The sequence below is a fragment of the Daucus carota genome, chromosome 7 (assembly GCF_001625215.2).
Source record: "Daucus carota subsp. sativus chromosome 7, DH1 v3.0, whole genome shotgun sequence".
NCBI classification, from domain to species: Eukaryota; Viridiplantae; Streptophyta; class Magnoliopsida; order Apiales; family Apiaceae; genus Daucus; species Daucus carota.
The window spans coordinates 33,124,662-33,371,105 of record NC_030387.2 but is presented as its reverse complement, the minus strand read 5'-3'; the positions used below and the strand labels follow the sequence as shown (position 1 = coordinate 33,371,105).

The 246,444-nt window shown below is 33.4% G+C and overlaps 29 protein-coding genes, 3 long non-coding RNA genes and 1 other non-coding gene across 48 annotated transcripts; 13 read left to right on the top strand and 20 right to left on the bottom strand.

The window, feature by feature from the left end:
• Positions 1-5,504: 5,504 nt before the first annotated feature.
• LOC108193588 (cytochrome c oxidase subunit 5b-2, mitochondrial) lies at positions 5,505-10,284 on the bottom strand. Its single transcript, XM_017360305.2, has 6 exons — positions 10,013-10,284; positions 9,854-9,939; positions 9,707-9,757; positions 7,516-7,582; positions 7,320-7,399; positions 5,505-5,823 (listed from the first exon to the last, which is right to left on the bottom strand). The coding sequence occupies exons 1-6, from the start codon at positions 10,164-10,166 to the stop codon at positions 5,767-5,769; spliced, it is 495 nt and encodes a 164-aa protein (XP_017215794.1). The 5' UTR covers positions 10,167-10,284; the 3' UTR covers positions 5,505-5,766.
• Positions 10,285-12,941: 2,657 nt separating this feature from the next.
• LOC108194198 (uncharacterized) lies at positions 12,942-15,983 on the bottom strand. Of its 2 annotated transcripts, none has more exons than XM_017361117.2 (3): positions 15,838-15,983; positions 15,353-15,592; positions 12,942-13,307 (listed from the first exon to the last, which is right to left on the bottom strand). In XM_017361117.2, exons 2-3 carry the CDS (start codon positions 15,518-15,520, stop codon positions 13,113-13,115), a joined length of 363 nt encoding a protein of 120 aa, XP_017216606.1. In that variant the 5' UTR covers positions 15,521-15,592; positions 15,838-15,983; the 3' UTR covers positions 12,942-13,112. The 2 variants fall into 2 exon arrangements, with proteins under 2 accessions (XP_017216606.1, XP_017216608.1); XM_017361119.2 differs by having other exon boundaries at positions 15,353-15,585; positions 15,838-15,903.
• A 1,725-nt stretch (positions 15,984-17,708) lies between these two features.
• LOC108193409 (cytochrome c oxidase subunit 5b-2, mitochondrial) lies at positions 17,709-21,432 on the bottom strand. Its single transcript, XM_017360043.2, has 6 exons — positions 21,051-21,432; positions 20,891-20,976; positions 20,738-20,788; positions 19,225-19,291; positions 19,020-19,099; positions 17,709-18,036 (listed from the first exon to the last, which is right to left on the bottom strand). Exons 1-6 carry the CDS (start codon positions 21,202-21,204, stop codon positions 17,980-17,982), a joined length of 495 nt encoding a protein of 164 aa, XP_017215532.1. The 5' UTR covers positions 21,205-21,432; the 3' UTR covers positions 17,709-17,979.
• A 439-nt stretch (positions 21,433-21,871) lies between these two features.
• LOC108193888 (uncharacterized) lies at positions 21,872-25,682 on the bottom strand. Of its 8 annotated transcripts, XR_001801299.2 has the most exons (11): positions 25,478-25,682; positions 25,158-25,246; positions 24,940-25,052; positions 24,632-24,724; positions 24,339-24,393; positions 24,154-24,221; positions 24,019-24,062; positions 23,638-23,863; positions 22,936-23,207; positions 22,629-22,717; positions 21,872-22,519 (listed from the first exon to the last, which is right to left on the bottom strand). It is a non-coding gene; the product is annotated as an uncharacterized LOC108193888 (long non-coding RNA). The 8 variants fall into 8 exon arrangements; XR_001801300.2 differs by having other exon boundaries at positions 23,638-24,062; positions 25,146-25,246; XR_001801298.2 differs by having other exon boundaries at positions 23,638-24,062.
• Positions 25,683-27,812: 2,130 nt separating this feature from the next.
• On the bottom strand, positions 27,813-30,575 carry LOC108193287 (BIIDXI-like protein At5g11420). Its single transcript, XM_017359888.2, has 3 exons — positions 30,380-30,575; positions 28,672-29,184; positions 27,813-28,543 (listed from the first exon to the last, which is right to left on the bottom strand). The coding sequence occupies exons 1-3, from the start codon at positions 30,492-30,494 to the stop codon at positions 28,008-28,010; spliced, it is 1,164 nt and encodes a 387-aa protein (XP_017215377.1). The 5' UTR covers positions 30,495-30,575; the 3' UTR covers positions 27,813-28,007.
• An 8,893-nt stretch (positions 30,576-39,468) lies between these two features.
• LOC108195228 (uncharacterized) lies at positions 39,469-40,132 on the bottom strand. Its single transcript, XM_017362184.2, has one exon. The coding sequence runs from the start codon at positions 40,023-40,025 to the stop codon at positions 39,651-39,653; it is 375 nt and encodes a 124-aa protein (XP_017217673.1). The 5' UTR covers positions 40,026-40,132; the 3' UTR covers positions 39,469-39,650.
• Positions 40,133-41,467: 1,335 nt separating this feature from the next.
• LOC108194043 (boron transporter 4-like) lies at positions 41,468-46,386 on the bottom strand. Its single transcript, XM_064082219.1, is given in 15 exon segments — positions 41,468-41,823; positions 42,499-42,636; positions 42,772-43,057; positions 43,146-43,537; positions 44,128-44,244; positions 44,342-44,437; positions 44,526-44,561; positions 44,563-44,706; positions 44,815-44,981; positions 45,080-45,245; positions 45,329-45,467; positions 45,567-45,759; positions 45,997-46,079; positions 46,157-46,262; positions 46,368-46,386. Coding segments are annotated over 14 exon segments (2,109 nt in total). The 5' UTR covers positions 46,261-46,262; positions 46,368-46,386; the 3' UTR covers positions 41,468-41,775.
• A 4,179-nt stretch (positions 46,387-50,565) lies between these two features.
• On the bottom strand, positions 50,566-55,409 carry LOC108194107 (boron transporter 4). 2 transcript variants are annotated; one of them, XM_017361005.2, is made up of 14 exons: positions 55,314-55,409; positions 54,640-54,745; positions 54,480-54,562; positions 54,049-54,241; positions 53,803-53,941; positions 53,546-53,711; positions 53,282-53,448; positions 53,002-53,175; positions 52,815-52,910; positions 52,602-52,718; positions 51,611-52,002; positions 51,235-51,520; positions 50,961-51,098; positions 50,566-50,700 (listed from the first exon to the last, which is right to left on the bottom strand). In XM_017361005.2, exons 2-14 carry the CDS (start codon positions 54,741-54,743, stop codon positions 50,671-50,673), a joined length of 2,085 nt encoding a protein of 694 aa, XP_017216494.2. In that variant the 5' UTR covers positions 54,744-54,745; positions 55,314-55,409; the 3' UTR covers positions 50,566-50,670. The 2 variants fall into 2 exon arrangements, with proteins under 2 accessions (XP_017216494.2, XP_063936854.1); XM_064080784.1 differs by lacking the exon at positions 55,314-55,409 and adding an exon at positions 54,851-54,955.
• A 12,701-nt stretch (positions 55,410-68,110) lies between these two features.
• LOC135147607 (uncharacterized) lies at positions 68,111-68,778 on the bottom strand. The gene is made up of 2 exons (XR_010285195.1): positions 68,692-68,778; positions 68,111-68,315 (listed from the first exon to the last, which is right to left on the bottom strand). It is a non-coding gene; the product is annotated as an uncharacterized LOC135147607 (long non-coding RNA).
• A 2,485-nt stretch (positions 68,779-71,263) lies between these two features.
• On the top strand, positions 71,264-72,064 carry LOC108194940 (uncharacterized). The gene has a single exon (XM_017361877.2). The coding sequence runs from the start codon at positions 71,264-71,266 to the stop codon at positions 72,062-72,064; it is 801 nt and encodes a 266-aa protein (XP_017217366.2).
• Positions 72,065-76,754: 4,690 nt separating this feature from the next.
• On the top strand, positions 76,755-81,993 carry LOC108196753 (uncharacterized). The gene is made up of 7 exons (XM_017364182.2): positions 76,755-77,292; positions 79,365-79,500; positions 79,706-79,787; positions 79,880-80,055; positions 80,796-80,933; positions 81,054-81,193; positions 81,563-81,993. Exons 1-7 carry the CDS (start codon positions 77,175-77,177, stop codon positions 81,799-81,801), a joined length of 1,029 nt encoding a protein of 342 aa, XP_017219671.1. The 5' UTR covers positions 76,755-77,174; the 3' UTR covers positions 81,802-81,993.
• A 731-nt stretch (positions 81,994-82,724) lies between these two features.
• Positions 82,725-84,211, bottom strand: LOC135147845 (ethylene-responsive transcription factor ABR1-like). The gene has a single exon (XM_064081758.1). It carries the CDS (start codon positions 84,040-84,042, stop codon positions 82,822-82,824), a length of 1,221 nt encoding a protein of 406 aa, XP_063937828.1. The 5' UTR covers positions 84,043-84,211; the 3' UTR covers positions 82,725-82,821.
• A 413-nt stretch (positions 84,212-84,624) lies between these two features.
• LOC135148081 (uncharacterized) lies at positions 84,625-86,464 on the top strand. Its single transcript, XR_010285957.1, has 2 exons — positions 84,625-85,113; positions 85,451-86,464. It is a non-coding gene; the product is annotated as an uncharacterized LOC135148081 (long non-coding RNA).
• Positions 86,465-88,917: 2,453 nt separating this feature from the next.
• On the top strand, positions 88,918-91,082 carry LOC108193890 (probable histone H2A variant 3). The gene is made up of 2 exons (XM_017360736.2): positions 88,918-89,098; positions 90,513-91,082. Exons 1-2 carry the CDS (start codon positions 88,988-88,990, stop codon positions 90,807-90,809), a joined length of 408 nt encoding a protein of 135 aa, XP_017216225.1. The 5' UTR covers positions 88,918-88,987; the 3' UTR covers positions 90,810-91,082.
• Positions 91,083-92,515: 1,433 nt separating this feature from the next.
• LOC108196812 (uncharacterized) lies at positions 92,516-97,470 on the bottom strand. 2 transcript variants are annotated; one of them, XM_017364247.2, is made up of 7 exons: positions 96,649-97,470; positions 95,899-96,206; positions 95,028-95,705; positions 94,641-94,769; positions 94,236-94,433; positions 93,279-93,479; positions 92,516-92,998 (listed from the first exon to the last, which is right to left on the bottom strand). In XM_017364247.2, exons 1-7 carry the CDS (start codon positions 96,917-96,919, stop codon positions 92,879-92,881), a joined length of 1,905 nt encoding a protein of 634 aa, XP_017219736.1. In that variant the 5' UTR covers positions 96,920-97,470; the 3' UTR covers positions 92,516-92,878. The 2 variants fall into 2 exon arrangements, with proteins under 2 accessions (XP_017219736.1, XP_063937676.1); XM_064081606.1 differs by having other exon boundaries at positions 95,028-95,669; positions 96,649-97,067.
• A 12,890-nt stretch (positions 97,471-110,360) lies between these two features.
• LOC108194156 (caffeoylshikimate esterase) lies at positions 110,361-111,613 on the top strand. Its single transcript, XM_017361064.2, has one exon. The coding sequence runs from the start codon at positions 110,501-110,503 to the stop codon at positions 111,545-111,547; it is 1,047 nt and encodes a 348-aa protein (XP_017216553.1). The 5' UTR covers positions 110,361-110,500; the 3' UTR covers positions 111,548-111,613.
• A 4,479-nt stretch (positions 111,614-116,092) lies between these two features.
• LOC108196407 (plastidic ATP/ADP-transporter) lies at positions 116,093-120,346 on the top strand. Its single transcript, XM_017363675.2, has 5 exons — positions 116,093-117,153; positions 118,312-118,566; positions 118,877-119,020; positions 119,159-119,506; positions 119,731-120,346. Exons 1-5 carry the CDS (start codon positions 116,383-116,385, stop codon positions 120,070-120,072), a joined length of 1,860 nt encoding a protein of 619 aa, XP_017219164.1. The 5' UTR covers positions 116,093-116,382; the 3' UTR covers positions 120,073-120,346.
• A 587-nt stretch (positions 120,347-120,933) lies between these two features.
• Positions 120,934-124,123, top strand: LOC108193521 (pentatricopeptide repeat-containing protein At1g15510, chloroplastic). Its single transcript, XM_017360214.2, has one exon. It carries the CDS (start codon positions 121,009-121,011, stop codon positions 123,625-123,627), a length of 2,619 nt encoding a protein of 872 aa, XP_017215703.1. The 5' UTR covers positions 120,934-121,008; the 3' UTR covers positions 123,628-124,123.
• Positions 124,124-124,243: 120 nt separating this feature from the next.
• Positions 124,244-127,613, bottom strand: LOC108193396 (uncharacterized). The gene is made up of 7 exons (XM_017360017.2): positions 127,351-127,613; positions 127,081-127,196; positions 126,872-126,990; positions 126,611-126,773; positions 126,284-126,507; positions 125,875-126,193; positions 124,244-125,776 (listed from the first exon to the last, which is right to left on the bottom strand). The coding sequence occupies exons 1-7, from the start codon at positions 127,510-127,512 to the stop codon at positions 124,435-124,437; spliced, it is 2,445 nt and encodes an 814-aa protein (XP_017215506.1). The 5' UTR covers positions 127,513-127,613; the 3' UTR covers positions 124,244-124,434.
• A 3,025-nt stretch (positions 127,614-130,638) lies between these two features.
• Positions 130,639-134,254, bottom strand: LOC108193276 (uncharacterized). Its single transcript, XM_017359866.2, has 6 exons — positions 133,697-134,254; positions 132,697-132,733; positions 132,372-132,608; positions 132,223-132,270; positions 131,046-131,491; positions 130,639-130,916 (listed from the first exon to the last, which is right to left on the bottom strand). Exons 1-6 carry the CDS (start codon positions 133,999-134,001, stop codon positions 130,832-130,834), a joined length of 1,158 nt encoding a protein of 385 aa, XP_017215355.1. The 5' UTR covers positions 134,002-134,254; the 3' UTR covers positions 130,639-130,831.
• A 6,284-nt stretch (positions 134,255-140,538) lies between these two features.
• On the top strand, positions 140,539-142,830 carry LOC108193293 (F-box/kelch-repeat protein At5g15710). Its single transcript, XM_017359895.2, has 2 exons — positions 140,539-140,706; positions 140,917-142,830. Exon 2 carries the CDS (start codon positions 141,085-141,087, stop codon positions 142,384-142,386), a length of 1,302 nt encoding a protein of 433 aa, XP_017215384.1. The 5' UTR covers positions 140,539-140,706; positions 140,917-141,084; the 3' UTR covers positions 142,387-142,830.
• Positions 142,831-145,934: 3,104 nt separating this feature from the next.
• LOC108195660 (uncharacterized) lies at positions 145,935-147,224 on the top strand. The gene is made up of 4 exons (XM_017362638.2): positions 145,935-146,365; positions 146,475-146,536; positions 146,625-146,690; positions 146,797-147,224. The coding sequence occupies exons 1-4, from the start codon at positions 146,278-146,280 to the stop codon at positions 146,974-146,976; spliced, it is 396 nt and encodes a 131-aa protein (XP_017218127.1). The 5' UTR covers positions 145,935-146,277; the 3' UTR covers positions 146,977-147,224.
• Positions 147,225-147,644: 420 nt separating this feature from the next.
• On the bottom strand, positions 147,645-154,794 carry LOC108196699 (O-fucosyltransferase 27). The gene is made up of 10 exons (XM_017364101.2): positions 154,332-154,794; positions 153,683-153,767; positions 152,014-152,084; positions 151,850-151,938; positions 151,498-151,741; positions 149,916-150,028; positions 149,738-149,828; positions 149,515-149,643; positions 148,686-149,236; positions 147,645-148,463 (listed from the first exon to the last, which is right to left on the bottom strand). The coding sequence occupies exons 1-10, from the start codon at positions 154,530-154,532 to the stop codon at positions 147,998-148,000; spliced, it is 2,040 nt and encodes a 679-aa protein (XP_017219590.1). The 5' UTR covers positions 154,533-154,794; the 3' UTR covers positions 147,645-147,997.
• A 19,456-nt stretch (positions 154,795-174,250) lies between these two features.
• On the top strand, positions 174,251-181,540 carry LOC108196405 (transcription factor BIM3). The gene is made up of 8 exons (XM_017363673.2): positions 174,251-174,393; positions 174,476-174,571; positions 174,701-174,779; positions 176,412-176,481; positions 177,909-178,004; positions 179,170-179,570; positions 180,447-180,576; positions 181,088-181,540. Exons 2-8 carry the CDS (start codon positions 174,496-174,498, stop codon positions 181,196-181,198), a joined length of 963 nt encoding a protein of 320 aa, XP_017219162.1. The 5' UTR covers positions 174,251-174,393; positions 174,476-174,495; the 3' UTR covers positions 181,199-181,540.
• Positions 181,541-182,396: 856 nt separating this feature from the next.
• Positions 182,397-186,259, bottom strand: LOC108196403 (rhamnogalacturonan I rhamnosyltransferase 1). Of its 2 annotated transcripts, none has more exons than XM_017363672.2 (9): positions 185,959-186,259; positions 185,388-185,762; positions 184,915-184,982; positions 184,749-184,837; positions 184,492-184,657; positions 184,109-184,398; positions 183,793-183,997; positions 183,536-183,693; positions 182,397-183,015 (listed from the first exon to the last, which is right to left on the bottom strand). In XM_017363672.2, the coding sequence occupies exons 2-9, from the start codon at positions 185,701-185,703 to the stop codon at positions 182,769-182,771; spliced, it is 1,539 nt and encodes a 512-aa protein (XP_017219161.1). In that variant the 5' UTR covers positions 185,704-185,762; positions 185,959-186,259; the 3' UTR covers positions 182,397-182,768. The 2 variants fall into 2 exon arrangements, with proteins under 2 accessions (XP_017219161.1, XP_063937412.1); XM_064081342.1 differs by having other exon boundaries at positions 182,873-183,015; positions 183,540-183,693; positions 185,959-186,098.
• Positions 186,260-192,685: 6,426 nt separating this feature from the next.
• LOC108193719 (36.4 kDa proline-rich protein) lies at positions 192,686-194,088 on the bottom strand. Its single transcript, XM_017360508.2, has 2 exons — positions 193,796-194,088; positions 192,686-193,716 (listed from the first exon to the last, which is right to left on the bottom strand). Exons 1-2 carry the CDS (start codon positions 193,953-193,955, stop codon positions 192,833-192,835), a joined length of 1,044 nt encoding a protein of 347 aa, XP_017215997.1. The 5' UTR covers positions 193,956-194,088; the 3' UTR covers positions 192,686-192,832.
• Positions 194,089-194,883: 795 nt separating this feature from the next.
• On the bottom strand, positions 194,884-196,215 carry LOC108193730 (leucine-rich repeat extensin-like protein 3). Its single transcript, XM_017360533.2, has 2 exons — positions 195,891-196,215; positions 194,884-195,814 (listed from the first exon to the last, which is right to left on the bottom strand). The coding sequence occupies exons 1-2, from the start codon at positions 196,063-196,065 to the stop codon at positions 195,051-195,053; spliced, it is 939 nt and encodes a 312-aa protein (XP_017216022.1). The 5' UTR covers positions 196,066-196,215; the 3' UTR covers positions 194,884-195,050.
• A 3,385-nt stretch (positions 196,216-199,600) lies between these two features.
• Positions 199,601-204,442, top strand: LOC108196610 (E3 ubiquitin-protein ligase At3g02290). 4 transcript variants are annotated; one of them, XR_010285529.1, is made up of 6 exons: positions 199,686-199,823; positions 200,470-200,826; positions 201,806-202,211; positions 203,083-203,192; positions 203,856-203,936; positions 204,090-204,442. XR_010285529.1 is itself a non-coding variant. In XM_017363963.2 (5 exons), exons 2-5 carry the CDS (start codon positions 200,710-200,712, stop codon positions 203,880-203,882), a joined length of 678 nt encoding a protein of 225 aa, XP_017219452.1. In that variant the 5' UTR covers positions 199,601-199,823; positions 200,470-200,709; the 3' UTR covers positions 203,883-204,442. The 4 variants fall into 4 exon arrangements, 2 of the variants coding, with proteins under 2 accessions (XP_017219452.1, XP_017219453.1); XR_001801822.2 differs by having other exon boundaries at positions 201,788-202,211; positions 204,090-204,231; XM_017363963.2 differs by having other exon boundaries at positions 199,601-199,823; positions 201,788-202,211; positions 203,856-204,442.
• Positions 204,443-205,841: 1,399 nt separating this feature from the next.
• Positions 205,842-210,917, bottom strand: LOC108194187 (agamous-like MADS-box protein MADS2). The gene is made up of 8 exons (XM_017361103.2): positions 210,463-210,917; positions 208,661-208,739; positions 208,366-208,430; positions 208,087-208,186; positions 207,800-207,841; positions 207,677-207,718; positions 206,525-206,685; positions 205,842-206,179 (listed from the first exon to the last, which is right to left on the bottom strand). The coding sequence occupies exons 1-8, from the start codon at positions 210,645-210,647 to the stop codon at positions 206,098-206,100; spliced, it is 756 nt and encodes a 251-aa protein (XP_017216592.1). The 5' UTR covers positions 210,648-210,917; the 3' UTR covers positions 205,842-206,097.
• Positions 210,918-220,672: 9,755 nt separating this feature from the next.
• On the top strand, positions 220,673-220,746 carry TRNAI-AAU (transfer RNA isoleucine (anticodon AAU)). Its single transcript has one exon. It is a non-coding gene; the product is annotated as a tRNA-Ile (tRNA).
• A 313-nt stretch (positions 220,747-221,059) lies between these two features.
• On the bottom strand, positions 221,060-222,394 carry LOC108194938 (myb-related protein 340). The gene is made up of 3 exons (XM_017361875.2): positions 222,206-222,394; positions 221,764-221,893; positions 221,060-221,679 (listed from the first exon to the last, which is right to left on the bottom strand). Exons 1-3 carry the CDS (start codon positions 222,333-222,335, stop codon positions 221,238-221,240), a joined length of 702 nt encoding a protein of 233 aa, XP_017217364.1. The 5' UTR covers positions 222,336-222,394; the 3' UTR covers positions 221,060-221,237.
• Positions 222,395-227,330: 4,936 nt separating this feature from the next.
• On the top strand, positions 227,331-234,890 carry LOC108196587 (tRNA (guanine(26)-N(2))-dimethyltransferase 2). 2 transcript variants are annotated; one of them, XM_064081186.1, is made up of 13 exons: positions 227,331-227,612; positions 229,377-229,661; positions 229,809-229,896; positions 230,369-230,490; positions 230,702-230,841; positions 230,964-231,036; positions 231,135-231,223; positions 231,318-231,423; positions 231,898-232,110; positions 233,187-233,381; positions 233,662-233,739; positions 234,223-234,424; positions 234,562-234,890. In XM_064081186.1, the coding sequence occupies exons 1-13, from the start codon at positions 227,469-227,471 to the stop codon at positions 234,576-234,578; spliced, it is 1,752 nt and encodes a 583-aa protein (XP_063937256.1). In that variant the 5' UTR covers positions 227,331-227,468; the 3' UTR covers positions 234,579-234,890. The 2 variants fall into 2 exon arrangements, with proteins under 2 accessions (XP_063937256.1, XP_063937255.1); XM_064081185.1 differs by having other exon boundaries at positions 234,223-234,890.
• Positions 234,891-236,006: 1,116 nt separating this feature from the next.
• On the bottom strand, positions 236,007-239,362 carry LOC108193941 (cytochrome P450 85A1). The gene is made up of 9 exons (XM_017360799.2): positions 238,918-239,362; positions 238,303-238,624; positions 237,897-238,046; positions 237,567-237,812; positions 237,386-237,472; positions 237,202-237,280; positions 236,565-236,671; positions 236,355-236,479; positions 236,007-236,253 (listed from the first exon to the last, which is right to left on the bottom strand). Exons 1-9 carry the CDS (start codon positions 239,106-239,108, stop codon positions 236,166-236,168), a joined length of 1,395 nt encoding a protein of 464 aa, XP_017216288.1. The 5' UTR covers positions 239,109-239,362; the 3' UTR covers positions 236,007-236,165.
• Between the last annotated feature and the right edge of the window lie 7,082 nt (positions 239,363-246,444).

Here is a 246,444-nt window from a genome sequence, read left to right as displayed (position 1 = left end):
CTAATGGTATTCAATTGGGATTGTTTAAAATCCATTAAAATCTGATGGTATTCAAATGCCGATGGATTTTTTTTCATTTCATAAAATGATGGATTTTGTGGCATTCTTCAGTGTATTTTAAGTTTTTTGAAATCCCACTAAAATCAATGGGATTTTGAAGCACCGTAAAATTTGACGGAACCCTAAATCTAAAACAAATCCAACTCAAAAAATACTAACCAGGACTATACTGGTCGAGGTTATTATATTTTAAATTGGGTTTAGGTTGAATTTTTATTGGAAAACTTAGTTGGCATGGTGTGGCCGAACTCGTTATACTATATTATTTAGAAAACCAAAAATATTAAATTTAGTCATTGGTTTATAATATCATACAATATTTTATATTTGTTAGGTCATGTAAATCAAATTAAATTTTCTTACTATGTAATATGTTGCTAAAATGTTTGAGTTTCCAATACTGTCAATAATTTAATATATTTATATCATAATATCTATCTAAAATATTAATAAATAAGGTTAGAAACGCGTAAATAATATATTAACATTATATATGTTATTTAGTTTTTAAAATACAAACAAGGTATACTATTATATTTTATTTTAAATTAACTAATAATTAGATTTTTATTATTGATATTGAATTAATAAAATCATTAATATATACATATATACACTATCAAATAATAAAGAATACAATTGTTTGCAAGAGTTATAAAGAATACATATTTTATAGGTGTAAAACAATTTTTTTTAATATTATTATATCATACACTTACAAAAAACATAGATGACAATTTGTATTATTCAATATATATATTATATAGTTTTTTTTTACTAGGTTTTCAAGTATAACTGGTTTTATAAATTTTAGGTTATATTATAATCAAAAGGATTATGAAATGTGTTTTCAAATTATATATAATATATAGTTTTCTCCTCACGAAATATTTTCACTTACATGAATTACAATAATACTTTAAGTGAAAATAAAAGAGGATATACTTTTTTTTATAAAAAGAGAGCGACATTTTCTATGTCATTCGTTTGATTGATTATCGCCCATAGTATAAGATTATTCTTTCAAAAAACACATGCTAAAATGATTTCTCTTTTTAGGTAAATGTTGCTATAGCGTAAACTTTCAAGTTCTCGGCTGTTTTTACAACAGATAAAATATTTTTTTTTTTTTTTGACAATACAACAGATAAAATATTTAACTTTACCACATTTACCACATTTCAAATGCATTTTTGTTACATTTTCAAGCACTGCAATCACTTCAGATACCAGGAATATTTATATCCTGCGGAGATGGCTAATTGAGCTGTCAATACTTGTCTCGTCCTTCTTATCTACTTAATACTATTTTGGGTACATTGTACATGGACCATGAGTTATAAGTTCGGGTTTTAAATTATTTTTGATTTTAAACTGAAAAATATATATTTATATAAAAATTCAGAAGTCAGAAATAAGTTAGAAATTGACTTAAAATCAATTCGATAAGCTAGAAAAATTCAACTTATAAGTCATTAAATGTGTTTGAATAAATTACTTATAAGTCAATTGAGTGTTTGGTGATTTAAATTTATAAATTAAAAAAATCAAAATATTAAAATACAAAAAATTTTATTGATAAATAAAATTTATTACACATTAAAAGTTTAAAACTTCATAATAAATGATAATCACTAAAAGAAATTAAAAAACAGCATTTCTCGCTTCCACTTCTAAAGTCCAAAAAAGCAGTTATGGGTCGTTTGGTTCGAGGAGTGGTATGGGGTTGTAACGAGAAATCGGGTTAAGCCGGCATGGATTTGAGGTATCATATTTGATATCATGTGTTTGGTTGAGTGCTGAAATCAATATATACAATTTTTTTATAAAAAATAAGTTATTGATTTATATTAATTAAAAATATTAATAAAATTATTATAGTTATATATTTTTTCATCATTGATTTAATTTTGTATCAAATATTAATATTTCATTACTTAAATAGAGAAAAAAAATAAAAAATGAGTGCATCTCATCCCTCCATCTCATACCCACCTCCCCACTTGGTATCAAAAACCCGGGATAAGTTTCGTATTTTTTTTTTTTAACCAAACGCTAGGTACAGTTTGAAATGGACAACCCCATTCCTGATATCATGAACCAAACGACCCTCATGCTTCTTCTTCTTTTGTCAAATAAGCGGAAGCCGTTTTTTTGACAAAAAAAGTTGAAGCTCGTCGTTGCCAGTCAACCCCGGAATCACTTCGCAATTTTAAAACCTCTATGACATTGTTTGGGATAACTATCAATTGGAGCTCATGTTTGCTTACAGTTCAATATCTAATTTAAAATTTTTGAGTACATATTATTCCACTGTAATTTATTTTGAATAATAAATAATATATAATACTTTTTAGAACTATAAATATAACTCAAAACCAAAACATATGCATCTTTTTCCCGTTATACTATCAGGAAAACAAATACAGCTTAGTAGCCATTGCGCCATCTTCTGCTGATTTTACACATTGGATTCCCATATATTCCTTCTGCAAATGTAAGTGCAAGTCGAATGCCATGATTGTATTGCTCTAATTGACACTAAATATATACTCATTTATCACAATTCACGGGAAGAAAGCTGTATACTTGAATAATTTGGATACATATTTATATCTATGGTATAATTCTCATGTACATATATTATCATTTTGGATTTAGTTAGCATGAGTAAGTCCTTGGGGGCTAAAAATCCACAATGTGACTCATTACTTGGGTTGAGCGCTCTTGGGACGATCCATGCAAGTCGGAAGTTTTGAACTAATTTATGAGCTCGTTAATTTTAAACTTGTTTTAATGAATAATAATATTTAAACACAATTATTACATCTATTTATTTAAAAAAAGATATTTTGATGAGTTTAATATCTGGTCAACTATATTTTAACTATTGATATCCCAAAAAAGAAACAATAATGAAATGGTTGAGAAAAAAATATATTATATAATTAAAGTCAAGTTCTACGAAGTCCATATTTTATTGGAATTCATTGAGGCTATTTATATTTAATAAATAAAATATCTTGTAAAACATGTTATTCGGCAAAACATGTTTCATATATCATTATTTCAATAAAATCTTAAAAGTCTTGTAAATTAACTAGTAAAATATGTATATTATGCAATATGAACATGTATCTTCTGTAAACTGAACATGTTTTATTGAATAATACTTTTACAATATTTTATTTGCAAAATGCATGGAATCCGCAAGATGTTTAATAAGATAATGATGTTTGTAGAACAACATTCGAGAAAATAATTTTTTTATAATATTTTGAACTGCTTTTTACTTGCAGAACATAATTGAACTCCAAGAGACTCCATAAAACTTGACTATGTACAATTACAGTTATAAATGTCACTATGTATAATTATAGGCCTGTTTTTTCCGCAAAAGCAGAAGCGGCTTCTTTTGACCCGTTTGTGTAAATAAGTAGAAGCATTTTTAAGAAGGTGAGAATGCTAACTTCTCTTTCACATCTTCTATTTTTTTTTATCATTTTTTTAAATTAACTCAAACGACCCCGTAAATTGACATTGAGAGGTGGGGTGTCACTTTTCAGCATAAATGGGTGCTAAAGGGTGAAATATGAGATGTTATCATGCAAACCAGGAGTAATATAAAATTAAAAAATACTTAAATATAATTTAAGTTTTGAAAATGATTTTTGTTTTTCAATGAATTATTATATAAGTCACAGATATCAATGACTTAATTATTTTAAATAATAATTTAAAATTTTAACAATATTATGTTATACAATCTACCAACTCATCATTATACTCTTTTTCGATTATAATAAAATAAAATAAATATATATCAAGTCATATAACACCTGTTTGAAAATATATGAAATTTTAAACTAAAGTATAGTCAAAATGCTAGTAAATATTTCCAAGTGCCACAATATCCCGTGAAGTCATCGAGCTGTGAGCTGTGGTACCACTTGTCAAGATTCAAAGATTGTTTGGAGATTTTCTATAATCAGAGCAGTTGACTTGGTACTAATAGCATTTGAATATGTTTAATCAAAATAAGCCAACTCTAGTTGATCCTGTGCCCATCCGGTGGGGAAATTAATTATGGAGTAACACTTTATTTGTTTGTCAACCCCTACACTCATGTAAGAATCAATCTTTCATTTTTAAACGACAGATACCAATTATTAGCAACTCTTTACTTTTACGACTAAACATTTATTTGTGTGCTGCTGCACTACCCCTTTATCGCTATTAATTTACTCCTCCCACCTACGTCCTATTTATCAAACTAAAATCTCCTAATTTTCTATAATATTACTATTTTCACTATTCAACTATCACTAATCTGCACAACTCTCAAAAAAATTACAGAACAAATAATTATAAAATCCAAATAAAATAGATGAAAACTTCATTATATTTCTGCATAATTAATACAATTTAGTAATAAAAAATCATATTTAATATTTATTAGTATATGAGAAATTTACGGAAAAACTATCAAAATGAGAAGCAAAGGGTGTGTTAATTTTAAATTACCTCGACTTTGGAAAAGTTAACTTCAGATTCTTCATACTTTTTAGCAGTCCGACAGCATCGGATTGTTAACGACAAATTTAAATAGAACTTGATACTCCTAATCACGCACTCTCCTTATTTAGATGAGTAAAAAACAAAAAGACTTTCTAAAATGTGAATGCAGGACTATTATGTAATTTGAAAAAAAATTATAATACCCGTAATCAATTTATACTATGCACCATTTATGTTCCATTTTTTGTTTGAAAACGCCCACAGCTACCTATAACTCGACAGCTTCTAGAAGAAGAGTGCAGGAACACATGGAATATATTATATAAGGTGGAATATCACATTATCACTTGCTGAATCCCTCTCCACTCGCAGAAACCAATAAACCATCACAAGAAAAAGGAGAACGTACTTGATCTAAAAAAACTATCTACACATATCCATGTGATGTAGGCATATATTACTCTCAGCTCAGGTCATTTTCAAGAAAACCAAAGCAAACGTAACCAAAGGTCAGTTCTGCTTAAACATGACATACCAGTGATTTTTACCAGCACTAATTTTACCGGTACTTGCAATAATATAAAACAGTTTTTTCCCACAGTTCTCCCAAACACTATATTCAAAATCCAGTTTTGCCAACCAAAGTAATAATTTTTGGCAGCCAATTTTTCAATGGAAATGTCAAACTAGAGATGTAGTTTCGTAAATGAAACAATTCAAGTCCTATTCAATTATGAGAAAACACTGGGAAAAAAAATTTAAGAATTAAAGGTAAGAGTTGCCTTGTTCATACACCACAATATAGGTAGGCTGGCGACATGGACAAGAAAAGAACCGCAACTCAGCAAAATTGAAACTTGGCAGGTTATGGATAACACATAGAAAGGGCGAAATCCATTCTTTGCTGAACATTAAATTCAATAATAAAAAAAAAAAAACCCAACTAATCCGCCATCTATTATTTCATGATGCATCGAGGAACTATTACAGCATCCATAAGTCCAAAAGATGACTGGCTTGCGTTTAAATCCATCTTTAAAAGAAAAAAAATATATCTTCTAACTTGCCAAAAATCAGCTATGAGATCAAGAGCCCATCAAAAAGAAAATAAATCGTATAGCTTTTAAATTATACTGATCACCCTCATCTCACCAGATTTTATTCCAGCGGTAAAACTGGAAGCTGCAATTAGTGATGATCATCACCATGACCATCTGGAGGTCCTCCTGGGCCAACAACTTTCAGCTGTACAAAACAAAAGATGGATGCATAAGATGCATAGCTTTATTTAACTGATAAGCAACACACTGCAAGTTAAACTCAATCAATCCGACATCTAAATTTAATATTTTACTATAAGAATAGCACTCCCCGCGCACTGTTTACTTCCTAACAGGCTCTAGTCGTTCAGGTCGAATTAAAGTAAAGTGGCACCCCCTTGTATGATATGGGCCTTGGGCTTGCACCTCTAATGCAGGTTGTTACTTAAGTTGTGTTCACTTGTATGGAACGAAAAAGGGAGAGAATAGATGAAATATGTCCTCTTATTTAAGGGATAGTGGGAAAAATGTTAACTAGAATTCTATCCCACATGTTTTGGAAGAAATGCTCCATTCTCCTTCATTTTCCTACAGTCTACTTCTGCACATCATGTTCATTCACTATTCTCTCAAAAAAAATTATTTGTCCATTTAATTCGTTTATAATATTTCATCACAGTGAACTGATGTGGCAAATAACCATAAATTAGATAATCTAAATATTCTACTTATATTTTATTATTATTATTATTATTATTATTATTATTATTATTTCTCTCCCTCTCTTGGTCTGTCTCCTCTCTCCCTCCTCCCGGTCTCTCTCCGCACCACCAACCTTCCACAAAAGCTCTGGTCAGCGTCCACCTCTCTCTCTCCCCATATCCCTTCATCTCTCCCCATTATCTCTTCCACTAGACACACCCAACCAGCCTAAATCCTGATCGACCACCCACAACCATCGGTTACAATCTCCGCCATGGTTGTGGCAGTCACCACCTCTCCACCATCTCTTTATCTCGAAAACCACATAACCCACCCCTGCTTACATGACCACACCTCAATCCTCTCTCCCTTCTAAGCCTTCTCCATCCTCCACGAACCCGTTTACCAGATTTCAACTCCAGGGGCTACTCCGCCCCACACCAATCACAACCCACCCTCCTTTCGAGCACACAACAACAATAAACTCAACTTCTATGCAGAAATAGAGCCAATCACATACATATGTGATATGTTGTATTTTAGCCCCCAATTTACTTGCTGTTTTCGAAGTTTCCCAAACCCTAATTGTCTCCTCTGTTTCCCCCCTTTTTGTTGGTTTGTTTTGTTCTTTCGTTTTTTGGTTTTGCGTTTTGTTTTCTCTCTTTTTTTTAAACAGGGGCACCTGAGTTGTAATATGGATCAATCGGGTGGAAGCTATATGGATTTGGGGTGAAACCTCTGACGTGGCTGCTGATTTGTAGAAAACTAATGGTTCTCTGTTTGAAGTCCAGACGTGCAAGTTATTATTAGTTTAGTTACCATATTGCAAATTATAAATGGGCAAGCTTTTTGAGTTCAGCCACTCAATTGCAAGTTAATGGTCAGTTGAGTTATGATTAAGCCATTTAAGTTTTTAACCCACCAAAAAACATTATGCTTTCCATACCTCCGCAAAAACCATAATCTATATTCTATATCATGACTTACTAAAACACTTACCACAAAGTACTGTGAACATACTGGACACTCGTGTGGCTTGCCTTTCTCTAGCCAGAACCAAACAACATCGTGCTCATCCTCTGTTCAGAATATAACAATGAAAACACCAACTTAAAGGCCAATACACAGTGCAGGAAAACCAAAGTGCCAGAATTTACTCATAATTTCTGTATCACAAGAAATAAAATTGGCTTACCTCCATCAACTCCGGGGCATCCAACAATTCTTTTATCATAGTAGGATTTAACAACAGCAGGTGCTTCCTGCAAGCACAAAGAACTTTAGAGCATGTCTAGATGATATCAATACCTTGGAGCAATTGTTAAATATAATTTCTACAAGTGTTAAATGTATAATTTGTTTCCCACATCTAAACTGGTTTACAAATTGAACAACTTTATTAAAGGAAGACTATTTCAACAGTTAAATTTTTGTATCTTATTTCCCCTTCCAGAGACTAGTAGAAGAATTAAACCATGATACTCACAGCTGGACTCCGAAAAAGAAAACTTCCTACTTTTTTGCTGTGAAACATTGAGGCCATTTGGCTAAGCTTATTTTTCAGAAATAAGGGCTTATTTCTGGAGAAAAGTACATCAAACTCTACTTTTTTCTGAAATAAGCCCTTATTTTTTGGTCAAATAACGAATACCAAACACTTCTTTAACATTTATATTTAAAAAAAATTATAAAAATATACATTTTTTAGGAAAAAAAGAGAGCTTATTTTAAAAAAATCAGTTGCCAAACATACCCATTAATCAAGAACTGGAGGCTTACACATAAATACTATAAAATGATTCTACCAACACTAAACTGATTTCTAAAGCAGCACAAGCAAGAAAGACAAATACATACAATCGAACAAGCTATGTTTGAAGACCAACAGCAGCACACAAGAACCACATGCTTCTTTATGTCATTATCAGAAGCGATTGAACAACAAGCCCCTTTATCAATAAAATTCCAATAATAGTATATAAAAATAGTAATTTGATAATTTTAGAAATATTTTGATAACACATAATTATATTTTAAAGTCAAAAGATTATCAAGTTTGTGTTGAAGTAAAGTTTGATTTACTAATATAATTTAAATGAAATATTTCAAAGTCGATTAAATAACATGGTTCAAACTTAAACAATATTTTCAAGAAAAATTGTTTAGATTAAATAATGATTTTTCATGTAAATAAATATTTTTCTGTGTGCGTGACCTCAACATTATCTTTTTCAATTTATTAATTTGCTCTATACCCTTATGACATTTTTATCTTATTTACTTTTTATATTTATTAAATTATTAAGACACAATTATCTTTTTAAAAATCGGTATAAACTAAACTCACCCATTTGTATATTGTAAAGTATAGCCACCATTTTGAAACTTAGCAAAAACTTTTGTCACCAATTTGCAAATTTGAAACTATAGCCACCGTTTTCAAACTCGGTGCAAACTAAGGCCACCAAATTGCAACTGAATCCCTCTTCTTATTAATTCATTGAGCTCTTCTTAATTCGTAACACTATATATACACATTCACATAATTTTGTTCACGAGTAGAGTCTGAGCGGCATTACTTAATACACACAATCACGTGTCCATCTACAGAATATACATATGAAAACATAAGTACTCGCACCGGTCATTTATTTCCACCCCTACCACTCACTGAACATATAGAACGGTGATGGATCGTTTACTTCCACGTATAAAATAATAGAGAAGACAACTATGTCAGCTGAAGTCAGTGGCTGGAAATAAGTCGGAATTAACAAGTATAGGTCACAACAGAAATGGTTTTAGGTGGGCCGCCTTCTTACCCAACAACATTAGTCCCACCCACCCACACACACACACACAAGCAGTCAGTTACACTTTTACGATTCTTGTAAACCTCTACTAGCAGGCATTCTTCTCATCGAGATAAGCATGCCGGAAAAGTTGCTACGACATGATAAACCTATAAACAAGGTGCTTAGTGACCACACTCCTAAAACTACACAAAACTGTAAGCAAGCAAATCTCACAAGTTCATATAAGTGTTCCGCTATACACATAACTAACTCACCATATACAGGTATATCTCATTTCATCAGCTAAGTCTGTGTTTTCTCACATACATTATCATGAAAGTCTAATCATACATACCCATACATCTAGTGCAAGCAGTAACTTTTCGTACATATCAGCACTTTGATACAAAAATATTAAAACTTTTAGGAGCACCTTAGCAATTTAAAACACAAACAAGATACCTAACAACAGATAACAATTTACCCTGAGCTAAACAAAACAACACGATATCTCTGATATAATAAAAACCAAGTACAGTAATCAATAATTATTACTCGTAAGTTATAGACAAGAAAATCAGAAACACTAACCTTTGTGCCAAAAGGACCTTCATGATAGTTAATATCGAGAATATCCCGTCCCTAACCGCAAAAAAGATAAAAGATTTGCTTACAATTTCCAAAATGGCCGAGTAAATAATAACAGAATTGTAAAGAAAAACGAGCGAAATTACTGACTTGAAGCTGAGCTTCAAGCTCCTCACGTTCATGACCAGTAGCAATCGGCATTACATCTTCAACTCTCTTGCTCAAAACACCGCCTCCTAAACATAAAAAGTCATATACACACACATACATAAACAGATGCACAGAGACGAGCAGATGTAGAGAGATTACCTGCGGGAGCGGTGAAAGAGCGAGAGAAAAGAGAAGCGGCGGGGCGAAACGACGGCGTAGAGGAGGAAACGCCAGGAGCGATGGAGCGATTAGGCCGCTGCGCGGATCGAGAGACGGCGAGAGGTCGGAGATGCGTAGAAACTCTTCTCCACATGATTTGGGGATGAAACCTAGGGTTTTGAATTGTGAATTGGGTAATTTGTCACACACACTGTGTGTGTGAGTGTTGGGGATGAATCGAGAAATGAAATGGAAAAGATTGGTGAAGGTTGGTTTGGCTTACCGTTTATATTCTGCCTTTTTGTCGCTTGCTTCATTTTTTTAAATATATTAAAATTTTATTATATTATTGCAAAATAATGAAATAGTGTAGCTCCGAATTTTTTATTTTTTATTTTTGGTAATTTAATAATAGTCAAACTAATATGCTGGTAATATTAATTTTTTTGAGTATAAATTTATGTAATTATACCATGTATCCTGTCAGAATCTCATTTTCACGTCCTTGCAGGCTTTTTAACAACCAACATTCTTCAAGCATGGAAATCTAAATGCAGAAACCAGCTAGGGAGTACTTGGGTAATTAAAACTTAAAATTGAAGTATAAGTATATAACCATGACAACTACTCCCTCAATTGAAGTATAATGTTGTGTTTGGTTGCGGTGAATGGAATAGAATGGAATGAGTAAAATTATTTGGAACTAATAGAGATAGGAGGGAAGTTTTGGAATAAATGTAAGTGAGGCAAAATTGCTATGATGAGATTTGAGAAGAAATTGGGGGTAGGAGAGAATGGAGCATTCCATCTCAAATTGAAGGTATGATCTCTAGCACATAATCTAAGGAATGGAATGGAGGAAGGAATGAAATTTGTTAACAATTGTCCATAATATAGTTCATTTTTCATTCCATTCCTTCTGGAATCATTCACCCCAACCAAACACAACATAAGTATATAACCATGACAACTACTCCCTCAGACCACTGTTTTTTTTACTTTGTACTGTAACATAGTACTATGTATTTTAAGGTGTTTGGATGAGTTGGAACTTGCTATATTGTCAGGGGCTGACCAGAGTCAGTCATCCACCGGGGCTAACAAAAATTTGCTTAGACAGCAAGTTCTTTGCTTAAATTTCTATCTTTACGCGGCACACTAACTAGGAAACAGAAATCAGGGGTACTACAGAAGTTGCAGTGAATAGTTCAGCACATTTGCTGCATCCCTGCAGCAGAAAATGTTTACTTCCCTTTGTGGTGTTGGAAAGAGTACTACAATGTGTTAGACATGGTTACAAAAGGATTCAAAGAAAACCTTAGAGCTAGACAGAATACAGAGAGTAGCTGCTGTTTAAAAGCTTGCAGAAGCCAAAACTGTCCAGGAATCCCAAGAGCTCTTGGAAATTCAAGTTTGGCTTACCGGGAGATAGATGTTAAGATAGGATCATTACTTTATGGGATTTTCTATGGTGTGCCCGTGGGCACACAATAGTCAAGTTACTTTATATTTTACTTCTTTTTTTTTTCCCCATCCAGATAGAGGAAAATGTATTACTGCATAGGGCACCCCCCCCCCCCCCCCCTCTGACAGCTTGTATCTTCTTCATCTTCTAAATTAACCAGTTTAAATTGTAATATGCTGCACAGGAAAAGAGATAATAATTCTCAAGTAACTACAAGTTCCGAACTTACTGGAAGGTGGAATCCTTTCCCTGACTACCCCATTTCTCGTTCCCTTTTCCCAATCTACCCAACTCCACTCAGTTTTTCCCAAAGTACCCACCTTTTGCATATTCCACAATATTTAAACAATAAATGGACCCCACTCGTTAGCTGTGCATACAAATGTGATTGAATCAAAAAAAGATGCTCACGTACATTTTGCATATTGGTCACATATTGTTGCTGCTTGTTTGGTATGTAATCTCGATTGGAAGCTGTACATTGAAGGTTATCACAACCTGACAATATTGTATGAAATGTGGAAATACGAATTTTATCCAATGGCAAATCAAGCGTATTGGACGTTTCCACTAGCATACAACTGGGAGATGTATGGTACTCTTATTGCTGATGAAGAACTGAGAAAGAAGAGGAAGAAGCGTGGACAGAGAGGTCAAAGTCAACGTATTCGAACGGAAATGGACAACTCTCAAAGGGTTAAAACTTGTGGGAGATGCGGTCAAGAAGGTCACACAAGACGCAGTCGTCGTTGCCCACAACATGGACAATAATTTTAAAATTATTTTGTTATTGTATTTTAATTTTCAAGTTTAATCTTGCCTAAAAGTTGCTATCATGTAATATTTGAGAATTAATTTACATGTTTAAATAAATATTAGTTAATAATTTATAATTATTAACTAATTAATTTAAAATTGGATTTTCATTAATTTACATGTTCAAATAAATATTAGTTAATAATTTATAATTATTATAAACAATTAAGTAAATGTAGAATCAATTTGATAAAAATTATAAACTCGGGTGACCTACATATAAGATGAACGTGTGCATCATCACATTTTGGCTGCACAACATACAAGTGGGGTCCAATTTATTATTTAACTATTGTGGATGCAAAAGGTGGGTACTTTGGGATAAATTGAATGAAGTTGGGTAGATTGGGAAAAGAGAATGGAAAATGGGGTAGTCAGGAAGGGATTCCTGGAAGGTGATATAATAGTTTGAAAAGTCCCACACATAGAAACAAATGAATATATTATCATTGTTGAGTTTGAGCAGTGTTGTAAAAAGCGGGAATCGAACTTAATCAGTGAAGTTACGGAACAAGGATTAATCGGAAATTAATTGAATTGGTCGGGGATTAATCGGATTGATCGGTGATTAATCGGAGATTTAATCAGTTCGGCAGGTTACGGAACAGGGATTAATCGTGATTAATCACCGACTTTTAGAACAAAGAGTTTGAGAGAACATTATTAAAGCTAACAACACATAATAACTTTCCGAGTTCCTAGCGCGACCTTCAATCTAACAGACTAACAGCGAACGAATAATTACAAAAAGAGCCGCTCTTTAGTCCAGGGTGACAAGCTTACAAATCAGGAGATATTCACTGACACACTAATGAAGATTCATGGTTTTGGTCGTAGAGAAGCATTGCCAGCGTTTTTCTGCATAATATTTGGTTTTGTGAACCAGGTTGTATAAAGAAACTGTTTCTGGGGGCCCGCATGATTACATATCTGCCTGAGCTTCTGCCTCTCCCTCATCCACCTTAATACAATTTTCATGTGCCTCTTACTTGTCAGTCCTCGTACACCAACTTCCTGACGATAAAAGCCATCATGAAGAAGTGAGTCACACAGGATAGATGTGATATTCATGTACTAGAATCACATATATTATTTACATGTAAGAGGATGGGAAGTAAAATAATTGACAAAGTAATAATATTTTTGGCACTCAATTCTTATTCATCCTTTAGGTAAATAGGCGAACCACGCATGACCGACTGAAAATCCTGACAATAGATTTCAGGATCCAAAGATGTTTACTTCAATTTTTTTAACAAAGGCTACAAGGATGCACGTCATAGTGTGAAAGAGATAAAAGAGATTTTGCTCAGATCATGATACAGAGAAAATAACACTAACTGTAATTGTGAAGCTGACATTACGTATTAACATGGGAGGACCTAGTAAGGGACGAGAGAGGGCTACAAACCCCCGAATTCGAAAAAGAAATGTGTGAATATGCCCCATCCCCCCAATTTTTTTTTTTATACTGAATTCAATTGACGTCAAAGATATTATGATGAGATATGGCACCAGAAGAATGTTAAGAGTATTGTAAGACTTATTTTTATATTATATGTAATAAATTCAAATGATGTTAATGTATTGAAATGTTTTTTTTTTTCATCCGTGATTTTTTTAAAGTACAAGTTAGTCCCCCTCAATACAATTCCTAGGTCCGCCAATACAATTCTTAGGTCCACCTAGGCTTGTCAATGAACCGGAGCTCCAGCCCGATCTGAACCGATCCGGGGTCTTCTTAGTGGATATGGATTCGTCAAAAATAAATCCAATCCGAAATCTGATCTGATAAAAAAAATCCGATAATAAATGGAGCGGATATGGATTTAAGTTGATCTGATCCGCTAATAACCCGATCCGGTGGAATATATATGTATATATATATTTGTGTGTGTGTGTGTATATTATAAATTTTTTAAATTGTAGTAGTCACTAGATACCATTTATGCGAGTCCTTGATTGTAACCGTGTTTGATTAATCATTTATTTAGTTAGCATGTATGAGTTGTAAAGTTAGAGTTAGTACTAGTATCCCGAAATTATTTCGTTTTATGTAAAAAAAATTCTAACATAATTTGTGGTTTTTTTATAGAATGAAAATGTATCATGCTACTTATATCATGGTGTCTTGTTTAATCTTGTCTTTCCTGAACTCGAAGAATCGAACAAATTTTTAAAATACTTTTAAATCTAAGTGAAAAAAAATCAAAAAAAAATTAAATGGATTTGAATATCCGATCCGTGATCCGTGTTCCTAATGGATCTGGATATGGATTGGTCTGTAAAAAGTCCGGTCCCGATCCGATCCGAATCCGAATTTGATAAAATAAATGGATATGGATATGGATTTAAGTTGATCCGATCCAAACCCGACCCGTTGACATGCCTAGGTCCACCACTACATATTAAATCAGTAAAGTCTAATTAGCTTAAAAAAATCACTAAAGCTTAAATAAAAAGGCAGCAAGGACTAAGGAGATTAGATATTATGCTAATACATTACTCCACAAAAGAATTACCAAGTGAAGAAGCGCCACAAAACCAACATAATTTCTACTCCACAATCAAGAGAACATATAACAAAGTCACAAAGTTTCTGATATGAGACAAGAAAATGTTTATAATCCGCTCTTGGTTTAAGATTGAAGTTTATGAACTGCTAGAATAAGCATAATAATGACCTCCAGAAAGTAAAACAGGAACGCCCAAAATAAGCCCCGCACTTAACACGATCAAGGAACAAGAGAACACAAAAATCAGATTAGAAACTTCATAGAATGCTACCAAAATTTCTCCACCTTATAGTTCAGCTTGTATATATAACGATATGCACAGCCTACAGGGAAGTCAAAAGTGATAATTCCACAGGTAAAATATCTTACTTTGTGGCAACTACATTCTATTGAAGAAAAAAGAACTGAAGGCTACTTAAGGCAATGTATTTGTAAACAAAACCCAAACAGCCAGACATCCAAACTGAATGAGAAATAACGAAAAAACAACTACATTCTCATCACTTGACAAAGGGGAATAACAAGGGATCAACAAGAAGTTACCTTAACACGCTCCCAAGTATCCGCAATGGTGAGCGGACCATGCTCTTTGACAATATCAAAAATAACCCTCGTAATTGTCTGTGTCTGCTCTGGTGGCGTTTTAAGCTCTATCGGTTTCATCTTCGGCTTCGGTTTCTTGCCAACATATCGAACAATTGTCGCAAACATGACAGCTCACTATCTAACTCAGTCCCTTGCAGTTGAACAATACGGCTTTCCAAATTTGACAGTTTCTATAAACTTTCAACAAAAGAATTCAGTTTCATTTCCCAATTTATACAAATACACGTAGCAAAATAAGAGAGTCTAGCATTCGTAATTAGATCAAATATTACTAACTCCCGTTTATTGTTAACCAATTCGATCTTATATTGAATAATGAAGTTGTAGACAAAGTGTGTGCGAATGATACAATAAAACTAATACATATGTATGTATATATCGACAAGGATAAGAAGAAACTATAATTAGGGTTTAGCGAGTACCTTTGAACAAGAGGGGATTGATTATACTTCATCTGTGCCTGTAACACTCAAGGCCCCCAGAAAAATTAGTAGCAGTATTTTTTACGAAATTACCATTTTACCCTCAATATAACCATCTGCATAATTATTTTTTCTTTTTCAATTGATTCTGATTTGTTTGATGAGAATATGAATACTATGTAATTGATGAGTAAGTGAAATACGCTATTTTTTTTAATGTGAAATACTCCCTCCGTTAAGAAATATATGTCCACTTTAGAAAAAAAAAATTGTTTCAAAATAATTGTCTACTTCAACTTTCAATGTAAAGTTATATATCCAAAATCAACTCTCCTCCACGTATTTCAAATTTATATTTCAAGATCAACCATACAACACAATTGGGTTCAATTAAGGACTTATTACACCTCTTTTTTCTCAAAATCCACTTTTTTTAAACTGTGTATTTTTTTTAAAGTGGACATATAATTTGAAATGGAGGGAGTACTATTTTTTGGAACGGCAGAGATGGAGGACGGTTTGATTGTTGCAAATATGAAGAGTGAAAGAGTGAAAATGTTGAATTAGTTTGATGAGTTTCTTAAGTCACGATAGTTTGAACGCAGGAGATCCTTGACATGACAAACAAATGAAGTGTATATACATTAATGGCCTCTTGTTTCGCGGATATCTCTCTCACTCCTTTTGCTAGATGTCGAGGATTTTTTCTTGATTTTCGATGAGATATCGAGGGTTTCTTCCTAATCTTCGACATGGTGCGTAAGCGTGTTTGGTTATATAAAAAAATGCATATTTTCTAATTCTAACCATTAAACTACAGTTGTTCGCTTAAATACACAAATCTAAACATTGTTTTCGAGTTTCATGCTAGATGAAGTGTGGACAAAAGAAAATATTGTTCCTTCTATTATCAGATGCAATGAAGACTAACAAGAAACACCAATGACTGATGGGCTAAAGCCTAAGGATAGAACTTAGAAGAGAAGAAAGTTGGCTGGGTGCCATGACAAATAAGAAATCAATTAGCTAATAAGTTAGCCATGAGAAGGAAGTACGATTAAATTTCAATAAAACAATAATTTCTATTAAATAATACTATACTTTTCAGATTCTAATTTGGGTCAAAATTTATTTTTTATTAAAAAATAAGATAACAATATTTATTATGCTCTAAGAAGAGCATAGTATGGATAATTTGTAATAATAGAATTTGGTCACATTATATAATACAACCGCAATTACAGATTGTTATTTCATCTATATTTATACTAATGTAATATCACTTTTAAAAAGTGATTATTATTTTTTTACAAGTTCAATGATACAATTTTATTATTTGATTTATGTTACAAGTACATTTGCTTCGTTTTGTATTATTTTTGCATTCGTACAGTTGGATTGTTAAAAACAATGAGATTCATGGACTTTAGAGCCATACCAATATAATATTTTCAAGAAAACCAAAGCAAACGTCACCAAGGTCAGTTCTGCTTCAACATGAAATACCAATGATTTTTACTAGCACTAATTTTCCCAGTACTTGCAACAACAAAAAAAACAGTTTTTTCCCACAGTTGCCCAAACATTATGTTCAGAATCCAGCTTTTGGCAACCAAAGTCCAAAGTAATAATTTTTGGCAGCCAATTTTTTCAAAGGAAATGTCAAATTAGATATGTAGTTTCTCAAATGAAACAATTCAAGTCCTATTTAATTATGAGAAAACACTGGACTTGTCCATACACCACAATATAGGTAGGCTGGCACAAGTACCGGTGACATGGACCAGAACCACAACTTAACAAAAATGAAAAATGTAGGGTAATAGATAACACATAGAAAGGGTGAAATTCATCCGTTGCTGAACATAAAATTCAATAAACAAAACCAGCTAATCCGCCATCTATTATTTCATGATGCATTGAGGAACTATTACAGCATCCATAAGTCCAAAAGATGACTGGCTTGCGTATAAATCCATATTCAAAAAGAAAAATTATATCCCAAACTTGCCAAAAAAACAACTATGAGAGCCCATCAAAAAGAAAATAAATCGCATAGCTTTTAAATCCTTAAGCTACAGAATACACTGATCACCCTCATCTCACCAGAATTTATTCCAGCGGTAGAACTGGAAGCTGCAATCAGTGATGATCATCGCCATGACCATCTGGTGGTCCTCCTGGACCAACAACTTCCAGCTGTGAAAATAAAAAGAGGTGCATAAGAATTAAGATGCATAGCTTCATTTAACTGATAAGCAACACACTGCGGGTTAAACTCAATCAATCCGACGTCTGAAAACTGATTTTAATATTTTAATATAAGAATGGCATGCCCCAGCTCTGGCTGTCATTTAGATCAACATTATACTATATGGGCTTTGGCATGCACCTCAAATTCAGGTTGTCGTTTAAGTTGTTTTCACTTGGATTGAACAAAATCAGGAAAGAATAGATGAGATTTGTCTTCTTATTTAAGTGAGAGTGGGGCAAATATTTATAAGTTTAATTCCTACATTCCATTTCAAACTATACAAACTAGAATCCTAACCTGACATGTTTGGCAGGAAGGCTACATTCTCCTTCATTTCCCTACAATCTACTTCACATCATGTTCATTCACTGTTCTATAAATCATTCTTCTTTCTCCATTAAATTTGTTTATAATTTTTCATTTCATTCCGTTCGTACCAACTGAACCAAACCTTACAGTTAAACCCCGATAAATGAATATATTAGCGACTGGAAAATTTTATCTCATGAGGTTAAAAATACATTGCCTCTATTATGTTAGAACCAGAAAAATTATCCAAGTGACGAGATTCTTGGTGTATCAAATATTCATTTATCGAGGTTATATTGTATATGGAGTGCTGAGATTGGATAGCTAGCTTCTAGTAGAAGCCCATTTCTTTTGGGTTAGATCCAGTTCTTGGACTTTTACTAGGCTATGTTGTAGGCAAACTCCAGGCTGTAGGTTTTCATCCAGAATTTGGTCCCCAGTAGCCTGACTGGGAGGCTACTTTCCTATTAAGACAACAGGTATTTCTGTGACCTTGCATAGCTCGTTTACCAAAAAAAAACATTATGCTTTCTGTACCTCACTAAAAATCATAATCTATATCCGTGCCTCACTAGAATCATAATATATATTCTATATCATGACTTACTAAGACACTTACCACAAAGTACTGTGAACATACTGGACACTCGTGTGGCTTGCCTTTCTCTAGCCAGAACCAAACAACATCGTGCTCATCCTCTGTTCAGAATATAAAAATGAAAGCACCAACTTATAAGGCCTATACAGTATACACAATGCAAGAAAACCGAAGTGCGGGAATCTGCTCATGATTTCTGTATCACAAGAAATGATACTTGGCTTACCTCCATCAACTCCGGGGCATCCAACAATTCTTTTATCATAGTAGGACTTAACAACAGCAGGTGCTTCCTACAAGCAAAAAGAACTTTAAAGCATGTCTAGATGAAATCAATATACTGGAGAAATTGTGACACATAATTTCTACAAGTGTTCAATGTACAATTTGTTTTCCACATCTGAACTGGTTTACAAATATGAACAAATTTATAAGAGGAAAACTCTTTCAACAGTTTAAATTTTTGTATCTTGTTTCCCCTTGCAGAGACTGGTAGAAAAATTGAACTTTGATACTCACACTTCGACTCCGAAAAAGAAAACTTCCTACTTTTTTGCCATGAGATATTAATCAAGTACTGGAGGCTTACACATAAATACTGCTAAGATGATTCTACTAACACCAAACTAATTTCTAAAGTAGCACGAGCAATAAACACAGATACATACAATCGAACAATCTATGTTTAAAGACCAACAGCAACTGACATGAACCACATGTTTCTTCATGTCATTAACAGAAACAATTAAACAACAAGCCCCCTTTATCAATTTAATAGTTACAAGACTCCTAGGCATAATTGACGCGGACTATAATTATAATGCAACCCAGGGGCATAATGAACTTCAGGGGGAGCCGCATTGCCAGCACAACAATCATAAGCATGGTTACATATGTACTGTGTACAAATAACTTGTACAAATCTTCCCATTTTCCAAGTTGATCCGATCCATTCGTTCAACTAACAGCAAGACCAAGAGTTATATATAATTTAATTATATCCATATAATTTAAATAGATATAAGATTATTTAAATTACAAGTGAAAATATTAAATTAAGGCATAGAAACCCCCCCCCCCCCCCCCCCAACCCAACCCAAAAGAAGCCATGAGGTGCACCAGCCTAACCTAGTGTGCAGCTTGTTGGTGAGCAACATATCCCTGCCCCATACAGTAACACATACTCTACATCTAAAGCAGAAATTTTAACCCCCACGAGGTGTCAATTACATTGTTATGGTTCTTGTAAACCTTTACAAGTATGCATTCTTCTGATCGAAATAAGCATGGTGGAAAAGTTGCTACTGCATGAAACCCCTATGAACAAGGTAATTGGTGACCACACTTCTAAAATTACACAAAACTGTAAGCAAGCATATCAGAAGTTCATAAGTGTTCTGGTACACACAGAACTAAGTCACTAAATACCGGTATATCTCATTTCATTAGCTAAGTCTGTGTTTGCTCACATACATCATCATGAAAGTCGGGTCATCATACACATACATCTTGTTCAAGCAGTACATTTGTGTACATATCAGCACTTTGAAACAAACATATTAAAACTTTTAGGAGCGCATCAGCAATTTAACACAAACAAGATACCTAACCACCGATACATACTATCACACTTTACCCCAAGCTAAATAAAACAACACAAAATCTCGAATATAATAAAAACCATTTAATCAATAAATAATTAATCATAAATTATATACAAATAAATCGAAAACACTAACCTTTGTGCCAAATGGACCTTCAGGAAAGTTAATATCCAAAATATCTCGTCCCTATCACCAAAAAGATCAAATAAGTTGAATTAAATGTTTTTAAAAAAAAGTCAATTAGATAATAACAGAATTGAGAAAAAAAATAAGCGAGATTAAACTCACTTGAAGCTGAGCTTCAAGCTCCTCACGCTCATGACCAGTAGCAATCGGCATTACATCTTCAACTCTCTTACTCGAAACACCATCTCCTAAACATAAAAAGTCATATACACACACATATACATAGACAGATACACAGAGACGATAGATGTAGAGAGATTACCTGCGGGAGCGGTGAAAGAGCGAGAGACAATAGAAGCGGCGGGGCGAAACGACGGCGTAGAGGAGGAAACGCCGGGCGCGACGGAGCGATTAGGTCGCGGCGCGGATCGGGAGACGGCGAGAGGTCGGAGATGCGTAGAAAGTCTTCTCCACATGATTTGGGGAGGTGAGCTAGGGTTTTGAATTGTGGATCTGTTAACTTTTGGACTGTGATTGTAGATCAAGTGTGATTGGCGCACACACTTTGTGTGTGTAAATATTTGGGGGATGAATCGCCAAATGAAATGGAATAGGTCTGTGGGTACGGAGGCGCGACTAAGGTGGGTTTGGCCTCCTGTTTATATTTTGTTTTGGTCAATTCTGCCTTTGCTGCTTGCTCGTTTTTCTGATTAATTAGTAGTAGGTGAAATAAAAAGCGATTAATATGTATACTAAATGCAGAAATTAGAGTTTTATTGTATTAATAAATGCAAAATAATGGCACATGGTAGCTATCATTCTTTGTTTTTTTGTTAGCTATGATTCTTTGTTTTTTTGTTAATTAAATATAATAATAAAACTAGGGAGGAAAACGCGCTCCGCGCGATTGAAAAATTTATTATATATATATTTAAGATATATTCTATTTAACGTTATAAAAAATAAATACAGTAAATTAATCAAAAATGTCATATTAAGATCACAAAGTATATTGTTATTGTCATGTGAATTCAATATTATCTAAATGCAACAACACATCCCAACCACAGGAATAGCTACACTAACACAACATAGCAATTTTCTACAGTAAGGAAGAATACATCTACACATATAATGAAGCAATTTTCTTCTTTTTACCTTTTACCATTCTCTCGTAAGAATCTTTTTTCCGGACCTCACATTTTATTCTATGAATCCAATACACATAAACAATTTGCGTTTATCATCAAATTCATCTTCTAATTATCATGCTATCATACATATCACCCCTTTTTATATTTGAACCAGCTTCATTTTGTTACAGCTCAATGCAGTTCACAAGGCATGGGTGAAAGCAAAAATAAATATAGGCTAAAGCGTTTTCGACTTTGTACGGTCCACAGGACATATCTTGTCTTCCACCTTTCTTGTTAAGCACCTTAGTAAACATATCTTGTCTTCCACCTTTCTTGTTAAGCACCTCATAAAAAAGGGTCCAACACTCACTCGCAGTTCCTTGTATTACATAGTTTATAACATTGCTGCCTCAGTAACAGAAGGAGCCCTTGTCATTCTCTCGTCCCTTACACAATATGCAATCTGTAATCAGAATTCTTGGACAACCCATTCTTTAAGGCATTGCTTGATCAAGCTCGAGAGGAGGATGATTTTACAGCTACCTCAAAGCTCTGGATATCTTGCGATGAGGTTGTCTTTCTCAATGTTCTTCGATGTGCAAAGCCTCGATGGCATTAAATTGTCCTCTGATATTTAAGGAGACATTGAGTTCATCTGTTGATTAGTAGTAAGTATGTCACTGCAAATCTTTTCAGGAAGCCAAGTAAAAAAAAAGTACCTACGTAAAATATATGACAAATGAGCATAGGAATAAACAGCATACCTCAACACCATAATTATAAGTCCAATCGAAAACAATTCCAAGAAAAATGCAAATAAGGTAGTAGCAACATCCTGATCCTACTGCCATCCCTATCAAAATAAGATGGAAATCATGACTTAACTTTTAATTTAGTTTCAAAAAAGAGAAAATAACATAACGTGCTTCTAAACAAAGACCCTGTATATGTACCAGATAATATAGGCTGAATCCAAAATATGCTCCCTTTCCAGTTTCGATACATAAGTTATATTGAATTAAATATATACCATGATAATTGCACTTATCACCAATTATATGATAGACCTACCAGAGCATGACACCAGAAGCCGTAGAAAGTCCCAGAGATCAGAAAAAGCTTCCAGTGACAAACCAGTCCACGTTTGAGGACAGCCGCCTCGAATGACATACCACAGTAACCCGAAAAATATAAGCCAATTTACTATGCCCAATGCAACAGCTAGTCCAATCACCCCGCTTGAATTGGTACACAAAAATCCAACTAATAACAGCATTGATCAGGAAAACAGCAAGCAAAACCCATGCCATCACCCCAACCTTAAACTGGCTCTGCAAGAACCTCTGCGTAGGCAAAAGAAATCCAAAGCTAAAATGCCTGTTGTGTTTCCATAAACAGCCTCTTTATGAGCCAAGGTGTAGATATCAGACATGTTGAAATTCTATATAATTTACGATGTATCAATATAAAATAACATACAGATATTGTATGAGTCTATGAGACCATCTTTTTATCACACTGAACACTGCAAAATACATTATTATTCAAAACATATTTTGTTTGCACAACAATATATGGTCTCCGAGTCTTTAATAAAATAGTAGTCTCCATATACCGTTTCCCGACAAAACAGCTATAGTATAGCAGCAAAAGAAAATAAGAGAAGTTACGATGAGGCCGAAATAACAGAATGTGGCGATTTTAGAAATACAATGCACAGTACAAAATTGAGACTATGCAAATGATTCAACGCAATAAGCACCAGAAGATTACCACAATGTTCAGGGACTGGCATCGAAAATAGGCCACCGGCCGCTGAGAAAAGAGACAACAACCAAAAGAGCGACTAATCATGACAGACAGGAAGCCACTGCACGCCCACTCCAACTCCAACACCAACAAAATGAAGCTCTTGAAGATTTGCAAGTCTGACCTCTTCTCCTTTTTGATGAGGGAATTGACCAGCTAATCTCTTCTTGAAAAATCAAATCGACACACGCTAAGATTCATGCACAAGAAATAAAAATGAGCCCATTACTAATTCATTGATGATTGATGATTCGGAGCTGGCATGTAGGAAGAACGAACTTGGGACAATAAAAAGTCACAGATGCAATAATAAGTGGACACAGATGCAATAAATGAACATCTGACCTTTCGATAAACCAGGAGTGGGTGGCATCATAAGGAAGGAACCGCTGACGAAAAGAATAACAAACATGATTAAAGATAACGTAAACCTAAAAATATTAGATAAATTAGTATTCTCTACTGGCTTTAGACGCCCACCGGGAAGCTTGCAAAGAGTGTTCCCATTTTGCCGTAGAAGTATATGCGAGGTGATTGTGTTCTTGAACCTGCAAAATCAGATACATATGTGGAAAACTTCATCATCTTGCATGACTTTGACAACTCTCAGAGAAAATCTACGGGGGGGATAAAATCTGATTAATGCAATTCATATCAAACCCTACCCTTTAAAGCTTTCCAGTAAGCAAATCAAAAGTCTGCAACCAATAATAAAATAAGCTGGGAAAATAGATAGTCTATTAGCTCTAAACACAAGCAAAATCAATAAAGTTTAAAAGTGCTAGAACATAATGTAACATCTGGCAGGCCATAGTAAGCTATAGTATAGCAGCAAAAGAAAATAAGAGAAGTTACGATGAGCCCGAAATAACAGAATGTGGCGATTTTAGAAATACAATGCACAGTACAAAATTGAGACTATGCAAATGATTCAACGCAATAAGCACCAGAAGATTACCACAATGTTCAGGGACTGGCAACTTAGGTTTGCTCCTTCCTAAAGAATAGGTAGTTTTACACCAAGAATACTTGACATTTTATTCCATAGTTCCTAAGCAAGAGTACAATGAATAGCTGAGATCTAAACCAACTAAAGAAACATAGTAGATGGGAGCTGTAATGAGATTCCATCGGTGTGAGGAAACAAAATTAGGAAGCTCCCATCTAAGAAGCTACAAACAGGTCCAACAAAATAAATGAGAAAACATCATAGACACCACCATGAAAGCAGAAACAACACAAATCATATCAAGGAGGGGGGGGTACCTTAATATAAATATGTTCAGCAGCTTTTTCTTTCTCGCTCTAGACTTTGCCACTACTTTGAAAACCTACGTGACACGAACCTAGCCAGTACCCTCGATGACATGGTTGTTAGCCTGCAGAATGGAAAAATCTCACTGCTAAATCCATCACAATCTACCTCCTAAATTCTTATGCAAGGGAGTTTAGACTGCGCTACACACACATACACAACATCATACATATCTCAGAGATTTCACTCGTACACACATCCATCAATATACATCCAGCATCCGCACCGATTCAATTGAAAAGTGAAACAAAAACTCAACTGCAATATCAACAAAACACATTAAAAAGCAATATTTTAAGAACTGAAAAAGACCCACAATGGAGAGACACCAAGAAACTCAAAAATCAAAAACACCCATCAAAGAATCACCAAATTAATAAACATCCAACTCAAAAAACTGATCAAAACCACTAACCCCTACAAATTGATTGATATATACAACTTATAGATACATCTGAGCAATAAAAAAGGAGAGATCTTGAGAATCACCTCTTCAAAACGAATCGAAAACCCTCAGAAGAAAGGACTCCCTTAGAAAGGCGGAAGATATCTTGTAATGGACAGAGTATAATTTTATCGATAAACACCTGTATTTCAGACATCCGGATATGCCACGACTCGTGGCTGTTGCACAGAAGGCATACTAAAGAGGCACGGTGGCGCGGTTCATCTTTCCATTACCCCTTCACATTTTCAGTTTCAAAATTTTAAAAATATATCTTTATATTTATATAAAGGATTTAGTTTAATATTAAAATGGAAAAATCCAGAAAAGAAGAGAATCGAAAAGAAGAGCTATCAAGCGTGCCATGTCAGCTTGTTAGGAACCTCCTTTATATAAATATAAAGATTGTTTTGTGGCATCATAAAATTTTTGGGGCTTTTTTATAGCCCATTATGAAATTACGAAGGAACAAATATTATGAGTAGTCATATACGAAATATTGTTCGGATAATAAATCATTACGATTATATGATTAAGAATTATATGATTTTAACAAAAATAAGAGAATGAAATGATTTGAATATATGTAATAATGAAATGGTGGAATTAGGTCTAAGTTCCTTAGAGACCATATATATTTAGAGTATTGGAGTCCTCCATCCGGATCGTTCATATTCTTCTAATTTAACGGTTGCAAAATTAACTTCTTTCTTTTTTTGTCATAAAATTGGAATTCATTAATAACTCAAATCATCCAACAATACATGATTAAATTCAGGGTGAACATTTCCCACCCTCCACACACGATCAGCTACTGAACAACTATACCTCGCCAAATAGTGAGCCACTTTGAATTGAATTTTTTTTAAATGCAAGTTTGTATATATATTGACAGATGTAGTTTATATTGTACTCATCATTTGTAACTGTCACTCATACAAGCACCGTTACTGTCAGTTATTCCGCGAGGCATCAGGCAACCAACATGCTTATCTTTAATTTGTTTCTGTTTCTCGTAATTGTCCTTTGCCATATTTTAGAGTTGTTTTCACTTTTCATCTCTCAAACTCATATATTCATATTGTTCTGCAGTTGTGAATCAAGAGAAACAAAATGGAGGACAGTAACAATTTGATCATGGGAGGGAAATGCGAAGAGAATTGAGAGACAATATAATACAATTATTTGAAATATGTATAAAGTTGTTAGTTGCAGTTTTTTAAATTATAAATATTATCCACTTGTCTCCCACATCCACCGTGCATTTTTATTTTAATCCAATGATAAGACTCTAAAATCTTTGTACTCCAAGGAATCCAACTTGGTGGAATTAATAGATTAATATTTTTTTGTCTTGCATATAAAATATGGATCGCGCTGAAGACAGAACCATTCCTTATCGAAAGAATTACACTGGGCATGATCCTTATAAATAGGTTATGCAAGTAATTCGTAAAGAGTTCGAACTCACAACTTCTATACACCAGAAAAGCACGTGTAACTTCTTTCATTATTTTTTGGACAACGGTGAGTCGGTGTAGGGACTATTGAGGCTTTGTTGCCCGACTTCATAAATATTGCTCCAGGCACTATCAAAACACCATTTTTCCCAGCAACCGAAGCCTTTGTGCAGCATGTCACGTATCTGTAGGCTTAGGATAATTTGATTCTTATAAATATTTATGAATATTTTTTAAGGTGTCGTATCAAATCCTCTCATAATATAATACATCATAATATTAATTTTTTTTGTATAAATTTATGTTGTTATATCATGCATAATTAATTCTTCCGATTGATTTGGCGTATTATATCAAAATCTGATTATTACATATTTGCATGGCTTCAAAAATCAACATTCTTCGAGCATGGAAATCTAAATAGACAAACATATGTATATTAAAGTGTTTAAATGAGTTATATAAATTTATAAAATTGCAACTTTCAACATTGTTAATGTACACCAATTTGTCTCTTTTGGGCCAAATGTGATGGGTTGTTGGGTCCTGTACGCATTAAGTTATATATGGGTTTGGAATGTTATATTAAGTTATGAGGTTGAAATGTTATAAATTGTATCAGAACTCTACCCGGCTGCAAAACATCGGGTAGATAAAAGAGTATTTGAGTCTTTATAAGTACAAACAAATAACTAATGTATACCACACTTATGAACGTGATGGGTTGTTAGGTCGAGCGTGCATTAAGTTATGAGTTTGGTATGTTATAATTTTAAAATCGAATTAATTTCCACGAAATAATATAGGTAGTAATTTATAAATTGTAAGTTAATAAAGTTTCTGAGAAATTTTTGAATAATTTTTGTATAACTTATTGTCATTATCATTAAAATATTATATAAACTATTTAAACAAGTGATTCTAAAATATAACACTCTTTTTCCGCACTTTATGTTACAACGAAAGAAACACACCATCTTAATTAATAATAAGAAAATATTCAATACGATCTGCTCATCAGTCTTCATATACGCAGTGTAACAAGCACTGCAATGTGATCTTCATTCTTCATTCTTCACCAAGACTGACAAGAACTTCTTCATGAAATAATTGTTCATGCTCGTCCAGGGTAACGAACGCTTAGCAATTTAACATCATCGATCACTGGACCACAGAGAGAACCAGAATGGTCACTCTTCATGTGATAATATGTGCTCAAAAATCTAACTCTTGTCCTTGGAGACACGGCCTTGAACCGGAGTTTTGCTTTCTTGAATCCACCCTTACCCGTGGACTGATAAGGGACTTGAAGTGTGGATTTTGCAGCAAATGCCTCAATTATCATGGAATCTTCACAAGAGTTCTTAGCGTCCCCCACGGAGAATGTGAGATCATAGACTTTGCCTGGTGTGGTCTTTACCACTTGTGCTAATGCACTTTCTTTTCCAGCAACAAGTTCAACTGCTCTTTTGCCCTCAGGCACTGCAAAATGTGCGATGTCAATGTATTTTACAGCCTTGAGAGACTCGACCATCCAGCCGGGTAATGGGGAGTGATCATCCTCAATGTTGGGAGGGATTAGTGCACCCCATGATGTGTTAGGAAATATGTAAGGACCCTCTTCGAAATTTCCATTTTTCAACATATTAGCTGCAATAGATAAAAAAAACAAAGGATCAGTTAAATCATCTAAATGAACTAAGATTTGCTCCTTACATTCTCTCCCACAAGTAACAAAAAGTAAATTTATAAGAAATTAATCAGCTAATGGATCACACCTCTAGTTCTTTTTGGAGAGGTCAGAGTCTTCAAAGCAACGGAATCAATAAGTGGACCACAGGCCGGGTCTTTCTCCATGCCTGGATTATGGATCGTAATCTCAATTTGATTGGACTCTGCCAAGAATCCCCAAGAATATGAATCCCAGCCATCACTGCTATACATAGTTTGCATTGGCAGAATTCCCCAGTCCTTTTCCTCACTGTTTGGTGACACTGAAACATTTAACTTTTCTTCTTGTGCACAAGTTCTAGCAGCACTGAATGTAAGGGCATAGAACATTCCATTGACAACCTTAACTTTGGTTTTAATTGAAGCTTCATCACCTAGACGAACTGCAAAGGCTCCCTCGGGCACCACCAACAACATGTCTCCTTGTTTTTGACCCGATTTGATGTACTCTACGTACCCTGAGGTTTCCCAGTTGGGTATGGCATGGGGATCCATCACTTTGGTGCCCTTCAATTGCTGTGGCTTTGGTCCGAACTCAAAGTTACCATTAGGCAACAATCCTGCATTTTATTCACCCATCAATATACACTTCAAATAGTCATATTAAATTAAATCCATACAGACCAAGTAATTAACTACTGTATAGAACTGTTTCTTCTTTAGTTATTGAAAATCAAATTTGAATATTTTTTTTGACAGAATCAAAATTTGATATTGAGCATGTGAATAAAAGCAGGCTGGGGCAATGCTGCATTATTTTTCTCCCATCTCACATGGAACATGACTTGCATTAGTGGTGGCCGTGTGCAGCAAATAATATAGTACTGCAATAGATATTCTACATATGATCTGTCACGACTCGAACATCTTTCTTTACATTCTTTAGGAATTTATACTGTTTGTTCAAAAATACTCCTATTCTCTTTCGCATTTGTTTTGTTTAGAGTTGTCATAGCAGGAATTGAGATTTTCAATCAAGTCCTTGCACCGCGACTTTAATAGTTTCAGGAAAGGCCACTCAAGAGAAAAGCAGATCTCTCAATGTAAGAAAGGGAAAGGAATATGCCATGAAACAAAAGTGAACATGAACTTGAATTCAGATTACTCATCTGTGAGATCTCAAGCCTTGAATAGTTCATTTAACACTCAACTAACTTTCAACAGTCCACAATTGTCACATTAATGGGTCTTTCTGGTCTGCCCACGACCACACTACTTTTTACGACCACACTACTTTCTATTTAGGTGGATAATTTTTATTGGTGGAGATTTTTGTACATGCAGGGATCATCATTATTAATAAGATTAAAGGCAATAAAAATTCTATCACCTAACTAAAAAGTGATTGTTATTGTGTGTCCACAGACACACACTAGAAAATCCGCACATTAATACTCATACGCCAAATAACTCATTAAAAAAAAACGAAATTCATGGTACTTGATCCTTGGCATTGTCACTCACAGGCTCAGCAACATTTTATATGAGTGATTCTAATTTTCTCCTACAAAATATACATGCAGCTGGATCGACATTCATCTCCAGACTGCATACAGATAATCCATACCAGTACTTGCATAACGAAACATATAAACACTGGAGGAGCTAGCTAGCAGTTACTTAAATGATCAAGAATCATGCTGATTACAGAACAATGAGTTAGGTTCAAACAAACAAGACCAATCCAAAATTTAAAATCAGATAGAACAAGAAATAAATAAAACAAATAAACAGAAATAAATGTGAGATGAGTACCATCAATAATGGACAGAGCAGCATGAGGTTTAGCTGAAGCACAAAGTACAACCAACACAAGCACCAACATATGTTTCATTCTCTGCATTGTCCAAGCTTTACTACTTGTAATCATCAACACTAATAATCTATACAGGTTTATGTATAATGAGACTTGAGAGAAATACAATGATTTTGGATATGAAAACCTCCAGGGATGTTAAGTAGCTTTTATACACTACAGCTTCTTAAAAGCCCCTGCTTCTTCAGTTATTTACATAAATGCCACTGGATCGGAACTTTCCCGGTGGGGTCCATCAGGTCCATGCATCTCTTGACCTGTATCTCAATCAATCTTTCTCCATTATTATTACCATAAAAAAATAAAAAAATCTTCCTTTATTATGCCAATATAAATTTGGAATTTACTAATACTACATGGGATTACAAATCTCCAACACTGGCTGGCTAGAACAGCTCAGAATTTTATTGGAAGACGTGAAATTATTCCCTCTGCAAGCTCTAATTTTAAGCAACATTAGTATAATGACACAATAATCTGTTTTTTAAGTGTGATTTGTAAAGGGTAACAAATGTGACTCCACTGGAGATCGGTTTGGTCTGGTGGAGGCTAACGACAAAGCCATTGAAAGCCACATGCTTTTCTTAACTAAGGTACTTACATTGTCTGCTAAGGCCTGAGGGCTAACCTGTCATTTGGGTGTTCTCTAACATGAGCATGTTCTTGATTAAGCTGTAAGATTAGGACATCTAATCACTAATTAATGAATAACCGACAAAGTTACGAAACGGCCCTTTGATGGTATTGTGAGTTTTTGTTATCTAGCCAATTGTTTTGTTGTATAATTATGTTTTTGTCTCCATCTTCCGGGGAAGGCTTATCCCTGACTTCCTATTATGGTATGCTACATTATTTCCTGATTTCATAATAAAATAGATCATTATTTAGCATATTTGTAGGAAGGATTCTCCGTGTTATGTGAGAATTGCATTTGAATTTTGATTATTCATGAGATTTAGACATTTAGTGAGTTTGTGGGTTTATAAAGACAACTCAATAGCCAGCATATATATAGGATTGCTAATAACATGAGCAAAGATATGTGGAAGAAATCCTCGATCCGATTTGATGAGATAAAACTCGAAAGGGACATGAAAACCATCTGATTGATCTCAAATGATTCCAAAATGTCTCGAAATTAGAATTTTATTCTTAAAAACTTTAATTTTACATAATTTCAAGTTAAAAAATGATTTTAACTTTATCGAAAATCGACTTAATTACTGACACGAACATGATTTATTATCGAAATTGTCATTCCCAGCAAGAACAAATACGAGATATGGTGGAGGGGTGGGGTCAAAGAGTGGGTCAACAGGAAAACTCTCGTTTTATGACATCAATCATATCAACTCTCCTTTAGATCTGATCCTGGGCAACCCATGTGCTTGCATGCAGCTAAGGTTTTTGATTAATGAATGATGCATTCACTTTTATCATGCACCCCTTTTATTTTTGTGCCAATTTCGCACCTTAATTCATCATGTCCAGCACAAAATTATGTCCATATCTAAACACATGCCTCTATTCAATCTACTATTCTTTATTTTACATACAGGCAGACTATCAAAGTAGAATCTCTGTCTTCTTCTTACAACATGATATCCGCCATTTTGTTTGCGATTTTAACCATAGTGCATTAAATAAGAAGACTTGTTTCGTTGGAATTGCATTACTATCCCGAGATCGAAAGTTCGAATATAATCCCAGGGAAAGAAATTTATACTCTGATTGTAATTTTTGTTTTCGATTTGTTTGTGGTCGGCAGGAATAGTTAATAGAGGGGAAGGGCATGTGCACCAACTGAATAGACACGATGATGTGGGTATTCGGCTATTATTATCGCATTCGGTGCTGTCGTCTCTTGTTCTCTGCCACAATCACATGATGATCACATCCATGAGAACTAGCTATAGGCCTGTAAAGAGACACTGATCTTCAGCATCTAGTTTCAAATTTATTGTAAAATATTATGTGTGGATATCCTGCAGGCGAGGTACCAGAATTTTGGTTCTATATTAAGATCATTTTTGTATGCATGTTACTTGAGTTTTTGTTCTTATTTATGAGGGAAATGGTAGTAACTAGTAATTAAGAACCGGAGAAACAAAAACAGCTGTAATTTGAAATGTAAAAATAAATTCGCATTTCAGAATTAGAAAGATAATCTAAACATGTCTATATGCCCAAGACTTCTCCAGGTTAGTGAAATATTTCTGGTTTCGCACTTAGAAATTGGGGTTTAGATGTTCAGGATTCAGATCCGAATATCAACTCCGTGTCTCTCTCAATGCTTCATTTGCAGTTGAGCCTGAAATTCAGATATTGAGTAATTCCGATTTGATAAACGGGGATATTAATCGTGATACACCATCCTGGGCAAATATATTTTGAAATTGGATTAGAAAAATGATATTATAAATAAAGGTTATTCAAAATATTAAAAAAATCTTCAATTTTTTCTCTCTTTTAGTTAACTTTTCCCTCTCATTTATATAAAATAAACATAAAATATGAATAAGGAGCTAAGTATTAAGAATAAAGTTGGATTTATCACGTTTTTCATTGTATTTAACTAACTAGGAGCCACATTTTTGGGGATGGGTATCAATCTCGATCCGTCTCTGCACCGAGCGGTGAGGGGATTCGGAGATTTTTTCGAGTACCGGTTGAGGAACGGGCACGATTTTGAAGTCGGGGATTGGGTCGGGCACAGGGATTGTGTTTGGATTTAGAGATCAGGTTAAGTATAGCAATCCTCAACCCGAAATAATCCAATCCATCCTTACATATTTTATATTATTGTTAAAAAAAAAATTAAGAACATCATTGGAATCATTGGAGATGCTATAATTAGATAATAGGGTTTACTCTTAAAAGCAAAATTCTACATTATTGATATATCATTATTCTGACATGTCAACTATGATTTTAAATAAGTATTTTTTCTATTTAAAAAAAAAAGAAAGTATTTTTCCATGTTTTTAAATGAATTATTTTAGCTAATATATTAGGATATGCCAGAGCCCGTGGGAACATCTAGAATTTTACAATCAATTGAGATAATTATGTTCAGATTTGAATGTAGATATTATGTTTAATAACAAATCAAGAGTATCTCATGTCCAGCGACCTGACTTAAATTCTTGATTTTGAAACATATATACTACCTAATAAACGTGATGGAAAAGTAGTGGTATGTGTATATGATATTGAGTATATTCATGAACTGGCCCTCCTTTTGTCAACTCGCATAGCAAATAGGGTTAAAAATGGACGGGTTCTGGACGGGCACTTCATTTCTCAGTCTCGTTCTATATATTTTTTTCCTGCCCCGTCCCCGTCCGGGGATTTATTTTTAATCCCATACCCGTCCCACTGGGGATTTAATATAATTTCGCCCCGTCCCGCCCCGCTGCTATAATATTACATTTTAAATAATTATTTAAAAATTTAGTAATTTTTTCTTCAGTATTTAATAAAAATATACGAGGCACGTATATTAAAATCAAAAAACTAAATAATACATGCATGTCAAATTAGAATAACAATATAATCACGCAATTTTTTTTAGTAACCGTTTTGTATATAAAAATATTAAAAAAGATATTTTACAAACATAAGAACTTTCTAATATTTTCAGATCTCAAGATCTGAACTACTTAAAATACTTCACAAACTAAGGACATTAATGACATAATAAAAAAAGTCTTCATCTTCTGCAAATTAAATAGATTTTAAAATTATAGTTTTGTGTATTATAAAATAATAATATTAAATATAATAAATGTGTTATATTAAAATATAATAAATATATTTATTTATTTATATTAAATATATGCGGGGCGGGGCGAAGGATCCCCGCCGGGATTCAACAAATACCATATTTGCCCCATATTTTGGCGGGACATAAAATCAATCCCCCTCATTACCCCATTCTCCATATTAGCGGGACGGACTTGCTCCCTTCGGTGCGGGTTGGGGCGGGTTCCCCATTTTTATCAGGTAACCCTGATAGCAAAACAAGAAGAGACCGAATCAAATAATAATGCGCGCGGCATATCTGGGAATCAATACATGTAGATATAAGGTGGAATACATATTACAGTTAAACCTCGATTAAGTAATATCTGATAAAGTAATAACCTCGCTTAAGTAATAAATTTTGTCGGTCCCAACTTGGGCCAATGTTGTAAAGTAATATTTTCTCTAAAAACATAAGATAATACTCCCTCCGTCCCACCCATTTCTTTACACTTTCCTTTTTGAGCTGTCCCACCCAATTCTTTACACTTCAAAACTTACCAAAAATAGTCAATGGGTCCCACCACTTCTCCACTTTTTTTTTCCTTTTCACACTACTTTTACTCCACTATCTTCTTTTTATATATTAAAAATCAATGGGTCCCACCACTTCACCCCCTTTTCTTTCTCTTTTTCAATACTTTATACATATTCCTTAACCTCCGTGCCCAACCCATTCGATAAGAAATGGGTGGGACGGAGGGAGTAATAATTTAGAAATTTATTAAAGGCCCAAGTAATATGTAAAGTAATAATTTATGAATTATATATATACATAATGTATATCAATTACAAAATTTAGTTCTTTTTAAAATATGAATCTATAGTAGCTTGTTTTTTCTTTCCGCCAAGGCCAAAATTAACCTCATCCTTGATTTTATGTAAATCGTAAATAACTCTCTGTGTGTTTTGCTCATGTAGTAACAAGTAATTGTTTAAAGTGTTGATTGCTTGAAGTGCTTTTTTGATGACACGCTTGGGATGACATTGCTATTGTCTAATGCATTCATGAATTTAGTTTATCGATAAAGTAATAAAATATTATTATAAAAGTAATTTTAAATCAAATACATTGCATGTGACTGATTCTTGTTTTCAAAAATAATAAATTATAATCTGTACATATAGAAATTCGGTAAAATAATAAAATATTACTTTATCGATAAAGTAATAGAATATTATTATATCGATAATATAATAAATTCGGTAAAGTAATATTTTTTCCCGGTCCGAGGGGTATTACTTTAAAGAGGTTTAACTGTATATGCATGTGAAGCCCAGAGACTTGGGGTGCTGGAATAATAATGTTTTATAGCTATGTGAATAATACTTTTATTTCTTGAACTCATATTTAGAGGTAGATGTAACAAATATGAGTTATCGATTTGAGACTGTTTTGAGTCCGGTGACCAATTTGATATATTGTATCTATTTTCATAACTCACTTGATAAACCATTAATATAAGGAGCCGTTTGGTTCAATTTAAAGAAACGGAATGGAATTCAGAAAGGGAAACGAAGAGAAAGGAAAGAAATGATGCTGAATTGTATTACCTGTTTGGTTTTGATTCGGAAACGGAATGAAAAATTATATGATTATTCCTATATTTTATTTTTAAATATTAAATATTTTTAAAAGAGTCAAATATATTTACGTTTATAATTTGATATATTTTATTATTTAAAATTTTCATTAATTTATAAATATCTTGACTTGTAAATTACATTAAAATTATTTTTAATATGTAAAAAATAAATTTGAATTGTTTTATCTTCAAAAATATTTTACATATTATTTTTTTAATGTTATTGACTTCTGAAATAAATTATAGGGGAATTATCTTGTATATTGTTTTTTCAATCTTATTTTCAAAAATACTACATTCTCCAATCTTATTTTCAAATCTCTAAAATATTTTCAAAAAACTACCTTTTTGAAAATATTTTCCAAAAATACGATGGTTGCATATGCAACCATATATGCAACTACAAATCCTGATTTCAAGTTTCAATTTTCAAATGTCATTTTCGACCTCATTTTTCGAGTTGATATATATATATATATATATATATATATATATATATATATATATATATATATATATATATATATGGATTCCAAATATGAGGTCGAAAATGACATTTGAAAACTGGAACTCGAAATCAGGAATTCAGTTGCATATATCGTTGCATATGGTTGTATTCAGTTGCATATGGTTGCATTCAGTTGATTCTATTGCAATCTAATGGCCCCGCCAGGGGCACACCATACATCCGTTGCAACTTACAGTTTTCAGTTGCATTTAATTGCATATTAGGTTGCATTTAGTTGCATATGAGGTTGCATTCAGTTGATTTTATTGCAATCTAATGGCCCCGCCAGGGGCACCCATACTTCAGTTGTAACTTACAGTTTTCAGTTGCATTTAGTTGCATATGAGGTTGCATTCAGTTGATTCTATTGCAATCTAATGGCCCCGCCAAGGGCACCCATACTTCAGTTGGAACTTACAGTTTTCAGTTGCATTTAGTTGCATATGAGGTTGCATATGAGGTTGCGTACAACCTCATATGCAACGGAAAACTGTAACTTGCAACTGATGTATGTGTGCCCCTGGCGGGGCCATTAGATTACAATAGAATCAACTGAATACAACCTCATATGCAACCATATATGCAATTGAATTCCTGATTTCAAGTTCCAGTTTTCAAATATCATTTTCGACCTCATCGTTGGAATCGATATATATATATATATATATATATATATATATATATATATATGGATTCCAAATATGAGGTCGAAAATGATATTTGAAATCTGAAACTTGAAATCAGGATTTGTAGTTGCATATATGGTTGCATATGAAACCACAGTATTTTTGAAAATATTTTAGAGAATGTAGTATTTTTGAAAATAAGATTGGATAAGGTAGTATTTTTGGAAATAAGATTGAAAACGTGATTATGAATAAAAAAAGCCCTAAATTATAAACGAAAAAAAGAATCAGGAAAGAGAAAAAAAATACCTGGTGGGGGGTGGGGAATGGAGTATGAGGGATTTTGGGTAAACCTGAAATCAAAAGAGAGGAAAGGGAATGATAGATTTCATAAAACAAACGACAACAAAGCGATGAAACTGATTGTTTCCTTTCCTTTGTCAGTTATCCCTAACCAAACGGCTCCTAAGCCATTAGTTGCATTGCATATTTTCGGTGTCTTAACACAAAAATTACGTATCCATATAATTGTCTTCCGGAAAAATAATGATGATAAGTTTCGCGGCCTGATGATAATTTTGTCAATCTTTCGCGTGAAATGGAAAGAGAGACGATTGTAACTATACGCTCAAAAGTTAGGGCCACTAAAGGAGAAATCATGGCTTTCTAACTTATTACGTCTCAATAACTCAAGTCTGAGGTACTATGGGCCTTGGGCTTACAACTCGTGAACTGAACGATGCAGCTTACATTTTATTTCACCCAAGAATTATGAATGTAGACCCAGCAGATTGAAAATGATTTTAATCAACAGATATCATTACTCGATCTAGGCCCAAATGAGTAATGACCCAATATCGGCCATCTCTTGAACATTTTTTGTAGTAATTTTTTGTACTATATTCATTTCGACGTAATAACAACCAAAACCAAATATTGTTTTAATATACTCTGCTTCCTAACTGATTAAAAGATAACATGAAAATCTCCGTAACAACAAATTATATATATTTATTGAATATAATATCAACAAATAATATATATTATTTATTGAAGATAAAAAAATAATCTCTCTAATGTCTGATGAATTTATGAGAACAGATGGTACAAAACAGTAATATTATAAAGTGGAAATGATGGATGATAAAACTAAAAATGAGCGATTCTCGTGTAACATTTTTATATTTGAATCAAAATTCTAGAATTAACCTCATTTAATAAAAAAGACCATCACATATATGAAACCTCTGTTTTAAAAGTCGGTGATTAATCACGATTAGTCACCGATTAATCCCTGTTCCGTAGCTTGCCGAACTGATTAAATCTCCGATTAATTACTGATTAATCCGATTAATCCCCGATCAATTCAATTAATCACCGATTAATCCCTGTTCCGTGACTTCACCGATTAAGTCCGATTCCCGCTTTTTACAACACTGTATGAAACATGTATATGCGAAGGATTCAAAGCCATTTACGAGTTTCGTTTCGTTTCGTTATTTTATATTTATTTAAGCAAGTTGCAGTTGTGATCATGTTAGTTTCACTGACACGAACGATTTATCAATTTTCGATATTTGTTTAAGCAAGTCTTTTTTTTTCTTTTTCTGACAGATTGTTCAAGCAAGTCTTGATTATGTAAGTTATCCTAACACGAGTGGTGACTCGGTCGGCGCAGAGAATCTATAATGGCATATCCTTTTTCTATTAAACTTCCTTTTCCCTTTGCTTCAACATTCATGCTATCATGTACAAGCAAAGCAAGGCTGTACATCTCACATAACTTTTTTTTAATCAATTTAAGAACGAGATAAAAGCCCTGTTTGGAAGTTAGAAGTTTGGACAGAAATTAGAGGTTTGAGGTGGTTTAGAGGTCTGATCACTAGAATATGCTAATTTTAGTGTTTGGTAGTTAGTGTATTGAAATAGCGGTTTTGGTTCAAAAAGTTAATTTTGAAAAAACTACTTTGAAGAGCTTTTTGGATTAGAGGTTTTGGTTTGTGTCAGAAAAAGCTAATCAATCAGCTATTTACTAAACAGTTTTACGATAAACAACTTATTCAATCCGCTAGTTAAAACATCTAATTCAATCAGCTAGTCAAAACATCTGATTCAATCCGCTGACAACTAACCACTAATCCCCAAAATCCAAAATCCTCTGACAGCTAACCACTAATCCCCGAACAGAACCAAAAGCTGGTCAATCAAATTTGTGAAGACAACTGAAAAATATGCCTCCCCTTGGTAGTCGTCAAGATCAAGTTCAATAATACAAATTTATTCAAAAATATAATATTGATTAAACAAATAATGAAAAATATCAGATATCTAAAATTTTATATGTTCCGGCCGTTAATTGCAAGTTTTATTTTATCAATCCTTGCCTCCTTGGTCGTTGGCGGTGACTTTATTTACTTAACATTGGTTACGAATCCAGTTAATTAATCATTCTACACCGCCGACGTGATATTGTATGTGACAGAGTCTTAAGCAATGCATTCTGATAAAAGAAATAAACATCTACTAGTATTCATTCAGTAGCTGCTGATTACACCAAAATTAAAAAAACACAAATTGATGCAATTACACATAAAAACTCGCACAACCACCATCAGTTAATCAAATTAGAATTAGAATTAAACACCTTATTTCATCACTAAACTAAACCGGATCAGTCCAGATCCGATCACCGATCCGACACATCAGAAGCAAGCCTGGACGCGATCGCAGAGTGATACATCTCATGAAAATTAGCGCCCTCAGCCGTCTTCATCCTCATCTGCTTCGCCTTCTCTTCCGTGAAACAGCCTAGACTGAATCTGCTAGATCCGGTTTGCTTCGGCGGAGCTCCGGATTCACCTGCATTCGGATCTTCAGATCCGGATCCCACATTGTGGATGTAATCAGGATCCGATGACCAGCCGAACAGCGAGGTCCACCAGGCGTTGGAGGACGCCGGAGTGGAGAGGTTGCGGCGAGAGACGGCGACGGCGGTAGGCTTGCCGGCGACGGAGGAGTGGAGGAACGGAGACGGGGAGACGAAGGAGAGAGATGTTGACATTGTAGTAGCTTGATTTGTAAAGAGTTGTGTAGAGAGATGAATGAGAATGGGGAAGAAGAGAGATTTATTTGGTTTTATTAATTTGGATTGGGATGAGAGATAGAGATGGATAAGGGCTGCTTACGTGGATTACACTTTTTCTTACTCATTTTTTTCTCTTCAGATATTTCCGTCTCCCTTCCTTTATTTTCAAATTCCGAATCTGATTATTTAATTTTGACACACTATAGCTGACATGTTGTCAAAAATTTGTTAATCACCGCGATTAATTTCTAATACGTAACTCGCCAAACTCATTAAATATCTAATTATTTAATTAATCATCCTTAATTTAATCTTGTTCCGCGATTTTACTGATTAATTATGATTCCCGCTATTTACAATCTTGGCAAAATACAGTCAACATATTAGCAAATTAAATTTTATATATTATTTATAGTATTTAATATGATTAGATTTATTAAATTTAATGAAATTTTTTGGAGGGTCGAAAATTCTCGAACTCTTTATTTTTCAATAAATTTTCATTAAGTTTAGTAAAAATGATTAAAAAAACATTATTATATACTAGTACTCCCTCCGTCCTTCTGATTTCTATACACTTTCCTTTTTTGGATGTCCCACTTAATTCTATACATTCCAAAACCTTCCTAAAGTGATATCCTTTTACAATATAAAAATCCCAACCACCACTGCTTCATTTTTCCATCTCTCCCAATATTAATTGTTTTGACTTTCTATAATTTATTTTTTTTTTATGACAAAGACTTTCTATAATATTAGTTAGATGGTGCATTAGAAATGATAAATAAGAGAGGGCAGGGATGGAAAATTGTTGATAAAAGTGCATTGAAAAGAGAGAGGCTCAACTATTTTGGGATATATTTTTTTCTTAAAAGAGTCCTCTAATTTGAGACGGAGGGAATATCACTTTATACACTATTCTTATTCTCATATCAAAGCGACGAGGGAGTAGTGTTTAAGAATGTGTACAGATCACTTTTTTTAACCAAAACATTGTTTTACATATAATTCTTTTAATGCCTAACAACATCTGTAAATATTGTAAGAATCTAAGCATTGCTTAAAAAAAAAAGAGAGAGAGAGAGAGAGAGAGAATCTAAGCATAAGCACAAGTTATAATTCTCGTGACAATAAAAATAACATATCAGAGAACTTGAAGAACAAACCGCACAGAACACATGTAACGTTCAGAGTGGAAACAAACAGTTGAATAATATAGCATAAGATCTGTTTAGGCTCGCCGTCTAACACTTTTAGATCAACTGATCCTCAAAATGGAATCAGAGCCCACATTTTGCCAAGGTGTTCGACTCTCTATCACCTCTAATATTCTCGCAATATAATTTGAAATGAACTCTTCAACTAAAAATGAGGATTTTGACCCAGAAGAGTGTTGATGGGTGTTTGTGATCTACTCCTCAACCCAAAAAATGGGACACCTGTTATTGATTACCATACTACAGTCCATCCAAACAACTTAGAACAAAAAATATAATGTCCTTGATCCTATAGTTATCTCTCAGAACATACTATACCGTGCATACGAATTTACACAACAGTATACTGTAGCAAAGACAAAACAGTAAAACATCAAATAAATTACACATCAACTTGCATGCAGCAAGGATGCTTTATTCCAGCTCTCTCCTTCGTACGGCAAACTTCTTCATTCTGTGAGAACAAAATGTATTGCTCTCATCTTATAATGTATAGTATATTACCGGGATCAATCATTTCTCATGCTGCTGGACTCTGGAGTATCATGGGGATGAACCTGCAAGCAAGCACATGATATCACTCATTATAAAGTCCAACTATGACAGGCAAACAACAGTATTAAAGTTTATCCCAGCTGCAATATGTACTAATATGCATAAACTCGACTAATACAAGGAATATGTGCACATTATGTCATTATCTCAGTTACTTGTGTGCAGGGACGTATCTAAGATTTTGTATTTATGGGGGCAGAATACCTAGGATTTCAAACTCATGGGGAAAATTAGAGGTTAAAAAAAAAATCTTAATGATTTGTGGTTCTTTTGCTTGAAGGGTGAAGTGTTTATTTCCTAAAAATACATGAAAAGGACATCCGGACATGAGCTTCTGTTTTGCTTTCTATTTAGTTATGCTGCTCTGCTGTAATAGGACAACAGAAGCCTGGGAGTGAGCGCTTTTCTTCAAAGAAAGGTCACAAAAAAGAAATGCAAATACAAGAATTGAACCATGGTTGTTTCCATAACAAACTCCAACCTCAACCATGGAGGCAAGGATGTTAGCTTTGAAAAATATTATACTGAAACATAGTAAACACTAAACAAGACACTGGGGGCAAGTACCCCCACTGCCCCCAGTGTGAATCCGTCTCTGCTTGTGTGCATGTTTACTTCGTTTGTAGCTACATTGCCAGGTACATTTACACGATATCTTAAAGGCTCCTGGTTTTTACCTGAATGTGTTTCTCATCGTGGAAGCTTAGAGCTCTGACCTTGATCTCCCCTCTGTTAGTCATCAGCTCATCTAATATTTCTGCATCACAGACTTCTACTTCTCCAGTCACATTTCCAGACTGAATTGTTTCTCTATCCTGATCAAAAATGAATATTCATTACGTGAAATATTAGTTTTGTCTTTAAAGAAACATCTCCAAACTCTATGCAGTAATTGTGATTGTAAAATGAAAATCAATATTGACAAATAAAGAAGGATAACATTTGCATACCCTTGAAGTCAGAGGCCCACTAAACAATTGTCGAGGTGCACCGGCTATTTCTTCATACTCAGCAGCATCCAGTTCCCTCAAATAATTTGGTTGAAATAATTTCCGCAATATATGCTGTCTTATGCTTACCAGTAGAAAGAATGGCAAGGGGAAGAGAATACCAGCTATTGGGATCCAAGTCACTCCATAACACAGCAACAAAAATGCAGACTGAAACAGCGTAAATCCAACAATGCTTTTGAATGGTACTGATTCTACAAATGAAGCATGGTCACCTTCCAAAACTCTGCAAAAATTTTGAATTGAGCAATTATCAGTTCACCTTTATGTGCATTTAATTTTCTTGGTCAAGTAAAAATATGGTGAGGGTTTACCTGTATCTCCTTCCCGGAGAAACTAAGAGAAGTGTCAATCTTTCCCAGAGTTGGTTTCCTGGGAGACTATCAATTGCCATGTAGGCAAAATATCCCCATAGAACTGATGATGGAATCAGTTTGATCACCGGCATTGCAAATACAGATGCAGCAACAAGGAGAGACTGCAACAGATTGCTCACTCTCTGCTCATTAACTCGTACAGGCAAGTTGCCATCAATGTGTTTGTCAGGGTCAAATGGTTCTGTTTCTGTTTGGCCGTCACTTGTATTCATCACAACATCCTTCAAGTCTTTTAACTCTAAGAATACTTTAAACTCTGATTCTGTTTCTGTTATTCCATCAGTTGTATTCATTAGAGCATCGTTCAAGTCTTTTGACTCTGAGTTGGCCTGAAAAAAATCAAATTCACATATTCAAGCTTTAGTAATTTATCACGAAAATGTTAAATTCAAGTATACATTTAGGCTCGTTTTTTCCTGAAAGTAAATTACTTTTTGAGAAAAAAATTACTGTAAATTAGTTTTCCAAAAAAATGACAAAAATGAATTCCACAAAAGTATTTTTCCACAAAACCATTTTCGAGAAAATATGTTCCAAATTTTGACTATCATGAAAATTAATATATGATATCACAAAAAAATGTTCAGTTAGGTTTTTCTCTTGCGAAGCAGGTAAATCATTTCTTATAAATTCATAACATTTTTAAGGAATTTTCTTTCTCTGGAAAATATTTTATTTTTTCTTGAAACCAAACAAACAAGGGAAAAAAATTCCAGAAAAAGATACAAAAGCAGGAATACAAATTCTATAATATATTTTTCCAGAGCCAAACAGAAACCCGAAGATAAGGAAAATTTATTTGAAAAATATTATCTGTAAAACAAGAGTCCTAGATTCAAGATATATAAAGCACTAATGATGTTGTTGCAGATCATATTTTCATTTGTTAATCACTTTAGATGGTATAAGAATCACTTACAACTGGTGAGCTGTCTATTTCTATGAACACATTTTGCATCTTGTTATAGATTTCCAACTTGCTAGCTTGCTCTTTCATGCTTTCTTTAGCACTTTGAACCATCTTTCTACGGATAGTCTGAAAGACAAATATATAAAGTAAAGTCAGCATCCAAAGATCATTATCCTTGCGTAAATCATACAAAGGTAGCTTCTGTTTTTAGTCTTCTTGTTACCTGTATTTCGAGAACGGCAAGGCTCTTAGTGTGCATCGGAGATTGTGGCAAGACACCATTTGAAGGAGGTATTCCGATCAATCCACAAAGCAAAGTCTATTTCTCAAAATCAAGATTATTACTATTATGGATTATTTATGATATAAACATATTAGAGACATTCATGTGCTAGTTTCCCATATACCATGAATCCCAATAACAAGATGTCATAGTGAATAGTGATAGGCAGAAGGTTTTTTGAGATTAAATTCCTTCTGTTGAGCTAGTTGAGAAGCAACACTGTGATCGAAAAAATATAGCCCAGCTACCATTATAGCAGGAACTATGGCAGCAAAGACATATACCGGAGGAACCTTACCCATGTCCTACAATTCAGAATTAAATTTTTTAGAAACTATTGCTTGCACAAACTTGCGTGCTAACCTTTCTGTGAATTCAGCGGAAAACTAATATAAGTATGCAAAATTATTTACCTGAATCACCGTCCAATGGTGAATAGAAGCAGAATCCCAGGGGAGTGGGCTAAAAAGCCTTCTTGGGACTCCAGAAGGAAGTTTGCTGGGTCCACTATATGAGAGTGTTGTCCAGACTAAGACCAACAAGGGAACACCATAATCTGCAATGAAACTTCTGAGCAACCCTGTTTAACAGTCAAGGATGTTAAAAGGTTAAAATTCATTATTCAAAACAAAATAGTTGAAAAACTATTATAAGTACTGTGTAAAATCTCTTACACACCTGTACCATACAACCATGATCGTGCCTTTCTACTTCTTAAGGCGGTATAAAGAAGTCCAAACGAAAATATGATTGCTAGTAACCCATTCGTGTAAAGCCACTGAAACTGATACTTTTCTGAATTTGTGTTCTCACCTTCAGGTATGTTAAATTCACTTACTATTCCCTGAATCAAATCAAACCAACTATCAAGCACTCCTCAGGTGGACTACGACTAATCTTACCCTGTACATAACTCGAAGGTAATACCTTAATAGCCTCTTGAATAAATAGAAGAGCAATCAACATCGCAAAAGTTTCCCCAGCAACCCTTGTAAATCTGATAATTATGGAGCCAGCATTGAAGATCGCTAACATAAACAAGAAAATAGCTGTCCAAACACAAACCCTGCAAAGTAAAAAGGAAGAAAGTGATATGGTCCCTTCATTAGCATATTGGCAAATAAATATTTTTTACCATTACTTAAGAAATGAAAATCAGTAATACCATCCAGCCCAAGCTAAGAACAAGGATTTTCCCAAATCTTCCTTTCCTTCAGCAAAGTTGTACAAGTAAGTGTACATTATAACAGTAGGCTCTGCGACTCCTAATATCAGAAGCGGCTGGCCACCAAGTAGGGAGTGTATGATACCACATATAGCCGTAGAAGCTAAAGTCTCTACAGCGCTCAAACTTCCCTCTATATACAAAATAGATAATACACTTCATCATCACGAAAAAAGTCTTTTTTAATTCATTTCAGGCAAACAATATTTAGCTCCTATCTTACATATTTTCTATATAGCTCTAGAAAGTTAATAATTTCTGTTGTAAATATCTTTCATTTTCAAATACTTGAATCTTTAACAAAAAAACCCAAAAGAGGAGGACAACAATACAGCTGCGGTATCAAGAGTCGAGAGTAAAAATAGTTAACCTGTATCCCTACTCAATTGTTCTCCAAAGGCAATAACAGGAAGAGCCGATGCAAAGAAGATGTACATAGTTGGAGCAAGTATCCTACAAAAATGAATATTTTCCAGAGAAATTCACCGGATAAATAAATCATCAAATATTCAAATAATATGCATGTGTACCCCAATCCAGAGCGAATTCCAGCAAGCCAATCGTGCTTATAACACGACGCCCTTCCTCGGACATCTTGTGCAACACCTCTGAATGGAGCTCTGATGCTCTCCATAGCTTAAACAGCGTAAAAATAATGATCAGACAACTGTATTTCATTTGTAAACACAGAACCATAAGACAAACATGAGACATTAATCTACTAATTTCATTTGTACATACAGAAACATAAGACAAAGATGAGACATTAATCTACTAATTTCATTTGTACATACAGAAACATAAGACAAAGATGAGACTTTAATTTACTAATTTCATTTGTCCGTACAGAACCATAAGTCAAAAATGAGACATTAATCTACTAATTTCATTTGTACATACATAACTAGCTCCCAACTGCACAGGATCCAGTCACTTGATAATAGGTAAGAATCAAACACACACAGTCTCTTGCACATATATAAATCCCTAGATAGTCAAATACATACAGGAGAAAAATGATCTTCTAACTTCAATGATTTTTAATGATACCAATTCATATAGATCCAAAACAAACTTATAAAATCAAAAAATGTCTCCATCTATGTTCATATTTATTATAAAATCCAGATACATAAATATAAAATAAATGCATGTCCCCACATTACACGTTACTCGAACTCAGTTAAACTCGATTCAACTTATCTCGATCCTCGTACGACAAGAACACACATATATATTCTATACTCTAAACATGTATATGTAAAAATGTTAACATACAGAAGAGTGTAGCAAAATTTTTTTGTAGGGAAGGGATTATGCAACTTCAGAGAGGAACTATTGAACTTTGGCTCTTCCGCCTGTTACTTGTAAATTTAAAGAAGAACGCGAAGAGGGTTTGTATAAGTAGCAAGTACTACTCCCTCCGTACTGTGAGTTCTTTCGGACAGCCGGACAGGAACCCCTGGTTTTGACTTTTGACACGATTCTAAAAATTTTATAAAATATATTTTATAAATTATTTTGATATTTTTAAATAAGATATAATATTAAAATTTTTATTAAAGAAAGAAAAGTTTTAAAATAAATTATCAACTTACACATTAAGATACGTGTCAAGCAGTTAAAATAATTATAAATAAATGACGGCAACATATAGAGTATTTGCAAGAGTGATCATGTTTCGTGTACATGGATGGGCGCCGGTTCACCTCGGAATCAGAGAATGCTACCTGCCCCACACTAATTCAGGAACCTGTCCCGATCTATGAACGGTGATTATTTTGATCCCTGATCCTCGTCTTAGAAATGAGTAAAAAAATATTACAATATATTTAATAATATAAATTTTAACTAAAATTATACTAACATGTCACTGTATAATATTTCACCACTTTTATATAACATTCGAAGTATCAATTTAAATTAGTAATACTTATTTTTAATACAATTAGAAGATAAAATTAGATTTTATACAATTAATTTACATTATAATATGAAAATATTTAATAATAAACTAGTGAGGATTATTTAAGTTAAAATATATACAAATATAATATCTTACTCATATATATAATATAATACTCCCTCTGTCCCATTTAATTCCATACGTTTCTTTTTAACTTCTCGACACGTATTTCAATACTCTTATAAAATATAGTTCCGTAACTTATTTTTGAGATTTTCTTTTCTGTATAAAAATATAACATCCAAACTTTAATTTGGAAAAGAAAAATTTTATATTTAATATGAAAATCGGAGAGTTTTGAGACGGATCGGGGAAATCCTAATCCCCTAACCTGCCTCAATCCTCAAATTTTTAATAAAATTTTTCACGATCTCATTGTCCCCGAAAAAAATTTCGATGATCCAATCTTAGCAAGACGATAATCACAATATGGTTGGAATCGAATCAGGTCAAGCTAGATGAGAAGGGACGGCACGTATAAAAATATTTTCAGTTATCCAATCCGAACATGATGAGAATCGAAACTTAGATCGGAATCCGGCCATACTGGACGGGGAGAATGTCCTGTCCCTGATGGTATATGGCTCTGTGATTTCTACTAGTAGTATAATACGTCTTCCAAGTTCCAGCCTAAATGCTCCCCGTATAAGAGCATCTCCAAAAAGATGCACCTGTTAGATATAAAATCTAGCTGTCATGTTAGGTTTTAAAAGTATAGCTAATGGTTGTGAAACAGAATCCTCGAACGCAGTGAACTGTTAGCAATAATTATAAATAACGTAAAACGTCACATTTGTTGATTGAAAACCCATAATCTATATTATTTCCATGTCATTTTCCTTTAAAATGTACTCTACTTTTATACTTTTGTCACTTGCATCTCTCCTATGTTGATTAATAAATAAAATTTCTTTATTAAATTAATTAAGGTCTCTCCTATATTATTTAATAATTATATTATATATACTATACTTTTAGTTTCTTTACTAAGTTCATAAAGCTAAATTCAATTATTAACTTTTAAAAATTAAATAAAAGTACAAATAATTGAGACATATTTTATTATTTATTATAAAATTATTATATAGATACCAACATATGTGTGTGTGTGTGTTATAATTATTATTGTCTATATATAACCTATATTTTTTATTTTTAAAATTTGCATATGAAACTAATATATATATATGTATATTATTTTTGCCAACAAAATATATAATTTTATTTTGGCAAAAAAAATATAAATTTTTATGGGAAAAAGTAATATGAAAATTTGAAAATAGTAAAATACAAAATTTTAAATAATAAAATTTCAAATAATTAAAATAACATATATATATTTATGTATAATTTTATTTGAAAATTTAATTTGATTGAATTTAGAAAACATTACTTATGAAATTTATCTATAACAAATAATTATTATTTAAATTTATATTTGTTAAAATTTAAAAACAATAATATAACATATAACTAACCATTATAGCTAACACCGTTGCAGCAGGTTCAACAAATTTTTACATATCATCTATTTTTATCATTTTAACTAACAATTATACATATCTCCCTTGGAGTTGGAGATGCTCCAAACTAAAGTTAACATTTCTTTGATTATCATCAAATTTAATTCAATTTTGAAGACAAAACTGCTTTTTCGCCAAGTCGGTCATAATTTGACCATCAAATCTCAAAAAAATTATATTTTTGATATTATTTGCGAATAGAGCTTCATCTTTTAGAATAAAAGAGTGTTAATAATTGTCTGGAACCTTTCAACATGAAAGGGAGGAATTCACATGGTGTACTGCTGTCTATGCAAACTTACAAGTCAGTATTGATATTTGATAATAAAGACCCGAAATCTTATTATAATCTGAATTCAACAATAACGAATTGACAATTCATCAGAAGAATAATGACAAACTAATAAGAATACTTCTGTTATTTTAAAATATTTTTAGAAAAACTTGTAAACATACAGTTTCGGCTAATTAATTTATTATGAAATATTATTATAATCGAGTACTTTTTCAGCAGGGACCATTTGTTTTAAGCTGATGGGAGATTAATGAGCTGACTATGATTCTCTTACCCCGTCATACACGCTTGTAATTGTAACCGCAATATCAGTATGTCACATACTCACATGTGTCTGCTGTATTGTTTGTCTTGTTAATTCTTCCCAAGTTCTTATTAATCAGCAATAATTTATGTAAAATAGAATACGAAATGACTTTTAATATTTAAAAAATTCATCTAAACAAAATTTGAATTTTAATTTTGAAAACAACAAAAACAACTCCAAAACTAAATATAAAATAAAATTAACCGACAAAAGTTTAACCTACTTTATGAAAATATAAACTGTGTTAATAATTAATCTTTATTTGTTGAAATATTTCACAACATTGATTTAAACAAATATATTATTTATTCAAATATAATAATATCTAGAATTTTTTTCATAACATTTAAAAATAAAAAAGATAATTCTAAACATTCTCAAAAATCCTTTATAATTATAAAATAAGTATATCACGTGACTAAATGAAATAATATAGATCCTAAAAAGAATATAAGATAGTAATTTTAAAACTTTATTTATATGCTATTATTTTTTATAATAAATATATTAATTGTATGTTGAAAAAATATTATTGAGATCATTCAGGTATAAATACTTACCAAACAGTATTATTCATACTGACATTCAGATTATTTATTGATTTGAGTTATTCAAATATATTAATAATTCAGTTCAGATTTGTCACCAGAAATCAGAAAATTACGCACATTTTATGTAAAAGGTCTCAGACACCGAAACATATTCAGTGTCACATCGCAGAGACTCTTTCTTTGGGCTTAATTAATAATTTTGGGCTTTAACTATAGTTTTGGGCTTTATCGCATTTAAAATGCGATTGCTTCTTCGTTCATCACTTACGGCCCATAGAAGATCGCTTGCCCAAAACATTTTTTTTACATGTAATTCTTTTAATGGCTATTGGCTTCTGTGAGAACAAAATGTATTGCTCTCATCTCATAATGTATAATATTATACCCTGCTTCAATCATTTCTCATGCTGCTGGAGCATCATGGGGATGAACCTGCAAGCAAGCACATAATATTAACTATTATAAACTCCAAATATGACCCGCAAACAACAGTACAAAAGTTTATTCCAGCTGCAATATGTACTAATAATCTAATATGCATAAACTCGACAAATAAAGGAACATGTGCACATTATCTCAGTTACTTGTGTGCGTGTTTAGTTCGTTTGTAGTTACATTGCCAAGTACGTCTACATGATATCTTAAAGAGCATCATGTACACACAAGAAAAAAAAAAGGCTCCTGGTTAGTACCTGAATGTGATTCTCATCGTGGAAACTTAGAGCTCTGACCTTTATCTCCCCTCTGTTAGTTGTCAGCTCGTCTAATATTTCTGCATCACAAACTTCTGGTTCTACATTCACATTTCCGGACTGAATTGTTTCTCTATCCTGATCACAAATAAATATTCATTACTTTAAATATTAGTTTTGTCTATAAAGAAACATCTCCCAACTCTATGCAGAGTGATTGTGATTGTTAATGAAAATCAATATTGAAAAATAAAATTGGATAACATTTACATACCCTTGAAGTCAAAGGCCCACTAAACAATTGTCGTGGCGCACCAGCTATTTCTTCATACTCAGCAGCATCCAGTTCCCTCAGATAATTGGGTTGAAATAATTTTGGCAATATATGCTCTCTTATGCTTACCAGTAGAAAGAATGGCGCGGGGAAGAGAATACCAGCTATTGGGATCCAAGTCACTCCATAACAAAGCAACAAAAATGCAGACTGAAACAGCGTAAATCCAACAATGGATCTGAATGGTACTGACTCTACAAATGAAGCATGGTCACCTTCCAAAACTCTGCAATATTTGTAAAATTAAGCAATTAATAATTTACCTTTATGTGCATTCAAATTTTCTTGGTCAAGTAAAAATATGGTGAGGGTTTACCTGTATCTCCTGCCCGGAGAAACTAAGAGAAGTGTCAATCTTTCCCAGAGTTGGTTTCCTGGGAGACTATCAATTGCCATGTAGGCAAAATATCCCCATAGAACTGATGATGGAATCAGCTTGATCACCGGCATTGCAAATATAGATGCAGCAACAAGGAGAGACTGCAACAGATTGCTCACTCTCTGCTCATTAACTCGTACAGGCAAGTTGCCATCAATGTGTTTGTCAGGGTCGAATGATTCTGTTTCTTTTTTGCCGTCACTTGTATTCAACACAACATCCTTCAAGTCTTTTAACTCTGAGACTACTTTTAACTGTGATTCTTTTTCTGTTCTTCCATCGCTTGTATTCATCACAGCATCCTTCAAGTCTTTTAACTCTGAATTGGCCTGAAATAGTCAATTTCACATATTCAAGCTTTAGTAATTATTCCGTTATTCGTGAAAAGAAATGTCAAATTCAATTATATATCTAGGCTCGTTTGTTTGCCAGAGAGTAATTTACTTTTTGGAAATTATTTTTACAATAAAAAAAGAGGAAAATAAATTCCACAAAAGTATTTTTCCACAAAACCATTTTCCATGATAATATTTTCCAAACTTTGACTATCATGAAAATTTAATGAAAAATAGTCAAGCAATGTTCAACTAGGAAAATGTTTTCCTCTTTTGAAGCAGGGAATCATTTCCTAAATTCGTTAAATTTTCTTTTTCTTGGAAAATATTTTATTATTTCCTGAAAATAAACAAACACAGGTAAATATTATAAAATTCCAGAAATAATACAAAAGCAGGAAAAATCAAAATTGTGAAAAAAAAATATATTCCAAAGCCAGGCAGGAACCAGAAAATAAGAAAATCTTATCCTGAAGAATATTATCTACAAAACAAACAGAGCCCTAGATTCAAGATATATAAAGCACTAACACTGTTGTTGCAGATCATAGTATCATTTGTTAATCACTTTGAATAGAATAAGAGTCACTTACAACTGATGAGCTGTCTATTTCTATGAACACATTTTGCATCTTGTTATAGATTTCCAACTTGCTAGCTTGCTCTTTCATGCTTTCTTTGGCACTTCGAACCATCTTTTTACGGATATTCTGAAAATAAATTTATAAAGTAAAGTCAGCATCCAAAGATCATTATCCTTGCATAAATCATACAAAGGTAGCTTCTGTTTGCAGTCTTCTTGTAACCTGTCTTTCCAGAACGGCAAGGCTCTTAGCGTGCATCGGAGATTGTGGCAAGACACCATTTGAAGGAGGTAGTCCGATCAATCCACAAAGCAAAGTCTATTTCCAAATATTAAGATTATTATAATTATTATGGATTATTTATAACAAAAACATATTCAAGACATTCATGTACTAGTTTCCAATATACCATGAATCCCAATAACAACATGTCATAGTGATAGGCGGAAGGTTTTTTGAGATTAAATTCCTTCTGTTGAGCTAGTTGAGAAGCAACACTGTGATCGAAAAAATATAGCCCAGCTACCATTATAGCAGGAACTATGGCAGCAAAGACATATACCGGAGGAACCTTACCCATGTCCTACAATTCAGAATTAAAGATTTTAGAGACTATTTATAGTACAAACTTGCATGACCTTTGTGTGATTTTCGCACAAAACTAACATAAGTATGCAATATTTTTTTACCTGTATCACCGTCCAATGGTAAATAGAAGCAGAATCCCAAGGGAGTGGGCTAAAAAGCCTTCTAGGAACTCCAGAAGGAAGTTTGCCAGGTCCACTATATGAGAGCATTGTCCAGACTAAGACCATCAAGGGAACACCATAGTCTGCAATGAAACCTCTGAGCAACCCTGTTCAACATGTCAAGGATGTTAAAAGGTTTAATTTCATTATTCCAAAATAGTAGTTGAAAAACTATGAGTACTATGTGAAATCTCTCTTACACACCTGTACCATACAACCATGATCGTGCCTTTCTACTTTTTAAGGCGGTATAAAGAAGTCCAAACGAAAATATGATTGCTAGTAACCCATTGGTGTAAAGCCACTGAAACTGATACTTTTCTGAATCTGTGTCCTCACCTTCAGGTATGTTAAATTCACCTACTATTCCCTGTATCAAAACAAACCAGCTAAATATCAAGCCCTGCCTCAGAAAGTGGACTACAACTAATCTTAAGTTGCATATAAACCGAAAGTAATACCTTAATAGCCTCTTGAATAAACAAAAGAGCAATCAACATCCCAAAAGTTTCCCCAGCAACCCTAGTAAATCTAACAATTATTGAGCCAGCATTGAAGATCGCTAACATAAACAAGAAAAGAGCTGTCCAAACACAAACCCTGAAAAATGAAAAGGAAGAAAATGACATCGTCCCTTAATTAGCATATTGGCAAAAAAATAACTGTTACCACTACTTAAGAAACATATAAATGAAAATCGGCAATACCATCCAGCCCAAGCTAAGAACAAGTCTTTTCCCAAATCTTCCTTTCCTTCAGCAAAGTTGTACAAGTAAGTGTACATTATAACAGTAGGCTCTGCAACTCCTAATATCAGAAGCGGCTGGCCACCAAGTATGGAGTGTATGATACCACATATAGCCGTAGAAGCTAAAGTCTCTACAGTGCTCAAGCTTCCATCTATATACAAAATAGAAAAATAAGACTTCATTATCACGAAAAAAGTCCTTTTTAATTCATTTCAGGCAAATAAAATTTAGGATCTATAATTTTCATATTCTCTATATAGCTCTAGAAAATTAATAATTTCTGTTGAAAATATCGTTTCTTTTCAAATACTTAAATCTTTATATAAAACCAAAAGAGGCAGACAACAATACAGCTGTGCTATTAAGAGTCGGGAGTAAAAATAATTAACCTGTCTCACTACTCAGTTGTTCTCCAAAGGCAATAACAGGAAGAGCAGATGCAAAGAAGATGTACATAGTTGGAGCAAGTATCCTACAAAAATAAATGTTTTCCAGAGAACTTCACCCGATAAATAAATTATCAAATATTCAAATAATATGCATGTGTACCCCAATCCAGAGCGAATTCCAGCAAGCCAGTCGTGCTTATAACACGATGCCCTTCCTCGGACATCTTGTGCAACACCTCTGAATGGAGCTCTGATGCTCTCCATAGCTTAAACAGCGTAAAAATAACAATTAGACAGCTGTATTTCATTTGTAAATACAGAAGCATAAGACAAACATGAAACCTTAATCTACTAATTTTATTTATACATACAGAACTAACTCCCAACTGCACAGAATCCAGTCACTTGATAATAAATAAAAATCAAACACACACAGTCTCTGGCACATATATAAATCCCTAGATAGTCAAATACATACAGAAGAAAAATGGTCTTCCAACTCCATTGATTTTAATGGTGCCAATTCATTAAAATCCAAAACACACTTATAAAATCAAAAATCGTCTCTATCTCTATTCAAAATAATATCTCCACACGCTTACATGCAGAAAACAAACACACATTTACTAATCATGTCATGGGATAGTCCAAACCGCACTCATAAAATCAAAATTCATCTCATCTCTATTCAAATTCATTATAAAAATCCGGACACATGAATATAAAATATATGCATGTCCCCCCGTTACTCAAACTCGGTTAAACTCGACTGGACTCGTCTCGATTCTCGTATCACACCAAAACACACAAATATATGTAAAAATGTTAACATACAGAGATAAATTTGAGGAAAGGGTTGTTCAACGTCGAAGAAGAAGTAATGAAGTTTGGCTCGTCCGCCTATAATTTGTAAATTCAAAGAACGGGAAGAGGGTTTATATAGTATTTGTAAGAGTGGCCCTGCTTAGGATATGTCTCTGTGATTTCTAGTATAACACGTCTTCCACTTATTTACTACTCGCTGTATAATCTAAGCAGGCAAATATTTTATTTATCATTAAATTTCAATTTTTTTTATTAGGAAAGTAATTAGTACTCGTTTCCTCTGCTAACAATTTGGGATTATATGCAGATGAATATTAGATTTATGCGGACAATTCTTAGGTGTAATTAGCCAAATAAGTCTGTTATATGGCTGTATTACTATTACAGGTCGCTTATTCTTTACTCAATATTTATAATCTTGTACACTATTTTCAACTTTTATACGTGAGAACGAGACTGTTAGCCAGAAAAGAAATTCAACATGTGAGATTAATGTCCTGTGAAATACTGTACATTGAATTCTCTCTTAGGACATTGATTATGACGTAATTAATTGTATACATTGAATTTACCTTTACCTTTATGTCCTCCGGAAAAATTGTGTTTTTATGGATATTATTTCCAAAGCATTAATATTAAACGTCAAGTTCTTTGAATGAAAAGAAAAAATTACTCCCCCCGTCCCATATTAGTTGTCACATTTGAGAAATTTTTTTATCCCAAAATAGTTGTCTCACACCTCGCTCAGCCCAATATTGAACAGGGACCTGATTCAGGATTCAAAATTTTCTTTTGGATCAAAAGTAATATACTTTTGCAGTGGGAAACAAAGATGTTGGATCCGAGATTCAATTCATCGGAATTTGGGGAATATGGTGACTAGAAGATTTTGCTACATGATTATTGATCGATATTTTAACATGTTTTTCTTTAGCCTTTTGGCATTTTATGAATGTTTTTTGTGTGTATTTACACCACAATTAAGGTACGCTATTTTAAACTTTTGAAAATTTATTATTATATTGATTTTGTTGGGTTATATGTATATAAGTGTTAGATGTAGACGTGAATTTTGACAGTCTTTGAATTTATGTATCTGCTACTTGTTATTTTTTCTCGATCACTTTGTTATGAGATGTTCAAGACTAGTACTATAGCTGTTTTGGTTAATCGTTATAGTCTTTTGGAGCCTATGTTTTATTGGATTATTTCTTGTTTAAAAATTTAAGTTTTTTGCGCACTAACTCTTGCTAGTTTACACCTTAAGATCATTATTTGTTTTTGATTAATATTTGATTGGTTTTGTGATTACTTGTTGTTTCTTTTTCTTCTAATTTCTCCAATGAAATGTGTTAAAAATTTAGTCAGTGTTGATTCGTTGGGATAGTTCGTCAAGTTTAATTGCAATTGTGTTTTTTGAGTTCGTAGGAGTTAGAGTTCGTATATCGTTATTGTTGGTGACAAAGACGAGATTATAGTACTTCAATGTCGATGAGATGGTGCTATCACTTACAGTGATTTGAAATAATATATTATTGAATAATTCTCTTGCATGATTTAAGGTTTGTTTGGTATAATTGGTGCCAACTTTAATTTTATTTAATTGGCTTTAATAGTAGTAAATGATGTATTTAATTTTAGCTATATTAAATCTCTAGTTGACTTGCTTAATTTGTGCTAATTTTTGAATTTTATTTGACTTGTTTGATTGATGCTGATTTTTGAATTTTTTACCGAGTAATTGCTAATAAATATATTTTCTAAATGTTTTAAATTCATTAATTTTATTTGACCGTAATAAATTCATATTATGGTGAGATATGACATTAAGTAGTGATTGACTCTTTTAAATTGAATTGACTGATGTCATAATTTTTTTTATAAATGATTTAATTGTTAATTGTGCCCTGATTGAGGCGAATTTGTACCATTCATGGGTGGCTATAAATGATGGCGTATATTTTGGCTTGTAAGAAGCAATCAAATATATTTTAATTATTTTAGTGTCTAACCAAAGATCCTTCTTTGGTTAGACTTTATTTTATTTTTTCAACTTCAGAAATATAAACACACTTCTAAAATACTTTATTATTGGATATATCATCCTTTATAATTCTTTAACTTATATAATTTTGTATATGAACTTATCTTCTTCTTTTTTCGCGTGTTTTTTGCAGGATCCTTGGAAGGTGTTAAATGGGTATTTTCCTATCAGATATTAAAGCATTATTATCTAAACGTCCGGAGATATCTTTGCATGTCTTTCGGTTAGATGGTAATCTTTTTTGAATGAATGAAATTCCTTGTAGCGGCTTATTGTATCTCGAGATACAACTCATCTACGAGTATGTAGACCCTGACAAAAAAAAAATAGTTGTCTCACATCAAGTCCAATGCATATTTGTGTAGACTTTTCCATGGCTACCCTGCTTGGTTGATTCCAATATTTGACTATTAATATATCTCATAACTCAGCTCAGAAAGAACCTGTGTTTAAAATAGAACCAGAGAACCACTAAAATTCTGCTATGGAATCCTAAATTTTAAATAAATTTTCAAGATTTAAATTTAAATGCATTTTTTTTGCATCGTTGTGTGTATTCAAAAAATAATTTTAATATATAATAAATAAACACAACACCTTTTGCATGTGCAGTTGTGATGCAGAATCGTTATTAATACTAGGTGGTTATAAGAGTTCTTAGCCTCATGATTCTAAGAGGAACATGACTCTCAATTTGCTTTAATATGCATCTCTTTAAGACAAGTTTTTCGCTAATTAATTTGAAGAATTGGATAATGAATTTATAAATCAAATCTTTTTATGTAAATGCGTAATTTGTTCCCAAAATGAGTGATTTTTATCCATAAATAAGAAGGTTACGCCAATTAAATATTTAATTTATGTTAATATGAAAAAATATTCAAAATAATTAATTAATTTCACAATGTAGGATGACATGTTACGCGCCCCTTTGTTTAACAGAAGCATTCTGACTTCAACTTTTTTTGACTCATTTGCGTGAATACGTATAAGTATTTTTAATAAGTTCAGGATGTTATCTTTTCAATCAGAGTTTCTACTTCTTTTCTAAACATTTTATCAATTTATTTATCTCTCTGATCCACTTCTTTACTTTAGCAATAAGTCACTTTTTTTAAATATGTCCAAACGGATATGTATATTTCATCAACGTCATTCATTTCCTTACACTTTTATGCATCACCACGTATTTTAGAATTTTAATTTTAATAAAATATACTTTTGGTGAATAAAATATAGTTTTATAATATATATATATTAAAATTTTGTTTTTAAATAAAAATTTAAACACTAAATTTTATTTGAAATACGTGTCGAGCGTCCGACCGCAAACTATATACGGAGAGCTTGAGACATAGAGCAAATTATAACTTTTCATATTTTGATAGATTTTACTCTATACTTTCGCATCTTGTTCCAACTATCTCACACCTTTCAATTCTACAAATTTGAAATAAAATAAAAATCATTAAAAATTTCCGAATTACTTATAATTTACAGGGGTGTATTCGATTGGGATTTTAAAGGATTGTTTTTAGTGTATGGATTTTAATGGATTGTATGGGATTTTGATTTTGTGCGGATTCTTGCTAAAATGTCGCAGAGTTGATAGGATTTAGGTACAATGCTTCAAAATCCCATTGATTTTGGTGGGATTTCAAAAAACTTAAAATACACTGAAGAATGCCACAAAATCCATCATTTTATGAAATGAAAAAAAATCCATCAGCATTTGAATACCATCAGATTTTAATTGATTTTAAATAATCCCAATTGAATACCATTGGATTTTAAAGCATAATTTAAAATCCCAATTGAATACCATCAGATTTTGTAGCATAATTTGAAATCCCAATTGAATACCTCAAGATTTTAATGGATTTCAAACAATCCCAATCGAATACCCTCGGATTTCATGAATGCAAAAAAATGTTTTAAAATCCCAATTCAATACACCCCTTTTAGTTTAAAAAAAGAGTTAAAATGTTCAACTACATCCACGCGTTGAAAACATTTCTTGTCTTCTCCTCCCTTTATCCATCTCCTTCCTCTGTGGATGCAAGAAGGAATGTTATACCTCTCGGGAACTACATAGAACACCTCAACCAACAATCATGAAGGTAAATAAACAATTTGATGAAAATGATAATAAAAATATATATATATCATTATGAAGGTCGGTGAAGACAAGTACCGCACTGCCCCTCTAAATCTGTCCCTGGATGTGTGTTCTATCATCTATGTATCGGTGTGTGTTTACGATGGTTGCTAGTTGCTACTTGCTACAATCAATGCAGCAAAAGCAATTTGACGTACAATATTTGACTATCTCTTCGCTGTTTGCGAAAAAATCGAGTTCCATACTCAATTATGAATAAATAATTCCTTCCATATGAATGTAAAGGGGATAAGATAAGTTTTGGTCCTTTTGGATGTAGGATTTGAGTCCAACTGAATACAACAGGTACAGTCTTGTGACTATTCACCAAACCTAGGTTTTTTGACTTTTGAGTGTAGTATTCGAGTCGTATGCACCCTTCCTGTTGCACATTTTTCCAATAGAGATTCATGGTTTTGACCGTGCAGGTTGATTTGCTGATTGAAATTTTAATAGGTAACTGTACATCGCACTTTACTATCGTTCATAAATGATGTTATATCACAATTTTGAATAATTTAAATCCCACCTTTGAAAATAATTTGTACCCCTTCCTTAAATATGCATAATTCTGTGTCGTTAACGTTAAAAATCAAATGTCAACTCAATAGTAAAGCAAAATAAGCAATCATTTACAGTTCCTACACATATAATTTTCAACAATTTTATATAATTTTTTCAATATCTTATATATATATATATTTTATAAATTTATAATTACATTAAAATGTTGAGTATATATACCTCTATATATATATATATATATATATATATATATATATATAAATAAGGGCTTTTAAAATTTCGGGTTCTCGCACGTGTGGGTTTTAATATTCGCATTTAATATATATCTAGTTTTGACATTAATGTTTGTGTTAAATAATAGTTAAAATAATAAAAGAAAATTATTTCATTTTGACATATGTCAACTAAAATAAAACTACTAAAGTTAATAGTATAAAAAAAAGTATATTGCACTTTGTAACTCCAAACTTTGGTTCATTAGCATATCAGACCCCACACTTTGAAAAGTGGTAGTTTGCAACCCTAAATCTCAATTAGCTTTCAGTTTGTAACTCTGACCCACACATCCATTCCAAACTGCCGTTAACTTTAACTGTTTAAGAGGTGACGATGTGTATATTAGTTTCTAACAGCTACTTTACTCCCGTGACCCCTTAAAGTTTATGAATTATATTTTGAAATTATTTCTAAACACACACAACGATGTAAAAAAATTTAAAATAATTTTTAAAATATATATTTGGATTTAGAATCTGATTTTTTTTTACGTAAACGATGTAAATGATTCTAAAATTTTAAAATAAATACATATTTTAAAAATTATTTTAATTTTTTTACATCGTTGTCTGTGTTCAGAAATAATTTCAAAATATAATACATAAACTTTGAGAGGTCACAGGGGTAGAGTAACTGTTAGAAACTAATATACACACTCAAACAGTTAAAGTTAACGGCAGTTTTTAATGGATGTGTGGGTCAGGGTTACAAACCGAAAGTTGAATGAAACTCAGGGTTACAAACTACAACGTGTCAAAATGTGAGATTTGATTTGCTAATAAATCAAAATCTGGGGTTACAAAGTGCAATATACTCTATAAAAAATAACAAGAAAGATAAAATTGGGTCAAAACATTCGTTCATTGTTTCATGGTTATTCAAAAGAGATTATTGCATTTTGTACCTCCAGACTTTAGTTCATTAGCAAATCAAACCCCACACTTTGACATAGTTTGTAACCCTAAGTTTCAATTAGTTTTCAGTTTGTAACCCCGACCATACATCCGTTAAAAACTGCCGTTAAGTGATTGAGAGGCCACGGTATGTATATTAGTTGGATCCAACGCTACTTTACCTCCCATGACCCCTCAAAGTTTATGAGTTATATTTTAAAATTATTTTTGAACACACACAATAATGTAACTTTTTTTACATAAACGATGTAACCTTTTTTTTTGAAAGAAAAAACGATGTAACTTATTTTAAAATTTAAAAATACATACATATTTTAAAATTTATTTTAAATTTTTTACATCGTTGTGTGTGTTAAGCAATAATTTCAGAATATAATACATAAATTTTGAAGAGTCACGGGAGGTAAAGTAGTTAAAAACTAATGTACACTGTTACCTGTCAAACTGTTAAAGTTAACGGCTCTGAAAGCTAATTGAAACTTAAGGTTACAAACTACCACGTTTCAAAGTATGTGATCTAATTTACTAATAAGTCAAAGTCTGGGGTACAAAGTGCAATCATCTCTTATTCAAATAATCAATTTTTTTATTTAATCTGTATGATTTTTCTTTTATAAACTTTTTTTTCATTTAACTTTGACAACCTTGATTCTAATAAATAAATTCTAATACAAATTAAATTGAGTTGTAAAATTTCAAAATGATGTTAAATCCGTGTATTTATAAATTGAAATTTATTTAAATATGTATTAAAATTTTATCCAAATATCATAATCCTATACTCATCTAGTCTAGACGTCTAGTACTGTAATCCACTGTGAGCGGGTCCTATAAAATATAAATTCATGCGGTGACAGAAAACCAACGAAACACTATAAATTATTAGTAGTATTGTTTTGGTTTCTTTTGCAATTTGCATCCCTAAGCATGTCTGTTGGTTAGAACTTCAATTCAAACTTTCCGAACAGGAGTTATTACTATGATATGTCCCATCGGATCAGATCACACGGAAAGAATGTATATGCTATAAATCAACTTTTAATAAATTAGGTATTTACTTAACATATTTAACAATGAAATGTTACTTCATAGAATTTCAAGTTTACAACATCTCTACGACAATATTTGTCTCTCGTACGTGCTTCAGCTCATCGACACTCAGAATACGAGCTTTCCACGCTTCAAGGCTGGACAATGATCCGTGAACATTATCAGCCTCAAAGAATATTTTATCTTCTGCATAGTTTCGAACATATTGAAAGCGGGTAAAACATCAAAATCAACATTAATTTTTAAAGAAGAAAACATAAGTTATATTTGAAATATAATATAAAATTCATTTAAAATTATTGAAGTTAATATAATATGTATTTGAACCTTCAAATTTTTTATGCACAGATTCTCAACACAGTTATTTCAGCCCCTAATCAACACAAAACCACCGCCATCGACTTTTCGGGAATGAATCACCGTCATAAACCTTGATTTGGGCTGTGAATATCAAATTTTTGATCATCAAATTTATGCGTCAACTGTTTCATTTAAGCATGAATGTGACGACGATAAAACTTTTTTACATGTGAATAATTTAATATAAACATATTATTTAATTAAAACCATTCAAAATTGTGTATGTTTTGTAAAAGAAAAATATTGAAAATCATGTAATTAAATTTTGTAAATTGAACTTTCCAAGATGTGTTGTTATACAAACATGTTTTTATTACAAAATATAAATAATTTTCAAGATTTTTAATGTGATAATAATTTTCAGGGAATATGTTCAAGTAAATGTTATACAAGGTCTTTGATATAAAATTTTAATACACACATATAGAGAGAGTCAACCTCCAGAAGAAATCCTTTTAAAATTGAAATAAAAAATAAAAAAAAACATATGATATGAAAATTGATTGTTAAGAGATAAAAAGAGTACAATGAAGTTGGATTTAAAAATAAAAATAAGAAACCTCCTGGATTGACATGAAAAAATAAATTAAGAAATAGAGAGTCTATTTGGGAGAGTGTATTTTAATTATATGTGGTAGCTTCTCATGACCACTAATTTAACTAATTTAGATTCATTTAAGAATTCGGATTAGTTTCTCATTTATAATTTATAATTTATAATTTAATATTATATATATATATATATATATATATATATATATATATATATATATATATATATATATATATATATATGATCGAATAGAAAATGAAGTTTTACCAACAATTTCAGCAAATTTTTAACAAAAATCTAGCTAGACAAGATTGCTATATTGCATTTGCTATACTGCTACGTTTTAAGCAAATAAACTTTTAATATTTACCCAATTTTATCTAAAAAGTTACTTTGTGACACACAGATCTTGCAATTTTTAACATAATACGACAAAGTGACACGAAATGCTACTTGTTTTTATTCAGGTTTAAATTTTGAATACATAACAGGAAATATACACGAACGTATAATACACAACTTCAATTTCATGTATTTTTCTCTTCGTTACAGGATACGATACTGATATAAGCATAAACAAATAAATTAATATTTTTAAAATTTAAAATTTAATTATATTAAAAAATTATACGATATATATAATTTTATAAATACATATACATATTTTTAATAAAATTATTAGTGGAGTAGTAAAAGATAACGAGATCGCAATCACAACTTACAAGTTCATTTAGAATTAGGATTTTTACTTTTAAATAAATTTATTGGTATTTAAATTTAAATTTGTAGCTGATATTATATTTTTTAGTTTGTTTAAGTTTTATATACTTTTTGTATATATATATTTTATATTTTTCGTGTACTTTTTTCATGTACATTTCGGAAATATAAAAACTCACACTATTTCAAATAGTGCCTTATTTAACTCGTATCATGTTAGTAATTGAATTTTAGGCCCGCCTTTAAATATCTTACTTTCGATTTTTTGGCATATATATTAAAGTACTTTGACTGTATAGTTAAAAGTATTATGTAATTTTTTTCTAAATCATAAAACAAAATATTTAAAAATAATATTTCTAACAATAAGGTAAGATATCTGAAAATGCAATCTAAAAAGTTACTTCCTCCGTCCCGCCCAATTATATACATTAGAATTGGACCCTAAAGACCAAGAAAATGGGTAAAAATTAAGTAAAGTTAGATGAAAAAATGGGTAAAATGGTGGAGCAATTTATATTTAATAGTAAAAGATTTGAGATATTGGACGAAAGTAATAAGTGTAATAGTGGTTTATATTATTATAGAATAGAGATCATTGAAAATTATAAGGGATGTAATAGTATATTATATTATCAAAAGATAGAAATATAAAATTCAAAATTAACGCTTTTCTAAGTTTTTTTAGAATGTATAGAAATTCAGGAATTATAGTGGTTTTTTTAAGTACTCTAACTTATTTTCGTAGAATAAAATAATCACTTTCTTCTATTTTTATTCACTTCTCTCAAATTCTCTCATAATAATAAAATATGAATAAATAGCAATATAAAAAGCAGGGTTGGAGTTGCCACGATAGTCAATGTATTAACGCAACATGATGCAATTCATTTGATTGGCTCCGCAGGGATGCAACTATGATTGCATCTGGTTGCATACTTTATTTTTTACATATACTAGTTGAGAAGTCGCGCGTTGCGGCGGCCTATAAAAATTATATTAATGATTTAATATTAATATTTGTAGAATAAAATAATTTTTTGTAAAAAATATATTAATGTTTCAAAATTAATATTTGTAGGACAAAATAAATTTTATATTATAAAAATCTTGATGTAATACCAATACTAATATATAAAATTGCAAAATTGGATTATAATTCATGGTGAAAAAATGAAAATAAATTTATACATGTAATTAACAATTTAAAGTACGACGAATCTTAATTTTATTTGTGTTTTTTTTAAAAGTAATCATGTTCTTACATTGTCACCTTACTCCAATTTTTTTTGGATTGATTATGCACAAAAACATCTAACTTAAATCCATGACATAACGGTCTATAACTACCCTTGCTTGTAACAATCTTTATATTTTAATAATGTATAAACAGCCTTCACTTAAAAGTTTCTTGAACAGAGCAAACAGATAATGCATAAATAATTTTTTTTCTTGTATACAAAGTAAATCATATAAAAATTAACAACAATAAACATGTCCGAAGAACAAAACAAATATCATAAAATAATAACCAACAAACATATATCACTAACAGTTAATTTATTGATATCATCCATCGATATCATGTCAAGACTATATTCTTTTCTTGTATTTGGATTTGTCAACTCCAACATAGCGGTCTATAACTACTTTTACTTGCAACAACCTTTATTTTTTTTAAATACTGTATAAACAGTCTTCACTTATCGTTGCATAAGAACGGCACCACCGAGTTAGAAATCGAGCAAGACAACTATTACGAGAGAGAGGTAGGGTTGTGATATTGAGAGAGAGGAGGTTGTGTTTAGATTATCCAAAACCTTACAATCTATAAGGGTATTTATAGGTGCAGAGAGACTTGTGTGCTACTCTTTCCCATAATTAAATAAAACAAAATCAGATTAAAATTTTCAAGCTACTATATTCCATAAATAATCTGAAATAAAATCAGATTCTGAAACTTGCTTATAATATACCCGAAACTAAAAAAGGCAGTCCTAATTTTTGATATTTTTCATCTAAAAATTCCAGAAAATTAGAAAAATAGAACGGAGCGATGTGAGAGGCGCCACGGCAGTCCTAATTTTTGATATTTTTCATCTAAAAATTCCAGAAAATTAGAAAAATAGAACGGAGCGATGTGAGAGGCGCCACCTACACGCCCCTCGCTTCTCCTTTATATAAGTATATTGATTTTTAAAATTTTGATATATTTTAGAAAAAAAATGGACTTACCATTTTGCGGGAAAACCTAAAAAATATAGGACTCGAATTCATATCAAATGAGCCGGGTACATGAAATATTAAAGTACGACACGTCATGATTTGCTAAAGTCTGATCACAGGTTATGCATGAGACTTGCCGTGTGTGCGGAAGTCAAACCTTCTTTCTTTCTAAGTGACCTTAATATCCAAAGTACTCGTGAAAACGAGGTCCCATAATTTATGTGCCGTTCAAAAATCAAAACTTGATAAAGTATCAAATATGTGTTGGAATAGTAGTATATCTGACAAACTTGGAATTTTTTTATTTTTCTTTAGTCGGCTTGGAGTATCTTTCATTCTGTCCTTTTGTTAAAGAGCATCATATATCATGTAAGCATCGCCAAATTTTTCGTTCTGGCTTTTGAGCGAAATTTCTCAATTTATTCTTGAGTAAATTATTTTACAATTATGATTTATAATAGCAATTTAAGTGTGCAAGTTACTATTAGGCATTATAACTGATGAACTTCTAAAATTAAAGACATTAAAAAAATATTATATGTTTAGCTAACGAGCTTATATTTATTTTAGCATTTTAAGTTGTTTCTATTTTTTTACGTATGTTTTGACGCAAAAGTGCTTTTTTTAGGCTTCTCAAGCTAGAAGTTGGAAGTCAGAAATGCATTGTATGAAATTTTTTTGTGTTTTTTAATTTATTCTTTAGTGAATCGCAATTTATTATTTTTAGGGGTTTATTCATAAATTCCCAAGCTTAAATTTTTTTCGCAAAAATACAGTAATTTTTAAAGATATTTACAAAAATACTATCTTCCAAATAAAAATTGCAAAAGCATCATTTTTCTAAACTTTTTTAAAGATACAGGTTGCATTTCCAATCATATCTGCAACTGCTAACAATCTTATATGCAACCATAAATATAATTTTTTTTTAAAATTTTTTAAAAGTTATATTCATTTACATAATAAATTGAATGAGTGTCTATATTACAAAAACAACTTGAAATCAACTACAAAATTCACTAATAACAAACCAAACTTATTTTAACAGCTTGTTACAAGAGGTTTTAACCAAACTTATCACCGGTCAATAAGTTTTCAAAATAGCTATCATTTGAAATAAAAGGATGATTGGGAGACCAAAATGATCAAATGAACTAAGTGTTGCGTGTCCAAATTAAGACACTACTAAAGGTTGTTAACCTTCTTGTAATCACAACACACACAAGTGATGGCGTCCCATCCAACTCCTATCACATAGACAGGTATACCTTATGTCCCCTATAATTAGGGTTGTTCATCCCAATCAGATTAAAGAAATATTAAAAAAATAAGATTTATCTCAAAAATTTGCTTTTGAACCGTTATCTCCCAACTTGGAGAAACTTATCTACTGTAATTATTTCCTAGTCAGCTATTTCTATATTCATCGCTTCTTCTAAGGGTATTGACTCCATTCCCAACTTATTCTCTAGCTTAAGCTCTAGAAATTTGAACTCTATTTAATTCTCTAGGTATTTAGGAAAATACTTTTCCACTAATAATTTTGTAAACGTAGTGCATGATATCACACTAGACTCTTCTAGGACTTGCTTGGCTTCCCACCAATAATTACCCTATCCATTAAGCATATAAGCATCAAAGATAGTTTTCTTGTTATCTTCTACACCAAATATTTCAAAAATCTTCTTTATTTCTTTTATCCATATCTTGGTCTCAACGGGATCTACAGTCCTTTTTTCTCCAAGGGTTCCAACTATCGTAAGTACCAAACACTTATTTTATACCACACCTTCACAACTAAGATTCATATATCTCATAGACCTCTTTTCTAACTTAAAATCACACTAGTTTAAAGTCTTAATCCTATCTTTGCCGATTCTCGAACCTATAGCTCTGATACCACCTGTGACGCCCCCGGTCCGGGATGACCTCAGCAACCCGACCCGGGGGTGCCATTCTACTGAACACACAGAAACTATGTCTTCATAATCTCAAACTTAATATAACTTAAAGGCATATTTTACCTTACATCAGAGTCTTACATCACTCTTCTAAAAGTTCACAAATATTTCTTTCGATTACATAATATTTCTACTCAACTTCTACTCGCAAATCCAACCAAGTCTAGCACTTCGATTCATCACACTTTTACCCTTGCTTGAATGTCCTTCTCCAAAATTCTTCCCTGTAAGGTTAGTACATAAAAAGGGATGAGCTTATAAAGCTCAGTAAGCATATACGTACATTTCAACTGAGTTTCATTCACAAAACTTGGTGAACCAAATCAATATTTCATCACAGTCATCAAAACAGTTTCACATATCAAGATGAGCATGAGTATTCAGACACGTTCAAAAGTTCACACGTTCTACTGTTGGGGATCCCGGCCAGCTAAACAATTGGTTTAGCTTTCTTCCCAAAGGAAGTATCACACTACTTCACAAAGGAAGCATCACACACAGAACAAATGCAAGAATACTCATTCCTCATCATAAAATCATCAAGAAAATGTTCACCAAAACATCATCAATATCACAGTGAAGGGTACAGTATATACTTACAGTGCACCACGTTCCAATTTAAGTTGAATAATCAGGCTCGTCTTCCAGATAATCAATCTAGGTGAGCTTCTTTCCCTTCCGTAGTTTATTCCTTCACTAGAACAAAACTTTTCACAACCCAAGATCTTGGTTTATATACTGCTCCAATAATCCTAATTACCATTAAATTATTATTATTAATTAACTCTTAATGACCTCTTTAGTTTATTGCTTAATCAAATTTTTACTTGGCCACCACGAATTACACTTGGGCACCAAGTCTTAAAAATTGGGCCCCAAGTCTTGTAGTTTGTGCTTCAAGTTCCGTCATGCTATGCTCCACTCGATTCCTATTTTTCTCATAATAAACGCGAAAAATATAATTAATTATTATATAAAATAATTAAATAAATAAATCACTCATTATTTTAATATTTTATAATCAAACCCCGAATAAAATAATGAAAACAAAAATAATCATCCCGGCTAAAACGTAGCAATTATTCGCATCTACCATATATTTCGTATAAACACAGTTCTCATGTTAACGCACATATATATATTTAAACAACTGGCTCACACGATATAACTCACGTGTTTACTAGCATTCTCGAAACTATAATATTTTAACTAATACTTCTCGCATCATAAATTTAAATCCGAGACTAATAAAATAATCTTTTTACACATAAAATAATTAAATTAAATAATTGTATTATTATTATTATTATTATTATTATTATTTTACTTGTAAATTTCACGGATGTTACACCTCTGACTTCCAAACAGGGTCCATATACAACATCCACTACCAGTGGCGGAACCAGGACTAAAAGTTAGGAGGGGTGAAAAATATTTCATCACCCATACTTGCATAAATAGCTTTCTCAATATATAGCATCATACTATCATTCATTCATGCATCTTTCATCCTATTACGCTGATAAGTCTTGATTGCTTTCATAGCAAAAAAAACTCTCTCAACAGTAGCAATGACAACCGGTAAAACCAGAGTTAACTCAACTAGAAGATAAACTAAGAGATAAGCAGTATGTCTGTGTGTTTTAACCATCATGACAAAAAGATTTCCTATATTTTAAAGTCCAGATTAATCTCCGCTCTCATATCATAGATAAAATTGTGTAACTGATTTGCCAACAACTCCAAGTCTTGTAAAGAGAAATTCCTTTGGATAAAATTGTGCAAGGCAGACTATTTTTGAGTTATTGAAATTTGAAAATTAATTTCTAGGATCCAAAGAGCCAATACAAAGTAGTAGCTCTATGTTTCCTTTTGTAAAATGGTTATCCATCTCTTGGAAAATAAGATCAATAACCTGTTAAATATAAAAGTTAGTAAACATATAGTATTTATAATATTCCGGGTGCTTTGTTGTAAAGATTATGCCAAATCATTAGTAATTGCCAAGATAACTTTCATCAAAAGAACTCCACCGAGTTAAGATAGTGTCAATGTGTGCGTATGACTTATGAGAGTATGTCCAAAAGCTTTTTCGTATGAGCTCTTTAGCCAAAATTTGAAGAATATGGAGATGAAATGAACTCCAACAAACTCGTAGCACCTCTTCAAGAAATTAGGAGCTCTATTTGCTTCCTCAACAATGAGGAGCACACTTTCCCTCCTAACTATACTTTATATTAGTTTTCTAATGTACAAGGTACTCAGCATGCATCATACAGTTTGCATGATCTAGTTGCTCTGAGTGTATCTGTTTGAATGTATTTGTTAATTAGACTCTCTTTAGACTAAGTGCTTTTATAATTCAGTGGGGCTAATAAAATTATATTGACATCACAAATTCAACCGGGGCTGAAAAAAAAATATACATTGTATTTTTGAGGTTAGGGGGGCTCTAGCATCCCCTAACCTAGGGGTGAGTCGAATAAATCCGAAATTGAAACCGCTATAAACCGCTATAAACCGAACCATATAAAACCGAACCGCAACCGAAATCGAAAATTTAAAAACCGAACCCGAAACCGATTATGCGGTTCCGGTTATAGCCAGGAACCGATCCGATTTTTAAAATAATTATAATATTTATATAATATTTATAATTTATATAAAAAGTTTAAATTTTAAAATAGAAACTTATATGTATATTAGTTACTACCTATTCGAATATGACCCTTGTAGATATGCAAACCACTTCACAGTTAATTCAACTTGGTTTTTCACAGTTAAATTGATCTTGGTTGTCAGTGACATGACCAGAGGACATATTATGTATAAAAGGCTGAAACTTGAAAGGCGTGATGAAATAACACCAAGATAGATGAGATTCAGGACAGGTCTACATGTGCAGAATATTAGCAAATAAGGTCCATAGAATTTCTTCAACCCGATTTTGTGTTTGTCAATTAACAAGTCATCATTTCTTGCAAAATATATATTCTTGTTAGTTTGTTACTAAATATTAAATATTGCATTCAAAGGAGAGATCAGTGGTCCATAATCTGAAGGAGAGACGATGATTCAAGTATTAGCTTAATCTGGAACATGCAGTTCATAAGTTTACGATTTAATTATAAGGAACTAATTATTCATGTATAATAAGGTTAGTAACTTAATGATGGCTGATGAAAGAAAATGGGATATTGAAGTGATAGATGATCTATTTGATGACAGAGACAGTGCTCTAATTAAACGTACTCCTTTATCTATACATGTTAATATCGATTCTTGGTATTGGTTGTTGGATGGGAAAGGTGATTTTACGGTTAGAAGCTGTTATAGGAGATTGCAAGGGGAGTGTAGTGATGATCATTCGAAATTGTGGAAAAAGATCTGGGCTATGAAACTTCCTAGTAAAGTAACACATTTAGTATGGAGACTATGTAAGGGGTGTCTACCAACTAATGCCGCATTGGTTATGAAACATGTGAATATTGAGGCTGGTTGTCCATGGTGTCATCGTGAAGCAGAAACAAGCGTCCATGTCATGTTTTTATGTGATTTTGCAAAAACAGTGTGGCTCACGGCAGGAATGGCTCACCTGGTGAATTGTTTTTCTTACGAGACACCAAGTGCAGTTCTTCAAAAGGTGTTTGAACAAGGTACAAAGGATCAGTGTGTAGAGATTGCCATGCTCTGTTGGAGTATATGGAATCGTCGAAACAGGTGGGTTTGGGATCATGTGAATGGGTCGGTTTTTGGAGTTAAAAATATTGCTACCCACCTGCTTCGAGAATGGACGGAAGCTCAGATTAAGGAAGAAAGTAGGAAAATTAGAGGGGAAGTTGGTGATCGAGTTTGGTCTCCACCACCAACTGGATGGTTGAAGATAAATATTGATGCGGCTGTTTTTCTGGACGGGACTATTGGAGTGGGAGCTGTGATTAGGGATGATCGAGGTTGCTTCATTGGTGCTTGATGTTTGAAGATACCAGGTGCTTGGAAGCCTCGAGAAGCTGAGGCTATTGGTTTAAAAGAAGTTCTCTCATGGGTCATTGCACGCGAATATACACACTATATGTTTGAAACAGACTCATACTCCCTTGCTGATGCTTGTAATGGAAGTCTGGGAAGAGCTTTGTTTGGTATTATTGTACTAGATTGTGTCCACTTAATTAAGCACATAAATCCCGTGCTAGTAAATTTTGCTTATCGTTCTGCGAATAATGTAGCTCATGTGCTTGCACAAGCTGCTTGTTCTATGACAGACATTGGGGAGTGGTATGTCACTCCGCCAAATTTCCTTATGCGTGTACTGGAGTTGGATTTGATTTATTAATGCAAGTTCTCTTTTATTCCAAAAAAAAAAATTCTTGTTTCTTTTTTCATGCCGTTTTTTTAACCGAAACCGAACTGATGGAAACCGAAACCGAAACCGACGATGAGGTTGCGGTTGCAGTTTTTGATATTTAAAACCGAGAGTATGCGGTTCCGGTTGCGGTTTTATCCAAAAACCGCACCGAACCCGCATCCGCTCTCCCCTACCCTAACCCCTCTGGTTCTGCCACTGTCCACTACAACAAAGATACACGGAAGATGACAAATTGTATAACATGTACTTTCTCTGTCCCGTTGGATTGTATACAGTTTCCTTTTTGGGACGTCCCATCAATTGTATACATACCAAAAATAGTAAGTTTTTATAATATAAAAATTTAACTACACCCACTATTTTCTTCCATTACACCCACTTTATAACTTAAATATTAGTAGGTCCCACCACTTTACTCACACTACACTCATTTTATACATTAAATATTAATCGGACCCACCAATTCACCCACTTTTCTTACTTTTCATCACTAAATTACATTTTTTTCTTAATATCCGTGCCACTCTCCATACGTATACTGCTCACGGGGACGGAGGGAGTATCTACTTTATGCATTGTTTGGCGTGCTTATTTTGCAACTCTATTTATGAGTTAGAATAGCTTACGCATATTATTTATGTAAAAAGTTTATAAATCAAAATATTAGTAGTTATAAAACAAGATCTTAAAAGTTAAAATTTTAATCTTTTTACTATTTTCATTTTTGAAATATAATATTATAAAAAAAGTAGGAAAATTATCAAATATACACATTTTTAACAAATTAATTGCAAAATTAAATATTTTATAATTATTGGGTCTCATAAACCATCTAAAACACCGACGGACCAAAAAGAACAAATATGAGGGGAAAAGAATAATATAATTGATTCAATTGTGATCAAATGATATAAGTGAAGGACAAGGGCATCACCGAGGGCGTGATTTTTTCGAAAAAATTATAAACCAATTCACATGTTTATTTGGTTGAATATTCAAATCGTAATCACAATCTACAAAAGAAGTTTCATTAGCAAAAAAGTATTTTTCAAATTTTTAAAATTAAAAAAAAATATTTGTGTCCTTCTTTTGAAAACTATAAATGAATATTTGTGTCCTGGTATAATAAGGTAGCCAGAGGAAAACAAGGCGCAATATATTGACCTTGATCAGTTAAACACAATCTACAAAAGAAGTACGAGGTCAGTCATGGTAAATTTATATATATAAATTAAATATGCCTAGAATATGTTGAGGTTTAACGTGACAACTTTCAAGACTTTCATGTTCACATGATATTATGATATTATTGTTATTTATCATGTTCACGATAATTTTGATAATATATGGACCAAATCTATTTGAAAAACATGTATAATAATTAAAACTATTTACAGCAATGCAAATGAAAGGGACGAAAAGCTGCCCAAAAAAGTAAAGTTGCTCCGCTGTTATCTATCAAAATATATTGCATTGCTATTTTCAGTCCACGTTCAAATTTTATATTTATTTTATATCAGTGTTTGTTTTTGTTATTCTTAAATAATTTTTATTTATATGTGATAGTTTCATCATTATATGTTATTCTTAAATATTTTTATTTATATACAATAATTCATTGTTATATATTTTGACGTGTGAATTTTGAATTTGTTAGTGTATCTGTCTGACAGGCTATATACTATGTTTTTTTTTTTTGAGAATGAGAATTTTATTAAAACTCCAAAACCTCCGACAACACTGTCTCCAACAAACAAGATGGAGGAGACGAGAATAAAGTAAAACAGTTAAACTCACAAGAAATTCTAGCCAGATTATGCGCTACCTTGTTCGCCTGTTTTTTAACATGACTAACTGAGATCCTAGCAGAACTTCTGATCTCTTCCTGACATTGTTGCACTAGGTCACCACTCTCCAGAATATTATCATGGCCATTGTTGATAGCTTGAATACTTAATAACGAATCGCTTTCCACAATCACAGGGCTCTCTGCAACATCTCGAGACCACACCATGGCTTCCCATATACCTGTTAACTCAGCTTCCAGGACTATAACAGCCCCTGAAATCGCATAATTTTGTGAAAATCGCATAATTTTGCCTGCAATAAAATGGCCTTGGCTGTTTCTGAGGACCATACCTACAGCAAAAGAATTCTCCTGTGGAGGTCTCCATTTGTGATCAGCTGAATTCCCATGCTCTCCATACACCTGCACTGAACCAGATTTTTTATTTGCTAGTTGCCACTCTTCCACTTGTTTCCTGCTCCATTGAATCCCAAAGGCTGCTGACATAAACCTATTTTCAAAGACTCTCTTATTTCTCACAAACCAGATACCCCATAACACAGTGGCGATTCTTATCAGAACATCATCTGGTGCTTTTGACAACATATTGAGAAACCACTCATGAGCATATTCTTCCTCTCTGTCATTGTAGTTGAGACTGACTTCACTCCAACAATCCTGAGCAAACTGGCAATCGAGGAAGAGATGATTCACATGCTCCATATCTCCCACACACAGAGAACAACCAACCGGGACTAGAACACCTCTACCTCTTAGCAGATTTCTAACTGGCAGCGAATTACGACAGAACCTCCACATGAAAACCTTGATTTTATGAGGGATCTCCAGTCTCCAGATTTTACTCCAGCCATTCGATGGATTAATTCCTTCATTTGTAGTGTGACTTTTACACCATTCAAAGTAACCCGATTTCACCGTGTACCGTCCATTAGAAGTATGGACCCAGGCAATCCTGTCTCTAGTACACCCTTGCGGAATACGGGTATTTATTATGGCATCTGCATCATCACTATTAAAATGAAGTCTTACTTTGTTTTCATCCCAAACTTTGACATTCTGTTGGAAAAAATCACTCACTGTCATCCGCTCTGTTTGGCTATTAACCTCTGTGTTATCAACACAATAGTTGTCTTTTGCTCTCAACCATCTGTCTTTAGCAATATTAATCGATTTTAAGCAGTTTCTGGAACATATCTGGAGATTCTGGACAGTTTCTGCAAGTTTTCACTAATTCCTGCAACACAGATCACTAAATCCTGAAGAGAATATCACTAAATTGTACAGAGAATATCATTAGCTTGTATTGGTTTTTAGTTTTTATTTTAAGAGTGGTTTCTATTTGATCATGAGTGTATATATATATATATATATATATATATATATATAAATATATATATATAATAGTGTTGATATTGATAAGAATGTAATTGCAAGACTCTAAGGGGTCATTTGTTAAATCTGAACAAGTTTTGCTGGATGAATGAAAATCTGGATGAATGACCTATCTGAATGGCGAACAAAATTTGCTATTTGTTAACTCATTTAATCTGAATGACAAAATTTACAAATTTAAATATTTTTTTTATCAAACAAATTCAGTCAATTGATTATTATGCATAATATACATAATTAAATCTTATTAACTTGTCTATTCAGAATTTAGATATAAATTATAAATCATAATTATTTTTTACACAAAATTTATTATATTATATAATATTAAAATTTATTATAATATATAATATAATATGATTTTTTAATTTATCATATTAATTTTATGATAACGCGTGAATGACAAATTTATTTATCATATGTAATAGTTGAACATTTTCTTAGTCATCAAATTAATTTTTTTAATTCTATAATTTATGATAAAGTTATAAATGACATTGTGAGTGGAAAATATATTTAAGAAATAGTGGTAACATATATAAATAAATGTAACTACTAAATAATAATAATAATAATAATAATAATAATAATAAATATAACTTATATTACTGTTGGTTGTATCAACAAAGGAACATCTTCTGGATGGTTGAGACAGAATTTTTAGTCCAGAGGAATTCACCGTCATCCAGCTGCATATTTGCAATATCAAATACGAGTAAAATTGGAATGGTTCAGTCCAGATGGGCTCATTCACTCGTTAACAAATGAGCCCTAAATTTCACTTTAACAATATAGATAGATGAGTGAAACTCGGCTCTGTTTAGCTTAACTCGAATCATTAGTGAGCAAATTTATATTCATTTACCAATAAACAAGTCTATCCTAAACACCATTTTGGTTTGATCCAAAAATTCGAGTTGGCTCGCCTCGTTTCAAGAAAAAAATAATTTAACCCGGCTCGGTTGGATATATGCTACGCCAATGGGCTTGTTTTTCTCCTAACATATCCTGAGACCAGCCCAATTCGTATAACTGTCCGAAGAAAAAAGCCCACGCCTTTCCGGGAAAAAAGTAGCCAAGATTGGACACTATAAAATGCCCAGGGTCCCTCACAGCTTTCTTGCGCCTAGCCCTTTTGTTGAACACTAGTTGTAATAATCCAGTTTGATTTCTATCATAATTACAACACAGCTATGTATTTTTGTGTTTAATCTTGTTTCTGGTTCAAATCCCAATAATAATAATTCAGATCTGTGCTGTTTCTGCTCACAGATTTGATCCACAAGGGCTAGGAGGTGTTGATTTGTTTATTACATATAAATTACACACATATCTTGTTTTAATAATCATCAAGTTTTGATCTTTAGGGTTCCCACCTGTGTTTTTTTCTTTTGCCGCCATTATATCTATATGTTTGTTTAATCTGCATATCACAATTTGTGTTTCGTGCAAGATTTTGTTTGTGAATTGTTGAGAATAGGATTCTGGGGGCTGTTGTAATTTTAATTCTTGTGGAAAATGGATAAGAAGAAGGCTGCAGTGCCACTTGTTTGCCATGGACATTCTCGCCCCGTTGTCGATTTGTTTTACAGTCCCATTACTCCGGATGGGTATTTTCTCGTCAGTGCCAGCAAGGGTAATGCTCTAATTTCGTAATGTCTTGATTCTGTTGTTTGTTTCGGTGTGCCCCCGTTGATGTTGTTTTAATTTGATTTTTTGCTGAGATTGTGAATTTGTGTAATAAGTTTGCGGTAATTGTCAATGTAGTGTATGGATCAATCTAGCTAGAGCATTGAATTTGTTAACTTGAAGTATTAATCAACGGAAGCTGAAATTGTTTTGTGTTGGTCACTGGACGGAATTAACGAGCTTTAAAGATTTGAACTGTTGGTTATGTTTTCACTTTACCTAAGTTCCTGTATCTCTCTCTTCAAGTCCAATATTGTAGGGTTAGAATCGTTGTATAACTGCCTCTAGTATAGGCTATGCTATTACACTCGACCTTATTCCAAACAACATGACGGACAAATATCTAATAGATCATTGTGCTGTACAAGATAAATTATCGTCAACGGTTCCATTTTATTACTCATAAGTCATGTGGTGCAAGACAAATTTAGGAGAGACGGATATATCATATCAAAACAAAAAGATAAAGTTAGGCGGATTAGCCGCACTACACCAACCAAGGGCAAGTTGACACTTGGCCGCTACCGATTAGCAAAGAAACTCAATCAATATTTGATAATTTCGTATATCGCTGTATATCACTTATGAACCAAGTCCAAAAAAAATAAAATAAAGGTACAAGGTAAGAGGAAGTATGATTACTAGGAAATAAATCCCTTAACAGATTGCGGCCCATACACAATTCGGCTTACTGTATACAAACTAAATAACAACAGCCTACATAACTGTTATATGTTAATTTTATGAATAGATTCAATGTTTTTAAAGGGGAAAAGCGAGATGAGGCAACAAGGGGTACCTATTAATTAATCGTGAGGTGAGATATGAGGTGGTCGCTTCATTAAAGATATGTGTTTCATGCCACAGATGTATACATAAACACATATTATTTAAGAAGACATGTAGCTATATATCTAGTACAATTAACTTTGGTAAGACAACTATATGCTAGTAATCATTTATGAAAAATTATGAGTGCCTTCATAGCGTAGGAGCAGGAGAGTTAATTAATAACATATACAATCTACAAATTTATGGGATATTGAATAAATTAGAGGTCAGAGCACATTATAAGATAGAGAATGCAATCAACATTCAAATAAGTAACTTTGGATCACATTAAAGTTTAAATCTTTATATGTTAGATGCAATTATCTTGAAACTCTTCAAAGGTCAACATTATAATCTTCTCTGATGTTATTATCCTGTTTATTAGAGTGCCTCAAATTATCACCGTAGCGGGGCAAGTGCTTCATGAAAATCGCCTCATCAACACTCGTTTCACGCCATCAACGAGGCGATATCACTTATATCACCTTGCAGTGCTTATTAAACTATTGTTAATTACATATAACATATATAGTAAACGATATGAAAACTCTCTTCTGTTTCTGCCTCCATTCCACATTGATGATAAATATGTAATGGTGAATGTGATGAAAGCTTATGAACTTTATGCAATATGTATGAGATATGGTGGAATCTTGATGCTATGGAACAAATTTTTGAATTCTAAATTATCTATTACGTATTGTTCCAGTGCCACCTGAGAAGTGTATATTGGATGCAACCATTTAATGATTAAATGTGTCAATTTGTTGTCGTATACTTTAGCGTGCCCGTGTTGTATATTATTGGATTAGTAGGGAATGTTGCATTGTGCAATAAGATACTTACGGCCTTTTGCAATGCTACATTGATAATATATGACCTTCACAATTATATTTATACTCAAGTAGGCGAGTATAAAACAGAGCAAGAAGTCAGAGCTTTTGATAACATGACTCGTTATTTCATTACAGTTATGGTCTTTGTGCATCCAGTAGTTCTCCACGATTGTTTTTAAGTTGCTGGTTTTTGGTGCAACAAGTACTATGCGACTTGTGTATTAATGGCTCAATGTGTTATATAGATCCGCAAGATCGTTCATCATTTTTTATTGTTTCTAATGGTATTATTAGAAAGAGATCATGTATGCATTGTCTGAGACTATGTATAACCATGCTTCGCCTTTCTCAGATTCTACTCCAATGCTAAGAAATGGAGAGACTGGTGATTGGATTGGTACCTTTCAGGGGCACAAAGGCGCAGTCTGGAGTACCTGCCTTGATAGTAATGCTCTTCGTGCTGCATCTGCATCAGCAGATTTTTCTGCGTATGTTATCCAGTGTCCTTTAACTCCTCACTTGCACTTGCTGTAGCGGAAACCTTCAAGCTACTACTATAGTTAGCCGGATATAGATATAATTAAGACTTACCCAACCTGAATGTTGGATTGGCACTTTATATGCTTTTATTAGAAGTGCACCCCAAATATTATTTCTTAAGCTTCTTGAGGGCCTTGTTTTAAACTGAAACAGGAAACTGTGGGATGCGTTAACAGGAGATGTATTGCATTCATTTGAACACAAGCATATCGTTCGAGCATGTGCTTTCTCAGGGGTAAATTAGTAATATGTTGTGATCGTTAAACTTTATATATGCTTGAGTCTTTATATGGATTGTTGAAATCATAGTGAAGTGATATCTTTCAGGACACACACCTATTACTTACCGGTGGTTTTGAAAAAAAACTTCGGATTTTTGATTTGAATAGACCGGATGCACCTCCAAGAGAAGCGGATGACTCTCCTGGTTCAGTTAGGACTGTTGCTTGGCTCCACAGTGACCAGAGCATATTAAGCTCCTGCAGTGATTCTGGAGGAGTGAGGTATGCACATTGTACAGTATGCAATTTGACCTATATAAATAAGTAAAATTGTGGCCTATATACTGTTATTCACTTGACTTGTAAATACATCTTGTCCCCTGGTTGGTGGGTAGGAACCTTCCCTCATATTTGTAAAAGTTTTATCAGGTGAAGGTTTCAGCTTCATCATTATGCTAGATCCCCGCATTATCTGGAATTAAATGGACAGAGAATGATATGCTTTTTCTTAACTTGGTGTTCTTGTTCGATGAACTCGTACTTTTTGATGTTATACCTATTTTGGCAAGTTGTCTTTTATGCTCTAACAGGAACCTGAAATTTTTGAGGTTAAAAATTTGCCGGGAAACTGAAAAATTATTCATTGATTAATTGCGAGCCTGGAGATTTATTTCAACAACATGCCATTCCCTTCCAAATTAATTAGCATCAAATATATTTCCCATATTTCCTCTCGATAACGCCTGTTGCTCTCCTTCATCCGTATAATGCATAATGTCTAAATCATGTCCAATTTAAGAAGTCTTTTTACACATTTTAAACAATATGCGCGCACACACACACACACATAATACAACAAAGCCAAACAAATATCAGTTGGTTGTTTGTTGTCTGACTTGAATTAGGATGGAAGAATGTGTATCTTATCTGCTTACATAGATCTTATATAAGCAACCAATCACGGTCAGAATTTTATAATGCTTTATGAACCTAATGTTAGCATATCTGTGATGGATGAGTAGGTTGTGGGATGTAAGAAGTGAGAAAATTGTTAGAACACTTGAGACCAAGTCATCTGTAACCAGCACAGAAGTCAGTGCCGATGGCCGCTATATAACCACTGCAGATGGTTCAACTGTCAGTTTCTGGGATGCTAATCAGTAAGATTCTGATTGAGCTGTTTTTTACTTTTTTTCTCTTTGAAACCAATTTAGTCAAGCAATATTTTTCCTTGTTATATTTATACATTCTTGCCTCTTGCTTGGACTATCATTTTACAGTTTTGGTTTGATTAAGAGCTATGACATGCCTTGCAATGTGGAATCAGCATCACTGGAACCAAAGAATGGTAACAAGTTTATCGCAGCTGGAGAAGACATGTGGATCCATATGTTTGATTTTCATACAGGAGAAACAATTGGTACGACCCTTGAACATTTACATTTAAATCTTAATCAAAAGAATTTTTAGTCCTCCAGTAATGGCCTTCAACTTGTAATTGTTCTTTGAGGCATGGGAAAATATATGCTGCTTCTATCCCTAACCCTTAGGCGTGGGTGACTGTAAATCACTTATCTGGCACTTCCTAATATTACAAATGTCATGAACACAGCATAATCTCTTCCTTTTTTCTGCTATTTCCGCTTCTATGAATTTTGGGATTGTAAAATTAAGTAACTCACTGGAGTATTTAAGCAGCATTTAGCGCCATTGATTTATTTAAGTTGGAATTTTTTGTTAATATTATCATGATTGCCACATGTGGCTAACTTGATGTACAATGTTGTAGGCTGCAACAAGGGTCATCACGGTCCTGTGCATTGCGTAAGATTTGCACCTGGAGGGGATTCTTATGCTTCTGGGTCTGAAGATGGAACCATAAGAATATGGCAGACAGGTCCGTCAAGTCAAGAGCATGATACATCGTTGGCCAACGGCCCAGATGTGAAAGTAAAGGGCAGTACTGACGAGGTTGTCCGGAAGGTGGGGAATATTCATATCAGTGAAGGAGAGAGTAAAGAGAATTAAAAGGAAGAGGGGATCCAGTAGGAACGTAATGGCTGTTTGCCTATAATCGTTGTGATCTAGTGGTGGAAACTGTCTTTCTTTGCTATTTCTAATACTCCTGTTTTAAGTTTTTTGATAGACATACACATCGAATACTATGTACTCGGTGGATAGATGTGAAAGAAATCTAAAAAGGAAGCTATAAGTTCTTAATCTTAGTGTGGAGGAATACTTTGTGCTTCTTAGGAAATGTGAAATTAGTTAACCTTTTTACAGATTGGCAATAGTTGATATGTAAGCGTCACAAGAAAGAAATTATATTTGATTAAATGCCAAATTGCAGTCAGTTTGGATTTCCTTTACATAAAAGGCCTAGTTTACACACTCTATGTGGTGTCTGCTGCTTCTTATTGAGAACTTGAAAATCTCTTACTGTCACTTGCCAGACTCCATAGAACACCAGTACATTCATATGTTTCTTTGATCTTGTGTTTTTTTTTTTTTTTTTTTTTTTTTTTGTGTGTGTGTGAAAAAGTGAACTGTAGAATTATATTGTCCTTCACAAGTTGAACTGCAGAATATTGTACAGACCAGAATGTTCAGACTTCAGACATTACATTCTGCAGCTACATCTAACTTGAGAAGCAATTTGTAGTGGATTTTTTTTAATTTTGGATCTGTGTTTTTGTTTTTAAAGTTGTTGCATCATTGTAATCTGAAGTTCAAAATTTTGTGTTCGATCTAAGAGAATGACTGAATACTGATGCTTATTTAATTATCATAACAGATAATACTACTGCTATTAAAATAGAAGTATATATAACCATTCATTCTATTATATGATTATATCAATCTAAACTTAAGCCAAAAACAAAGAAGACAGAGGATGAGGAGATGAAATATTATTATCACTATAAAACTTTCCCTTAAGAGCAACAGAAAGATTGAAAGAATCATGTTAATATTGATGATCATTGGCTACTTATACAACTTCTAATTTTCAATGTTGGGTGATTAATACTATAACTTGTAGTACAAATGTCACCCTAACACAGATGATGCATATAATAATTGCTCCCAGTTATTTGATATATTAACACCACCATTCCCAGTACTTCCCCAGCCGCTAGTGAACTGCTGATCAGGTGACCAGATCGTTGATCCTCCTCCGCATACACCCACGTCTAATTCTCCCTCATTCGCCACTTGATTCGTTATGCCATATGTGACTGGAATGTTGTACTCAGACATCTTGTTACTATTTGATAGTTGCTGATTATTGTAGCAAAGACCATCAGTGTAATGAGACATTTGATGATCAATCATCGCGGACTGCGTGCCTGTCCCTGAAAATTGCCAGGGTAGAGTAGTCATGGTAGTCGAATTAGTAAAGAAGGCATTCTGATCTTGTGGGATGTGCATGTTGAGATCTGATGAGGGTTGCCAAGGCATGTCATTAGGCTGCTGCTGCCACACCATTGAGCTTGTTATATCGGTACCTTGGTTCTGCCACTTCATTCCACCAAACTGTTGCTCATGAATAGCCATGAAATCAATCGGGTTGTTGTCGTGGCTGCTATTCAAATCATTCGGTAGAAAGTTGTTGTCAATTTTTTTGGGAGGCTGTTCAAAGTTAGAAGGAAGCATGAGCTGATTTGGAGTAGTCTTGGTAGGAGTCGCCATGAAAGGCATAGACATCGCGAGATGATCTCTTTTTGTGACATGATTCTTCTGCTGTGAGACTGTAAGAACATGACTAGATTGCTGCTGCTGCTGCAAAGCTGGCAGTGGAGTAGTGGTATTGAGCTGTGGACAAATTAATGACCGCAGATTATTTCCATCATAGAGCTTGGCCTTAAGTGCCCCGAGCAGACCTTCCTCAGCTTCATCTTTCCCACATGCTTGCTCGAATGAAAACGGCTCAGCATTCTCTGGCAAGCTGTTACGGGTCGAGGACTGTGGCAGCTCAAAGTTGGTTCTAGCATTAGCACCACGAAGAGCACGTGCAGCATCGTCATAAGCCCGTGCAGCATCCTCTGCTGTATCGAATGTGCCAAGCCATAGCCTAACTTTCTGAAGTGAATCCTTAATTTCTGCAACCCATCTCCCTGATGGCCTTTGTCTGACTCCCACAAACCTGTGGTGTCCCCTTGACGTAGCGCTCTTCTTTCGTCCCCTAACACCTTCCGGTCCATTAGGCTGCCCCATTCCACTTGCACCTACAACCTTTGAGGCAGACCCTGAAGTAGAATCAAATTGCATTCTGAATATATTTATAAACAAAATACTTCTGCAGTTGTGTTAATGAAAATTAAGGTTTCAAATGTCAAGCAGGAAGGAGGATGATTGTAAGTACAACAGCTGGAGGCATAACAATTTATGTTGCGCGAGAGATGTTTAAGTAAACAACTGAAAAAACAAAGAGATTATGCATAAAACAACAAAAGGAATATTAATTTCTACAAGAAGACAAATGCTAAATTGACAAAAAGTATAAACTACAGGTATTTCTGTTTCCACAGCTAAAGAGGAAGACAAATGCAGGCTATCTTGTTTGCATCAACACAAGAACCAGGTAAGCATATAAAACCAATGTAACCATCATGCTATCGAAGAAGACAACGATACAAATAATTTTATAAGTTATAACTTGCCGTTACTTTCAATACGATGTGTTGAAATTTTCTTTTTAATCTGTATTATATATATTGCTTAGTTATAACCATACAAACATGTCAAACAAGACCAAAAGGACATCCATGCTCTTAAATACTTAACATACATGATAGAGATGATATAGTTTGTGCTTTGGCATGTAATTAAAAAGGTTGAGTTAAAGTTTCAGAATAATAAGGTATAATATAGTAGCTGATTACAAATAAGTATAAATAGTAGCAAATATCTCCATTTTCTTGTATTTGGATTTTTCAGTAATGCTGAAGAATATTTTATGTAAATTACCATGAAAAAAAAGTTAATGAACCTTACTGTAGCAAATATGTGATGGCCAGGAGGTTGTGGGATGTCAGGAGTCAGAAAATTGTTCGAACATCTGAGACCAAGTCATCTGTGACAAGCGCAGAAGTCAGTGCCGATAGCTCCACTGTCAGTTTCTGGGATGATTAAGATTCTAATTGAGTTGTTTGTACTATTTTCTCTTTGAAACCTGCACAATTAAACAATAGTTTTCCTTGTTAAGTTGTTATAGTTATACATTCTTGCCTTGCAATGTGTAATCACTGTTACTGGAACCAAAGAATGGTAACAAGTTCATAGCAGCTGGAGACGACGTGTGGATCCATATGTTTCAGTTTTATACAGGCTAAACAATTGGTAGGTACCCTTGAACATTTACATTATGTTAATAAAAAGAATTTTTGAGTCCTCTGGTTTTCGCCCTCATCCTGTAACTGTTCCTTGAGGCACAGGAAAATATATGTTGCATCTATTATCAATCCTTAGGTGTGGGTAACTGTAAATTAATTTTATAGCACTTTCTAAAATTATAAATTTCTTGAACACAGCCAAAATTCCACCCTTCTTCTACTATTTCCCAAATTACTGGAGTTCTTGAGCAGTCTCTTGCGTCAGTGATTTAGTTAAGTTAGAATATTTTGTTTTACATTAAAATCATTGCTGCATGTCGCTAAGTTGATGTACAATGTTGTAGGATGCAGCAAGGTCATCACGGTCCTGTGCATCGTGTAAGATTTGCACCACTAGGGGAATCATATACTTCTGGTTCTGAAGATAGAAACACAAGAATATGGCAGACAGATCAATTCTCATACAACAGGAACGTCTAATTTGGACCATATTATTTCTTCAAATTCCTCCCAGCCTAGTGCCGGTTCAATTTTTCAATTACTCCATTATATTATGTTAAGTTGTTAGTTATCATAAAATCTCAGGTTGCTAGACTTAGGATGAGGGCATACTTAGGGGGTGTTTGGATGATTGGTGGGAAGGGAATGTGAATGAGGGGTATGGGAATGGAGGGTATGGGAAATGGTAACCCAAGGAGTGTGGAGGTATTGATTTACCCTTCAAGAGGGAATGAGGTTCTCATTCCAAGCAAAAATTTTACCAATCCAAACACAATGTATGGGTATTAGGTTCCGATTCCCGTTAACCGGTCTCATTAACCATCAACCAAACGCCCCCTTAGATCACCTTGTATATCATAACATTTTCTTCTTTTTTTAGTTTTGCTGATATTTATACACGTCAAAGTGAAAGAAATCGAACAAATGAAGATATAATGTAGTTCTTAATCTCAATGGGTAAGGAAAAGGCCGTGCTGCTTAGGGAATGAGAAATCAGTTTACCTTTGTTTACAGATTAAAATTAGTTATTATTCGAGCATGGCAAAAAAGACATTGATATTTGATCTAGTGAATATTAAGTTGCAGGAAGTTTGGGTATCTGTTATTTACCAATTCTTGAAAACTTGAGAAGTTGAAGGTCTCAGATGGTCACTCTGCGAGACTCCATACAAACACGAGCATGTGTTTTTTTTTGCATAGTCTTGACGAGCAAAAATATCGCACAGAGACAGAGGTGTAGGAAATTTCACCTTCATTTTGTCGAATGTCTAAATTTAAATTGAATCTGCGGATCTGTTATAGTCTGGTCATTTTATAAGTCATGGCTATAAATTTGGTCTTTGATTTCTTTGTTATAACGTGCCCTGTCTTTTAGTTATCAGTGTTTATTTCATATTATTTTTCTTTTAATCAAATTTAATTTTAGATTTCCCCATCTCTCCGGCGGTCTCATACTCTCATAGCCCACCGGGCACCCGCACCACTTCAGTATTTCATTTCTCTTTTATTATTGTCTTTTTTCTATCTTCTATAATATATATCTAAAATAAATTGACGTGTAAATTATTTATAAAAATAAAAATAATCTTTTTTTTTTGAAATTAAGAATAAATCTCACAAAATATGAACCGGCAATTCACCGTGATAATTCTTTCATTCAAAAAAGCTTATTATCTAATCGTCGGACATGCAAGATGACTAGGGAAATTTAGAAAATAAAACTTTAATGGCCGAAAAAAAAACCCGTCTTCTTCCAAAAATCCTGAAAATAAAACAAAGTAAACAAGAAGAATATAAGTCAATATATAACAAATTTTATATATTATAAAAATAAAATATATATTCAATAATTAATTATTGATAAAATCACGTGTATATGCATGTGGTGATTAAAATATTCACACAATTATGAAAACTCGTAATTGAGACAATTAAACTTTTAATTAAGGCACAATTAATAAAATATTAACGTGCTTAATTAAGACACAATTTACGCCCTCAATTATGAGGCACAATTTACGTCCTCAGTTATGAGGCACCACGAACGCCCTCAATTACGAGGCACCACGAACGCCATCAATTAACGCCTTTCTTTCTGAAACCGAATCTCATACTGATCGTGGAACTGCCGTCGCCGCAACCCTCAACCACCACCGCTACTGCCGCCACGCTATCTCTCCCGCACACGACCGTCAAGAGGACGATGACCACCCGACCCGAAATATATCCATCTCCTGGTGAGTTGCGAAAAAAGCAAGGAGAAAAAACGACAGAAAGCATGTACAATATGTATATTAGAGTAAATGATATCTACGGAGTCTGTCCGATGATCCGGCTTGCAAACTTTGTATATATGAGAAAGGTTGGAAACAAAAACCTTCTTTGGAGTGTGTTGCAAGTTGCAACGTACATAAATGGACGAATGAGAGGCGCAATAGATGAAGTAGTGGGTATCAGGGCCGGCTCTCAGTATAGGCCAGTTAGGCAATTGCCTAAGGCCCCTGTGTTGAAGAGGCCCCCAAATTATATTTGTATATATATTTACATGTGCAAAAACAAATAAATTAGTTTCATGATATTTAAAGAAAAATAAAAAAATTGGTATTATTATTTTTAAAAGGCCCCAAAATTTATATTAGTAAGTACTCATGTAGGTACAGAGACAATGTGATATAATAAAATTAGGTTTATGATATTAAAATAAAAATAAGAAAACTAGAATTAATAACTAAATCTTGTAAAAAAATTTGAAAAATTATGTGTGATCAGATTTTTTTTAAAGAATTATAATTAAAATACTAATATTGTTAATATTAGTCATGTCTTGTTTGTGTGCTAACTTAATAAATACTTGACCCGTGAATAATCGGTTTATTAGAGATGTAATATGATGTTAGAGAAAAAAAATTATTTATATTATTAATATTATATTTGAGTTTTTTTTTAAAATTAGGTCTCATTTTGAGGTTCGCCTAAGGCCCCAATATTTCTTGAGCCGGCCCTGGTGGGTATGGAAGAAAATAGATTGAACCAGTAGTAGCTTATTGGAGCAATTTATTTGACCAAATTAACGGGGGTGTATTCGATTGGGATTTTAATGGATTGTTTTTAGTCTATGGATTTTAATGGATTGTATGGGATTTTGATTTTTTGCGGATTCTTGATAAAATGTCGCAGAGTTGATAGGATTTAGGTACAATGCTTCAAAATCCCATTGATTTTGGTGGGATTTCAAAAAACTTAAAATACACTGAAGAATGCCACAAAATCCATCATTTTATGAAATGAAAAAAAATCCATCAGATTTTAATGGATTTTAAACAATCCCAATTGAATACCATCGGATTTTAAAGCATAATTTAAAATCTCAATTAAATACCACCAGATTTTGTAGCATAATTTGAAATCCTAATTGAATACCTCAAAATTTTAATGGATTTCAAACAATCCCAATCGAATACCTTCGGATTTCATGAATGCAAAAAAATGTTTTAAAATCTCAATCCAATAATATTAGACGGTTGGAGCATCGGTCTTCAAACTTGAGGCCAAGGAACAAAGTTAAGTGAATTCCCCTTAATCTTCTTTGGTAAAAATAAAAATAATCTTTAACTTTGTATTATACATAGAAATAATTTTGTATCAATTTATTTCACTAAAAATGATGATACTGTAGAATGGTATATAGTAAACTATGTTAACTTATTAAAATGTATACTTATAAATTATATTTCACTCGAAATCACACAATTTAATATTCAAAATTATAGGGAGAAAAAAAAAAGAGAGAGAATGCCTTTGTATTCGAGCTTACTTTTGCGATTACGAGAAGTATAAATAAAGAAGGGGGCGAGAAAAAGAAAGGGGAAGAACAAGCGACAATGTCGGGGAAAGGAGCAAAGGGGTTGGTATCAGCAGCGATCAAGTCTCCTTCCTTAAAAAACAAAGACAAGAAGAAAGCCACCACTCGCTCTTTTCGCGCTGGTCTCCAGGTCTCACTCTCTCTCAATTTACATTTCATCTTCTTGTTATCTTTTTCAGATTAATTGATTCTACTAGTTTCTTGATTGTCAATTTTTCTATGTTTAGATTGCTTCTGGTCTTCTGGGTTTTCCAATTTATAGCTGAATCACCCCTTTTTTTTGTACCGGGTGATTGAACAGTCTACTTGTTTAGTTTTATTGGTTATGATCATCTTTGTTCACTCAATTTTTTACCATGTTAAGCTCAGCTTTATGCATATTTGATCCCCCGTCTATATGAGTTAATATAGTTATACCTTATTATGATGTTTCCAAGTTTTCGATCCAAGTAGATACTTGACCACCACATCGAGCACATTTGGTTGGTTTGAAAGAAGTGACTATAGAGGCTAGAGCAGAAGTGAGAAGTAAATTACTAATTTTAAGTTATTAAAGTGTTTGGAAAAGAAGTAGAAGTTGTAAAGAAAAGCTAACATTTTCCTACTTTTAACTTTTTTCTCACGAATTCTTAAAAGTACTTCTTACTTCTTTACACAAACAGGGCAAGAAAAGCAGAAGTAGAAAGTAGGAGCAATTTTCGTTGCCCAAACAGGGGCAATGTATTCCCTCCCAGGCTCCCACTCATTTTGTCCACAATCAGAAATCTATCTTTTATTCAATCAGCGTATATAGATTGATCGGTTTTTCTATGGTGTGCCCATGGGCACACAATAAGCACAAAATTTGATAGGTTTTCCATATTATGATTGGCTTACACCCCTTTAATAATGATGGGCCTCCTGCATTCACACCAACCACACCAATGAAAACACACCAAATTTATGAGTTTCCGTGCTTAGCATGTGCCCATGGGCACATACTAGACAAACCCTAGATTGATAACCAAAAAGTTGTATCATTTTCATATAAATTAACATAATTAATGTCGACAATTGTTTTGGGCCAAAAAGAAAATGATATGAGGACATAATGAATGGGGTGAAAGGAGTATTATATTATCACTACTAGTATGTGGATTCTCATGGACTCCTTTTAGTCCGATTGTCCAAAGAGTGTATATTCTCCTACTCTACTCTTTAACAAAAGTTGTTATTATATTTTTTAAGATGGAATTTATTGCTACTTCTGATATATGTAAATACAGGCAAATTCAACATCTGTATTGTGGGTTATTTTTGTTTGTTGATTGTTTTATCAATTCTTCCAGATATAATTAGCGCGTAGTGGATTTTACTTGCTTTATGGTGTACTAGTATATCTGTATATGGATTATATGCGTTCCCAGTTATGTTTTATCTGAAATAGTTGTGTGATTTTTTTTTGTGATACTATTCAGAAACTAGAATCAAGCTAATGCTGTTGCTTTGGAGACTACTTGAATTCTTTCCTGTGCTAATTTTTAGATGTCATTCTCTCATTGCAGTTCCCAGTAGGTCGGATTCACCGGCTTTTGAAGACGAGGGTTTCTGCAAACGGAAGGGTTGGAGCAACCGCTGCAGTTTATACAGCAGCAATACTGGAGTATCTGACTGCAGAAGTGCTGGAGTTGGCAGGTAATGCAAGCAAGGATCTTAAAGTAAAACGTATAACCCCTAGGCATTTGCAGCTTGCTATCCGGGGAGATGAAGAACTTGACACCCTCATTAAGGGAACTATAGCTGGTGGAGGAGTTATTCCTCACATCCATAAGTCGCTTATCAACAAGTCTTCCAAGGAGTAAGAGTGTAAGATGAACTTCATAGTTTCTCCACTTTGAACATGAGAAGAATGTAAAAGAAACAAAACACATAAACTTAGTACCTGCAGCGTCCATATGTTTCTTATATGTTTTGAGTCGGACAACCTTTACAGTGGCAAATTACTTGCACATCAGTTTCGTTTGTCTGTGCAATGTTAGGGACATCAGTTATGTTTGCTGTTTGTCTTTTGAGTGTTGATCTGATGACATTTTTGGTGTTAAACCTTTTAATATGACATGTGCTTGGATGTGCAACTTTGCGCTGTGTGATGGAAGTGCCAAGCAGGTAAATCATAATATGTTTCTGTATTTTTTTTCCTTGGTGATGATGACCATTATAGTTTATCACTACTGTTCGGTTTGTTTGAAGCCCGAAGGAAATAGTGATTGTCGTCGACTTGAATAAAACTGAAAGGAAAGAATGACGAACGAAAATTGTGAACGATATTAAAATTGAAGGAGAGGAAAAAGGATAGAAGAGGGAATGAAGAAAGCAAACCGATTGTATATGTATATATCTAAAAAAATTAGCAAATCCCGGACAAATATATTTCGGTCACCCAAAAGAAACTCAAGTACTACTATGTTATGAAACCATGGTTCATTATTCTACATCATTCCCCCTTTCTGTGGGTGATTGTTGAGCGGCTGACAGATGCTCTGAATCTTCACTATGCCCTTTAATCATTCCCCACCTCTAAAAAAGAAGCCTAGACCGGTGAGCATGCAGCACTCCTACAAAAAAGCCTGGTTTAACAGCACAGACGCCAATGCTGCCACGAAAATGAACGCCAATTCATTCCAGTAGAGTCTTATTCATTTTCTAAATATCCTGGATCCATTTTACATCTTCCATGAATAGGTAGCGGCTAACCAACTTTTTATTTTGTTTTTAATGATTAAGAGCATCTCCAACCCTCACACGCCCTTAGCTAAAAGTTCATGTGGCTTTTCAAATTTAAATTTTATAGCCAATGTTCACAAAAAAATGGAACTCCAACCACAACAACCCCTTGTGTATAATTATAGCCATCCCCCTATGGATGGCTATATTTGTCGATCCGCTACAGATTTGTAGCGAATTCCACGTCATCTCCCGCAATTTATTTTCGTCCGTCTCACTAATTACATATTATTTAATACCATATTAAACTGATATATTCTATTTATAACAATCTAAATATTAATAACATACTATTTTTAAATTATAGCTAACCAATATAGTCAATACCATTGAAACATAATATCTTACAGGTTCGACAAATTTTATATAATATCTTACAGATCCATTGTAGAGGCTTTTAAAAGATCCTCTTCAATGATGTTGGTTATAAATGATTGGCTAAATTGGACGTGAAATACATCATCTAAAATTTGTCCAAGAGAAATCATAACTCAATGCCTTATTTTGTTCTCTGGTTAATTTAACATAGCTTTTCTGAATCTCCAAAGGGAGACGATAGCTTTATTCCTTTCCAAAAAGATGCTGAATATCTATTATCATCATTAGATTCCAACTTTCAGGCCCACGCACAAAATGCAGAGCATACTTCGAATTTTTTACATGTGACAATCAAAGTAAAAGAACACAGCTACTTTTCTTTATCATCATAGCAATATCTAGTCTATCTCATTCTACACCAGTTGGAAAAGTTTGGGAGAAATGGAAGAACACTAGAACCTGACAATTTGCTCTGTCTAAAACATGCAAGAGCTCTTTCATTACCAACGTAAGTAAAATGTACAGATGTTGGTCCACGACATAAGTGGTTAACAACAGGACTTCTGAAACACACTAAAAGACTAGACCTGGCCAACAACAACAAAGAAGAGGAAAGATACAGAAGAATACATGAAAGAGAGTTCTAGCACATCCAGAAGAGGCTCCAAACTAACAGGCAAAAAACAACCAAAAGAAGAGATGGACTTACTCTCTTCTCTTGAAGATGAACTACAGGCTGGAAGAAAGACAGAAGATATCTAGAAGGAAATGAAAACCCCAACCCCTTCCATAAATAAAACCTATTTGTACATAATAACAAAAGGTCCTACTAGTTTTGCAAATCTCGTATACTTAAGAGTCTGCTTATGAAGGGCGATAAAGCTGCGAGCAACGCCTTAGGACACTCTTCATGCGGAAGATGGCCACAACCAGATATTGCTACCAGTCTCTGCAATGCAACAAGTCAGGTCATGGTTAGATACACATATTTTTTCGCTGAAAACTTAAAATGTTTTATCATCTGCTTTCCAGTTCCAAAGATACCAGCTATCTCACTCCAGGAAGTGATCAGACTATAAATTGCTCAATACTCTGATAACTTAATTAATAATTACCTCATTTGAACTTTTCATTTATAACTACAATGAATCATTTCACTTCAGCACATGACTTTAAAGTGCATATGCTAACTCATGACTCCCAAAGAAAAGTAATAGTGCCGAACTTACAGAATTTACAAAATTTGAAGCCATAGTTTGAACAGAATCCAAAGAGACAACAGCATCTTCAGCTCCTGCGATAACTAAAACTGGGATATTTTGAACTGCTGCTACTAACGACGCTGCATCTTTTGGAGACAGCACTGTTTCAGATGACAGTCTACCTATCTCATGGAGTGCTTCGACCCAGCCTTCTACATAAAAAGGGGCCTGAAAATAAATAATACCAATTTAGCAAGGGGAGCTTTAAAATGCTTTGCAAGATCAGTATATGCAACTGGCAATTAAGAAAAATGTCTTGCTGTAAAGATAGATGAATAATTATAAGCTACCATGATAATAGGCAAAGCATCACAATGAGATAACAGAAGTGAGAGATGCTAATTCAGTTGAAAAAAGAAATGGTCTTAGACTATGTGTTTATGGTATTGCTGGAGCAGTGTAACCTATACTTGTGTTGGCAATCACTAAATTTGTAATATTGCAGATGTCACATTCACATTTCCAATACACCATTACCAAACTATACAGAACACTGCCTTTATTTTTATATCTCATTATACAATAATATTCAATTTGTTTCTAATTACGTCCCCTGCTTTTGCTAAGATATATTACACTTCTTATCAATGGAAGTTTTACAATAGAAACACCCAAGGGCCTCAACCCAACTTAATCAATGGTGTATTAATTGCAAATTACAATAACTATATAAAGTATTTTGCTCATATAGTGTTTGAACAAGGTGAAGGAGTTCAATAAGCTAGGAAAGGCTTCGCTTTTATGCTGTTGTAAGTATCTAGCCAGGGATTAATCATTTAAAAGTTAGAGCAAAAAGGATCTGCCAGTTTCTGTGAAGTGTTGATGGCAGACAGGTTGAGTATGAAGATACAGAGAGCAGCAATACCAAAAAATTGGCATTTGTTAAGCATGGAAATAGCCTTCTTACATATAGACTTTGCTTACCCTATAGAGATTTGTGACTCCTGTTGTTAGCTTGGTAGCATCATACCAAGCACGCCGATTGACTGCTTGTATGATCTCTGCCCTAACTAGACTTGCAAGGTTTCTCTTAAGTGAAGTTCCCAAGATTATTCTAGCAAAGCCAGGAACAACTTCTCTTGACAAGCTTACATTTAGTAATACCACCCCCTTGATTTCAACCTGCATTCACAATCATCAGTACTCTCATGTAAAAAGTTATCATAGTAAATGCCAAAATGTGGATTAGGTATTAAAAACATGTAATTACAATTAAACATAGATCTAGCTCTAGTTTATTCCTTTCTTTTTTTCTTTTCTTTTTTGTGATTAACATGCAAAAAGAGATATACAGTGGAGAATCAGTTATTCAAAGTGTGAGTTCCTCACATTTACAGGGGCCGCAGAGGAGATCACTTTCTGCGCAGCTTTCAGAGCAAGTAGGCCTCCATCATCATGACCAACAAGGACAACAGAAGAAAACCCCATCTCCGAACAAAAATTTAGAAGTAGGTCAACCTGGAAACATACGTTACCGCAAAGATGTTAAGATAAAGGTTGTCACAGAGAATAATACATAGTGACATGGGTATCACAGAAAAGGCAAATAAAAACAGTTATGGCCTTAATATAATTCATGCACAAACCACAATGAACATAACTGCATACGGAAAGGTGTTATTGTGAATAGGAAAGAAATCATAATAACAAGAAGAAACTGATATATCAGTTCTATAAACAATGTGCAATAATAGAATATAATTTGCAGGCAATAACCTGAGTTTCAAGCTTGTAAGGATTAGGCAGCTGATTTTCTTCCCAATCCTGTTTTTGAGGTCTAGATGTTAATCCCCATCCAGGACGATCAAAAGCGGCAACCGTGCAGCCAACCTGCCGAGCCAACACTCCCATTACATGCCTCCATGAGAAGACCCCCCCTCCAAATCCATGCACTAAAACAATGCCAAACTGACGATTCGTACTCGAATCTTCCACCAGCACAGGAGGACGATGCCCACTCATATCCTCATAATCACCAGCTTCATTCAAACTCAGAATTGGTATTTCTTCTGATTGTCCAGGATAATTTGATCGATCTAATAGTGGTGTGTGGAGAGAGGATGTATTAAATTGACTGCTAAAGCTCCTGTGAAGATAATACTTGCTTTTCGGATATACATTTGCCGAAGGCCTGCTAAGAAAGGTTGAAGAAGACAAGGAACGAGAAGGTGCGCCAGATATGCTAAGCTTGTAGTGTAGGTTAATCCCTTGGGTCATCATAAATAAGCTGTCAACATCTGCTAATAACTGAACTGGAAGTTCCCCTTGATCACAAATAAGCCCCCCAGGCCTTCTAATCAACTCACTATCACTTCTTAGTGTTTTCCCAGCAGCAGGAGTGGGTGATCTTGGAACTTTCTGATAAACAGAAAATGGTATTTTACATGAAAGAATCTGTAATCATTAAAAAAGATTTATAAGAAAACAGAGCACGAAATGTATGGAAATCTAATATATAGTTTCTTGTAATTAGATCTTCAGAAGCTAAAGCGTGTTTTCAAGTTTCAATATATTTCATGAATATAGTGATTTGTTAAGGTGATGATTTGAACTTTATCTTTAAGAAAACTACGAATTATAAGCTTACTGATTCTGGATCAACTCGATGCAACATCAATTTCCTCCTTGCTCTGCACCTCGTCCGATAAGCAACAACGATATGCCCTAAAGCAAAGACCACGGATGAGAGAAATAGGACAGGCATTCCCCATGACTTCTTCAAGTGCAGTTTCCGCTTTGATAGAGACAATGATGCTTCAGCCTCAATTTGAGAATTGACAGAGAAAACATAAGCCTTAACTGAGAGAAGTAATACAGATGCAATGGAAGACATCGCAACAGTTCCTAAGTACGGCCCATGCGAGAGGGCAGGTCCATCACACATATAATACACACCTGCACCCGATAAAGATAAACCAATCATCAAAGAAGTTAAACCACAAGTTGAAGCATTCACCAGTCCCCCACCTATACGCAATTCTAACAATAAGTCCCTTTGTTAAATTTTTAATTAAATCTTGCTGCAACAAAGTAATGCATCTGGCTCATCCATTTGAATATTGATTCAATTTTAGTGTTCATTACCTAACTCTAAATCCGATGCTCCTTCTCCTATAAATCAAATTCACCACCAGAAACAAGCAGATTAAACACAACATTTGAGATTCGCAATGAAACTAACAATGTACTACTGCCAGTTATTACATTTATTCTTCAATTAAGCTACATTGTACACAATATACAAAAGCAATACAAAATGAGAGAGGGAGAGGGAGAGGGAGAGGGAGAGAGAGGGAGAGGGAGGGGGGGGGAGAGAGAGAGAGAGAGAGAGGCTTACAGGTGATAAGGAGAGATCTGATGAGGGAAACGAGGGGAATGTCAGTCAAAGAAGAATTGAAAGCGTAACGACGAAGGTGATGAAGAAAGGAATGACAAGTAACACAAGTGAAACTAGAAATCAACAAAGCAGGAAGCAACACATCTCCAATAGCAATTAACAATGGCAATGACATAACCAAAAGCGACGCTACCATAGCAACCATAAAATAAATCGTCCTAGCTATCCTCCTCATCTTCTCCACCCATCCTTTACTACTCGCCATCATCATCAATTCAATCCACAAGCAATCAAGAGAGATTCGAGATTCCGTAAGTTATTGATGAATGTGCGTGTTTGTGATGGTGGAGAGATCGGAGGAGATGAAGATGATGATAAATCGAGAAACACTAGCCGATGAAGAATTGAAGAGCGGTATCTCATTGGCCATCATGAGGTGGCCAACAGAGAGTCTCCGCTTTTGAGGACGAAATTACAATAGAGAGATGTGTGAATTTGAATGAGATTATTGTGAAGACGCCATGGCTAGGGTTTCAAGAGAGCTGGAGATTTCAGGATGATGGTGATTTTGAATTTGAGAGATTTTTTGTGTACTCTCTCTCTCACCTCTTCTCTTCCCTTCCTTTCCTTCTGCTCTCTCTCTTTCTCTCTGCTCTCTCCCAGGCTTGTTTTGTATGTATATGTGTTTGGGCGAGATTAGTGTATTTTTTCGCTAATTCTTTTGATTTTAATCTTACTGCTTTTTGCATGCCTGCCGGCTTTTGTTTTTTCTCTCTCCTCTTGCTCTTCTGCCCATTTTGTTCCGTTAAGATTTGTTTATTTATAACGAAAATGTAAGAATTCTTTAAAGTACCGCGGTCGCGGTCAAGACAAACCCCGATGACAAAAAATAGCTAAATAAATAATTATTTTATTGTTTTTCTCTCAAAAAAATTATTTTATTTTTTAATAATTTAATAAATAGAATTTTAAAAAAATTAATCCAAAAACTATTATAATATTATTTGAGTAATCCAACTTACATGAGTGATGAATACTAATTTCATAATTGACTTTCACACAAATATATAGTTTGTTGTCTAATATTTAGAAGTGTAAGCTATATTAATAGAAAATTATTACTCCCTCTGTACCCCTCACTTGTTTACTCCCTCCGTCCCGGTAGATTATATACGTTTGGTTTGGACACGGAAACCAAGAAAAGCGTAAAAAGTGAGTAAATTGAGATGAAAAATGAGTAAAGTGGTGGGACCCATTTATATTTAATGATAGATTTGAGATAGTGGGGGAAAATAGTGGGTGTAATAGTGTTTATATTATTATAGAATGGAGATAGTAGAATAATGTAGTGGGTGTAGTAGTGTTTTATATTATAAAAAGTTACTATATTTGGAATGTATAGAATTGATGAGACGTCCCAAAAAGGAAACTGTATAGAAATGAGTGGGACAGAGGGAGTACAGTTTTTCACACTGCTTGACACGTCTTTTAAGGCGTATATAAAACATAGTTCAATAAGTTGTTTAAATTTTTTTTATAATAATTTAAACATTAAATTTTTATTCAAAAAAAAAATCAAAATAATTTATAAAACTACATTTTACGAGAGCATTAGAATGCGTGCCGAGCCCTAAACCCTTAATGTAAACAAATGAGAGGGACGGAGGGAGTATATTTTATATCCTCCTTAATTTGGTAGTCATAATTTATCTCAAGTTTTAGATAATAATTAGTTTAAAATAATCTGTTTCTTATGTTTTGAAAGTCGACTCCCGTAATTAGATTATTTATTATTTAATTTTAATTAAAACAAAGAAAATAATTATATAATAAAAATAGTTAAAGAACATAACGTATTACTCCCTCCGTCCCATTTTATGTGACCTCATTTTCTTTTTGGGACTTCCCAAAAAGAATGAAGTTATCATACTCCCTCCGTCCCTCTGATTTCTATACACTTTCCTTTTCGGGATGTCTCATTCAATTCTATACATTTCAAAATTTTCCCAAAATGGTAAAGTTTTATAATATAAAAATCTCACCCACCCACTACTTTCATCTACTTTTTCAAATCTATCACTTAAATATTAATGGGTCCCACCACTTTACCTACTTTCCTTTCTCTTTCTCATTACTTTACATTACTTTATACACTTTTCTTAATCTCCGTGTCCAAAAGAAACGTATAGATCCCAGAGGGACGGAGGGAGTACTTATTAATTCTGAACACTGCTTTTCACTATTACACCCACTACTTCTTTAATTTATATTTTTTTATTAAACAAACACTATTACACCCACGACTTTCTTCCACTATCTCAAATTTATTATTAAAATATCGATAAGTCCCACCACTTTATCCACTTTTCAACTAAACTTACTTTTTTTTTTATTACTGTTTTTTTTTCGATTTCCGTAAAAGTCGAATAAGGTCACTTAGTATAGGAAATAATCGTGGTTCATGATGCAGGAACGAGGAACGGAAAAACAGTATCCAGTGTCACGCATTCCAATAGGAAAAAGTGGTGAAAATTATTGGAAAAAGTCAAAAGAGTGAAAATAGGAGGAAGCAGCAAAAAGAAAAGAGCATAGTGGAGAAAGCAACGGCAAATAGATTGGGTCAATATATTTAGGAAACACCGCCCGAGAACGTGACCGTTATTTTTATCAACATACCACAAGGAGATCGTGCTCCGCATCTTTTTATCCTTCAAAACGGTGAAACTGTATTTTTATGCACACACTCAGCCGCACAGGGGACAAGTACACATAAAGCTCATTTCACATCTTTTTGTTGCACCTGCTTCTAGACGTTTACGACTACTAATAACAACTGCATCTCGTCTCATACACAGCTATTATTAATACTAGCTTATAGCCCGTGCAAGGCACGGGAGCTTTTTAATTATTTATAAACTTTTTAAATATATTGTAAGTGGTGTGAAAGAATTTAATTTATAAATAATAAATTAAAATTTTAAATTAAATAAAATTTGAAATTATGATATATTTGTAAGTCAGAACTATTACAAAAAATATATAGGTTCTACTTTTCAGACTTGTTTCTGTAGAAAAAAAAAATGGTTACACATGTTGGATCATCCGACAATGGGGATGTAGTATAAAATACACCGTCACAGAGTCATTAATGGCTTCTAATAAACTATTGTAATCAAGCCATTCCTTTTCTCATATGTATCATCCCAAAGTATTAAATTTTTTTGCCCGCAAGGGTTGGTTCAGCTGGTTAAAGAGAGGACATGTATCCTTTTGGTCACAGGTTCGACTCCCGAGAAGGGAGCAGAATTTGTGATTATGCCTCCTGAATCAGAGCCTGTCGCGCTTAGGTGCGGTTTACCTTGGTTCACGTAGCAGGCTATTGCGTGAGCTCGTGGGTTTACCCAGTGCGCACCCGAAGGGTAGCGGCTGCGGGTTCCTACGTTAAAAAAAAAAAATATTAAATTTTTTTATCAAATTTTAATATATATTGAGTAGAATATGTGACGTCAATTTCCATTAGATTATATTTATAAATGTATTTTATATTAGAATTATTATAATATGATTTAAATTTGGCTGACTAATTTTAAAATATATTATATATGAATAATTTTGTTACAGTGTGATTTATATGATTCTACAATAAAAACTGGTAGAAAATATTTATTTTGGATTAAAATATCCGGCTTATTAATTTTAAAATATATTAGATAAAAATAATTTTGTGACGGTGCGATTTATATGATTCTACAATTAAAGTTGGTAGGAAATATTTATTTTGGATTAAAAAAATTATAAACATGTGAAAGACGGAATTTGTTTTGGATTCAGAAAAGGAATTATAAACATGCAAGTAGATATCAGTTGCCCTGTAGAATTAGAAGTTAATTTTGTTCTAATCTAACGGTACTTATTTGTTCAATATACGATCCAACGGATAATAAGTTTTTGAACCATGTGACCGTGCGACCAAATTATCTCCCTTACGCTTATAATATATAAGTATATAATTAAAAAAAAAATTAAAGAAAGCCCATCATTATTAAAAGTCTAAAAGATCGTTTGGCTGAGTTTAAAATAAATAATTCTTGCTTAAAATAAAAAAGTAAAATAAAAGTGAGAAGCAAATTAAGACTTATAAGTGATTAAAGTGTTTGAGAAATAAATAAAAGTCGTGAAACAAAAACTAGCATTCCTAGCTTTTTATAAGTGCTTGTTGACTTTTTACACAAACGGTACAAATAAGTGCTTCTAATTTATAAATGCAGAAGTTGCGCTTAAAATCCCAGCCAAACACCCCATAAGTCAATCAAAATAAGAGAAATTTATCAAATTTTATGCTTATTGTGTGTTTTTTTTAAGATAATGCTTGTTGTGTGTTCATGGGCATCTATACTATATTATAATAAGCCAACATGGGTATAATTTGTAGTCCAAGATTTTAGTTATATTTTTTGGTTTGGTACTCTCCTTTTGGTACTACAAGTCTACAAATGTGGAGTCTATTAGTCTTACATTGTTAAACAGTTTCAAATATTAAAAACACTCATAACAATACATTATCATATAATATTTCATTAAAAAAATTATAATGATGTTATAAATAAAATTATAAATATATAATTTTGAATATCTTTTTTAACAAGAATCTTTATATACCTCTTTTTAACTTTAATATGTTCTATTTAATTATAAACACGAACCATTATATAACTCTTTCTAACTTTAATCTTAAAAGTTTCTATTGTCGAAAAAACCAAGATTACAAAATTACTTTGAAATTCGATTGACTATATTATTGAATCTTTCAAAAGTATTACACGATTGTCTATGTTTGAAAAAAATTTGAATTTTTTGATTCTTTTTATTTTTAAATCTATGTGTGCTGAATTCGGATGAAATGTACTAAAATCCTGATATATATATATATATATATATATATATATATATATATATATATATATATATATATATATATATATTAGGGTTTGTTTATTTTCAAGTAATCGGGAGAAAATATAGTCAACTGAATAATATAATTTAATTAAAATTCAATTCATTAATATTAAAATACTAATAAAATGATGTTAAAATTTAAATTATAAATAATAAATTATGAATTATATATCCGTCCGTGCTTCGCACGAGTTAAAGACCAGTACTATAAAAAAAATCGAAAAACTAGTAACACTCCAGCTCTGTCGGTCTTTTAGAAGTCCCTTTCTAGATTAAGCATCATAAACAAATAATAGTATTAATTTTGTGTTTTCATATATTCCCAATTTAGGTATAAGAAATATATAAGATACAGTATAATTTTATGCCACTATCGCATGAGACTAGTAAAACAAGCATACCAAAACTTACTGCCGAAAAGAGGAACAGACATTCTGAAGCCCAAAGCAAAAGTATAGCATTAGATTTGGAAAGACAAAACGATCAGAATTCGAGCAGACACGCTCATCCTCCGTGAAGTGGAGCGATTAGCACGAGAGCGCAGAGGAAATAGTACATTCCCTCCCTCCCATTTTAGTTGTCACAATTTTATTTTTATCGATCAAATTTACTAAATTTTGACCAAAGATTATAAATCACTTTTTCATTATATTAAAAAACAGAAAATTATATTTTAAAGTAGATTAAAAGTTATTTCCAGTGATATATTTTTCTTTTTTATCAATTGATAAAATATTAATAAATTTCAGTCAAACTTTGGTTAATTTGATCGGGGACAAAACCAAATGTGAGAACTAAAAAGGGACGAAGAGAGTAAAGTTGGAGCGATGCAGCCATAGAAGAGGCACAATAGCAAGTGAAGACACTTAATGATACAACAGTGCCTCAATTTTAGCCGTTACAACTTTCTGTTTTTTTTTTCCAGCAAATTAATTCTCAAATTTAAAATGTTAACCCATCTGTAGTCGAATTTCGTGTGATAGAATCGCTCACTTTCATATTTTATGTATAGAAATTTAGTTTATATAGATACAAAGGACTTGAGGTTTTTTAACTTTTCTTTTTCTAATAATGAAAAACATGCTCATGATGATCTTCAAACCAAACGGATCAAGAAAAATAGAAGTCAGAATCAGCTTCCCTTCTCCAAACCAAACATGCCCATGATGATGATACAAACAGTGCCTTAATTTTAGCCGTTACAACTTACAAGCAACAACAGATCTGTTTTGTTTTTTGGGGCAAATTCATGCTCAAATTTAAAATTTTAACCCATCTGTAGTCGAATTTCGTGTAATAGAATCGCTCACTCCAAATGTTATGCGTAGAAATTTAGTTTATATAACTACAAAGGACTTAAGGTTTTTTAGCTTTCCTTTTTCTAATAATGAATACAGAGGACTCGAGGAGCTATATTTTTTGTATGGGCGAACGGCAGAGACAGGATTGCATGATTAAAAAGGTTCCAGGAGGGCAATCAGTATCAGTATTCAGGGGTTAAATAGCATTTTCATCACTCAACTGACACCCAACTTGCAAGTGGATCATCAAACTCAAAAAACTTACAAACGAATCATTAAACTCATTATAACTTTCAATCAGGTCACTAAACATTTACAAATTTTCACGGCCGTTAAGTCTCCTTTGACTTTAACAGAATCCGTTAAGTTGTTATATGACAAGATCCAAATAAGCAACCACATCAGCAAATACCCATATAACTTGACCCGATCCACTCCATTAAATCAGGTCATAAACCATCAAGTTCTAAACAATCACATCTTTTTTAAACATTTCATCAGACACTTTGTGTGCATAAGAATGAATCCATTCCCCAATACCACCATCCTGATCACCTAAATCATTGGGAAGCATCCCCAACCACAACATCCCTACTTTTCACTTCCATATTCTCCTTAATTCTCAGCTCCTCAACCCCGAAACCCCCTTCTTCCCCACCCCATCTTCCACACTCTTCTTAAAAAAACCCTTAAAATCTCCTCAATCTTACTCTTATCAAGCACCGTACTTCTCTCCTCTTGCCCCATACAAGTCGCGACTCGCTTCTTTCAACCTAGTCTCTACCTTATCGATCTTCTTGGTCTTCGATTCTTTCACTAAGATTTTTGGGACAGTGGGATTGGTCTTCATGGTCTCAAGCTTCTTGGAGGCTTTGTCAATTGTTGATTTGAGTAATTTGTAGGAGCTTGTATAGTAGATTAAGACCCACGAGATAGCTTCACTTACGATGGATGTACAAATTCAAAGCCATCTTTTTGCGTGTGTGAAAATGATGAGTTAGATGTATATTAATTAATTTTAGTTTCCTCTATTTTGTTAATTAGAAAAAGTGTTTCATATATATATAATTGGGTTATGGGTCGGGTGAAAATACATAACTGATGTGTACATGACAATTGTACTGATTTGGACAACTCATCTTGCCAACTCATCCTTCCGTCAAGTTTTTAACGTCACTAACGGCAAGTGACCTGATTGAAAGTTTTAAAGAGTTTAGTTATTTGACTGAAAGCTTTTTCAGTTGGATGACCCAATTGCAAGTTTGTAGTCAGTTGAGTGACCAAACTGCCATTTAACCCCAGTATTCAGTAGTCGTATATACAAATCCTCTAAACCAAACTTTGGTAGAGTTTTTTAAAATTTTGAAGGACGTTGGAGACAAATACTTCATCGTGCACATGCAAATTTATAACGTTGGACAAACATTTGACCGCATTTTTTTAATAAACTTCACCTGTACTCCTATATTATTGCTTTCATGTCTGTTTCACGACTTTGTTCATTAATTTCGTCTTTGCACTTTGCACCATTTCTCAATAGCTAATTAGGACAACTTTTTATTAAAATTCAAAAATCCAGCTTTCGTGGCCTGAGAGTATTTAGGTGGTGTTTGTTTAGAGTTTAAAAGTCCAACTTCTGATTTATAAGTTATAAGCACTTATTCGTACTGTTTGCGTAAAAAATCAAGAAGCACTTATAAAAAATTAGGAGTTCTAGCTTTTGTTTCAGGAATTCTACTTCTTTCCCAAACATTTTAATCACTTAGAGCATCTCCAAGGGAGATAGCTATAATTGTTAGCTAAAAGTGTAAATATAAATGATTAGGTAAAAATTTGCTGAATCTGTAAACTTTTTGCTCGAGCGGTGTTAGCTATAATGGTTAGCTATATTTTAAAATTTTGTTATTTTTTTTATTTTCACATTCTAATAATTATATTTTTTAAATAATAATTATTTATTGTGAATAAGTTTCTTGAATGACTTTCTTATAAATACAGTTAAATAAATATTTTATATAAATATAATAAATAAATTATTTTCTGAATTTATTCTAATTAATTGAAATGATATTATCATTTAAAAATCTATTATTTGACTATTTTCATATTTTAATAACTAAATTTCACATAGTACTAATGTATTGTAAATAAAATTAATAAATAAATTATTTTCTGAATTTAATCAAGTGAAGCTTTTCTACAAGAATATATGTTATTTAATTAATTAAAATTTTATTTTAATTTTATAAATTTAAAAATTAGGTACCAACAAGTGTGTACACGTGGTGTAAATTTTACGCTAATTTTTTTATACAAATATATATTTAATTATGATAATTAAAATAATATTATATGACCGACTTATATGTTTTCACCTTTTATTCTTGTTTTGAAATAAACTTTTTTATTTTTTAGATAAGTTAACATATAAAATTAATTTCATATAAAAAAATACATTTTCATATAGCTCAAAATTGATGTAAATTTTAAAAATGAGAAATATATATTTTATCTAAAATATATATATATATATATATAATATTTTTCTTATAACTTCAAAAAGTTATAATTATATTTACTTTATTAACTTAATAACTAAATTTATTAAAATACACATTTAAATTTAAAATAAAATTTAAATATAAAACTAATTATTAAATATAAGAATTTATGTATAAGTTTGTGAGGAAGCTGACGTGGATGTAATATAGATGACGCCCTTCATTCAGTAAATGTAACGTACTTGTTTTGCGGTATGTAAAAAAATATCTAACAGGTGAGCCCGTTGGAGTGGCCCATGTTTAGAGTTATTAGGTATACAGCATGCCAGTTAGATAATATAGCTAACAGATGCACAGGGTTGGAGATGCTCTTATAAGTCTTAACTTGTTTCTAACTTCGGAGATGCTCTTATAAGTCTTAACTTGTTTCTAACTTCGGAGATGCTCTTATAAGTCTTAACTTGTTTCTAACTTCTACTCCACTTTTTTATTTTAGGAAAAAAACACTTATTTTAAACTTACTCAAACGGCCCCTTACTCTCTCTCCTCGTATTACTTAAAAAAACACCCATCTTTCAAAAATGGTATCTGATAATTGAGTTTCTTTAGCCATTGTTCATGATTGTATGAAATTAAAAAGAAAGGAGGGGGGGCATAGTGATGACGACCGTAGAATCAAGTGATGTCTCAATCCAGCGGTATCTTGTGCGTTTTGCATGCAATGCTAGGTTGTTATTTCAGAAAAGTTGGGCATTGAGGAGCAAAAAGACATAGCATATTATGAATTATTACCAGCATGGTCACCATGGTCCATCCCTCGTAACTTTCCAGGCTTCCAGCCACCGCTGTTTACATTTATATCTTCCTACTGATAGGAACTACACGCACTTCATATCTTAGAGCTGTTCCATTCTTTGTTATTTTATCTTTGCCTTTCGTATCCTTGGTTAAAATAACAAAAATTTCGTAAGGGGATTGGAGCAGGCTTATAAGAGCAACTCCAACGGGATGTCAAAAAGAGTGCTAAAGTGATATGTGACATGACACTCTTGTTTGCTCTCTATTGCAGTGGAAAGAGTGTCAAGCAAAATAGTCAATTTTTGGCACCCTTCTAAAATGGAAAAAAATATATATATATCACTTTAAAAACATATAATTTCCTATCTTATTATACTTATACCAATATGTGACAACTTTGGGTGACAATTATTAGAGCAAATTTTTATGTAAAAGTTGTTAAAAAGTACAAACGAAAAGAGAGCAAATAAAATAGTAGTATTTTGATGATTTGTCATTTTAAGCAATTTTAGTTAGCACTCTCCTCGAAGAACCTACAAGGGCATTGGAGTATATTTTATCTCGGTAATAATATTACAAAAAAAGATAAATGATTTTCCATCTCGGATGCTTTGCATATGGCAGGTAACATAGACTTTTGTAGTTTTCTCACTTGCTTGATTAAATTGTCAGGAGCTTAGTAGACAAAAATCTAATCAGTTTCAACTTAAACAAATGAGGGATTATACGTACATGGAGCCATTGCGTTCTTAATCATCCCGTTTAGACCTCAATCATCTTGCCACCAACCGAATTTGATTCCTTCACAGTACTAAGATGTAATTGAATATAAGTCTATATAATAGTACATTGAAGCTAGTGTATTGTAACTCGGAAATAAGCGGTACAGGTGGTTGAAAAACAAGGCATGAACATATGGGCTCTTTTGTCTCTTATGTCATCTCACATGTTATTATGTCTTGTGCGTCTTAATAATGGCCGTTATGTCACCGATTTTGAAATTGAGAAGCGCATGAAGCCCAGCCCGCCAATCATGCTATGCATGTACGAGGGCAAGTGGTCTTTTGTGGCCGTTTAGACCGGAGTAATAGCACAAACAAACAATTCGGCCGGAGAAGTTAGTCGAAATTCAGATTATATTGTACAGTCGGATTCAGATTCTAGTAATGAGGTAAAAGACAAACAAGTTGATTAATAAGACTAAGAATCGCACACTCGATTTTAATTATTCACACCGACATGAGTAAACATATATTATACGGATATCATTCGAGATTACAAATTTACAAATGTTATCATGTATTGTATCTTAACCATTCGAATAATTTGGCTTTCAAGGACAAGGAGGAGGATAAGAGATGCGGTCCAAAAATAATACAATTTCTTTTCGAAAAGTTGGAAATATAATACAAATTTATTTGTTTATTTTGAGACAGAGACAAAGCGACTGCATGGTCTGTTGGTCAACCGTAATGGAATATAGGATACTCCCTCCGTCCCAGTCAATACTATACATTGGGGGACGGGGACGGGGGCGCGGCACGGACTTTAATGCTTCAATATAGTATACTTCTGTAAATTATTTTTAAGATTTTCTTTTTTTGTATAAAAGTATAATATTTATATTTTTATAAAAAAAGAAAATCTTAAAAATAAGTTGTGGAACTATGTTTTATAAGAGCCTTAAAAAGCGTGTCGAGCAGTGAAAAAGAAACGTATACAATTGACTGGGACAGAGGGAGTATAGATTATACTAGTACTATAGCTAGCCGCATGAGTGTTGGCGTGTTGCAGATTAAGTTAGCTATACAGATACAGTCTTACCTCCTCAACAAGGTCTATATATAATTGTACAGGTCTATATATGTAATTCTACAGTTGTACTCAACATATGATAGAGGTCGAGCCCAGTCCATATCGGGTGGGTTACGGCCCAATCCGGTCCAATTCAAGTAAACAATTTGCATTTGTTGATTACAGTGATCCACTCATGGCAAAAGATCAAGAGAAGTTCGTCAATGAAAAAGATGTCATGTTAAGACTACAAAAATAACACTCAGCCAATCCTCTCGTTTGGACGAGATTGAATGAGTTGATTATATAATGGAGTTCATACTTTCATCAAAGGCAAAATCGGAGAAAATATTCACATATTTTTTTCATTTTATTTTAAGTTTTTTTTGAAACATTCATCTTATTTAAGTCATTTAAACTAAAATTCTAACCATCTTTTCATACAACTCTCGTCATTAAAAATATAAATATTCATGCTCATTCACATTTTCACTCTTACAATCTTTTTTCTGCTTAAATATCAAAACTGGTTGATACTTTTTCATCCCATCCCTAATCACTGCATTCTCCCCAGGTGAATACAGTTGTAGGATCATCATTTTTTCCATGCTTGTTAGATATTAGAACAACTGCATCCACATCATCATCCTTGTTAACCTGATCCTTGTTTATTTTTACATTTGCACCCTGAGCTGTTGTTTCAGTTACCAGGAACCAAAAAACAACTCTGTAGTTTGGGAGCATAAGGTTGTTCCCACCTTATCTTGTTTAACTGCAACATGTTATGCCTGTAGGGAGAACTTGTTCAGGATTGTCACACCCTTGTGGATATTTCAAACTATCATCATATTTGGTTCTGCTGTCAACAACTCAAAGACTAACTTGCTGGAAGTGGGTGATGTTACTGACAGTTGTTATACCTGAAACACTTGATATCAAAATGATACATAGAAAGTTACGAAATTAGTGTCCGGGATTAATTTTGAATTTTAAGTCATTTTCGATTTAAAACTGAAAATATGTCTTCTGTGTAATACGCAAGAAGTCAGTTTAAAATTAGAAATAAAAACGGACTTCAAGTCAGAAGATAGTTTCAGTTATTTTTTTGAGTGAATTAATGTTTTAGAACTTAATTATGTCATAAAATTCGCTTTTAAGACATAAATTATCAATAAATCACTTCTTGCTCAACAAGTTAGTCTTTTAAGTCCGTTTATGACTTATTTCTTATTTTAAACTCCTAATTCATTCACGTTTAATCAGAATTATAAGCTCATGTTCCTACTCGGATTAAGTTCAACTCCTGCCGCTCACAAATCTGATGACCCTTAATCTCATTGTTTTTACTTTGAGTCTTTGATAGTGAATTTTCTATTGATGTTGACATTTGAAAATCTGAATATTATATTATATTTCACGCAAAAGTATGGAATTCGAGTAAAATCGTGCAAGGCTGGCTTTGAAACATGTTTTCCACTAATTTGTGCAAGGGACCCAACTTGAGAATTCACATCACCAGGAGTCTGCAAGCAACGAACCATCTCCAGAGAAAAATACACCATCAGCCATCAGGACTTAATAAATACACGGCGTTTATTGAACGAGTGATCTTGTGGAATTAGTTGCCTGTCGTTCTCTACTTTGCTGATTGTTTGTTAATATTGGTGTATACTTTGCTTTTTAACCCGTTCTTTATCATCTCTACTTTTCATGACCCAAATCTATCACTCTCGTCTTTCACTAAATGAGTTGTCGATGATGGAAAAATCTACCAAGTTAGTTTTTGCTTATTAATTATGTCAACTCTTGCTCACAATAATATATATAACTTGTATATTTTTAACAAATTTTAAAGAGTGTATGCGTGCGCAAATTGGAGCCTGTATTTACAATTGAAGTCTTGAAGAGTACTCCCTCTGTCCCTGTGAAATGTATACATATGGATTGGATAGTGAAATTAAGAAAAATGTATAAAATAATGTAAAGTAAGGAGAAAGAGAAAGAAAATTGGGTAAAGTAATGTGATCCATCAATATATAATTGATTATATTTGGAAAAGTATTTGAAAGTAGTGAGTGAATGGATGTTTTATATTATGAAAATTTACTATTTTGAGAAAGTTTTGAAATGTATATAATTGAGTGAGACATCTAAAAAATGAAGTGTATAGAATTAAATGAGACGGAGATGGTACGACAATATATCTCTGATCCAATCATAGATGAACACTAAAATAATCGGGGGTTGTCCACACATAGATGAACAAAGCGGTTGGTGAAGCAACCTTTCTTGACTCACCAACAATGTCTACCCACCAACTCCTATTGAAATATTTATGTTATCTTTAAATTTGTGGCCAAGTCTGCATCCTCACCAACTCCCACAGTGCAAACACCTATATCTCCACTTACTATTAAAATCCGTTACCATTTTTCTTAAGCTCATAAGTCATACCGATACCACTCACAATTTACTTCATTTTTTCTCACTTCAAATCCTACCATGAATACCACAATGGCAGCGCCGCCACCAAACTTCTGGGGAGACATGCCCGAAAATGAATATTATAAATCTCAAGGCGTAACGAATTTTAAATCCTACTTCAAAACTCCTCACGGTACCATCTTCACTCAGTCATTTTTACCTATACCTCATGACAACAATAATAATGTTGTTACTCTTAACACGAGTAGTACGTATTCGACTGGCCCCTGTATAGCTCCGTCCCATGTGAAAGCCAGTGTCTACATGACACATGGCTACGGGTCCGACACGAGTTGGCTATTTCAACAAACATGCATCACGTTTGCCACGTGGGGTTACGCTGTATTCACCGCGGACCTCCTCGGCCACGGCCGGTCCGACGGGATCCCCGGCTACATCGGCGACATGGACAAAGCCGCCGCCGCGTCGCTTTCATTTTTTCTCAACACTCGCCGGAGTGATCAATATCGCCACCTCCCCGCTTTCCTGTTTGGGGAGTCCATGGGCGGCGCCGTCACAATGCTCATGTACTTCCAATCACCGCCCGACACGTGGACTGGTCTGATCTTCTCGGCCCCACTGTTTGCATGCACACAAGACACCAAGCCGTCTAGGGTTAGGTTATTCATGTACGGACTGTTGCTTGGGCTGGCTGACACGTGGGCCGCGTGGCCCGAGGAGAAAAAACTTGGAAATGCAATTAAAGATTTCGAGAAATTAAAATTAATGTTACAAAATCCACGTAGATATTCGGGTCGGGCTCGGGTTGGGACTAAACGAGAGGTGGCGAGAATGGAGGATTATTTACAAAATAATTTTCATAAAGTGAAGGCTCCGTTTCTGGCTGTTCACGGCGCCGACGACGGCGTGACGTCGCCGGCGGGATCGGAGATGTTGTATAACAAAGCAAGTAGTGTTGACAAGACACTCAAGTTGTATCAAGGGATGTACCATTCTCTGATACAAGGGGAGAGTGACGAGAATGTTAAGCTCGTGTTGAGTGATATGCGGGCTTGGATAGATGAGAGAGTTATCAAGTACGGCCCAACTTGTGAGGTCCAGTAAGCAGGCCTTTATTTTTTATGTTACTTGTTTATAATGATTTGTTACGAAATTTGAATTATTTTGACACTTTGATTCTTTGAAGACTCAATATTCCGATGACTTTGTTAACACTATAAAATATACTCCCTCCGTCCCTCTCGGAATTGTATACATATGGATGGGGCACGGAGACTAAGAAAAGTGTATAAAATAATGTAAAGTAGGAAGAATGAGAAAGAAAACTGGGTAAAGTAGTGGGACCCATCAATATATAATTGATAGATTTGAAAAAGTAGTTGAAAGTAGTGGGTGAGTGGGGTTTTTATATTATAAAACTTGACTATTTTAGGAAAGTTTTGAAATGTATATGGGACGGAGGGAGTATAGAGTTACTTAATAGGAGAGCAGTGCTTTTTTTAGGTCTGACGAAAGGATTACGATTCCAAATATTCAAAACTAGAATAATTAACTGTTAATCTTTTGATACTAGTGGACTCTTCGCTGAGTTTAGCCAACTGCCAATATTTAAAACGGGAAGATAATTTTCATTAATATTATATATTTAACACAAATTTGATTTTAGGAGGTGTTTGGTTCATTAACAATGAGCCCGATTGACGGAAATCATAACCTCAATTTCATGCACGGGTATTTAGATTAATTATTTAAACGTATTAAATGGGAACCCAATATTTTTAAGTGATTAAACTATACTCTTCTCATTTTTTAAATTTCCATGCCATTCACATATTATTAATTAACCATTTCCATACCTTCTCTTTTCATTCACAACCTTGATTCAAACGTCTCTTCTAACAAAATGAGGAATGATGTAATGACACCATGAATCCATGATAGCTCAAAATCCATCCGTGATTCTTGTAATTTGAATGTTATACTCGTATAGGTTAATAACAATCTCATACTCCCTCCGTCCCATTTTAATTGACACTTATTCCTTTTTGGGACGTCCCAAAAAGAATGAACCTATTAAACTTACTATTTTTGAACACTACTTTTCACTATTACAATCACTACTTTCTTCCACTATCTCTATTCTATAAGAGCAAGTCCAAGAGTGTCTTAGTTGATGCCCTAAATATAATATAAAATATCATGTCCTAGTATTTTAGGACATATTTTACCCACTTGAACTCCAACAATGTGCCTTATTCTTACAAGATGTTTAATATTTTATTATTAAAAACTCTCTTTCATCACTAAAGCATAATATAAAAATGGAGAGAGAAAATGAGTGTTGATGAGATTTTATAATAAAATATGTTATAGGGCAAGGAGAGAGATGCCTCAAAAATAAGGCTTGAGCATGTTGTCCTAGTGATATAAGGCATCACTAGGACATTGTTGGAGTAACTTTTTCCATCAAATGCCCTAAATGATAACTTAGGACATGAGATAGGGCATCTCTTGGACTTGCTCTAATAATATAAACACTATTACACACACTACTTTCCTCCACTATCTCAAATCTATTATTAAAATTTTGATGGGTCCCACCACTTTACCAACTTTTGAACTAATTTATTTTCTTTTACTATTTTTTTTAATCTCCGTGAAAGTCAAAGCAATTCAATCTTTTCGGGACGGAGAGTACTATCCAAATTCAACACCACTCAGGCAGGCCACATCCAAAAGTTAAGTTGTGCATGCTTGCAAATTAGCATGGGCCCTTACGGGCGCGCTTGCACTGAGTCCACTTAGAACAGGGTCCAAATGTTCTGTGTGCATACTTGCGTACATGTACATGCTGAAGAGATGATTGTTTTTCAGTTTGGCGTTATTAAAAAAGTGACGTTCATTCTAGTTCTTCTGCATAAACGGGCTTGAACATAAAATTATTGAATAATTATAACTAAACCCCTTTTTCTTTCTTCTAGAATATATTTTTTTAATTTAAACATGTATATAATTTTATCTTGAAGGTTTCTTGTATAAACTAATTACCAAGAATTATTGTTAGATACGACAGTACAATAGCAGACCTAATTAAGCTGGTTTCTGTGCTTGTGTATTTTTAAGATAATATATTTAACTTTTTTTTTGAAAGAACTAATTTTAACTTAGAATTGTATTAAAAGAATATCCCAAAAGTTTGAACAAAAAGAATGAGGGTTTGGTTGTTCCATGGGATTTGTAAGGCCAGACAGACTTGCTTTAGTCGCACGTAGAACAGAACGAATCGTCTGAGTTCTAACCAGAGAAGCCCGGTCTCAAAGAATGGGGCTGAGACCCCTCAATTAGAGGCGGCAATCGTTTTGTTTCGTATACTTTCGTTTCGTGTACCCGTATCCATTCGTTATTGATTTCGGGCACCTAATTTAAAACCCGTATCCAATCCGAATCGTTTCGTGTAATTTTCGTGTATATTATATATAAAAATATTAATATAATTTTAATCAAAAAATAGTTTTAATATATATTTTCCTGAATAATTTTACTAAATATGAATGATATATATATACTTGCATACAATTCTCTACAAATTTGTTAATGTATCTCTAATATATATTTACATGTACATAAAAATATATATATATATTACACAATTATATATATAATATATTATAACATATATATATAATAAAAATTATGTACAAATATTTCGTGTACTTTCGTGTATTTCGTGTACCCAAAATGAAAATCCATATCCGACACGAAATTTTTCGTGTAATTTCGTGTTTCGTGTATCAAAAATAAAACCCATATCCATTTTTTTCGTGTCGTTTTGTTTCGTGTTAGCATGTTACGTGTCAAATTGTCAGACCTACTCTCAATGATCCTACATGTTCGGATAAAACATACTAGCTTAGTTCAAAAGAATCCGGATTTAATTTTTATCCATCGAAATCCAAATTTGGATAAAATAAAGGGGTTTTTTAATTCATAACCACGTTTTCAATCTTATTTCAAAAATACTACCTTCTCCAATCTTATTTTCAAAAATACTACTTTATCTAAAACATTTTCCAAAAATATTTTTGGAAAAAATACTGTGCTTGCATATGCAACCATATATGCAACCATATATGCAACTATAAATCCTGATTTCAAGTTTCAGTTTTCAAATGTCATTTTCGACCTCATCTTTGGAATCGATATATATATATTTGAAAAATATTTTCAAAAAAATAATATTTTTGAAAATATTTTAGAGAAGGTAGTACTTTTAAAAATAAAATTGAAGATGATAGTATTTTTGAAAATAAGATTGAAAAAACAGTATATAACATAATTCCCCTAAAATAGATACTTATCCAATGAACATCCGGCTGCACGCATCAAAGAAACAAAAGCATGGACGGTAAACATGGTCAAAGCTGGTGTAGCAAACTCTGAAGATGAACTGTGCAAGGAACGTTTAAGTAGTCTTGTACACATTAATCCATCCAAAGTGATCGTCAATGTTTTCCCAAATTATACTCTTTCCGTCAGAGCAAGTTCTTTACGTTTACTGATTCTCATATTTTTATAAAATATAATTTTATAATATTTATTTGATTTTTTCTCTGAATAGTTTGAAGTTTAAATTTTATTTAAAAAAATCATGAAACTATATTTATACCTTAAAGATTTATGTGTCATATTATAATTAAAATCTATACACCAAGCATCTCTGATAAGTTGACTAAAATTTGAAGATGCTTCATAACACGCGGTAGATTTTAATTATAATCATTTTCTAAAAATTGTGCTTTATATTTCATTAAAAAAACGTTATGAAACTTTATTAATGAAATAAAACACGCGGTAAAGTATACTGCCTCTGTCCCAGGTAATTGTATACGTTTCTTTTTCACTGCTAGACACGTTTTTTAAGACTTTTATAAAACATAATTTTACAACTTATTTTTAAAATTTTCCTGCCCGCAAGAGTTGGTTCAGCTGGTTAAAAAGGGGACAAGTATCCTCTTGGTCACAGGTTCAACTCCCGAAGGAAGGTGCAGGCTATTGCGTGAGCTCGTGGGTTTACCCAGTACGCACCCGAAGGGTAGCGGCTGCGGGTTCCTACGTTAAAAAAAAAAAAAAATTCTTTTCTAGTATAAAAATATAAATGTTATACTTTTATATAAAAAAAGGAAAATCTTAAATAAAATTTACAAAATTATACTATATTTAAGCATTAAAATCCGCCTCTCGTTCCTCAATGTATACTATTGACCGGGCGGAGGGAGTATTCATTAGTCATAGACAACCAGACTATAGCTTTCTTATTTTGACCCTCAACCTCAACCTGTAATTGGACCAAAATATCTATCATTTGATGTTTCAGCTACAAAACGTTGCTTTTTTCGTGTGGCAAAAAAAACAGCTGCTTTTTTTAGTGGGATATATACCATTATTATTTATATTTATTATTTCACAAGATTCCTTGGTACATTAGATCCTTTTTTGTATCTCAACTGTATCTTCCGTCTACGCTTCACTTTTCATATCTTCCGTTTCTGTTTTTTTCTCCCAATTCCACTTGTGCAACACACATTATTATTTATATATTTATTCCTCAAAAATTAGTATATTTTGCAGTTGCTGCCTACCCCTGCTCTCATCTCTGCACCAACAACTTATTTGGAATTTTCTTTTTTCCAAATCCTATACATTTTGCCTAATTTTCTTGATTCTCTCTTCAACTTTTTCCTCCCCACCAATATATGTGTGTGTATATAAAGATATTTGTATGTATACATTAAGTTAGCCCCCCTCTTTCCCCAAGCCACCTTATCTCTCCACCCCCATCTCTTAAAAATCAAGTCTTGGGGTGTTCTTGAAGGCACCCAGAGAGAGAGACCAGAGAGACAGAGAGAAACCAGAGAGACAGAGAGAGACTAGAGAGAGAGATGGCAGCTGTTCTTCAAACAAGAGGGCTTCTGTCTTTACCTACCAATCCCAAAATCAAGTCTTTCATCTCCCCACCAAATGGTCTTAGAAACAGAATTAGTCCCACAAACAATTTGAAACCTAAAAATCTGAGTGGCCTTTCTTTATCTGTCAATGGGCTGCCAAGATTTCAAGGGTTTATCACTAAACCTAGTTTGGTTGCCCAAAAGAACAAAACTTTTCATGTTTGTAAGGCTGAGGCTGCTGCAGCAGCTGATGGGCAACCACAGTTTAGTGAAATTGAGGCACCCAAGTTTATGGGTATTGAAACAGTAACCCTTAAGAAAATTGTGCCTCTTGGGTTGATGTTCTTTTGCATACTGTTTAATTATACAATTCTTAGAGATACTAAGGATGTTCTGGTTGTGACAGCAAAAGGGTCTAGTGCTGAGATTATTCCCTTCTTAAAAACTTGGGTTAATTTGCCTATGGCTATTGGTTTTATGCTTGCGTATTCTCAGTTGAGCAATGTTTTGTCAAAACAGGCTCTTTTTTATACTGTTATGGTCCCTTTTATAGCTTTCTTCGGGGCATTTGGGTTTTTGTTGTACCCTCTTAGCGGTTACTTCCACCCCACTGCCCTTGCTGATAAGCTTCTTGCTTCACTTGGTCCTCGTTTCCTTGGTCCGCTTGCAATTTTGAGGATCTGGAGCTTCTGTTTGTTCTATGTCATGGCTGAGCTTTGGGGAAGTGTTGTGGTGTCGGTGTTGTTTTGGGGATTTGCTAATCAGGTAAAAAAATTTCTTATTATGTCATTTTTGGCGGTATAATTTGGTCTATATAATTGGTATATTGTATTATGTTATATTGTCTTCGTTTAACTTAGTTAGTACCTGGAATTCCTTGAGGTTTATTTTATGAACAAGGATTTGTTGGACAAAATTGTTTCAGTTTTCTTGATTAATAGTCTAGCATGGACTGTGGAGCAAGGATTCTAGCATGTATTTTAGAGCCTTAAGTAATTGGTTTGATCTGTATTGTGTATATTGTTCCTCATACATTATCTTAACGGAAAAGTTGAGATTTACCAACCAGTCTTTGGCTTTTGACTATTGTCAAAAGATGCTCCATTGTGTATTCACGTTATGCTGTGATGAAAAAATATGTAGGCTATATGTATGTCTTTTTTGATTTCCGTGGTTATAATTCCTGATTTTTTCTTGGGAGTTAATATTCTTGATCATAAGATCTTAAGGAGGAAAGGATGCATCATTACGTTTATATTAAAAGGTGGCGTCATGCACCTTTTTCTTTAGAAACAAGGTGCGTATTGAAAGAAAATTTGAATAAGCAGTAAATAAATAAATACAAGAGGCCTGATATGAAATGGAAATGAAGACTAAGATATACTTACTTTCTTTGTCCGTGACATACTGAAATGTTGTCATGTTACACATGCTTGTAAATTTGTAGCATTGTATTGTTGTTTGGACATGTTCATGTGCTTAGGCATGCTCAGGCTTGAAAGTGAACCTTTGTTGTAGTGTGTGTGTGTGTGTGTGTATTGCCAAATGTTTTGTCTGACGGACAACTATCCTATCTTACATTTGACATGGATTGAAACCATAAATATAGGGTCATTAACTGGTAGTTTTGTTGCAACAGTATTGTATAGTTGTTTACTTTACAGTTCTCTACAGCTTCTTAGATCATTCGTCAAGAAGGATGCATTCTTCTGTATCAGTTCCTCATTGCATGTGTATAGAGAACTGTACAGTTTTATGAACTGGTTTGGATTAAGATGTTGTTTGCCTTTTGATATCAGTTAACAACTTAACAGTGGTTGGAGTTTTTTGAAATTCTTGTTCAACATATGTTGTATGTGTTCCCTCAGTCAAAAATAGTATGTGCTGCTGTAATCTGACTGTCTTAACAATCTTATTCGGCAGATAACGACAGTGGATGAAGCCAAAAAATTCTACCCTCTGTTTGGACTCGGAGCTAATGTTGCCCTCATCTTCTCTGGCCGTACAGTCAAGTACTTCTCAAATTTAAGGAAAAATTTGGGCCCTGGTGTTGATGGTTGGGCCCTCTCCCTCAAAGGAATGATGAGCATTGTGGTTTTGATGGGTCTTATTATATGCGCTCTTTATTGGTGGGTCAACGCTTATGTTCCTCTTCCTACTCGTAGTAAAAAGAAGAAGGTAAGCTTCAAAAGGCATTATTTTTGTATGTATGTGCTCGATATGTTCAAACAATTCTTTTCTTGAAAGACTATTGGAAATGCCAAGAATTTTTATTTTATTTTATTTGGCAAAAACAGACTTGACGGTTTTATGATCATGTACAAGAAACGTTTCGACTACAGATTTTAATTACTTCTATGTACTGTTTCCATGTCTGGACTTGGTAACTAGCGATAGTTATTGGCAGGGAATTTTATGTGTTATATGGTTTGCTGTTATCAAGTTATACTTTTATTTCAGCTTACATAACAGAAATTTAAAATGGCAGGAAAAGCCGAAAATGGGGACAATGGAGAGCTTAAAATTTTTGGTGTCGTCTAGTTACATTAGGGATCTTGCTACGTTGGTGGTTGCATATGGTATAAGCATCAACCTTGTGGAGGTTACATGGAAATCAAAGCTCAAAGCTCAGGTAAAGCACTTAGTTTGGCCTTGTTTTATAATTTGATATTCTTTCTCCGTTTGGTTTTAATTTTTATTTATTATTCTCATTTTAACATTGATTTTATTGCTCCTTTGATTCTAATCCTTCTTTCTTACTCTCTGACAGTTCCCAAGTCCAAATGAATACTCTTCTTTCATGGGCGACTTCTCTACTGCTACCGGTATTGCAACTTTTACAATGATGTTGCTAAGCCAGTGGATATTCAACAGATATGGCTGGGGAGTGGCAGCAACAGTTACACCCACAGTCTTGCTACTCACAGGAGTGGGATTCTTCTCCTTACTTTTGTTCGGTGACCCGTTAGCACCTGCTCTTATGAGTTTTGGGATTACTCCGCTGCTAGCAGCGGTTTATGTAGGCGCGATTCAAAATATTTTCAGCAAGAGTGCCAAATACAGCTTATTTGATCCTTGCAAAGAAATGGCATACATTCCTTTGGATGAAGACACTAAGGTTTGATGCTTTATCTAACACTTAATTTATAGTGACTTCTACCAAATACATGGCATATATAATTAGTATAACTGTACCTTTTGGCTGTAGTTGTTTTATATAAGTAATAAAGATGTGTCTATTAATAGTTAGGCTCACAAGCTACTATAATACTGGCAGTTTAATGTCTGTTATCTTTTCTTCATAAGGGAATTGATTGTGATCCATATGTATTGATTACGCAGGTCAAAGGAAAGGCTGCAATTGATGTTGTATGCAATCCTTTAGGGAAATCCGGAGGTGCTTTGATCCAGCAATTCATGATCCTGACGTTTGGTTCACTTGCAAACTCAACTCCCTACCTTGGAGGAGTACTTCTAGTAATCGTTGTTGCATGGTTAGCGGCTGCCAGATCGTTGGATAAACAATTTACTGCTCTTCGTCGTGAGGAAGAACTTGAAAAAGAGATGGAGGAGGCCGCTGTGAAAATACCAGTTATCCCAGAAAATGAATCCGGGAACGGCACCATCGGAGGGGGCCCCGAACTGAAACCAATAGGAGGCGACTCCACCGGAGTTTCATCTTAAAGCTCAGCGCCCTCCAAGGTTTACTGATATTTGTTGTTTAGTAACAGAACGGGAGAAGTACAATTGTCGTGGTGATATAGGGAAATCATTATTTGTAGGAATAATCAGAAATTGTTGGAAGGATTGTCTTCTTTTTACAGAAATAATCATAACCAGGATAGTATGTTTGATTAGGCTCAATGTAGCTTTTTTAAATGCTATCGTATAATTGCCATTAGTTTGTATCGAAACATATTTGCTTGCTGAAAGAGTTTCTGTTAGAAGATTCGGTTAACGTGAGATAAATGTCTCATTCTTATTTTCCCTTGTATTGTTTAAAAATTTATCAAGAATATTGCAGTAGCAATAATTTTTTTCAAACAACTTCAATTTATTTATTCTTTGACATTTTACGTTTGTTACCAAAAGCAACATGATATTTCATATTAGTAAAAACAAAACAAAACAAAAGTCCCGGTCACAATTGCTTCATATAATATTATATTAATATTAACATCTTAAGTTTCATATGTTTATCTAAAATAAACATATATAACGATCAACTCAAAATCATTTTGTATTATTATAATTTATATACTATATATTTGTTATGAATATGATTATAAAAATTGAGAATCATAATTAATCGCTTGAACACCTTAATCAAAATTTGTCGAAAATTTATCACTTTTTTTAAATAAATCCAAAAAATTCAATAGTATTAGAATATAATTTATAAAATAATATTTTTTTTAAAAATTTAATAAAAAATTAGCTAAATTTTTCATAATAAATCAAAGATTTTTAAAAAATGATTATAAAATAATCTTAGTACAATATTGTAATCCCCAAGGCTTAGATTTGATTATGACTGCAGTGAAATGAATGGGTTAAAAGAACAGAACCTCATCTAAAACCCCGCCTTAAACCAAACATGCTCTGTATCTATATCCTTCAATGGCTGCTGTCTCTCCTAAAACCCCTCAAATCCCACTCAATTCCGACATTCATTTATCCCCTATTTCCAACACCCTTAAATCCAAAACCCTCAATTTCTCCCGTATCATTCAAAGACACCATTTTTCTCTCAAGAAAACCCAAGAAGTCTCTGTTTTTAGCACCAATTCAACTGATAACAAAGACCCAAATTCTCAAATTTGTGAACTATGTCTTCAGGGGAACTTGGAAGAAGCTCTGACCCATTTAGAATCACTTCAAGAACTTCAAGTGTGTGTGGATGAAGATGCTTATATTGCTGTTTTGAAGCTGTGTGAGTGGAGGAGAGCAGCTAATGAGGGGTCTAGAGTTTATGGTTATGTTTGTAAAAATGGGTCTAACTTGAGTCTGAGGCTTGGTAATGCTTTGTTGAGCTTGTTTGTTAGGTTGGGTAATTTGGTTGATGCTTGGTATGTGTTTGGGAGAATGTCTGAGAGAGATGTGTTTTCCTGGAATGTTTTGGTTGGTGGGTATGCTAAAGGTGGGTTTTTTGATGAGGCTTTGGATTTGTATCATAAGATGTTGTGGGCTGGGATTAGGCCTGATGTGTATACTTTTCCATGTGTTTTGAGGATGTGTGGTGGCGTTCCTGATTTGGGGAGAGGGAGAGAAGTTCATGTTCATGTGTTGAGGTTTGGTTATGCATTGGATGTTGATGTACTTAATTCTTTGATTACTATGTATGTTAAATGTGGGGATGTTTGTAGTGCTAGGATGGTATTTGATAGGATGGTGAATAGGGATAGGATTTCATGGAATGCAATGATTTCCGGGTATTTTGAGAATGATCGGTGTTTGGAGGGGTTTAGAATGTTTTTTATGATGCGGGAATGTTATGTTGATCCGGATTTGATGACAATAACTAGTTTAATTTCTGCATGTCAGAGTCTTGGTTACCAGAGACTAGGGAAGGCAATCCAAGGGTATGCTATGAGAGCAGAGGGTGGTATGGATGTCTCTGTGGGTAATGCATTGGTGCAAATGTATTCCAGTGTTGGTAATTGGGAGGAGGCGGAGAAAGTTTTTAGTAGAATTGAGTCGAAAGATGTTGTATCCTGGACATCAATGATTTCAGCTTATGAAAATAATGGGATGCCTGAAAAAGCTGTTGACACTTATAAAATGATGGAACTTGAAGGAATTAGACCAGATGAGATCGCTTTGGCCAGTGTACTATCTGCTTGTGCTTCCTTAGGCCTTTTGGATATGGGTACTAAGCTACATAAGTTTGCTAAGAGGTCTGGACTTATATCTTATGTTATAGTGGCAAACACTCTAGTCGATTTCTATTCCAAGTGTGGATGCATGGATCAGGCTCTTCAAGTCTTCGACAATATACGTGAGAAAAATGTTATATCTTGGACTTCCATTATCCTTGGGTTGCGTATCAACAGTCGGAGTTTTGAGGCACTAATTTTCTTTAGGAATATGCAACTCATTTTAAAACCAAATTCTATTACATTGATTTCTGTCCTATCCGCATGTGGTAGAGTAGGAGCTCTTATGTGTGGCAAAGAGATTCATGCGCAAGCATTGAGAAATGGATTAGTGGTTGATGGGTTTTTTCCAAATGCTCTCCTTGACATGTATGTAAGGTGTGGGAAGATAAATCTTGCATGGAACCAATTCAACACACAGAAGAGAGATTTAGCTTCTTGGAATATTCTTCTTACAGGCTATGCCCAGAGGGGGCAAGGAGCACTTGCTGTTAACTTATTTAACAGAATGATCGAAACAGAGGTACATCCTGACGAGATAACTTTTATATCTCTATTATGTGCTTGTAGTAGATCTGGAATGGTGGCTGAAGGTTTACAATATTTTAAAAGCATGGAACATCAATATTATATTACCCCAAACTTGAAGCATTATGCTTGCGTGGTTGATTTACTTGGCCGTGCAGAGAAGTTGGAGGATGCTTACAAATTTATCTTAGACATGCCAATAGAACCAGATAAAGCCATCTGGGGAGCGTTATTAAATACTTGTAGGATACACAAGCGACTTGAGCTGGGAAAACTAGCTGCTGAACATTTATTTAAATTAGATGATAGCACTCTGGGATATTATACTCTTTTGTGTAACTTCTACGCTGACAACGGTAAATGGGATGAAGTAGCTAGATTGAGAAAGTTTATGAAAGAAAAAGGACTTAGTGTTGATCCTGGGTGTAGTTGGGTTGAAGTGAAGGGAAAAGTTCATGCCTTCCTTAGCGGAGACGATTTCCATCCCCAGATAAAGGAGATAACTGCAGTTTTGGAGGGCTTTTATGACAAAATGGCTGCTGTTGATGCTAATGGCCCAGAAATGAGTTCTATTACCGAAGTCGAATCTTCTAAAGCTGACGTTTTATGTGGGCACAGTGAGAGACTAGCGATTGCCTTTGGGCTTCTTAATACTGCTCCTGGGATGCCTATATTGGTAACAAAGAATCTTTACATGTGCAAAGGCTGCCATAATACAATCAAATTTATCTCAAAAATTGTACGAAGAGAGATATCTGTTAGGGATACAGATCATTTTCACCAGTTTAATGATGGAATCTGCTCCTGCAGAGATGAAGGTTACTGGGATGATTAACTGTTAAACATGGACTGAAACGTAATTCTGTCTTCTTTCGAGCCACAATTGTATACGGGGCTGGCAAACTGAACTTGTGGCTGGCAAACAAAACGGAGAGCTTACTACAGTACTTTGCCTGCGGTATCAGTTTGTGTGTGGCCAGTAGCAGCTTCATTGACATCTTGCCCATGTCTTATTATGTCTGATTATATGGTACCACACGCTATGCTTCATTTTTTACATATGATATAGTCATGTATATTCACCACACTCAGCCATGCCTGAAGAAGAAGATGGTTGCGAGGAGTTTCTTGTTTCATGCTTGGCATACTTCATCTTCTCAGGTTTGTTGGCATCCTTCTGTACAGAGTGCTAAGCGATGACAGGATCTCATATTTACATGAATATTCACATGTGGAATCCAATATGTTGTCCAGTAGCTGAAATTCTGTATGTCACATGAATGATATAGTAATGAAATGACTTTCATAATGAAATTATGTTCTTACTAGCATGATGTCAGGGGTTTTGACTTGCATTATGTCAATGACTGATCTAACAATATCTTACAAGAATAAGATTTTATTGATAAAAAAGAGGTACAAATATACTTGCAATGCAAGAACACAGAACAAATCTGAAATAAATTTATTATTCAAAGTCTGGAAGCAAACAGACTTAATACACAAATCACTCACAACCACCGCAACTCACTCTCTTATTCAGTTATAAGAGTATCACTATCAGCAAACAGCACACTGTACTTGAATAAAAAATAAACAAATTCCAATCATATTCGCAAGTTTGATAATGTACTCCACAGGCTTATATCTTGACCGCTTTCTTGATTGACTTGATAGAAGATCTTAAGAAATAGTTGTTGGCATCATCATCCCTGTCTTCATCACCTATGACTGACGGCTTCTTCCTGATACAATCGACCCCTTTTCTCATTCCACCCAAGATTATAGACGGAGAAGATGGACTTCTCCTAAAACTTTTGCTAAAACTCTCAGATCTTGCAAGCCCTTTACCCTTGTCCCTTTTATCTTTTCTCTCGAGGCTGGTGCTATCTCTTCCTGTTGTTAATTTACCCCTGAAACTTGCCTCATCTGAACTACTTTTTCTTGATGCTACATAATAAGGTGGAGGGTTATGCATAAAGGTGTTCTTTGCTTCTACCTTTCCCTCTCCTCTTCTTCCATCAGCCTCTGTTCTGGTGATGTTTGTTTGCTGTTGTTGGTTTGTGTTCAATTGCATTTTTTTAGCTTCAGTACTGATGAAACCTTTTCTCTCACCAGCTGCTGCTTGATGATGATGACAATCATCATTCTGATCCGAACTCTCTGCTTGCTTCTGTATCTTTAATACATTAATTGTTTCTGAAAGTTTTGGAGTCTTAACCTCCTTAGTCGGATATTTGAGATTCAGCTTCCTAATAATCTCATCAGTTTTACTGTTGTTTTCATCCTTTTGGAAGTCATTGCTCTCTTTTGAATCATCCAGTAAAATTTGAAGCCACTTGTCTAAGTTCCCTTTACCATGCTGTTTTCTTCTCTCTTCGTCCTCCTCTCCTGGTGATTCAGGAAGACCTGGAATTTTGAAGTTGTGCATCTTTCCATCCTCTTCTATATTCAATTTCTGAAGATCTGTGTCAATTGATTCTCCATCCCTCAAGGCAACTATAGCTTTGTTGAGATCTTCTTTCTCTTCCTCTATCTCTTGATTCTCTTCATCTTCTTCATTAGTCAATAAGCCACTAGCTTCGGATGCTTTTTGCTCCTCTTCCAAGAACACTCTTAGTTCCTTGTGTGGGGTCTCTGGCTTAGTAATTTCTGACAAGCAGTTTACAGAATGGCTTCTTCTCTCTCTCAAGGGAGATGCACTTATTTTTTTCTTATGAGGCGTGCTTGGTCTGTTTCCTGGTAAATACAAAACTGCCTTTTCATGCTTTTCTGGGGAAAAGGAATCGTCACTCATTCTTGATCTCTTCCTTGCTTGCTCCCACTCGGGCCTTGTCAGAGCCTCTAGCTCATCTCTGTGTTTAAATTTTCTGTGGAGTTCTCTCTCAGAAGAATCACATATCGCTTTCTGAGCTTCAAGTCTTGCCATCAAAGCATTACTAGCAGCCTGATTCAGTCTCACTTGCTCCTTATATATCACACTCCTGCAAACGTAAAAAGGATGCATTTAGTAAATGAATGTTAAAATCTTTACAATTGATTTATTCTTTACTGGTATAGGGTCAAATACTAAAACCCTTACTGGTGCATAGTGTCTCGGATCATTTTCTCCAGCATTGCTCTGTAAGAGGATTGTGCTTCTGCTAGCCGCCTGCACTTTTCAGCCCTCCGTCTTCTTTTTATCAGAACCAACTCCAAGTCCTGGATGGTAAGTTTTTCCTCCTCATTCTTTCGTGTCAGTTCCTTCACTTCGTCATCCAGTTTCTGTATTTCTCCCTGCATCTTTGTTGTTTCTTCTTGTTGCTTGAAAGAGTTTCTGGCCATGACAATGGCCTGATATGGATTTGTTACCATGTTAGGGTTTTCATTTTCTTTCAACATGCCAGCTTTTGGTTTTCTTGCTGCAGACAACCAGAGAAAAACAAGCATTAGTTTATGACTCCTATAATTGACAATCAAAAGGTAACATATTCAATTTTCCTTTCACAAACCTAATAGAGGAGTGTTGAAAGAGGATCCTCTGTTGCTCTCAACGGACTTCATAACCAAAGTATCATAAGATTCCCTTCTAGATAGAACAACAGCAGCAGGAGCAAGACCTACTTGTTCTTTTGACTCTATAAAATGCTGTGGGAAAATGTGGGAGTCCACAGTCTGCGAGTCATTCAGTTCTTCGCATTCACCATTCAAGAAAAACAAAGAGAATGACCTGTACCTGTTAAACATACACGGGATGCATAGATATCTTAAATCTCACATCATATGAGTTGCACTTGTTGAAATGCCAAACCAGAGAGAATGCAAAGTAATCAACCAACCTGAAGTCCGAGTTTGACGAAGCAAAGACGGACAAGAACTGGTTTATAGAAATGCCCACTTGGAGATCCCACCAAGGTATAAGAAATTCCAGGTTGTTATGTTTCTTCTTGCACACTTGCCACTGTAATATCTTTAGATTGCTTGGTACTGTCAATCCACCCCCTACAATTTCACCAATACAAGCATCACAATTAAATATCTATCTGTATTCTATATTCAATAGAAATATGACATATTTATGTACAGTTGAGGGTAATTACTTGAGCAAGGAAACCAGTGATCAATACTCCAAGCAAGTGGTGAAGCTGGATCAGCATGATAATACAGCACATTGCCATATTGATCCACTCTAAAAGTTGCTGGATCAAAGCCAGCATTCCTGACAAATCGAAAATTCAACAAAATTACAAAAGAAATTCCACTGAAGTATGAATCAAGAACTCACAAGCAAAATTCAATCAACAATTACCCAAGGTGGTTGAGTTGTTTCCATAACAGACTGGCAAAAATACTGGGCTTTGTCGTCGGCTTTGCTTTCGAGTCAATAATAGGGAACATCTCATCCAGATCCTTCAATCTCAACACCTACTCCAAATTCACAACAATCAGTACATATAAACACACACAAAGAGCTTCAAGACACAATTTTGGGCAAACCCCATTTCTTAAAAGCCTCCATACATGACAATGAGAAGCGAAAAATTTGAACTTTCGGAGAAAAGGTGAGTTCTTGACATACCTGATGGTGTGAGAGAGAGTGGGGAGTGAAAGTGAAAGGAGGGCCATGAGTGTAAGACCAAAAGCTTCGATCTTTACAGAGCTTAGAGTAAGCAATTGGGTAGCCAAGGCCTTGATCAACTCTCATCTCATCTTCACTGAACATCAAATCTTCAGCCGCCATTTGAAATGCAGAGAAGCTCTTGTAACTCAACTGAAGCTCACTTGTTTGAGTTGTGTTGTTTTAAGAGTCCCAACGGTCTGTTTGGTTTATAAAATGATGATTTTTTGTTCAAAAAAATATATGGTCATTGTTTGTAACGTTTGTGGGGCGTTGTAACGGCTACATATTATGCGCCCACATTTAATACTATGTTTTGTATGCACCGCAAAGTCCAATTTTTTTTAAAATATGTGAAGAGACGGTAGTGCCCTTGATATAAATGGTGCGTTAGATTTGAGTGGGTTGAAAGACGATAATGCCCTTGGCAAATCGAGCTGGCGAGATGATGAATTGTGCTGAAGTGGTCAAACCACATTTTTAAATTAAAGTACTCCCTCCGTCCTACCAGCATGTTTACGTTTACTGTTTGCACGTATTTTGAGACTCTTATAAAGTTCGATAACGTTTTTTACCTTTTTTTTTATTTGAATAAAAGTTTAAACGTCAAACTTTTTTTCAGGATTTTTTTAAAAAATAAATATATAATGTAAGTATACTTTATAGGATCCTTAAAATGCGTGCCAAAAAGTAACGTAAAGAACTTGGTGAGACGGAGGGAGTAGTGATTATCTAATCCTTCTATTTCTGAACAAATGATATGATTTAGAAAGAAAAATGAAAAAGTTAAACAAAAGGTTGATGATTCTCTTTACCGTTAAGTACTACCTAATACATTTTTTATTTTCATCTTCGAATCGTTTTGAATTTGCCTGAATTTCAAACATTCAACTTGTGAAATTAAGTAAATATTCAACACTTATATACTGATTAAATAAACTACTTTTTTTCACTAAAAAAAAAAGAAAAAGAAAAAGAGAGCGGTATTTTATAATCAGTGACTGTCTGAGAAAGTTCTTAACTCAACTTCTTCATAATTTTTTTTGCCCAAATTCAAATAAGCAGAATTCAGAAATGTGTTGAACATGTCTTGTTTTCATGTAACTAAACAAGCCGAGTCGAGTTAAACGAGTTAAATCGAGCCGGACGAGCTCGCGAGCCGCCGTACTCGAATTACAGCTCTGCAATGTAAAAATCTTATTATGATCTAAATTACTAATAACATAATTAAAAATGAAATCAAGAAATACTTATCCAGTAGTGATTATAAATTTTCTTGAAAAAACTGCGCACACTTTAGAAAAAATCCCGAGTCGATATTCTTCTGATTTTCTTATTTGGCCACTCATACATTACGTCAACAGAACACCAATTGTTTTAGCATTTTCGACAAAGTACATACAACAGACTTTAATATTATTATTATTATTATTATTATTATTATTATTATTTTAATATTCTTATGATGGCCAAAATTATACTGAAATACATATTCTAATTTGTTATAATTTCTTTAATATAATTTAGAGCTATTAACCAAAAAACCCAATCAACTTTTTATATTTTTGTCAAAAAACCTTTAAACTTTTCTTTTCACTAACAACCCCAATAAACTTTACTAAATTCATGAAAAAATTTAATCGTAGTTACTTATGTTTTACATAGACTAATCATGATTAACACATCTTATGTGGCAACATGACTAAAATTAATAACAAAACAAAAAAAAATTATTTTTGTGAAGATATAACTACAAAATCTAAAATAAATATAACTTATGATTTTGATACAAACTTTCGTGTCCGTGAATTTTAACAAATAATCATGATGATTAAGCATCTGTTTGGAAGTGCTGTTAAAAATTGATGTGCTGTCAGAAAAAGTGCTGGTAAAAAAGTGCTGTTATATAAATCAGATAACTGTTTGGTAATTTTTTTGATATTTGCTTATTTTGAGTTATAATATAAAAAAATAATTTTTTTTGGTGAGTTTTATTAGTGAAATTTATAACAACTTCCTGCAAAAGCTGAAAACAGCTTTTTCCAAAAGCATGTGAGGACCTGCTTTTTCTAAAAGCAACTTTTCAGCTAAAAGCTGCTTTTAGATTTAACAAACAGTTTTACACCTGCTTTTTAGCAAAAAACTGTTGTTGCTGTCTGCAAAAGCAACCCCAAACTGTACCTAAATAGCTTACTTGACAAAATATAACAATTCAAATAATAGAAGAAAAAACAAGGGGGTGAAAAATCTGATATGTGACAAGTACATCTTCACTTATTTTCATATTATTTTTAAATCAAAATTATAAAAATATCATACTATAAAATCATAATCCGCCAATTATCCTTAAGTAGAATATATATACATATGACTCGTAGAAGTTAGACACTTAAATAGAATAATTAATATAAATTAAGTTTAAATAAATTATAAAACGGTCAAAATAATATATTATTTGATACAAACGATGAAAACACTTAGATCTTCCTCGTAGCGTGGGTTTATGAAATTATAATATTATAAAATATTTTAAAAAAATTATATTTATCAATGAATAGATAATATGTGGCACATACATGTATAAAGAAATGCAAATAAGGGAAAGATACTTAAATTTAACCAATGATTTATATTTTTATATAATTTAATAAAGTTTATTGGGGTTGTTAGTGAAAATAAAAGTTCAAAGATTTTTTGGCAAAAAAATGAAAAGTTGATTGGGTTTTTTGGTTAATAGCTCTATAATTTATTACAGCTTTACTTTCATTACTCTATTTCATATGTTAAAATACTTGAATTGCTCCATGAGGCTTCCGCATTTTTTGCTCAAACAATATACACTGCAAGCACTCTTTTGCCACATAAATACAAAACTAGACCAACAAGGAGAGCAACGATTCTGAATTCAGATGACACATATTTCATCCCCAGATACCCAAACTTGATAGTTGAGTAGTACAATCCTAATTGTTTCTTGTGAAATGCCCACAAACACATTGTTATTGGGCACAACAGTTTATCAGTACAGTTAAAACAGCTTTGGTCCAAACGACACTTTCTCGATGATACTTAATTATAAACATATCCATTTTTGTGCATTACAGTTGCTTTTAAATGCCTTGTGTTATTTTCTAGCTGATTTACAGATAACAGAATCCTATTTCATCAGTGTGTATAATCCAGACAGTAGTATATATCGTGGACTGCAGATTGCTCCAAAATTAACGACTAAAGATGTACAAAAAGGAATAGCCAATAAAAGAGAAACTGGTTTATTATTTTTCCCAAAGATATATGACACTGCATAGTCATTAGTCCAGCCAAAATAATTATTTCTAGCTTCTGCGAAACATATAGGAAAATCCAACATTTCCTGTGTACCCGATCAACCAATAGAAAAAATGTGGTACCAGACAAAAAATTGATTTTTTAGACTAACCTCTCATCGTCCTTGGATCCCTACTGTTCTGGTGGGCTTAAAACAGTCTGTATTGCACAATACAGCTGATCTCACCATATCTCCGAAGCTGCCATCATCAAGTTAGCCAAAGTAAATTTAATGCAGAACAAGGCACAGACGCACAGTGATAAAATACATATAACGATAATGACACATGCAAATTAACAGAAAATATCCTAGTGCTAAGTATACTCACCGATCAATACTCTTCCTTGCTTTCTCTGGCTGCTCTGTGTCATTATTTGCTTTTTCATTATAATCAGCATTCTTCTTCAATTTTTCTCTCTTGTCAAAGCTACCCCACGATTTATCTCTGCGGTCTGTGCTAATCCTTGGGTTTTCTCTCATGTCTGTACTTGGCCTAGACATCTCTCTATGATCTGTGCTATGCCTAGGTTTCTCTCTAAAGTCTCTACTGTGTCGCGGATTCTCTACATAATCTGAATATGTTCCTGATACACTTCTGAGATGCAATGATTTCTCCACAGCTATAATGAACTTCTTCAGATGCCTAACATATTCGGGAAATAACTCCAGGTCACAATGCTTCCCTCCATTTACCCAAAGTGGTTCATACTTCTCTTTGCAGAGATCCCAAAGCTGTTTCCCATGTGAGTGATCCACGACATCATCTGCAGTTCCCTAATATTACCAACAGAATGAAATGAGACCACATAAAAACCAAAACAGTCCGACACAAAGATGTAATTTGGCAAAAAAAAGGGGGGGAACGATCCCATATCCAAACCTATGACACAATCAACTTACACTTAAGTTACTCCGACTAATTTATATTAAATAACGCAGTGAGTCATTAACGCTTTATCCATCATATTGGAATCTACAAATGCAATTAATAAATATATAAGCATCGTTAACAGTGTAGATTTACATAATATTTCTGTATAACCTTCTCCAAACTTAAACATCTGCCAAATATGTGAATAAGAGTATATAGCACCATTCACAAAACTTCAAGCATGGATCTCTGGTTGATATTCAGTTTTAAGGGACAAGGTAACCAGGACTACAGAATGGGGTACTGTTGGAGCATAATATCACCAGATTTTTCACACTAGATGGCCCTACCGCTAAATTTTTGATACTAAAGTGTCATCCAGCGAAAAATCACTCATTCTAGGGTTCCTATCATCCATCGCTTTCTTTCTACCGGATGTATTCTACTACCATTCGACTGTTCTGGACCATTTGCAAAAATACAATAGGACCTAATTTGACCTCAACTAAAGCTTTTTCTTTATGTGGATATTGTAAAGCTAATTAATCTCCAAACACTACTAATATATACTGGTATGGCATTTATAAGACACAAACAGTCGGAACTGGCATATGACTATCAAGAAGGTACTTACATGGATGACCAAGATTGGACATTTGACAAAGGGTATCTTATCAATATTCTGCAGAAGTAGAATTAGGAAGAATATGATCAGTAAAGAGTTAAGGACAGAAAAATAATTATCAGATGATATAATTTACCACTACATCGAGCAAGAAGAACCTTATATATATCAAACCAGAAAGTACGCTTCACTGGATACATGACTCGAAGTCCAGACAGAATAGGACTATGGAGAACCACTGCCCTCAATCCTGATAATTGTGATGCTAAATCTAATGTCGGCCCACTTCCTACAGACTGGCCATATAGTATAATATCTTCCTCTTTTGTCCCGTGAGTCTCCTGTAAGAATCTATATGCAGCTCTTATGTCCGCATAGGTGTTCTGTTCACTTGGCTACACAAACACACACAAAAAAAAGAATAATTTAATTAGCTCATCAAATAGAATATTTTTTTTCCAAATTAAAACAGTATGTTTGTACCTTGCCAGTGGATTGTCCATACCCCGAATAATCATATCTGCAGCAGCACAAGCATTTCACTATTTCAGATATTTTGGCAATGGACAAACTTTTTTTTAGTAACGATCATTATTGGTCTATATCCTTGTCTACAGCCTGTCCTCACCTTAGAAGAAACATGCTGGCCTAGAGGACTGAACATATAACTAATTCACTGGCCTAGAAGACTGAACATATAACCAACTTGTTGGCCTACAAGACTGAAAGTATAACTAATTAAATTGCACCCAAACACTATAATATTGGAAAAGATAAAGACTCTTTAAAATAGCCAAACCCAAATTAGAAATTCAGAATAATTAGAAGAAATTAGTTCATGGAATACAACAAGGATGAGTTCATCATGTGAACAACCAAAAGATGAGTCCTTTCTATTCTAAACCTAGACCGCGAGTATCTAAAACCCATCAAGATGAAGACTGAACATAAAACTAAATAAAATCCAACCCAAAAAATATATTTTTGGAAAAGATAGAGACTTTTGAACAATCGCCATACCGAAATGGAAAATCCAAATAATTAAGAAGAAAGTAATTTGTGGGAAACAAAAAAGGGTCAATTAATCATGTAAACAACCCTCTGTAGTCTCTAAACCTACACTGCTAGTAAAACCCATCAAGATAGACCAACAAAATTGTAAACTAATTGATCGAATTAAAGAACTAATTTTCATGCAAGTAAACTCGGTGTATGATTATAAACAATATTGAAATCAATCGGTCACTACAGATCACAAGTCACAGTGCAACAAACCATTGATACAGTAGTATCACTACAAAATCAAAACAGACACACCCTGGCACATACTATTGTAACGAAATAATATACTAGTAATATGCAATAGAGAGACAGGGAGAGAGAGGGGGAGAGAGCGAGAGAGGGAGAGGGGGAGAGAGAGAGAGGGAGAGGGGGAGAGAGAGAGGGAGGGAGAGGGAGAGAGAGAGAGAGAGATTTGACTGACCCGAACAAGTTGACTCGAAGATGGATACTGAGCTGAGCGAACAAATCGTACATCTGACCCAGATCAGCAGCGTTCCCATGTGAATACAACACAGTCATATTCGCCGCCGGATTTTTAAAATAAATCCCCACTATCTCCGTACCTCTCTTGGTCTTTATCTTCAATACGTCGACGTTTGGTCTCTCCGTCATCCCACCACTACTCATCCTCATCTTCCCATCTCCATCCTCAACCACCTTATACGACGGCGGCTTCGGCGGAAAGAACGCAAACTTCGCTGCCATCGACGAAGTCACCACCCCCATCTCTCTCTCTCCCCCTCTCTCTCTCTCTCGCTGAGTGTATATATCAGTAGAATGGATTAAGATAGAAAGGCGAGAAAATAGAGTAGAGGGCTACTGCGTACAGCTAGCTCTGGGGGGGTGAGTTAGTTTTGATATGAAAAGAGGTGATAGAATATAGATAGAGGGGAGGAGATATAGATATGATTGGTGGTGATGATAATAGGGGAGGGAATTCCGGCGAGAAAAGGTCAAGCGCCCACGTGTGTTCATCATGCTTCCAGTTCGGACCGGCTTTATATAAGTACTCGTGTTGATTTAGGACGCGTGGATTTTTCGGTGGACCTGATTTTGCGTCACTCGTTCGTCTTTTTCACCGATTTTCCCCCTCGAATAAGATGCTTATTTATTTTAATTTCTTTAATTATACTTCCTCTGTTTGGATATAATAGTTGTTTGACTTTTTTGCACGCACTTTTAAGAGTTTTGACCGTATACTTATAATTATTATTTTTAATATTTTTCTTTTGTGAATAAAAATATATCACTAATACTTTTATTCAAAAAAAACAAATTTTTAAAAATAATAATTTTAGGTGTGTGGTCAAATCTCTTAAATTTGCGTGCAAAACAGTCAAGAGACTAATATATCCAAACAGAAGGAGTATATGAGAAAATTATTATTAAATTTTGGTTGCGGGATAAGAATACATTTGGTAATAGATTCAGAGTGTAAAATGCCTATTTCTTTTTGCAAAAAACGCATAAATACTCATACTTAATTTCGTATCAATTTATCATCCCAATTTCTAATTTGCACCTCTGCCGTTAAAATTTTCATTGACTTTAACATTAAAAAGAGTTTGCACCTCTAATTTATATTTGCTTTAGTTTTCGTATAGTCCATGCGGATCATATGCGCAATATATTTTTAGAGTATACTTCAGAGGTGTGGCCAAAGTTTACACCCATTTTCAAAAAGTTGGTCGGACTTCCAAATTTTCAAAACAGTGGCCAGACTTTGGCTCTGCTTTTTAAAACTGTGGTTGCCGTTAAAAGCCACTAACGGGACTAACGGAAACAGGGGTAAAAATGGGTTTTTCTGCAATATTTTAGGCATAACTGCATGGCATTCAATTAATTAACATAAACAGACCCTTATAACAGAAATAGACGCTGCATCCAATGCAATTGGAATCAAAACATGAAATTAAATGCAACATAACAAGAGTATCTTCATTTCAAAATGAGTAAAACTTGTCATAATAAACTGTATCTGAATTTAACCCAAAAACAATTCAACCTGCTAGTTTGCAAAAGATTACAAAAGATCAAGATTTGCAAGTTTGCATAATTTAACATGAAAAGAAGTTTAATCTTGATATCTCTTGTTAATTTTCCTTTATCTCGTACTTCTTGCCCTTAGAATCTCGGACCTTGTGGTAACAACCTTTTGCTTTTTCTGTCAAGATTTAGGAACAACACCACAAGTCGAAGGGCTTTGTCTAGCTGGTGGTGGCTCAAAGACACCTCCCTGACTGTCGTGGAGCTCGTCTGTTGGTTGTGATGCCCCTGGAGCAATTTCAGTTGCTGGGTTCTGGCCACCAACATTTTCTTCATTCACTTCATTATTCTCACCAGCCTCATCCCCTACTTGTCTCTCAGCCTCAGTCCCTGCTTGTGTCTCAGCCTCAGCCCCCGCTTGCGACTCTGAGCCAACATTTCTCTGTAATGAAATATATAGTGTAAATAAGAGTGTGGATATTATTTTTGTACAACCAGTGATTAGCAATGACATACCTTTGCTTTACAACCTCTGCGATTATGACCCCATTCATTGCAGGTTCCACATCTCAAGCTTGTTTTTTGCCTTTTAAATTTGGTGGAATCAGGAGGTGGTGCATCATTTTTTCTACTCCTTTTCAATTTAGGCCTACCTGTACTTGGTTTAACATTGGGAGGTAAAGGCTGTGTATAAGGAGTTTTTGTCCAAAACTCCTTTCAATTGATTGGCTCAACAATGTGTGAATAAACTTGTAAAAAATATTTAATGTTTAAATAATATGCAACTAGCAGATAAGATGGACATTGCAATTACAATAGAATTTAAATACCTTTTGAAACATTGCAATGGAATAACAGTTATGCAGGCCATCTTCAAGGTTCATTCTCCTGGAGTTCATACATGCCACTGCATGAAAACAGGGCACTCCCCTGAGCTGCCACTTCTTGCAGTGACATGTTTTTTCAAATAGGTCCACAACAATTTCAAATCCACCTGCAGAAGTTTGGACTAAAAATCTTGGTCCTCCTGACCAAGTAACTTGACAGTCAACAGCTTTTTTATTTGCCCTATAACAAGAAAATTACATGAAAATTACAAGAAAATTACATGAAGAATACAAGAAAATTACATAAAAAATACAAGAAAATTACAAGATTTGTAGTGCACTTACTCAGCTAACTTCTCAAGTGAGTTTGGAGTGAATTTTCCAACCCAAGTCTCAGCCTCATGCTTTATTTTTTGGATTCTACGCATCACAGCTGATTGTATATGCCTTAGCATTGTAACAATGGGAAGGTGCCTGATTTTCTTGATCGATGCATTGAACACCTCGCAGTCATTGTTTACGAACATATCACTCTTGCAAAGGGTTCTAAAACCACATCTACTCCATTGCTCCTTGGGTTTAGCTGCTAGCCACTCATAACATTTTAAATTCATCTGCCAAGATTAAATTTTATGTTAGACATTTGTAATAATTGTAAAATAGACCCAAACAGTTTACCTTTTTTATTGCATCCATATTTTTGTCAAAGTGGTAGTCTGTCGTAGACCTAGCAGCACTCCACATCAGGCCCCTCAGTCCCAGTCCCTTGTGAATTTTACTCATGTTGCTGTACAGATGCATTGCACAAAATCTGTGCTCTACATTTGGACACAATTCCTCAAGAGCATTTATCAAGCCCTGAAATAAACAAATAGAAAATGCATAAAAAATGTGAGTGCCTAGCAATAAACAAATAAAAAATGCATAAAAAATGTGAGTGCCTAGCAATAAACAAATAGAAAATGCATACCTTTTGCTTGTCAGAGATAAAAGTCCAAGCTGCATCATTCTCCATATTTAGATCTTCTTTCAACTTGCTGATGAACCATGTCCAATTTGCAGCATTCTCTGCATCAACAACTGACCAACAGATGTCAGATAGGATACATTTCATCATCACCATCCATGCCAACTGCTGTAAGTAATTGACCCCCATAGGGGCCTTTCAGATGACACCCATCCAATCCTATGATGGGCCTGCACCCCGCCATAAACCCTTTCCTAACAGGCCCAAGGCATATGTATACCCTCTTAAATCTACTCCTTTCCTGGCCTGATTCAAGTTCTTCCAATTCAATAGCCACTGTGGAATCTGGCATTACCCTTTTTACCTCATTTCCAAAATCCCAAATCATAGCACAGCAAAAACTTCTACAAATTGAACTTCCTCAGTAATAAGTGAAGTCATAATGATTATGTCACTATCATTTTATAGTTCCCCTAGCTTTTCCATTCCCTCTTTAGGTGATTTGAAATACAAAGTAGCCCCAACAGATTTACGACCAACAGACTCAGACACCATTGCCCCAACTTCAAATACTGACATCTTATCCACATTACAAAAATCATAGTAATTAATCTTGTACTCCATAAATTTCGAATATAAAGTGTCAAAGTAACCACCATAATACAACTTGATAGTAAAATATGAAGGGTAATCTGCAAAGTACCATTTTTTAATAGTATATCAGTGATATAGGAGACATAAGGGGCCAGTTCTAAGCTTTTAAAACCACAAACACATGATATTGGGACCACTACATGAATAGAATACAAGTATTGAATCATAGATAAACAAATCGAGGGTTTGAGAACATACCTTTATAGTCAGGACACTCAGCATCTCCGAACTTGTGCATCTCCTTCCTGGGTCGCATAAACCAGTCCATCTCAGCAAAGCACTCAGTTCCAAACTGCTAATCACTCCTCTCGCGCGCCTAATTAGGGTTTAGAAATGGGCAAGTATGATGATTCTGTTTATTCACCGCCTAATATATATATTTTATTAGTTAGACTGAAATACCCCTTAAAAAACCCGTTTATAAGTGTTAACGTTAAGTTTTTAACGACACTTTAACGGGAGCCACAGTTTTAAAAAGCGGAGTCAAAGTCTGACCACGTTTTTGAGAATTTGGAAGTCCGGCCAACGTTTTGAAAATGGGTGTAAACTCTGGCCACAACTTTGAAGTTTACTCTATATTTTAAATACTAAAATACTAATAGAACCAGAATGTCGTTAGCACCAAGAAGGAATCCGTTACTACACCAAAGCAAAAAGCTTTTAAACATCCAACAAAGAGGAAGATGACACCAACAAATACTGTTCTGAAATGCCGTGGTATTTATTCAGGATAAAAGGAAATTAGTTTACCTATATGATAGTGAAAATTGAAAAAACAAGTATACATAAGTCACAAATAACGTGATACTGTTGTAATATTCTAGCTATAATAATATCAGAGAGCGGCTATTTAACAGAGACAGAGAGAGAAGGAAGAAGAGCAGAAGTAGTATTGCTCGGTGCAAGTTTACATTCATCTTTGGCAATCTATTTATAGCCAAGTGAAAGCACTGCAACAGACAAGTGAATCAATGCATGGCAAACATTTCTACTCCTATATCTATAGCCATACTATTTAACATTTGACCACATGGTAAATGGCAATCAACTTATAACAGATACATCCATAATTGAGCAAAAACACCGTTTCTTTTCCGAACCCTATTTTTCTCTTCTCTTTATTCTCTTTTGCTTGGGCGCCGTCGGTGTTTCCACCACATCTCTACCGGGGCAAAATCTCAAAACTTTTTATTTTCTTTGTGCTTTCTTCCTTCTTTTAATAAAATTTTTTTGACATTAATTCGTCTTTTTCGAATCTAAGGATTCAAAGTCTTTTTTGATTTGACCTTCTTTTTCTCATATCTAAATTCCACAAAGTTGCGAATTTCTCGTTGTTCCCAATATTCTTATTCTCGAAAGTGATATGAGTTATCTTGTTTTTGTGGGTTTGTTCTTCAGATCTAAGGATTGCGTTGGTTTAGCTAATATTTCATTTACGTATTTGATTGCTAGGTTGTCACGTTTGGGTTTGGTTTTATTGTTGTCTCACCGTTTGTGAATTTTGTTATTTTCTCACCGTTTGTGTGAGTATGATGCTTGATTTAGTAATAAAAGTTGTTAGGGGATTGCATTCTCAGTTGATAGATCAAACTGGTATGACAGAACGAAAGTTATGAAGCATGTGTATATCAATAGTTCAAACGCACTCAAAGGTAGGGCATTTCCCATTTTTATAGGAACTTCTCCACCAGAAACAATGATATCTCCAATTATAACCCCTCTCGGATGTAAAATATATCTCTTCTCAACATCTCTATAGCGTATGAGACAGATGTATGCATTTCGATTAGGGTCGTGTTCTATGGTTACGATTCTACCATATACGTCTTTTTCATTCTGTCGAAAATCTATTTTACGGTATAGACGCTTATGACTACTAATAACTAATTTTTTCCTCTGTCTTGTAAAAAAGTTTTGCTTTTTAATAAGACTCATATAATTAAAGAAAATAAAAAGAAATGAAAAAGGGAACCAAGTAACGAAATAAATGTGAAGATGTTGAGGAGCGCACAAGTAAACGTTAAAATTGGGGCATGGTAGCTCATTATAAAATTTTGCCCTAGTCCATGATTAGGCTAGTCTGTATGTTGGTGGATCCTAAATACAAATAAATAATGTTAAAATTTTTAATAGTCCAAGAAAGCCCATCTTCTCGTTAGTGGACCTTCCTTCCTTATCATTATAATATTTCTCATCATTATTATCTCTCTCCCGTTTGGTGCGAGTAAAACAAACAAATTATCTACACTTCATTATTTTTATTTTCTAATTCTACCAAATTAAATCACACACATCCAATCAACGTACTTACTTTTGAATTTCGAACACCTCTCCTCCTAATTGCAAACTATGTGAACTTTTTTCTTTTGTGTTTTCAAGTTCAAGATAGGAGGGAAAGAAAAGTAAAAAAAAGGGAAATTTGACAAAAAGGATTTATTTTAATACTTTAAAAGTTGATAAATTTTTGAATAAATTCATAAAGGATTTTTTAAATTTGGGCTTTTTTCTACCTTCCTCGGAATATCGCTATGTTAAAATTTTTAAATCGTCCGCTCTTTTTTTTTCCTGCCATAAAAAACTTAAGAATTCAGAATTAAATTTTTTTTTTGCCAGAGAATTTGTTTTGTTTAAAAGTAATGTTACTTTTTTTCTAAAAATTGCAGGGAAAAGAAAGGTGAGTATGTCAAGATTTTTTTGCACTTAATAAATAACATTTAAACAGACAGCGTTACCGCCGATGCCTTTTTTAGTTTTTCTTTTAATGTTTTTTTAAAAACCAAGTCCCTATTTTATTTTTCACCAGAAGCGACAAATAAGAAATTAAAAAAAAAATTGTAACACAATGTAAGCAACTAGTAGACAATAGAAATGAAACAAAAAGAGAGAGAAGGAGATACAAAGTAAAAGATTAGGGCTTTTTTACATACCCATCCTTGAGATTGTCTTGGTTCTTGCAAGATTGAGCTACCCATCTCATAAAGATTTGATCTTTTTAAGGTAAACCCATCTCAATTATGTATTGTTTGATGTATGCCCATTAAAGGTTTGTCATTTCATACTTTCAAGAAACATAATTTGTGTTGGATCTGAATTGGAATCTTGATTTTCTTGATCTGAACTTGTAGTTGATTTGGTTACTTATATGTTTGTTGTGTTTGAGTGAGAGGATGTTCTGATGAATTTGCAAATCTTTGTTGCATAAATTAGGTGCTTGGATGATTTTTATTATTGGGTTTTCTGGTACTAATTTGTATTGAGTTGGGTTACTGGGGATTATTGCTGGTGTATGGCTAGATATTGAAATTGTTGTGGACTTGGGTAGGAGTGAAAGGTTGTTTTTAGACTAGGTAATTGGGCAAATTGTTTATTGGAAGGATGGTAGGATTTGAGGAGGCTTCTAATACTGGGGCTAGATTGGTGAGGACTGGCTCTTTTCGAGAGGATGATGGTTTTCATAGGCCAGTGACTCATTTTGGGGGAGGTGGATCAAGGAACACGAGCCCTTTGAGCCGAATAGGGTCGAGGAATACTAGTCCTTCCAGGCAGAAGGTGATTAAAACTAAACCAAGGGGGTTGGATGAGGAGACGGTTTCTACATTTTCCAAAGCTATCATGCCTGATGTCCAAATGGAAGATAATATTTGGGCTATGTTGCCGGAGGATTTGTTGAATGAAATTTTGGCCAGGGTTCCCCCATTTATGATATTTCGTCTGCGGTCTGTTTGTAAACGATGGAATTCAATTTTGCAAGATAGTGGTTTTCTTAAATTTCATTCTCAATTGCCTTCTCATGGGCCTTGTCTTCTAACATTTTGGAAAAATCCGCAGACCCCTCAGTGTTCAGTTTTCAGCTTGCCATTGAAACAATGGTACAGGATCCCATTTAACTTTCTACCACAGTGGGCTTTTTGGTTGGTAGGTTCTTCAGCAGGCCTTGTTTGTTTTTCGGGACTGGATGGTTTGATATTCAAGATCTTAGTGTGCAACCCTTTAACGCAAAGTTGGAGGACATTGCCCAGTATGCATAACAATCAACAAAGACAACTGATTATGGTGGTTGATCGAAAAGACCGGGCTTTTAAAATTATTGCGACAAGTGATATCTATGGGGATAAGTCTTTGCCCACAGAAGTATATGATTCAAAGCTTGATAATTGGTCCCTTCACCAAATCATGCCTGCTGTTAACTTGTGCTCCTCAAAGATGGCATTTTGTGATTCAAGATTGTATCTTGAAACTCTTTCGCCCCTGGGGTTGATGATGTACCGACTTGATTCAGGATATTGGGAACATATTCCAGCTAAATTCCCACGATCTTTATTGGATGGATACCTGGTTGCTGGCACTCAAAAACGTCTATTTTTGGTTGGAAGGATAGGTCTTTATAGTACTCTTCAAAGTATGAGAATTTGGGAACTGGATCATGCAAAAGTTGTTTGGGTTGAGGTAAGTAGGATGCCGCCAAGGTACTTTAGAGCTCTTTTGAGGTTATCAGCTGAGAGATTTGAATGCTTTGGACAGGATAATCTGATTTGCTTTACATCTTGGAACCAAGGGAAAGGCCTTCTTTATGATGTGGATAAAAAGGTTTGGTCTTGGATTGCTGGTTGTGCTCTTCAGTCATACAACAGTCAGGTGTGTTTTTACGAGCCAAGATTTGATGCATTAATATATTGAATGGGGTGCTGCACAGAATTTCCTAAAGGTAATTCAGAATTGGACTATGATATTCTTAGTACCCTTTTGGGCTCTATAAGGACTAGTTAACAGAAACAACAATATAAGTGGTAAAAGTTGCTGGCTGGTTTCATATATCTGGTTGATGTCTTAGGATAAATGAAAGTACTCTGAGAAACATGGCAGTTTTTGATAAGAGGGAGCAAGTCGCGTCAGCAAACACTCTTTTTGAGATAATGTCATCTGCTACCAAGGGTTTGATGGATTATCTTGTAGGAAACTTTTAAATGGTGTTATTGCAAAAAAAAAAAACGGGAAGAAAACCGACAAATGGATGATGTCTTTGGGGCATAAGTGTAAGAAATTTTGTCCAGCTTATGTACATTACATGAATTGCTTGAAATATGAGTTCATTTTATACATAAAATTATTTATTAATTACTAGTGGCTTTATTTATGTTTAATGTTGAGCCGTAGATATGAGTGAAGGTGATCCCTGGTATGATATATTGATACATATATACTTACCTTAGTACTTTGTTTTAAGAAAAGTTTCCAGTAAAATTTGTTGGTTGTTATTATATTATTGCGTGTAGTTATACGTTTGGTTAAAATTCTAGTTGAATGCTACCCTGTTGACATGTAATTAGTAGATCAAAGGTAAATAGTTGGATACATGTTCAGTGGAGATCGTTGATAGGAATAGGGTGGGATGGGGACATTCACTGTCAATTTAGAGTTAGATAAGCATGCCATGATGCTATGTAAGTTTTGCCAACTAACTAACTAATTGATCCCAGGGCAAGGGCCAGTAAGGGAAGGTCAGTTCATACCTTATTTACTTTGTAAAGGAATAAGCAGAAAGATTGCATATGTTCATGGACAGAGTTGAGGATATGGAGGAGGCGTTTTTTGTTTGTTTAGCCCCCTCTGAATTATAGAGGGACAGAATTGGTCAACAGTTATAAACATGTAAAACCTAGACAAAGGGGTTTAGGTAGTCTAGGAGTATGGCCCAACACTTGTAGCCAGAATAGGTGTCTCCAGGTTCGTTAGTTAAGGAACTAGGTGGAATGTGATCACACAATTGATCTTAGTTTTGTTCAATGCTAGCGGTCACTACTGGTTTATTTCTCAACTCTCTGGACAGGGTCTTATACTTGATGTGTAGCAACATTGTTATGTCATTATTGTGGTTGTTTTTGGGCGATTTCTCTGCAAATCAGTGCTACTGCTGCAACAGATGAGTCCAGACACACAACAGGATAAAAATAAGTACTGTATTTATGTGTATCCATTCTTGTTTTGAAGTGGAATATTCATACATCGGTGATTTCTGTGACCTCTCTGAGCTCGCCTTGTCAAGGACTGGCTTGTTTAAGCCACACCCACTTTTAAGTCCAGAAAACATAAATAGTTCGTTTTTCCAAGGCTTATCTTAGGTTTTTAGTATTATTATCTAATACTAGAATTACCCCCAACATCAGATATGTTGTTTTAATTATTGTTCTGTTGGTATATTCGATGAACTTATAAATGATAGATTTCGTGTACATATAATCAAAATAGAGAGTTACTAATAAGTAAATTTAAAACTATCAAAACAACTTTTTTGAAAGGAGCTATTAGAACATTTTAAAGTTGTGTGTTTTTAGAGGATAATCAAACATTCCCCACGGCCATGTTTGTTTAGTACCTAGCCAAACAAACATGGCCCAAGTGTATTGCAGAAACCTCTGGCTAGCCAAACAGCGGTAGAGAGCTTGCTTAGTACCTAGCGGTTTTGGCCTGGAAAACATAGTTCCTACTATATATTCACTCTCTGAAGATCAAGTGTTTACATTTTATTTGGTTTTGCTTGTCTAGTACAGTAGCTTTTACATTACATTATTATGCTTTAACATCTGTACATTACAGATGTATAACCAGAGGTGTTATTTGACCAAGTTGCTCAGCTGTCTATGTTGAAAAGGCTTGTGTTTGTATACTTTAGTTTATTTTATATTTGTTTCATAGAAATGTGAATTATTGAAATATTCACTTCCTTTTTATACTTTTTTTTATGCAATCTTACCTGGCTTATGATACGAGTCTTAACAATAATTTAGTATGTAAATTTTGGAATATTGAAACTAGCTTGCATAGCTAGTTTCAAGCTTGACAGACTCATGAAACCTGGGCCAACATTATTGATTATACTTGCGGTTGTCGTTTAGTTCTCAGAATTGGCTCGGCTTAAATTGAGAGTTTATTTAATAGAAGCTTAGTTATGCTCCAGGTATAGTACTCAACCCCGTCTCAAATTAGATGAAGAAATTGGATAAATCAGGAATACAGATTCAAAAACGAGTCATATAGTATTTTATATTGTATTTAAAAGCTAACTAGGAGATTATCGGAGATGTTCTTAACGTGTTAGATTGTGAAAAGGCCAGGATGCTGCTTAGAAACGATGACCAAAGTCGCTAATCTTTATGCACGAGGCGACAGGTGTGCTACATTTTGAAAGTCGCAAAAAATCACTGGAGCTTTAGTATCACTGGAGTAATTTATTGGATGAAAATTGCAGAAGGTGCATGGGGGTTTCAGAGAATTGGTTGAATCAAGAATGGGATTTTGTACGATCCACATTGGTATTAGTAGCCCCCTGCACCTGCCCTTATACAATAAACCCATTCTCAGAACTGTTTGTGACTCCAGTTGCACAAGCTGTAGTTTAATACTAAGTGATTATGATATAAATATGGTATTAGCCCATAGAAAGAAGAGAAATTTGAGCTAACCAATGCAGTTATCACTTGGGCATGTTTCCTCAAGCTCTCATTTTCATGCTTAATTCTTTGGGAACTATGCATCTCCTCCTGCTACCTGCTGCTATCCCCACCGCCCAAACTCAGACTCCACCTTAACCCTCTACGGATTTTTGTGGTCGGCTATACCACATTGTATGTGCACACTTCTGAATCAAATATTTATTAGATAATATATGAGGAAACAATGACGATTAAATAAGCGATTAGAGTTTAGCATCTCCAACCGTATAAAACTCCTCATTATAAGTAATGAATATATATTATAAATAAAATATGTAGCCTACCTCCTTTATTGGCTATATTTGTTGAACCTCCGTAGATTTTATTCAAGTCTTTTATCATCGAAACATAATGTATTACGGTTTTAACAAATTTTACTTAATCAATATTTTCTATTATTTTAGCCATGGAATGGCCTAAGTTAAGAAATTTTCACCACAGATTTTGTTCTAAATCACTAATGACAGAATGGGTTCTATCTAATTAATTGCATGTACCCAGCAGCTCACCCTACTGTATTTACTAGGAGGCCGTTTGGTTGAGCTTTTGGCTTATAACTTAACGTGATTTATGACTTAAGGTGACTTATCTGATAAGCTGAGAGCTTAAAATGTTTGTTTGGGTAATTTTGACTTATTAATGACTTATGAGTTATTAAAAATATAATAATAAAAAAAAGTGATTTATGAGTAACTTATGACTTACGAGTAATTTTTATCAAGAAAATAGTTCAAAAAATTTAGTCACTGAAAAAAATACTTCAAACCAACTTTTGGTTTTAAATCAGTTTCTAGCTTATTTTAGACTTTAAGTTGACTTCAGACTTATTACACAACACATATTTTTCAACGAGAGGTTTTAAGCCTAGACAATCACCCTCTGGGTCAGCTGGTCTCGTGATACCATCAGTATAATCTAAAGTTAGTAGTAACCCTGATCACTTGGGGTTCAAAACTCTATAAAACACACTTGAGAGTCCGTGTTTTTTCTCTTTTTGAGCGTTGAACAATTAAGTTGACTACCCGAGAATATATAGCATTACTTAACACCTGAAGTAGCTCACTCAGTGAAGATAGAAATGGAGTCCGTAAGGCTTTTAGTGCTGATGATCACAAGTCTTGTCCTGCTTTTGCACAACTCATGTGCTCTTGCTGTTCATCACCAAGGTAACAACTAACTTCTACTAGCTGCACCTCATTCCTTTCTGCGTCGTCGTCTAGTCGATACCCATAGGACTGGCCATCAGAATATTATATCTTCAATCTGTTGTTTCAGGAAGGAAACTGAAGGGGAACACTCTGATGACTAGCCAAGAAAATTTAGCACCTGCTAAAATGGTATACATTCTGCATCTATCCTTAAATTGTTATTTGTGATTGCTGCATTCATTCTCGGTATAATGCATGTCACTATATATGTCTGCAGGGACTTGTTCATCGCCATTCTTCATCTGGTGCTCTCGGAGGAAACCAGCACCAATGGAAATACCAGGTACTAAAACGCCTCCCCCCCTGTTTCCATAGTAGCTTGAGACCATCCGTTCTGGTATTATTGTACCAACATCGAGGTGGTGATATGGTTTGTTTCTTATCAACAGGATGGTAAAGCCTCAGAGGGAAAGACAAGACATTCAAGTGAGAAAAAGGAAAGACATGTTAGTACTGAGGAGGCAAATGAAAGGGAGTTCATGAAAATGATGCGCAGGGATTATGGACGCAGAGGAAAGAGTACAGGAAGACGCAAACCTCCCATCAACAACCACAACCATAAGCACTGATCTCATCTGATCTTGCTCTAGACAGTTAGGTTTAGGCTCACAATTTTGACCCCCAGCAGTGAACTTACCCCTAACACCATCTCTTTGTTTCTTTTGTTCTCTTGATGCTACAGACAGTAAGCTATCATAATGTTGTGGTTTTTCACTAGCTCTTGGCCAAGCTCTGAAATAAGTAGTTGCTACTTTGTACATTACATATGGCCATGTGGGCTATAAACCCTATAATATAATCAACTGTATTTCTACCACCCCTATTATTTGTTTTTCTATCTCTCATGCCTTATGTTTTGCTTGCATATTTCTAGCACTGTCGAAATCATAGATTATACATCTGCTACTTGAAAATTAAAATCATACTGTTAACACATTTTCTCAATAAGTTCAGATCAAACAAAACTTGCTCTAGGTACAGATGAACATATCTCGAGTACTAGAAATCTACATTACTATGCTCAATGAATATCATTTAGAAATTAAGAACAGCGAAGTAGAACAAATTCATGGTGCAGCAATGTTGTAGACTGAAGAACATAATTTATATGTTAAAGATAAGAAAAAAGCTATGAAACATTGATGCGAAACGGCCAGTGGACATATTATGGATCAAGCAACAAGGAATTTCACCAGGAATTACCAACAATCAGTGTACAATGAACGACAGAACCCTCTAGCACGTACTATAGAATGTTCTATATCAATAAATAATTAAATACAGCCTGGATATAGTTCAATTGTTGCCAAAGTAAACATACCATCAATATGTCATCCTACATTCTACCAAAATTTTGTTAAGAAACTATTAGGAGAATCTAGAATGAGAATACTAACTACGATTTTGTCAAGATCAATATGAACCGGCTTCATCAAGCTTTAAGGGGCAGGAGTTATTTGCTTGATGTATGAACGGTGCACCAACTGTTAAAGCTGAAGCTATAATGATCTCTTTAACCATGGCAACAACTAATTCATTATAAACCAGATTATATTTACACACTTCCTAGAAGACTGAGTTAGCTTCTCCTCAGCTATCACCACCCTCGAGTTCTTCTTGATCCTCCATTTGGGTATCTTCTTTGGTGTTAATTTCCTCGCCTTCAGCTTCGTTATTCTCATTACTGCTACGAAACAATAACTGAGAAGTGGTAACATCATCATCAAGATCCTCATCAGTATCTTTGTCATTCGGTAATGAGATTGTACTGTTGTTTATCCAAGAAGGGCAAGGGTGCATTGCTCCGAGGCCAGCTGGAAACTGGGAGGGAGTTGAAGCACTTGAAGAATGATTTAACGCTTCAATATCAGGCCTCAAGCAAGAACATTCAGGAACAGGGAATGAAAGAAAAGATAATGATTTTGATTTTGTGGATTCTTCTGCTAATCCATCAATAATATTTTTCCTCAGGTGTCTGCGTACTGATGTTATCCATGTATGATTAGCTTCATATAAATGGTCTCGAATTTCTTCCATATGCGCGACAACTTTTTTCCTGTGTTGGGACAGACAAATCTATTTTTAAGTACGTTATAAGCAAACAAGCAAGTTGACATGGCACCCAAAACAGTTCAAGCATAGAAGATACACACTCCAATATAATAAGAACCTCTATCCCTCCACGTTCCCAAAAATAAGATACAGTATGGATTAAAAAATATTGGGAATTAGAGGATGGACGGACACAAACACTCACTTAGAAACGTGTAAGAGTTACCTATCCAGCCTGAACGTTTTTGATGCAGCAGATTGGTACATCCTGTGCCCCATAACCAAACTTGCAAAATTAGGGTGTCCTTTACCATCTCTGTCGAATCCAGGGATAAAAACATCAGCTTCAACACATATCGTGTAGTCTATTGCTTCCCATAATAGTTTGTGGGCATTCGTCCGTAACTCCATAACTGTAGTCTCAGGCTCATTATCACTCTCAGCCACCCAACCCCACCAACCCTCAATATTGTAGGACTTGGGTCGCGCTGGAGGTGGAGGAAGTGGACGAGGACGTGGACCAGAGGTTTTCCACGCTTCAGATTTTATTTCTTCCTTGGCAGAAGGCGGAGGTCTGGGATATTTGTCAACAAGGTTAGGCTCGCGGCCATAGATTTTATTCAATTCCCATGCCGAGGTCAGGGAGGTTCTGTCAACGACATTTTCAAACATGGCATGAAAGGGAATTAATTTCTTTTGACCACCAAAAACTTCTCTCGCAGAAACATAAATTACTGTGTCCCATGAGTAACCATATGCACGAAGAAGAATACCAACCTGTCATAAGGATGTCCTGATTGCATTAATTACTAAAAGAATAAAGAATAGTGCGTAAACTCATCCTTCCCCTCCCCTTTAAACAACAAATAGACAACATATGATTCCCATTTGTAAATTCAAATAGTAGCAGAAATTCATATAGCTTCAGCAACTGTTTAGAAAGGCTAGCATGTCTTCGACAAGTCAAAATTCATTAATGTCAATCATGATAAATTGTGCGCACATGCTTGTGTGAGAGAGAGAAGGAAAGGGGGGAAGTATGCATAGTTACTTACCTCTTCGGGCATAAGTGGACAAGAACCATTAAGACGTTGATCTTCTGAATTCACAGTAAGATTCCCCTTCACAATGCCACGTTTTAGCATCCAGGATCGTCTGTGCTGGATGAGTTCAGTGTGCACATCCTTCATAGGATAAGGATTCAAAATAGGAAACTCGATAAGCTTTATGTGATTTGATGTCGAAATTACAATCATCTATTCAGAATCAAGCAAATACCTGGAAGAGTTCAGCACAACCATAATATGCCAACACATCTCTGGTGATCCCCAAGTCATAAGCAATGAATGGACGACGAGTAGCCCTTAATCTGAATAGTAAAAACATGTAAGGAAAGTAGGAAACAAAATCAAGAGAAAGTATAATTGCATGACAGATGGTGGCTTAAATATATGACCTGTTCAATATCTTAGTCGCCAGTTCCTGGACCTCCTGTCGGAATCTTAGAGCATGAAAAGCGACCCTGCATCTAAGCCTCTGATAATCTTCTAGATGGGGAGGAAGAATTGCCTAAAACAGATAAGACAAGGTCACAATCATTCAAGGCATAAAGGAAACTCTCTATGTAATTAAGAAACAAAGATATAAGTCCATGAAATAATTAAATAGAGCAAGACTGAACAGACATATTAAAAATTACAATGAAGATAGACTTGAATGATTATTATCTGGGATATAAAAAGATTAAATCATATAAGCACAAGTCTTTTAATAATTAACAGGCGAGATGCAATTGAAGCATTTTTCAGATTTCCATGCTTTCAACTTACTCAGCTCTAGGATTGTAATCCCTGATGACTATCACTTGTATTTCTGGGAACATTGGAGATAATAGTCACTGCTTAAGTAGTCTGAAATATTATGTTAGTTCAATAGAGTAAAAAGGCATGTTAATTATTTTTATAGTTTATATTATATCTGCAGAAACAATTAAGACTTGACCATATGTCAAAACACTTGAAAACGTCCAGCGAATTCATCTATTGTTTATAGCATCATCCTAATCCAGAAAAAGGTAAAGACTTGTAAATGTGCTCTTGACATGAGAATATTTCAAGAAATAGTAACAATTATGTTGAAGTCCAGAATTTGAAAGGAAGCATTAGGTTCAAATTGAACATCCTAACAAGCTTACATGGATTGAAATGCATTCGACAGAATTTAAACTCTGCAATCATCTAAAAACTCAAATTTATATCAGTAAGGGCAAATATGCTAGTATCCACCAATACTATTTATACAAGTATGGTATGTTTGGGAACTGAACATTACAAGAAGGTACTCCCTCTGTCCCATTTTAACCGCTTTTGATTTTTTTACACGTATTTTAAGCCTTTAAGGTGTTAAAAAAATCACATCCAAACATAATTAATCCCTATGTCCCCCTCATTTCTTTACGTTACTTTTGGGCACGCTTTTCAAAACTCATTTAAAGTATAGTTCCATAAGATATTTTTAAATATTTTTTTTCTCTGAACAAAAATTTATTCAAAAAAAAGAAAATTTTAGAAAAAATTATGAAACTATACTTTGTAGGAGCCTCAAAATGTGACCTTGTCTTATCTGTTTTAGGCATCCTTAGATAAGATAGAGAGTGGTACTTATTCTTTTTATATGCTTTCTTCATAAAGTTGGAAATACATAATATTAGCAAGGAGATCTCACTTCTAGATATTGGAGCACAATAATCTAGGCTTTCATTCAATATTAAGAAAGTAGAAGTATAAAATATTAAACATCCTACACTAAGGCAAAACCAGTAAAGAGAAAGTTAATAATAATCAAAATGATGCCCCCCCCCCCCCCCAAAAAAAAAAAAAAAAAAAAAAAAAAAAAAAAAAAAGCTCCTCAAAATACTCAACAGAACCAATATCCTCTAAGAAGGATGCCTTTTTGTTGCATGCATACGCTGCTAATGTGATAAATCATTAAAGTATTTCAACAAGTTATAACTATAAGAAGGAACTAGTTCACATTACCTGCAAGCATCCTCCTTCGGAAACAACAAGTTCGACCACAGAGTGCCTGTTTAATACTGGTAGCACGTGATGGAGAAAAAAATAAGGCGAAGCTGAGTGGGGCACATTGAATGTAGGAATTTCTTTCTTTCTCCTAGCTCCTTTGAGATTTTTCGGAAGGGTTTTAACAATGTTTACATCTTTTGCTAATGCAGCCATGAACTGATCCTCGTTATATAGATAGGCAAAACTTTTAAACTCCGAACTGCAAGTGATATGAACAAAGCTAATGAGACCTACCACGGATCTTAGTAAGTTATTTATCATCAAAATGTGTATCACATAACCTCTTATAAGCATTATCAACACATACCTGATACCCTTGCTACTAGTAGCTGACTGGATCTCAGGAATGACTAAAGTTGCGTTGAGAAGCCGAGATATGACTACAACATCACTGATCTACAGATATTTGCTTTTTAGGCATAATATGCAAAAACTGATGGAAAACACTAAACTTGAGTAAAGTATACTTACTGAGCTTCTAATCTCATGAAAATCGCCTCGAATTCTAACAAAGATATACCCATTTGTTTGTGAAACTGGAACTGTACAACAAACAATGTAAGGATGAATCAACCATGCATGTAAAAACGAACTTTCATGTACCATACTACCATATATAGAGAAAAAGCTAAAGAACTAAAGACAGATTTCCTCTGCCTCAAGTTATCTATATATTTTCTTCCTGTTAACATACCATGTGATTAATTACATATATTAATCATTGTAGTTATTGGGATACTATTATAGCAGTATCAGTGCACGACTCTTATTGACATACTATAATTTCATAATGCAGTCCCATACAAAAATAGCCAAATCAAGGAAACAACATCTATGACTCTTTTCTAAAAGCCGGAAACCTTCTCAATTTTAAGTCATTATAGTACCACATCTGGTTTCACCCTTCTATATCTTTATGGAGATCTCAGGCTCAAATTTTGACAACTACATAATAGTATCCCCTCTGTCCCTATTGGTTCTTAATATTTGGTATAGAGGGTACGGCAGGCATTTTAAGGCTCCTGCAAAGTATGGTTTCATAAGTTATTTTAATTTATTTTTCTTCTGCATAAAAATTTAATGTTCAAATATTTATTCAAAAAAAGAAAATTTCAAAAAAAACTTATGAAACTATATATTACTGTAATAGTTAACATCTAGGTTCTATAATAGCTGGGAACGACAAAAAAGTGCGATAAGAATTTTATATATAATGTTAAACTGTAAAATTACTAATTTAACAAAAACTCTCAAGGCTTTCATGTTAAGCTTATTAAGATACTAGTTCTAATTATAAAAAAAATGGAAACACCTGATTTATGAAAAGTTCAGTACTACATTTCTGGAAAATTATTTGGCCAAAGAACAGATGATACAATAATGGCGGCACAGCCATACCACACAACTAATAACAATCACTGCATATGTTTTGACTGATAATAGAAGCAAGTCTTTAATCTTACATTAACATACACCATGCATGCAGTATCAAAAAATATTTGAGCGTATATATAAATAATAAGCATATCTAAGGGTCCGTTGTGTTTATGGTACTTCAAATTTTAACCCGTTGCCGGGATAACGGGAATCAAAACATTCTTACCATGTACTAATTGGTTGAGGGGTTTACTTGGTTGGAACGGGAAATCCATTCCCCACATACCCCATGGGATTCCAATTTATTCTCCTTCTCATTCCCCCCACTCCCATTCCCCATTTTTGTTCCCATCAACAATTGACTGCCACCAAAATGTGTCCCACTACTTTTTTGAGGAGAGTTAGTATTCATTAAGTACGTACTGTTGTTCTTAGCACTGATGTATGTATATATAGAATTCGCGAACCCTTCGTGTATGCCAGTTATATGTAAAAGTGTGTTCCAGATTAGGTAATAAACGGATCACATTACAAGTAAATTATATAATGTGCTAAAATCAATAATTAACAATAAGTTGAGTCCCTTGCAGGTGAAATAAAAGAGAGACCACATAAAAGTATATATTTCCTGATGGAGAATAACCAACAGTTTTTGTTCGACAAATAAGAGTAGACCGGTAGTTAAAACTTAAACACAGAGAATTTCCTGTGAGGTGGTGTATTACAAAAATGCCATACACATAACTCAAAAGTAACAAGATACCTGCATAATTTCCTCTTGGGTTAGCATGTGGATGTAAAGATTCCAGTCGCCTAACTGGACCCCAAAGTCTTCTATACAGCGGTTTCTGATAACCAAAAAATTATAATTTAGGAATATCTTTTGGCCTTCAAAGAAACTTAGGAGTTTGAGACATCTTCTTGCGATTAGGACATTGAGCAAAATTTAGTAATGGCTTCTAAGAATAACAAAACAACACCTATAGCTAAAGATTCCAATCATATCCTTACCTCCATACAAAAACAGCTTCCCAATTATATACCATATCATTTTAATGTCAAACAAAATAAGTTCAGTAATTTTCTGACTTGTTTTATTACATTGTTAAGTGCCTAGTTATAATGTGGGATTGGGGAAGGAAGAATATCCCTAAAACAAATAAACAACAAATTCTAAACTTAACTGTACTTAAAATTGTCTGAACCTCACTCTCATTGATCAATACAAAATCACTAAAAAAAATGTATTCTCACCACACATAAAAGGCATTTAAATAATTAAAAATTCAAATCCCGAAACAAAAGTCACCAGATTTACAGTGCTGAGTGACAAACAATAATGAGATTGAAACCAATGAAGAATAATATGAAAGATTAGAAAGATTGGATCTTTAACTGAAATAAGTACATACCAAGCTGGACAGATCTGCATTCTCAAAAATAGGCCTCCAAGAAAAGATAGTAATAGCAGATTGGTACTGTGAAATCGCCTGATCATCAGTGTATCTAGCCAGAAGAAAATGAGTACAAAGAGAGAAAGCAGAAAGAACAAGGCCAACTAAGCCAACCCACTTGAGCTTAGACTTGAACACCATCTTCCCTTCCCCTTTCATCGATACCCAACTTATCAAAAACCCCTACTCATCAAGTAAATATAAAAACACTCTCTCTCTCCCCCTCTCTCTCCCAATCTCTCTCAATCTCTCTCTGTGTATATTGTTTTTGTGAGCCTGAAAAATTGAAGTAAAGAAAGGCAACTGTCTGAAAACATGGGTTGAAAGATGATGAGAGATTTCACACTAATTGGACATGTCCCATGTTGTTTGGGAGAGAGATTTTGGTGTGTAATTGTTTTTTATTTTATCCCACTTGTCTGGCGCGTGAGGTCATTAGCTGGAAGCATGTCAAAGTAAGTGTCATGTCACGTGACCTCATCTAAATCAATTATCAATTATATCAATTATCAATTATAATTTCCAATAATTGAACAAATATATGATTCGGATCGATGAACCTTGAGTTTATTTTTCTATGGTTTGCTTTGAATGCATATTAGAATTACTAGTTTAAAATCCGAGCAATGCACGGGCGATCATAATATTTGCTATTTTATCGTATATATTTTAATTTAAACAAATATTATTGTGAGAATAAAATTATGATAGAATAATATGAATAAATAAATTTTTTCTTTAACAGATGATAAATTCTTAATAGTTAATTTAATCAAATGACTAATTAAAAATTAGATCGAACATATATATTTTACTGAAAATGTAAAATACGGTTTCTTAATTTCATGTTATAATTTAAGGAGATCTATAAAATCAGATACGAATCCACCAATCAATCTTTTAATATTTTATTATTAATAATATAGCATGGAACAATATTATAGTATATTATAGATTTATAATATTACTTTTAAAGTGAGTCCATTAGTATATTTAAGAATAATGTTAATGTATTTTGGTTGAAAAATATCACAGATTGTTTATTAATAATTATATAAAATAATATTATATTTTTATATATGTAGCTCATGTTAATTGTAGAAGATCCGTTTTTTAGTTAGAAAATATAAAAAGATAATGTGTTTTAGTTAAAAAAGTAATTACTATGTTTCTCGATATTATTTTAAATGATGGAGTTTTTTTGGTTAGAAAATAAAAAAAATAGCATATTTTAATGAAAAAAAATAATTGGTATATAGATAGGCCCGTATTTTGGCCCAAGTACCGACTGACCAAAAATTTCAATGTTTCGGAGTTTTTGGTATAGTCAAACAGGTCCTATATTTGTTTTATGTTGTGATTTGTTTATATTTTGTTTGAAGCCCACTAATTTTGTTTGAAGCAGACTAATTATAAATGTCCATATAAAAGCCCGTGTACCGACCGATCAAATTTTTAATGTTTCGGCTTAATAGTATAGTATTTTTTAAAGTTTGACTTTAATTTTGGTATAGTCAAATAGGTTTTATATTTGTTTTATGTTTCGATTTGTTTATATTTTTGTTGAAACTTACACTAATTTTGTTTGAAACCAGCTAATTATATACTTATATATAATAAGCATAAGGGAGATAATTTGGTCGCATGGTCCAAAAGCTTATCACCGTTAGATCATATATTGGAAAATAAGCACCGTTAGATTAGAATAAAATTAAATTCTGTTCTGTTGTTTATAATTCCTTTTCTGAATCCAAAACAAATTATGTCTTTCACGTGTTTATGATTTTTTTAATCTAAAATAAATATTTCCTACAAGTTTTATTCGTAGAATCATATAAATCGCACCGTCACAAAATTATTTTTATCTAATATATTTTAAAATTAATAAGCCGAATTTATGTGAGTAATGAATACAAAGACTTTTTCTTAATACAGAACAAATTCTACCTTTTAATTGCATGTTTATGATTCATTTTCTTAATTCAAAATATTAATCTAGAATTATATAAATTTTAGAAAAATATTTAAATCACATTATAATAATTCTAATATAAAATACATTTATAAATATAATATAATAGAAGTTGGCATCACATATTCTACTCAAAATATATTAAAATTTGATAGAAAGATTAATTTAATACTTTAGCATGATACATACGAGAAAATAAATGACTTGATTACAATAGTTTATTTGAAGCCGTTAATGACTGTGATAGTATATTTCATACTGCATAGCCACTATCGGATGATTCAACAGTGTGACAGGTCTTTTTTATTTTTTTACCGAAACAAGTGTAAAAAGTAGACCCATATTTTTAACAGCTTTTCGTAATCCAAGACAAATTTCTACTTGCATGCATGTTATTCAAATTATTGACAAATATATTTTATATAAAGATTTATAACTTAACATAAAAATATTTTTAAAATAAATATTTATATTCAAGTATATATATTAAAAAAGAAAGACAAAAAATTATATACAAATATGTACTACATCATACTATTAACTATTTTTATTATTAAAGACAAATATGTTAGATTAAATTACTCATAACTGTTAAATCATGGAAAACTGATATTTTGGATTAGAATCAACTAAAATTAAAAATAAAATTTTGAATTATACCAACATCATATAAAAATTATATATGTTTACAACAGTATTGACTTACAAACAAATCATAATTTCAAATTTCATTTAATATAAATTTTAATTTGTTATTTGTAAATTAATATTTTCACATAATTTAAAATATATTTAAAAAATCTATAAATAAATAAAAAGCTACCGTGCCTTGCACGGGTTATAAGCTAGTTATAAAAGTATGTGTAAAAGCCCGTTTGACCGGCCAAACTTTTAATATTTCGATTTCAATAGTATTGTATAAAAGCGATTGTATATTTGTTTTATGTTTTGATTTGTTTATATTTTGTTTGAAGCCCACTAATTTTTTTTGAAACCCGCTAATTATAAAAGTCCGTATGAAAGCCCGCGTACCGACCGACCAAACTTTTAATGTTTCGGCTTTAATAGTATATATATATATATACTAGCTTATAGCCCGTGCAAGGCACGGGAGCTTTTAAATTATTTATAAATTTTTTAAATATATTGTAAGTGGTGCGAAAGAATTTAATTTATAAATAATAAATTAAAATTTTTAATTAAATAAAATTTGAAATTATGATTTGTTTGTAAATCAGAACTATTGTAAAAATATATAGGTTCTACTTTTCAGATTTGTTTCTGTAAAAAAAAAAAACTGGTTACACATGTTGGATCATCCGACAGTGGCGATGCCGTATAAAATACACTGTCACAGTCATTAATGGTTTCAAATAAACTATTGTAATCAAGTCATTCCTTTTCTCTCATGTATCATGCCAAAATATTAATTTTTTCTATCAAATTTTAATATATGTTGAGTAGAATATGTGACGTCAACTTCCATTAGATTTTATTTATAAATGTATTTTATATTAAAATTATTATAATATGATTTAAATTTGGCTTACTAATTTTAAAATATATTAGATAAAAATATTTTTGTGACAGTGGGATTTATATGATTCTACAATTAAAACTGGTAGGAAATATTTATTTTGGATTAAAATATCTGGCTTATTAATTTTAAAATATATTAGATAAAAATACTTTTGTGACGGTGCGATTTATATGATTCCACAATTAAAGCTGGTAGGATATATTTATTTCGGATTAAAAAAATCATAAACATGTGAAAGACAGAATTTGTTTTGAATTCAGAAAAGGAATTATAAAGATGCAAGTAGATATCAGTTGCTGTTAGGTCCAGAAACGATTGTAGAAGGGGGGGTTGAATACAATCGTCACAAAATAATCGCGGCGGAATAATCTGATCGGAGTTTAACTTGTTAATCAGATTTAAATTAATTAATATAACAATTTTTAAGTCGTTATATAATTAATGTGGTTCGTTTTAATGTTCACTAAATATCGTAGAATAAATTCGACAGGATGTATTCTAGTTTAGTGAATAAAACAACCGAGTGATCAAAGCACAGAAAACTGTGGATATAACGAATAGCAAGTTACAAACAACTTGAAAGTTTACAAAGCTTTGAACAATTACAAATGAAGAGGTGAAGGCCTATTTATAGGCAAATCACTTGAACTTGTATGACAAAGCTGGTATGACCATGCTACAAAGATCAGAATGACAATGTGAGCTAATGTCATACTAAAATTGAAATCAGTATGACAAAAGGTGCTAATGTCATGCCATACAAAATTCGGTATGACAATCTGAAGCATTGTCATACTGAAAAAATTCGGTATGACAATCTGTAAGACTTGGGGGCTAAGTTAGAATCGGTATGACAATGCCTAACAATGTCATACCATATGAATTCGGTATGACAATGCAGGGTATTGTCATGCCAAGTCTAATTCGGTATGACAAACAGAATAATGTCATGCCAGCTGAAATGGAACCTTCCAGGGGCGGTATGACAATCTATATGATTGTCATACCGTGCCCAAAATCAATATAAATTGATTTCCTTTAATATAATTAATTCAATAATTATTCACTTAATTATATTAATCATATAAATTCATAAATTAAATTAATTCAAGTGTGAATCAATTTAATAAATAAATTATATAACTTATATAATTAATTAGAGATGTGAATAAATTAAAAGAATAATTATATTGAGCATAGTCTTCAGCAGCAGGTCTTCTGACTTCCTTTAAAAGATCTGATTCTTTGTCTTGATTGAACGACCACCTATTGTTGATGCAGAATATTTAATCGGAGTAGCTGACACACAAATGTACTGTCTGGTTCATCTGTATCTAGCTGAATCAAATATTCTTTATCAAATAAACATTTGAGAAGTGGCTTGTTCATCGAGTCTTTGTCTTCGTAGTTCATCTTCATCAGTAGAAATAGTTTGGAATCTTCTGAATAAATAAAGTATTAAAACTTTATACCTTCTGGACTTCTGGACGTGCTACAAAATATTATTTGTACACTGAGGCTTGAACATATTAATGAACTTCTTTCAGTGGTGTGCAGCAGCATCCTGAAATTCTTCAGACATATGATTTTAATAAATCACTTGACGTTCTTCGTACGGATTCCTTCAATAGTGCTTGCTAATTTACTTTCTTTCTTATCAGAGTTGAGTTGATACTCTTAAATACAAATAGGCTTAACATATGCCTTTCAATCTCCCCCTATTTGTTTGTTATCATAACATGCAAATTATCGAGAGGATAACTCAACTAACTGATAAGACAAAGGATTAAACATGAATTGTAAATAGCAAAAAGTTTCTGGTATTTCATTAAACATTCACCAGAATTCAAACAAGTACATTAGATTACATAAGGATGTTCTTACTGAACATATATTACAAATTCCTTAACAAATCTAAAGATCAACTTCTCCTTCTTCGATATCTGAACTGTGAAGGACAGGAGTTGACGGTTCTTCTCTGGATGGCACTTCTGATGTAGTGGACTCACCACGCTTCTTACGTTCTCGTGCCAGAGCCAGTTGATGTAACACTTCCATCTCTACAGGGTCTTCCCGGAAGTCTGATGGCTGAGCCTTTGTAACATTCTTCATCCTCCGGAAATATTGAGAAATATTCCTTCGGGTGCAGTAAGCTAGAATCACATCATCAGCATCAGACTTGGCTTTAGAAGCGAAGCCCTTGGTTCGTAGTAGAGTGGATGCTAGAGCCAGTCGCTTAGCAGGATACTTAGGTAAAGCCTCCTCATTTAGATTGACAGTGCATAAGAGCTCCTTGTGAATGAACTTTATACTGTATGGGTTTTTGACAACCTGTGGACTGTTGAAGACAGCACAATCCAACAGCTTATCACGAAGGAGTTCGTTCAGGTTGGAGCATCGCTTTACCTTATTGCGAAGTACCCAAAGCTCAGACACAGAGAATGATTTAAGAAATTCAACAGATAATCTAAATGAACCATTTCTCCGTGTATATACAATCAGCTCCCACTGTTCTAGCAAGTTATTGACTCCCACAGTCAAGTAATCAATTTCTAAAGCGAAGGCATGCATAAAGATATCCTCGTCAGGGTTTACCTCTCGAAGATCGTAGATCAGAGATAGGAACTTTCTGTCATTGAAAGACTCCCTTTGAGGTCCATTGAAAATCCTCTTTGCGATGTCCCAGCTTTTTCCAACTTTCCTTCTTATATCAAGATTCTTCTGCTTGCACGCAGCATCATAGATTTTCTGCTTCTCTATCTTGATTTGCTCTTCAGTTATCAGCTTGTCCTCTAGAAGTTTCTGGTAATCACGAAGCTTACGCTTCCTAGCTTCATTCTCAGCTTTAAACTTCCGGACATTCTCTTCATGTTCAGGGTCAACAGGTTCTTCATCCTGAAACAGATAGCTCTCCTCAAATTTGCCTTCTTCCTCTGCTTGACGGTAGGTAGCATCGAAGACGTCATCATCATCCATGTCTTGTGGAAAATCATCATAGTTATCAGAATCAAAGACATTCTCAGATTGATGTGCCGGCTCTTTGCCCTTAGACTTTCCAGAATTGTCAGGAGCAGATTCAGAAGTATTCCCTTTGTTACTTTGATTCGAACTATTGCCCCTGTCACCTTTGTCTCCATCTCCTCCTCTATCTCTTCTATTCTCCCCCTTAGTTGAGGGATCCTCTCTGGAGGTATCAGCATCTGACTTTGAGTTCCTGAGGAGTTGATCCAGTTTCCTGTCGATATCTTCAAATTTTGACATATACAGTGCATGATTAGATCTCATCTCGACAGTCAAACCATGAATTTCTCCCTTAAGCTCATCCCTGGAAGAACTGGATGGCCTTTCATCAGCTTTCTTCTCTAGGGTCACCAACTGTGCACCCTTTAGCCTCTCATTTTCAGCAATCATTCGGGCTAATTCAGCTCTCAGCTTAGACATTTGTTCCTCAAATAGAGCCGGGTCAGTGTGTGCACTCACCTCACGTACACTCAAAGCTGTTTCACTAGCCTCACGTGCATGTGTATCGCTCGGTGTTTGCCTTTCTTCACTCATAGTATTCACTCTTCCAGCTGTACCTGTGTAAACTACCAATGTCCCCTGAGATGGGTTCAAAGGTAGTGGAGGAACAAATTGTCCTCCGAATGCCTGCGAGGGCAGATTTACTTGCAAGCTGCCAAGTTCCTCCTGATCATCAAAGAAAGTGCGATCAGTAAAGTTTTCATACATACTAATTGGATTTTGAAAATCTGTGCAATCAGTAAACATAGTAACCTGTGTATCTGTTTGGTCTTGCACTAGCGTGAGTGCTAGCGCAGTGCTTGACTCTGTACAGGGTACCGTGGCAGGACGGTCAACTTCAATGGCATCATTCTGTTGAGAGAATGAGTCCAGAGACTGTTTCATTGCCTGTTCCAAGTCCAAGCCTTTTTGGGAAGGCAAGGATGAGGCTGCAGATGTCTCCAGGGCTTCCAACCTTGGCTTCTTAATGGAAGACAGAGCTGCGGGTTGACTCAATAAACTACTCGAACTCCGTTTCCTCGCAACTTTACGAACAGGTTGCATTGAAGTGTTGGTTGATGTGTTTGGAGAAACGAATATTTGTTGAAGAGAATCTTCAGCTAGGTTATGAACCTGTGTGTTGTCAGGTTCATTGCTGGTAGGCTGGAAAACAAAATCAAGGTCACAAACATAATCTGACATATCAATATTAAAGTTAGAAGAGAAGTCAGAAAGTACCTGAGCTACCTGTAGGTCCTTTCGAAAGGACTGCAACTCTGGATTTGAGGTAGAGTCAGCAGGTAGTGGTTGTGAGGTTGATTGTGTTGGTGGGTAAAAGTGGGTGTGTTGTTGTTGCGGTAGTGGTTCAGATGAAGACGGTTGGGTTTCGAAGAAGTTGTATTCCTGACGTTCGTCTTCAACTGTGTGTGTTTGATGTAGAGGGGAATGATGTGGTGATTGGTGTGGTGACTGATGTGGAGATTGATGTGGTGATTGGTGGGGTTCAGGTTGTAGGTGTTCTGGTTGTGGTTGAGGTTGTTGCTGTTGCTGTTCCTGAGCCACTTGAAACGGATGCAGTTGTTGTTGAGCGTTGAACTGTTCAAACAAGTATGGAGTTATGACCAGGGGTACATTTTCATGCTTTCTCTTGTTGGTCAGAGATTTCATCAGTTTGGTACAGACACGGAGAGTTGGTGCAATTGGAGAATTGAAATAAGAGTTCTTTTCCGCGTCTGTCATCTTATCATTCAGAAAGAGCATTAAGAACCGAGGGAAAAAGCACACCACTTTGGGATTCTGTGCAACTGATCGGCTGCTGAGTGGTCCCAACTTCTTTAAAATCGACTGAAGAAGCAACTTGCCAAAGTTGATTCGTCGATTGTGAACAATACAGAACCCAATGATCTGAAGAAGGGAAGATATGATGTTGTAGTTGCTTCGAGTGGTAGGTGAAAAGACTTTTGCCAGCGTATCGAAGAACAAGTCCCACTCTGGTTTAAGATTCCCTTTCAGCATTCTCGGTAGATGAATCTCTCCTTGATAGTGAATGGTCTGAAAGAATTGGACAATCTCAGCATCTGTAGGAATCTCAGCAAAGTTGTCGCGTGGAAATCCAAGAATCCTATTTACATCATCCACAGATATAGTGATACTTCGTCCAGCACCAATATTTCCCGAGACTCGGAAGCTCTCCAGCAATGTCGTGTTGATGGCAGAAGAGTAAAAGTCCTGGAGTGGTCGAATCTGTAAATCAGCATGAGCGGTGATCGCCGTGCTGACTAAACTTTGACTATTCAGGAATCTCACCCACGATCGGAATCTCACTAAACTGATATCAGGGTCTAAGTACCCGTTGTAGTTCGTCTCCCCGATCACAAATTGGCCAGCCATTTTATAATTAAAAATTGAATTAAACGAGAATTTTTCAAATAAAATGTGAATTCTCAAATTTCTCGTAAATTTCAATTAATAATTAAATAACAATTAACCAATTAATTAATAATTCGAATTAATTGATTAAACTCGAATTAAAAATTAATTAAATTGTGAATAGCCAATTTAAATCCACAATAAACCAACAAAGTCCCAAAAAGCTCCAAATAACTCCAACAAATCTCAAAATTGCTTTAAAAACCCTAAAATTTCGAAATCCAAGTTAGGGTTTTAAGAACTTCAAATAAATCCACCAATAATCAATCCCAAAGCTGAGTTACACAAGTAATGCACGACGTCCCAGCCACAAACTCGGTCAAGAATCGGTCGAACTCGTTCGAACTCGGGGAACCCAGTTAACCCAGTCAAACTCGGTGAAATCAGTGCAAAAACGGGCAGAGTAACGGCTTAGAAATCGATAAATTAGTAACCAGCAAGCAAAATCGTGCTTGAAATCAAGTAACCAGCAAGTTTTTGAAGAGAAAACTTGAAAAACCGAGGAAGAACAATGGAGTTGTGTGTGTAAACGGAGAAGATGAAGTAACAGTATGACAAAGTCTGTTTATGTCATACGAATTTAAAAAATTCGGTATGACAATATACGGAAATGTCATACGGGTTTTAAGCTTCGGTATGACAATTGCATCAATTGTCATACCGAGGTTTGAACAGTTGAGAGAATCGCTCGGTATGACAATATAAGACATTGTCATACCGAGATCTGATATAAAGAGTATGCGACACGCGTTATAACCTTAATATGACAATGCTAATTGTCATACCGAGAAACAAATCAGCCAAACAGACTTGGTATGACAATACTAGAGATTGTCATACCGAGTTTAATAAAATTAAAAACAGAAATATATATAAATAAATATTATGATTTTTGATTTTCTTTTGAAATAGAACCTTTTACATATAAAATCAAAAACCTAATTCAAATAAGATTTAATATATTACACATATATTTTGTAAAATTCAACTTTAATTAAATATAAATATTTATGAATTTAACTTTAATTCATTAAAATGAATTAACTTAAAAACTAATATTTATGCTTAATTAAATTTGAAAAATACAAAATAAATACATATAATTATCTAAATGCATGGAGAATATTACAGGGGAGTATGCAGCACTTAGAAAATTACAGAGACATGCATAAATACACAGAAAATTATCAGATAATTTACAAACAATTATATAAAATCTAATAAAATACATCTAATTACACAGAAAATTCACAAAAATATGATAATATATATAAAGCAAATATATAATATATACACAGAGAATCATGGCATATTTAACATCCCTAGTTCACAAACCAACTTAGAGAAAGTGGATTCATCAAGTGGTTTAGTGAAGATGTCAGCAATCTGATCAGCTGTGGGTACGAAATGTAACACCACAGTACCATTCATGACATGTTCTCGAATGAAATGATACCTGATATCTATGTGCTTGGTTCTGGAGTGTTGCACTGGATTGTTTGAAATGGCTATGGCACTGGTGTTGTCACAAAATATAGGAATTTTGTCGACAGAAATACCATAATCATTTAATTGATTTCTGATCCAGAGAATTTGAGCACAGCAACTGCCAGCCGCAATGTACTCAGCTTCAGCAGTAGAAGTGGACACAGAGTGTTGCTTCTTGCTGTACCAGGAAACCAACCGACGTCCTAGAAATTGACAGCTTCCAGACGTACTCTTTCTATCAATCCTGCAACCTGCATAATCAGAATCTGTATAGCCGGTTAAGTCAAAACCAGTATTCTTAGGGTACCAAATACCTAAACCAGGTGTACCCTTAAGATATCTAAAGATTCTTTTGACGGCTATAAGATGTGATTCCTTAGGATCAGCTTGAAACCTAGCACATAAACATGTTGCAAACATGATATCTGGTCTACTTGCAGTAAGATAAAGTAATGAGCCAATCATACCTCGATAGCTTGTAATATCAACTTTCTTACCAGATTTATCCTGGTCAAGCTTTGTGGCAGTGGCCATGGGTGTCTTTGCCGGAGAAGAGTCTTCTAGATTGTACTTTCTTAGAAGATCTCTGACATACTTTGACTGGCAAATGAATATTCCATCTTCCTTTTGGCTTACTTGAAGACCAAGGAAGTAGGATAGTTCACCCATCATACTCATCTCATAATTACTCTGCATTAACTTAGCAAACTTCTTGCACAAGTTATCGTTAGTAGAACCAAATATAATATCATCAACATATATTTGAACAAATATCATATCATTATCATGCAATTTGTAAAAGAGAGTTTTGTCTATGACACCTCTAGTAAATTTATTTTCAATTAAAAATTCAGAGAGGGTGTCATACCATGTTCTTGGTGACTGCTTGAGCCCATAGACAGCTTTGAATAAGAAGTACACAAAATCAGCAAATTCTGGATTTTCAAAGCCAGGGGGCTGTTCCAGATATACTTCTTCTTCTAGCTTTCCATTCAGAAATGCACTTTTCACATCCATCTGATAAACCTTGAAGTTGGAATGTGCAGCAAATGCAAGAAATATTCTGATGGCTTCAAGACGAGCAACTGGAGCATAGGTTTCATCGTAATCAATTCCTTCTTCCTGAGAATAACCTTTTGCAACCAATCTGGCTTTGTTTCTTACAACAATGCCATCACCATCTAACTTGTTACGGAAGACCCATCTAGATCCAATTGTAGACTTTCCTTTTGGTCTTGGAACCAGGGCCCAGACTTCTTGTCTCTCAAATTGATTGAGTTCTTCTTGCATGGCAAGAACCCAATCAGGATCAGCAAGTGCTTCATCAACTTTCTTTGGTTCTAATTGTGATAGAAAACCAGAGAATAGACATTCATTTGTCGTAGCACTTCTAGTCCTTACACCAACATCAGGATCACCAATAATCAGATCAAAGGGATGATCTCTACTCCAAATCCTTTCCCTTGGAAGTTGTGTCCTTGACGATTCAGCAGTATTATCATTAGGCTGATGTGTATGACTAGTTGATCCACCAGCTCCCCCTGAGTTGTTGCCAGGTTGACTTGATGATCCACCACTAGCATCAGTGGATTCTCCAGCATTATTGCCATTTCCTCCACCATTGCCTGGATCATCATCATTGTTGTCATCACCTGTTGCAACCTCAGGTGGCACATCATCATCTGAATCTGAATCTGGATAGTTATCAAACTTCAGAGATTCAGATGGATCAGCAGATTGTATACTTGGAAGTTTAGTGTCATCAAATGTGACATTGACACTAACTTTCACTGACAGAGAATCAATTACAAAAACTCTATAAGCATTATTTGTATAACCAACAAAAATTGCTTCAGATGCCTTTGGTTCAAACTTGTTCAAGTTCTCTTCACTATCCTTGAGAACAAAACACTTGGCTCCAAAGACATGAAGATGTTTGACATATGGTTTCTTGTCTTTATACAAATGAAATGGAGTTTTCATATGATCTTTGTTGATCAAGGTCCTATTCTGGGTATAGCAGGCAGTAGACACAGCTTCAGCCCAAAAGTACAGTGGAAGCTTTGATTCAGCAATCATAGTCCTTGCAGCTTCAATCAGTGTACGATTCTTTCTTTCGACGACTCCATTCTGTTGTGGAGTCCTTGGTGCTGAATACTGCCTTCTAATTCCCTTTTCAGAGTAATAGTTGATTAGAGTTTGATTCTTGAATTCAGTGCCATTATCTGACCTTACAGCTTTTACTGGCACACCCTTTTCTAATTCAACTGACTTTATATGATCAATCACTGTCAACGGGGTTTCATCCTTAGAAGCCAGGAAGTAAACCCAAGTAAATTTTGAGAAGTCATCCACAATAACCAAGGCATATCTTCCTCCATCAATGGATGCAACATTCACAGGGCCAAACAGATCCATATGCAACAAATGAAGTGGATCTGTAATGGTATTGATGGTTTTGCCTTTGTGAGATGCTCTCTTCGCTTTTCCTTTCTGACAAGCTTCACACAGATCATCAGTTGAGAATTCCAGGGAAGGCAAACCTCTCACTAGATCTCTCTTGACTAGAGAGTTCATGGTTTTGAAGTTGAGGTGTGAGAGCTTCTTATGCCATAACCAACTATCTTCAGCCGACGCTTTGGCGTAGAAACAGTGAACTTCGTTTCCTGGTCCTGAAGATAAATCAGCTACAAATATATTGCCCTTCCTAATGCCACATAGTGAAGGACGCTTATCCTTGATATGTTTGATGATACATATCTCCTTTTCAAAATGAACATAATATCCTTTGTCACAAAACTGACTTACACTCAGGAGATTATGTTGAAGTCCTTCAACTATAGCAATATCTTCTATGATGATCCTTCCAATTTTGTACTTGCCATATCCCACAGTACGACCTTTGCTATTATCAGCAAAACTGACTGTAGGGCCAGCTCCTTCTCTTATGTCTTCCAGCAGGGATTTATTGCCAGTCATGTGCATTGACGCTCCACTGTCAAGCACCCATGTAACACGAACAAATCCACTGGCACCCTGCAAAAGACATACTTGATTAAACATTCTTTGGGACCCACACTTGATTGGGTCCAGCAAACTTAAAGAACTGATTTCTATCAGGTGTAACAACAGAGCCCCTTGGACTGATACTTGGTTCACTCTTGACTGAACTTACTTCCTTAACAACAGCCTTATAAACCTTGGTTTTAGGCTTTGGAACATAAGTCTCCTTTCTAACATAAGAAGGACTAGCAGTCTTTGATCTAGCATGCTTATTGTTTGTGTGTTGTCTAGGTGATGTGTTTTCATTTTTAGCATGCAAATTTCTAAAATAAGCAGACATAGTATTGAAAGCACAAAGCATACAGTTATCAACACCACAGCATTTATGACATGCATCAAAAACAGGAACAACAGAAGTATCAGTCATAGTAGTAGGAACATCAATAGATTCTACTCTAACCTTGTTACCAGATCTAAAGTTTTCAGTAGCATGACACCTATTGTTCTTGTTCTTACTATTAACAAAATTATTGGGCTTGTTGAATTTAGTTCTCTCAGAGTTGACACCTAAACCAGCTTTAGGCAACCTAACATTGCCTTTCACTTTAATTGGTTTCAGGTTTGTCAGAATCTCATCTCTCATTTCATTACTCTCTTTCATTTTAAGGTCTTCCTGTTTTAGTTCATATCTAATGACAACAGGAGTCTCTAAAAGAGGTTCAGCTTCTGAGGTTTTAAACAAAGGTTTAAGGGAATCTTTCAAAACAAAAGGAATCCCTCTCTCTTCAGCACTCTTCTTAAAAGGAGTAATGTTACTAGCCTTACCTACAGATTTGTTATAGTCAAAGCCTATTCCAACAGTTCTCTTGATCTCTTGTTTATCATTAAGTTCTTTGACTATCAAGGAGGCATCCTTAAAGGCTTTACATTTCACTTTCTCTTCGTCTAGCTGAAGTCTTAAAGCAATCTCACCTTTCTCTAGAACTTTGACTTTAGCACATTGTAATCCTAAGTCCATAGTCAATTGTTCTATTTTAGGTTTTAATACTTTCATCTCATTCATTTTATAAGCATGAATTTCTAAGACTAAAGTATCAATTTTAAGATTAGCAGCTTTCATCCTTTTAATAGCATCATCTCTTTCAAGTCCTAATTGCATAAACAGTTTAGGGCATGTAGGATCTACCTGAAAGCTTCCAGCAGGAGGAGGTGAAGATGATCCAGTAGTAGCCATGAAAGCAACATTCCCTAGCTGCTCCTCTTCATCACTATCTGTATCATCCCAGCTTTTGCCTTCTGCCAGATAAGACTTGCTTTTGAAACTTTGACTTCCAGAAGTACCATGATGCTTTCTAACCAGTGCATCATACTTCTGCTTCAGCTCATCATACGAATCTTTTCTTTTTCCTTGAACCTTGGGCTGTTTGCATTCAGTTGCAAAGTGTCCAGGTTCACCACAATTGAAGCATTTGAACTTGCTTCTGTCCACCATCCCAGTCTTGTATCCTCCTTTGCTTGTAGAAGATGAATAGCCTCCCTTCTGAAACTTACTAACAGTAGGTTTGTATTTATAGGAAGGGTTCTTCCGGAATCTCATGTTTCCAAACTTCTTGGCAAACAGTGATAGAGATTGATCTTCTAACAGTTCAAGCTCTTCCATTGTATAGAACTCTTCGTCACCACTGGAAGAAGCAGTCTGACCCATCTCAGGTACAACAAACTCCTGAGTGGTTTTAGAAGGAACAACAACATCCTTCTTTTCTTCCGGTATAGGTGACTCAACAACTAGAGCTCTCGAATGGTTCTGTGTTTTACCCCAGCCATATCTCTGTTTACTCTGAACTTGCTCCAGTTCATAAGTTTTCAAAACTCCGTAGAGTCTTTCCAGAGAAATCTCATTCAGATCTCTGCTTTCCCTGATGGCAGTGATTCTGTGTTCCAGATGTTCAGGAAGGGTTAAGAGAAACTTCATGTTGACCTCTTTCTTGTCGTAGAATTTCCCATTCAGATTTAAATTATTTATCAAATTATTAAGTCTGATAAATACTTCTGAAATCCCTTCACCGGGATGGGAACCAAACTGTTCATACTGAGCCATCAGTATCTCTTTCTTGTTTTCCCTAACTTCCTCTGAGCCTTCATTGATAATCTCTAATGTATCCCAGATTTGCTTGGCGTTCGTACAATTTACAACAGCATTGTACATCACTGGATTTAGAGATTCAACCAAGATTAGTTGAAGAGCATCATCTAAGTTCATCTGATCACTCTCTTCATCTGTGTACTCAGAAAGTTCTTTCGGAATGACCTGATGAGGTATCAACACACCATCCTCTTCGTGTGCTAATATGACCTTCATCGGAGTAGTAACACCCTTGTCTAAAATCCCAATGTATTTTCTGTTCGCGGTGCGGAGGAATAGGAACATGTGCCTCTTCCATAGGCCAAAGTGTTCCTGGCTGAACGGTGGGATTTTGATGCTACTGATTTTTTGTGTACTCATATTTAAGGATTTGAAGTGAATAGTGTTTGGATGAGATTTGGATTTTTGAAAGAAAAATATTTTAAATCAGAATTAATTTTTGGAATAAAATTAATTCGAATAAAAAATATTTGGACGTCACAGAGTGTGTATAGGATCTGATACGGAAAAATGGTATCAACGGCTCTGATGCCAATTGTTAGGTCCAGAAACGATTGTAGAAGGGGGGGTTGAATACAATCGTCACAAAATAATCGCGGCGGAATAATCTGATCGGAGTTTAACTTGTTAATCAGATTTAAATTAATTAATATAACAATTTTTAAGTCGTTATATAATTAATGTGGTTCGTTTTAATGTTCACTAAATATCGTAGAATAAATTCGACAGGATGTATTCTAGTTTAGTGAATAAAACAACCGAGTGATCAAAGCACAGAAAACTGTGGATATAACGAATAGCAAGTTACAAACAACTTGAAAGTTTACAAAGCTTTGAACAATTACAAATGAAGAGGTGAAGGCCTATTTATAGGCAAATCACTTGAACTTGTATGACAAAGCTGGTATGACCATGCTACAAAGATCAGAATGACAATGTGAGCTAATGTCATACTAAAATTGAAATCAGTATGACAAAAGGTGCTAATGTCATGCCATACAAAATTCGGTATGACAATCTGAAGCATTGTCATACTGAAAAAATTCGGTATGACAATCTGTAAGACTTGGGGGCTAAGTTAGAATCGGTATGACAATGCCTAACAATGTCATACCATATGAATTCGGTATGACAATGCAGGGAATTGTCATGCCAAGTCTAATTCGGTATGACAAACAGAATAATGTCATGCCAGCTGAAATGGAACCTTCCAGGGGCGGTATGACAATCTATATGATTGTCATACCGTGCCCAAAATCAATATAAATTGATTTCCTTTAATATAATTAATTCAATAATTATTCACTTAATTATATTAATCATATAAATTCATAAATTAAATTAATTCAAGTGTGAATCAATTTAATAAATAAATTATATAACTTATATAATTAATTAGAGATGTGAATAAATTAAAAGAATAATTATATTGAGCATAGTCTTCAGCAGCAGGTCTTCTGACTTCCTTTAAAAGATCTGATTCTTTGTCTTGATTGAACGACCACCTATTGTTGATGCAGAATATTTAATCGGAGTAGCTGACACACAAATGTACTGTCTGGTTCATCTGTATCTAGCTGAATCAAATATTCTTTATCAAATAAACATTTGAGAAGTGGCTTGTTCATCGAGTCTTTGTCTTCGTAGTTCATCTTCATCAGTAGAAATAGTTTGGAATCTTCTGAATAAATAAAGTATTAAAACTTTATACCTTCTGGACTTCTGGACGTGCTACAAAATATTATTTGTACACTGAGGCTTGAACATATTAATGAACTTCTTTCAGTGGTGTGCAGCAGCATCCTGAAATTCTTCAGACATATGATTTTAATAAATCACTTGACGTTCTTCGTACGGATTCCTTCAATAGTGCTTGCTAATTTACTTTCTTTCTTATCAGAGTTGAGTTGATACTCTTAAATACAAATAGGCTTAACATATGCCTTTCAGTTGCCTTATAGAATTAGAAGTTAATTTTGTTCTAATCTAACGGTACTTATTTGCTCAATATACGATCCAACGGATAATAAGTTTTTGGACCATGTGACCATACGACCAAATTATCTCCCTTACGCTTATTATATATAAGTATATAATATATATATATATAGGCACTTGCTCAAATGAGAACTTTCTTAAAATGAGAACCGTGAGAACTTTTCTAATTTATCAATATCTCATTCATTTGAAGGGCCCCGCCAGGGGCACCTTCACAAAAAATGTATATAATTAAGGTCTCCACCTAGCTAGCCGAAAAAAAAATAAAAAAAATAAAAAAAAATTCACTGATGACGTGGCAGTGGACTTTTTTTTTTGAATTTCTTTTTTGAATTTTTTTTTTGACTAGTTAGGGAGAGACTAGTTTTATATACACTTTTTATATTGGGTACCCACTAGTTTGATGTTTAGATTAGTCAAAATATGATAAATTAAGGAAGTTCTCACGGTTCTCATTTTAAGAAGTTCTCACTGGAGTAACCCTATATATATATATATATATATTTATTATAGATTTGTTAACTTTCATCTATGCTACTGTAATTTGGAAAAAATTTATAATTTGATTATATTTTTTATATGATTCTTGATTATTGTTTTCTTTATCTTCTTTATAAAATTCTTTATCTAATTCTAAAAAATCAATGAAATAAAAAAATTATATATAAACGATCAATGACAAAGAGGATTCAACGTGTCTCTTCTTTTTGAATATAACAAATTTAATTCAAAATCAGATCAGAAGTGGGCTTAATGTATCAAGTTGGTCACTAAATTGAAAACGGTATCAAGATGGTCACTAAACTCACTATAAATATCAAACAAGCATATCGAAATATGAATTCAAGTAGTAAAAATATTATATACAGAGTTTTACACATTATTTTTAAATATTACCACAAGCAACTAAAAGGTTATGAATTCTAGTATGTTTGATAATATATCTAGATTTTATCAAGTTCATTTATTATTTATTTTCAATTAAAACAAAGAAAATAACTATACTAGAAGTCAAAATCTAAATATATTATCATAAATATATATTATTATATAGTTATTATCAAAGAAAATAACTATATAATAAAAAGTAAATAATAAATAAATTTGATAAAATCTAAATATATTATCATAAATAATATAAGTCATAACATTTTACTTGGTTATCATAACATTCAAAAATAATGAGTAAAACTCTGTAAATAATATTTTTACTGCTTGAAGTCATATTTCGAGATATTTGATTGATACTTACGATGACTTTAATGACCATCTTGATATCGTTTTCAGTTCAGTGACCAACTTGATACATTAAGCTCATTTTAATGACCAACTTGATACATTAAGCTCATTTCAGTGACCAAACTTGATAATTAACCCGATCAGAAGCCATCATGTAAACAATATATATTACTTCTTACAAGTGGATAAATAAGAAATATGAAATATATCATATAACTGATATATTTGAAATTTTCACTTCCAAAGTGCTAACCCAAAACAATAACTTGTTTTCTGCTTCATATGTCCCTTTTCTTCGGTATTCTTTTTAATCAGTTGCAAGGAATTTGAACTATTTCGTTTGTTATATATCTAAAATATTTATATGTCTATTAATTAGATAATTTTTTGACAACATTCCCCCCTCAAATATCATAATTTCATATGCATACTTATAATGATCGAGAATTGAAATTAATTAATTAACATGTTCATTCAAGATTTATCGAAGATCTTTTTGATAAATTGAATTTTTTTAGTTAAATCAGAGGGTCATTTATAAATCAATAAAATATATTATAAACTAATAAACAAATTGAGTGAAGTAAGAATTTTATTAGAATACTAGTCCAATATTACAAAAATCAAGAATAAAACCTAATTGGTTGAGCTATCTATTTAGGGTTAATAAAAAATTAGGGATTAATCAGAAGGATTGATCGAAGTGAAAATCGGATATATTTTTATATTATAATATTATTTAATATTTAGTTATTATTGTATTGTTTATTTATTAACAAATATCTCTCTACTATATCATAAATTCTTATAATTGTTCATATTCAAAATGATATAGTATTTTAATTTTAATAAATTATTATATATATTTTAATTAAAAAAATTTATAGAAATTAATCAGATATCAAAAATCAAATCCTTCAGCAATATTGCGAGGGATAAATCGGGAAATTTTACAAAACAAAATGGAAGAAATATTATTATGGTTAAATAATATAATAGTTAATAAAAGAAAACCAAGAAAATCATTTAAAAAAAAAAAAAAACCAAGAAAACAAACCGTAACACTTGGCAGCAGTAGCGAGTAAAAGACCAAGAAACACCTTGCTCTCTAGGGCACACAATTCACTTTTTACAATTCCAAACAAACCCCCAACCCCCGGTTAATTCATCGCCGGAGAGTCTCCATCGCCGCCGCGGAGCCCTCATTGTCAGTCTCACTCACCTTCACTCTACGTACCTTCAAATATAACTATCGATATTTATCTGTATAATTGTGGTGTTAACAACAGGTGATTAACTTGAAAAACAAATGGTGAGAACAACCAAGACTCATCAACCACAAGTAGAAGCCGACGACGAAGATTTCGGCTCAAGGCTCACTGATGGTACTTCGAACACCGTTTAGTTTAAAAATATTAATATATGCTCATTTTTTTAAATATATTTTATAGTTACTTATTTCGGTATTGGGATTGTTGAACTGATTGTTGTGAATTATTTTTAATAAAACGTAGAGGGGAAGAATGGTGATAGGAAGTCTAGGTCGAAGCATTCGGAGACCGAGCAGCGCAGGCGTAGCAAGATTAATGAAAGGCAAGCTCCTTTTCAAGGTCTCATTTTTTAGTTACCGGAAATTCGGAATGAGAATTGTGTTGTTGTGCCAATTATAAATTTTGCCTTGTCAGTGTTGAGATGAGAGTTAAGTAATGTTTACTTATAATTACATAATTACATCACACATGCTCTATAGAATATTTTATATTTTATGATTTGTAGATCACATGTTATACTCATTATTAAATCATTTAGGCATGTTGTGCAACATGTGAATGCTCTCTTTGGCTGACCGGTGAACAAGCCATTTGTACTGATTTGAATAAATCATATGCCACAAGTATGTGAGCACTTTTCAGAGAAAAGTGTTTTCGTGTCTTTGTTAGAATATAAATTTATTCCTCGTCTTATGCAAGAATGTATGAAAAGGCTTTAGTATTGTTAACATAAGAAGTTAATACTGGATCACCAAATAGTTGCACAAACATCTCAGTTTATTCATCTTCTTTATCGAAGCATAAATTTTGGAGATATCATTTTTTTTCATGTGGATTGTCCCCAACATATGCCTTTTTATCCAGTGTTTTTTTTTGTGTGTGCGCGCGACCATGCCTACTTGATTGCAGAGAAAATTATGTTGGACTTGGAAAGAAACAACCTAAAATCATGATAAGCTTAATGTTTTCAACACTGAACAGGATGATCTAGTTATGCATACATATAAAAGTGCAGACTAATTCTTAAGGACCTATTTCATGTGGCGATGTTACTCTGCTGCAATGATTTATTGAAACACATTGTTTTGTCATGGTTGGCAGATTTATTGTCAGTATATTCATTTTATTCCGCATCAGTTTCCCTATTTTTCATATCATATACAATAGACTATAATGCACAACCTAAATACTTGATCAATCTAAAGTCTTAATTTTATTAGAACTCTCTTGTGGTTCTGATCTAGATGTGTATGATAAATTTATCATTCACCAAAATCATATGAATACACAATTTGAAAGAAGAGCATGGCTGATGATGTATAATATATTTGACAAATCAAATTCTTAAGTATATGTTTGCAGTTTAACTCTTTATAGGTGTGCAAAGTATATGTCGAGTCAGTTGACCAGTTAAACACCACTTGATTACTCTTTACATTGATTAATTAAATGTTAAAAATTTGATTATTGAATTTGTGGAACTCTTTGAAAGTTAAATCGCTTGTATAGTTGTTGAAATTTTGTTAGTTTCTTTATTGAAAAAGCTAACAATGCAAAAAAAAAAAGAAGACATGCATATCTAAATAGAATTAGTATAGGAGGAGAATTGTTGAACATATATGTGTAAAATTAAGTTTATTAGTGATTGACTAGCTGATTTGTTAAAATACTAAAAACATTTAAGTTTTTCAGTTTATGAAATGAGGCTCTTAATATTTTTGTAATACTCGTTGGTAGAGGTTTATTGGCTGTCCTTATATAGAGCATTTGGGGTTCCTACTTAGAGAAGGGATGAGGTCATTGTTTGACAGCAGGAAGGTCTTTTTATACCTATATTGCTTTATTTCGTAATTCTGTCTTTCAATCCCTTTCCTACATCATCATTTTCTCCTCTATGTTACCTGTGTTTCTTGTTTTGTCTTTTCATGGAGGTTAGTTTTTGTGATCAATGCAGATTTCAAATTTTAAGAGAGCTCATACCTGAAAATGACCAGAAGAGGGATAAAGCTACATTCTTGTTGGAGGTCAGGAGCTTAAGCTATTATAGCTACTCTTGTTAAAACGTGTTGACTACTTCTTCTGACATTAAGAACAATATTTCTGTCACTAAGAAGAATATTGGTTCATATAAAAATGATCACACCAAGCAGGGAAGAAGCCCCTAATTATACCTTTACAAGGGCAATTTAAGTAATTTACAGAATTTGTAGTATTAAAGAAAATAATTATAATTTAAGTAGAAAATGATTGCCACATTAATCAATAGAAAATTTTTATTTAAATATAATTAAAGTAAGCTCGCTGCTTTTTGATCATGAAATTCATCCATTATGGGTAGATGAAAAGGCAATCCATTTATCAGAGACTGAGATGCTAGGTGTGTATAATTAACTTTTATATTATTAATTCTGAAGTGGTATTTGATTGATACCTATATTTTGGGCCTACCCTACTAGTCCACCAAAGAAGTAAAAAGTTGAGGGGTAAAAAATATGTAGTTAACAAATTTGATTTGATAAGAGCCAAAACACAAAATCGCATAATTATTATAAAATGTTAAATATATATTTGATATTTTTATTAAGTAATATAATTAGGGCTACCTTAAGGTAGGCCACGGTCACCTTTGGCCATAATTTAGATTCGTCCCTAGTAATCTAGAAAGAATGGGTGCAGCGAGGGCTACCGCACTCCACACTAGGTGCAGGGCTCGCTCGTTTCTTCTCCTAAATGATGTGTGTTACAAACGATGCAGTAATCAATTGATCCTTTTTAGTGTATGAAGTGTGGAATGTTCAATTTTATTACATATATGAATGATGTTGCCTATTGCATTTGACTTTGAGTTGGGCATATGCAAGTATGCATATGCTTAGTCATATTTTCCTAATAATATATTATATTTAGTCAATGTAAGTATGTTAATTTAGTTTACAAATGTTATTACTCTTAATTTAATGTGGAGTCGTTTGGGCAAACTTAAAAAAAGTGACTTCTTGCTTAAAGTAAAGAAATGGATTAGAAGTGAGAAGTAAATAAGTTAATAAAGTGTTTGGAAAAGAAGTAGAAGTTCTGAGAGAGAAGCTAGCATTCTTAACTTCTTAAAAGTGCTTCTACTTATTTACACAAACGGGTCAAGAAAAGCAGAAGCCAAAAGCAGCTTCTGCTTCCTGTAAACAAACAGGGGCACGTATCTTATTTATCAAGGATGACGTTTATGAATTTGCCTATTTTAGTTCAAGTTGAGAGCAACTTGTAATTTGTTTATGAATTATACACACACACACATATTTGATAATTGACGTATCTTGGATACTTCTGCTGAGCAATAAAAAAAAATACTTCAACCTGAAAATATTGTCAGACTCTGTTTTACCTAGGTATCAGAAGCAGTTTAAGGTCCTGGTTCTTTATTTATTCTTGATACATGAGAGCATTGTGCTTTATGCAGGTTATTCAGTACATTCAATTCTTACAAGAGAGGGTGCAGATGTTTGAGAGAACATACCAAGGTTGGAGCTCAGAGCCAACAAAACTGACACCATGGGTAATATTTTCTCTGAACAATTCAATAGTTTATGTAACCAACACTTTCTCCCTTGAAAGTAGGTTTCGTAGAACTATGGACAGTTTGGCATAAATATTCACTTGCAGTGCTTTTGTCTTGTTTCTGACCTCTGTCTGAATGTGGGCTCTAGATTCCCTCTTCGAGCAGTATAGTATATCTCTTTATGGTGGACTGCAATCATCATTCAAGCATGATGCAGCAACACATGTCTATATATCATTGTAGTTGCACTGAGTTCAATTTAAAGCACACCAGAGATATATGAGTGGTCTCAAGTTCCAAAAAAACGCCCCAAGTTTAACTTCTTTCTTTAAAAAAAATAAAAAACTTGGCATTTTAATACATATGCATGGCTAAAAATTACTTCCCAAGGACAATTTAAACCTCGGTATGTAGGTTTTGTTCTTTTAAAAAATTTCTTGCACACTTTGTGCCCACAGATCCATTTCTTTTCTTACTTGTGCAAAATTATTTGTTTAATGTGTTTCACATATAAGTCTCCTCAATATGTCGTGTTTGCACTATAAACTTTTCGCCTCCTTTCTCCAAGTCCCAAGTATAAATCTCAGCTTATATATTCCAATCTATAAGATAAGTTCTTCTATTACTCCCTAAAATTTCTTCCCAATGCGACGATGTCATAATTTTGGCTCTTGATGTTTGCCTGGGGATGGTCGAGGATGGATGAACTACCGTAGAGGATTGATGAATATTAATTTTATTGATCCCAACATAACTAATACAGTGTATATATAACCTTGATAAATAATAATCTCAAATTCTCAGTGAATTCATAAAACTCTCTGGTCCTGAAACTATTAATGTCCAGAGGTTCACTGTGGTGCTTGTTTGTGTTGTGGTAGTGCAAATACTACTTGTTTGCTAGGTTTTTTTTTGTTGATATTTCTGTTTTTGTTTCTTTCACTCTGTTGAGATATGATATTGAAGGTTCAAGGTTTTTAACTTTTTTTACTAGAATTTTACATTATATCAGTTCAGAAGTAAATTCACGAATATAATTCATTTGTCATCGTATCCCTTTCCATTTTATAGTGATTTTGTGATTAAACAACTCCTTGTACTTTATACCTTGGTTTTACATTCTAAGAAACATACTAATGTCATCTAATCTTTTTGAAAACAGAGGAGCAATTGTGGGGCTGTTGAAAGCTTTGTTGATCCATCTCATCTCATGAGGAGTGGCCCTGTGAATATACTTGATGCCCCAGTAACTCTTACCAATACACATAACTCGATAGATTCTGATTTCGGTTGTGAAGCTACATACAGAGAAACAGATCATGGGGTGGCTTCGCAAGAAGTTTCTCTAGGCATGTCAGTGCCGGCAAATTTGTTCGAAGACAGCACAGCTGAACCTCCCCAGGTATCCTTTTCAAATACAGAGCTCTTGGCATCTGAATCACAGCCCCAACTTTGGCGCGATAGACCATGCACAACTGAATGTGCTACTACGAGCTATACTCCAGATGAGCTGGAAGAGCTCAACACTGAAGATATAGCTATCTCAGACTCCTGCTCGCAAGGGTGAGTATCTGTGCCATGTCTTACATATATATATATCTACATTCCTCTAGTGTTGGAAATTTTGATCGGTAATTTCATAATTGTGTTCTTCTTGTGTTACATAATTAGCCAGAGCTGTTCTGATGCAAACACTATACTTATTGTTGATAAATATCAATTTATATTAGTGATTTTCCATTGTGGTCTATATGTATGATTCTCCCTTGTGGTGGTCTATATGCATGACGTGCAACAAGTGATTTGCTATTTCCTATGAATAACTTTATCATGCATACGTGCATGCTTACCAGTTACCTGTGTCAGAATGGCGTCCTTAAGGTGTTTTCATTATATTCAGTAAGACCTTCAGAGGTGTGACTGCGCAATTTCAAATTTACAAGCTAGTGAATCCTATCTAGTTTGCAATAATGTATTATTTGTTCATAGACCTCTGAAATTAGCTTGTGAGTTCCAGTGCTAAAACTGATCTCGCTGTTGTTGAGTATATAAATTAATATATAGCTGCAGCGTTGATGACTGGGTTCAGTTGCTCCCTCCCTCCCTCCCTCCCTCCCTCCCTCTCTCTCTCTCTCTCACTCCCTCCCTCCCTTACTATCTCTCCCCCCCCCCCCCCTCTTCCTTTCTTTTACAATATGTTATCACTATATTTGGTTTCTGTGGAAATTTTTTAGGGAAAAAGTAAATATTTTTTTCCTAATAATTTACTTCTACTGTCTGATAATTTGAATTTTTTATTGGCATGCTTTCTTAAAAGAATTAGCACCATTAATCTAACTTAGCGACTGGTCAATGCTTTCCCTTTCCAAGATATTTGATGTATTTTATTACAACAAGTGTTATTTGTGATGGTATTAAATCAGTTTTACTGCTGAACAGGGTGTTAAATACCATAAGTCATGCACTAAAATCTTCTGGAGTGGATTTGGCACAGACGAGCATCTCAGTGGAACTTGACATTGCAAAGCATCCTGATAGGGGAATGACATCTATGGCTTTCTTTACAAGGGTACATTCTTCAAAACAGTATTTTCTTGTCATACTTCTTTAGGCCAAATACCTTCTCTACGCGTATGTTGCATAATCATGTTGTAGCATATGTTTGTTTCGGGACTTTAGCTGTATTTTTATCGAGACTTGAGCTAATTACATGTTTTATTACTTGTGCATGTGTGAGAGTGCATATTATTGTGGAGGATAGTGGAATGACCTTGTTATTGTAGTATTGCAATTTTTTTGAAGGCTATGAAAAACTGTGTTTTGGTTTGTTGTTTCTCTCTTTCTAAACACACACATGTATAGCACCTGGAATGTTAAATAATATTCACCAATATTGCCTTTGCTTGGGAACATGTGTAGGGTGTTTTTGTCTATTACTTCTACGAACCCTTTTCTCTAATATTATTTTGTATACCAGAAAATCTAGTGAACTTTATTGCTAATAGATTTCTATACCCAAGTTTGCAGTTGGACGATCAAGAAGCTATTTTTACTTACAATTCTTTGTTGGTATCTTTCAGGATAACAAGAACCTCCCTCCTAGCAGTGAGGCATTGTCACATCATGGAGTTGGGAGTAGTAGCAATAATTCCTTTCAAGCCCACAAAAGGCTGAGAACTGAACAGAGCTAGTAGTGGAATTTCACTGATCCCTTCCTATAATATTTTTTCCCTTCTCTTCCCTAATTGGGGATATTCACTTGGCATTCCTTTTTGTTTATGGAAAGGGATCATGATGTGGGTGGTTTTTTCGGTAATGCTAGGTGTATATCCAAAAGCCGGTGCCAGTTTTGGCAATTTGCGATGTGTTGATCTTTGAAATGTCATGATAATTATGTAGAACTTAGTTATTTCGCAATATATATTTAGTATGAGAAATCTTGGCAAATAATGCTAGTCTTACTGCTATTGGAGTTGAATGTAAATAGTAAGTTACTTATTTTTGTCGTGCAATTAAGAAAGTATTTGGGGCTATTAGAATTGCAGTTATAATTAGCTGTGGTAATATTTTATGTATATGGAGAAGTTTGTTTAACTGTAATATCTATCTTTTGTTGATTGCTATCCCCTTCAAACTTATGCTCCCAGTGGATACTTAAACTAATATGTGGTTTATTCTTTAATGTTAAAATATTGATATTGTTTAAATGAAACTAGCCAGTGGTTCATACTTCATACTATGATGCTATCATAAATGTTGGTTACCAAATTTTAATTGACATCTCATTTCTTACCTTGTATTTGAATATTGATATTGTTACTAATCATAGAATCTGTTACTTTATGTTGGAATATTATTATTGGTACTAAAATGAGATTAGTTATCTGTTATAACTAAAGTAGGTTACTAACTTCCCTAAAAGAAGTAGATTACTAACTGTACGGGGAATAATGTATAATTAGGAAGATGATCGAGTTAGCACATAGGACCTTCCCAAAGATCAATAGACTGTTATAGATTTTTAATCATTTTTGGACAGGTTACAAGTAAAATTGTGCTGAATAAATCACAAAAAAGAAAACTTGGATGTGTCTGGTATTATTTGAAAGATGCATGACATTACTAATGCATTTAGAACAATAAGACGTTTAAACTTGCTGAAATTTATCTTGTCGAAAAAGCACAATTTATTGAAAAAGTGCCTGGAACGTATAATACCTTAGAGGAACACAGTGTCAGTGATATCAATTAGAATACAGTGATATAAACACAATTTGAGGTTTGAGTAATATAGAGTGCATACTTCATTTAAATTGTCAATACACGTTGTAAAGATGTACCAAGCAGAGTATACCACTAGTCCCTTTCTGATCCAGGAAGACTCCTCCAAGTTCAAGTGATAATATATATATAATCTGATTAGGCTATCAAAAATTTAAAAAGTTCGATCTAATGATCACAAGATCCATAATTTCTAAATATTTCGCCCCTTGAAACAATGCAGTTTTCTTTTATCTGTACAATAATTTGATTATCAGGAATTCCTACGAATAATCATCTTTGAATTTACGTCAGTGTGCTCCAAAAGAACTCAGACACAGGCCTCAAATTGCTCATCCAGCCTAACTCAACAGATGAAGGTGTGCGCAATCCACTTGTAAAACATGTGTATAGAAGACCCAAGCAATGGCTGTCAGATGTACATAGTATACACAAGCAGTATATGACCAAAACTAACCACTAGACTGGCACAGGTGAGAATCATGCGAGTCCCAGTGGTTCAACCAAAGGCTGTAAACACTCATGCGGATTGGCATAGAAATAATCTTCTTCCTTGGGTTTATCTGGCAAGACTAAGCGCCTTCTTGCAGTCCCCATTCGATCTGCATGAGATTCCTTGACTATTGAAGAGAATTCATCCCAGCTTAACGATCCACTATGATATTGATCAATCAAATCAATTAAAAGCTTTCTATCCAGTGCAATGGTCTTCTTGAATCCTAGATATCTGAGAATTTAATATATCATCGGAGAAGTAGTTAGTCAGACTATGCTTTTAACACAAAATAAAATTTTTAATGGTAAAGTCTTAAAATATAAACTATATAGAGTGTTTGCTGGTTATGACCCATATATCAATTTGTTTGCCACCATCCATATCAAGTTACGTAGAACAAGTGAAGAACATACTGGCTGTGCACTATATACATGAAATGTACGTAGAAATATATACTTTTAACACGAAAACATCCTATTAGTCATTATCAGAAGAAAAATCAGTGTTAGGAAAGTATTATATACCGATATCCATAAATTAGTCTAGTATCTGACTTGGATTTGAAAAAGAACTAAATGAATCCTCCTGCATCATATACACTCTGTCGCTACCATATAAATGAAAGCGATTTCATGTGTAACATAAATGCTTTTATCGTTAAAGCAAACAGATAAAGGGGATTAAGGAGCGACAGAAATTGGTGACAAAAATCAGTTTAAATCTTTATTTTATTTGATTAGTATATAAGTACCTACGATGTCCTTCAACAACTTTGGCCATGTTTCCGTCATATGTAGGCACAAATATGTCACTCTCCAAGGAGACAAGATAGTCTAATGCAGCCATTTGGGATGAGTGGTTCTGGAAATACATCAATTCTGAAGGTTGTAGCAGCTTTTCCTTTCTAACCTACTCAAAACATATATATATGTTTTTTAGATTATATGGAGAAGATAATGTTTAGATTAAAGGGAAAAGAAAAAGTCATGCATCTCCTAAAATACAAACCAGATTGGGATATGCGGCTGCCAAGCTTTCCATTCTACGACTTCCACCATAAATTTCTCCAGCAGCAATATAAATTTGAACATCATGGTTGATACCCAATGCAGTTAAAATTAGAGCAGTTTCTTCAGGTGTCAGAGGACACAAACCTTCTTTCCTTTTAAAGTCTGAATTTATAACTTTTTCCTTCCACCAGGGGTAGGCATACCTAAATATACAAATTTCAACCATGTAACTAAGAAATACGAGCTTCTAAAAATATAATTGTCGACGTAGTTGTAAACGCTTTTAAAAATGTCAAGTACCAGACTATTTGTACCTCATTCTTGTTAGCTCTTCCACCTCTTCAACGTTGCAGCCGTGGCTGCAGCCAGAGAATGCTAACATATCCATCTCGTATCTTAGATGGAGGACTACAAAAGGGCCATTTTGCCTCAAGATGGTGACAACCTTTCTACCCAGTTCCTCTATTTGGGAAGTAAATCTCAGACCACTAAAATTAACTCTGCACCGCAACTTCTGAATCTCCACTGGTAGCCCATTATTAGCAAGTCGAGCATCTGTTCTATTTAAATGCACAACTTTATACTTTTGAAGAAGGGGCAGTATCTGGGTACAGAAATATAAAACAGAAGCTTAGTTAAATTTGTATGACTTTAGAGATTGAGAAAAATAAATTAAGTTGAAGCAATAGCTACCTACCTGATCATGATAGTAGGAAATGTCAGACCAACTAACAGGCGGCAATGAGTGGAACAGTCCAAGCTTAACTCTTCTTTTTAGTCGAGGCGGAAGCTCTTTCAAAATACGAACTTCATCTCTTAAGGATGTGATGAAATGGTCCACATCAAATATGTCCTTGAACTCACTGCCATGTTGAAATTAAATACTTATAAATATGAACTTGATACATTAAAAAGGAGAATTATCTTCTAAGGACATAAAAACAAGTAAATAACCTTGGATCTGCCCAAAATGAAGTTTTATCCAGTTCTGGGACAATTAGCGTGACATTTAAATATCTTGCAATAGCAACCATATCGCAAATCTGCATAAGAATGTATAATATGAAACCAGATTCCACAAGCAAATTTGAAGACAATATAAGAGCAGATAGCAACTCACTGCTCCTCGCATCTGATTGAGTCCTCCATTGCAAGAAACCAAGAGATAGCCATTGTTCTTGTAAATCCCTGAAACCAGTATCTAGGCAGCTCAGATATACAAATAAATTAAAAATACACCATCAATATATCTTCTAGCAGCAAGACAAAGAATTATCACTATAGGCACCAAAAACAAAATTATCACTATAGGCACCAGAAACAAAATTATTAAATTAATCCAAACAACTGATATTAAGCATCACCAACGAGAAGAAATTGTCTATGTTTTCAAACTAGATATCTGAAGCAAATTTCAAAGACTTCGGTTAATCTCAGAATTTCAATGACTTCACATTATAACATATAAAGAATGACATAAAAACCATAAAACACGTATTTTCAAAATACATCATCCTATATCGACATTGTAAAAACCAATATAAAGCGCAAGCAAAACAAGCATACTACAAACAAGCATACTACAATACTCACTCTTGGGAGGATGAAAATCTTTGGGAAGAACAGCGACACTCGATAATTTAACCTCATTAGTATACAATGTAGTTGGAGTAAAACAAGAAGGCCAACTCTTCAACAATTTAGGCCCCATAATCTCCCCCATAATCAATAATCTTATAACAAAAGTCCAAATCAACACTGTTGTCACTCCCCTCACAATCCACAGCATCATCGGAGCGCGAGAAACCACCAAATTCGGTCTCCCAATCTTATCAACTCCCACATTTTTCATCCCCGCCTTCCACATTTCCTCTCTTTCCACCATCTTCTCATCCCCTAATTTACACATTGTTTGATACCATCACATCTACAAGCATCAAAACCCCAATAAATTGCACAAGAAGGCACCTATAAACAAACCATACATAACAAGAAAAGTACAAAACCATCAATATAATATCACCCCATCATATAATTTAATCACACAACAAAAAACAAAACGAATCTACAAACTTAAACAACTAAACACGAAACCCAACAAAACCATATTAATTTTACAGCCAACTAAAACATGCCTCCCTAAATTTCAAGAACACCCACTTACAATGCAGATTTTAACCCCTCAAATGCAACAAAACAAATCGACCCTCTCCAAGATTTGCAGTTTTATTCACTTATCCGATCAGATTCCGGCCAAATTCGCCGGAAAAAAGTGGTAGCACAAGTGCAAAAGACACAAAGATGGGCATTAAAGAGAGAGTGAGGGTGGGCTTGATTGTTAAGGAAGCAGAATAGTTAAGGTTAATCTTTTACCGTTAGTTACGGCGTCGGTGTCACACATATACACACAACATTTGTATAGTTATATATAGATAGAGAGGTGGTGCGTATTTTACAGTGGCTATGATTTATCCCTGAATGATTGTAACCACCTCTGTTGTTTTCACTCATCACTATATTTTAAATTTTAGTTATTTATTTATGAAATAAGTTATTATTTTTACATGTTTATGGGAGAAAAACAGTTGGGCTATCAATTTTTAGTACTTGATATGGTTATGAGTGTTAACATATTGGGTTAGTTTTGTGTGATTAGTTGAGAGTATGTTGCCATATATAATGTAGAGTGTTATTGTCTTTTTCTTTTTGTTAAAAGTTATTTGAGTGATGGAAATGATTGTATTATTTTTGGTAATTCATAAATTGTTTTCGATATTTAAGTGGTCCATTATTATGGTAACAATATTATTTGTGTTTGTGAGCATCTTTCCACATTTGTAATATACATGTATATTATTTTACTTTTGTAAACTTTCCATATTTCCCTCTTGATTAATGACAACATATTATAATGACAAAAAAATTATTTGCCATCTTATTTTCATGATTTGCAATCAATCAAATTAGGAGGATTGAGATAATAAAAGATTGAAAGTATAGCAATTAAGATAACAATTTCTTTTGTCGAAAATCTTATCGTGTTATTAAGAGAGTATCAATATCTTTTGTTTTTCAAAAAAAGAGAGTATTAATATCAATATTTTCTTTATGCTAAAAGCTAATACGAAAGTTAATGATACATTAAAATTTTGTGAATGGGAGAAATTGGAGTAGGTAAACAACAACTCTCTGTTAACCACCTTCACACAACAAAACAACCCCGATTTTAAGCTCACAGAGTAATAATTAAACTACTTCAACACAATTAGACCAGAACGTTTCACAATAATATTAGACTATTAACGGTGTTATGAAAAACATGATTCCGTTAATAGGTGAAAGTCGCCGAACAAGAATTACTCAGTAATTAATGAAATTGATTGGAGATTAATAAGATTGATCAGTACATAATCAGAGATTTATTTAGTTCGACGGGTTACGAAAGCCAGACTAATCATTGATTAATCACGACTTTAGAACATAGATTATTAGTTGTAAAAGAGGGCATGCGTACTTATATAAAAATGAATAAATAAATGAAATCAAACATGATTTATTATTTTGTGTTAAACTAAGTATTACATGTATCTTAAAATAAATAACTTTATTTTAGTTTTACTTATTCAAATTGATCAATAAGTATATATATTATTATATATTGCGGGTGTTTGTTTCGGACTTATAAGTCCAGCTTCTCGATTATAAGTTACGAGCACTTATTCGTACCGTTTGTGTAATAAGTTAAGAAGCACTTGTAAAAAACTAGGAATGCTAACTTTTGTTTCAGGGTTTTTACTTATTTCCCAAACACTTTAATCACTTATAAGTCTTATACTGCTTCTAATTTCTACTCCACTAATTTATTTTAAGCAAGAAACACTTATTTTAAACTCATCCAAACGGCTCCATTATATATTTCTAAGTTTTTAATATTGTAAAAGAATAATTTTATAACTTAGTATTATTTTGAGTGAGAACTACTGCTTGTGACAGAGATCGAGAGATCGATCACCCTGGCTGCCTACGTTTTTGGGTGGTGTTTGGCCGATTATAAGTTTATAACTGATAAGCCCTCGTTCATATCGATCATGTAAAAATTTAAAAAATATTTATAAAAAATTGTGAAAATCGGTTGTATTTTAATATTAAAATATTATTTTTAATATTTAGTTATTATTATATTATTATTTAATAACAAATATATTTATTATATTGCAAATTCTCTAATTGTTCATATTTAAAGTAATATAGTATTCAATTTTAATATTTTATCATATATATTTGGAGTGAGAACAATATATAAGGATTAATCGAATTTCAAAAATCGAATCGGTGACCGACCTTGTAGAGGATCGGATAAATCATGGATTTTTAGAACACTGGGTTTAAACAATATATCTTCTTATAAAATTTCCAAGTATGTTAAAAAAAAATGTTTCGTATTCACTATTTGATAAAAAAATATTTATTTCGAAAAAATTTAAAATTTTATGTTCTCCAGATAAGTCATTGTTTTTGAAATATAAAATTAGCCAAACAATCTCATTAACTTGCAGATATATAAGTCAATTTACTTTTGAAAAAGAATAATGATAGTTTAAACCCTCAACTATAAATGATATATGATTTAGGTCATTGAGTTGAAAAAATCTAATTTTTTGATACTTAAATTTTTAAAGAATCCGATTCAAATTCTTCCGTCAAAATTTAACTGATAGTTGTCGGTATGTGGAAATTGAGTAAATAAAAGAAAAAAATAGTTAATATTTGTATACTTGTAGATAAAAATATCAAATTTTTATTTCAATTCGTGGATTTTTATTTTTCATTTTGTATGATTTTTCTCTTATATTTTTTCAATTTTCATGTCTGTGTTGACCAACGACTGTTAGTCAAATTTTGACGTAGAAACTTAAATCCAATTTTTGAAGAGTTCAGATATCAAAAAAGTTGAAGATTTTAATTTAGAAACTTAAACATAAATGGTGTCAAGTGAAGGACGAATGAATTAATTTTACTTTAAAAAAACAACAACATCATTTCATCCTTGAAAATTTGAAAAGTCAAACTTTAAATATTTACCCCGGCTCATGGCCTAATTTACCGTGCCCGATAGTTGATGAAGTAATTTTGATACGTTAATAGTAGTAGAGTAACTTTTTCTCCATCTAGTATAGCTTTATTTTGTGTACTGTATTATTGATCTTCTTACCTATAAAAGTTGCTATTAATGGGAGGGTATTCTCATGGAAGCTGATCGACTGGTCAGTCTAAAATTAAAAAGGGTGACAGTGTTCGTACAATGTCGCCTGTTTGGAATTTACAAACATGACAATTTTCCCGTGATTGATTTCATGTCATGCATAACTGGCACTCCATTTTGTACCTATATACTCCCACCACATACTTCTTCATTACATGCATTATTATAATCTCATTCTGTTAGCGATGGATTTCGACTTCACTTCGAAAATTTAACGGTCGGTAGTTTAATTCTCCTTTTCTAACAATAAAATGTCGAGAAAAATAAATCGTTAATCCCTGCGGCAATTCTAGAAAATGAATAAATGAGCACACAAGAAAGAGTCTAGGCAGGATTTATCGACTTGGAATTTTAGTGGAGCAACAAGAAATTCTATATCAGTGTTCCGCTTTCAAATGAGTGGACTACCCTTGCCCTTAATCAACTGCACATCATTATTCAAAATATAAATGCCATCTCATCTCATCCACTTCATCTATTAACAACGTTACGGCACCGGAACAAACTAAGAGCTTAAAATAAGTGTTTTTTTTTGTTTAAAGTAAAAACGTGAAATAGAAGTTAGAAGCAAGTTAAGACTTATAAGTGATTAAAGTGTTTGGAAAATAAGCAGAAGTCATGAAACAAAAGCTAGCATTTTCAGCTTTTTATAAGTGCTTCTTGACTTATTACACAAACAGCGCGAAATAAGTGCTTCTAACTTATAAGTTCAGAAGTCGGCTTAATAGCGGTGGTCAAACACCACCTAAAATTTGTGACAAAACCCATTAAAAAAAAGACATAAGAGTGACGTAATTGACATGTGTACTCAATCCATTGTCTTAAACTGATTATAAAATCGAACTGAATACTTCGCAAAAAAAAAATAAAAATCGAACCGAATGGAACAAATTATCCGGTTAAAAAATTGATATTAAAATTAAAAATTGATGGAGCTAAAATGTAGAAACTCGATAAAATGGTGGACATCTTATCACCACAGTTTGTCTCGAGACATATAAGTAAAACAGCCTCCCACTCTACCTATAAATAACACTTATTTTCAATGCAGTGTTTAATGAATGTTATGGTGAAATGAAGCTAGTAGAAAAATCTATGACCCCATGATTGTAAAATGCTGAAATGGGCATGAATCAGAGAGCATGTTGAGATGGGTGGATTCTGAGAATGACTTTTTTGTTATTAATTTCACATGGTCTCTATTGGATTCAACATTTATATGAAATCCAAGATTATGGTTGAAGATCGAACTTTAGGCTATGCTGCATTTATATTCACAGTTGTCACCCCTTTTATTTCTTCCGGCTATACCACATCTACCCAGCTGTACTGCGGTGACTCATACCTATATCGTTGGGCCTCAAAATCCACGTACTCGTCTCGGATTCACTCGAGTAGTCCATCAAGATTTATAATTGGGTCACTGAGGGTCCAAAAAGTGTTATAGGAAAGGCTTGGAGCCTAAGAAGACTGATCGCAAGGGGACAACTAGTTAGGTTACGAACCAATACATTTATACCAGAGGTATTGGTACAATGGTACGAGATGTTTTTTTAGCGAGATCACAACTATGATAAATGTAGGTAACTTAAACAAACGTCTGTTTTTTTATTTGTGATTTTTATGGTACGAGATATTTTTTAGAGATCATCAATCACAACTATGGTAAATGTACGTAACTCAAACATCTGTCTTTTTATTGTGATTATTAATTGGTGAATTCGCTTGAAATCTTAAAATCTTTTATAAAAATTATTATCTATTTGTAAGAAATATTTTAGCGATCAATCACAAGTTTCGCAAATATAGATTAATTGAGATGTCTCTTTTCTTATTGTTGTTATCAATTGATCAATCTTTTAGGACCCTTCAAATGTTTTACGAGAATCATATATTCTGACCATAATTATGAAAGGATGATCACCCACAAAAATAATAATTATATATTCTCTTCACTCCAAATTAGATGATATCATTGACTTTGAGCACGTAGTTTAGGATCTCTTGACTGCGTAGCTCCATATTTTGATTTCATAAATAAAAATTTCAACTTAACTTTTTTATTTAAAAAATAAACTTCTGGAACTTAACATACCAATGCACCTTAAGTTGCATGTCAAAATCAACTAGCTCAGGTTGTAGCAGTGCAACATTGCTTCATTAGTGCATTGCTAGCTGCATACTACATTGTTCATTTCAACTAGGAGTTAGGACTCGTGGAACACTTCTGAATAGATTGGTGCACAAAAGAAAAAGAGATGCATGGAAATTTTCCCACCATTTGACAGTTTTATAATGGGATTTTCGAGTTCTAAAGTGGTGGTCATAGCCAACTAAAACAGTAGAGGAAATTGAATGAGCAATAGCCATTTTGAAGGTGAAAGTCTTATATTGTGTTTGGTTGGGGAGAATGGAATGGAATGAAATTAAATGAGTAAAAATATTTGAAACTAATAGAGGTAGAGGTAGGATGAAAGTTTTGGAAAAAATTTGAGGGAGTGCAAAATTGTTATGATAAGATTTGTGAAGAAATTGAGAATAGAAGAGAATGGAGCATTCCATCTCAAATTGAAGATGTGATATCTAGCATATGAAATAAGGAATGGAATGGAAGAAGGAATGAGATTTCTTAACAAATGTCCATAATATAGTTCATTTTTCATTCCATTCCTTCCGGAATCATTCACCCCAACCAAACACAACATTAGTGCATAGTTTTGACATGATCAAACTTACCAGTCACATAACACTTGTGTCTTTAAAGTAAAGTTGATAAGAAAACAAAACCTAAGTGGTATCAAGAGGTCCTGAAGGAATTGTAGGTGCTCTGTCAGCCCTTTGTTTGCATCTTCATCTCATGAATCCACTTCTTTAATCACATCATAGCCTTCGGTGAACAAAAGGTAGAAACTTCTGTTATCACCAGATTCAGTATAACATTTTAACTTACACTTAAGTCTAAAGCCAGTGACCACCCATCTCCCAGATATAAATATAAATTTGAATAGTGTGCTGGATGTTGGGTAAAATATGATCACAGAAACAGATAGTATCGAGAGTGCACCATGCATGGTGATGCTCTGCTGAAAAAATGTAAGACAAGAGGCCGGGAAGTTTGTTTACAAAGCCACTTCACATAGATATATACTCTAACCTTTCTTTCTTCCATTGCTGCTGATATTAAGGAACAATTTGATTTGTTTGCAACCATTGTATGACAAATCTGATCTTCCAGAAGTGGTCATAAAGATAAGAGTAGGGAATCTTTCTCGGGTTTTTCTGTTGGACTGGTGTGCATTGTCGGCTAATGATAATAGAGGAGCGGTGAAGTAAGATCTGAACCTATGTGAAGTGGAATTGCTTGGGACATAGAAGAGTAAGTATTAGTGAGTTCTCAGATGTTAACTTAATGAACTAGTCTAGAGAAGTGAGAGTTATCTTATGAGCTTGGTTATGTTTTATAGGGAAAGGAGTGCATTCAAACAAGTCCAAGTCAAGATATTACAAACTCTGCTATCAAAAAAAGTTACTCCTATGATATTACAAGTTACTAGATAAATTAATCATTAAGATTCATTGAAAATACTCAGTACTGATACTGTATACTCTTAAAGTGTAGAATCAGGAATGAAGCATTAAATTGCCCTCGGACAAACTTAACTAAGTTTATTGCAATGACATGTAATAATTACCATGGCTTATCATAAGAAACTTACAGAGAAGAACCAGTACTTATTTTCCTGCATAATGTACTTGGAACATGTGACTTTCTTAGTCAAGGGTGTTTTGACTCTTTTGAATGACTTGAAGTTGAAGTTCTTGCAGGAGGTACTCCAGGGAATCCTGGTGGAAGAATTGGGATGATTGGCGGTGGCGGAGGTGGTACAACTGGAGGACTCAATCCTGGTACAGGTGGGAAACCGGTTGGAGGTGAAGGAATTACTGGAGGGAATATTGAAGGCGGTGGTTGTGGTGGCGTTGGAAGAACAGGAGGAAGCACTGAAGGCGGTGGTGAAGGGATCACTGGAGGAACTATTGCTGGTGGTGGCTGCAAAGGGTTTGGAACTAAAGGTGGCGCAAAGGGGTTTGGAAATATAGGTGGAAAAAGAAAAAATGGTTTTTCGTTTATCAAGTCACTGCTGGTTTTACTAAGAGTTGCTTGTTTTGGTGGGAGTATAGGTGGAAGGTTTGGCAATTCTGGTAGAGGAGGGAGCCTTGGGAGTATTGGAAGCGGCGTAAATTGGCCTGGATTGTCTATGGGAGGTATAATTGACGAATCAGGGGGATCGCGAAGTGGAGGAGGAAATGTTGAAGGATCATTATCAACAGAATCCTTCGAGTTTCTGTTAATTTTTGGTTTTTGGTTACAGATGTTTGGTTGTGTCAGGGGTTTGAATGTGAGAAAACCAGCTGAGAAAATGTGGGTTCTTGCTTTTATTGATTTGAGATGAAATGAAGATGTTGTTGCTGTCGATGCCACTGCACAGTTGGCATTATTGCTCCTGACCAAGTTCACAGAGCATTTCTTGATGTTCTTGACATGTTTGGTAACTGGGAATGGTAAATTTACTTTGAATTGTCCATGCTTGTTGGTTTTCACTTCTTTCCGGAATCTTGAGCTTGGTTTGGTACCATCACATTCTACCGCCACCAATGCCCCTAAAACACAAATGCAATTAGATGCATATCGGATATTCAGATGTTAAAGAAATTGATATTAAAAATTAGAGATATAAACCTGAAATGAAGTGGTTCAACGCGGAGAAATCATTTTGTAGGCAAGTGTGACAATAGACGGTGCCAACAACAGTTGCAGAACGAAGCTGTGTTTTCGTAATAGCTTTAGCATTCGAATGAAGAGCTAAACAAAAAAGTACCAGAGCCAAAAGCCAAGACATTGTAAAAACTCTGATGACTATGTGGTTTGATGCATACCAAATGTGAAGTATATATAAAATCTGCAGAGAAGGGTAGCACACAGAGATAGGGAAGTTGGGTGATCAATAATGTAAATCATGCAAAGGCACTACTAGTCCAACGGCAAAGTTGCTACATAATGTGAATGTAAAGCTTGTCAGTTCCATAAAAACCAAAGAGGAAAGCGATTGGATTTGTCCAGAGAAACACAAACTGGACCCGTTTGGTTCACGAGAAGCTTATAGAGTTGTACTGCCCACAAGATTCATAGAAATTCCAAATAAATACCAGAGAATGGTAGTTAAACTATGTGAATACCAGATTTTTACTATTTTGTGGATATGTAGCTCATTACATGATACATTTACTTTTTGGTACACACAAATGTGATTTTGCATGTCATCGTGAGTGAAAGTGTTGAGATAATATATGTTTCGATTAAATCCTCTTCTTACTAATACCTTGAAATACTAGATTCAGAGCTCAGACTCGGAGATGACAAATTATCACTATGGGCGTCAGTATGCATGAACTGGGATTTGGCCATCAAGTCTATGGAAATTAAGACCCAAAATCAATCTCACTGACAGCTTATGTTTTGTCATGGAGTCTAAGCCAACCTTGTGTGCAGCACTGTCAACTGGTCAAGTGCATCGTACACACTGACAAAACATTTGATATTACAAATGAGCAGTTTTACATGCACAAAATTGAATACAAAATTTTACATAAAATAACCTGAGAAGTGAGGTGGTATTATCATTGGCATTATTAATGCATATACAAGAACTCGTTTCAATCAAAACTTGGCACATGTCATCTTATGAAAAATTCAGTACCCAATTTTATGCATCAAACATTTTCCATTACAAAATTTGTGAACTAACAAGGTCATATAGTATTGATATGTTTGCTTAAAGCCAGGAACTTCATATTTTTCCAACATAACCAACATATAATGCTGCGAAATGCAACAATGACATTGTTCAAAATTCAAATGACCACAAACTTTTAAACAGACAAGCCGATACTTATTACTATAATGTACAAGTAAGATGCATGTGACTTTCATTTAATTAAGGATGTTTTGTCTCTTCTGAATGACTTGACCTTGCCACTGGCGGCACTCCGGGGAATCCTGGTGGAAGAAATGGGAAGACTGGTGGCGGTGGCGGTGGTGGCATCACCACCGGAGGACTAAATCCCGGTATTGGAGGGAAGAGTGGAGGAAATATTGATGGAGGAGGTGCTACTGGTGGTGCAGGGAAAAATGGAGGAAATATTGAAGGTGGTGGCTGTGGAGGGGTCGGAAAAACAGGAGGAAATATTGAAGGCGGAGGTGATGGGAAGAAAGGAGGAAATATTGAAGGCGGTGGCGAAGGGATGATGGGAGGAAGTATTGCTGGTGGTGGCTGAAAGGGGTTTGGAATCAGAGGTGGAAATAAAGAAAACATTTTTTGGTTTACCAGGCCCTTTCTGGTTTTTTTATGAGCTGCTCGTTTTGGTGGCTTCGTAGGTGGCCTATTTGAAATTTGTGGTTTTTGATTGCATATGCTTGGCTGCGTCAGGGGTTTGAAAGCTAAAAAACCAGCTGAGAAAATGTGGGTTCTGGCTTTAATTGATTTGAGATGAATTGAAGAAGCTGTTGCTGTCGATGCCACCGCGCAGTTGGCATCATTGCTCCGAACCAAGTTCACGGAGCATTTCTTGATGTTCTTGACATGTTTGGCCACCCGGGATGGTAAATTTACTCTAAATTTCCCGTGCTTGTTTGTTTTCACCTCTTTTCGGATTTTCGGGCTCGAGTCTGTGCCATCACATTCTACAGCAACCAGTGCCCCTGAAAAGCCAAAAGAGTTAGATACTTGCTAAGGTTATGTTTACTTGAGATAAAAAGATGTTAGAAGTTAATAAACCTGAGATGAAGTGATTAGTGTTGGAGAAGTGATTTTGTGAGCAAGAGTCACAGTAGACAGTGCCAACAATAGTTGCAGATGGATGCTGAGTTTTCCTAGGAGCTCCTGCGTTTGTTGTACATGCTAAACAAAAGAGTGTCAGAGCCAGAAGCCAAGACATTGTAAGAACTCTCATGACTATGAAGCAGTTTGTTTAGTGCATGTAGAATGAAGTATATATAAAGTTTGTAGTGAAGGGTTATCTAAGTTGAAGAGCATAAAGAGATAGAGAACTGGGTGCTCACTGATCCTCCACATCCTTTTCATGGTAATGTCAATCATGCAAAGGCTAACTACATAATGTGAACTATCCCGTATAAAAACAAACAAGAAGTTGAATGAATTTGTATTGAGAGGCACACTTTGGGCCCCTTTTTGGTTCACGAGAAGCTTATAGAGTTGTAGTGGCCACAGGTTTCAAGAGAAATTCCCACCAGCAATATCGGATTTCAGTTGTGTGCTTTCCTGTCGATTTCGGCTCAAATTAAAATTCCCACCAGCAATATTGGATTTAAGATTTTTTTTTTCTGACTATGAATTTAATATTTAACTTTTTGTTCAAAAAAAAAAATTCCAAAATAAGTTAGAGTATTAAAATACATGTCGAGCCGTCTGCATATACAACTCAGGGACGGACTCCCCGAGAGAGTATATGGTAGCATAAATAACAATAAATCTAACAACCTGATATATAATTGTCTTGATTTTATTTGAGCTGTATTGCAATGAGCAAAGGATTAACTTGATTTTCACCGAGGAATGAATAAAATTTTCAGATATATCAGATTTTTTTGAAACGAGATATATCAGATCTTATGTCAATATATACACCATAAACAATTATATAGTCACCGAAAGATCCTACAGTAATATATATTATACACAATTATATGGTCACCGAGACTAAGTTTTCATTGACATATCAGTTTACCATTTAGCTTCATAAACCATGAGTCCGTGATGACGTTGACTCACCGAACATTTCGCGAACTTTTCTAAGAGAGCATCTCCAATAGACTCTTAAAATTACTTTTAAATATAATATAATTTATTAGCTCTTAGCAATTTCGTATACATGTACTCCAACAATGGACCCGTTTGGGTGAGCTTAAAATAAGTGCTTCTTGCTTAAAATAAAAAAGTTAAGTAGAAGTTAGTTAAGATTTATAAGTGATTAAAGTGTTTGGGAAAAAAGTAGAAGTCATGAAACAAAAGCTAGGAATCGTAGCTTTTTACAAGTGCTTCTCGACTTTTTACACAAACGGTACGAATAAGTGCTTCTAACTTAAAAGTCTAGAAGCGGGGCTTAAAAGCCCCGCCAAACACCCACAATGTTCTTTATATCCACTTTTTATTTATTTTTATATTATTAAAAGTACATTGAACTCATAAAAAGACAAAAGAAAGTGGAAAGAAAGAGAGTAAGTAGAACAAACTTATAATAAAATATTAGTTAAGAGCTATCTAGTGGCTCCTACAATTGAGGAGAGAGAAGAGACTCTTAAGTTTTTAAAGAGCCTCTAAGAGTCTCTTGCAGCTCAAAATTTGGGATGACTCTTTATTTTTCAATTTAAGAGCTCAAATAAAGAGCTTATTAAGTGGAAAGAAAGAGAGTAAGTAGAACAAACTTATAATAAAATACTCCCTCCATTCCAAAATAATAGTCGCTTTGACTTTGTGCACGTATTTTGAGGTGTAAAAAAAACATACTTCTACACATTCTTTTTGAAATTTTCTTTTTCTGAATAAAAGTTTAACATCTCTATTTTTATTCAGAAAAAGAAAATTTCAAAAATAACATGTAGAGATATGTTTTTTTTGCACCTCAAAATACGTGCACAAAGTCAAAGTGACTATTATTTTGGAATGGAGGGAGTATTAGTTAAGAGCTATCTAGTGGCTCCTACAATTGAGGAGATAGAAGAGACTCTTAAGTTTTTAAAGAGCATCTAGGAGTCTCTTGGAGTTCAAAATTTGGGATGATTTTTTATTTTTCAATTTAAGAGCTCAAATAAAGAGTTTATTGGAGATGTTCTAAATTAGCAAGTACTGTAGTCCGCTACTAGTTTGACCCATCACAATTTCTTTTTAAATTATGTCCAAAACCTGGCTCATTTGGATTCTTTTTTGCCGGTAGAGCGATAATTCATTTATCTATTCCTTAATCATCTAGACTTGACGTTTTGAGAAAGGGTACTCAGTATATTAAAATGGTAGGGCTCTTTTAAAAATCACAAGTTGAGATTGAATTATTTTTTGCATAAGATATTAATATCATGTCTGTTGTTTCGTGGCATGCTAGATTGGATTACGTGAAAATGGCTCTCACATAAAAGAATCAACTAGATTCGTCTCATTAGAGGAAATAGAAGCATGTTTACGAGCAAACATCGATATAAAACTTTTAACAAAACATAAAGAGCATTTTGAATATGAATTAGCTGAAAATTGAAATGATGCTGTCCCATTTTTAAAATTAATGTATGTACGATATAAAACTCAATATATGATGTTTTGATTAAGAAAAACCTAATTGAAATCACATCTCAAATGATAACGGTGGGATTTTGATCGGGTCTTTAACGATGAACGTGCACACACAAATAGTGCACTGCTACATGTATACAGAGGCGGATCTTAGAAGGGGTAAGAGGGGGCAACTGACCCCCCTTAAATTTTTTGTTTGTTAATATTATACATATTTTTAGGTTGTAAAATTGAAATTGATCCCCCTTAATTTTTTTGTGACCCCTTTTAATTTTTTTACAAAAAAATTGACCCCCCTTAACTTCATAGTCATCCGCCACTGCATATATAAACAAATTGCAGCAGTGCTGATGAACGAATGGGTTTTGGACACTGAATAATCAGGAGAGGTTTGCTTATGAATGATGTATAAATTATGTAGGATTATTGTTTTTATCAAATAATAATATTTGTCATTTAATGATAATAATAGACATTATAACTATTAAAATATACTATTATCTAGGAAGTTAAAAATACAAATAAACAATACGCGAGAATATACATGTCAACCAAGTTTTGCGCAACTTCCCTAATATCAAGTGAAAACAAGAAGTACAAGGTACTAAACGGATATCACAATTATTAAGATATATTATCTCGAAAGTAAAAAGTTAAACAAACAATATGCGGGAAATATAATGTCAACCAAGTTTTGTATTACTTCCATGATATTAAAAGAAAATAAGAAATACTCTTTCAGTTTTTTTTATTTGACGTTTTGATTGACACACATCTTTATTTGAGTTGATCGGATAGTAAAAAATATTATTTTTAATTGAATATTTTTTGTGAACTAAAATTTTGAATATATATTTTTATTAAAAAAATTAAAAAATAATACTTTTAATTACTCATTCAAATCACTTAAAAATACGTGCATAAAATTTGTAAAAAAAAACGAACCCAAAATCAAAGCGTCAAATATTAAAGAAACCATGTTAATATAGGAAATTACTTCCCGATAATACCAAACAAGCACTTAATATTAAAAACCTGAGTGATGTGCCCCAAGTCCTCAGACAATTTTGCTACATTCAACAACTCCACAAAGTCTAAAAGAGTTAATAAAAGGTTTTCTAAAAAGAACTATTTTAATGAAACGTTAATGATGGAATTAAGCCATTATTAAGGTAGTAATTAATAAGGGAGTATTTGATAATTCTTTTTCACCCACCACCAAACCAAATAGACTAATCACACACTCACACCTGCTTTATTTGCGCGTTTTCATTAGCTTTTCTCGCCGAGATATCCAACACCCACCCGAGACTCCGAGAGAGATTCTGGAGCTTCTCCTTTTCTTGCAATTTCAACACAACCCCTCTTCAAATTTTCTCTCTTCTCTCTCTCCCTTCAGCTCTGAAGGTACTTTTGTTCTCTTCTCAAATGCTATACGCGTCTATATATATTTGATATTTGTCTGTGCGTATATACCATGTTCTTATAATCTGTCTTACTATTGTTTAGAAGCTTCTGATCACTGTTTTAATCTGACATGGGCTTTCTTGTTTTATTGTGGAATTGTGTATTGTCGGTAGAATTAGAATATATATGTGCTTTTGAAATTCGGGTCAATTTTTAATTGTTTATATAGATTATCTTGAATGGGGTTTCTTGGTTCTTTCCTGTGTATGTTTTATATTGAATAAGAAGCTTTTATTGGGTTGTTTATACTGTTGAAATCACTTGTACTCAACACTTCTTTATCTGATTCAAGAGGAAATGTGAAGAAAAATTCTATCTTTTTATGTAATCTACTATCTTGGTCGTTCAAATTTGATTAATTTTTGGATATGCTGTTTATATTATGCTAAGTTGATCATGATTTGCACATAGTGTTGTGTGATTTTGTCTTAGATTCTTACGTAGTTTTGGCCGACAAAGGTGTGTGTTTTAATAGTTTGATAAAAAAGAATGAGTCAATGGTAGTTTTGGGCAATATGTTTGCAAGATCAGCAGTTGACCATTTATCATTCATGCTTTTAATGCATAAATTCATTATGCTTTTCAGGTAAATCTTAAATTTGGGTCTGGGCTTAAGTTTGTTAGAGAGAGAGGAGAGACTGCTGGCTTGTGGAGCCACTATAAGCCCTGCGAGCCCAGAGTCCTCTCTCGTTTTTACAATAATTAAGTTCGACATTCTGCAATCATACTTTCTCAAGATACAGTGCTCCAGCATTTTGGATTTCTTGGTTAGTTACAGACACAATTTAAATCCCAAATAATATACAAAACTGATAGAATTAACACCATGGGCGCTGTTTGTTGCTGTCTACGGGATGAGTGTGAAGATTATGCTGATATAAACAGTTCAGTTTATAGGAACTGCTTATGTCTTCGTTTCTTTGTGCAGGGTTGCATCCACATGGTATGTTTTAAATTTATAGCTCTTTATTTTTGCTTATTGCTACACATTAACACCCTCCTTACTTTGTCCCAGCTAAGAACTTAATGAAACTAGATTTGTTCATTACTCTGTGCAATCTCATGTGAATTGTAGTACCACACGACTCTATGAGTATTGTTTTTTTGTTTTGTTTTTTGTGGTAAATAAAGAAACAAATGGTTTCGACTTTCCGATACACAAATATTTTATATTTGCCAAGTCATACACGAAACTTATGCATAACTAACACTGCAATTTCAAATTTTCGGATTGTAGTCGGAAATGTTTTTGCACTAATTGAACGTAATATAATTAGATATTGTTAAACCTGCCAAGTTGTTTTTATAGCCTAAGCGGGAGTGAATTGTATAAGCAAACTTATATATTTAGCCTTCTTTAGGAACATACATTGTGGAGGGTTATGCCGTTCTCAGAGTTAGAGGAAGATATATCTTAGTTGCAAATCACAATGGTTTTCAAAAAATCTAATGATTGCATAAATACTGCTTCTAGTAATTTATTATTCTTTACAGCCTTTTTAAAACTCCTCTGCTATACCAGTTAGTAAAGATAGTTACAGATTTTAAGCAAAGCAAGATATTCCCCCTCCCTCTCTCCTCCCTTCAACAGTGTAGGTATTCAGCCATCACTTCCAATCTTATAGGGCCTGGGGCTCCTTAATGTGGAACTATTCTTGTCTTCAGTCCATTATCTATAATTAATAAATGAAGCTTGTATCAATTTTAGTTCGTTGGTGAGCATACTTTCTTTTTTTTGTAAACAACGCAGTATTGAATTATCGGTTTCTACTGATTCGTGTAATATGTATGCCATACTGGGAGAAATAAACTTACTAGGCTTTACTTATTGTACATTGTAGTAAAAACTTCTGATAGTAGTTTTCTTCTTAAGAAATTGGGTTATTTTTCTTTCTATTGTGTAGTATGTGTCTATATTTCAGAGAGGGGAGGAACAAACAAATTCTTCAGTCACTCAGGGAACAGGCTCTTTCAGTTCGACAACATCTGAAAATTCTTTATCTGACATGTACCGGTCTCCTCCTAGGCCATTGCCTTATGATGCGGACACTAGGTACTTCCGCTTGCAGCAAGATGGACTGGTCTCAAGAAGGGAGAAAGGCACAAGTCACTCACAGGAGGAATGTAATCCACTTAGAATAAGTGACAGTGATGCAGATTCAGAACCTTTGGTTGCTGCTAACAAATGGAACGAGTCAACAAGTGAGGAGGAATCAAAAGAATATGATTCCAAGTCTGCCGTGAGGTTATCAATGGGAAGAATGTCTGGAGTTGCACATATCTACACTTCTTCAGAAGATGAAGATGTTTGCCCAACTTGTCTTGAAGGTATATTGCAAAATGCAAATTTTATGTCAAATAGGATATGTAAGCATCTTTGTGATTGCAGTTTACACTATCTCTTATAGAATTTTGGGACCAATACGGATAGCTAAAATTTTGAACACATTTTTTCGTTATTAGTGGTATGCTGCACTTCTTATATATTTTATCTGATCTTATTCTATGTCATATATTTAGATAGTTCGTACCTTTTTATACTGTATCAATCTGTTCTGGGCAAGCACTCCAAATGTCCATATTGATTGTACATATGCCACTAAGTCTATTAAAATTCTTTATATACAACATAAGCTGTACTCCTTACTGCTACAGTCATAAGTTGTCATTTTTCTATATTAAAATTCTCAATCAAGGGTTGTAAAGTGAAAGCTTTAATGTTTATTTGAATGTTACTTTATTGTGTTGAAAGTTTGAAACTTGAACATTGGAATATTGCTAGATTGTCACAATTAAACTTCTTTCGTTCATGATAATTAAGGGCTAGCAGTAAAGATTAATTCAAGTTCGAGAAGTATTTAGTTGATGTAGTTGATTTCTAAGTGTATACAGATACTGATACGCTAGTTGTCTATAAAATTTGCAACTTCGTTGTCGCTTTTGAGAAAGTCAAAAGTATTCATGCCCTTATTACTGTTTTAAGTAGAAAGTAATAGGATTAATGAAAAGTTGTACATGCAGCGATTTAACTTTTAAGCAAGTTATCCAGCGATTTTAAGCAATTATTTTGATGCTTCTTGTATTCATTCGAGTCCAATAACATTCTGTGCATTATAGTTGATCTGTTCCAGCACTTTAGAATGGCAATTTAATGAATGTTGTATTCTTTTAATCTTTTTTTTTGTTTGTTTGTTTGCAGAATACTCTATTGAAAATCCGAAGATAATTACTAAGTGCTCTCACCATTATCACCTTGGTTGCATATATGAATGGATGGAGAGAAGTGATAGCTGTCCTGTTTGTGGCGCGGTATTACTTCATCTGTTAGGCTATATAAACTTTAAGTGATTGTTGAATAATTTGCATGTTACATCTTTTTATTGCATATATAGTTTGTTTAATTTTTTCTTAGGCCACCGATATCCTGACATATCTTGCATATTGTTTGTATCTGTCTTTCTAGGGGTGATGCATTTATTCTCCCTATTCATATATTCATTTACTTAAAGTGACAGTATAAGGGTCGGTTAGATTCTACTTGCAATTCAACTGTTGGAAAACTGAAGGTTATCTTAGGAAGCATGCAGATAAATAGCAGCAGTATGCAAGATTTCACCTATTTAATGCCAGAGCTGCAAAATTATATTTTGAACATTGCCTGCCAGAGCTGGAAAATTACGTTTTGAAACTGCTCACAGACCTCTTGATGACACTCAAACTGAAAACATATTCCAGAATAAATGAAACTTGCAGGAGCTTAAGATCGACCTGGATGATGCTGCCTTGTAAATGTACCATCATGGGACATAGAATTTAATTAAATATATAGGTCTATTAATTAGTTTTAGTTATTGACAGACAATTAAGATATGTGCACGCACAAGCATTGTATGCCAATACCGCATCCTTGCAAACAATTATATTAATCATCATTAGCTTCTAAACATAATTGTCTCTGATTGTCTTCTGTAGATGATGGAGTTCGATGAAACGACTTGATGCTCTAGAGGTGCACGTCATGGACGGAGATACACAAAAATCAAACTGGTCATGGTAAAGAATCCGGATACAAAATTTGTGAAGTGTTTGTAAATACTGGTTGTAACAGTTATATATATCATATAAAGCAAGTTGAGAGTTCCTTTTATACTCTCCATCAGAGTAGTGATTCTCCTGAGTGGACTGCTTTCCCGATTCACCTTACAGGGAAGAAATTCAACTCAAGGAGTGAAATAATATGACAGCAGAGAGTATACTTAGTATTTACAGAGGTTGCTTACCAAAAATGTGCAAGGAAAAGGTAAATTCTCACTCATGCCGTCTTGGAGTTTCTTGTCCAAGTTTTAAACTTATCACTGCAACAGTCGAGAGAATGTAGGCTGAAATAACATAAGGGCCAGCGACTCGTATGTTATGCGGTTTTTTGCCATTTGTAAATATGTACAGATGTATGGTCTAATTGATCTCTCAGCCTGGAGGAACTGATACTGTTTACTCAACATCACATGTAAGATTGGCTGAATACTACAGTTGGTTCTAATATATGATTGCTTTGGTTACACTGGTTTGCTTATCCCTTTACTTTTGCTGGTAGAAACTGGGTCTGATGCATCTTTTGGTTTTTTGACAGTCTGTATGGTCTAAAATTCTTTTTAATACCTACTCTCGCCGTCTCATTATACATATCCTTTGATTTTTTGCACGTAATTTAAAGTGCATAAAAAAATATTTTTGCTTAATATTTTTTTGATTTTTTTCGTAGGGATTAATTTTCAAAATATAATAATCAGAAGTATATTTTTTTATACACATTAAATTACGGGCAAAGGCTAGTGTTCAAGGAGTTGAATACAGATGGATTATGATTTGTTCATAGGCTCTCCTTGCATTTTCAGATTTTCCAATATATGTACACTTAACCACTATAATTTTAAGTTCAATGGAGACCACATTTTATTTGGAGATCCGAAGACCACCTATGTTCTGCAAGTAAAATATTTCATAAAAACATTGCAATACGTATAGTTTTGCAAATCATGTTTTACGAATCATTATTTCATTTAAAATCTTAAATATCATATGAGTTTTGTATGTGGAACATTACAAAATGTTTTGTTCTATGAAATATGTTTAGTTTGCAGAATATACATTATCTACCTACTAAACATAGATGATATTCAACAAATTTAATGAATAAATGATATTTGTAGAACATATTTTACAAAATATGTTTTGATTGCAGAACATATGTGGTCTCCGAAAAATAGCGGTCTCCATAAAAAATCGCGGAGCCACCCATTAGAACTTTCCTTCTATAATTTTAATACTTAAATCAAGATACCAATATATCTCGCTATCCAAATAACGATTCATACGAAATAATGACTTTGAGTGAAAATAGAATGAAAACTTTTTATAATGGGTTTAAATGGTTAACTAGTTAATGTTGTAATTCGTCTAGCTAGATTTGTTAAATATATAATAATTAATTTATTTTCTGAAAAATGAGGATCTATATTAAAAGAGAATAGCAACGATAATTTCTATTTGTGTTCTTATTATTATTATAATATTAAATTTAAAAAATGTTGAAAACAATGCGTAAAAAATCGGAGGTAAATATTTAATCACTAAATCCGTTCCGATGCTTTTGACTTTTACACGTATTTTGAGGTGTAAAAAATATATTTGTGTACATTATTTTTTAAAATTTCTTTTTCTTAATAAATATATAGATACAAAACATTAATTTAAGAAAGAAAATTTTGATTTTGTCGAAAGAAAAAAGAAAAGAAATTTGAAAAATAATATATAGAAATACAATTACAGATGCTCAGAATTTAGATATATATGATCCATTCTAACGCTCTACCAAGGGACGCATGCTACTCAGAGAGCCGACTAAAATAAAAATAGTATCGTAACACAATTACAGATGCTCGAATTTAGATATATGTGATAGATTAAGTCAAATCTTATGCATGCAATTGTTATATGAAGGTATTTAGCAAAGAACCGAGCAATCTGGTGACTTCTCTCATAAGCCCATGCTACATAAGCCAGTCATTGCTGCCTCTTGTTTAATCTTTTTGCTATCACAAAACATACCTAATTACAATATATAGCATGGTACAAAATGGTGCATGCCAGTTTGGTTGCTTATCAAATATATATATATAGAATCTCAGATCACACAGAAGATCACACTTGATATTTAAAGCATCCAATCTGGAACTAGTCCGTTCACATTTTGGCCATTAGTTCCATTCATCTGATCAGAACCTACAGCATTATACCTGAATACATCCACATTTTCTTAGAAACAAATTGATGCAATTAGATAAATGAACATGTATACATTACACTCTCCGATCTCTTTGGATTGTTAACATTTTTGAGAGATATATTTTAAGACTCCTATATAGTATAGTTTCATTCATTATTTTAACTCTTTTTTTTCTGAAAAATTTAATGTTCAATTTTTTAATCAGAAAAAGGAAATTTTAAAAGAAATAATTATGGAACTATATATTATGTACGTCTTAAATGCGTGTCGTGTTAACAATCCAAATGGACGGAGGGAGTAGCACCGAAAAAAGGCTGGGGTGATTTTGATTATAGGTTAAGAAAGGACGTATTACCCGATTTGCAATGTAGAATTGCAGTTCAGTGGCTGAAAAAATCCCTGAGACTGCCCCTGCTGTTGTTGGTGCTGGTGGTGCTGCTGCTGCCCGTACGAGGCACTTACTTCACCGCCTGGCCATAATTGTCGTAACTGAGTCTCTGAGTGATATTCACGCAGCTGCAAAACAAAATTTTGGACCGATAAGGAGATCAGTACTCTGAAGTTTTAGCTGCAAAACCGAAAATCAGTTGCAAACAGGAATATATTTATCGTTCTGGTGTGCAGTTGTGGATGTAATATTCTACTGGATCAGCTTGTTAAAGAAGATATAAAGTCCAGACAACTGTAACTGATAAATGCAAGGTGCTCGAAAATTTTGGAGTACATTTTGATCATGTCAATATAGTGTGTACAGTTAATCGTGAATACCACTTTCCCCTCATCAATTTATTAACTGCTATTCAAAAATTGCATGTCTAAGCAAGAGTATCTTCTGCTCACAATATCCTTTACCTATATTTTTGTCTTTTTAGGGATTCTCTCTTCTAAATACCAACTCAAACCATCATGCTGGAAAATTATAGGCCATGATTTCCTATATCTACAGTACTACCAACTCCTAAAATATGCCAAAATTTTCAAATGTAGGTAGCTGTCTATACTCCCCCAGCGAGAACTTAACATGCATTTTAAAATACTATAAAACATAATTTCATAAATTATTATTTTTTTCAATAACAATTTAATGTCTAAATAGTTATAAAAAATAATAATAAGAAATTATGAAACATATACACCTTAAAATGCCTGTCAGCAAAAAAAATTAAAAATAAAATGAGAGGGACGGAGAAAATATATCTTAAAATATATTATACAGTATTTGGAAGGTAGACTATGTAGACAACTCTATAAGAGTAAAAGAGTTTTTTACATTTTCACTCTATTCCGTGCCATTTATATAAATCACTATTTCAGTTTTGTTTGTCCTAGAGTTATTGATCAAATTCAATTTATTATATAAAAAAAAAATTTAGAAAATTATGATTATATAATCCACCTGGTTCCTCCTGCACAATTTACTTTCTTATATGTGTATGTATAATGAAAAACTTTGAAAATTGATTATTCACACATAAGTTGCATAGAAATGAAGTACTCCTGCAGGTACCTTTTCCTCCAAAGCGGTGTTAGTCTCAAGCAAAATTCTTTCCTGCAGTTAAAACATTATTTAATTTAAGTTCAAAAGCTTACAAGATTGAAGATTGAAATAGCAAGTAGAAGTATTAAATACCTTATTTTGAAGTTCAGAAAGCTGGTCAAGCATATTCTGAGTCTGTAAAGCAGTTCAGAAGAGTCAAAACAAATCTTAGCTTTTTGCTTGCAAATTAGAAAGTACCATCATCATTGAGATCAAAAGGACAACATTTACGGCATATGTACAATGCTATCCATGGGAAGAGAAACAATTATGATATATGATAACTATTTGCCGTTCAATATATTGTATTAGTGCTAACGAATGCAATAAAAGTTTGCTACAGAGAAGTTGAGGCACACCCTATTATTGAGTTTCTTTACCTTGGTAGACCTAATATGCATCAAGGATTCGTCTAGTTGTAATTCCAGATGCTCGAGATCTTTTATATTTAGAGGCCCTAGGTCTTCCCCAAGAAGGTGCCTACAACATTTAACATTTTAAACTCAAAGTGAGACAACATACTAATCAACGGAAACAAAATAATTATACAAGATTGAAAATTCAAGCAACTACAAAGAAGAGTAAAGCTAGATAAACTAACTTCGTATCTCACACACACATATGTAACTAAATGTGATGGCAAATTATATAATAAGTACCTCTGATATTGTTGTAGGGAGTCGTATTTGCCTTTGAGTTTTAGGTATTCCCTGTAGCTGTTTTGCTAAGAACATAACAAGAAGTAATTCATGCAAGAGATTAGGAACAAATTGAGTTTAACAATCTAAGAGTAGTACAAAACGAAGTGCATAACTGGTTGCATTGACAGATACATCTGCAAGCAAGCCTAATTGCTGACCCTGTTGTCCTGTTGTATTTTCAACAAGTGCATATCCAGATACTCTATGTGATGAATAATAAATTCCAGTGACAAACCACATTAAAATAATCTACCTCTAAATCTTTGGCTGTCCGGTTAACTTCCAGTGTCCCATGGCTGCAGTTTTGGTACCTTTCAAGTGTCTTAAGCATGCTGGGTTTTGGTCAACAAAGAAGAATTGCTTAGTTAGTAGTTGATGGTAAGGAACAGGAATATGAATATGATCTGTACTTCGGTAAATAAAATTATAACATATACGAACTAATAAATACCATATATCAATCCATTACTTGCAATCTTGATGCTCTAAAAGGAGCAAATAGTTCTCATGATGAACACACAAACATATATAACAATATATAGAGAATTTTGATCAATCCTCAACCTCTAGTCACCGATGCAATATGCACTAATACTCGAACCCTCAACCTCTGGTCACAAATACTGTACAAATTATCTGGTATAAAATATCTCATATTCCATTTTGAAACTTAAAGAAGAGATAAATCATCTTGCATAAAGATATCAGGACAGGAGTGGAGAACAATTTACAAGATCTAAATGAGCATCCAGTTCTAAGATCTTTAGGCATACAGAAAGCTAGTTAACTTGCACCTGGGAACCATGCGTAAACAGAATGATGTATTATTACAGCTATACCAAAACTAGCCATAGAATCAAAGTAAAGGAGTTGAATGGTTTTGAGTGGTTAATATCCATGGGATACTTTGACACTGCTTTTCCATGAACCACTTTGTTGATAAATAATAAGAGAGATTCAATGGCTCTGCTACAGTAATACAGTTACATCTTTCTCTATATATGAACATTTTAATAGCTAGTAGTGCTGCAATTTAACACTCAGAAGTATGTGCGTTGAGAAAAACTTAAATGTTTGTGAGAGACAGTGTGCATAAGCAGTTCATTTCTTCCTATTTCTTTTTATGTCAAAAATAAGAAGTCCTTTATCATCATGAAACCCATTGAAAATAGGTTAAAAAGTTCAATATATTAATTTAATTTGACCATCTGCTCAAAGAGAATCCTTGTAGGTATGCACTAGTGGAGGATCAGCATTGGATATATGTCAGTTATATATTGGTTGCATGCTTATCAGTGAAATCAACTAGCTAGGTCCTGATTGAACCTCCTATAAATTCAACCATATACTGTGGTATTGTATACATTTATTAACAACAAATAAATCATACTAGCTAGTAACAAATCATGAACAATATAATAGACAACAAATTAAAGTGTTTTTTTTTTTTTTGCTAAATCAAGTTGAAAGCTTTTATATCAACCAGAACTAGTATTTACATTTGTTGCAGCAAAGCTTTTGAAGACAAACTTGCACTTCTCAAACCAAAGTTGAATGATTGTACCAAAATATCATTTTGTACAATTGGATCTGGGTAGAAACTTAAAAACTTTATAATAGGTGACCAGCTATATATATGTATATATTAAAATTAGGGAAAGTGCAAAGGGGAGCAGGGAAAGCAGAAATAAATGGCTTGACTCCATTTACAAAGAACATCTATTTATATAGAGTTGATCCCAATATAGATCTGAAATTTTAGCTACAACTTTATCCTCATTTGCACATATATATTTATGGTTTGTTCAAGAACCAATATAAAGATGCAAGTTGAAATATAATAAAGAAATCATTTGTAAGATCTAAAAGTACATGCTTTATAACACAAGATTCACACATCAAAAAACCTTAATTTCATCCCCACAAAATGAATTAAGTGGTGCAAAAACCAATGTAAAATATAAAAAGATTAAACCTAAATAAGGTGAGAAGAGAATTAATTAAATGGAGATGAGGAAAAAGAGAAAGAGAAGAAATGTAAAAAGGAAAGTATACTTGGAAGTGCTGCAAAACTCGTAGAGCTTGCCACGGTTAGAGAAGATGATGAGAGCAACCTCAGCATCACAAAGCACAGAGAGCTCATATGCTTTCTTCAACAGTCCGTTCCTTCTCTTTGCAAATGTTACTTGTCTGTTTATTTTGTTCTCTATCCTCTTCAACTCCACTCTTCCCCTTCCCATCCTTCCACTCCCTGATCAATTATATATCTCCAAATCTATGTTTATTATTCTATCTATATATGACCAAATGGATGTAAGACACTAATAAAGGAACCTGGTTCCAAACCCTAGAGAGAGATAAAAGTAAACACGAGAGAGAGATATAAAAGTAAACACGAGAGAGAGAGGGAGGGGGAGAGAGAGAGAGAGAGAGAGAGAGAGAGAGAGAGATTGATTGCTTTTTGTGTTCTGGGTTACTTTATCTTGTAGTTCATCTTGCTTGTTCTGGTTGCATTTTTATTTTTTTAAAGATGGAATCTCAATAATAACCCTAGGATAAGAGAATGCACTGGAGTCCACAACTTAGGGTTGGTGTTATTTCCACTTTCAACGCCCTCTTGATCTTCTTTTAACCATTTCAGATCCTTACCAGACTGAATTTAAGGCTGTCGTGGAACTTACGTGCCATAGTAGACAAGGGTCAGGAGAAGATACGAGGATTACGTGAGAGGATGGCGCGTGAGGTGGTCTGGCTTTGTCCTTGTTGGGTACTGTATTAATGTAGGTTTTGTTTTTGTGTTGAGAATCACTGATCATAACGTCGTCATTAACCTTAAAATAGATGCACACGTGTCGGGTCACGACTGGTTCCATTTATTTATTTTAATTCTCCGCAATGTTTGATGAAATGTAACCAGGGTTAGATATTGATATGGAGCTGGCCCCTACAACTTTTGTTTTAGTTTGTATTCTTGTAGACTTTGTAGTCCTGTAGAAATGATCAGATCAAAGAACACGATGTATGTATTATGATACGAAGTATAGTATATAGACTTTTAATAAACTAGTTGAGAAACCGTGCGTTGCGGCGGCCTATAAAAATTATATTAATGATTCAATATTAATATTTGTAGGATAAATAAATTTTATATTATAAAAATCTTGATGTAATACCAATACTAATATATAAAATTGTAAAATTGGATTATAATTCATGTTGAAAAAATGAAAATAAATTTCTACAAGTAATTAACGATTTAAAGCACGCCGGATCTTAATTTTATTTGTGTTTTTTTTTTTAAGTAATCATGTTCTTACATTGTCACATTCCTCCAATTTTTTTGGATTGATTGTGCACAAAAACATCTAACTTAAATTCGTGAGATAGCGGTCTATAACTTCCCTTACTTGTAACAACCCTTATTTTTTTAAAAATCTTCACTTAAAAGTTGCTTACACGGAGCAAACAGATAATGCATGAATAATTTTTTCCTGTGTGCAAAGTAAATCATATAAAAATTAACAACAAAAAACATGTTCAATGAAAACAAATATTATAAAAGAATACCAACAAACATACATCATTAATAATTAATTTATTGATATCATTCATCAATATCATGTCAAGACTATATTCTTCTCCCGTGTTTGGATTTGTCGACTCCCTCCCACATAGTGGTCTATAACTACCTTTACTTGCAGCAACCTTTATTTATTTTTTTAATACCGTATAAACAGTCTTCACTTATCGTGGCAGAAGAACGGCACCACCGAATTAGAAATCGAGCAAGAGAACTATCACCGAAGAGAGGAAGGATTGTGGTATTGAGAAAGTAGGTTGTGTTTAGATGATCCAAAACCCTACAGCCTATAGAGGTATTTATAGGTGCAGAGAGACTTGTGCGCTACAATTTTCCATAATTAAATAATCTAGCTTGCAACAATTTGTTTTTTAATATCGTATAAACAGCCTTCACTTATCGTCGCAGAAGAACGACACCACTGAGTTAGAAATCGAGCAAGAGAACTATCATCGGATAGAGGTAGGGTTGTAGTATTGAGAGGGAGTAGGTTGTGTTTAGATGATCTAAAACCCTATAACCTATAGGGTATTTATAGGTGGAGATAGACTTGTGCGCTACTTTTTTCCATAATTAAATAATCTGAAATAAAATCAGATTAAAACTTTCAGGCTGCTATATTCCATAAATAATCTGAAAAATCAGATTCTGAAACTTGCTTCTAATATATATGAAACTAAAAAAGGTAGTTCTAATTTTTGATATTTTTCATCCAAAAATTCCAGAAAATTAGAAAAATAGAATGGAGCGATGTGAGATGCGCCACCTACATGCCCAATAATCTGAAACAAAATCAGATTAAAACTTTCAAGCTGCTATATTCCATAAATAATCTGAAACAAAATTAGATTATGAAACTTGCTTCTAATATATCAGAAATTAAAAAAGGTAGTTCTAATCATCAATATACTTATATAAAGGAGAAGCGAGGGGCGTGTAGGTGGCGCCTCTCACATCGCTCTGTTCTATTTTTCTAATTTTCTGGAATTTTTGGATGAAAAATATCAAAAGTTAGAACTACCTTATTTAGTTTCGGGTATATTAGAAGCAAGTTTCAGAATCTGATTTTGTTTCAGTTTATTTATGGAATATATCAATAATTAGAACTACCTTTTTTAGTTTCGGATATATTAGAAGCAAGTTTCAGAATCTGATTTTGTTTCAGTTTATTTATGGAATATAGTAGTTTGAAAAATTTAATCTGATTTTGTTTCAGATTATTTAATTATGGGAAAGAGTAGCACACAAGTCTCTCTGCACCTATAAATACCCCTATATATTGTAGAGTTTTAGATCATCTAACCACAACCTCCTATCTCTCAATACCACAACTCTACCTCTCTTTGGTGATAGTTCTGCTTGATTTCTAACTCGATGGTGCCGTTCTTCTGCAACGATAAGTGAAAGTTGTTTATATAGTATTAAAAAAATAAAGGTTGTTGCAAGCAAAGATAGTTATAGATCGCTATGTGGGAGTCGACAAATTGAAACAGGGGAAAAGAATATAGTCTTGACATGATATTGATGGATGATATCAATAAATTAACTATTGGTGATGTATGTTTGTTGGTTTTTTTTTTATAATATTTGTTTTGTTCATTGGACATGTTTTTTGTTGTTAATTTTTATATGATTTACTTTGTATACTGGAAAATATGGTGGAGAAGCGAGGGGCGTATAGGTGACGCCTCTCATATCGCTCCGTTCTATTTTTCTAATTTCTGGAATTTTTGGATGAAAAATATCAAAAATTAGAACTACTTTTTTTAGTTTCGAGTATATTAGAAGCAAGTTTCAGAATCTGATTTTGTTTCAGATTATTTACGGAATATAGTAGCTTGAAAGTTTTAATATGATTTTGTTTCAAATTATTTAATTATGGGAAAGAGTAGCACACAAGTCTCTTTGCACCTATAAATACCCCTATAGATTGTAAGGTTTTGGATCATCTAAACACAACATCCTCTCTCTCAATACTACAACCTCATGGATTTAAGTTGATGTTTTTGTGCACAACAATCCAAAAAAATTGGCTGAAGGTGACAATGTAAGAACATGATTACTTTTTAAAAAAACACAAATAAAATTAAGATTCGTCGTACTTCAAATTGTTAATTACCTGTATAAATTTATTTTCATTTTTTCACCATGAATTATAGTCCAATTTTGCAATTTTATGTATTAGTATTGATATTACATCAAGATTTTTATAATATAAAATTTATTTTATCCTACAAATATTAATTTTGAAACGTTAATATAGTTTTTATAGACAACCACAGAATTATTTTATTCTACAAATATTAATATTGAATTATTAATATAATTTTTATAAGCCGTCGCAACGCGCGGCTTCTCAACTAGTTTTTGATATTTTTCATCCAAATCCAAAAATTCCAGAAAATTAGAAAAATAGAATGGAGCGATGTGAGATGCGCCACCTACACGCCCAATAATCTGAAACAAAATCAGATTAAAACTTTCAAGCTGCCTTATTTAGTTTCGGGTATATTAGAAGCAAGTTTCAGAATCTGATTTTGTTTCAGTTTATTTATGGAATATATCAATAATTAGAACTACCTTTTTTAGTTTCGGATATATTAGAAGCAAGTTTCAGAATCTGATTTTGTTTCAGTTTATTTATGGAATATAGTAGTTTGAAAAATTTAATCTGATTTTGTTTCAGATTATTTAATTATGGGAAAGAGTAGCACACAAGTCTCTCTGCACCTATAAATACCCCTATATATTGTAGAGTTTTAGATCATCTAACCACAACCTCCTATCTCTCAATACCACAACTCTACCTCTCTTTGGTGATAGTTCTGCTTGATTTCTAACTCGATGGTGCCGTTCTTCTGCAACGATAAGTGAAAGTTGTTTATATAGTATTAAAAAAATAAAGGTTGTTGCAAGCAAAGATAGTTATAGATCGCTATGTGGGAGTCGACAAATTGAAACAGGAGAAAAGAATATAGTCTTGACATGATATTGATGGATGATATCAATAAATTAACTATTGGTGATGTATGTTTGTTGGTTTTTTTTTTTATAATATTTGTTTTGTTCATTGGACATGTTTTTTGTTGTTAATTTTTATATGATTTACTTTGTATACTGGAAAATATGGTGGAGAAGCGAGGGGCGTATAGGTGACGCCTCTCATATCGCTCCGTTCTATTTTTCTAATTTCTGGAATTTTTGGATGAAAAATATCAAAAATTAGAACTACTTTTTTTAGTTTCGAGTATATTAGAAGCAAGTTTCAGAATCTGATTTTGTTTCAGATTATTTACGGAATATAGTAGCTTGAAAGTTTTAATATGATTTTGTTTCAAATTATTTAATTATGGGAAAGAGTAGCACACAAGTCTCTTTGCACCTATAAATACCCCTATAGATTGTAAGGTTTTGGATCATCTAAACACAACATCCTCTCTCTCAATACTACAACCTCATGGATTTAAGTTGATGTTTTTGTGCACAACAATCCAAAAAAATTGGCTGAAGGTGACAATGTAAGAACATGATTACTTTTTAAAAAAACACAAATAAAATTAAGATTCGTCGTACTTCAAATTGTTAATTACCTGTATAAATTTATTTTCATTTTTTCACCATGAATTATAGTCCAATTTTGCAATTTTATATATTAGTATTGATATTACATCAAGATTTCTATAATATAAAATTTATTTTATCCTACAAATATTAATTTTGAAACGTTAATATAGTTTTTATAGACAACCACAGAATTATTTTATTCTACAAATATTAATATTGAATTATTAATATAATTTTTATAAGCCGTCGCAACGCGCGGCTTCTCAACTAGTTTTTGATATTTTTCATCCAAATCCAAAAATTCCAGAAAATTAGAAAAATAGAATGGAGCGATGTGAGATGCGCCACCTACACGCCCAATAATCTGAAACAAAATCAGATTAAAACTTTCAAGCTGCTATATTCCATAAATAATCTGAAACAAAATCAGATTCTGAAACTTGCTTCTAATATATCGGAAACTAAAAAAGGTAATTCTAATTTTTAATATTTTTCATCTAAAAATTTCAGAAAATTAGAAAAATAGAATGGAGCGATGTGAGAGGCACCACCTACACGCCTCTCGCTTCTTCTTTATATAAGTATATTGATGATTTAGACCAAAAGTCATAAAATTATGTTGATGATTAAGCAGACTATATATGCAAATGTTGATCGAGTCGATCGTCGAGTTGTCGGCTCTTCAAAAATCACAATATTGGGAGGAGAGTTATGGGCCCCCATTTACTGAGATTGAAAAAGCCAAAAAGGTGTGCTTATTTTTCAGGCAGAAGTTTTCTAATCATGATCATGGTCGGATCAGTTGAAATTTTATAATATTTAATATTCAATTTGTCATATTCTGGTTTGGGTTTGGGTTTAGATATCAAAAATAAATGTTCAAATCCGATGTGTCAGATCTTATCAGATTTTGATTTAGATCTTACAATAATAATTAATTAAAAATAAATAAATCTATATTATTGTAATATATGATAGGTAACACTTTTTCTGAATGTTAATTATACAAAAATAGTAGCGAACAAACAGATGGTGCAGTGAAGTTTTGACTTTCTTAAATGTAGGTCAAGAATGTGAACACTTCGACATATATATGTGTTTAATTAAAAAATATTAGTACTCTACGTATTTATACAATTCAATATTAGCATAAAAATATATTAAATTAATTATCAACAATTTATCCAACTTACCGCATATAAACATTACATTTAATTATATAAATAATATATATATATATTATTGTTATAAAACTATATAAGATATTAACTTGTTTAATAATTCATGATATGAATTATGATGCATTATACATGTGTATATGTTATTGGATATTTTGAATTTTGGATTTCGGTTCGGTGATGCGTAAGATCCAAATGTAGATCGAAACTCTTTCGGGTTTGAAAAAATGATTCGAAACCGAATTCAAATAAAAAAGAATCGGGTTCAAGTAAATGCAAACGGATCGGAAATGGCAAGAGAGTGTAATATTTTTCTTAATCATACTTGTAACTAGGCCTGACAATTTGACAGCTAGCACGGTAACACGAAAAAAAATTGATATGAATTTCAAATTTCGATACACGAAATATGAACATACATAAACACCAAATTATACGATGGATTTCGTATCAGATATGTGTTTTCTGTTGGCACATGAAATACAATATGAAAGTACACAAAATATATATGTACATAGTTTGTATTATATAATATATTACATATATAATTTGTAAAAAATACATATTTATATATATAATATATTATAGATACATTAACAAATTTTTATGGAATCGTATGTAAGTATAAATATATTATTTATATTTAGTAAAACTATAAAAGAAACATACAAATTAAAACTATTTTTGATTAAAATCATATTAATATTTTATATATAGTGCACATGAAATGTAACCAAGGAATACACAAAATATTTCGGAACAGATGCGGAATTTAAATTAAATACACGAAAACGGATTACATCTTTAAATATATAAAATTTTTTTAAAAAAAAACACGAAACAAAAGTATACGAAACGAAACGATTCTCACTTCTCACCCCTGGTCCAACAGGACCGATAACAAATAAAGCAACATAGACTGCCCGACTTTGGCTACCGTCTACTTGTTCAATCCAATAAATGAAGGACAAAACAGTACTAGGAAAAAAAAAATGTGATCATGGTCCATGGCCCCGGCCATAGACTTTTAGAGCATGTCGAATCAAATTGATTATAATAATTGATGTCCAGATCATAATAATTGATTAAATTAGACTTGCAATATATTATTTGATGCATCTAAAAAATTAAGTTCTTAAATTTTGGACTATTTTTTTACCAAACAGGCCAAAAATGCTGCTACAGTAAAATTTTGATAATGTGTAGGAGGCGAAGAATGTGTGTGTTGTGTACTACAGTACATAAGTAACACTTCCCAAAGAAATTCATAAAAACCAAAACCTGATAAGTTGAGGAGGGGAGTGTGTACGAAAGAACTGTGTATGAATCGGAAAGGAACGTGATCTGGGGCTAGGTGTCGACGCCTGGTTCGCCCAGATGACAGATGTCGAGCTGTCAACTGCGAATCTTTTCGCATTTGCAGTGCTCTGCTATCACACAGGAACTCTGGATCCTTTATAATAAGTAGGAGTATAGTCTTGTACATGCTCCAGCTACACCGTTTGTCGCTTTCGCTTTACTACCTCTCCTTATTATCTGCCAGTTCCATCACTGTTTTTCGGAGAGCACCCTAATTTCCGTTTTTCTATTGCATTTTATTGTGGTACAGTAATTTCTTCATTCTCTCGGGTAAGAGTTCTTTTTCGTGTCACGGGTTGTGTTCGTGTTAGCAATAGTGTCAATTTCAGTTCAAATTAAAATTATAAAAAATTGAATAAAACTGAAAAACAAAAATTTTAGAAATGAAATTCTAATTTCGAGTTATTTCGGGTTGATCGGATGATTTTGGGATCACTTTCAATTTTGTCTCAATAAATGGTGTTGAGAGTTCAGATCAGGTTTGGGTCGGGTTCGGGTCGTGTCTGATATTACCCGCTTTGGGGCCTTTTTTTCCCCACTTTTTTCCCTGTGCAGTACTATTCATTATTCGACAATTCGATAATAGCAATTAGCACAGTATTTATTTTTCTTTACTCTTCCTAGTACGAGTAATAATTTATCGGCATTTTTCTCTTTCTTTTTTACTTTTCTTTATCATCCCAGTATTAACAAATTTATGACGTATAACATATTAGATTGTATATAAAAATATTAGCTTTATATCAAATTTTAATAAAATATGTATCGAGTTGTCCTTCAATTATATGTTAAAATAATTCATCACACGGGTAGGTTTTCATTTTGAATACAAAGCAAGTAAAAAGTTGGTTGTTTCATCAGCTAGAACATAATCGTCATAACTAAGACTGAGAATCGTTTAATTTAACACAAAATATTTAATTTTTTTAATAATTTAAATAATATACTATCACGAGTTCAAGACGCGAGTACATCAACAACATGTTCAAATTATATCTTTCATTTAATCTAACAATATATATTAATAAATCAATCTATTATTATTTTAAATAGTTTTAGTTTATCGTTTATGTTGAAATTTAAAAAAATTAATATAATTATTTAAACGTATATAGAAGATTATAAGATATTAAAGATTACCTAAATTATACTATATAAAGAAAATCCATAGATTAAGTTAGTATATTATTAAAACTAGCTTCTTAACCCGTGCGAAGCACGGGTTGCTTAAATTATTTTCCCAATATATATTGTATCTCTTTGTTCATCTTTCTCAAATTGAGATAATTTATATTATAAAAATAATTTAAATTTAATATTATTCATAATTTAAGTCATATTATGTTGATGTATATGTGTACACATCTATCCTCACCATTATCATGTTTATTAAAAAATATAAATACAAAAATATACATTATTTAAAATTTTATTATATAATTAAATTATCACTCTTCTAAAAGTATTGAAATTTTGATATAAAAAATGAAATTCTTGCCGAATCACAGTCTTTGTCATATAGTTATGTGTTATATTTATAATTATTCGTATATATAGATATATGATTTTATTAAATCATAATAATGAAATATTTTAAAAATCGGCCGATTAATCGATAATCGGACGGATTTTTAACTGGATTTGGCAAAATTCAGTTAAATCGATGATTAATTGGTTAATATGTGTCTATAATGTGTGTGTGTGTATGTATGTATATATGCACACACATATCCTCACTATCATGATATTTATTAAAATATAAATACAAAAAACATACACTATTTAAAATTTTATTATATAATTAAATTACCACTCACCTAAAATTATTAAAAAATTGATGTAAGAAATGAGATTCCTGCCGAATCAGAGTCTTTGTAATATAGTTATATATTGTATTTATAACTATTCTAATATATATATATGTATGTATATATATAATTTTATTAAATCGTAATAATTAAATATCATTTATAGATACATACAATTTTCTAAAAAATGGTGATTAACCGATTAATGTATAGTTTTACGGATTTCGTTCCGATTTGACAAAAAGTTGCTCTATTATATTAATCATTCAAAAAAATGGCTATTAACCGATTAATGTATAGTTGGACGGATTTTGATCCGATTTGGCAAAAAGTTGCTCTATTAGATTAATCATCCTGATTAATCACAGATTTTCTGATTTATACTTTCGACAACACTAGATATTTATTTTTTTATTATTAAATCATAATTATAAATATAATATACGTATATGTATTGAAGTTTTAATTTAAAAGTAATTAATGTAAATTAATGATTACACATTAATGGCTAATAAATACGTTAGTATTAAAAGTCAATAATAACCTTGATATATATAAATATATGTATAATGAGCAAAGAGCATATTTGTCATTTTGAATTAAATTACTCAAAGTTCTTCTATTAGATATATAATAGATAGATAATAGATAATAGATAATAGATGTATTATGAAAGTAAATTGTTAAAATGTATTATGGTAAAAGTAAATTATTAAAATTTCCAAACACTGCTGGCGACCGAAAGAGGATTCATCTGTTAGAAAATTGGAACATCTGGCCTATTAGCTCAGCTGGTTAGAGCGTCGTGCTAATAACGCGAAGGTCGCAGGTTCAAGACCTGCATGGGCCATATATTTTTTCTCCCTTGTTTACCTAATCTCATTTTTTTAGTGTTATATGATGGTCCTTTTCACTGCCCACCCTTTCCGAATGTTGAGAAGCCACCTACATCAATTCCTATCATATCACAATTAACTTACGATATGTAGGACGAATCATAAATAATGAGCCCATTGCTTTGGAGTTTGCTGATGTAAACATAGCATTCAATATGCAACTGAAATCAGTTAATCATTTTAATTTCAAAGTAGGAAAACAATTCTTGCACTGATATATATGCTGCATAGTATATGAAGATTGGGTACTTAAAATTGGTATGATCAAATAAGGGGAATATGAGATGCACAGAATGTCTCCAAGACTCCAAACAAAGTATTACTGTAATAGAATAGCTGATGCCACTTTTGCTTACAATCGAATGTATTTTTAATAATCTATCTAGAGAAACAATTATAGAATTGATTTCTGGATTACTAGTGTGTTAGTGTACAAGTTGTTTCCCTAGCAGCGGATCCCAGTATGCGGATCATCAAGGTTCCAAAAGCTACCCCATAAGTCATCCAGTGTAATTGTGTCTGAACAAGATGCAATTTCTTGATTAATGTAGTAATTAATCATAGGGGATGAAGACGGATAATAATTAGTCATATTCGGGTGAGCAAATCCCATCTCTTGATTGCCTTGTGGCGGCGTTGTTATATCTACTTTCTCAGTTATGTTCACCTCTCCATGATCATCATCCTGAGTGGCCGGTATGTCATTCTTCATAAAATGAACATTTTCTGCTGTTTGTTGGATAGAATTGTTTGGCATCCCATGTCCTTCGGCTCTTCGTCTGGCTTGTTTCTGGTATGGCCTTGTCTTGATCTTGAAATGAGTTCTCCAGTAGTTTTTAATCTCATTGTCTGTTCTTCCAGGCAAGTATCTAGCAATGGTAGACCATCTGTCCATAAACATGCAATTTAATGACAACAAGAAGTTGCAGCTAAGCACATGAGAAATGTACACATGAATATAAATTGCTTACTTGTTTCCCCACAAGGCATGCAGCTCAATGATGATGCCTTCTTCCTGTGGTGTCAGATTTCCTTTCTTAAGACCAGGCCTTAAATAGTTCACCCACCTCAGTCTGCAACTCTTTCCGCTCCTATTCAGGCCTATATAAATGAACAATTCAAACAAATTAGCAATTTCTAAAACCAAGTCCAAGACATAGTATGCGTACATGTTACCTCCGTGAATCTCACTCTAAGAGCGGATTCCTAAAAATACATAAGATTGCATTTGGGAACATGTATTTCATTTTTCAAATTCTCGGTTTTAAACTAGCATTTGAATATCCTGGATTTCAAATGAATTCAAAATCCAACTTTTTTTGTGTATCAAAACATGTCATTTGATCAAATACAAGATTTTAAATGAAATCCAAGTTTTCAAACAGACGATAAAAATAATCAACAAATGCATACCTGAATACTTGGAAACAGAACTCCATCTTCCATCACCATGCAAGTTTATATACTCACTAAGCAGCTTGTCTTCCTCAGGAGTCCATGGACCTTTTCTCCAACCTTGCTCACTCCCACTGTTACAACTCATAATTAAAATTACTAAACCAACTAATTACTTACTTCACTTCTGTTAATCTGAAGTTAATTGTCTCCAATTTGCAAGACAAGCATGCGTTTCACTTATATACCCTGTTGAAATCAGTCAATTCCATGTCCTTTTCTCAACACTACACCATGCATGATGATTCATTACCACCAACTATTTCACCAGATCAGTCTTTCCATTATTTTAATCACATCTTATTCCCTTAATTTCATTCTTAACCATCCAACGTTGAGCATGTGTGTATTTCGAATCTATGTCTTTCCTTTGTGTGTCCGATATTATGTCACCAAGATTTACCCCTAGTTTCTAAAACTTAATCATCACAAATCTCAAGTAATTAAGATTATAAAATCTTGATTATAGCTTACTAAGCTAATGGGTGGTTGTAATTGTTTCCCTTGAAAGCGGCTTATGATCCAATCACATAACAACACTTGTTCATGCACAACCCTTGGACAGAATGCTTTATAGATCTCTACTTATAACAGTGATGTTTTAATTGTTTAAGCATTGAAATAGAAGCTTCCAGGAATGCTAATTAAGGTAATGCGGCATTAAAAAAATATAATTAAGATTAGGACAATGAGTCACTCTTGGACACGTGGTGTGGTAAATAGTTAAGTAAGATATATGTGGATGGTGTGGCTTGATTTAGTTGGTTATTGTCATTAATCTATGTACATAATGCCATTTATAGGTAATGATGGTATGATTAATTAATTAATTAAAAAACTGTTAATAAAGTTTGCTGCTGCGAGATTAGCAAGGGGTTCAAGATCTTGCAAAGAATATGGATGTTTGAAGAATCCAAAAGGCACTGATTTGATAGTCGGAACAAGATTCAAGATGATGTACTTCCTTTTGAGTTTAACGTTAAAATAATACTCCCTCCGTTTCTTTTTTCTTTTCCTATTTGTGATGTCAGTACTGTTCATAACATGAGGCAAATTACTAATTTACATCTAATCTATAAAACTAAATATAGTCATGAGTGATTTTGTTAGATTCGTATTCACGAGCATTTTAATACGGTGAAGTTTTTATATTTAATACTACTACGAAATGAAAGATATTAACGATCAAAAATGTGTATTGGCAAACGTGAAAAGTACAAATAGGAAAAGTATTTAGAGACGGAGGGAGTACATGAATTAACATACAATGAATTAGATTAAAGGACACGATTATTTGATTAATTGGTGGTTAATTCTAAGATGGTTACAGTTGTACGTGCGAATGGTAAAGAATTTGATGACGAGGGATATCATATCAAAAAATATGTTCTATGCGTGTTTTATACTTGGATTTGATTGTAATTATTTATATCATAGTCATATAGTAATTTGGAAGATGCAATGTATGCGTCCCGTACCTTTGTCTTGCCTGTTTTGGATTTGATATGTGGTATCTTATTCTTACACAGCCGATCTATCCGTGGCTTATCTTTCAAATATAGATACAAATATATATATAAGAATATTAATTTTATAATAGTTTTTTTGTTTGAAGCTTTTATTTGTTTAAATAACTTGTGTCCTGTGTGGTTTTGATCGTAATCTCTTTAACTAAATGATAGTGGCCTTTTCAAAATTAGAGGTTTGGGGCAAAATTAGAGGTTTATGATGGTTTAGAGGTTTGATCATTAGAATCTGCTATATATGGTAGCTAATTTTGAGAAAGTTATTTTGAGGAGTTTTTTGGATTAAAGGTTTTAGTTTGTGTCACAAAAGCTAATCAATCAGTTATTTATCAAACAGTTTTACGAGAAACAGCTAATTCAATCCGATAGTCAAAACATCTATTTCAATCTGCTAATCAAAATATCGCTAACCGCTAATTTTCAAATAAAATCGATGATTATTTAATTTCGAGAACAAGCTATCTAGCTATTTGTATCCCAACATGTTCTATCCCAGCACTACTATGTTAGTGATTACCCCAGTTTGAAATTGTGATTATGATTTAATGTGATAAATAATATTTTAACATTATTTTTTGAATAAGTTATCAATGATTTATGAATTATTAAAAATATAATAATAAAATAAATATGATCTATGAGTAATTTATGATTTATAAGTAATTTCTATCTAATTATATTTGGATGGTTACAAAAGCACCGCATACTTTCTAACAATCCCTTTTTGTGAAATGTTTTTATGAATTTTAAATTCTATAATTTATAATACTTTTTTTATATACATATAGCTTGTAATCTTTATTTGTATATTTGAAAAATATTTTGATTATATTATTTTATTTGTCCAAAAAGTTTACTCTTTGAGAAATTTCATTAGTTTTACTCATCTAGAAATTTGATTTAAATTTAACAAATAACAAAAAAGAATATGAATAAAAAATTTCTAGATATATTTAAATCAAATTATACATATAATCATATTTATAACTTACAAATGTTATAATCATATTTATAATTCAACCAAAATCCATTATAAATATAGAGTTAGGTTTCGTAGACAAAAACATTGGAGTACAAGTTATAATTTTTTAGTTTAATCAAAAATAATATCTTTTATTATCCAAATTTTTATGTAATTCATCATTTATAAGTTGTAATAAACAAATTATTAATCAATCAATAATATTTTTCAACTTTAACAAGTATTAAGATTCATGTTTTGCTTATTAGTTATACTAGCCTTTAACCCGTGCGAAGCACGGGCGGGTATATAATTCGTAATTTATTATTTATAATTTAAATTTTAACATCATTTTATTAGTATTTTAGTATTAACGGATTGAATTTTAATTAAATTATATTATTCAGCTGACTATATTTTCACCCGATTACTTAAAAATGGACAAACCCTAATATATATATATATATATATATATATATATATATTAAATTTAGTAACGTAGATTTAAAAATAAAAAAATCAGAAAATTCAAATATTTTCCACACATAGCCAATCGTGTAATACTTTTGAAAGATTTAGTAAATCAATCGAATTTCAATATAATTTTGTAATTTTGGTTTTTTGACAACAATAACTTTTAAGATTAGAGTTGGAAAAAGTTATATAATGGTTCGTGTTTATATTGAGATAGAACACGTTAAAATTAAAAAGAGTTATATGAAGGTTCTTATTAAAAGAAGATGTTCAAAATTGTATATTTATAATTTTATTCATAACATCATTATAATTTTATTTATAACATCATTATAATTTTTTTAATGAAATATTATATAATAATGGATTGTTATGAGTGTTTTTAGGATTTGAAACTGTTTAACAATATAATACTAATAGACTCCACATTTGTAGACTTGTAGTAGCAAAAGGAGAGTACCAAACCAAAAAATATAACTAAAATCTTGGACTACAAATTATACCCATGTTGGCTTATTATAGTATAGTATAGATTGCGGGACATTATTTATAAAAGTAACTGTTCTACGTTTTGATTACGATGTTTATATTGTAGGACAAAAACAAATAAATTTAAATGATTAAATTATATTTTTTTTCCAATTCTTTATTCCAATACTCCAATATTTTTGTCTACTCCATAAAATTTAACTTTATAAATATAATTTTAAAAAATTTGATATTTAGAAATTATATTTGGTTACATCTAATAAATTGTGTTTGCATGTTCTTGAATGTGAAAATGTTGAAAACCTGAATCCTCCATCTCTCTCGCTCCGACTCCTCCATTTCTCTCCTTCCTTGTTTCTCCTCCCAAACCGTCCTCTCCAGGCCCAAACTCTTCCGTTTTTTTCCTCCCTCTTTTGGGCTATCTCGTCGCTCAGGCTTTTCGGTTTTCGAACTCTTAAACAAAGCAAAACTTTTTTTTAAAAACAAAAAACAAAACTTTTTAAAAATCAAAATTATAGTTTCAGACAACCTATATTAAAAATGTTTTTTTTTAAAAATATTTTGAATGATTTTTATTTAATTAGTATAATTTTCTGTTTAACATATTTATCCATTAAATTTATATTCCCTCTGTCCCTCTCATTTCTTTACAAATCTCTAAAAAATGTATTAATGTACAAATAATAATATGAATATTTGCCTAATCAATTACTCCCTCCGTGCTAATAGATTATATACATTTGGTGTGGATACGGAGATAAAAAAAAAGAAAAAGTGTAAAAAAGAGTAAAGTTAGATGAAAAGTGAGTAAAATGACGGGACCCATTTATATTTAATAATGGATTTGTGAATTGTGATAGTATAGGAAATTAGTGAGTGTAATAGTGTTTATATTATTATGAAATGACGATAGTGAAATAAAGTAGTTGGTGTGATGGTGTTTTATATTATTAAAAGTTATTATTTTAGAAATGTATAAAAATTATGGGACATCCCAAAAAGAAAACTATATAGAAATGACTAGAACGGAGGGAATATATATTATTAATTTTTGAACAAAATTACTTATTTTATTAATGCCCGTCTTGTATTATAAGTGACTTCATGATTCAAACCAAATAAATGTTGGACAACATTATCTCAATCATAAATTATAAAATAACTTGAAATCAATACAATATTAATTGTTAAGATTGTAATATTAAAAATAATATAAGAATCCAGATATTTGAACGGTAGATTTCTTCATGTACATTAATATTAGAAACAAATAATATATTAATAATAATTTTTTGCAAATGAGAGATTAAAAATATACAATAATATTAGAAATTAATATTCTCGCCAACTCCCTTTATCTTTTTAACATTTTTTAGACTTCTTATTAAATATAATTATAAATTCTAGTTTAAAAAAATTTGTAAAAAAATATCATTTCTCCATATTATATCTTAATCAATATAAATATGAAAATATTAAAAAATAATTATTCAGTTTTCATAATTATAATTTTTTAATGTACTATAATTCAAATTGCAGTATCAAAAAACCGAGCTTATAGTACAATAATAATTTTCAAAACTAAATAAATAAACAACAAAAATAGACACATATAAACCACTATAATATTCTATTAGACTGACAAAAGATCTTACATACGATTTAAACCCTGTTCTTTCTTTCTCGCACCCCTTCTCCGCCGCCACAACCACCACCACCCCTTCTCCGCCGCTCAGTAAAAAGTCTTGGATTATTAGCTTTGTCTTTAGTCATGGGAGGTGAAAAGACAGGGGAAGTAGAGAAACAAGAAAGCAAGGGCACGTCTTTTGATATCAATGATTTCACTGTTATCAAAGAGGGTGAAGCTGAGATCCTCATGCATACAAAGAATGCTGTATTTTATAACAAAGCACAGGTTTTTTTTTAATTTGTATCATTGTGGGTTTTTGATGGGTTTATGACTAAAGATTGAGTATGGGATACTGGGTAGGGAAAAAAATAGATCTTGAATGCTTGTTCTTTTCTGCTTCCGGATGAGTGTCAATTGATTTTGTTGAGAATTGGTAGGGGTCCTGATGATGATTAATTAATTGACATGGTTTGCATCTGTTTATATGTATGTTATCGTTATGAGGTCTTAATTCTAGGTTATATTTACTAAGTTATTATAAAGCTGTAATTTTTAGGTAATATGTAGCGAGTCGTATTGAGTGATAAAAACCTTGAGGATTCTTGAAAACCAGAGTTCATGCATTTTCTTATATTGTACTCTACACTAGTTGGTACCAAAGTATTCAATAATGTTGTGAGAAAATAAATAATATTATTAGGTTATTTGTATGCACCATTAGACAAAAATTGGGTTTTTTGTGAGGGTCATTAGTTCAAACAGAAGGTCAAATATAAATATATAATGATTATTTGGGTTCTGATATTTTGAGTAAAAATTGTTCATGTGTAAACATTAATGATATTAATCCTGAATATGCAATTGGGTTCTTTTGTGAAAGAAGAGGATAACGTGAGTATGCAACAAATACAAATGGAGATTATATTAAAAGTTCATCATATGGAGCTGGATCTTAGGCTGAGAGTTCATAATTATGGAACATGTAATCTTGATTCATGACAACTAATAAGCTACTAGTCATCTCTCTATTAATGCATATAAGTTGGGAACCTAAGATGTTTCTCAAGTCCTAAAATGTTAAGATTATAGGGGATATGGTGGTTCTAGGCTTCTAGCACAGTATCTGAAATTTTTGACGAGAGCTCTTAAGAACCATCAAAACCTGGGTCATTGCTCTGAGATTTAATTTAATCGATGGTCCTCCTTTGGAACAAATCGGTGCTACATCTTAATATCTTTGAGTCAAATGACTTTAGCGGCTGGTTTCTCACTCTTCAAGTTTAATGGCCTAAATCCCATGAGCTTTTCAAATTAGGTTTCAGGAAATATAGTAACTCAATACAATCCTTTTACCTGTGGGATTCAAGGGCACAGTGACACCATTGGTTGGCGAATCTGAAATTTTTTAGGTTGAATAATTGTTGCCAAATAAGACCCTCACTGCAGAGTAGCAAAGCTTGAACAATATGGAAAACTTTTAGCTGAGATGTTGCTTGGTTCTATTGCTTCTGGTTCTTACCGAATTTATGAGGTTTAAAGTTTGAAACCCTACTAGGCTACTACACATAGAATATGAATAGTATGATTGTAGACTGCTTAATTTAGCCCAACATGAGGAATGAAGCTTTCTGGAACTGTACTATGCAAAAGTCAAATGTTATCATTGTTTAAGTAGTCGTTCTGCTTCTACTTTGTTTATTACTTTGTCTTTACGTGTGATTTATGTTGGTGGGATTTTATATATGACAAGGAAGCTTAACCATAAGGAATGGGAAATCACCTTTTAATTAAATAGCTAGCTTACTGTCTTCTGTTTTGCCATAACTTAATATTTATAATGGTCTTTTTCTTATTCGGTTGTATTCACTCACAGAATTAATTTAGAAGTTTTTTCAGAGACCTAGACGAATAAATAGAATTTAGTGGAGGTGATACAATATTGCTGCAATTTCCTGCTTGTTCACCAACAAACAGCATAACTTCTGCTCTTTCCTTTTGGTGTTTGTCTAGTACTGAGAAATAACTTTAATTGATCTATTTGAAAAACAGGTTAACAACAGAGATATATCTATTGCTGTCTTGAGGGCATTTATATCCAAACGTAAACAAGAACATGAAGCATATTCATCACGAAGGAAAAAAACACCAGCGAAGACGCAAGAAATTCCCTCTTCTGAACCGAAAGCACCTGCCGACTCGGTTAATGGAACCGTGAATGGTAAGCATGAAGCTTCAGAACCTCTTGATGAGAATGAGGCGTGTAGAATTGTAGAAGAACCACGTGAAACCCAAGAAAAAGTCCGAAAAGAACTCAAACCACCAAGAGTGTTAGAGGTTGATTATTTCTGCTTTTTTTTTTTTTTGTTAAAATTTACTTTTGTTTTATGAACCATGTAATTGCTCATTTATGTACAATACCACATTTGTACTGTTTGACCAAATAGCTAAACTTATGCAAAGGCTTTCTATGTGTGTTTATAGGCTCTGTCAGCTTCAGGTTTAAGGGCTCTCAGGTATGCACGCGAAGTTGAAGAAATTGGTAAAGTTGTGGCACTGGACAATGATCCAGGTACCGTCAAAACTTTTCAATCATGTTCTTGATACTCCCTAAATAGGGGAAATAATAGCAGCAGATGTTACTAACTTCTTAATAGAGAATAAAACAATAATATATACTTGGAATATCAGTGACGCTGAACATTTAAACATCTGATAACAAACATATTCATGTAGTATTTTATAACAGAGATAAATGCTCAATACATCATCAGTGTTATACTTACTGCAGATAAAATCAAAGTGTTCCATTCAATCGCCATAAAACAATTAGCTATTCACGTAATTCATCACATATTATAGTTCCTGTAACTCAGCCTCATAATCTAGAAATACACATTCCCAAAGTTAAAATATCTTAAATTTCTGCATGCTTTAATAATCCTGTGTTTATTTTTTAATAAATGTTGAATTTCGTTCAGTGATTTAGGATTAGTTTCAAGTTAAAACCGCCTCCCGAACCATAAACAATTGCTCTTTTGCAGCCTCTGTTGAAGCATGTAAAAGAAACATTATATTTAATGGGTCAGCAGCATCTGCAAAAGTAGATTCGGAACTTGCTGATGCCCGAGTTTATATGCTCACACACCCTAATGAATTTGACATGGTATGATTTTGTTATTTATTGTATATTTTTAGACTCGGGTACTCTCTGAAGTTCCTAATGTACGTATTTTACAACTTTAATTTACTAGATTCCAGCAAATGACTATTAGATTGAACCATTGGACTAGTCATATATACCTGTGGTTCTGGAGAAGTTTGATATATATTTATTTTGGGTAATGTTCCTTCTTACTATCCCCTTTCTATGTCAGGTTGATCTTGATCCTTATGGTTCACCCTCCGTGTTCCTGGACTCTGCAGTTCAATCAGTTGTTGATGGAGGCATGTTAATGTGTACTGCAACTGATATGGCAGTTCTCTGCGGCGGTAATGGAGAGGTTTGCTATTCAAAGTAAGGTCCTATTCCATATGGCCTGATCTAAATAGTGAACTTATATAAGTAGCTTACACTATACTTGGGAAGAGATAAAAGAGGTAAAATGTTTGCTAATTTTTGACTGCTTGTGTAACTAGATATGGTTCTTATCCTTTGAGAGGAAAATATTGCCACGAAATGGCTTTGCGGATCCTTCTTTCCTGCATTGAGGTAAACTCTCTCTCAAAAGCATCTGTACTTACAAAGCAAATTCTCCATCTTATTACATTTTCAAGAGTTATGGATTTCGATGGCTTCGTCAATTGCAGAGCCATGCAAATCGTTACAAACGATATATCGTTCCTGTCTTGTCTGTTCAGATGGACTTCTATGTACGTGTTTTTGTCCGTGTATACACGTAAGTATCTGTATTATTTTTATATTTTTTTCGGGGAAGAGGAGGTTGACTGGGTACTAGAGTACTGACTAGTATATAAAATTGTTGTTTACAGCTCAGCGAGTGCCATGAAGAATACTCCTCTTAAGCTCTCGTACATTTACCAGTGTGTTGGGTGTGATTCTTTTCATCTCCAGCCAATTGGGAGGACTGTGTCCAAGGTATAGTAGTTTAATTGTTTTTTTCTTCACGCCGCACATTGTGCTTCCTTTGTACTTAATAAACTGGACTAGAAAATCACAGAAACCATATCATGTTGCCATTGTGTCTGTCCGCCTTTCATACTTCAACCTTTTTCATGTGAATGACTGTTCGTTAGTTCTTAAAGTTTCGGTACATTATATGAATCTCACACAATGATGCTGGCTAATTTTAAATGTATCCCTACCTTAGTTTGGTGGGTTTGTATATTGAGTTCTCATTTGAAAAGTCGATGAGTTTGAAGTAGTTGGTATACATGTAACGTTTTAGTATTGTCTTGTACAGATGAATATTTATTAATTAGTCATAAATGAATCTCAACCCTATGCTGATAGAATATTAATATTTTAGAATTTCTGCATCTAGAATCTTAACGTTGTGATTGTGTCATGTCTAACTCTAATTTATTTGTTTCTTTGCATTTTATTCTCCAGAATAACAGTGTGAGATATCTTCCTGGGTTTGGTCCTGCTGTTCCTCAAGAGTGTAGCGATTGTGGTAAATCATATAATATGGGTGGACCCATATGGTCTGCTCCAATCCACGATCAAGAATGGGTCACATCCATCTTAGAGGATGTTAAAAGTATGAAAGATCGGTATCCTGCGTATGAAAGAATTTCTGCTGTATTGACAACAATTTCAGAGGTTTGTATATATGAAAACCTCGGGAAACAAAATATAAGGTCCCAAGGATTAATTGATTTAAGTTACTTTCTTCTAATGATCATAACCTTATATATTTTTTATTATTATCCCTTCATGATGCATTTACACCTTTGTCCTTGCTGTGGCAACTATATTATGTATTTTTGAATACTTTGTCTCCATTATGCAGTTACATTAATCCTGGTGATTTACATAGATGCAGATATCTCTTGTACATGCTGTCTCTTTTATTTGTTGGTCCTGTTTGGATAACAGTGTTCACATGTCTTCAAAACTGTTGCTCCTTCATTTTACGTGGGAATAGTATATTTTAGGTGGTTGTGCTTCTGAAATTAGTATGATCCCGTGATCAGTATCTTGATGCATTCTTTTTAGATATATCCTATTATTTTGATTGCCCAAATCTAAGGAACTTATGGTTAAAGCTGCTTTGACACAACATATATTCGAAAAATGGCCCCAAATCTCAAATATTCTTGGAGTAATGCCCAAAATAACAAAGTTAGAAAAAATGGCCCCAAATACCAGTTAGAGACGCTGATAATCTAGCGTTTTCAATTTTGGGATGAAAACGCTAGATCGTGTAGCGTTGTGCTGTTTTAACCCCAGCAAAACGCTACATCGTGTAGCGTCTATTAGGGTTAACCTATTTAGACGCCAGACGATGTAGCGTTCTAATTTAGGTAAACCTAATTAGAGCGTTCTGTTAGGATAACCTAACAGAACGCTACATCGTCTAGCGTTTTTGGTAGATAACCAAGACGTTGGACGATGTGGTGTTACTAAATGGTAGTTGGGGGCCATTTTTCTGGATTCTGATATTTAGGGCATTAATCATGAATATGCGGGTATTCAGGGCCAAACACCCATATATTCATTTAGAGGCAGCAACTTAAATGCTTTGATATCATGGTGAAGAGGTTCTTAAATTGTGTGTATAAATTTTGTGTTAAATTGTTGAAGTGCGTCTGATTGTTACTTGTACTCACTCTTGCAGCTGCATATCTTGACTTCTGTGCTCATTAGTTATGCTTCCTTTTTTTTTTTTCCCTCAGGAACTACCCGATGTTCCTCTCTTTCTGAGTTTGCACAATCTCTGTGCAACGCTGAAATGTACTTCCCCCTCCGCTGTTATATTCCGATCTGCTGTCATAAATGCTGGATATCGTATATCAGGAACTCATGTAAATCCATTAGGATTAAAATCAGATGCTCCTATGAATGTCATATGGGATATCATGCGTTGCTGGGTAAGAACCATATATTTATACATACTCTCTACTGCTTACTTGGTCCTAGGTCATAATCAGGTTATGGTCCTTTTCCTCTGAGCAAGAATGTGGGTGCTGCTTTAATCTATCTACTTTTATGTAGTAATGGTTTCATGCATGGGTATCTGAAGCAGCACTACTGCATTTGGAGTTAGGACTAGCATAGTGTAGCTTTTTGGACTTTCAGACTTGCAAATTGCATTAGCAGATCATTTTCATATAGCCTCTGTAAAGCTGATATATTTTTTTCTTGCATTAGATAAAAAGTCACCCTGTTAAAGCTCAAGCACCAGATCAAGCTGGAAGCGTGATACTTTCAAAGGAACCAACACTTGAGGTATAATTTACCATGAACAAGTCTTTACCCTTGTGTTTCTTTTAAGTATATCCTTGTTTGCCAGGGATACACTAGGAAGGTCGTATGATTATGGATACCCCCTTCTTTTTTCTTCTGTCATCAAATATTGTTTGATGAAATTAATATATCCAAACTCCACTTATTTGGTCCAAGATCTTGAGCATCCTAGACTGTATACACGTAGCTGTACATTGCAGAATTGTTCCTTATGTTTTATGAATTGTTTATCTTTCTGAACATGCAATCATTTTTTTACTACATAAAGACATTGCAGTCGAGGGGTATCCTCGTTTTTAACAAGATGCAGGTGGTTTAGCCTCTGTGAAGGCATGGGTGTGTGTGTATATAATAATCTGTCCTCAAAAATGGAAAGAATTGTGATAATCTGGTCGTGTAGGTTACATATCTATCAGTTTTTGTTAAAAGTTATTCTAATCCCCAATCTGATTTGTTCCATCACAGGCCAATTTTGCCCGGGCTGTTGCATCCCTTAGCAAGGCACAATCCAAGAAGGTGGCACGCTTTCTGCCTAATCCAGAGAGACACTGGGGGCCAAAGCTTAGGGCAGGTCGTACCATCACTAGCAAACATGTATCTCTTTTGGGTCCAGAAGCACTAAAGGGAATCAGTGAACATGAAGGCGGTGATGAGCCTGAGGCCAAGCGTAAGAAGACAGAAGACACTCCTTCAATTTCGTGAAAACATAAAGAGTTCATCTTTCATCAGCAGTCATCATGACTTGCCCTATACCAGTTTAAGGCTCTTTCAAGTCTCTGATCATGTTTCTGCATTTTCCTGCAGAGAGAAACCACCTGTAAGCTCAGCCTACCATCAAGTTGAGTAATATTGAAATGCCTTCACGAAACTGAAGGTTAGAACCATTTGTATGCCAGTGTGTCATGAATTTTGAAGCAGCAGCACGAAATTTTGTTTTTTTACTTTGCATCATCATTAAATTCTGTAACAATATATATTCATTCGTTTCCTGATTCCAATGGAACTAAGCGACAAGTGAACTTGAAAAATTTATTTGTTGAATTATAGATGGCACTAGCAGGCAATTGGAATATCTAATAATGATAATGCTTCTTATATATTCCTATATATAATACAGGTATTTATTCAATGAATGTCGTAGTTAGCAACTAGTAGTCAAGTTTTCTGTAACTTTTTAACTCTGAGCTTTTTTTCCCAAGGGAACTTGATTTTTCAGAGCAACTATGCCTTAGTTTTCTCTTGCATTTCTGATTATAGGTACTTGGTCTGCCCCTTTTGGCCCATGCAAGTATGCCACTATACATAAGAAATGTTAGTCCAGTTCTACCCATGAATACAATAAGAAATGTCAATTCTGGTTCTATTTGCTTCTCACTTTCTGCTTACCTCTCACTTTCTATCTTATCTTCACCAATATTTGGGGGTGCAATTCTACAGCCTTGGGTCATTGCAAGATTACTGCTGTATTTTCTTTTCCTTATTTCAAGTCAAATCGTTATATTATTTGCCAATAGTTCCTTCTAAAGCAATTTCCGAAAAACCTTAGGGGTTGCCTCTGGGCATGTAGCTGAGTTGCCGGGAACATTGGTTATTGACCGCAAGAACTCGTGATAATTTATTATATTTTTATTTTTCACCATTGTATGTGAAAGTTAAGCAGAGTGATATAATTTGTGTTTTTTACAAATGTTGCTCAACAATATGGTGATTTTAGACACAAAAATAATGCTTGGTGCTTGTGTGGATAAGGCAGAGATGTGAATGTGAAGTGTAGCTGTGTAGTTCTCTTTGTTTTTAGTTCCATGGTTTCATTAAATTTATTTGATGTTTCTTCATGTGCTTTATCTATGACTCTTGACCATCAGTCATTGTTTGATATTGAGCTCTTGGCTCCAAGCACAAATAAAGCCTGTCTAGATTTTCTTCCGCCACATTGTTAGTCTTCCTCACAGTTTACGAGATTCATATTCACTTTTGTCTACTTCACAAAGTTGATAATAAATTTATGTTTAGTCCCTCTCGGTGCACAAAATATTTGTTTTTTATCTTGTTTAGTCATAGTCGATTTGTTATAGTCGGTTCATCAAGGATTATATTTTTCTTTACTCTCTTCAATATCTTATTCAGATCATGTCTATTTTTCGAGTCGTACTCAATTTATAAATCTTTTGATTAGTCGCGGTCTAAGCATCATTTTAGTCGGTTTGTAGTTTAGTCGTCTTCGCATGATCTAAAAGCATTTTGATATATGCAGAAAATATCATTATTTGATTAGTTTAGCAGAAATGAAGCACATGAAATAATTATAATTAATTTCTACTACTAAGTTAGAGAAAATTATTGTACACCCTTGTCACTCACCCTTATATCCTACTTCTCTTCTGTACATATTTACCTAGCTAGATTAGTTAGTAATCTGAAACCCTAATATGTAACCCATTTGGTGCTTCAACTCTTGGAAATTTCATCAGCTTATCTCCTCCAACTTCTTCCCATCTGCATTTACACACATTTACCTCAATCAGTAAAAAAACTCAAAATTTACTCTTCCGCTGCTCAATTACGTAAACAGTAAAAAAACTGCGGTTAATAATTACCTGTATTTAGTTACGAAGTAATGCAAGAAGGTTGAAATTTCAGCCACCCCGAGTTCCTTTCCAGGACATTGTCTAGTACCACCTCCGAATATAAAAAAGTAGTTTTGAGCATCCATGCTCTTGTCCTGTATTTTTTAAAAATTACAGATTAGTCACTCAAATTCAATATTTTTCTGAGATAACTAATCACTAAGCTGGAGCTTCACTAACCAGCCATCTCCAGGGATTAAATGTAAGTGGCTCAGGGTATAGCCGGGAGTCATAGTTGATTTCCCGAGTATAAACATATATTCTCCATCCTTCAGGAATCACATAACCTGGAAAAACAGAGGAAAATGAGGTCAGATTAGCTGTTTCACAGTAGTACTGTTGACTGGACCATGGTATAAAATATTACTCAATAATTTTTTCTGTTCTGTCATTCCCTTGATTTAATAGAAATCAAATATTCTCGGTATATCTAAGTCTAAGTCGGATCTCGGTAGTTGGTTATACTGGGAGTAGAGTGGTTGTTTACGTAAAAAAACGTTTTTTCAGATTACTCAATGATATTATTTAACTTTTGTATATTCTTTAAAATAAGTAATAAAAAGAGTAGGACCATGACCGAAATGTTCTGGTTGGCATGGTAGGTATACCATGTGGATCATGATATGTAGGGTTTTCGAAAGGAAGATGATCCCAAATCATAGACATTTAATTTAAGCATACCATCTTTTATATATTTCTAATCAGAAAAGCAAATAAAAAGTACCATAGCACATTTCCTAGAGCCCATAAATCACTAGTACAGCAAGATACAATTCATAAATGTAAATTTTTAATCCTTAATTTCCAAGTGACTTACCATTCAGTTCCATTTCTTTAGTTGTTTTCCTCAAAACCCCATTAACAATTGTAGCTAATCTGGATGTCTCAAAGATCACCTGCAACATCATTACCATCATAAACATAATTAATAATTAAGCTCATTAAGAATTATGTTTATCTAGCATATGCAAAGTGTTTAATTAAGTCGTAAATGAACTTACAGCGCGCGTAAATCTCATGGATTTGTAGTCATTCCAATTAATCGGATCCTCTGGCCTTTTCTTTTCTCTGATTGCCAAATGTTCTTTCTGTTGAAAAAAACAATAATCATGTTACTAAATAAAGTTTGGAAAAACAGAACACTAACTGAAACTGATAAATATGATTATGTTGTTGACTTACTCTGAGTTCTTGAAGAACCCTTGGATGATCATGAAGATATTTGACAGCCATCATTGAAGTAGTTGAAACAGTTTCATAGCCAGAGTACAAGATTGTAATAATTTGATCAATTATCTCTTCATCACTAAGCTTGTATCTATTCTCCTCAGTGTTCATAAGATGAGCCAGCATGTCATTATGTGTTTCCTGAGAGGCCCTCCTCTCCTCTAAAAGTTTTCTCAACATGCTAACAATGCTCTGCCTTGCCTGTCACATAAATTCGCAAATTTATGAATAAACTTGAACCATTCATCTTACGCTTCTAAATTATAGCACGCGAGCGCACATTACCTGGAAGCCACGGCCATAGTTTGTATTAGGGAGGTTGATTGGCAACGAAAGAGTCCCCAAAACTAGCTTAAAGAATTCAGGCATGAACTCTTGACACATTGAGCTGGACTCTAAACCAGCAATCTGCTTGAGTGAAGACATAAACGCCATCTGCGTAAAAAATAGTAAAACAGAGTTATTAGAAAAGTCCGATGATCATTCGACTTCGCACAAGGTCATGAGTTCGAATTCTCGCCAAGGGCCCCAGGCACGGGTCCTCCCTAACAAGATCATTCATAACTATATTTAGCCTTATAAACTAAATGTAAATTAATAATTTATTTCATGTTACGAACAGTCCCGACATATCAAACAGGAAAAGTAAAAGGAAACGGAGGGAATAATTTAGCTTGTGACAACTACATACCTCTTTGGTTTTCTCTTGAATATCAATGATTCTGCCATTCCAGCTGCTGAGATGAGATCTCATAAAATCATCGATTTTGGGCAAGAGGGTATCTCTGATCATAGGGGGGCTAACAAGAGCCAGCAATGCCCCTCTCATGTTCTTGTGAGTGGAGCCATGGACAGCTGCTATGTTACATTTCCCTAATATGTCAAGCATGGACTGTGGATAACCAGGTACAAGCCCTTTTGCTTCATTCATGAGTATATATTTGTTCAGCTCTGGATCCATAGAAACTATTGTAGGACAGCCCAATATGTGGGACTTGAAAACATTTCCAAACCTGACATATAATGTATATTTCAATCACAAATGATCATAATCACTATCTAAAATGTGTTCCAGGGAGATTACTATGATTAAAAATCAAGAAAATGGCTCATTATCATACTTGAGAAATGTACTTAACCACACAACAAACAGTTTTCACATCCTGGACCACTTAAACACAAAGACAATGTGCACCAGGCACTAAAAATAGCAACTATATGAAATAAAAACAGGTTTAAATAGACAGACAGGGTCTGAAACATTTCACTTAAACAAAAAAGCAAACAGAGAGAACTGAAGAATCACCTTGCTCTTTGGTTTTTCATGAAAGCTGGGCCTTGTTTGAGGAACTCAGTGGTCTCACCAAAAAGTGGCCAGCCCATAGTCCCCGGAGGCAACCCTTTCTTCCTGTACTTAACTTCATTCCATCTCAACAAAGCTGTGCTCAAGAGACAGAGTCCCAAAACCACACCAAACAGGACTATAAAAACAGCCATTGAAGTAAATAACACTCTCTCCGGGAGAGATGAGAGAAAAGAGAGAGAGAGATTATGGCTGTGGAGAGAGATGTTCTGTGACTGGCATGGGCTTAATGATATGTTCTGTTCTGGTTTGAGCTAGGTGAAGCGTGTGTGTATATATAGGCCTGAGGACTGCCATATACATAGAGAGAGGGAATAAAAAAGTCTATATTAATACGCCAAAACGATGCCACCCTACATGGGGAGGGACCCTAGTGATGAACATCAAGTAATTAATATTTTTATGCGCCCCCCTCGACCATTTAATTCAAACTGGCAAAACTTTTGTTACTTTCACTATGCATCAATACTGATTTTCTCAGTCCCGCACGAGCTGCTAGAATTCACAGTCTTGGGAAGTGAGAACACGGGGGGAGGTATTCAACAGAGGGTCGGGTGTGTTCGGCTGAGGGAAGTGCCGCTGATATTAAAATAAGTGTTTGTCGTTTAAAATAAAAGACCAAAAAAAAGTTAAAATTTTGTTACAACTTATAAATGATTAAATGTTTTAGAAAAAAGAATATAAGTTATGAAATAAAATTCCTGTTTCTTTCTTAGAAGCAAGAGAAGTATAAGCTGTTTGTCTAGATAAGTAGTAGAAGTATTTTCAAGAGGTTGAGAATGCTGACTTCTTTCAGCATTTCTGCTTTTCTTCGAAACACTTTGGGGCCGTTTGGGCAATTTTAGAAAAAAGTGATTACTTCCTTAAAATAAAGAATTGAATGAAAAGTGTGAGGTAAATAAGTTAATAATGTATTTGTAAAAAAAATGGAAATTAGCATTTTTGACTTTTTAAAAATGATTATGCTTTGTGAAGAAAAACATAAGTCAGAAACGGAAGCCGCGCTTCTAATAAACAAACAATCAGGAGCTTTATTAAATTAATTACTTCTCACTTCTAATCCAATTCTTTGCTTTAATATGAAATCACTTTTTTTAATCTTACCCAAACAGCCCCTTACTAGGATTCTTAGGGTTTTTCATAAGGACGTCTCGATCTGTTACACTAACGGTTCTACAGAAACTGGACTTAAAAGCACCATCCAAACACCCACAAAAATTCGCCTATCGTCCGGCAAGAAATATTATTTTAAACTTTTACGGGGTAATTGCGAGGCAGATTTTTTATACACCACCAGGTACATTGAGAATTGTAATTTTATACTCCTTCTGTTTTTTTATACTAGCCTTAAACCCGTGCAAAGCACGGGTGGCTATATAATTTTAAATTTATTATATATAATTTAAATTTTAATATCATTTTATCAGTGTTCTAATATTAATGAATTGAAATTTTATTAATTATATTAATGGTTATATTCATTTTAAAATTGAGCTTTTGCAATATTTTTTTGTTTTTATCTTGTAGTATATCAAACTGTTTAGAGATGAAAGACTATAACAACTCTACGTGTAGCAGACTTTTAGTTATAAAGTGAATTTGACCAAACCAAAATTTTTTATTATAGTATAGTATAGATGTCACTCTTGACTTGGGCACGTACTTTTAGGTGGGTTGACTGGCTAGTAAAAATTATTATTTTTAATTGATTATTTTTGTGAATTAAAATTTTGATTATATATTTTTATTCAGAAAAATAAAATTTTAAAAATAATATTTTTAACTATCCGGTTAAAACACTTAAAAATGTGTGCCAAAAAATCAAACTTCATATATTAAAAAACAGAGAGAATAACTATGCATTAAGGTTGAACATGCCATGCATATCTTATAAGTGAAATATTAAAATTTTGATCTGTTAAAATTTTAATATTTCAATTTTGATCAAAATATTAAAATTTAATATATTGAATTGGGTTTTTAATATTGTTATATTGAATTTTAAAAACATTTACATATCTTTTTATGTTATAGTTATAGATTACGTAAATATTTTAAAAACGGTATAAACATGTAAATTGATACGATAACCTTATTATACATATAACTTGTTTTATCTTTTGTAAAAAGTTTAAATATTTTTGTAAGTAAGGTGAATTGTCAATTAATAAAATGTTCCGGAACAATTTATCGAGAAAAAGTTTTTTGGAGGAAATTTTCACGGGAAAAAATCTCAATAAATAAATTACTTGAAAAATATTTTTCGGGTAAAAATGTTACTTGTAAAAAGTTCATAATTTATTTTTTTTAAATGATCTATTTCTGTAAATAAGAATATAATACACTTATTATATATACTAAATTCTAAATTTATTTTTAAATCTGGTGTGAAATGGGTCTCTATTTCATTAAAAAATTGGGTCAAATATAGTATAAGTCATCTATTACTTATAAGTTAAAAGATGAGAAATTGAATTTTTTTTATTTATTTCATGAACTTATTTGATTTTTTTAATTTGAAGTTATATGAATTTATGTGTTTGTGTGATCATCTTAAAAGTAAATTTCAATATTTATTATTTTTTTAATCTAGTTTATCTTATTTAAATTATTAATTGAAATTATTTTTTATCTATCAATAACTTTTATAAATTAAAACTAACATTTTTAGGCCGTTTGGCTGTATTTAAAGGAAATGACTTATTACTTAAGGAAGTGATTTTTACTAAAAATTATTAAAAACGTTTGGATATCTGTAACTTAAAAGTTTTAGACTCAAAAAGAACTAGGGTTTCCTGCCTTTTTTTTTTTCCTTTCCAATTCTAAACCTCATTTTAAGTACTAGGACTTTTTTTTTATCAGTCTTTAAGAGAAATTTTATAATTGCGTTTAACCAACCAAAACCCTAATTCTCTCTAGTGTCTAGCCTCTCTCTTGTCGTAGCCATCTCGGGCTTCCATCGATTTTCACCGGTGGAAAGCACCAAATCAGTTAATTACTTTGTTTTCTTCATAGTTTTCGAATAATGCTTCTTCTCGAAAAACTTAGATCTAAAACCATCGGAGATTTCGCTGTCTCTCTTCCAAGTTGGTGGGTTTTCGGTTCGATTTCTCTTATTTTTTGGTTCTGTTCCAGATCTATCCTCGGGAAGATTCTTAGATCTAAAACCATCGAAGATTTCGCTATCCTCGGGAAGATTCTTAGATCTAAAACCATCGAAGATTTCGCTGTCTTTCTTCATTGTTTCAATCGGGTGGATTTCCAATCTGATTTCTCTTGTTTTTGTGGTTCCGCTCCAGATCTAAAGTTGTTTTCTCTCCCTCGTGAGAGTTTTGTTTTCGCTTCTTCATTGTAAGCGGGTGTCTTGATTTGATGATGAAAGTTTGCATGGAATCGCAGTTCTGGTCGATAGCTCAAACGATAGCTCTATTAGGGCATGATGAAGAGGGTACCGGTGATTCAACGAGGATGCATGAAGCGGGTATTTGTATTTGTATATACTTTATCTTCAAAATATCGTTTAACTGTCTCTTCATGAGAACAGACGATTGCAGTTTCCAGTTTGTTCGACTCGATCATTGATGTAGATGCCATATGGCTTTCTATTATTAGATTAATACCTTTGTTTCAAAAAATACTAGTACTTTTTTTATTTGTCAAACGCTTCATAAATAAGCCAAGTCCACTTCTCCTCCAAATAAACTATAAGCTCTATGGCCAAACACTCACTAAAAATAACTTCAACCTCGCCCAAAAGTGAAAATCGTTAATTAAATTTGTAATTTTCTTTTGGTAAATAATAAATATTATAAACTTGAATGAGATGATTCATACAAGGATAGCCATCGGTAACAAATACTCCAATAAAAACATGTTCTAGGCAGGTGTATTACCAAATAAATTAGATAACTGACCTTTTTTCTACCAGACTTGTAACAAACTTGGACTAAATATTTTTAAAATAAAATGGATATCATATTTGAGCTTAAATTTATTTTTATTCAACTTTTAAATAATTATTTGCTGAATCCTAAATTATTATATGAATTATGATATCAAATATATGTTTAAAAAATAGAGTCGCTTCATTAAAATAAATAAGCTCAAAATTATCAAATAATTTTGACCTCAACAATAAAATGTATAAATATATAAACACATACATATGTGACAGATTATCAACTGAACTGTTAATAATCTTTTTTCCCTACTTAATTTCTCTTAAAATTTTGAATTGGGTTATATACTAAACCAATTAATTTGTGTTCTAAAAATTAATCCCCTATTAATCCTTTACAAGGTGGCCGACCGATTCGATTTTTGAAATCCGATTAATCCTTATAAAATTTTCTCAATCAAAGTATATATAATAGATGATTAAAATTGAATATTATATTACTTTAAATATGCACAATTATAGATTTTATGATATAATAAATATATTTGTTATTAAATAACTAATATAATAATAACTAACTATTAAAATACAACCGATTTCCAATTCAGTTGATTCTCGATTTCCAATTAATCCTAAATCGATAATTTAATCAATTTGATATGATTCCCGGTTTTTGTAACAGCGTTATTAACATGTCCAAGAGAATTGGACTTGACAACTTTGAGCAACCCAAATCTAGCACTCAGTAACCCTCTCAACTCTCCAACCATGTATCCATTATATGGTTGATGTGAAATAGTGAGTTCTAGGGAAAGCACCACACGATCCAAGCAGTGCACATGCACTCCACCACACCGTCCGCTCGAATTGAAGGAAATAAACAAGGAAGAAACAAAAGGTGTACTAAAAACTCAGTGGTTCACATGTCTACCCTCTAAACTAAATTAAATATCAAGTCTCTGCCCATGCAACTAACAAAAACAAAATTATGCCTGTATAGAAAACTCCTCTCACTTACCATGGATATGGGATACTCCAATGTGATAAGGTGAATAAGTGAAGAAAGAGAAAATAGATTTTCCCCACCCTAATGACTGCAAGTTTGAAGACCTAGTGGCTAGTCTAGTAGTTTGAACTTGTGTGGACTGTAATTCCTAGATAAATAATCTCTGTGATATTTGACTTTTGGTCTGCTTTCTTACTAATGGACTTTTGCTACCTCGGGTCTCCCAATCTGCATGCCCATCTCATCTATAAATCCTTTTTTACCAATATCTTGAAAAAGGCGTAAATAAAGTTTTTCCCAGCTTTGTACACGACCTAGCTATGTCACTGCAACTAGCCTCCTACTTGGCTTTCTTCTGATTAACATGGAATCAATTTTAAATATTTATAATTTATAAATTTATACTCCCTCCGTCCCCCTGAATAGTATACATTGGGGGACGGGGACGCGGCACGGACTTTAATGCTCCTGTAAAATGTAGTTGTGTAATTTATTTTTAAAATTTTCTTTTTCTGAATTAAAGTTTGGATGTTATATTTTTATTCAGAAAAAGAAAATCTCAAAAATAAGTTACGGAACTATATTTTATAAGAGCATTGAAATGCGTGTCGAGCAGTTGAAAAGAAACGTATACAATTAAATGGGACAGAGGGAGTACTATGCATATATAATTATATAGAGTATTACTCTGACAGAAACCTCCTTATTCTAGAAACTAAAAACCAAGCTGGAATATCACTAAATCCTAAAACAAATACCACTAAATTCTTAAACAACCCCATCTCCACCTCCATCTACACCAACCCCACCTCCATCTTCACCAACCCCACCTCCACATCCGCCACTGCCACCACCTCCGTCGTCGCCTCCTCCATAACCACCACTAGCTCTATGCCGCCTGTCTCTTCCATAACCACCACCTCCATCTCCACCTCCATTATTTCTCTAACAACACAATCTCCACCTCCATCTTCACCAACCCCATCTAGGTCGCTGCTTCAACCTCCTTCAGCCCCGTTCATACTTCTTTCTTCACCTCGGCTCAACTTCAAAACGCGGCGTAGCCACCACTATTCCGGCAACGCTCCAACCCCCTATTTCAAGCCGCCCAAACATCCGCTACAATCATCCTCCTCCATCTCCACTTTCACCTCCAACATCTCCACCACCGTCACCACCATCTGAATCGAAAACGTCAATAGATCTGGAGCATCTGAGCAAAATCTGGAACATATTAGAGATTCTGGGCAGTTCCCGCAAGTTTCCACTAATTCCTGCAACACTGATCACTAAATCCTAAAGAGAATATCACTAAATTGTACTGAGAATATCACTAACCTGTATTGGTTTCTAGTTTTTATTTTAAAAATGGTTTCTATTTGATCATGAGCCTAATTATATATATATATATATATATATATATATATATATTTATATATATCAATATATTTTCTAATTGTTCTAGAACAAGTTATGCAAAGTAGTTAGGCATACTAAAGCCTTTGAAATCACTACCATATGAGCTTATACATCGGTACACTCTCCATGATTAGCTTTCACTTTTTACACGTGTTTTGAGGTGAAAAAAATATATTTATATATATTATTTTTGTGATTTATAAGTTATGATTTTTTAATGCCAGACATAATATTTATTCAAATAATGTTATTATATGTTAAAATCTCTTTGACATCTTTAAAAAGATATTCGAAAATTTGTTCAAATTATGTGTATTTGATTGAAAACACAGGTAAGGTATAGGATTGGGGGAATAAGGTTTTGCATTAAAACAAGAACTAGCGTCACTTCAAGCATGAGATGAAGATCAAAGTGTCGCGGAGTAATCAAAAAAGTGTAAAAAATGATTACGTGTTATTAATTAAATCTACTACTACGTTTTAGATGAAAAGATAAAATCAATATACTTATATAAAGGAGAAGCGAGGGGCGTGTAGGTGGCGCCTCTCACATCGCCCCGTTCTATTTTTCTAATTTTCTGTAATTTTTGGATGAAAAATATCAAAAATTAGAACTATCCTTTTTAGTTGCGGATATATTAGAAGCAAGTTTCAGAATCTGATTTTGTTTCAGTTATTTATGGAATATAGCAGTTTGAAAGTTTTAATCTGATTTTTTTTCTATATTTTAGAATCTGATTTTGTTTCAGTTATTTATGGAATATAGTAGCTTGAAAGTTTTAATCTGATTTTGTTTCTATATAAAGGAGAAGCGAGGGACATGTAGATGGCGCCTCTTACATCGCTCCGTTCTATTTTTCTGATTTTCTGGAATTTTTGGATGAAAAATATCAAAAATTAGAATTACCTTTTTTAGTTTCGGATATATTATTAGAACTACCTTTTTTAGTTTCGGATATATTGGAAGCAAATTTCAAAATATGATTTTGTTTCAGATTATTTATGGAATATAGCAGCCTGAAGTTTTAATCTAATTTTGTTTCAGATTATTTAATTATGGGAAAAAGTAGCACACAAGTCACTCCGCACCTATAAATACTCCTATAGGTTGTAGGGTTTTGGATCATCTAAACACAACCTCCTCTCT

What these genes read in the sequence shown, in the direction of transcription:
- LOC108193588 (XM_017360305.2), bottom strand. Translation starts at nt 10,166, where the DNA reads ATGTGGAGAAGAGTTTCTACGCATCTCCGACCTCTCGCCGTCTCTCGA. An exon ending in AGCTTGAAGCTCAGCTTCAA is followed by an intron (nt 9,758 to 9,853) that starts GTCAGTAATTTC and finishes TTTTGCGGTTAG; the next exon opens with GGACGGGATATTCTCGATAT. An exon ending in TATGTTCACAGTACTTTGTG is followed by an intron (nt 5,824 to 7,319) that starts GTAAGTGTTTTA and finishes TGTTTTGTACAG; the next exon opens with CTGAAAGTTGTTGGCCCAGG.
- LOC108194198 (XM_017361117.2), bottom strand. Translation starts at nt 15,520, where the DNA reads ATGTTTGCGACAATTGTTCGATATGTTGGCAAGAAACCGAAGCCGAAG. An exon ending in ATACTTGGGAGCGTGTTAAG is followed by an intron (nt 13,308 to 15,352) that starts GTAACTTCTTGT and finishes TTTTATCGTCAG; the next exon opens with GAAGTTGGTGTACGAGGACT.
- LOC108193409 (XM_017360043.2), bottom strand. Translation starts at nt 21,204, where the DNA reads ATGTGGAGAAGACTTTCTACGCATCTCCGACCTCTCGCCGTCTCCCGA. An exon ending in AGCTTGAAGCTCAGCTTCAA is followed by an intron (nt 20,789 to 20,890) that starts GTGAGTTTAATC and finishes TTTTGGTGATAG; the next exon opens with GGACGAGATATTTTGGATAT. An exon ending in ATGCCCCGGAGTTGATGGAG is followed by an intron (nt 19,100 to 19,224) that starts GTAAGCCAAGTA and finishes TATTCTGAACAG; the next exon opens with AGGATGAGCACGATGTTGTT.
- LOC108193287 (XM_017359888.2), bottom strand. Translation starts at nt 30,494, where the DNA reads ATGATTACAAGTAGTAAAGCTTGGACAATGCAGAGAATGAAACATATG. An exon ending in TGCTCTGTCCATTATTGATG is followed by an intron (nt 29,185 to 30,379) that starts GTACTCATCTCA and finishes AATAAAATGCAG; the next exon opens with GATTGTTGCCTAATGGTAAC. An exon ending in CTCTCCAAAAAGAACTAGAG is followed by an intron (nt 28,544 to 28,671) that starts GTGTGATCCATT and finishes TATCTATTGCAG; the next exon opens with CTAATATGTTGAAAAATGGA.
- LOC108195228 (XM_017362184.2), bottom strand. Translation starts at nt 40,025, where the DNA reads ATGTCAACATCTCTCTCCTTCGTCTCCCCGTCTCCGTTCCTCCACTCC.
- LOC108194107 (XM_017361005.2), bottom strand. Translation starts at nt 54,743, where the DNA reads ATGGAGAGCATCAGAGCTCCATTCAGAGGTGTTGCACAAGATGTCCGA. An exon ending in ATCATGGTTGTATGGTACAG is followed by an intron (nt 53,449 to 53,545) that starts GTGTGTAAGAGA and finishes CATGTTGAACAG; the next exon opens with GGTTGCTCAGAGGTTTCATT. An exon ending in TGTTGTTATTGGGATTCATG is followed by an intron (nt 52,911 to 53,001) that starts GTATATTGGAAA and finishes ATTTGGAAATAG; the next exon opens with ACTTTGCTTTGTGGATTGAT.
- LOC108194940 (XM_017361877.2), top strand. Translation starts at nt 71,264, where the DNA reads ATGGCTGATGAAAGAAAATGGGATATTGAAGTGATAGATGATCTATTT.
- LOC108196753 (XM_017364182.2), top strand. Translation starts at nt 77,175, where the DNA reads ATGGATAAGAAGAAGGCTGCAGTGCCACTTGTTTGCCATGGACATTCT. An exon ending in AGTGATTCTGGAGGAGTGAG is followed by an intron (nt 80,056 to 80,795) that starts GTATGCACATTG and finishes ATGGATGAGTAG; the next exon opens with GTTGTGGGATGTAAGAAGTG. An exon ending in TCATACAGGAGAAACAATTG is followed by an intron (nt 81,194 to 81,562) that starts GTACGACCCTTG and finishes ACAATGTTGTAG; the next exon opens with GCTGCAACAAGGGTCATCAC.
- LOC135147845 (XM_064081758.1), bottom strand. Translation starts at nt 84,042, where the DNA reads ATGCAATTTGATTCTACTTCAGGGTCTGCCTCAAAGGTTGTAGGTGCA.
- LOC108193890 (XM_017360736.2), top strand. Translation starts at nt 88,988, where the DNA reads ATGTCGGGGAAAGGAGCAAAGGGGTTGGTATCAGCAGCGATCAAGTCT. An exon ending in CTTTTCGCGCTGGTCTCCAG is followed by an intron (nt 89,099 to 90,512) that starts GTCTCACTCTCT and finishes CTCTCATTGCAG; the next exon opens with TTCCCAGTAGGTCGGATTCA.
- LOC108196812 (XM_017364247.2), bottom strand. Translation starts at nt 96,919, where the DNA reads ATGATGATGGCGAGTAGTAAAGGATGGGTGGAGAAGATGAGGAGGATA. An exon ending in CTTACAAGCTTGAAACTCAG is followed by an intron (nt 94,770 to 95,027) that starts GTTATTGCCTGC and finishes GTATGTTTCCAG; the next exon opens with GTTGACCTACTTCTAAATTT. An exon ending in GAGTCACAAATCTCTATAGG is followed by an intron (nt 93,480 to 94,235) that starts GTAAGCAAAGTC and finishes ATTTATTTTCAG; the next exon opens with GCCCCTTTTTATGTAGAAGG.
- LOC108194156 (XM_017361064.2), top strand. Translation starts at nt 110,501, where the DNA reads ATGAATACCACAATGGCAGCGCCGCCACCAAACTTCTGGGGAGACATG.
- LOC108196407 (XM_017363675.2), top strand. Translation starts at nt 116,383, where the DNA reads ATGGCAGCTGTTCTTCAAACAAGAGGGCTTCTGTCTTTACCTACCAAT. An exon ending in TTTGGGGATTTGCTAATCAG is followed by an intron (nt 117,154 to 118,311) that starts GTAAAAAAATTT and finishes CTTATTCGGCAG; the next exon opens with ATAACGACAGTGGATGAAGC. An exon ending in CTCGTAGTAAAAAGAAGAAG is followed by an intron (nt 118,567 to 118,876) that starts GTAAGCTTCAAA and finishes TTAAAATGGCAG; the next exon opens with GAAAAGCCGAAAATGGGGAC.
- LOC108193521 (XM_017360214.2), top strand. Translation starts at nt 121,009, where the DNA reads ATGGCTGCTGTCTCTCCTAAAACCCCTCAAATCCCACTCAATTCCGAC.
- LOC108193396 (XM_017360017.2), bottom strand. Translation starts at nt 127,512, where the DNA reads ATGGCGGCTGAAGATTTGATGTTCAGTGAAGATGAGATGAGAGTTGAT. An exon ending in ACTCTCTCTCACACCATCAG is followed by an intron (nt 127,197 to 127,350) that starts GTATGTCAAGAA and finishes AATTTGGAGTAG; the next exon opens with GTGTTGAGATTGAAGGATCT. An exon ending in TCACTGGTTTCCTTGCTCAA is followed by an intron (nt 126,774 to 126,871) that starts GTAATTACCCTC and finishes GTGAAATTGTAG; the next exon opens with GGGGTGGATTGACAGTACCA.
- LOC108193276 (XM_017359866.2), bottom strand. Translation starts at nt 134,001, where the DNA reads ATGGGGGTGGTGACTTCGTCGATGGCAGCGAAGTTTGCGTTCTTTCCG. An exon ending in TCTGGTTTGATATATATAAG is followed by an intron (nt 132,271 to 132,371) that starts GTTCTTCTTGCT and finishes CTACTTCTGCAG; the next exon opens with AATATTGATAAGATACCCTT. An exon ending in GCAAGGAAGAGTATTGATCG is followed by an intron (nt 130,917 to 131,045) that starts GTGAGTATACTT and finishes TGATGATGGCAG; the next exon opens with CTTCGGAGATATGGTGAGAT.
- LOC108193293 (XM_017359895.2), top strand. Translation starts at nt 141,085, where the DNA reads ATGGTAGGATTTGAGGAGGCTTCTAATACTGGGGCTAGATTGGTGAGG.
- LOC108195660 (XM_017362638.2), top strand. Translation starts at nt 146,278, where the DNA reads ATGGAGTCCGTAAGGCTTTTAGTGCTGATGATCACAAGTCTTGTCCTG. An exon ending in TCTTGCTGTTCATCACCAAG is followed by an intron (nt 146,366 to 146,474) that starts GTAACAACTAAC and finishes CTGTTGTTTCAG; the next exon opens with GAAGGAAACTGAAGGGGAAC. An exon ending in AGCACCAATGGAAATACCAG is followed by an intron (nt 146,691 to 146,796) that starts GTACTAAAACGC and finishes TCTTATCAACAG; the next exon opens with GATGGTAAAGCCTCAGAGGG.
- LOC108196699 (XM_017364101.2), bottom strand. Translation starts at nt 154,532, where the DNA reads ATGAAAGGGGAAGGGAAGATGGTGTTCAAGTCTAAGCTCAAGTGGGTT. An exon ending in CCCAAGAGGAAATTATGCAG is followed by an intron (nt 152,085 to 153,682) that starts GTATCTTGTTAC and finishes TTTGTTGTACAG; the next exon opens with TTCCAGTTTCACAAACAAAT. An exon ending in GTCCACTTATGCCCGAAGAG is followed by an intron (nt 149,237 to 149,514) that starts GTAAGTAACTAT and finishes TCCTTATGACAG; the next exon opens with GTTGGTATTCTTCTTCGTGC.
- LOC108196405 (XM_017363673.2), top strand. Translation starts at nt 174,496, where the DNA reads ATGGTGAGAACAACCAAGACTCATCAACCACAAGTAGAAGCCGACGAC. An exon ending in CGGCTCAAGGCTCACTGATG is followed by an intron (nt 174,572 to 174,700) that starts GTACTTCGAACA and finishes AATAAAACGTAG; the next exon opens with AGGGGAAGAATGGTGATAGG. An exon ending in CGTAGCAAGATTAATGAAAG is followed by an intron (nt 174,780 to 176,411) that starts GCAAGCTCCTTT and finishes TGATCAATGCAG; the next exon opens with ATTTCAAATTTTAAGAGAGC.
- LOC108196403 (XM_017363672.2), bottom strand. Translation starts at nt 185,703, where the DNA reads ATGTGTAAATTAGGGGATGAGAAGATGGTGGAAAGAGAGGAAATGTGG. An exon ending in TCAATCAGATGCGAGGAGCA is followed by an intron (nt 184,838 to 184,914) that starts GTGAGTTGCTAT and finishes ATTCTTATGCAG; the next exon opens with ATTTGCGATATGGTTGCTAT. An exon ending in TCATTTTGGGCAGATCCAAG is followed by an intron (nt 184,658 to 184,748) that starts GTTATTTACTTG and finishes TCAACATGGCAG; the next exon opens with TGAGTTCAAGGACATATTTG.
- LOC108193719 (XM_017360508.2), bottom strand. Translation starts at nt 193,955, where the DNA reads ATGTCTTGGCTTTTGGCTCTGGTACTTTTTTGTTTAGCTCTTCATTCG. An exon ending in GTTGAACCACTTCATTTCAG is followed by an intron (nt 193,717 to 193,795) that starts GTTTATATCTCT and finishes TTTGTGTTTTAG; the next exon opens with GGGCATTGGTGGCGGTAGAA.
- LOC108193730 (XM_017360533.2), bottom strand. Translation starts at nt 196,065, where the DNA reads ATGAGAGTTCTTACAATGTCTTGGCTTCTGGCTCTGACACTCTTTTGT. An exon ending in CACTAATCACTTCATCTCAG is followed by an intron (nt 195,815 to 195,890) that starts GTTTATTAACTT and finishes TTGGCTTTTCAG; the next exon opens with GGGCACTGGTTGCTGTAGAA.
- LOC108196610 (XM_017363963.2), top strand. Translation starts at nt 200,710, where the DNA reads ATGGGCGCTGTTTGTTGCTGTCTACGGGATGAGTGTGAAGATTATGCT. An exon ending in TGCAGGGTTGCATCCACATG is followed by an intron (nt 200,827 to 201,787) that starts GTATGTTTTAAA and finishes TCTATTGTGTAG; the next exon opens with TATGTGTCTATATTTCAGAG. An exon ending in GCTGTCCTGTTTGTGGCGCG is followed by an intron (nt 203,193 to 203,855) that starts GTATTACTTCAT and finishes TGTCTTCTGTAG; the next exon opens with ATGATGGAGTTCGATGAAAC.
- LOC108194187 (XM_017361103.2), bottom strand. Translation starts at nt 210,647, where the DNA reads ATGGGAAGGGGAAGAGTGGAGTTGAAGAGGATAGAGAACAAAATAAAC. An exon ending in GAGTTTTGCAGCACTTCCAA is followed by an intron (nt 208,740 to 210,462) that starts GTATACTTTCCT and finishes ACCAAAACCCAG; the next exon opens with CATGCTTAAGACACTTGAAA. An exon ending in AATTCTACATTGCAAATCGG is followed by an intron (nt 206,180 to 206,524) that starts GTAATACGTCCT and finishes GGATGTATTCAG; the next exon opens with GTATAATGCTGTAGGTTCTG.
- LOC108194938 (XM_017361875.2), bottom strand. Translation starts at nt 222,335, where the DNA reads ATGAGTTGTAACAGTGGGAGTGAGCAAGGTTGGAGAAAAGGTCCATGG. An exon ending in TTCTGTTTCCAAGTATTCAG is followed by an intron (nt 221,894 to 222,205) that starts GTATGCATTTGT and finishes TCATTTATATAG; the next exon opens with GCCTGAATAGGAGCGGAAAG. An exon ending in CATGCCTTGTGGGGAAACAA is followed by an intron (nt 221,680 to 221,763) that starts GTAAGCAATTTA and finishes GTTTATGGACAG; the next exon opens with ATGGTCTACCATTGCTAGAT.
- LOC108196587 (XM_064081185.1), top strand. Translation starts at nt 227,469, where the DNA reads ATGGGAGGTGAAAAGACAGGGGAAGTAGAGAAACAAGAAAGCAAGGGC. An exon ending in GGAGAGGTTTGCTATTCAAA is followed by an intron (nt 230,842 to 230,963) that starts GTAAGGTCCTAT and finishes TTGTGTAACTAG; the next exon opens with ATATGGTTCTTATCCTTTGA. An exon ending in TATTGACAACAATTTCAGAG is followed by an intron (nt 232,111 to 233,186) that starts GTTTGTATATAT and finishes TTTTTCCCTCAG; the next exon opens with GAACTACCCGATGTTCCTCT.
- LOC108193941 (XM_017360799.2), bottom strand. Translation starts at nt 239,108, where the DNA reads ATGGCTGTTTTTATAGTCCTGTTTGGTGTGGTTTTGGGACTCTGTCTC. An exon ending in TTCAAGAGAAAACCAAAGAG is followed by an intron (nt 238,047 to 238,302) that starts GTATGTAGTTGT and finishes TTTTTTACGCAG; the next exon opens with ATGGCGTTTATGTCTTCACT. An exon ending in CCATGAGATTTACGCGCGCT is followed by an intron (nt 237,281 to 237,385) that starts GTAAGTTCATTT and finishes ATGATGTTGCAG; the next exon opens with GTGATCTTTGAGACATCCAG.